The sequence below is a fragment of the Chionomys nivalis genome, chromosome 1 (assembly GCF_950005125.1).
Source record: "Chionomys nivalis chromosome 1, mChiNiv1.1, whole genome shotgun sequence".
Lineage (NCBI taxonomy): Eukaryota > Metazoa > Chordata > Mammalia > Rodentia > Cricetidae > Chionomys > Chionomys nivalis.
The window spans coordinates 35,998,117-36,255,365 of NC_080086.1; the positions used below are offsets into that span (position 1 = coordinate 35,998,117).

The 257,249-nt window shown below is 48.4% G+C and overlaps 2 protein-coding genes across 2 annotated transcripts; both read right to left on the minus strand.

The window, feature by feature from the left end:
• Nucleotides 1–48,831: 48,831 nt before the first annotated feature.
• Nucleotides 48,832–82,569, minus strand: Slc6a1 (solute carrier family 6 member 1). Its single transcript, XM_057774475.1, has 16 exons — nt 82,438–82,569; nt 64,817–64,866; nt 63,873–64,206; nt 63,432–63,563; nt 63,215–63,315; nt 62,148–62,257; nt 60,973–61,105; nt 58,266–58,400; nt 57,995–58,098; nt 57,388–57,512; nt 55,678–55,790; nt 55,334–55,465; nt 53,700–53,802; nt 52,088–52,188; nt 51,543–51,710; nt 48,832–51,076 (listed from the first exon to the last, which is right to left on the minus strand). Exons 3-16 carry the CDS (start codon nt 64,108–64,110, stop codon nt 50,972–50,974), a joined length of 1,800 nt encoding a protein of 599 aa, XP_057630458.1. The 5' UTR covers nt 64,111–64,206; nt 64,817–64,866; nt 82,438–82,569; the 3' UTR covers nt 48,832–50,971.
• Nucleotides 82,570–115,588: 33,019 nt separating this feature from the next.
• Slc6a11 (solute carrier family 6 member 11) lies at nt 115,589–236,477 on the minus strand. The gene is made up of 14 exons (XM_057767061.1): nt 236,193–236,477; nt 233,058–233,192; nt 232,802–232,942; nt 230,224–230,314; nt 203,689–203,821; nt 173,291–173,425; nt 141,016–141,119; nt 136,374–136,498; nt 129,951–130,063; nt 127,376–127,513; nt 121,446–121,548; nt 120,545–120,645; nt 119,644–119,814; nt 115,589–117,892 (listed from the first exon to the last, which is right to left on the minus strand). Exons 1-14 carry the CDS (start codon nt 236,428–236,430, stop codon nt 117,740–117,742), a joined length of 1,881 nt encoding a protein of 626 aa, XP_057623044.1. The 5' UTR covers nt 236,431–236,477; the 3' UTR covers nt 115,589–117,739.
• Between the last annotated feature and the right edge of the window lie 20,772 nt (nt 236,478–257,249).

Here is a 257,249-nt window from a genome sequence, read left to right on the forward strand (position 1 = left end):
CCACCATAGGCTTGCCCACAAGGCAATCTAGAGGCAATATATTCTCAATTGAGGTTCTGTGTTCCAAAATGACTCTAGCTTGTGTCAAATTGGCACAAAATTAGCTGGCACAGCTACCACATAAATGACTGATCCTGTGAACTTCAATTTCCCCTGCAGAGTGGGCACAGACAGCATCAACTGTCCCACCATGGTGCTGGGGGCATCTTTTCAGGCACAAAGTAAATACTCGATGCATCCTCTTGATAAGAATTTGGGCTCTGACAGAGTCCCCTGGGGAGATGAGATATGTCTGACAAAGCCGAGGCAAGGAAATGGGAGTCTAGCTTGTGGCATGTGGGAAGCCATATTCTCTCTACAAACTCTGGCATTTTCCTTGGCAAGGGCCATGTGCCTTTTAAGTCCCTGGTGTCTGTTTCTCATCTAGGAAGCAGAAGCCATTAAAAGGCCAGGCCTGCGCAGGCTAGGCCTCAGTGTCACCAGCGGCTGGGGTCTAGGCCCATGTTTCCAGGTTCTTGGGTTCTTTAAGAACTGAAGTAAAGATTCACACTGGTCACAGAGGTAGCAAGGTGATTTTATTCAATCCAAAGCAATCATGCAGATCAGAAAGAAACGTGCCAAGAGTGACAAAGGCCACCTGAATCAGGTTTTTTAAGGTCTTTGGTTATTGTTTAGGGCTTTCTTTGGGGGGCATTCGAGAGAAGGGGGAATTTGGCTGTTAAGGGGCATAGCATGGGAGTTCTCTATTTTGATTGACAGATATGCATTATATAAGCCTCTACCCGCTGAGCATGTTCCTACCTATTATGATCTGACTTTAACCATACATACAACTATGTTTAGGCTAAGATGGTAAATAGAATATCTTCCCTAAAAGTTCATTTGTAAGACACAGTTTAGCCCCAAATTAGTTCAGGACAGATTGGCTCTCCTACACACTGGTCTATACTAGGAATATGTTTGAACAGAAATGGAAAAGAAGCGAATTCCATTATTTAGACAGGGCTGTGTGTGCAGCTCAGGGCAGGAAGGAGGCCTAGGTTGCCAGGGACATTGTTAAGAAGAGAGGTGTGTGTGTGTATAGACCACGTGGTGAAGGTCTAGGTTGCCAAGTGCACTGTTAGAAAAAGGGTGTGCATCACCCAGCTCAGCAGAGTCCCCAGTTGCTAAGCTGTTCCCTATGCTTGCCTTGCTCAACAGACTAAGAGTAGGGCTTTGATAGTCACACAGTTGGGTGTGCATCTTACCCTGGGGGCCTAGGCAGGTCTATTTTCTGTGGCTGTGATAAAATGCTACGACCAAGGAAACTTATAGAATAGGTTCTTTAGGCTCACAGTTCTAGAGGTGGCTGTCCTTATGGCATGGGGAGGCATGGCCGCAGGTGGCTAGAGCAGGAGATCACATCTCAGCTGCAAGCATGAAGCAGGGAGTGAACTGAAAGTGGGCGAGGCTATGAACTCCCAAAAGATGCTCCCAGTGGCATATTTCCCCTAGCAAGGCTATACCTCCAAGAGTTCCATAACTCCCCGCACCAAAACAAACAAACACAAACACAAAAACAAAACCCCCAAAACAAAAAACCCAGCATCATCACCTGGAGACCAAGTGTCCAAATATATGACCGATGGGTAATATTTCTCATTCAAAGCATGACAGGCAACTGCACTTTGACTCTCCAGGCCTCTGGTGACATCAAGAATGAGGCCTTGAGCTTGGGCTGGGGAGGAACAGGAGAGATCTGGAGAGGCCTGGGTAGGGATCCCGGTTCCTAGAAATGCACCATGTGGTCTTGTGTGAGTTAGTGTTTCCCTTGGAGCCTTAATTTCTTCCTCTGCTGTTGAGGAGGCTCACTCCTGTTGGGAGGATCTCATGAGCCAAGCATATGAGAATGGTAGCCAGCCCTTCCCCCCGACCCTACTTTCTATCAAGTGAGAAGTTTCTGGGTAATTCCACCCCATGCATCTGGTGAGTCATGGAAGCCCTTCCATCAGACCCTGAGCAGGACAGGGGGCTTCGGGAAGCTGGGGCTGCAGGTAGGGGTCTCTGGTTGACAGAGGCTGTTTGTTGAGTGTCGTCCCGAATCCCCACTGTTTCAGCTATGGAACAAGACTGCAAGGGTCAGAGGGTTAAAGGGCACCATGATTGCAAAGCATTGTACACAGAACACAGCCAAGTGCACTGGCTCAAAGCATGGGTTCAGTACTCAAGTGGGGTTTGGAAACCATCTCCAGTATTTCCTGGATGTGTTACATTAAGAAATTACTTAAGCTTTGGGCCTCAGTTTCTCAGTAAAGGGAGGGTTTAGTCATACCCACTGACAGGGTGTTTCAGTAACAGAGAGGCGACAAGAAAAATCACAATGCCTGGCAGTCAACCAGAGCTACGTGGTAAGATGTGGCCTCTTCTGGGACATGGCCATGGTTAGGGACTCCATGTTCTCCACTGCCTGCCTGTCACTGTCACAGAATCAGATCTGAATCAGTTAAGAAACATAATTGGATTTCAGTTAGGCCACAGCAGGCTCTTCTTTATCTTAAAAAGTGTTCTCTTTCTGGAAGGGGACATAGTAATTGGAAAGAATGTGGACTTGGACCAAACATGGAATTCTGAGTCACACAAGTCTGTGACCATGGGCAAGTCACTTCCTTGTCATGGGGCACCTTTCTCCTTTACAGAATGGGGTAATCATTGCAGCACTGCTGGGCCCCTGAGGGTGCGATGGGATTCTGGGGACTGAAGTCCCAGCCACACTGTCCTTGGCCCAGGGCTAGCTTCTTGAAATCTGCCTCTTCCTGTCTCCACAGCTTCCACAGGAGCAAAGTTTTGGAGCAGGAGTGTCCTGGTGACCCCTGGCCAGAGGAAACCAATGTTTGCACCATACTCTGCTGTGCTCACTCAGCCCAGATTCCCTGCTCTTCTGGCCTCCTTTGATTGTGGCAACCTAGTCTGCTCCAGGGTAAGGCAGATATCTGGCCTTTGGTGTCTCAGGCTGGGCAACTTTGAAGTCCAAACCCTTGTTCAAGTGACTTTATCTCTCCGATCTCCAACCTCCCATTTGGGGACAATATTAACAGTGGTCCCTTCCATTAAGGGCACTTAGCTTGTGCATGGTGAGCAGGGCTAGAATGAGATGACCACTGGTCATTGATAGAGAAATGTCTGCTGAGCACACTTACTGAGAGCTCTGTGCACAGGCATGAAATAGACAGACTCTTCTCAGCCTTATGGGTCTCTAGTCTAGTTGATAAGTACTGTCTTAGTCTAGGGAATCTAGAACAGAAAGTGCCCAGTGTGTTGGCACACATATTTAATCCCAGCACCCACAAGGGGATCTCTGAGACCAACTTCTCAAGGTCAGCCTGATCTACACAGCCAGTTCCAGGGCTATATAGTGAGATCCTGCCTTGAAACAAATCACAACACAACACACAGACATAAACACACACATGCATGTGCACACACAACCCATCACCAACACCAGAAAGACTGTATTAGTTGTTTTTTGGTTAATTTTGATCGTAACCTTGATAGACTCTAGAGTCCCGAAAGAGACAAGCCTTGGGCCTATCTGTGGAAGTTATCCAGATTAGGTTAGTTGAGGAAGGGAACATCATTCCACCAGGCAGGCGGCAGGGTGCACAGCTCCACAGAAGGAGAAAGCCAGCTCAGCCCCAGCATCTACCACTCTGTTTATCAACTGCAGATGCAATGAGCAGCATCTCCTGTTGCCCGCTTTGCCAGCTACAGTGGGCTGTATCCCTCACTGCCAGAATAAGCTCCTCTCTTGAACTGCATCTTGCCAGGTATTGGGTCATAGCAGCACACAAAAAGTCACAAATACAGGTTGTAACAGGAGGTGCAGGGTTTTACATGGAGTTAGTTGGCCATGTTGGGCAGCCAATCTGTAACAAGAGGCGCAGGCTGCTTGTCGTCCTGGTCGCCCGGCTATCTTACACCTGAAATAATCACACAGAAACTGTATTCATTTAAACACTGCCTTGCCCATTAGCTCTAACTTCTTATTGGCTAATTCTTATATCTTAATTTAATCCATTTCTATTAATCTGTGTATTGCCATGTGACTGTGGCTTACCGACAAGATTCTAACCAGCATCTGTCTCAGGCAGAAGATCCATGGCATCTGCCACTCTGTCCTTCTTCCCAGCATTCAGTTCTGTCTCCTACACCTAAGTTCTGTCCTATCAAAAGGCCAAGGCAGTTTCTTTATTCATTACCCAATGAAAGCAACACATGAACAGAAGGAACTCCTACACCAACAGGTGTTAAAATGATCAAGGCTGGGTAACTTAAAAGAGCTTTAGTTGGCTCACGTCTAAGTTCAAGGGCACTGGGTTGACTTCTGCTTAGCTCCATGGGAAGTATATAGCAGCACAGCAGTGGGAGCATGTGCAGAAGAGATTATTACGTGAGACAGGACACTTATTTCTAACAACTAACTCTTAGGGGAACAATGGTCTCAGAGAGAGAGAGAAAGGCAAAGACAGACAGACACAGAGAGAACAAGATTAACTCCATAAGAGGCGAGCACCCCGATGGCCTAATGACTTTACATGAAGTCCCCCTCTGCAGGTTCCACTCCTTCTCAGAATACTGTGCTTAGGACTAAATCTCTGACATACAAATCCTTGGGGACACCACACATGCAGATCATAACAAATGTGATGATGGAGAAATGCCAGGCTGTAGAACAGGGTAACTGGTCTCCCAGGAGGTCTTAGCTTGAGCTCACTGTGGACAGAGCTGGAGCAGGGATTTGAGAATGAAGGGACATTGGGGAGGGATCATGGTGGGGACAGGACTAGAATATGGAGGTAAGACGCCTATCAGCAAGGTCACTACTGTGGGGTCACCACCTGAGGAGGGGACAGAGGGGCTGTGGTAATGTCTACCTGAAAAGAAAAAGGAACATTACCTTTGTGGGAAGTCCAGCCAGCTCTCCTGCTGTGCCTCTCATTGAAGGAGCTGAAGGCAAACATCCAACTAAACCCAGCTGGGCCAGAATTCAGACCTGGATGGGAAGGCTATGGCAGGTGATGATATTGTCCCTGAAGTGTGGGAGCCTCTAGAGGGTATTCCAGGTGGGAGGACAGATCCAGATGTGTCACGCTGCCAAAAACACAACTATCTGCCACAGCCTGGTCCCTGGCAATACCTCCAACCCTGAAGAGTCTTTGTAGATAAGCATTCATTTCCTGGAAGAGCACATTTCCCAAAACCTGCGCTGCCTCTCGTGTTCATCCGGCACATACCCCAGAACACCAAGCCTCGGCTCTTCTGTGCCTCCTGCCTCCTCCGTGGTCCAACAGTGGCAGGCAGAGCTGTGGTGGAAGGAAGTACAACTGTTCGTTTCACTCTCTGGTCTTCCTGCCTCCTGGAAGCTCACAGACTTTGCAAGGCGGAAAGTACCTAGCGAGACCATGAAAGACAAAAGCAGCCTGTGTCTGGGGTGGGGGCCATGGGGGACAGACATGGGAAGCACCTTAGTGGCTCCAGAAACTTGAAAGAGAGGCTTATACAACACAAGCAGGTAATGTGGGGTTCAGAGAGCCTTGTCCACTCTTGCCCTAGCCTCCTGACAGCCCATTTTCTAGGTTAATGCTTCTGACCAGGGGTTAGTGGGAGCCCTGGAAGACAGATGCCTCTTGCCCCTCCTGTCTAATGTGGGTGCTGGTGGCCTGGGAGTTAGGAGATGTAGCTCCAGCCCCTCCCCATGACTCCTTGGGCTGCTATGGTGAAGAGCTCCAGATGATCTGAAACACACAGCTGCACTGCGGTCTCATGTTTGGAGACCAGTGCTGTGGCCAGCAGTTGGGAGCAAGCGGGAAAACTGCTGTGCACACAGTTTCCCTTTTAGTTTGAACCCCAAATGTTTCCTACATGGGACTGGAGAGATGGCTCACTCGGTAAAGGACCTCCAGTATAAGCGTAATGGCCTGAATTGGGATCCCCAACACCCATGTGAAAAGCTGGGCATGGCAACATGTTTGGAACCCCAGTGCTATGAGGGCAGAGACAGACAGACCCCTGACTTATTGGCCAGGAAAATTAGCCAATCAGCTCCATGCTTGTAGCGAGCTGCGTGAAGCCACACCTGATGGCAATGTAGAGAGCTGCGTGGAGTCGCACCTGATGGTGCTGGCTCCCGCCCTCCGCGATCCCGAAAGCGAGTGCTCTCTGTGATAATCAACTCCTATGGCTAAAGCCTGACTTATGCTATTATCACGCAATGATTGTCAGCTGCTTGCATATGCGTGGACCTATGGGCAGTGCCCACCTGGCAATCTGAGGTTGGTGGCCCAGGCCTACTTAAGGGCTGGGAGAGGTTTGCCCTGGGAGAGAGGAAAAGAGATAGAGGGTGAGAGTGAGAGAGGAAAAGAGAGAGAGGGAGAGAGAGAAATTTTACAATTGTCAAAAGGTCCTGAATAAAACTGCAGTGAGAAGAGCTCCGGTGTTGCGTGTCCTCCTTGCTGGCCGAGGGGGACCGTGACACATGCTTGTAAGAGATCCTGCCTTAGCAAATCAACTGAAGAGTACAGTGATAGAGCAAGATATTCAACATTGACTTCAAGCATCCACTTGCACACTCACGCATGGGCACATGCACGTACCCATACAGATATGTAGATGCATACACACACACAATATCCCCCACATGTCCATTCTGGAGTGCTTCATCTAGAGACTACTGAATTTTCAGGAGCCCTTAGTAGTAGTAGAAACAGGTAACTGGGGTGGGCCTTTGAAGGTTATATTGGCCCCTGGATTCTGACTTTGATCTACTTCCTCCTTTGCCAGGATACGAGCAGCCTCTGCTGCACACACCCACTGCCACAAACTGAGCTGCCTCTCCACACCTTCCTTATAGTCACGGACTGGAGAGCTCCGAAACTAAGATCAAAGTAACGTCTCCTGTCTTGAATCCATTTCTGCCAGATATTTTTGTCACAATATGAAAGTAATAAAGGCAATCTTGTTATCAAGCTATTGTCCAGTGAAGTTCTGCCCAGGCATGGACGGAGTTCTGCCATTGTGAAGACATTGATCATAAGTAGCTAGTATAAGAAAGCAGCCCCCAGTGTAGTTAAATGCAATACAGATAGAATATGGTCATACTCTGTGACGGCTACAGGCTGCCCCAAGTCATCCTTAGCTGATGGTTGGACACGGTTCATTAGGGATACACAGAAATGCGTCCCTGGGGCTTGACTGGTTCCTTACACTTAGTTCATGCCAGGAAAGGGGGCCTCTGAAATACTGCAGCCAAGCTACATATTCTAATTCCACTCATCTCATCAAGTGCTTGCTTGTTCCCAGCATCCATTAAGCCACCTAACAAGCCATGGATTTCACCTCTGGAAACACATTTATTTTTAACAGTCATTATGCTAATCAGCAGAGCCTCTGCTGTGGAGCATCCATGAAGATAAACGGACCCCTTGTTGTGGTGCCTTCTGAAGGGGTGGGGGCAATGGAGAAGATGCTGATGGGCATCTTGGGACTATAAGCTGCCTGCCTTGGATCATGTCCCACTTTCCCCTCCCCCAAGGTATTGGAAAGTTTACTCTTGACATCGTAGTTGATGCTTTCTGACTGTCAACTTCATTCTGTGGTGAAGAGCATCCTGCAGCCATGATGAAGCCTCCTACTCCAGGCAAGAAGCTGGGCCAAGGCTGCGTTGAGCTCCCTATGGATATGGATCACTTGTCCAATGGTAGTAACTGCCTCTGATCTCCAGACTTTCCTAAAATGTGCCTGATTGCACAATCATTCTTTCTCTCTAAAAATTCTTGGTTCAACAAGCCATCCATCTGTTCATCACTCCTTTTATCTTTCTGTTTTATGCATACGGAACACTTCATTAGGGTCCATTCCTTGGGTACCTGCTAGACCTCAAGCTTCAGTCCCCATGCCATTCAGCACTCAGTAGACACCATCATCAAGGGACACAGATGCAGCAACATCTGCAGATGCTCAAGTCACTTATGTAAAATATTGTGGAATTTGCATAAAGGCAACACAGACTTGCCATATGCATTAAACCATCTCTAGACTGTAATACTGACAGAATATAGATGCTATACAAATCCCTGTCCTGCATTGTTTAGGGAACACCTTTTTTCCCCCAGAATATTTCTGATACATGTTTGTTGAATCCATAGATGTGGATCTGCAGATATGGGGACTGACAATACTGAACCCCTACTTGGGGGACAAAATAGCGGCACAGGAGAACCTTCCCACCATCACTATTATTGTTCAAAAGAAGAAATATGTGGTAGTTTGAATAGGAATGGTCCCACAGACTTGTGTTATTTTCAGCCCTTACAGAGTGGCACTATTAATGACCTTGTTGGAGGAGATGCAGCCTTGCTGGAGGAAATGCGTGTTACTGTGGAGGTGGGTTTTGACGTCTCCTATATTCAAGCTATGCCCAGTATGGCACATAGTTTCCTTTTGCTGCATGCAGATCAAGATGAAAAACTCTTAGCTCCTTCTCCAATACCATGTCTACCAGCATGCCAACATGTTTCCTACCATGAGGAAAAGAACTAAACCTCTGAAACTGTTAAACCAGTCCCAATTAGATGTTTTTCTTTATAAGGGTTGCCATGGTCATGGTGTCTCTTCACAGCAATGAAACCCTAAAACAAAAGGTATGGTTGTCAGGAAGGGAGGGGCACCTCTGAACCATTGCCTGGCTGGTAGAAGCCAGCCCTGGTCCTGCTGGGGTCTCTTGGATCTTTGCTTCTCCATGTAGTGTTGTGGCTTTCCAGAGGGGCTGGGTCAAGTGTGGGACTCCTGTCACCTGCCCCAGGCCTGTAAGATCCATGATTATGAGCTCCTATTAGCTTCCAGGGATCACAGACCTCTTCCTTGGTCCTAGGAGCAGGGGACTGTGTTTCTGAAGAGCTGAGCCTTTGTGATGTTTTGTGAACAGAGGGGACAAAGTAGAAGCAAACCAAAGGATAGACAAAGTCACAGCCCACGACCACAGCTGAGTATTGAGCCCATCCATGCCAGGTATAGCTAAGGCCTGGGAATCCAGCACTAAGACAGGCTCAGGCCCCTCCCTCAGGGAGTTGTGAGACCAGAAGGGGCCTCACGTTCCTGTCTGTAGCCTGTCCTGTCTGTAGCCTGTGCTTCTCGTGACTAAAGTTGTATTGGAACACAGGCATGCTCATCCATGTCTGGCAGGGTCTCAGTGGATTACCTCAAGAGCGCACGTGACCCACAAACCTACAGTGCCAATCAACTGCCTTTATAGTAAAGGCTTGTTAACCATGGTAAGAAAATAGGTAGTTAAGGAGGCAGAGAATGAGTGAGAGATCAAAATGCACATGGTGGGGGTGGGAGAGAAAGGGAGGGGGAGAGAAATAGAGGGAGGGAGGGAAGGAGAGAGAGAGAGAGAGAGAGAGAGAGAGAGAGAGAGAGAGAGAGAGAGAGAGAGAGAGAGAGGAGTCCTCACACCTCTGTGAAGATAGGAGGTTGTTTCCACAAGAACTCCTGTTGAAATTCAGTGCTCACAGTGAAGTGTTTAGGAAGGTGGTGGCTTGATCCAGGGGCACCCTTCCGAGGCTGACCTTTGGGAACCCCCAAATATCATGTGAAGTTTTCAAGATAAGACCCTAGTCCACCAGAACCATGGTTGTCTAAGAATAGGAGGAAGAGAGACCTGAGCCGGGACAATGGGCCTCACTCTGCTCTGCTCTAACCTGAATTGACTCACTAGTCAGAAGACCAGCACTAGATACAATTCCTGGACCTTGGATTTTTTTTTTTCAGCTTCCAGAACCTTAAGGAATAATCTTTCCTACATAACTTATCCTGTTTATAGTGTTCAGTTATAGTAACAAAAATATTTAAGATGGCTCAATTCCCACAAATACTTACATGTGCTGTCTTTCACCATGACAAAACTTCACAGTTAATAATTTAGTCAGCCTTTGAGTCTCCCAGTGGGAAGCTCAGTTCCTGTTCACTTCACTCCCTTGACTTCCTAGGAAATAGAGGACAGTGCAAGAGATACCTGGAGGGGAGCAGAAAGGTTGGTCCTTAATGGGTGAAAAGTGTCCAGGGTCCAGAGAGCCATGTGGAGCAGCAGGCAGTTAGCAGAAGCTGCTGTGGTGCTTGTGGCTGGGTTTGGCCACTTCTCATAGCTCCCTGCAGCTTCTGAGGATGAGGTCACACTTGGGACCAAAGGAATCACTCTCCAGGAACCAAGCTGGTGTTCCTCTGCATGTCGTCTAAACTTGGGGAGTGCATGATCTTGGGGTATGCTCTCTCTCGCTCTCTCTCTCTCTCTCTCTCTCTCTCTCTCTCTCTCTCTCTCTCTCTCTCCCACACACACACACACACACACACCATTTTATGTTATAATGTGCATAGCAGAATGTGAATCTATTCATCCACATCTTGTAAAGAGGAAGACCGGAGAGGTGAAATACACAGAATTTAGGGCATTCTCTTTAATTAAAAGATTCCAGCATTATAAAAAAATTAGGTAATGAATGTTTGGAATTTTTTTTAAAAAAAGTCACAATGTTTTGAGATTTAAAAAACAGCAAATACCGTAAACATCACAAAGCCAAATAAGTAATGGATATTTACCAAGTTCCTCACACCTTCCTACTTTTGAACACATGTATATGTTTACGCATGCAGCTACATACACATCTGGAGGCCAGGTCTTCCTCAGTTGTTCTCCACTGAACCTGGAGCTTGTTGGTTCAGCTAGATTGGCTGGCTAGTATGCCCTAGGAGTAACCAGTCTCTGCCCAACCAGAACTGGCACCACAGACAAATGCTATGTCCAGCCTTTTGGTGTGGGATCAAACTCAGGTCCTAACGCTTACATTTCCCCAGCCCATGTTCTTTTTGTGTATATTCCACTTCATTCAAGTAGTTTTCATCTTAGATACTTTCTCCATAGGTAAAAGAATGTTAGGTCACCTTTTACACCATGCTACTGACTGGCATTTGCTTTGTACTGAGTTGGGGTGCATAGAACATGCGACTACACACACATGCATGGCTTTGTGTCTAGATCCTTCAGACAAGGTAACTCTTGTAAACTCTATTTTGTGTCTTTTCCATCACAAAAGATAATTTATGGTGTATGAATACTGGTTAGCACTGCCTTGTTGGGGATGTTCTGCCTCTACAACTGGAACATAATTTTGACTAGATGGTGATGAGAATTGAGTTTAATTATAACACTATCTGTCCAACCATAAGATGCTAGCCTCTGTCCCCTTATGATCTTGTTTGTCCTCTAGGACCCACATATTTCTGGTCCCCAGCCCCAGGGCTCTCACCAAGATGTTTCATCACATCCCAGGCTGTGCAATGATGAGGTAAGTCAGCAGGGCAGGAAGGCTATTCCTGGAAGCTGCTGCTACAGCATGGTGGGGAACATTAGCCTGCGTAAAGAAGGAACAACGAGCCACATCTGTTTATCACACTGGGTCCAAAAGGTGTCCCCAAGTCCTCCTCCCTCAAATGCTCCCTGTTGCAGGATAAACACACCGAAGTCCAGGTGGGCAGAGCTGTTGCCCTGGCTGGAGCCAGCATGCATCCCTTCCTAAAATGTCTGTCATCTGATGGATACATAGACTGTGTTCCACTCTCACAGTGGACTATCATCTAGTACTGACGCTGGAGGATGCAGGGAAGTCCCTGCAAGCATTGTGTGGGTGATAATAGCCAGACACAAAAGGCCTGGCTGGAAGTGGAGAGTGCTGGGTTTGAGCTTCTGAGATGCAATTCTGGACTCAGATGATGGTTCTGGTTTTATAATGGTGAATGTGATTTTAAAAACCACTGCATGGTGTGTGTGTGGGGGCATGTGTATGTGTGCGTGCTTGCGTGTGTATGTGGGTGCATGTGTGTGCACGTGTTGGATAATTTTATATCAATTTGAAACAAGCTAGAGTCATTTTGGAAAGGGGAACCTCAACAGAGAAAATGTTTCCACTAGACTGACCTGTGGGCAAGCCTATGGTGGATTTGCATGATCGATAGGGGTGGGCCCTGCTCACTGCAGGCGGTGTCACCCCTGATCTAGTAATTCAGAGCACTATGAGAAAGATGAGACAGCCATGAGGAACAAGCCAATAAGCAACACTCCTTCCCGGCTTCTGCTGTGGTTCCTGCCTTGAGGGCCTGTCCTAACTTCCCTCAGCTCGTCCCTGTCTTAGGGTTTCTATTGCTGTGAAGAGACACCATGACCACACCCACTTTTATAAGGAAAACATTTAACTGGGGTGGCTCACTTGCAGTTTCAGAGGTAGAGTCCATTATCATCCTGGTGGGTGGGACAAGGCGGCCTGCAGGCCGACACAGTGCTGGGGAAGTTGCCGAGAGTCCTACATCTTGCAGGCAACAGGAAAGAGACTGTGACACTGAGCAAAACTTAAGCAAAAGAGACCTCAAAGCCCGCCTCCACAGTGACACACTTCCTCCAGCAAGGCCACACCCACTCCAACAAAGCCACACCTCCCAATAGGGTCACTCCCTTTGGGGGCCATTTTCTTTCAAACCACCACACTCCCCTAGTTACTTTTGGTCATGATATAACCCAAACTAAGTAAGATGATGTAAAAGGATGATATTTACATAAATAACTTCTCAATAAAGATATCATTTAAAAGATAACCAGGTGAACACATGGCATAGGTCCTTCCCATGACACACTCTTCTTTAATGCAAATGTGTATAAGTTATTCATTGGTTGTAATGCTGTGTAACAAGCAAGCGTGAAACCTCGGTGCCACACTACTACAGCAAGTATTTGACTCATGGAGTCACCGGACTTTGATTGGCAGTTCCAATTTCAGTTAGCAGCAATTATGAGGATCTGTTTTCCATGGAGTGGTAATATTTTGGACGATCTCAGCTAGAACAAAGAAGATGACTTGGGTCTGCACCTAATGTGCTCTCCTCCAATATACTGCGCATGTCTGCATAGTGAAGGCAAGGAATGAGAGCGAGGGAAAACAAATACACAGTGGAAATACACCCTCCCAAGGCTATCCTTGCATGGCGCCTGCTAACGTTTGTGTGCGCATGCATACATGAAGGTGCATGCAAGCATGTGTGTGTGACTATATGCAGAGGCCAGAGGCCAACCTTGAGTGACATTCCTTGGGAACTTCCCACCTTTTGCTTGATACAGGATCCCTCCCAGGCCTAGGATTTTGCCCAGTAGTCTAGGCTAGCTGGCTGAGAGCTCCAGGAATCCTCTTGGCATGGCCCGGAACATCATCACACAGTCAAGGCCAGGTTCAGTGGCTAAAGACACCAACTGCCATCTTAAGAGACAGACCTCAAAGCGACATGTCAAAAGAAATTTTTTATTTGTGTCCATGGATATACAGGTGTGTACCTGCTCGTGTGATGGTAGCTGTGTCTATGTGTGAGAATGAGTGTGCATGGGCGTGAGTGTGTGTGCATACTTGTAAGGTTGCTATGTATCTGCACGTACTTCACTGTGTACACGAGCACACTCTAGAGGCTTTTCAGCTTGCGTGTATGTATGCCTGAACCTTCCTGGATAGATGCCAGGTTTAGTGAACCAATGCATGTATTCCCCAAGCCAGTGGGATTCTGGGGTCTTTGGGTCTGTTGACCCCAAATAGAGAGACAAGAGTGCAGACTTTGAAATTAGGAACCCAATCCAAGAGCCAACTGGCCAGGCAGAAGACTCCAACCCTAGGCTTCTGACTTGTGAAATGGAAAGACCACTTCCCAGTTTCCTTAAGAGCGTGCTGGGAAGTGAGGCGCCAGGCAGAGGGATGTGGTTAACTGTGAAGCTCGAGTGGGGGTAGCAGCGAGTTTCCCCGTCCTGACTCTGCTCTCTGCCCCACGTGCTTGACCCCTTTCCAGAAGCTGGGACTGAAAACTGAAAGCAGCTTCACATCTCTTAATGTGTTGCCATGGCAACCACTGGCTCCTGCTCATGGCTCTGTCGCCCCCTCACTGTGGAACTGAGCTGTGGAGGAGGAGGAACGGACTCACCAGAAGTTCACTTTTTTCTGAGGATGGAGGAGGTTGGACCTTGTCACTGTGGCAGCCACCCTACTGTCCCCCCCCTCCCCGCTGTCCCCCAGCAGCAACTCAAGGTTACAGGGACAGTTTGTTCAGGGTCCCCTGAGTAGCCTTAGCTGGTGCAAATTTCAGGGCCTTACTTAGAAAGTGGAGTCAGGCCTGGGGGTGGGAGGAGGCAATGCCCCCACAGTTTCAGTTCAGCGGAATGGCGGCATCTCTGCCAGCATACCTGTAGAAATCCTGAGCGCGTCTGAGGTGCAGGGGCTGGAATGACCCCGGCACAGATCCCGCTGGGTCTGTAACCTGCCGCTTCATTTGCTGACTCATGCCTTCACTTACTCACCAACGTGTTTGCTTATCCTTTCAATTACTGACTCTTCCGCTCACATTTAAATAACCATGCCTTCCTCTATTTACTCGCTGCTCTGAGCAAACATTCATTACAGCCTGAGCTCTGAGAGGCAGAGAGATAATTAAGGCATAGCCCCTGCTGCCCCGCAGGGGGTTCCAGGGTGGGGTTTTCTAACTGTAGCAAAAAAAAAAAAAATTCTTAAGAGACTGTAAGAGAAATTTTATGTGCATAGTAGGTGTAGTAGGTACTGTGTGGGCTTGGGGGTAGGGACAGGTGCCAATACTCCCCTCTAGCACTTGGGAGGATCACTTCCAGGATCCTGACAGACACTGAATCCATAGGTGCAAGTCCTCTCCATGCAATGATACAGTGCTTTAGCAAAACCCATATGCAGCCAGCGGAGCCCAGTCCCTCTGCCAAGGTGAGTGCAGGGGATTTCAGACAGAGATGCACTTGAGCTCGGTCTTGGACAAGCAACCCAAGTTTTCCTACTGTTCACAGAGGAGAGAATCATGGGAGAAAGAATGGCATATGTGAGAACTGAGTCATGGAAAGGCAGAGAAGAGCTGGGGAGTCGTGGGGTCTGCAGTACAGGCCATATGCCAGGGAATGGAGGGCAGGCAGGTAAGAGGACAGATACTGGGTTCCAAAAAGACTTCGTGGCTGTCTGTTTTCTGTTGCCAATACCGCAGAATGAGTGAAGGAAAGGTTTTTGTGAGTTATCCTCAGCTACATAGTGAGTTCAGAGTCAGCCTGGACCTTGTATCAGCTTGTATCAGCGAGACCTTGTATCAAACATTTAAATGAGAAAAGTGGGGTTCATTCACTGACGGTTCTGGAACACCAAGGCTGCTTGCTGGCAGTACCTGGCAGAGGCATAGAGTGACACAGACTGGGAACACATGTGCAACCTGCCCATCCTCTTCTGATGAAGGCACCGTCCCAACGCCCTTATCGAATCCTATACCTCCGACAAAGGTCCTCCCTGCCTCCAAACACCAAGGCCACCTTGAGTTTCTATCCACCATCTTAAACCTCAGGGAGTAAATTTTAATACCCAAATACCCAGGGAACACATTCAGATCATAAATGTAGCAGCCTTGAATATCAGGGAAAGTGCTTATCAAAAGGTTTTATCACACACAGAGGTGCTGGAGGAGGAGGGGCTGTAACCTAACAGGAGAGCTATAGGGAGCTAGACCTAGAGGGTCAAGAGAGATGGGAAGGGGTGCGGCCCTGGCCTTTGGTTGAAACTACAAGTTAAGGGTACACCCGTGGTGGTGGGCTGGGAGGGAGGCCGGAAGAGCTTACCACATGGGAACCTGGATTCTGCTCTCACCCAACTGTGGCATTGCCTCTCCCCTTGAGAAGCAGAGTTACCCAGTCCTCCAAATGGTGGGGGGGGGGGTAACTAGAATTTATGGTCCTTAGCAAAGAAGGCTCACTTTGGCAATCTAAAGAGCAATGTGGTGTCCATTGCTAGTCCAGTGTCCTCTGAGGGCCTAGAAGCTTGAGCTCCCATCTTTTCCTGACGAACTCTGACATGCAGAAATGCTCCTGACCAGGACAGGAGCATCATTGTTATATCAGGGTTCTGATTCTTCCTGTGCCTTGAACCTCACACCAAAGCACCCACGTCCTAAACTGACTGCCCTTCTACTGGCTGTCACCCACTTGGCCAATCCTCTGTAGTCATGCTGTGTGCAGCAGAGAGAAACCGTAGGATCACGAGGGATCATTTGTTGCTACAGCCTCACCTGGGCACAGACACCCACCCTTCACTAAGCGTATGCCAGGCAGGTGGCTAAGAGGGGGCTATGAACATGGAAGCTGGAGTCACGTCACACCACAGTCTGGAATGTTTCCCGCTGTGTCGCTCAGAGCTACAGCTCCCTTGCTTCTGTGCTAACCCACAAGGTCCTCTATGATGTGACTGCTCTGCCTCCTGCCATATTGGTCCCAGCTTACTCTGTTCTTGCTCTGCCATCCTGAGATGCCCTTGGCCTTCATCCTTCTGCCCCAAACAGGTGAATCCCTGTAGTTCCCTCCACAGCCCTTTGGCTCTGGTATTCCCTTTGCTGTGTGGTATTTTCTCCACGGCCAGTTGTCTAAGTTCACCAGCCCCACAAAACCATTTCCCCCCCACAAACATCTGGCTTCTCTGCTTTAGGAAATCTTCCTAACATAACACCGTCTCCATGGCTCTCATGTGCCGGGTATCAGTTGGAGCCTCTGGGGCAGGCATCTCTGTAGCTCTTGTTTCTTCTCAAGTCCCAGGGTTCACTCAGCACAGAAGGGCTTCAAGAAACACCATGGAGTGAGCGCATGCCTGAGCCCAGGGCTTAACCCCAAATCCACAGCAGTCACCTGCAGGTCGGTCCTCAGAGCAGGAGACAGAGGCAGCATCCAGCAAGGACTCGTGCAGCTGGATGCAACCTGAAGGTTGAAATAGTTAAGCCTGTCTTCCTTTCAGGATGCTTGTCACTGTTCCCTGAGGCCCCTGGTCCAGGCATCCCCTTTCCCACCCAGTCTGGCATCCATCTCCTTTTCAGCTAAGACTGTAGAGTGTCCTCAGGCCACAGCGCCACCTGCTGGGCACACAGGGGAATCAGCAGAGGCTCAGCACGGCCTGGAGACCCTGGCAGAGTTGAAGGGAGGAAATAGGAGCTCTAGGATCTTTCACAGGCCAGGGTTCAGTTTCTGCCTAGCTCACTCCCTAGCTGTGTGATACCCACCAGGTGGATATCTATCTGTACATACAGGTGGAGAGCTCATCTGTAACAAAATGGCAGTGGAAATGGGTAACTTTCAAATACCACCTCTTGGGAAAGTTCCCCCAGATCTCCCACCCCCCACTAGGCCATGTACTACACCCTTTTATCTTGCTTTATTGTTTCCTTGTAGCAATAACTCCACCCCCACATGACATTTCAGCGTTTCTTACTATCTCTTCTACAAAACACCGGCTCCATCACGGGACAGGTTTTGTTCACTGCATCCCATGTGCCATGGCAGTACCCATCACACAGCAGGGCCTAAGCAAACCCTTGTCAAGCACAGCACAGACCAAAGGGCACACACTAAGAGCCCTGTAAATGCTGCACTCACCACTCACTCACGTGTTCTTTTGTTTTGGTATCTGCTCGTCTCTTAGCTGAGCCACATAATCACAACACCAAGTCTACCATTCGAAGGATGTCAGTGGGTCATTGTGATAGCTGACACTGTCATCTTGAAGGACCCTAGAGTCACTAGGAGACACACCTCTGAGCATGTGCGTAGAAGTTCCTAGTTTAGGTTAATTGGGGTGAGACCGACTCAGCCTGAATGTGGGCAGCCCTCGGGCTGGGAATCCAGAATGTGAGCTGAGCACTGGCATTCATCTCCCTCGGCTTCTTAATTGCAGATGTAACATAAACAGTCAGGTCACGCTCCGCCCACCATGACCTCCCACCATGATTGAAGTTACCTTTAAACTGTGGTCCCAATAGCCCTTTCTTAAGCTGCCTTCATCAGAGTCTTTTATCCCAGCAACAGGAAGCAAACTGACACAGGCATCACCTCCACTGTCGCTAGACTTCTTTCTTCTGATAAAAATGAGCATCCACCCTTCTACCTCCTTAATTCCACTGCTCGTCTGGTCTCTACGAAGCTGACTGGACTGCTCTGCTAGTCAGCTCCTAGTGTAACAGCGGGAGTCACACACATTCTTGTTTGTCCTTGGTCACCTGATTTTCTTTTTTTTTTTTAACATACAAAGGAGGTAACTCCTGTAGGGCCAAGAAAGGGTTGGATGAGATCAGCGCAGGTAAAGCATGGAGCCCCGAGCCGGTCAGATTTTGGCCCGAGACTGCTGTACACATTATAGACACCAGGTGGCAGCCTTGTACCATGAAGGCATCCGTTGCCGCTGCCTGCAGAGGGAGCAGGGGGCGATACTGGAAGAGACCAGGACTTGGGGCTTCAGTAGCAGCAGGAATGAATTGAGGAGGCTCTTGGGAGCAGAACACTGGAGCCAAAGTCCTCCAGAGCTCCAATTCTGTTTGGGCTGTGAGACCCGATGGAAGAGAAAAGGAACCAAGACCACAGAAACTGTGGCAGAATGTTCACGGTCTGAGGCCCAGCCTGGCCACTTTGCTCTGAGGCATCAGAGGAGTGTTGCTTTGCCTTTCTGAACCTCCACATTTCAGGGAGAATAAAGGAAAGTCATTAAGGCACCCAGGGAGCCTTCTGTGTTCATGGATACCACAGAAGAGGGTCGTCCACCCCCCCAGGAGATCAGAAAACCTTCCCAATTCAGAAAAGAACATCCCAGTTCCTGCTTACTGTAATATCACCAGGGTTAGATTTTTGCACTCCCCCTCCCCGTCTCTGGAGCCTTCTGCCTCCTCTCAGTCCCAGCTACTTCCTAGAGCTCCTTTGTCCTCTAAACAGGAGGGTTCAGACTGAAGTAGCAAAAGACCCATTTTTCCAAGTTCTTCTGGTCTCAGAAACTGGTTTCTATTGGCCACAGAAATTTAAGAAGTGTACTGGTTAGGGTTTGGTGCTTGTGTGTGCGTGCCTGTGTGTGTGTGAACTTGATCCAAACTAGATGATCTGGGAAGAAGGAACCTTAAATGCCTCCATCAGGGCGGCCTGTGGGGAAGGATCTTAATTGATGATGGACGGGGGAGGGCCCAGCCCACTGTGGCTGATATAGTCCTGGGCTGACAGGGTGAGCCAGCCATGAGGGACAACATTCATCCATGGTCTCTGCTTTGCTTCCTGCTCTGACTTCCTCCAGGATGGACTACAGCTGTAAGCTGGAAAAACTCTTTCCCTCACCTTGCTCTTCATTCTCCTGTTTATCAAGACACAGAAGCCTAAGGAAGATAAGAAGCAAGATGCAAAGGCGACAGATTGCATGCCTACACTCAGGTGACTTGTCAGGCAAGGGCAGTGGTAGCCACAAGGGGGACAGAATGGCTTTGTGGCTTCCTCTCGGTGCTACTCAGACAGAGGCGGGGACAGAATGGAGCTGGAGGAGTGGCATTCCATTTGTAGTTTAATGAACAAAGCTTACCTGAAGGCCAGACAAGCAGAGCAGCTGGCCACTGGCTCTTACCTCGACCTCAGTCTGAAAATGGAGATCCTGCCTCCAGGAATCTCAGAATAAGACTGAGAGCTGTCTCCTCCCGTCTTACAATCCTCTCTAGTTCTTGGATTAAGGGCATGCACTACTGCTGGTTTCTATGGCAAGCTAGTGTGGCTACTGGGGTTAAAGGTGTGCATCACCACTTCCTGGTCTGTAAGGCTGGCCAGTGTGGCTGTTTGAATTTTCTGATCTTCAGTCAAGCTTTATTTATTAAACTGCAAATGAAATGGCGCTACAAAGTGGGATGAGACAGAGCACTGCTGCGTGGCTCTACTTCAAAGCACTTGATTTTGTGATGAGTTTCACCTTGATTTAGAAGAAATAAGTCTGATTTAAGAATGTTCTTGCCTCTGAAAACATTTAGAGATAAAAGCATGGGGTCAAGGGCAGTGGCTTCCAACACCGTTACCCAAAGATTGAGGCCTTTTCTCTCTAGCAGTAAAGCAAGGACCAGCACCCACCTGCCCCTGTGTGTCCATGTTCTAATGCACTCCTGATCAGCTTCCCCAGCTAACAGTTAACTTCTCTTCTTGTCCATTCCCCAGTGTGTCTGCCCACTCTAGTCTGTCTACTTATCCACCACCAAACCATTCATCTGTCCACTCGTCTACCCGCCTACTAATCTATTCATCCATCCACTTATCTACCCATTTATCCTTTATCACCCTCCCACTCCACCCATTCACTCACCCACACATCTATCTGTATAGTTAGTGTTGACACAGCTTAGAGTCATTGGAGGGGAAAGCCTTGATTCCAGGAACTACTTAGACCAGTCAGATGACTTACAGGCACATCTGTGGGGACTTGTGTCCATTGTTAACTGATGCAGGAGGCCCTTCCCACTGTGGGCAGCATCATCCTTAAGTAGGTTGTACCAGGCATTAGAGGAAAGGTAGTTAAAGATGGGACTATGAGCACGCCAGAGCACGCAAGCAGCATTCCTCCACGGTCTCTGCTTTAAGTCTCTGCCTCTAGGTCTCTTCCCTGAGTTCTTGCCCTGACTTCCCTCCATGATGGAGTATAAACAGTAAGCTGAAATAAGCTCTTTCATTCCTAAGTTGCTTATCACAGCAATAGAGGGCAAAGTAGAACATCATCTACCCATTCATCCATCCATCCATCCACTCACCCACCCTTACTCTTTACATCCACGTACATATCCTCACGTCCACTCATCCATCCATCCACTCACCCACCCTTACTCTTTACATCCACATACATATCCTCACGTCCACTCATGCATCCATTCTTTATCACCATCTCTGTCCTAGGCACTAGAAATTCAAGAATTAGAAACCCAAACTCAGGCCCCCTTGCTGCAGAAATCCTATGTCCAGAGAAGGAAACTGGCTCACTCTTAGTTATAGCACAGGAGCTCTTATGAGGCTGCGGAGCCTTCAGAGATGAAGGAACTATCAGATTTTCTCAAGCAAGAAATGGTTAGTTCAGGCAGAAATGTTACATGGAAGTGGAGCCTGAGGAGAAGGAAGGACACATGTGCAGAGGGACCCCACGGTCAAAAGCCCAGATGAGGGCTAGAGATAACTCAGTGTAGACCTGGATTCAGATCCCCAGCACCCATGTGAATTATGGATGCTGTGATGTTGGAGAGGTGGAGATGACAGATCTCTGGGACTGGCTGGCTGGCCAGCGTAGCCAAAGGAGGGAGCTCTGGGCTTAGTGAGAGACCCTGTCTCAAAAAGATAAGGCGGAGAACAGCAGAGGCAGACATTCAAAGTCAACCTCTAACCTCCATGTGTGCAATGCACTGGCAAGCACACTTGATCCTCCATCTCACAAAGAGAGAGAGAGAGGCGGGGGGGAGGGAGAGGGGAAAGGAGAGAGAAGGAGGAAGAGGGAGAAGGTGGGAGAGAGGGGAAAAGCGGGGAGAAGTAAAAGCCCAGGCAGCAGCGTGCCCAAAGCACAAAACAGCAGAACAGCTGGACCTGGGTATGTGAGGGGAGTATGCTGTGCCCATGAGACTGCACTGTGTATCACCCAAAGGGCATGGTCTTGGTGGGGACCTGATGGGGGTCATGGGAGAATTTCAGCTCCAAGTGCAACATGGTCAGGTCTGCATTTCAGGTAGATTCCTGAGGCAGTGAGGGTGTGACTCAGACATGAGCCACAGGGCAGAGCCGCTCTAGCAATGGGGGTTCTCATTCTTTCCACCGCTAACTCTTAGGAAGGGGGCAGTTTTCCTACCTTGAAAACCAAAGCGTGCTGGGGCCTGATAGGATCTCTTCCCATGAAGTCCTGGCTATGGGCTTCAGATCCTCATCTCTGACTGTCCAATGGGCTCAGGGATGGGGTAGAGGAGGGGAATGTAGCCTGCCTAGAGACTCTTTTCCTGTGCCCCACCCTGGCAGATCCTGTTATATAGGGCTCTTGCTTCTGCTACTCAGGAAAGCAGTGGGAATTTCATTCCCCTCTCACTGGCCAGGAAAAAGCAGACTTAAGCTTGAACTCCTCTGTCTAAGCCATGACCCCAGCCATCTAACTGATAGCCACTTCCTTTGTACTTACAATCTTCAAAATTATCACTGCAAAGTTCAATGCATACGGTTTCCATAGCTACACTGCCATCCCCAGAAGATGGGTGGAAGGATGGGCTGAGCAGGTTGCCAATGGGGTCACAAGCCCTGGGGTTGAGTCCCAGCTTCGCTCCCTACTAGGAACTGTGTGACCTTTTGCAAGTAATTTAGCCTTTCTGTGCCTCTTTGCGCACCTACCCAAAGAGGTAACCCAAGCAGCTAGCACGTGAGATATCGGGATGAAATGATGAGCTCATTTTTCCACGTGAAGAAACACTGAAGTGAAATGACAGCTGGCACTGGGTGTAGGCCTCAGAGCAGGCATGTTCCTATGCCTTGCACAGGCTTACTGAGCGCCTCCTTGACTCCTCCTCCTCGCAGCAGCCCAGAAAGCGGGAGGATCTGGGAGCTTCTACCATTAAAACAAAGCAGGTGGGCTTAAGAAGTAAGCGGACAGGTTTACTTTTGTCTTACAGTTCTGGAGGCTCAAGGGCTTAATTGGCAGCCCATCAAGTGGGAGGAGGGAGGAAGGGAGGGAGGGAGGGAGGGAGGGAGAGAGGGGGAGAGAGGGAGAGAAGGAGGGAGGGGGAGAGAGAGGGAGAGAGGGAGGGAGGGGGAGAGGGGGAGAGAGGGAGAGAGGGAAGGAGGGAGAAGGAGGGGGAAGAGTGACAGAATGATGGGGGAATCTCTGTCAGCCAATGAACTTTAAGAGGTGGGACCAAGTTAGGGGAGTGACCTTTGGGGTGGGGGCGGGGAGAAACACCAGGCCGCTGGGGTTCCCAAGCTCGCGCTCTCTCTCTCTCTCTCTCTCTCTCTCTCTCTCTCTCTCTCTCTCTCTCTCTCTCTCTCTCTCGTTCCCAGGCAACATAGCTGAGCTTGGATTGTTTTGTGAACTTGCCCTTTATAATAAAGAAAAATATAAATTGGTCTATCTTGTAGCTAGCCTGGTATTTGTCGACCTGAGCTAATTCAACACAGAGGGACAGAGGGACACACACACACACACACACACACACACACACAGAGAGAGAGAGAGAGAGAGAGAGAGAGAGAGAGAGAGAGAGAGAGAGAGAACAGACAGACCAGACTTGGGAATGGCTGGTGCTGAAAAGGCTCCTCTCCTGGGCCTTCTGGATCCATGAAAGCTAGGTGACTGCTTGGCATCTTGTGTTTAGGCAGAGTCACCTGCAGAAGGTGTGCTAGCCACTCACACATGCTATCTGAACTCGGATGGCACCAGGCCTATCTCACGGCTCTGCATGAATGATGGCATCTTTCTGTGATGCTCAAGGTCCTTTCCAGCCCGCCAAAGGGTTCTAGTTACTATCCTGGAGATGCAGGACCACAGAGACTCACAGAGAGATCATTCCATGAAGACATCACCCGCAAGCCAACATCACCTCCAAGTCTTTGAAACTGGATTGTCCCCTCAGGCAATAAGAACTTTGAACCACCTTGTAAAAGGAGAATTAAGCCAATCAACCAGTCCTCCCTGTGACCAAGACTATTAAATCAAGTTGCCTACAACTCACCTTGACCACCCCCAGTTCTCCCTCATGTCAGTGATGATGATGAACCTGGGTCACCAAAGCCTCCTTCTCCTCTTTCCAGCATGACCACGCTGATGAAATCTTTCTCTACCTTGCAGCACCCCCATCTCTTTGATTGACACAGGAGATCCATCCTCCCAAAGCATCGCCCTGAACATGAAGCCTTCAACAGTGTCTCTATCACTATTTTACAGATGGGGAAGGCGAGGCCCATGGGGACAACTAAGCTGACCTTAGTGACATTAGAGGAACAGAGGTGCCGTCAAACCCACGAAGCCCAGGTACACTCACACCAGAAGCAATGGTGACATCCAGCAACTGGGGGTCCCCATTATGTGACACCACCATCCTGCCTCCCCACTCGTGCGGGAGAGAGGTGGCACCAGACACAAAGGCTGACGATCTCTGGGAGGTTGGCTCAGGAAGAATGGCTGGGTACTTCTTCCCATGTACCCAGACAGCCAGTATCAGCAATAATCCTGGCCCAGGAAGGCGGCCCTGGGGGTCATGGGTTCTAATTACCAGGACCATCTGATGCCAGCCACCCGTCCTTGTACAATAGCAGGCCCAGACCTGCGGGGGCCTAATGAGAACTACAGGGGAGAATGGCTCCCTCCCCACACCCTGCACCCTGCCTCCCACCTCCCTCCCAAGAACACCTCGCCGGCCACCTTCCCTCCCGGACCACCTTCTGGTCTCACCAGAATGGGTTTCAGAGCTGCCTTAATTCTCACTTTAATTAAAAGGAAATGTCCTCCCAGTGCTTTAGGGCTGGATTTTCTTCCCCTCCCTGGAACATTTGTTCAGCCTCTGAGCTGGAGCCTGGTGCCTGGTTAATTGAAAGTTACAGATGAGCGAGGACATGGCTCTCCTGGGAGGGGACAAAGAGAGACACAAGCTGGCATCAACTCCAAGCTTTTCCGGTGTATGTTAGGGAGGAGTGATCATGTCCCAGGCTGGTGGGGAGATGGGGGTGCCACCAAGGGTCTACAGGTACCACCTCCATCTTCAGGATCCCCCCTCCAGCCACGGCAGACCCTACACCACCCTGTGGAACCTCAGGAGACAACATGCCAATATTCTAAACCCATGAATTCCCTTTCCACCGAAAAAATAACGAAGGGAAGAGTCCCAAGTGCAATTGTCTTCCCACCATCTGGAAGCAATCATCGCTAACACCTAGGGGAGAGCCGTCTTCAGGAATTTTCTATCCTCTTTGCATGACCCACTGATTTTTATTGCCTTCTCTCCACCTTGATTATAAAAGTGATTGATGATCACTGAAAACAGCTTAGAAGAGAGTGGTGAACGCTTGTGTGCATTTGAGTCAGCTATACGCAAAGTCATCCCAACAACTGGGATGCTTCAAGGGAAGAACAAAGCAGGGGCAGGGGAGGGGCATGACATAGGTCCTAGAGGGCAGGTACTGTGGCAAAGCCCTGAGGCGATCAGCATATATTGGGGAAAGGGTTCTGGTTCTTTTGCTCCCAGGGCTTCACTCTGTGAGTGATGCATCTGTTTCGTTTAGGCTTCTGGCAAACAAGACACTCACTGAAGGGAACCGGGTCTCCTTACCCTGCCTGTCCCACTAGGCCCCACCTTCTAAAGCACCCTCCCCTAAAAGTGCCGACAAGAGACTAAGTCTTTAGCACATAGACCTCCAGTGGTACAGAAGAGACAGATGGGGCACTTTTATATCTTGGGTTATCAGGGCAGGTTTTCCCTCCACACCTGAGAAGTCTGCATGAACGCCCTATGAACAGTTCAGCTTGCCTCGAACATGCAGGTACAGAACTGAGAAGGAGGTCACTGACGCCACAAAACTCGGGGATGAGGCTGATCACCTGACCATGACTGAGGTGGTGTTTCCTAAGTGTGAACTGGTCTCCTCCTTACATTGCTGGCCCTCTGAATGAAGCATAACTTAAAGGTTCAGGTCTTGTTCCTGCCCATGTGTGGTTCACAGTGACAGACAGCATGAGCTCCAGTTCTGAATCCACACGACAGCAGCTCAGAGTCTAATTTCCTGTGCCTCTGGGTCCCACCTGAGGACACTGAGTTGAGCAAGAGCAACTATCGTGAAAGGTTGCTGGGCTGGGTAGTTTGTTTTGGGGGTTTCTTTTGTTTGTTTTGTTATTTGGTTTTTTGAGACAGGATTTCTCTGTGTAACCCTGGCTATCCTGGAACTCTCCCTGTAGACCAGGCTGGCCCTGAACTCAGATATCTGCCTGCCTGGTACCGGGATCAAAGGTGTGTGCCACCACATCTGTATCTGCTACGCTGGCTGGTTATATGGCAACTTGATGCAAGCTGATTTCATCTGAGATGAGGGAACTTCAACTGAGAAAATACCTCCATTGGATTGGGCTGTAGTCAAGTCTGTAGGACATTTTCTTAGTTGGTGATCGGTGGAGGAGGGTCCAGTTTACTGTGTGTGATGTCCTAGGTGCTCTAAGCAGGATAAGGAAGCCAGCAAGCTGTATCTGTTCCTCCAGTTTCCTTCTATCTGAGTTCCTGTCCTGACTTCCTTAGATGATGGGCAGTGATATAGAAGCATAAGCCAAATAAACCCTTTCCTCCCAAACTCGCTTTTGCCGTGATATTTCATCTTGGCAATAGTAACCTAAACTAGGACAGTTGCCAAGAGCAGGGATGACAACAAGTATCATGCCTACCTCTGCAGCAAACGTAGCTGGTACTCTGATTAATCTTGATAGCACCCCTACCCCAGCTCTCAAGATCTCCTTCCAACTGAGGATCAACTGACAACAGGGTCTGAGTGGTACTATGTGACGATAGGGTTACATCTCAATAGAGCATACGTTCAGAAAATATCAGAAGTTGAAAAGCACAGGAAACACTCAACGGGTCCCACACCCTCGATTCATCACATGACAGTGGCAGAGCGGCAGTGGGCTCATCTCATCCAGGGTCTGATGAGAGGCTCAATTTTCCACTCTACATGGCAACATAGTATTACACTGTATATTACCAGCCCAGGAAAGGCTACAGTTCAAAGCGAAAGACTCGAGACACGGCTTCTGCCAAATGCCTGTCACTTTTAGATGACAGCCCAGCTAAAGACATCTGGTCCTCGAGAGTCAGGGACGATCTGAATGTGGAACCTTGCATCCCATCACCAAACTGTGACCTGTTGAAGCAAAGTGACATTTGCTGTTCTTTTCCAATGTCACTTTGAATAGCCGAGGGGTGTTTGCTGGCCTGGGGGTGGGGGCTCAACATCTATCCTGAAAAGCCTGTCTTCAAGCTCCCAGAGAGTTCTTTCTTCTGTGGCTGCTGTCACATGCAATGCCATGGTGACATTTCTGGAAATGTTGGTCGCATCTCTGAGCAATGACTAAGAAAATAAGTCTGGAAACTGGAAGGGCTGAGCCAAAGGATCACACAAAGGAACACACATTCTTACTCTCTCTTGCCAAATTATATGCATGTGTTCACCACTTATTATGGGATGTGTTCCTCTCTGGCCCTGCCCACTACGCTTTCCAACAAGTCTGTAGGTTTATTTAAACACCATGGAAGCTCTTGCTGGCTGCTTTAGTTGCTAGGGAAAGAAATCAAGTATGTTGGTGATGAGCAGGTTTTTTGATAGCTGGTTTCTTCTCTGTGGGCTAGGAATACTGGTGGCATCCCTCTCTCAGAGCTTTGGGTGTACTCTATGAATGGCTGAGCCCCAAGCGTTTGGTCTGTCCTAATCGTGCCGGGAAGGCTCCACCAGGGTCTAGTGCTTCCTGATAGGCTGGACAGTTCCCAGCTATGTCAGGGCTCATTGTCTTTGAATGGGAAGAATGCTGTGATTTAACACAGGTCTCCTGTCCTGACTGGTCCTCAGTTTCCCAGCCTGCCAAACAGGGCCTGGGAGGCCTGTGCTGCTACCCCAGCTGTTAAATAGCTGCATGAGGATGTGCCTCTCCAGAGCTGGGCACAGGGGACTTTCTGTCTCTTTTCTGCCTGTCTGGTGTGCGGAGCAGAGGAAGCCCTTAGTGGGTAAAGTCCTGACAGATGTGTGCTGTAGATATGGGCATAGTTATGTCAAGGACCATATAGCCTCAAGACCCACAGGAAAATGGCAAAACCTTTCCCCTAAAGGTGAAGCTCAGAGGGATGGCAAATACATCCCCTGGTCCATATTCTGATGTTGATAGTGTGTATAGAAGTCCACCATAGTTCCCTCCCCCAATGTATATGGCCTGGAAATTGCCCCAATAGAGATTGCTCCTACTGAGATTAACTAAGCCTGCCTCCTTGATCCAGCTATGTACCACAAACCCCGCCTCCTTGTTTATCTGTATGTAATAACCACACTTTTTCATTCAGCTGTACGCAATAACCTGTCTCCCAGTTCAACTTTATATAATTAGCATACTGCATTTCCAGGGTGCTGAGGTGCCTCCATCAGAAGACTCAGTTCACCTGATCCCAGCTTTCCTGTGTGTCTTTATTCTGTCACCGCCTCGTCAGGTTAGTTCCTGCAGCAGAGCAAGGACGTGGCCTCAAGGAACTTAGCAATTCCAAATCGAAGTGGGGAGTCCAGGAAGTCTTGTAGAAGGGCACCAAAGCCAGGGCTTGGAAAAAGAACCTGGAGTGGTCAGCTTAGGGGACAGAGGGTACCTTCTCCCACTGTGGTCAGAGCGAAGAGGTGGAAAAAGGGGTGGGGGATCCCCACCTGAACAAAAGGGTTTTTCATTTTACCAGCCAGGAGGGGAGGGTAGCTGATGGGTGAGCAGCTCTTGGGCCACCCCACACTTGCTCCTCTTCAGGACTTGCAGAGAATCTGTCCTAGCTGCCTGGCCCTCGGGACATCTCAGCCTAGCATCAAGGTTGGCCTGAGAAGAAGAGCTCATAGACGTGGTGCAGGGAGGAGCAAGCCGTCACTCACACTGTCCTAGAATAGAGGAAAAGGGCCAGTGACCCAGCTCCATGACCACCTTGCTTTGTGTCAAACAGTCTGCCTTTGCCTTTCTGTGCCTCAGTTTTCCCAGCAGTAAAAGCAGCTCTCTTTCCCTGGGGAAAGCTGCCATGATTCTGCTCCTGTCCTGTACCTACGGGACCCCACCTTCCCTCTGGCCTTTTCTGTTAGGTTTACTGTGCCAGCTCCAGCAAAGGGCTCAGCCAGTGAAGGCATCTGCCATGCCAAATGGAAGCCAGGAGAGAGGTCAGAGTCAAGGTTGCCAAAGATGCTGTCAGGAGGCCAGGCTCCATCCTACAGGGATGTGCATTTTAAACTCATAACTGAGGCACAGAATAAAGAAGAAAGTGTGAGTTTCCACTACCTGCCTGCAGCTGGCACCAGACCACCAAGCCCCACCCCACCCCCTAGGACTCCTCTGTACCCCCCTGGTCTTTTCTCCAACACAGGTAAGCAGTGCCCTGAGGTTCCCACTACAGCGTGGACCGGCCTGTTTGTGAGCTTTACATTCATGCTGCCACACACAGCAATCTCAGTGCCTGTTGCCCAGCTCCATAACTGATGAAATCTCATCTGTCCCTTGGCGCTGTGACTTGTTCATTTATATGTCCGTTACTTGGAAATCTCACAGTCAGCCCGTCCTTCTGCTGATGAACATCGTGGCCGCCAGGGGAGGGCTGTTGAGATGATGTGCGGATACTTTTGCGCTATCTTTTGGTAAATACTGTATTGCAGGCCACAGTGAAGAAACTACCGAAATGGCTGCTCCGTGGGTAGAAAAGAAAAAGGTTATTCCCTACTGCCAAGGCTGTCTCTTGAGAAGAGAGAGAGAAGAGGGATGGGATATGTGTGTGTGTGTGTGTGTGTGTGTGTGTAGAGGGGTGAGCTCACTGGTTATAAAGAGAATGGGTATCTGGGAGGAGGCAGGATTAGAGCAGCCTGATCTGGTGGAAGCCGGTTTGAATTACTGGAGAACTGGATGCCCTCTCCAGAGATGGGGGGGCAATGACGATGACTGTAGCAGCGGATAAGAAAGTAGTGGCTTTTTCCTGGCAAACAAACCCACTTTACAAGGTTTCTGAAGAACACGAGTGTTTACGGGTCGCAGTCCAGTCTGAGCTGAGCCCAAATTGTCGTTTGCGGGGAGGGGGTTGGGACCAACACTAAGCCTGCCACTCGGTTAGGCAAACACGTAGGAATAGAATTGTTGGCTCCTAGAGCTTACACACACCTGGCTTCATTAAAAACTTGGCATCATCTTTCAGTGTTTTTATGATGAAAACTTCAAAACATAGTCAAGTTAATAGCATAGCGACTGCCTGAATGTCTGCTACCTGAATTCTGCCGTTAGAACTATATTAAACATTTTGGCCATGACTCTTGTGTGCCATTTATCCACTTCTCCACCCATCTGTCCATCTTGTTTTTCATCATATAAGACCCCAAACTGCTGGGCATGGTGGCATGTATCTTTGATACCAACACTCAGGAGGCAGAAGCAGGGAGATCTGTGAGATGGAGGCCAACCCGGTATATAGTGAATTCTAGGCTAGCTGGGGATGCAGAGACCTTGTCTTCAAAAAGCAAACAAACAAAAACAAGCACCAAACAATCTCACAAACCCTTCCTAACTCCATGCTTCTAGGTCTGCCCACCATATCTTGTTGGCTAGGATTACTCCTATGCCCAGATTCCTATTAACTGCTATCCAGGGCAAAGAACCACATGACTAGAATAGACTCATTAAAGATTCACCAACCAGTGGGGGCAGAACCATATTCACCTATAGCATGAAGCTCCCTGATACCCAAACAAAATCAGAGCTTAGTGTGGAGGAGAAAGGGGGAAAGTGGCTGTTGGTCTCCAGTCTCTAATGCCATCTCCAGAGATCATGAAACAGGCAGAGAGGCGGATGAGCTGTGTGAAATACAAGGACCCCACGGGAGACCTTCTATGAAAAGAAAAGGAGTCAATACCTGACTTCCCAGGCCTTAGCATTCAGTTCACCCCCTCCCCCCGCAGAGGGCACAGTATGGGGGGCACAGTTCTGCTACTTCCTTTATAATGTGAGATGTGGGGTGCCTGCACAGCCCTTGCCTTCCTTCACAAGCCAGGAAATAGAGCTGATCCCCACCCCCATCTTCAGAGAGGGGCCTGGGATGGTTGCTATCAACTAGCAAGAAGAAAGGCTAGCTAAGGGGCCTGGCCTTGAGCACCAGGCATCAAACACGAGTGACCGAGACACACACCAATGCTCTAAACTCATTTTTTTTTCTAAGATGTATAGCAGGCTTCGGGCAAATTGCCACCCTTCCCCAGACCTCAGCTGTGTCATCTACGAAGATGAGAAAGGAAAGAGAACAATATTGGATGGAGCAATCTACCCCATGCTTTAGCTTCTTGCCCCAGACCAGCGTGCAGCACCTCCCCCCTCCTCTGCCCTCTCGCTGTATAGAGGTCCCGAGCACAGTCTCAGTTGACCACAGCCAGCAGCTAAGCACCGAAAGCTTATCAGACATGCAAATGAGCAGCCCCACATCGCCCCTTTATGAACATAGTGCAACTGAAAGAACGCAGATTCTCCGCTTAGCTGAGGGTCTGGGGCTTACACTCCGAGAATTTAAAATGCCGAGACTCGGTCCTGCATCTAAAGATGCTGAGTGAGTGAATCTGAGATGGGGGTGGGGTGGGGCCTTGAACCTGTATAGCCAGGTTTGGGAACCAGCACTTTCAAAGTTTGGCCGAAGGTCCTGTCCCTTAGCCATCTATGGGCACTGATGATGTCACCCGTTAATTCATTTGCTTGTTGGTTTCTTAAAGAAAAGCTTATTTGTTCTGCCTTCTGGCTTTCTCTCTTGTTCATCCCAACAACTGTTTCAATCCACAGTCCCAGCGTTCCCTGCTTTTCCAGGGGGACATGCTCTAAGACATCAGTGGATGCCTGAAATCACGAATCATATCAAACCTGCTCAGGCTATGTTTCCTCCTACGCATGCATACTACGGCAGTTTCATTTATAGATTAGATACGGCAAGAAATTCACAACAGTTAACATGGATAACACAAACAATCCCCCTTACGCTATGGCAAAAGTTCAACGAACAAGGTCTCTTGGAGCCTCCCATTGTGCCCACTGTGCCATACTCACCCTTCTGTGATGCCAGCTGACGTCATGCCTGTGTGCCGAGTTGCAGAGAGGCACACAGCGTAAGCATCGCGGCGGCATTAGACTATGACATCAATGGTCTCCTGAACTGTGGCACTGTGGTACTGTGGCAGTCCCCACTGTCTGGTGACCAAGTCAGCTACCAAGTGACTAGATGAGAAGCAGTGTTCACAGTGTGGACATGCCAGACAATGGCGTGACTCACATCCTGTGTGGGATGAAGCAGGATGATGTGGGCCTTCTTCGCGGTACCCAGGGTGGCACACAACTTAAAGCAAATGAATTGCTTATTTCTGGAATTCTCCATGTATTATTTTCAAATTAGCTGTAATAGGAACAGCAGAGAGTGAAACTGGATAAGTGGAGCGACAGCGTCTATGGCATGGCAGGCACTGGAGAGGGAAAGTCTGTTTCCACGGGGACGAGGCTGCAAGGAACGCCTCACCTGCATAAGTCCAGGAGCCTTCAGAGCACAGGGTGAGGGCGGGAGCTGACTGGCGGAAAGTGTAGCAGGCTTCTTTCTTTTGAGTCACCAACCAGCTCCCAAATCATGAAACAGACACTTATTATGAGGATTTAGGTTTTTTCGAGACAGGGTTTCTCTGTGTAACAGTCCTAGCTGTCCTGGAACTAGCTCTTGTAGGCCAGGCTGGCCTCGAACTCATAGAGATCTGCCTGCCTCTGCCTCCCAAGTGCTGGGATTAAAGCCGTGCGCCATCACCTCCCGGCCTTTATTATTAGTTTTGAGTGCTTGGCCTAGCTTAGGCATATTTCTGGCTAGCTCTTTTAATTTAAATTAGCCGGTTTCTCTTTATTTACCTTTTGCCTTGGGTCTTTTTACTTTTCTTTCTTTCTGTATATCTTACTTTCACTGCTTCTCATGTTTGGCAAGTGGCAGCCTCCTGGTTTCTCATCCCAGGTTTGTTTTTTTTTTTTTGATTTTTCGAGACAGGGTTTCTCCGTAGCTTTTGGTTCCTGTCCTGGAACTAGCTCTTGTAGACCAGGCTGGCCTCGAACTCCCAGAGATATGCCTGCCTCTGCCTCCCGAGTGCTGGGATTAAAAGCGTGCGCCACCATCGCCCGGCTGCTGCTCAGCTTTTTATTGATCAATCAGGTGACTGTCTTAGGCAGGCAAGGTGAAACATTTGCAACGCATTTTACAGAATTAAACACACATCCTTGTGTCATTAAACAAATGCAGCATAAACAAAAGTGACACACCTCTACACAGTTAAAGTAATATATTCTGCAGCATAAACAAATGTAACACATCTTTACATAGTTAAAATAATAGTCTGCAATGGAAATGTTCTTGCAGAGACAGGGTACTTTGGAGGGACCTAGAAGTGTGAGAATTTTCCCAAGTAGAGTGTGGATGCCACAGAAGGGCTCCCTGGCTGAGATAATTCAGTTGGAGGGTGTGAGAGACCTGGGGTCAGGGAAGAGGCCTGAGGCTGAGTTCCAGCTGGGCAGGGGCTTGCAGGACCTCTAGGATTTGAGTATGGATCTCTGCAGGAGGCACACTCAGTGTAGATCCCCCCCCCCCCCCCCCCAGGCCTTTGCCATTATACTCTAGCTGAGTGTAGAGAAAGAATTGGAGGCCTGGGGAACAGAAAGGGGCCTCAGCAGTGGGCAGGTGAGCCAAGATGATGCCCCCTGCAGGAGATGAGGCAAGGGCAGGATGGAGCTGAGACATCGTGGGTGGGGCTGGGGGAGACATCCACAACCTCACAATGGTCTGTGTTGGGAGTAGGGCCCTGGCAAGACTGAGAAGAGGTGATTGTGACCCCTGGGTTGGCTTTTAGCTCAGGTGAAGCCCAGTTGTGGGTCCTACATGATCATGAGCCTTTTTGAAGTCAGTTCCCTTACTTCAAATAAAGTCTCAGGAGGTGGTGAATTTGTTACAAACTTTCAACGTAAAAAATACTCCTAAATGAAAAGGCCAACTTAAAAGGCAACGTTTTGACCGTCAGGATTTAGCAACATGATCCCTAGGGAACATTATTCTCACAGTGAGAGAGGCTCCAGGAAAAGGAAAAATACTTATCTCAAGTCCCTTCTTCCATGGGATCAGCTCAGAAGCCCATCGCTGTCAGAATCAGCCCCTGCCAGGTGTGCAGCTACTTCCTGCTCTGCTTACATGCCTCCAGGGATGGTGAGCTCACTTCCTAAGGACTAGGGCCGTTTGTTCTATTTTTGGACAGCCCTAGCCATGAGAAAGTTGGAGCCTCTCACCCCTAACATACTTTTGACCTCTGGGCCCCAGGATACTCTGTACTTTCCGCCATGCAGGCCATATTCACCCGTCAGTATTTCATCTGTTTATTAAAGCCGTCACATCTTTTGCCTGCCTTCGTCATCTCCTCACTACACATGCTGCCTGTGTGTGTTACATGTTTCGGAGGTACTTCGGGCTAAGTTGCAGACAAGTTCATTCTGCACCCTTCAGCATGCATTTCCCAAGCATAAGTTTTCCTCTCATGTGACCTCAGGGCACTGCTCAAGATCAAGGAGCTAACCCCAGGCACACTCACTATACAGGGCATTCAAATTCCAGCCAGCGATCCACCAAAGCCCTTTAGAATAAAGGGAAACCGTGTATTTTACAAAAGCAACTGTATATTTTACGGCGCTTCCATTAGAGGGTGTCTGGCACATCATGGCAAGAAGGCATGGCCGCTGGCATGTGAGATGGCTAAGCACACCGCACTCATGGTCAGGAGGCAAAGAAGAATGTGGGTGCTCAGCTTTCACCATCTCCTTCCCCCCTTTTTATTCAGCCTGAGATCCCAGCCCATAGAACACCTGTGTTCTAGGTAGGTCTTCCCACCTCAGTTGAGCCTTTCTGGAACCACACCTGCTCCTGTGGGAGGAGCTATGTTTCCCAGGTGATTCCTAATCCAGTTGACAATAAAGACTAAGCATCAAAGTCTACTCCCTGTCAACCTGACACCTGAACACATCACTGAATCGTAACACTGTACAACCTTGGCCTATCTCACAGGACATTCAGTTCATCTCTAAAAGTCTCCCAAATCTTAACCTTTCTAACACATTCAGAAGCCCCATGTTCATGCCTATAATTCAGCATGTTAGAGTTTAAGATCATCTTTGGTTACAGAATGAGTTTGAGGCCATTCTGTGCAATATAAAAGTCTCTGATTGTATAGTAAACCTCCTTCTTCCAAAGCAGGGGAACAAGGACATAGCAAGGAAAGATGGGATCAAAAAGACCAAGATTTAACAGGGCAAACCCTAAAGTTCCATATCTGGCACCTGCAGCTCTTTGGTGGCCTCACCTGAGCCCACCTTGAGCAGCCTAGCCTTCCAGGTCTCCTGCCTCCAGCAGATCCTCTCTCTTGGGCCAGCTTTATTCCTTGGAGGCTGTCCTGGTGTCCCAGCATCTCAAAATCCTGGGATCTCCATTTCATCTTAGGCTTTATCTTCACAGCTTCATGCAATGGCCTCTCTGGTGTCAAGTGGAGAACCTCTTGGGAGGCATCCTCAGGTCAAGTTCCCTCCCTTCTAATGCCTTTGTGTTCCACAAGTCGGTGCCTTCAGTGGGGGAGGTCTTGCTGTGGGGTATCCACCAGAGAAGGCTACTTGGACATGGCATGGATTTAAGCCAATAGAAAATCTTTATTAGCGGGCGGGCTGGCAACTACACTGGATGTTTGGGATCCCAGTGTGGCCCCAAGCCCTTCTCAGGGTGAGCTTTTAAGCACAAAACCATATCCTGAGTTGACATCCTTCAGTTAACAAGAACAGTTGGCCAAAAAGCAAGATTAGTGCATTAGAGACTTTCCCACAACTAAGGTCTTTGATGGGTTAGGCCTTTGTTTTTGATTTATCAGGTGATGTCGCCTATGTGCTGAGTTTTATGGTCTGAATGGTTCTTCCATCATGGAATCAGTTGTATTAAGATCTGTGGCCCTGTTGCAGTCTTGCTATAAGGACATCCTTCCAGCATAGAGAGCAAGGTTTCTCCTGAAAGATGCCATTTCCTCAATTGTAGCTACTTTCTCTACACTCACCTCAGCACAGCTTTGGACAAATTACCCATTTTCCACATCCTTCTGCTTTGAAGTCTCATTACAAACGTCACTAAACATAACAGCAACAGTCACACCATAATCATAACCTAAACACTAGACCTTATTGGTATTTTCTCTGCCAAATAGAGGTCCATTGCTTTTAAATTCAGCCTCGCTCAAGTTCTCAGAACACGAACAAAATGCAGGGATTCTTTGCCAGAATACAGCACAAATGGCCTCCAGCCCAGTTCCCAGTAGGAGTCCTTATGCTCTCTAAAACCCCCATGAGCACAGTCTTTACTACCCTCATTTCAGATGGCTGGTTTCCCAAACTCCCACCGGAATGGTCCATCAAATTCTGCTTAAAGCTTTCTAGGGCTTCTGGAGTCCACAGGGGGGGAAAGACTTTCCACATTTACATTCTTCCCATAAATTAATTCCAAAGTCATAATGGCCACGTGGCCACAGCAATGGCTCAGCTTCTCAGCACCACTTTTCTGTATTAGTTGCTTTCTCTCGTTGCTGCGATGAAGCGCCCAGCAAAGCACCTGAAGCGAAGCTGCACCCGCAGAGGGGCAGCCAGAAGGGATAGAGTGACTGCAGAGGTCCTGTGAAAACGTCCTGGAGACCAAGCTCTGAGCTGTCCTCATCACCATCCTGCCTTAACTTTCACAGTCTCAGCTCTTTGCCTTGCGCCCGGTGCCTTCTCTGCCGATGAAGGTCACGGTGGTGAGGGACAAAGATCAAGGCTCAGGAGTCCCAGATTAGGGCTGTGTGTCCTTGGGAATATTGCTTTACCTCTGAGGGCCTGAGGATACTCATCCACTAGTAGAGATAGTAAGCCGTGTTTTTTTTTCCCTCTGGTTTGTAGGAGGGAGCATTCCAGGAGACAGTGCTGGCTGTATAGCAGGCATCCAGCAAACATAATTCCTTCCCTTACTCCTTCTGTCCTGCCATCACTGCGAAGAGGAAGTCATTAGCCAGAGGCCTTGACATCAGCACCCTGGGATTGTCCACATGGCCCTGGCACTCGGAAAGGAGCAGAGCAGAGGTAGAAGGGTTCTTCTAAGGACATCTTTGCCCAGGGCCCTTACTACTTACATCCCCCCAGGCTCTACCTCCCTTCCCAGACTCCTACCTGATGTACCTGTTGCCCCTGAAAGCCATCTAGCCCATCAATATAGCACTGTCACCTCTCCCAGTTTCTACCAAACCTGAACTGATGGTGGGCTTGAGCAGACTACCAAGACATTGACAAGGAATATCTAGGGAATAATCCTATTCTCCCTTGATTTCTCCAGAGACAGTGTTAGATATTATTAGATGTGTCCATCAAAAATAGGCTCTCTGTTTATGCCCCATTAGCATTTGCTAGCACAAGAAAGCTATCAAGAGCGAAATATGCACAGACCTTAATTGATGTGCGTCACAACGAAATGTTCTTGTCAGTGAATTGTCCTCCTCAAAGGGAGGACTATATTTTTAAAAATATAGTTTATTATGCATTTCTCACTATAAAAATAACAACCATGTCTGGGACACAAACAAGGTGACAAGATGCTGGTCCTATGGGAAGCCACTATACACACAAATGAAAAATTGAAAAAAACAACAGAGAATATGACTGGAGTACTAACATGAGGATCACCTGTATTCCATGGGTTAGGAGGTGCTGGCTCAAGACCTGACCATTACCCCTGTCATTCTTGCTACCATTACTCCAGCACTGGTCTCTTCAAGCAGCCCTGAAATGGCTCTATGACCCAGAACAGTGTCTTAGGAAAGGTCCTCCATGAGCCAGGAGAGAGAAGAGAGAGACTGTCGCTACTGTGGCATCACAGGAGGCAGTCAGCATGGCCCCACCCGAGTACTCACTGTGTTCAAGGCCTTTTCTGGAAAGGTGATGTGTGGGGAGCCACCAATCCTCGGCCCTTTAGGAAGACACAGCTGAAGGTGACAGAGGCTCCCATCTACTCCAGAAGAGAGGGACTGAAAACAAAGAGGGCTCAAATGTTTTTGTAGCTTTGTGTTCAAAATCCACGTCAAACTAGCAAGGGTCAGGAGCTAGGGAACCATAGACTAGACCGTAGGAAACTGACTCACTGGAAGAGGGTATCTTAGTAAACACTTGTGGTGCTTTGAATGAGATTGCCCCCCACATAGGCTCATCATTTTTATTGCTTAGTCCCCAGCTGATGAGCTGTCAGGGAAGGCACTAGGAAGTGTGCTCCTGTTGGAGGAGGCTTGGCCTTGACAGAGGAGGTGTGTCACCAGGGGTGGGTTTTGATCTTTCAAAGGCCCATGCGCCCATGCTAGGTACACCTCTCTCTCTCTCTCTCTCTCTCTCTCTCTCTCTCTCTCTCTCTCTCTCTCTCTCTCTCTCTCTCTCTCCCCTGCTTGTGGATCAGAATGTAGCTCTTGGCTACTTCTCTAGCACCATGCCTGCTTGCTGCCATTTCCCCAATGTGATGATAATGTATGAAGTCTCTGAAACTGTAAGCAAGAACCCAGTTAAATGTTTTCCTTTGTAAGAGTTACCTTGGTCGTGGTGTCTCTTTTTAACAACAGTAACTAAGACAACATGAAATACACATGTGCATGTGACAAACACATACATCCTGTGATTTTTTTTTGTTCGTTAAGATTTCATCTATATTTTCAACATAAATAAACAATGTTAATGTTGTCAGTACATGCTGTAGTTTGGGTCTGAAGTGTCCCTCCAAAGGCCCACATACCAATGCTTTATCTCCAGCCCATGATGCCAATGGAGATGGAAAACCTTTGGAAGAAGCGGCCTAGCAGAAGGACGTAGTTTCCTGGATGTGTGTCTGACCTTGAAGGGGATATTGGGACCCTAGGATCTTCCTTTCTCTCTCTGTGTCCCAGCCACTATGAGGTGAGCACACTAGCTTCACTACATGTTCCATCTATCACAGGCTATGCCACCACAGATCAAATGACCATGAACCTGTGATACCTGTGAACCAAAGCCCAGTAACCCTTTCCTCTCATGGTTATCTCAGGTGCTTTGTCACAAGATTAAAAACATGGCATGTAGCATGTTACTAAATAAGTATACATGTATACATTAAAAAAATCAAGATGTAAATGAGCTATAAATCCATCAAATAAATACCAAAAGCCAGAAAGCACATGAAAGAGTTCTACCATCAGTAAAATTCAAAGAAATATAAGCTCACATTTGGGCTTGGAGAGATGGTTCAGAGGTTGAAATCCACTGACTACTCTACCAGAGGACCAGGGTTCAGTTCCCAGCTCCACATGATGGGTTCACAACCATCTGTAATTCCAGTTCCAGGGGATTTGATGCCCTCTTCTGGGCTCTGTGGGTACTACACACATACATTCAGGCAAAACACACACACATAAAAATAACATCAAGAACGTAAGCTCACGTTTGAGGTCTTTTAGCTGTTTAACTGACAAAGACTTAATGGCAAGCTCCAGTTTAGAAAGAGCACAGCGGAGTGATTGCTACCAAACGCTTCCAGCAGGGATAAAAATGGATACAACTTCCTGGGGACAGCTTGTCAGTAAGTGCTAATGACCCTGAAAATGCACAAACCTTTGGATTCGACAGTTCTGCTGCTGTGAGCACATCTGGAAGAGATATAGATGTGCACAAAATGTAACTCTTATGATGAAGAGCCCTTCTTTTCAGGCCTGGAAAACTTCACTCCTCATAGCAATCTGCACCACTTTGATTTTAGAAACAAAACATATTAAGCCTTCAGCTAAACACTTTGTGAGATGATGCAGCCACAGGCCCTGCCCGAGGCTAGGGAGCTGCAAGAGTCTCTAGAGAGTTGACAGAGGAGGGAGGAATTTGGAAGCTCTTTCCAGATTTAGAGACCCTGGAGGAGATCAGAGTTATTGCTCATTGGGACAAACTGGGGACCCAAATTGCCATATTTCCTCACCTTTGCCTACAATGATAACAGCTCAATGCTGTCACCCTGGTTACCCCATGTTAATCAGAAGCTCTAATTAGCAACCACATCTGATTAATAAAAGCAGGGAGAAAAACAGCTTAATTATGAAGTGACAGTGTGACAGACACAAACTTCAAACCATGGGGCTCTGGATGGGGGATGGATCCTGACAGGAACGGTCAGTCACTCTATGAACATCACAGCTATCTTTTGAGTGCTCAGTTGGGGCCAGGCATGTGCTATGTGCTTTCCTTGGTTTACTTCACTGTACTTTAGCAGTAATTTCATAAGGAAGCCAGGCCACAAATGTGTATGGAGTGGCATGGGAATTGAGCAGCAGAGTCAGAGTCATTAGTGGGCTGACCGACCCCGAGCCAGGATCCTGGATGGTGTCCACACCATTGTTCACTAGAGGCTGACTGACCCCAGAGCCAGGATCCTGGATAGTGTCCACGCCGTTGTTCACTAGAGGCTGACCCACTCCGAGCCATCATCCTGGATGGTGTTCACACCGTTGTTCACTAGAGGCTGACCGACCCCAGAGCCAGGATCCTGGATAGTGTCCACGCCGTTGTTCACTAGAGGCTGACCCACTCTGAGCCATCATCCTGGATGGTGTTCACACCATTGTTCACTAGAGGCTGACTGACCCCAGAGTCAGCATCCTGGATGGTATTCACACCGTCATTCACTAGAGGCTGACCCACTCCGAGCCAGCATCCTGGATGGTGTTCACACTGTTATTCACTAGAGGCTGACCCACTCCGAGCCAGCATCCTGGATGGTGTTCACACGGTTGTTCACTAGAGGCTGACCGACCCCAGAGTCAGCATCCTGGATGGTGTTCCAGCATCCTGGATGGTGTTCCAGCATCCTGGATGGTGTTCACACCGTTGTTCACTGGAGGCTGACTGACCCCAGAGTCAGCATCCTGGATGGTGTGAACACCATTGTTCACTAGAGGCAGACTGACCCCAGAGTCAGCATCCTGGATGGTGTTCACACCATTGTTCACTAGAGGCTGACTGACCCCAGAGCCAGCATCCTGGATGGTGTTCACACTGTTGTTCACTAGAGGCTGACCCACTCCAAGCCAGCATCCTGGATGATGTTCACACCGTTGTTCACTGGAGGCTGACTGACCCCAGAGTCAGCATCCTGGATGGTGTTCACACTGTTGTTCACTAGAGGCTGACTGACCCCAGAGCCAGCATCCTGGATGGTGTTCACACCGTTGTTCACTAGAGGCTGACTGACCCCAGAGCCAGCATCCTGGATGGTGTTCACACCGTTGTTCACTAGAGGCTGACTGACCCCAGAGCCAGCATCCTGGATGGTGTTCACACTGTTGTTCACTAGAGGCTGACCGACCCCAGAGTCAGCATCCTGGATGGTGTTCCAGCATCCTGGATGGTGTTCACACTGTTGTTCACTAGAGGCTGACTGACCCCTGAGTCAGCATCCCAGATGGTGTTCACACCGTTGTTCACTAGAGGCCCATCCACTCACCATCTACTCACCCATTCTTTCACCAGCTACCAATTGACTCACATATCTGCCCATGCACCATTCATCAGCCGCTCCCCAGCTACCATCCACCCATCCACTTGCTGGTTATCCTCCATTCACAGAACCATCTATTGCACCCATCCACCAGCTTTTCACATCTCTTCAACCCATCCAGTCGTGTACCATCCACCCACCACCCATCCATCTACCACACATCCATCCAGCTACCACACGTCTATCCACTCACCAACCATCTACTGTCCATCCGTCCATCCACCCACCACCCATCCATCCACCATTCATCTATATATCCACCCATCCACGACCAACCCACCATCTACCACCCACGAACTACCAACTCACCATCATGCATCCGTCATCTATCCATTTGTTGAGCTCCTTCGGTGTATCAGGCATTCTGTGCATATTTAGGCCATGGCAGTAATTTTAAAAAGTTCTCATCCCTCCCCCCAACCTCAACCTCCTTTATGGTATGTTGACAGAGACAGGAAAAGAAAAATTATTAAGTATTAGAACTAGGCAGTGGTGGCACACGCCCTTAATCCCAGCACTTGGGAGGCAGAGGCAGGTGGATCTCTGTGAGCTTGAGGCCAGCCTGTTCTGTGATGTTTTTGCTCTTTTGACTTTTTGGGGGGTCCTGCCACCCAGTTCCCAAATCAATCACACACGGAGGCTTATTCTTAGTTATGAATGCCCAGCCTTAGCTTGACTTGTTTCTTGTCAACTTTTCTTAAATTATCCAAATTACCCTTTGCCTGTAGGCTTTTATCTTTCTCTATTTCTGTATACCTTTCTTTCCTGCTTACTCCATAATTGGCTCGGTGACCGGCCCCTGACATCCTCTATTCCTTGTAATTCTTTCCTCCCAGGTTTCTCCTTCTATTTATACTCTCTGCCTGCTGGCTCCACCTATCCTTACTCCCGCCTCGCTATTGGCTGTTCATCTCTTTATTAGGACCATCAGGCATTTTAGAAAGGCACAGTAACACAGCTTCACAAAGTCAAACAAATGCAGCAGAAACAAAAGTCACACACCTGAAAATATTGCCCAACACCAGCCTGGTCTTTAGAGCTAGGTATAGGACAGTCAGGGATACACAAAGAAATGGTCTTGAAAAGCAGAAAACAAACCAACAAAAGAAAATAGGAAAAATAAAGGGGGCATGGAATAAAGACATTAGCCACCAACTGGAAAACCTGAGTTCTAGACCCAGACCCCACCTGGTGGAAGGAGAAGGCTCCTACAAGCTATTCTTTGACCTCTGATCATGCATTGAGGCGTATACATGCCCCCTACAATAAACAAGAAAACACATGAATATAATTTAACAACTTAAAAATAAAGAAAATATAAAACAAAGTGGTGTGTTGGCACATATCTGTAACTCCAGCACATTGAAGGCTGAAGCAGGAGGATTTTGTTTTGAGGTTTAAGGTCAGCCTTGGCTACATAGTAAGAATATATGTCAACAAACTACAAAAAAAAATCAGGAAGATGAGAGAGTGAGAGTGAGTGCAATTGTTTTAGTTTCAGAGATCATGGGAGGTGTCTGTGAATGAGATGACTCTGTCTGTGAATAAGATGACTCTGAGCAAAGATCAGAATGAAGGGAAGGGGGCAGCCATGGTTATCAGGGGCAGAGACGATCAGAAGGAGAATCGGCAAGTGTCAAGGCCCACAACCCCACTGATGTGGAAAGCAAGTGTCTTACTGCCCACTTGACTTTGTTCCAAGCCCCTTTGACTCTCTTGCCATCCTTCTGCTTGGGGTGAGTGTGGAACCATAGTTCTTCTGTGGCTAAGTCATCCCTTGGCTTCCAGATTAGGTGGTTATTTCTGTAAGTCACTCTGAAATTGCTGTCTAAATCGAGGCCTCCTTGGTTACCCTGCATCCTCCAAGCATAGAGAACCCTGAGTGTAAGGGTTTGGAAGGCTAATGGGATAGAGAGATGGTTTATTTGCAAAGTCACATGAACAAAGGTCTGAATGATACGCATGGAATCGAGAAAGACAGAAGTCAGACCAGTCTGTGGGACAGAGGGGGAATGGAATTGTATTCTAGATGCAGCTTGAGAAGTCACTGGAGGCTGAAACAGGGGCACAACATGAGCCAGTCTATTTTAAAGGTACTCTAGTGCTATTACATGTGTTCAATAGTGGATGTGATGGTTTGAATGACTCCCACATACTTGTTGTAATAAGAGCGGCGGGGCTGTGTCCCCGGCACCCAGCCGCCCACATGGCTATCTTATGCCCTGAAATAATTATACGGAAACTGTATTCTTTTAATCACTGCCTGGCCCATTAGTTCCAGTCTCTTATTGGCTAGCTCTTACATATTGATCTAACCCATTTCTAATATTCTGTGTAGCACGAGTTGGCTTACCAGGGAAGATCTTAACCTGCGTCTGTCTGGAGTGGGAGAATCATGGCGACTCCTGACTCGGCTTCTTTCTCCCAGCATTCTGTCTGTTTACTCCACCCACCTAAGGGCTGGCCTATAAATGGGCCAAAGCAGTTTCTTTATTAAATGAAAGTAACTCCTCCATCACATACTCATTTGTTTGAATAGGTCCCCAGTTAGTGGAACTGTTTGGGAAAGATTAAGAGGAGTGGCCTTGTTGGAATAGGTAAGCCCTGGTCAAAGGAAGTGTGTTACTGGGTGGTGGGCTTTGAAGTTTTAAAACCTGCCCCAGCCCAGTCTCTCTTTCTTTTATAGATCAGATGTGAGCTCCCAGCTACTGCTCTAGAGCCACATCTAACTGCCCCCATGTCCCCTGCCATGATGGTCACAGATTCATCCCCTGGAACCATAAGCAAGCAATTTTTTATTTTAAAATTTACCCTGGTCATGGTGTTTCTTCACAGTAATAGAGCAGTAAATAGGACAGTGGGCAAGTCTAGAGGGAGTATGTGAACCAAGAAGTCTGTTGTCTGGGGTCTAAAGGAGCAGTGATGAATGTCTGGGCCTTCTTGAGGTGGTGTTCTTAACTTCTGCCCTGAGCAGTCAAATAGACCTGCCTTGGGTGGTCTCAGCCCATCCCGTACATTCGGTACCTTTCCATGCGCCTCTGCTCCCCTACATGAAGGATTAATACTCAAAATGAGAGCAAGTGGGCACAACCATGGGAAGACCCACGCTTGGAAGGACGCTAAGGTTACTTGATAAGCTGGTGGCCTGATCTGTGGCCTTTGCTGTTTGCCTGCCCCAGTGTCATGGGCGCCCATCAGAGACGACCACTCAGCAGACAGAATTTATAGCCAATTGAAAGTCTTTATTCTAGGTGACTGGGACGACACTCAGGGATTCCAGATCCAAGTGTAGCTCCAAGTGTTTAGAGTAAGGGGTTTGTTACAGGTGAAGGTTTTGCACAAGCAAGCAGTTAAACAGAAGCTAAGTGATTAGCTGGAGGGGGAGGTTTGCACAAGCGGACAATTTAATTAAGTAAGATAAATTAGCTAGGTTATCTTGACCTTGGGCTCCTAGAATAGAGTTGGGTAATTTCCCACAGAATCCTCCATTAATTCTATTTAAATTTGAAATGCCCTCAGCAAGAATACAAGATGGAGGAACTTCTGCAACTATCTTTCCCTGTCCTGTTGGCAGAGGCTGCTTATTTGCTCCTGGCTGCCCAGACTCAAAATCACCACACAGAACACAGAGACTGTATTAATTAAATCGCTGTTTGGCCTATTAGCTCTAGCTTCTTATTGGCTAGCTCTTACATCTTAACTTAACCCATTTCTATTATTTTATATTTTACCACGAGGCTCATGGTTTACCGGCAAGGTTCTGGTGCATCTGTCTCCTGCAGCAGCTCCATGGTATCTCCCAGACTCTGCCTACTCTCTCCTCCTCTATCTGCTTGGAATTCCTACTTTACCCTATTCTGCTAAGCCAGTGGCTGAAACAGTTTTATTTATTAGCCTATAAAAGCAACACATAGAAGCACTACCCCACCGGCATCCATGTTCTAACTTCTCTAGAAACCAGGCTCTCTTCTGACTCTCAGTTCATGTGTGTGGGTACTACTGATCCATTCCATTGCTTAAGAGGTGGCCAGATGGCCATTCAAACATTCTGTCTGATCGGTCACATTTAACAGACGATATCTAGGATAGATGTGTATCCCAAATGGGCCCCAGAGCTGAGACACATAACTTAGAGACAAGATACACACCACAAGTAGTATGTGAACCTGCTGTTCCATCATTAACCATACAGATAACCTGATAATCCTATAATCTGGGGCAGGTGGCAGAGAGAGAGAAAGAGGGAGGGAGGGAGAGACTGAGACTCTGATTTCTGATGTTACCCTTTGAGCCCCTGGATCAAGCTATGCCTGACATGATCTCTTATGCTTTAGACAGTTTGCATGAAAGGTTCTGTCAGTTTCTTAGCAAGTTGCAAACTCCCTGTGAGCATTTCAGAAGAGGGGCCTGTTGCTTTTCTCCATGTTTTTTTTTTTTATCTTATCTTCATATTTAATGTTCAAGTAAATGGCCATCAGCAGTACCAAAGTGCTTACATTCAGTCATTCAGACCAAATCCCAGGCCCAGTGAATGACTCTCTGCAGCAGCCAGGCTCCCCTAGGGGACATCAAAGTACACTGCATTCTCCTGAAATAATTCAAGCCTCCAATAGGATTTAGAAACCTTTGAAGGGTTTTCCCAACCCGGAGCCCTCCAACCTCTTTCCACCACCCCGCCCCCAGAAGTTGAAAGGAGAGAAGCTGGCAGAGTCAACCCAGACCACCTCGGTCAGGGAGACCCAGTTGAGGGAGGTCACTATGATCCCGTTTAAAGGCTGCAACTGATTTCCTCTGAAGTCTGAGTTGGACTCACTGTGACTGGAGAGAAGTCAGAAAGACTACAGTCAGCTGCAGACAAGCCCCAGGGTGGGGCAGGGGTGTGGGAAGCCCTCCCCGAAGTAGGTGGTTTCCTTAATTTAGTCCTTTCTTTGCTCTTCAAAAGGAAATTCCATTCTCTTCTGAAATGCCCACAAGGCTTCCCTCTCCATCACTTTGGAGAAGAACCAGGAGTAGCACTGAAAAGTCCTGAGGCACTTCGTGGAGATGGGGAGAGAGAGCTGAGTCGACAGGTCAGTGCTCCGTGGGTTTAGGCAGCCACCAGCCTCACATCAGCCTAGCACATAACTGGTGCTCACAATGATTTGTGGAGAGACAAACATCTCAGTGCAATGTGTGTCCCTAAACTGGATCCTAAAGTCACTATCACGTACACTTTAGGGATGGTCAGGGAAGCCGGGTGTGAGCTAGGGATTAGACAACCGCATTATGTCCATGTGAAGTTCCCTGAATGTCCTTGGTTTTAAGAGGGGGACCCAAATGTCAGCAAGTCATTCCCACATGACTTAGCAATTGGTCACCTCATCTATGCCATGTTGCATGAGCTGGGGCTGCCTACCCAGAACACCTCTGCTTGATGGCCTCTGCCCACACTCTAGAGGGCGCCAGGCGGGAGTCCAGGCTTCTTTTCTGCCACCTGTTCTGGCATATGACAGCTCTGGCTCTCACCAGTGCCAGGCAACTCTGCCTGCTGTCTGTGAGTGACAGGAGGCTAGGTGTTCCTGCGTGGGTCAGCTCTCGATGCTGGTGTGGAGCCCCTGAGATACCGCCTGAAATCACATCCAAGAACAAAGGGGAAAAGTGCCTAGTGACTTCCATCTCCTCAGGGGGCTGGCTTCAGACCAGCGCCATCTCATCCTGCCTGTTGTGAGGGTGCTCACAGTGGGCAATCAAAGCCCCTCACCTCAGAGTGGCATGGTACAAGACAGGCAGGGATAGGACAGCAGAGGATAGGGAGGGGGATACGGAGGGAGGGAGGAGAAGAGCTCCCCAGGCAAAGGGAGGTGAATCCACAGGAGTGGGGTGGGAGTAGGCAGGGGTCAGAGGTCAATTTGAAGGCACTTGTTCTCTCCTTTCATCATGTAAGGTTTGGAAATGGAACTCTGCATCTCATCAGCCCAATTCATGCTTCTTTGAGGATCTTCTTTTCGGGTTCAAAGCAAATTCTCGGTTCCAGTAGAGAGAAACCTTTCGGGGCTCTCAGAGACCAGGATGACCGAGGGCTGGATGCACTTGCCTGCCTTGTATGGTTTTTTGAGCCTCGTTCTGCACCCACCCGTAGAGTGCAGTGAAGTTATACGTTGGTGGGGCAGCTGGAGGCAGTATGCCAAGAGGTGACGAGGACTGTGGAGAATAGTCACCCTGGTCACTCGAGCCCCCCATTTGAAGCTCTTATTTCCCAGTCCTTCTCACAATTATCTAAGGACTATATCCCTTGTAAGCCTCTTGTTCCGTGTTAGTCATAGACGTTTCTCATCCCAGACTGATTTGATTGACAGAAGGAGGGAAGAAGGAGGAAGCAGGGGTGGGGTGGAGTAGAGTCAGAGAATATAGCATGCCTACAACTGTTGTGCCCCGGATGAAGCATGGCTCAGAGTCCAGTCTAGCTATTCTTGCAACATCTCTGCCAAACTCACATTTTTCTAAATGCGATTAAAAAATTACAATTCTAAAGAACACATCAAGTCAATGACACAGATGTGCTTCTAGTCATCCTCCAGCTTAGATCTTTATTTGGTTGACACAATTGAGCGTGCCTCCACTACATAGCTCTGTGTGACTTCCTCCTTGTGTTGCTCAGTCTTTGAGGGAAGCCCCGCTTTGCTGCAGTGGACTTTGAGCCCAAAGCTCTTGGTCTGGGACAGAATTAGTTTGTGTCCTTGTTGTGTTGTGTCAAGGAAAGAGATGATTGTATACTCCCGTCCCTAAGAGAGGAAGGCCTTCAGTTGTATGGTGGTTTGAAAAGAGAACTACCAGGGCTGGAGAGACGGCTCAGTGGTTAAGAGCACTGGCTGCTCTTCCAGAGGTTCTGAGTTCAATTCCCAGCAACCACATGGTGGCTCGCAACCATCTGTAATTGGATCTGATGCCCTCTTCTGGAATGCAGCTGCACATGTAGACAGAGCACTCATACATACAATAAATGAATGAATGAATGAATACAAAAATTAAAAACAGAAAAAGAAAAGAGAACTATCTCCCAGAGTCTCTAGCATTTGAACTCTTGGTGCCCAGCTGGTAGTGCTGCTTGGGGAAGTTTAGGTGGCACAAACTTACTGGAGGAGGTGCTCTCTGGGGGATGGCTTGCTGGAGGAGGTGCCTCGCTGGGGGATGGCTTGCTGGAGGAGGTGCCTCGCTGGGGGATGGCTTGCTGGAGGAGGGGCCTCGCTGGGGGATGGCTTGCTGGAGGAGGTGCTCACTGGGGGATGGCTTGCTGGAGGAGGTGCTCACTGGGGGATGGCTTGCTGGAGGAGGGGCCTCGCTGGGGGATGGGCTTTGGGAGTAAACAGCCTCGCCTACCTACAGTTTGCACCCTCTGCTTTGTGATTGTGGTTCAAGATGTCAGCCTTAGCTTCCCGCTCCTGCCAACATGCCTGCTGCTTCCCCGCCATGCTGGACTCTTATTCCTCTGAAACCACAAGCCCCATAACCCTTTTCTTCTGAAAGTTGTCTTGGTCGTGGCCACAGCAAAAGAAAAGTAACTAATACAGTGAATATCATAGAACTTTTATTATTTTTCTTCTAAATTCTTAGAAACTTACACAACGCCCGTGCTCTAGTTGTGATATCATTTATAGACATTTAAAACACATCTTCATGTATAAATATTTTACATTTGGTCCATAGAACAGATAATTTTACTAAATAATACTGTAAATTTTTTTTAAAACAGGCTCTGTATATAGTCTGAATAGTCATATATTACATATACTTTTTATATAGAGATAAATTTACTTGGTGTCTGAGAATAAATCCTTATTGCAAAAAAAGCATATACGATAATACAATTATCTTTTTTTTCCCTCTGGGCAAAACCTAAAAAAGAAAAGTTACACATAGTCACAGTTCTCACAGTAATTGTACGACCTTTAATGTTGTGCTCTATAAGGTAAGTTTGGGTGGAAATCAGGGGATTTCTTGCCAAACATCTCAGAGGTGCTTACACACATGAAATATACTGCGTTTATCTCAGAAAGACTCGTTCTCAGTTTCACATCTAAGAACAACAAGCAGCAAGAAGGAAATTTCCTGCCCTCATCCTAAAGGGCTTCATACACAGGCGGGGGGAGGGACGGGGCCACGAGACACAGTGGAGGGTCCTTGCATGCCACACCCTGGACTCTGAGGACAGACACCTGTGGAAGCAGAGTCTCCACCAGGCAGGCAGACTCCTTCACCACGCGACCCCTTTACAGGTGTCCTCGAGAAGAACTGGTCGGTTGCCTACACAGTATCACACGGGACGCTAAATGCCACATGTGAGGAGGGGTGTGCATGTGTGTGCTTTTCTATGTGCATATGTGTTTGCATTCTCTACAGTGTGCTTAATGTTCTGAGGGAGATAGCTTATTGCAAGAAACTGGTGTGCTGGTCACTTTTGATGAGAATGACAAGAGATTCAAAGGAAAACCCACGGTCACAGTTATTCACCATAGTTATTAAGGATTAGTCATAAACACAGTATATGAGCTATCGAGCTAAGGCGCTACAGGACACGACATACGATTTGCTACATGGTAGCCCATCCTCTCGGCAGAGGAGAGAGGCTGAGCTGCTGGAGCTTTCCAGAAATTGTCTCCACTGGCTTCACCTACACAGAGCCCAAGGCCAGAAGGGACATGTGACGTTTCCCTTTGGAGCAGGTTAACAAGGGAAGCTCAGTGTCGGGGTAGGATGGGCAGTCTCTGGATAAACCCTCCTCCATTAGCGGTCATCAGTATCTGAGGAGTTTTCAGAAAGGTGAGGAGGGACAGCAGAACTGAGGGACAGCAGAACTGAGTGGCAGTGACAATCTAAGAGGGAAACCAGGGCCAGCTGGATTCGTCCTGATTTAAACAGAACCTTCACCTTGGTTTCCTTGGCCATTGTTTGTGCAAAACTGGGCAGCTCAGAAGGACCATAGCTCCCACTTGGGGAAAGTCCTGGAATGGTGACCAAAAAAAGGCAATTGTGCTTGTGGCTTTTTTTTTTTTTAAATTCTCCTCAGCACACAGGGCCCTTCTGGATAGGCTGCTGCTGTTAATGTCACCTGGGGAGGTGGGACAAGAGACACTGAGCTGCCCGGGTCACAGGGTCACAGGGACAGAGGACCCTCTCCGCATTGCTCCGAGGTGTCTGTCTAGGGGTGGATCTGTGAAGCTGCCTCGGGAAGGAGAAATTGAGAAGGAAAGAGATTGGCTCCCAGGGGGCACGAACAAAATGCCGTAGCTCTGGTCTATGACCAGTTCAGAGCCAAAGTGGACAGGAATGTCTGGATAACAGTCTATGGTTGGGGCATAGGACAACAGTCTGAATATGACTATAAGCCAGGAGTGTGTGGCCTCAGCTGTCACCCTCTCTGGTAGCATAAAAATGAGCTACTGTGGCAGTTACAAAGGCCAGCCACCTGCTCCTGCTGTGGGGCCTGAGGGAAAAGTCACCAGGCCTCTGGGAAAGCCCCCAGGGGTGGATGGCCATGCAGGGTCCACCCAGAGCAGACTGTCCCCCATCTCCCCTCTCTGCATGGTGATGGTGTCTGGACCTGCCCCTTGAGGTAGGTGGAGACAGAGAGCATCTTCAGTCTTCAAGGGGTGTGGGTACTGCCAGGCCAGGGTGCCAGTGTTGGGGTGATGAGGGAGCTGCACCCCTAGATGTAGGCCTCCTTGCTGGCTGAGCTGCCAGCCTGCGGCTGCTCAGGACCATTCTCGGGGCGCACGATATCTTCACTGGGCTGGATCATGACCTGGAGGCGCTGAGGGCAGGGTGGTGATGAGGCTCCTTGCAGTGGGGACCAGCCCCTTCCATCCCTCCTTCCTCCACCAAACCCAGCTCCAGGCTCCTCATTTGAGAGCCAAATGTACCACACGATGGAGGATACCTGGCCAGAACACCGTGCTCTCTTCTGCATGACCCAGAAGCTCCACACTGGTCCCCTGATGCCACACTGATTTCCCTCCAACTCACCTCAGGGCATTTTGATCCCTTGACCTTTGTACAAACTTCCCATCCTACCCTCCTAAGAATATTCTTTCTGCTTCTACCACTTAGTCTGGCTTATCTTCAGGCTTCCAGGAGGCCACCCTAATCCTCTTCCACCTAGGCAGGTGCCCAGTGCCTCAGAGGTGTACTCTGTCACTCTAAATGGCACTGGCTTGCCGACTCGGGACTTCCCAAGTAGACCCTGAGCCCCACCCCCTCCAAGTTGCAGAAGGGCTTACCTGCTTTAGAGAGCCCTTTAGGGTGAGGAACATGTAGGCCATGTACCCGGGGATGAGCACCATGGAGGACAGGGCCATGAGCCAGCCCACACCCTGGCCCCACTTGGGGAACACATAGCTCCCCATGGTAAGCGGTGTCATCTGGACAGCACTGAAGAGAAACACGCCCTGTGGATGGGGAAGGGCATGACAGTCAGTCCCTAGGGCTGGACCCAGCAAGGCCCTACCTCCACCGCAGCTATCCTGACACTGTAGGTGAGGCATTAAGACAGAACCCCCTTTCTGGAAAAACCCTGGAGAGGGAGCCCCTGCCTTCAATACATGGCACAATATAGGCAGTGGCCCAGTCCCCATCTCAAGGACCTGAGGTGCCCCTGCCAGAGTTCTCAGGACCTCAGTATCCCTCAGGGAGGGAAAGAGACTTTCTGAGGAAGAGAAGATTCTGTGTGTTAGGAACCTGGATTCCTGGGTTAGGCTGAGCTGGGCGAGCTCCTTTCTCTCTTGGTGACTCAGGGCAACGGTGGCTAGTCAAGCCCCATCCTTACCGCCACAATGATGGGTGTGAAAAAGGACCAGCACAGCTTCCACCAGATGCAGGGTCTGGAACCCACCATCTCCTGGATGTTGTCATAGAACCGGTTGACACCTGTGACATGGGAGTAAGAGCAGAAGGCAGGGGAGAGCTTCCAGGACCGTGGTCTAGGACCCATTAGACCGCCTCTTTCAGGTGTGGCTGTGAGCAAGTCCTTGTTTCTTGCATGGGACACATGCTTTGGTTTTACTCAATTGTATAGCACCGGAATATGAAGTAGGAGGATACACAAAGTCAGGCCTGCCTAGCACCCACCCACAGACACCTGTTCCAACTATGCCTTCAGTGACTTTGCGGGGGGCACATCTCCCCCTGGTGGTCTTACTGTGAGAAACTGATTGTGAAGAAAGTCCACATTTAGTAAATCAATGATAATAAAAACCCGGAGCCCTCAGAAGGGAGCAGGTCCCTGCTCACTGTGGAAAGCCACAGAGCAGGGAGACCCATCAGGAGGGAAGAGGGCAGAGTGTGGGGAGACGGTGATGGGGTGCAGGTGGAAGAGGGGGAACAGTGCTGGGCTCTTTCAGAAGGCACATCCTGCTGAGAGAGTTGGCTTTGGGAAGGACATTCTTCGATTTCTGGGCTCCTAGGCAGTCATTTGGAGAATTTTGGTCCCGCAAGAAACAAATAACTTAGATTTTCCCCCTGTGATTTGTCCTAAAATAGTTCACGCCTGGAATCATATATAGTCTTGCAGTCATTAAGCCCATGGCTTAAAAAATTGTATAGTTTTTCAGATAAAATTTCTTTTTCTTTTTTTTCCACATTTATTTATTTTGTTTGTGAGTCGTGAGGCACAGGTGGAAGTCAGAGGACAACTTGGGGGAGTCTCTTATCTCACCCCGCAGGTGGGCTCAGGGGCTTGAACTCAGGTGGCCAGACTTGGTGGCAAGTGTTTTGAGGCATCTTGCCAGCCCGCTAATAAAATTTTGAACCAATCTTTTTATCCTCAAATTTATGAAACCATGATAGCTTGCATTTTATATTTTAAGATTTATTTATTTTTATCATATGTGTATTAGTGTTCATCTACATATATGCTGCACCATACTCGTGCCGTGTCCATAGAGGCCAGAAGAAAAAAACTGGGTCCCTAGAACAGGAGGTTGTGAGACTCCATGAGGGGAGGGTGCGGGAACTGAACCCAGATCCTCTGCAAGAGCAGCAAGTGCTTTGAACCTCTGAGCCACCTCTGTAGGCCCTGGCTTGCATTTTAAATGAGTGTATGCAACTGTCTCAGTCACACTTCTAAACAGGGTAGCTAGCACCTGTGTTAACTAAGCTTGTGGAAGTGTTTCGAAGGCAAAATAGAGGGTTAGTAGTCAAGATGTCATTAATGAACAATGATTGGATGGATGGATGATGGATAGATGGATGGATGGATGGATGGATGGATGGATGATGGATGGATGGATGATGGATGGATGGATGGATGATGGATGGATGATGGATGGATGGATGATGGATGGATGATGGATGATGGATAGATGATGGATAGATGGATGGATGATGGATAGATGGATGGATGATGGATGTATAAGTCAGGGAAGAGGGCTGGTTCTCACCATAAAACCAGGAAATGGAGACACACTCAAAGAAAACCAGGAACAGCAGGCTCATGCCACTGGCAGAGTAATAATCAAAAAGTTTGAAGACATAAATGCCCCCCTGAAAGAGACAAAGGGATGAGGTGCAGACAGTTCCATCTCTGTACACATTTCCCAAGCCCCAGGAGCCCAGCGAGGCAGGGATTAGACACTGCAGCAGGGCAGCTTGAGGGCGGAGCAAAGCAAGCACTTAGGGTCTGTGGCTGCTCACTGTCTGGGTGGAAGGGAAGACGCCCCATTCCCAGTGGACTTTCGGTATGTCTGGAAAGCAGCTGAGCCATCACCAGCATGTATCAGTGATTCTTCTTTCCTGCTTTAACCCTCTCCCGACTCACACAAAACAATAGGCCGAGCTGTTTTAAATCAAATCTAATGGCGAAGCCGACAAGGTCTGATTTGACAACCCATCCACCTTCCCACTGTTTGCCTCCACCACAAAGGCCTCCTCTTGTCCCTCCAGCTCCCCAGATGCATTCCTACTGCAGGGCCTTTGTGCCCATTCTGCCTGCTTCCCCAAGATTCCCCTCCCCAACCCAGCACTGACCCTACCTCATCCCTAAGTCTCACTTGTTTCGAGAGGCCTCCCCCAGCTACCTTGTCTGAGGTAGACCCCCACCCCAACCCCTGCTGGTCACTCCTGATCCTACTATCCATTTCCCTTCTGCTCAGAAAGAAGCTAATGTCTATTAGTTTTGACCCCTAGAAAGTCAACATGACAGCGTCCATCATGATAACAGCTGAATCCAGGGGTCATGTTATCCCACAGCAGGTGTGCACAGCATTTCTCTCTGAGATTAACAGAAGGGGCTTGGCACAGGTCCCTGTTAAAGCTCCACTTCCAACTTGACACCGACTCATTTCTGTGAGCATTTGCAAGCTCATTCTCCCAACCCCCTTATCCTGCAAATCCCCCATCCTCTCATTCACTCATCCCCTCAGTCTCCTCAGCCTCTCTACCTTCTCAGACCCCATCTCCTCATCACCCATCCCATCACCTCCATCCCAATATCACCCCATTTTCTCATCACCCCATCCCCACATCACTCCATCCTCTCATTACCCCATCCCCACATCACCCCATCCCCAAATCACCTCCATCCCAATATCACCCCATTTCCTCATCACCCCATTCCCCACATCACCCCATCCCCAAATCACCCCATCCCACATCACCTCATCTTCACATCACCCCATTCCCTACATCACCTCCATCCCCACATTACCCCATCCCCTCATTCCCTCCATCCCCACATCACTTTCATCCCTTCATCACTCTCTTCCCTTCCTCCAGGAAGCAGGTGGTTACGGCTAGGATGGATACTACATTCTCTAAATTTATCCTACACTTTCTAGTTAAAATTCTTCTTCTCCCATCAGTCTGGGGTTCCATGGATCTCACAGTGATGTGCATAGGGTTTGGCATGGTGGTGCTCAGTGCAGAGAAAAGATGGTGGCAAAGGCTAAGTCTGCGGAAGGAGGCCCAAGGGCTGGAGAGCTTTGGGTCTTGGAAGTGAACGTGTTTCCTGGCATGAAAAGACGTGCCAAGAAAGAACTGGGAAAATCTGAGGTATGTCAGATGCTGGTCAGCTTACCTGGGTGATGTTAGAGAGGCCAATCAGGTAGGACACGACACATACAGCAGCAATGAAGAGTTCACGGCGATTGCGGAGGAGCCTGGGGTACTCGTCCACCAGGGCAGTAATGAAGCCCTCCACGGTACAGAACTTGTTGGGGGAAGGATAAGGTCAGCCACCTGCGGCAGCCAGCCTCTACCCACCCACCCATTCAAAACCTGGTCTTGTAAGGGAAGACAGAAGGCCTATAGCCAGTCAGCAGGGCTAGGACTGTCTGGGGTCAGGCCCTCCAGGCACTGTGGGGGCTAACTAAGACCAGGCTCACCCCGATGGGGGTCCTCATGGTGCTGTGGGGTGCTCACCTGGCTGTCAATGCCCAGCATCAGCAGCATGGAGAAAAAGAGGATAGCCCAGAGCGGAGAGATGGGCAGCTGTGTCACAGCCTCGGGGTATGCCAAAAATGCCAGTCCAGGGCCTTATGGAGGGCAAAACAGAGGGAAGAAAAGAGAGACACTGAGTGCCACCAGTACATGCAGCACACTGGGACATCCGGCACACCTAACAATACAGCACACACACACACACACACTCAGCACACACACACAGCACACTGGGACACCTGGGACATCTGACAATTCAGCACACACACATACAGCACACACAGCACACTGGGACACCTGGCACACCTGACAATCCAGCACACACATACACACACACTCAGCACACACACACAGCACACTGGAACACCTGGGACACCTGACAACCCAGCACACACACACACACACAGAGCACACCTGGCACACTGGGACACCCGGCACATCTGACAATCCAGCACACACACACAGCACACCCAGCACACCTGACAATCCAGCACACACACACAGCACACCCGGCACACTGGGACACCCAGCACACCTGACAATCCAGCACACACGCACAGCACACCCGGCACACTGGGACACCCAGCACACCTGACAATCCAGCACACACGCACAACACACCTGGCACACTGGGACACCCGGCACACCTGACAATCCAACACACACATCCAGCACACCCAGCACACCTGACAATCCAGCGCACACACACACACACACACACACACACACACACACACACAGCATATCCGTCACAGGCCCCACACCATCATTTGCTCATTGTGATCTCAGCTCATCCTTTGGGTACCCTTGTGTGTGCACTGTTCTCCCTTAGGAAGCAATGAGAGTCAGCACGCAGAGGGAAGACAGACAGGTGGTACAGAGCTGTGGCCTACTTTCAGTGAGAGACCGTGGGACCTGGCCAGTGGCAGGGACAGTGTGGGCGTGGAGAGGCTGAATAAAGACACATGAAGGAGGCAGGTGGAGGGCAGACACTAGAGCTGATGCATGAGCTTGTGGAGAGTGGGGGAGGGTAGGAGGAGGCTGGGGCTGTGGAGAGTGGGGGGGTATAGGAGGAGGCTGGGGCTGTGGAGAGTGGGGGAGGGTAGGAGGCTGGGGCTGTGGAGAGTGGGGGGTATAGGAGGAGGCTGGGGCTTTTGTTTTGCCTAGGACAGCTGAACCCCTCATGAAGTGGGGAGCTATAGGGTGAAGCAGATGTGGGATGTCTGTCTGGGGCCTGGGGGAGTGTAGGTCTGGAGACTGTGATCTTCCTAGGTATGGTTCTGGGGTGGGGGAGGGGAAGCAAGAGTCTGGGAGTTCCAGGAGTTCCCTGTAGGTGAGACAGGAACCTCGGCAGAGAGCATGACCAACCCATTTCCCCAAGGAACAAGTCACATTCCCTCCCTGAACCTCAGGGGCTTCTGCCAGGTACACACTCCCTCCTACTGTGGCTTGTCTTAGGCAGAAGGGAAAAGGGGTCAGGCACTGAGGGTCTTCCTGGCTTTGGCACTGGTGACCATGGGAGCAGAATGGGCACAACCTCCACAGTGCCAATGTTTTTAGAGCGATGACGCAAGTCTAGCCTGAAGAGCTTTGTATCCTGGAGGTGACCACGTCCCTGGTGGACCCGCAGGCATCCTCATGACAACACATACCATCACCGCAAGCCCCGCCTTCCCCAGGTAAAGGGCTAACCTGAGGCTGCCACATCAGCGATGGATCTCTTGGTGACGTGAGCCATGAAGCCCACGATGGAGAAGATGACGAAGCCGGCAAACATGCTGGTGCAGGAGTTGATGCAGCAAACAATGATGGAGTCCCTGAAGGGCAGGAGGGCCCATGAGGTGCGCGGTGGGGGAGCCCGTGAGGTGTGTGTGTGGGGGTGTTGACTATAGGATGGTGGGACCAGAGGGCAGTGACCTCTGAGGGAAGGGAAGAAGGTTCTAGAAGAGAAACTACAAGGTCTGGTGGCCCTAGAAGGGCAATTTCAGAGCAAGACAGGAAGGGTAGGGTAGGAAGGAAGGGGCCACCTAAGAGGGCAAGGAGGGACCTAATATGCAAAGAGCCATACTACAGAAGGTATGGCCTCAGGGCTTGGGTTCCACAAGGAATGTAGTCTTAGATGAAAAGCACAGCCTCCAGTGTGTGACAAGAGTGCCCGGAGACAGGCGTGAATTACTGGGGTAGGCAAGGAGGCAGAGAGGTTGGCAAGCATTCCTGGGCCCTAGCCAAAGTGCCCCTCCCAGGAAGGCGTGATGATGGGCGTGGTCAGGAAGGACTGTCAGGACCCGCCCCCTCACACCTGTACACATTGTTGTGGAAGGAGTTGTAGCTTCCAAGAGCGATCAGGGACCCCAGGCCCAGCCCGTAGGAGAAGAAGATCTGGGTGGCTGCGTCGAGCCACACCTGTGGGCAGAGGATCAGAACCTCAGAATCGATGAAGTACCGAACCATCATCGCCGCTCGCCTACCCAGGAGTCCTCAGCTTCACCTGACATGCTCAGGTACTTAAAGGCAGCAGTGTGCTCTAGACCCCCGCAGACCCAGTGGGGTGGGCGGGGCGAGACGCTCACCTCCGAATCCGATAACTTGCGGAAATTGGGCGTGATGTAGAAGAGGATCCCCTCCTTGGCCCCAGGCAGCGTCACTCCACGGAAGAACAGGATGATGAGCATGATGTAGGGGTATGTGGCAGAGAAGTAGACCACCTACGAGCAAAACAGCACCAGACCCATTGATTCCTCCTGTGGGAGCCTCAACCTAACCCGGATTCGTAGCCTAGGAGGTGTGCCTGCCTTTCTGAAGCCTCTCCATGGAGTCTGAACCACTGTCTCAGTGCCCGCTCCCCCATTCCTGTCTTCTCCCCTTTCTCCCTCTGTCCCTCCTCCTCCTCCTAAGTATATGAGGCTAGTACCTGTCTGTGGCCAAGAGTGAGATACCGCCCTTCTGTGAGAGACACTTCTCCACCCTCCACCTCCTGCCAGAGGCCACACCCCATGCTTGGAATTCTCTGTGAAGCTCAGGGCTGGCTTGGAACTCACAGTAATCCCCTTGCCTCCTCGTTCTCAGTGTTTGGGTTACAGGAGTGAGGGCTGAGACTAGGGATGTGTGCCACCATACCCAGCCCCCACCTCTATTTTTTTATTTTTTATTTCTACATTATCCAAGTTACACATGTGACAGCAGGGAAAGTTTAAGGTCCATGTGGACACGCATACAAGGTCCCATAGACAGCTCCTAGCAGTTACGTGAGGGACAGGCCACACACGGCTGACATCTCTGTTTCCCAGTGCCTAGAGCATTCAGTGGATTCTGTAGATCTTCACTTTTTCTGTGTGGCTGACCACACGTCCTTGCAAAAAGGGCTCAAACGACTGTGCTTCCTCTTTGACATGTGTGAAGCTAAAACACCTTCCTGCTCAGTTCCTAAAGGCTGCCTCACTGTCTTAGGAAGAAATTTTAATTATAAAAGGTCCTTTGGGTGGTGCCAGCCCCCTCCATGATTTTCCAGCTATTCAGGGATCTAAACGCAACACGAAACCTGTCTGTATACAATTTTTTTTTTTAATTTGAAAAAGTGTTATTTCATGCTTGGAAAACTTCCAGCCAGGCAATTACTAAATCTAATACCATCAACTTTTCCTAGCTTGCGACTTACATTGCTTTAGAACCTTCTGGAAATGAAACTGCAGCTGGCAGGGCATGGTGGCCTCTATGGAGAGCTGTTTAAACTTGGTCTTCTCTCTAAGAAGCTGGTTTGTGCTCTGAGCTCTTTGCGATCTCAATTGTCCCCAAGTCTGATGTGACGCCCCCCCCCCACACACACACACTGGGGGTGGTAAGCATGGGTAGATGCTGAGTTACCTTCGTCTCTCTTATTGGATTCTGAAATCCCGCAGTAATAGAAAAAGCAGCCACAAACCATGAAAAAAAACCCAACTTAAAAAAGAGCACTTATCATCAGTAGGACCAGCAGGCTGTGTAACTTTGGGTAATTTCTTACCTTCTCTGAGCCTTCTTTTTGTTTGTCTAGCAAATGGGTGTGATTTTCAACCCAAATGAACAAAGAGGCTGGTTGAATGAAGACACAGGCCATGCCCAATACATTTCCTGTCTGTACTTCCCTATTCTCCACACTCAGCAGGTGTTCAATAGAAACTTGCTGAAGGACAGACAGATGGGTCAACATTCCCAGTTGATACAGGAAGGAGGCTCCCCACTCTATGTCTCTGATAAGAATTCTGGGCGCCCCTCCCCACCACCAATGGTTAAAACTGCTATTAAACACCGAGTTTCCACGTAGCGAGTACTGGCCAGCATTCTGCATAGATTGCCCCTCAGCTACTAATTAATGAAGCTCAGAGTGGTCTTGGGACTTGTCCCACTCCACACAGCTGTTCCCTGGGGAGCTGAGGTTCTAACTCTTCTCTGAAGCCCTGAACAAAGCCCCCACTTTCCTGCTTCCTGGAGGTACCTGGGAGGGCCCGAAAACCTGCCTCTGCTCGCTCTAGTCCTGGAGATAGATGAGGGGTCTCCTGACTCCAGCACAGGATCTGAGGACCTGGTGGGTCCCAGGGCCTACTAGACTGCAACACAAGTGTGCACCACCTCTGCTCCCTTTAGACCAAAGTCAGGAGTAAGTCAGATAGCCCTGTCTCCACATTCTTCAACAGGACTCGAGGCCAGCTGCCCTCCTGAGCCAGCGTCCAGATGGCTCCAGCCAGATGACCCAGCCTGATCCCCGTCCGCACTTGTGTGAATGAGAAGGAGAGAACAAGCACCCTCCGCAATGTTGCAGATCCTGACAGGTGCCGATGAACCACCGGGTATGTGTTATTTCATAGCAGAAAAATGAGTTTCAGGGGGACAGAGTGACACGCCCACGGTCACAGAGCCAACTTGCTATCACGCGAGGATATGAGCTTGGGGATATGTGCCACTAGTCATCCATCCCTTCATCCATAGGTCAGGATAGAAGATGGCATCCTAGGTCCCTGTACTGGGCACAGGGTGGCACAGAACAAGTGCCAGGGGAAGCTGGTTCAGTAACCCTAGAGCAACACTAGACATGTAGTGATGGCTCCATCAAGCCCAGTGGCATCTGTGACTCTAGCACTGGCTGGTCTCATTTCACAAGACTGTACCGAGGCACAGGGAGCTGAAAGCCCTTAACTAAAGTTAGCTGGAGCTTGTAGATGAGCCTTGGTCCAGGACACACCTCCTCCTGTAGAGCTGTCCCCTCTCCTGTGCGCCCCATTATGCACACACACACTTTCCTACCTTTCCAGTCCAACCAACACCCTTCCAGATGCAGAAATACACAAGCACCCAGGCAATGGCCAGCGTGATGGCTAGTGGCCAGCGGATCTGTCCTGGCTTGTCCAGCCCATCCGTCATCTGGTGCATGTTGCGCCTGGGGACGGAGGAAGGAGAAAAGGGTCACGCGAGGCCAGCAGGAGGTGAGTGACCAGGGTTCCGACACAAATCACACCTTCCCCAGGGGCTCTGGTGACACCACGACCTTGTAATTTGGACAGGGACCTTGGAGCCATGACACTCACCCTGGAGACTGTCCAGCAGGACTTGGGTCAACTGTGACTCCTGGGCTACTGCGCCTTCACCTCTACTCTGCTCTACCCAGCCTCATGGGATCCTCCTAAATCCCAGGTAGGACCATGAGGTCACTCTGGTCATTCTCCTGCCTGAGACTTTGTAGCACACAGGACCCTCTTGTCTGGAGCTGAGCCCTCCCAAGCTCCACAGCTTGCCCTTGCTTCTCAGCACAGTCCCTCACTGGCACCTTCTGCAGCTGCTCCCCTCACTGAGTCGGCACAGGCACGCCTTCTCTTGTCCTCCTGACTCCCCCATTCCACCTGTTACAGTGAGCAGCAACATCCTCTTGCGGGTTGGCCCAGGGCATCTCCCCTACCCTGCATATCCTCCTACCAGTATGGATCATTTGAGGCTATCAATGCCTGTTGGCATGCTCAGGTCTCTAATTACCCTGGCACACAACAGGTGTTCAAGAAACATTCAGGGATGAATAGCTGAAGGAAAAGCCACATTACCTGCTGCCACGCTCTGGCACACCCTCCCCAGCCCCCTGCTGACACCACTGGCACATCCTCCCCAGCACCCTGCTGACACCCACTGGTACACCCTCACTGGTACACCTTCTCCAGCCCCCCGCTGACACCCACTGGCACACCCTCCCCAGCCCCCTCCCACTGACACCCACTGGCATATCCCCCCCAGCCCCCCGCTAACACCTATTGGCACACCCTCTCCAGCCCTCCGCTGACACCCACTGGCACACCCTCTCCAGCCCCCCACTGACACCCACTGGCACACCCTCCCCAGCCCCCTGCAGACACCCACTGGTACACCCTCCACAGCCCCCCCCCCAGACACCCACTGGCATACCCTCCCCAGCCCTGTGCCCAGTCCCCACTCACTCCCAGAACTCCACCACAGCGCTAGTCATGTTGGTGGTGTTGACCAGGCTATAGTTGGAGAAGCAGCGGTCAGTGTTCCAGGGGTTGTCACACTGTTTCCATGGCAGGGTCTGTAAGGGCAGAGCCACAGACGGATTCCACTAAGCCCCTGGGGCTGGCCAGAGGGGACTCCACTCCCCCTGCCCACGCTTATCACCCTTTGCACCTGTGCACAGCCGTTTTCCCACTTCTCCTTCCCAACAGCACTCAAAGGCAGGTGAACAAGATCACGCCACCCAAATGTGACCTCCTGACTCCCCCACCAAGGACCAGCTTCCAAGACACACTGTGTCCACAGGGGTGACCCGAGTAGACTGGGTCTGTCCCGTGTGTAACCTGGCTCTAGGCTCTTCACACAGGACTTAATGGGGGTGACTTTCCCTTTTTGTTTCCTCCCTCTTCCTGGTCAGACACAGACCATGTAAAATTCACTGCCATTCCTTGCGCCCCTCAGCAGCATGAAGCACACACAATTGTGCAGCACCACTTTCTAGAAACACCATCTCCTTTGCTCACTAACTCCCCGTCCTCCAGGCTTCCCCCACGATGCCTTCTGTCTCTTGGAGTCTGACCACTTGCCGGTAGCATCACACAGCATCTGTTCTCTGTGATGGCCTTATTGTCTTACAAAACATGATGCTGTGATAATATGGCCTAGGCCCCAGAGTTTCTGAGACCATGCTTTTGCTTCTTTGGACTCAGAGACAGAACTGCTGGATCACGTTTATAAACGAGAGCAGTGAGGGCTCAGAGAAGTGACAGCTCATCCATTCCTGAGGTTCACAGCTGGTAGAGAGTAGAGTCAGCATTCAGATCCGTGCCTGAATCTGAGTCCATACAAAGTGTGCCAGCGGATCCAACCGTCGGATGCCGGAGAGCTAGACTGAGGTTTTTAGTGTGGCTGGCCACGGATGATGCTATAGGAGACACGCAATACCCCTCATTTAAGGACTGACCCAGGGAGCACATTGGGGACCCCCACAGCCCATGTAGGCCCTGACCACTGTGGTCAGCCTACAGCCACTCACTGTGGTGAAGGAGTTGTACAGGTAATAGATGGCCCAGGAGATGATGACAATGTAGTAGATGTTCAGCCAAAAGGACAGCACAGCCGCAGCAAGACCCACACCTGGGGTGGAACACACACAGCACATGCTCAGATGATATGGATTCAAAGCTTCTTCTTCCCTGAGGACCTTGGGTGAGGCCACTCCACCTGCCCAGCACCCCCCCACACACACTCACCCTTGAACATGGGAGCCAGCTTCCACACACCCAGGCCCCCAATGGAGGTGTACTGGCCTAGAGAACACTCCAGAAGGAAGAGAGGAACACCCGCAAAGATGAGTGTCAGGAAATATGGGATCAAGAAGGCCCCTGGAGGAGAGACATAATCATGGCCCTGAGTCTCCCCCAGCAGCTTTGGGCTCCCACCCACCATTCCCTTGTGTCCCACCCAGAAAGTATCACCCAGGACCAAAGACATTCCTTCATTCAAAATGCACCCCAGCCCTTGCAAGAGACAGACGCTTCTGACATCACTGCCACAGACAAATGTAACTGGGGACTCTTAATTGGAGGATAAGAGGTGATAAAGAGGATCTGTTCTCAAAGTTCATCCCTTCCCTTAAGGCAGACCCAAAAGATGCAAAGACCTGGCCCCGAGGTCACCAGGTGGCCACCTACCACCACCATTTTTCCCGCAGAGGTAAGGGAACCGCCACACGTTGCCCAGCCCTATGGCGTAGCCCACGCAGGACATGAGGAAGTCGAAGCGACCCTTCCATGTGTCCCGGTCAGGGAGGTCCCCGGCCTTCTTCTGCACCTTGACCACCAAAGTTTTGGGCTTGTCGCTGGCCACAGGGGCCTCGCTGACCTCAGTAGAGATCTGCCCATCGGCCACCTTGCTATTGTCAGTCGCCATGTCTCGAAACACGAACTTGGCAGCTGGGGTCCTGGTGGGTGGACGTGGGATGTCAGCCCCGGTCCACGTGGACAGCAGCTTTGCAGCCTGGGGATACTGTAGGAGGACAGAGTGGGTTTACAAAGAAAGGGCAGGGGACCCTGAAAGTGCTTTGAGTTCTAATCCCCACCCACTTTACCATGTCAGGGCTGTGCAACTTTATCTAATTGCTTCAATCTCTCTGTGCCCTGTTCCAGCTTTTTAAAGCAAGGACAGCAGCACACCTCTCAATGGACTGTTGAGAGGGAATGTAAAAGAAGCCATGTTTGGTAGAACACTAGACTGAGGGTGGAGGGTCTCGATGAGGGCAGCCTGCAATATACGGTGAAGATCAAAAAAGCAAACAGAAAGAAAAAGAATCTTGTTTGCAACCAGCTGAGTACATAGTGCTTAGTACTATGACTTAACACTCCAGTGTTAGTGTGTGTGTGTGTGTGCAGGTATACATGTGCGTGTATGTGTGTTTCTTTGTGGGGCAGATGTCAACCTTGGGTCCATTTTTCCTGAGACAGTGTGTGTCTCTTGCTTGGGATTGAACTCAGGGCCTCACGTTGGTTCTGAGTCCAAGTACTTTACTGAGTCATCGCCATGATTGCTCTGAGCTTCAGTTTCCCCCACCTGTAGAATGGGGTCCATCTCCTGTACCCCAGATGGTTGCTTATCTTACCTGATGGCTCTCTGCAGTGGGTCCTCTCCTGAAGGCTCCCTCCGCAGAGCCTGCAGAATAGAGTGGGGAGACAGTCAGGGAGGTGAATGGGCAGGCTAGGCCAAAGGAAGGGCTCTGGACCGTTGGCAGGGAGCAACAGGCAGGGGGAAGCAGCTGAGACGCAGGCTGTGCGCGTGACTGCAGAGCGTCCCCATCAGGGTGACCGCAGTGAGTCCATGCAGCTCAGAACTGGCCCCCAGATGCGGAGACATGCAGGGTAGGCTGTGTTAAGAGAACAGCTGTGGCGATGGGCAGGGTGTTCCATAATTTTATTGGGGGAAAAGAGAAACCAGGGGTAGGTCAACGCTCAGGGCCTGCTGGGTGTCAGGAACTGGGCTGATAATTTCTTTTTTTTTTTTAATATATAAAATTAAAGTTTATTCCAGCTGATACTTTTCTCCATCCTCCATATAAACTTGCAGAAGGGTTATAAAAATGATGCCAGAGCACAGGGAAGCGCCCTGTATTTTTTTTAGTGTGAGGAAGTAGGCCTATTTAAGGTTCTGCCCTCTAGCATGCCAACAGACATCCATGGAATTTATTTTCTTTTTTGTGTGCTAGCATTTTTTTCTAGAACATTCTATAGAAGCTGTCTAACAAAATGATGCAAACTAAACTTATGGAACCCACAGAACAAACTGGATCACAGGAAGGAAGTGCTGCTTCATGGCTCCCACATAGGAGATGAGCAAAAGCCATGGATAGGTAGCATGGGCGCTGTGCCTAGGGCCTGCCCCAGATGCCCTGTGTGCAGTGCGTGGCCTTAAGCCCCTCACATGCAGCCTGTTACCCAGCACCACTGTGTCCTCCTCATGGGAACACTTCACGATCACCCCTGCTTCTCCTCAAGGTGGCCTGCTCAGTTTGAGCCTCCTGCATAGTGATAGGCTTGTTTTGAATTTTTATCTTCATTCCGGCCAGGTCTGGCTAGGTCTGGCCCCATCAGGGAAGCTGTGGCCTCAGGTAGAGGCAGCCTGCACCTTCCAGGATAGAGAGAGCAGGAGGTTGAAGATGAGGCCTGCTCCAGCGTCAAGATATGCAGACAACTCGGGTGGGACAAACAAATGGGCTCGCTTCTTTCGTGACCACAGTGTCCTCGGTTGTCCCACTATCCCAGCAGGCTCCAGCTGCCATATTTATTTAGAATGATCAAATCAACCTCAGGCCAGGTCTGACCATGTGATCTAAGCTAGCCAATCAGATTCCTTCCCAGGGATCTGAGACATCACGGGCTGCCCAGCCTGTACTCAGGCGTGGCAGAGAGAGCCAGCTGTTGAGGAAGAGGATATCTTGCTGATGTTCTAGTCTGCACTTCCAGGGTCTTTTTAAAGCCCAGCTACTCTACTCTGGGATGCCACAGTGTCCATACTATGGCTTTTCATGAAGTGGCCAGGTTGGTTGTGAGGCTTGGCTCCCACCAATGTCACCGTTGCTGGAGTGGTTGTCACAAAGCTGAATTCCACCTTCTAGGCCTCTCTCCGGCTGTGTCTCAGGAAGAGTCAACAAGATTGCCACAGACTCCCAGCTTCCATAAGGCTGCTGTCATTATCCAGCAGTGGCCTGTGGCATTCTGTGACTGCAGCACTGATGGGCAAGGATGGTCCTGATGGTCATATGTGGCTCAAAGACTCCTTGGCCCCCTGGGTCCTCAGGGAAGGCAGTCTACAAGCCCTCAAGTCCACCCCAAGGGTCCCAGGCAGGGCTACTTGGAAGAGCTGACCCCGAGGGAGCCAGGCTGCCATTTCTGTTTTCCGGAAATGTGTATCTGGATTCATGCAAACACCTGCAGCATCTGAGAAAGAGCTGCAGAGCCAAGAGCTGTGATTTCATGTCTGTGTCTGAACATAAACAAAGGACGCTGGTGTGAAGGAACTAGTGCCCGCGGGAGGACTCGGGATGCAGAGACTGAGAGACTGACTTGCCTGTTACGGAAGCCACCTTATTCCTGAGTCTGACCTTGGCTCCCTCCAGGACCTGCTCATGGTGGGTGAGAGCTGCCTCGCCTCTCTGACCCCATCTGGATAAATGGGAGAGGGGGCGGAGATGAGAACAGAAAGGCCAGGCACAGAGACAGGCAGGATAACTCCGGCACCGGCTGACAGGGGCTCAGGAAATCTCAGGCACTAGGTGGACATTCCCCCTTTCACCTGGAGACAATCTGCACCCAGGACTCCCGACTGCACCCATGTGAGAATACACCAGCAGGGCTAACACGGGGACGGAGGGCCAGGCACTCTGAGACTCTGGTCCCTCAGAGTCTCAGCACTTCAGAAGCCAGGTATCAGTGCTAGTGGGGAACACCAGCTGTAAACACACAAATCTCTTCTCTGTGTGGCTCTTTATGTCAGTCGGAACAGAAAGAGGTCCAGCTCATCCCCGGCAGAGGCTGAGAGGGGAGGTGGGCTGGAGTCATGAGCACAGGGACTGGTTGTGAGGCAAACAGAAGACTCACTGAGAGGATGGAGTTAATGAAAGAGACCAGAAGGGTGGTGAGCGATTCAGTCACGGTCCAAGCCTCTTCAGTGTGGTTCTGGGACCAAGTCCTGAAATCATTGACAAAAACACAGCTAAGCAGAAAGAGTTCTGCGGGTCCCTCTGCCGGAGACTTTGCCAGGAAGGAGTGAAGAGTTGGAAGTCCTAGATCAGATGTGGCAAATGGGTCAGAAGTGGCCCTTGGGCTTGTTTTATTTGGCCAGAACAACAAAATTCAGTTTGAATTATTAGTTGGAAATGTGACACTCTGGGATACAGTGTTTGAAGCAGTGCAAAGACCCCAAGGCCAGAAGGAGCTCTTGGTGTTAGCAGAGAGGTCAAGAAGGGAGCGGGTCCAGGCGGAGGGGTGACAGGGGTCATGTCGCACAAGGTCTTGGAGGTTGCAGTTCAAATAATTTTTTTTTTGTATTATAAATGGGTGGGGCTCTCAGTCTGAGAGTCCAAGAGAGACATGGGGACTTGGTCTCGGCCACTAGGGTACTAGGCCTGATGGTGGCCTAGAGATGGGCAGCCCAGGGCTGAACCAGTGGTCAGATGTGCAAGAGGGGCGTGCAGGAACACCCAGATGGACAATCTCCCTCTGTCTCCTGGCTTCAGAGGGCCCGGTGTGGGAGGAAGTAGGCAGAGGCCGGGAAGCCAGGGCTGGAGAGTCAGGGGTGCCATTGTCCCAGGACATGAGTTGTGGGTCGGAGGAGGCAGAGCAACCAGCTCAGCTTGAATGCTGCTCCCACTTGCCTCTCTCCCTGCTTCCCTTTCCTCCCTCCCCTTCCCCCTTCTCTCACCCCTCCTCCTTTCTCCCTCCCTGGCTGGGCTCACTGCTGCTTCATCTTGCTCCCTCTCTTCAGCTCGGTAATTACTGGAATGGCAGAGGCTTGCAGCAGCTGTAATAGCCCCCACTTGCTTTTATCTCTTTCAGAACTGTGATGGTTCAAGAAAGAAATTAATATTGGGTTTGGCGTCATTCCAAGAGGAAACAATGCATTTTATTATCTGATTGAGAGAGAAATGCTAGGCCCACCCTTGGGACATCTGCTTTGTACTCAAGTCCCCGTGCGTGGATCCTGTCACAGAAGTGCTGCATGTATTAGGCACCTACTGTATTCCAGGCATGTCGCAGGAGTTCTAGTGCCCAGACTTACTGCAGCTACTTAGGTTGGATTGCTATATGCCCCAGAGAGAGAAGGAAACTGAGGACTGCCAGCCTAGGGCTGCAGTCAGGGGCTTCTCAGGGGGTGGTTCCAGCTTTGCTCTGCACAGGGCAGCCCTGGTAGCAGCAGTGTCTGCTGGGACAAGGTAGTGTGACACAAGTGTGCTGGGCCTGGAAGCTGTGAGGGAGGGAACCAGGATTTTGTGGGGCTGGCTTCCCATCTGATCCCTGCAGGGTTCCTAATTGGGATATTTGGCTTGGGCTAGTTTTGGGCTTCAAGAATGTGGTGAGAACTGAAGCCAGGACACACAGGATGTGCCAATAAGGGGCAGTTCCAGGTGCCAGGCAAAGGGATGATCAGCCACATATACACTCTCATAGAGAGTGACTCACAACAACAGCAAGCCCAGGGGAGAGAGGTCAGAGGGATGTGAGGTCCTGGAGGGCCACAGTACAGGGAAAAAGGGCTGCTTCCGGCAAGATTGATGGGACTGTCCAGCTGGACCTCCAGAACAGTCCCCATTCTTGGACCCTCAGCTGACACATAAGGGGACCAAAGAATCTCCCTCCCTGGTCTAGACGGGCTCTATACAACATTTATACATCTGCATAAAGCCCAGAGAAGGCCGGCACGAGCTCAGGATCACACAGCACAAGAGTGACTTTATCTTTCAAATCTTTGAACTCTCCCACACTCATTCAAGAACTGCAAACCTTTTGACCACCTCAGCCTACCCTGGGGTCAGCAGCAGCCCTAGTACTGGATGCTAGGCTTTCCCAGCATCCACTGAGGAGTTCCAGGAAGCCACTTCTTTTCTCAGAGGTCAACAGAAAACCCTCATGGAGTGTTGTGGTTTCCAGCTTCGTGTCTGACCCAGAGAAGAGTAAGATACCGAAGCTACATGATCAATAGTTCCATCTTGCAGCCATTACGCCATATCTCAAAGAGGTCAAATGAGCTGCCCCTGATCACCCACAACTTAACCTGGGCCCTGGAGTCAGAGCCTGGCCTACTGCCTCCCTGAGCTTGTGCATCCGTGGTCCAAGCCTGGGTAAATTCTCTGTGACTTTAGGCTTCCTGGGCACAGAGTCCATCACATTTGGTATGGCCACAGTGGGAGGGCGGGGGGCTGCTATGAGATGAAGTTGCCCATACAAGAGGAAGAGGAAGCTGAGGCCCTGGTCCTTCCAGGGAGAAGGCAGCTGAAGGTACCCTAATACCCTGGTGAGAACATCATCAAATGTACAAGTTGTGCTGCTCTGAATAACTATTAAACTATCAATTAGCAACAATCCCACTCCACAGAAGAGTAAACGGAGGCACAGAGAGGCAAAGCAACTTGTCAAGCTCTCCTAGCCAGAAGCTGGGTGTTGAGATTTGAGTGAGAGGTTATGTGACAGCCTGGCCAGCACCCCTCATTTGGCTGTAAGACCCTGGCTCTCAGCTTATGAACTCACCAGCCATGGGGAGGAGCACTGAGCTCACACCTCACTAGCTGGGTAGCCTCAAGCCAACCGCTTGCCCTCTGTGCCTTAGTTGCCTTCTGTGTGCAAGCAGAGGGGCAGGGCTCTGCTTCCAAGTGACCTTAGCTTCTTCATTCCGATTTCATCCTTTTTCTCTCTCCATCACACCATCGGCATCCTGCCAAACCCCATTCTGACGCCTAATTATCTGGTGTCTGGTGGTGCACCTCATTTTGTTGAGGCAATTTTCAATCTAATCTGCCCGGCATCGAGTGAGCCAGGTCCCATGCTGGGTACTGGGGGATGAGATTCGAGATGGAGTCTGCAGTCTCCTTATGGAGCTCCCAGGACATCTGAGAGATGAACACAGATGGACCAGCACCACGGATTCCTTCCTGGGCATAGCCAGTTGCTGTGCAGGGCCTTGTGTGCAGGAAGGTGTGTTTATTCTACAATGGGACTGCAGATCCAACCCACTGATGCTTCCTGTGTCTTTAATATGTCTGTATATCTCCTATATCACGTCATTTGACCCCCATCACATGCCCATTGCATAGATATGGAAATGGAGGCCCAGATAAGGAAAGCCTGCAAAAGTCCAGGAGAGGGTGGTTAGATTGGTTGCCCAAGCTCCTGAGCATAAATCTCTGTGGGGACACAGGACCACCAGCACACAGGGGATTTGACACCACTACCTGGTCCTTGTAAGGGAGGTGCCAGATCTGTACAGATGGGACTTGGTGTCCCCTACAGTTTCACACACAGCACCAGATGCATGTGTGTTCTCCTGACTTCCATCCTTAAAGTCAAGGTCAGCGTATATCCTCAAGCCGGTGTTGGGCTGCCAAGTGTTTAAGAAGGGGCTTTCAGGAAACAAGGCAAAAGGCTGGATGGGGGGCAGCTGCTGCTGTCCCTGGTATAAACACTTCCATGCCAGACCATTGGGGCCAGTTGGAGGAACCCCCAAGATGTGGCAGGACGGTAGGCTCTGTCTCTAGTTCTGCAGATAGCATTTCAGATGCTGTTTCTTAAGCAGCCAGGATCCTCCCTACCCAGTGACCTCATGCTGGAGCCTTCTGATGCTTCCTATAAAGAAAGCCCCACACCACCCCCTTCTCTGGCTCTGAGCATGCTCTGTAGCCCCCAAGTGTGCCAGCTTAGGATGCTTACTGCTCTCCCCACCCACCCCAGCATCAGCATCCCAGATTTAAGAGAGGGCAGGGAGGCATGGAGGATGGATGTGAAGGAGGGAGGAATGGAGAGGGTGGGATGAGGAAGATAAGAGAGGGGGAGAAGGAAAAATAAGAGGAGGCGGAGGGCTGGGAGATGATGGCAAGGAGGAAGAACAGAGGAAAGTAAGGAGGAAGCGGGAGGATCGAGGAGAGAGGGGAAAGGGGAGCGTGTGGTAGAATGGACTCCTGTTCTGCAGACCCAGACTGTATCCCTTCCTAAGTACTCAGGGAAGGAGGGAGCACACACTCACCAGACGCAATCTGAGATTGGAGGAGCCCAAGGTCATTCATAGGAAATGATCTGAATTCAAATTTGGCCTCAGGACACAGGTCATTGATTTCTTCTGTGGATCCTAACTAGGTTCAGGGTGCTAAACCCCCTACACAGACTTCCATGCACGCAGCTGCCTGCCCATCCTGTCCTGCACTGGACACAAGACAACCTCACAGAGGCGAGTCAGGGGTGCTAGCCCCTCTCCTTTCCTGACCTCCTGTGGTGGCGAAAGCGGGTTCTCTGGAGGGCCTCTGTTCCAAGGCCGCCTCTGCAAAGACTCGGAGCTCAGCCCACCGGAAGGATTAACTGGAACCAGGAAATGAATGACAGGGTGACCAGTTGGCACTTGAGCACATGGCTCTCTGCCTTGTAAATGCACTGTGAGAGCCCATGGGGTTAAATAACCATTCTGCCTTTTCCAGAATGATGGAAACTCCCACAGGAGTTAACAGAATGCAAATTTGGGGGAGTGGGAACTCTTGCCAGGGCGAGTTGAATTAATCACATCCCTAGTAAGTCACACGCAGAAGTGAGGCCAGGCAGAGGCCTGTCTGGGTGGCACAGAATAGCTCGGCAGTGAAGGTAACCAGGGACAGCTTCAAGGTTCCTGGCCAAGCATCCATACTGGGGACACCCTCCCCAACAGTGTCACAGTCTATATCCAGCCCTCCCAGAGGCTAATGGTCAGCAACAAGGTCACTGAAGGTTGCCCAAGAACCAGTGTTCTTAGGGATAAATATGTTTGTCTTATATGATGTCTGCTTAGAATTTTCAGATCTGAATTTGCACCCCCTGAAGAGGGCCCTGAGCCCCAACATTACTGTCAGCTTGTCCCTAACTCCCTAAGTCACGGTTGTGATTACTTGGCCCCAGTGGCCTTTGATTTGCAGTCCTAAGGTACATGGTGCCACCATGGTTCCACAGCGGAGTGCTTCTCTGGGTGTAGTCAAGGATGAGGGTAGAGGTGGCCCTTTCTAGGGGTGTCAGTGTCTCGGAGTGATGGAGTTCAGAAAAGCATGCCAGGCATCTGCTTTCTATCCGGAAACAACAAATCCCATTCCTCTTTTCATAAGATCTCAGACAGGGTAAAAATACCCAGAGCAATGGTTCTCAACCTTCCTAATGCTGCACCCCTTTAATATGGTTCCTCACATTCTGGTGACCCCCAGCCATAAAATTATTTTGTTGCTATTTCATAACTGTAACTTTGCTACTGTTATGAATCCTACTGTAAACATGTGTGCTTTCCGATGGCCTTAGGCAACTGCCCTGAAAGGGTTGTTCCGCCTTCTTCCCCAGGGGTCCAGGCCCACGGGTTAAGAAACACTGGCCCAGAGTACTTTGAAAGGATGAGAAGGGGCTGTATTCTCAGAACTGACAAAGGGTAGGGTTCCGGGGTCTAAGGTTGATTTTATGTTTATAAAGATGCACAGAAGCTCACTTTCACGTCTGCTGCTCACTCCTCTCCTCGGCTTTCCAGAGAGATTCCACGCGATGACTCCCCACCCTCTCCATAAAGTGAAAATCCTGACAGAGGAAGAATCCCGGAAGATGGTATAGAGACCGAACAATTCCATAGGCTCTAGCCTATGGATAGCTTCTGCTTTGGGTCAAAGGGTGAGCAGATGTTTGTCACAAACTAAGACGGGAAGAGCAGAGCAGGACCCTGGCGCTGGGAGCAGGGCAACCTGCTTCTGAGTCACAGTCCGAGCGTAAAGGTTAGTCATAAGCTCTCCGTGCAAACAGTGTCTCATTCAAGGACTCGCGCTTGGAGAGTACAGTGAGGTGAGTACCTAGGACAAGACAATGCTTGATGGCTGGCATCGTTGGTTTTGAGGTATTGGTAGGGAACCAGGCAGAGGAATGATGTTGGGGGTTCTCAGCTACATGCAACAGATTACAGCAGCCGGGGAAATCCCAGGGAGAGGTTGATCATTTCAAACTCTTCCAGTGAACTCCTCAAAAATTAGAAGGTTGCCAAAAATCTTGACTAAATGTGAACAGTTCTCTGCCACTGAAGGAGTCCCTTGTCCCTCTCCTGACTGCAGATGAAGGTTTGGGGAACCTGTTAGCCAACACTGTTGGCTGTGTGTAGGGGACACACAAGCAGGATACAACCTCATCTTGAGGACTGGGTCTGCTCAGACAGGTTCAGGAAAAGGAAGAAAATGGTCGCCTGCTTCTATCTCCATTGGCGCTCGCAATTCTCCCTCAGGCATGGCTGCACGCCCAAATCCAGCTCTCACTCTCTTTCCACTTCCAAGAAGGAATGGGGTGACAGCCAGCGCACATCCCTATCAGCATGGAAGCGATATGCTCTGGGGTTCCTCAAGGTGTTACCCTCACATTCTCTGATCCAGGAGAGAAATGTATTTTACCAGCTGTCCAGGCGAGAGACATCAATGGTGCGGGTGAGAATGTTTTCCAAAGAGGCCCGAGGCCTGCGGTCATTTACACAGCTGGCGGAAGGAACCCGTCTCCTTTAGTGTGGCATGCTTGCAGGTTTTTAGGGATGCAGCGCACACAGCATGCAGAGCATTGTGCCTGTTTCTGAGGATGGAGGCATTTGTATGTCTCCTGATGGATGTCCTAGCCTGGGGACAAGCATCTTGTGCCCCTGTACTGGCTTCAGCAACTTTCATTCTTGCAACTTCACCGGTGGCAGCAGCGACCCCTGCCCCTCATCTTTCTCCTTGGGCTAATGACAGATGGTGGCTGCTATAGAGGGAGTCAGTTGGGACTAGCTGATGGCTTCACCTACCATACCTTACATTGTTTTCTAATCTCCTCTGAGGTAGAGAATGGCATTCCTCCCATTTTCCAGCTGAGGATGCTGAGGCTCAAAGATGCATGACTTGCCCAGAGGCACGGAACTAAAGGGATGGGGGATATTTGACTTTGACTTCAAAGCTGATGCTCTGGCAGCGTGCAGTGTCCTCTTCCTTTGGGCTGACCTGTTCCAGGAGGTCCAGCAAAATCTGTACATTCACTGTCCTTGTCACTGAGGAGGAACCAGAGCTCTGTAGGGCCCTGAGACCACCCCTCCTGAGACCCCAGCAGTTGACTTCCACCCCCTAGGCTAGGCTTTCCCTGCAGCAGTGGGAGGCACAGAGCCAGCACTGCCTTTGCCTCTGCTCTACCTAATTCTATGACAGCGAAGTGCCCCTTTCTGAGTGGGTTGAGAAAGGAAGGAACTCAACAGCAGTGAGCGTCTCGACAGTGACTCCATCCCCGCACGCCCATCTCTGAGCACCCATGCATCCTGGCTGGGGAGCCTAATGCTTCAACATAGTCCCCTCTGCTTTCTCACAGGCTCCCTCACTCCAGAAGCTCCCGAATCAGCATTCCACACACATCACTCTCCTTGTGCAACGCCATTATCTCCCGAGGACACATGCTCCGTTGTCACGGCAACCAGAGTCCTTCCTCCAACTCTATTTAATAATTTCTCAACAGTCAAGCTGGGCCGGCTTGGGGCAGGGGAAAGAGCAACGAGGCTGGGTGAGAAGTTCTGGGTCCTAACATCTGTTGGGCCTAGGACAACTGTCTAGGCCTCAGTTTATCCATCTGTAGCACAGGGCTGCCTACAGTGGGTGTGTTTGTGGTTTTAGCTTTAAAATCTCGAGAAGCAGCCTTCTAGGTCTAAAAACACCACTATAGTGACCAATGCGGGAGGTTAGGATAATATTTTATGCCAGAGAATGAACTGGAAGCTGTCTTGAGTGGTGGAAGTCTTTCCTGATAAACCAATTCTAACATGTCACCTCCAGACACTGAACCATCTCCCCGATCCCCCAGCATTAGAGTTGGTTGGTTGGGATACACAGTTCCACCAGCAGTCATCATAGACCCCTTTCTTCCCATTCTGTGGATGGGCAAACTGAGGCAGAACAGCCTGGGTATGGTCCATGTTCTCCTCAGAAGCCAGTGACATACTATCTAGGAAGCTGAAGCAATAGGACATGAAGAATGGCCTGTCTACTGGCTGCCTCTCTACCCACTTAGCCCTTAGTTCCTATTGCTACGGTCCCCAGCTGTGTGACTTCTGGCTGTCACTCAAGGAACCATACAGATGATGGAGAAGGAAAGGGAATGATGATCTGGGTCCCTGAAGAGATACAGTTTCCACAATGAGATCTTCTTTTCCAGAACCTGGCACACAGCAGTGTACAACACTCTTATCTGGTGTGACTGTATGCCCACACCTTTCCCAGTATCTCACTTATTTAGGTCCCCAGAGGCCTCCAGGAAAGTTTCCCAGAAACAGTTGAGGACCCCAAGTCTAGGAAGGGCACTGGCTGCCTCTGGGACCTAGTGAGTCTCCAAGGCTGCAGAGGGGTGTTCTGCCCTGACCCGGGTCGATGGCATCCCTTTTGAGCAGGCTGTCAGCAGCCCTGCACTGCCATTGAACCCTCCCGGCTTGGCGTTTCCATTGAATTCCCTAGCAAAGGAGAGGAACCACATCTGCTCTGTTATTACTGCCATTCAGTGTCATTTGGAGAAAGAGCGCTCGTCTTACCCAGCCATTAGTCTCAGGAGGGTGTCATGGAGAAATTCAGGGGGTGAGGAGGAAGTGGGATGGGCAGCTTCCCTCCTTCAACCAAGCCTGGAGCCTGGGGAACAGACAGCGGCAAAAGGACGACTATCCTGTCCTGTTCAGCAGTCCTGAGAAGAGACGTATCCATGGTCCCTGCTGTCTAAAGCCAGGCAGGAGGTGACTCTCCGCTTCCTTCTCTGGTATGCTAGCTCAGGTGTCATGGAGTCCCAGCTCTGTCATTGTCTGTGAACTAACTTGGGACACCCCATCAATTCTGGTGTCTCTGTTCCTTATGGAGGATCTTGGTACCGTGGCTGGCTCTGTATCATGTCACAGAGTCAATATTAGGGGGGTGACCCCATGTGTCATCTGCACTTTCTTTCTGAGAAAACCTGTTAAATGGCACACACCTGCCTTTAAATCCCAGTTTTACAAACATACATATGTAAGATTGCTTCTCGCCTTTCTCCATGAATACTGTTTTTTTTTATTTTTTTATTTTTTATTTTTTTGCAAAGGTGGGAGGTGTTACGGTTTCCTATTTTTTTTTTTTTAATTTTTAATTACACGCGAATCCTTGATCTCAAGCTCTGGAAGCAGTCACTGTAATTGCAAAGAATGAGCCCCATCTCCTCACAGCTCCTCCTGTTGCCTCTGCACAGCCTTCTCTCTGCTCAGGTGCTTTTCAAAGAAGTGAACAACATGGAAAAGCACGGGCTTCGGCGTCAGCAAAACCCCATCCGAACATAGCTGACAAGCAGGGCACCCACTCTCCGGGCCCCTGCCTCAGAGCTGGGGAGAGCATCCACCCCAGCACCAACCTTGCAGTGGGTGAAGTGAGGAACTCAGCCTTGCCCAGGACCTGGAGGTGGGGCACGCGGGAAGCAGTCAGATGACCGGTCAGGTTCTTTAGTTCACCTTACAACAGCTAGGGGACTGGAGAAGCCCCCAGGCCTCCTACCTCCCCTACTGCACCCCAGAGGCAAGTGTCCCAAACAGGTAAGATGTCACAGTCATCAGCACAGCAAGTGTTCAACATCAATTTTTTTTTTTTTTTTTTTTTTTTGGTTTTTTCGAGACAGGGTTTCTCTGTGGTTTTGGAGCCTGTCCTGGAACTAGCTCTTGTAGACCAGGCTGGTCTCGAACTCACAGAGATCCGCCTGCCTCTGCTTCCCAAGTGCTGGGATTAAAGGCGTGCGCCACCACCGCCCGGCTTAACATCAATTCTAAGCAGGTGATCTGCTCTGTGCCCATCCCCCCATCCATGTTGAGCACACTGGTAGCCACATGATGCTCCAACAGTGGCCTTCAGATAACGTGGCTTACATAGGAATGTCGCTCCACATCCTTCCTGGCTTCTGAGACCACAGACCCCTCTGTATAACCTATCAAAGGCTGGAGGGTTCGTGTGACCCCAGTTCCTTCAAATGAGCATGCTTGTGTCATGCAGGCCTGTTTGAGAACACACATCTTTCCCTCTCCCATATCTGGCTACTGCTGAGACCAAAGGATCACACTTTTGAACCCTAAACTCTGACTATGACCAAGACAATGACAGTTTTGGTCAGAGCCCAGATAAGGCTCAAATAAGTAGAGAGACAGTCCTTTACTCTGCAGTCTCTGTGAGCCCATCCTTGACATCTGCCACCTCAGTCCCCGGTGCTGTGGGTTCCTCTTCCTACCAGTATGCTGCTACCCAGGCTCCCTTTCAGGAAGAAGGGCTCAGTAAAGAGGACCCATGTTGGTTGGGAAGCCAAGGTACAGGCAAGGGCTTGGAGTCCTCTGAGCCTCAGTTTCCCCAAAAGATGAGGATAGTAATGGTAATAGTATCTTTGAAGTGCCTGGTTCAACTAAGAAATGCTTTGAAAACAGAAATTCTACATACTAGATGAGTAAATATTCTCTCCCTGAGCCAAGAGAACTCATTTAGGTCAAGGTCAATCAGATTTAGGTTTATGAGAAAAACTATCTGAAAATAAGATTCTCTTTGGTTGGTGGAAGACTGTCCTCCAGGATTCTACGCTTATCTTTTCCTGGGTTACTTCCCCATTTCACCAGCAAGGGCGTGGTTTACAAACTATAAAGTGCTGCTGTGGTAACCAGGAGTCGTGTGGTCAGCACCAGTTTGCAGCCAAACATTGGCTCCAAATGTCTACATTCCTCTCATGGCAACTGCGTGCTCTCTCTGCTCTTCTCAAGCACGAAGGCCAGGGAGGCAACCTGCTGCCAGCGCCTCCCAGGGCATCTTTGACCTTGAACGTCCCTCTGTCTAGGGCTCAGCTAGCTCAAGAGCTGGCACAAGACACTGGCCTTGCAGACATCAGGCAGCTGACAGGTGAGCAGTGTGGCAGGTCACTGTCTCAAGCAGCCACCAATTTCTGCCTTTTCTACCTTGCTTGTGTGTCAGGATTACACCTAGCCCCAGAAGCCCAGAACCCCTTTGCCAGCTGAGGGGCCCAGCACCTTAATGTGCTCCGTTCCACCCAAGTGCATATCTCCCCCACCTCCCGAGTGCCACCACCAATCGTTCTCCAAGACCTGGTCTCCTTGTAATTTCCAATTTGTGAGAAATATAAAAATAGAAGCCTATTCGCTGCAGGCAGCTCACATCGAATCGGATGCCCCTTTCTGTGTCATGTCAGATCACTGGAAACGGAACTGATGGCTTCCTTGGGCTGCTCTCAATGGCTTTCTGAGCAGGGAGGTGGTGGGAACAAAAGATGAGAAACCCAGGAGTTTGGGAAAGGTGGCAGCCAGGTGCATGTCACCAATACCAGCTTTAAGTGATGTGCAGCCCACAGATCCCTTTGAATAGGATGGTGACCTCAGCTAGAATCTCAGTTCTGCATTACAACAGCAGAGGTCTCCAAACTTCAGCTTCCCCTGCAGGCAAGAGCCTCTAGGCAGATGCCCAGCCTGGGGATGAGGGGGCTCAGGTGCTGGAGGCAGACCCTGAGGTTTCTCTAGCAGGCTGTGCCTGGGCTCCACAGCAGGAGGTATCTTCTGCAGGGCAGCTTACAGCTGAGTTTGGACTCAGGGTCATTTACTGTTCTCCTCTGTTACTCCCTCTGCACAGGGACAGTTATACACACCTCACAGGGGCTTGCGAAAATTAAATGCTGTCACAAAAGTGCAGCAAGGCCACATTCCCTGGCATTTTGTCAGTGTGGCCGGCAAGGACAGCTGTCACTGTAACTGCAATGCTGTCCTGGGGATAAGGGTTCTTGAAAACTGTGCCTTTGTTTATAGCCGGATTCCAGGTCACAGCTTGTGTTCACACCTACCGCCTGTACCAGGAAGGGTCTCTGCTCTGAGTGGGTTTCACTGGCCTTCCTTCCACAGCCGAGGGATCAGGGTTGGTCAGGAGTTAACGACAGAGGACAGCAGTGGGTGTCTAAGAAGTTTACAGACACCTCTCCCAGGAAGCCCTATTTTGAGATTCAAATCTGGCCACCCAGCCTTTTTACTCTCAGGAGACAAGCTCTCTTCCACTATTTCACAATGGCTTTCAGAGAATAGGGCAAAGCTGATGGGGGGGGGGAGGGAGGGAGGAAGGGAGGGAGGGAAGGAGGGAGGGAGGAAGAAAAGAAGGATGGAAAAGAAAAAAGAAAAAGGAAAGGAAATTTAAAAAGTCACCAAATCTTGGAGCAGTGGCTGCTTGGTGACCTCACCACTGAGGGAGGAACTGCTCTCTTTAGCTGTGTGTGTGTGGGGGGGGCCTGCTTTTTGCAGTTGAAGTTATTTCAAGGTCATTTGAAGTCATTTTAAGGTCATTTCCCTCCCAGCAAGGGCTGACCAGGTGAAGAATTGGTGACATTGCACAGTTGAGTGGAAAGGACAGCTCTTATTTAGGCAAAGACAGGCCTGTTGCCACATTTCCATTTCGGGACCAGGCAAGGTGACAAAGGGGCTCTCATTGGGTTTGGCTTCAGGAATTCCTCTGAGGGAGAAGGAAGCTGGGTGAACACAGCTTGGGACCGAGGGGCTATCTGGCAAGCCATGGAACAGGTCACAGGGAAAGGCACGGCTTCCAGCCTACCCGCATGGTCATGGGGAGTCTTGGGGATGCGGAGGGCTGCAAATTGTGGCCAAGGCTGGGTTTGCTAGGCCGACCCTCGGCCGGGCATCCGACATGAACATAAGCCAGAGGCAGGGAGGAAAAGACGACTCTGAGTTCCAAGTGACCTGAGAGATCTCTCACAGCCCGTCCTAGGGACAGGATTTCTACAGGAGGGCAGTTTATTTAATGTTGCTCTGGACCCTCTCCTTGGAAGAGAAGCAACCATTTGTCTGACAGTAGGTCTGGAGGAATTGTCTCAGTCCACCATGAAATCCCACTGTCAGCGACCTACACTTGACTATCCCATTTTACAGACATGAAGATGCGAGGCCAGAGAAGCACAATAAGGCAGCCTAGGCTCGGGAATCAGGAGAGCAGGGCCAAATCTTTGCCACACCTCCTCCTCTCTGTGTGACCTTGGGCAAGTCACTTCCCCCCTTTGTCTCATTCTCCCTTGATTCTAAAGTGGGGCTTAGGGCAGCTCCCCCTTTTTTTAGTGAGGTTAGGATAGAAATTACAAGCTTGGCACACCAAAAGGCTTCAACATTCCATTTCTTCTTTCCAAGGGGGACTAGAACTTGGCCAAGGTCACCCAGCCAAGCAATGGCAGTGTTCAGCGCAAACTGAATCCTCACCCAGGACGTGTTCATTCGTTGCTGGCTGTGGATTAGAAGGAAGCATTTTACAGCCTTCCTGCCTCACTGACACAGGCAGATAAGGGCAGGTCCCTGCTAGCTGGACCATTAGGCAATCACCTTCCTCCCAGGTGGGCTTTATTCTCGACCACATTGAGTTCCTTCTCGGTGGATGAATTCACAGCCTTAGGTCCTGAGTTACCAGGAATGTCAAATACTGTGCTGACAGAAGTGTGGATGTTCTGTATCTTTCCTTAGCCTCGCCTTGGCCTCTGAACCCCTCATTAGAGCCTCATTCCAGAGACCCTACTTCTCTATAAATGTTGGTCCAAGGAAGGAGGGTTCCACTGGGGAATAACCATTACTGCTTTCTCCTTCGGTGGTAGCTGCCTGTCTTCTGTGCCTTTCTCAGGGAACCCCACTCCACAGAGGCTCTGGGGACAGGCCGGCCTGTGTCTCGCTGCCTGGGACTCACTGTTTGTCCTCTCGTCACTGGCCACCAAGCCAGCACTTGGCTAGAGACAGAGCGCTTCCTTTGTTTGCCGCCTGCCTGGCGATTCCTTTCTGAAGCTCGAGGGAGGCTCAGCCATTTTGCCCTCCTGTTCTGGGGAAAACTCCCCCGTTTCTCCTCTCTCAGCAGGGACTCAACATCCCAGGGCCACTTTCTCAGCTTCTCCTTTGCTTTGAAGAGGGTCTGAGGATGCTTTGACTTGGACCTGCTAGGTCTGGTTCAGTCTCCCCAGAACTGGGGTGGGGGAAGACTGCAGGACACTTTGAATTACCACAGACCTCTTTTGTTTTGCAATTTGGAAGTTGGGGTATGCGGGCTCCACTATTTCCACTAAAGTTCACAACAACAGATATATAGAAATACAGGCAGGATCCAGAACATCATTTTTTCTCTTGCCCAACACACACCCCGCATGCCATAGAAAAACTGGGGCTAGCATCAAGTTCTGCTCAGCTGGACATAGTCCCTTCCCTGATGTGGTCACAATCCCGTTCACCCTGATCTTCGTGGCTAGGAGGTTCAGTCCATGGACCTTATGTATCTTGGTCTTAACAACTGGCTTTCAAAAATCCAATTTTCTCCTTGAGACTCGTGTCTGATTTGAAAGGACGTTAGCTCTGTACAGAGCTGGCCATTCCGAGTCTCTTGTTGGAAGCCCAGAGCAACCACAGAACAGGACCTCTGTGGGTGTCACCCATGGGGACGGGGATGAGTGCATACAGGGGGATTGGGCATGGAGAACCTATGGTCATTCACAAAAAGGAAGGAAGGTTTGCCACCCAAACCGCTGTAAGTCCTGGCCCGACCCACCTCTTGCACCGGGCAACTCTTGGGTGAGCAGGGCAGCAGGGCCAGCTTGCGTGCGCTCAGCCCAGTCTGTTGTGCACTTTCTTGAAGCTAGGGTTTCCAGAGAGCTTGAGGTGCCCCAGAATGGAAAGGAGATGTCCCCATCCTCAGGTGGTCCCTAACCTCTACATCCTTCCCGCCCCAGAGAGAATGAAACATGCGGAAACTGGGGACGTGGCGCACGTTAGTCTAGCTCCCTCCTGGGTACCCCGTCGTCGACTGGGAAATGAACCAGGACTCGACGGCACCCAGCCTCTTGTGACCCTCCAGCCTCCGGAGCATCCCTGGGCTGCAGCCGGCGCACGTCGGGGGCGAGGACGGGGGTCGCTGCAGCCTTGGAACCCACCCTCCACCCAGCGCCCCGACGCCAGCTCCCCTCCTACCTGCAGCCGGGGCTGCGCGGGCCGCTCCGGGCTCGGCCGCGCTAGGACGCGGGCGCCTGGGCTCCTGGGCTCGCACAGCTCGCCTGCAACCTCTCAGCTCGCTAGGGCTTCGAGGGCGGGCGGAGGGGCGGGGTTATAGGGCACGCCCACTGGGCGGGGCTTGTCCGCGCCGTCTTGCCCGCCCCTACTCTGCTGACTCCACCTCGCCTTTCCCACCTTTTCTGCTCCTGCACCTCTCTCCCACTTACCTCTGTTCTACTCTCCTCCTCCTTCTACCCTGCACCCTTCCCCCTCTGCCTTCGCCTCGCTCTACCAGCCCCCTTCTCCCTCTGCCTGGCTCCCCTCCTTCCTCTGCTGGCACCCTCTTTCCCTCGGCCCTGCTCCCCTCCTTCCTTGCCCCCCTTCTCTCTGTCCCCTCCTCTCTTCCTCTCTCTCTGACCTCCTTCTCTATCCCAGCCCTGGTCCCTCTCCATCTTCTTGTTGGCCTCCATCCTCCTTCAGTCTCCTGGTCTCAAAGGTTTACTTCAATTTGTCTTTTGTTTCTCTGGCTCTGTCAGACCTTCTCTCTTGGGGGTACTGTGGGAGCTGGTTTAGGACTCTTGAGCCCTCCCTTCTTGTCCTGTCTGTTGCTGCCTTCTGTAGAAAACACAGTTTCTACCTGGAGATACTAGGCTGGGAAAGACGGCCTCTGCAGGGGTGTGTCATGAAGGTGTGTGTGTGCATGTTTGTGTGTACAGAAGACTACAATCTGTGTATGTACAGCAGACTACAATCTGTGTATGTACAGCAGACTACAATCTGCACATGTGTGTGCATGTGTGTGTACAGCACACTACAATCTGTTTGTGTGTGTGTGTACAGCAGACTATAATCTGTGTGTGTGCCTGTACATCAGACTACAATCTGTGTGTGTGCATGCGCACGCATGTGTGTGTACAGCAGACTATAATCTGCGTGTGTGTCTGCATGTGTGTGTACAGCAGACTACAATCTGCTCATGTGTGTGCATGTGTGTATACAGCAGACTACACTCTGTGCATGCGTGTGCATGTGTGTGTACAGCAGACTACAATCTGCACGTGTGTGTCCATGTGTGTGTACAGCAGACTACAATCTGCTCATGTGTGTGCATGTGTGTATACAGCAGACTGCACTCTGCGCATGCGTGTACATGTGTGTGTACAGCAGACTACAATCTGGAAACCCCAGGATTGGCTAAGACGCCTAGGTGCTCTGCTTCCAGCTCTTGAGGTGTGAGGGGTTGGTTGTCTAGAACATCCCTGCTTCCGACCAGCCCCAGCACAGTGCCAGCTGCCTCTCTCTCCAAGTCCAGACCTTCTGGCTCCCTTCCATAGAGCCTTTGGGGGAATGGCCATGCCTGCATTTTCCACAGTCCCCCAAAACTCAGAAAGAACTTCTCTGCTGTTGTGATGCCCTCCCCGCTTCTGTCCCCAAGTCTGGTCTTTCCTATTTGATTTTTCCATTCACTATTTTCCTCCATCCTGGGGTCTCCAGCCTCAACTCCCAAACGCCACCCGAACTCACTTTCTCCACACTCACTTCCACAAGAATGGAGGCTTAGCGCTCTCTGGAACCCCCTGACTGGTTACCGGGTACTGTCTGTACTTCAAACAAATCTTTCATGAGCTCCTTTAGTGCAACATATGCTGGTCCAGGCTTAGGGACACAGTGGTAGACACAGGCCCTAGCTCTTATGGGGCCAGTGAGAGAAACAGGCTTTCTTGGAAAAAACATTCAAGAGCCTAGAAAGACAAGATCTGCCAGGGCCACCATGAGGGTCTGTAGTAGTATCTTACTTGTATTTTAATAAATAAATCTTGCCTGAAGACCAGAGGCAAAGCTAAAACCACTAGAGGTCAGGTAATGGTGGCACACATCTTTAATCCTAGGATTTGGGAGACAGAGGCAGATGGATCTCTGTGAGTTCAAGGCTACTCTGGCCTACACAAGATCAATGCAGAAACAAATCCGGTGGTCGTGGCCGACACCAGTACTAGTGGAAATATAAAATGGGAGGGGAGAGAGGCTTAGTTTGCAGTCACCCAGCTTCGGTAGAGGGAAGACTTCTCTGGTGGTTTGGCTGCTTTGCTTTTCTGATTTTCGGGTTGAACCCCAATTTCTGTCTCTATGTTTTTATTATTTGTGCTGCCAGGGTCCTAGCCCAGGTTGGGATGACAGTTGCATCCATTCAGGAAAGTACCACTGGGGAAGGGGCGTGGTTAAATGTACAAAACTGTCAGGGGAAATCTGGGTGTGGAAGCAAGGGGAAGGGTTGCTTTTGCAAGCCTGCTAACCCTTCCTATGTCTTCCTGTCTCAGGACCTCAATTTTTACTGTGGGACCTTTTCCCAACTCCTCACACTCATATGACTGGGTAGAGAGCCCACTTCCGCAAGCGGGAATGTGGCCCAGAGCCCTGCCAGTCAGGACATATTGCCTCAAAGCAAGGGCATGCGACAGATGTTAGGCTAATGACACTTCCATCTGGGACGTTTACCAAAAGTCTTGATCATCGGCAGGTTTTTAAATCTGGACTGACTGACACACCTGGAAAAATCCTACCTGAATGTACGGGAACATAGAGGAAAACGGAAATGAGGCCAACAGAGGCCCAGTGAATGTAGTTCAAGCCCTCTGATCCAGCCGTGCCTGAAGGCAGAATGATTCTCTGAATAATGAAGACACTTTTAAAAGGTTGATTCATTTTTACTTTGTGTATCTGTGTGGGTATGCTCATGCATGTGTATACCTGCTGCCTGCAGACTGCAGAAGAGGATCTTGCATCCCCTAGAACTGGAGTTACAGATGGTTGTGAACCACCATGTGGGCACTGAGAATCAAATCCAGGTCCTCCAGAAAGTACAGCTAGTGTTCCTAACCACTGAACCAGTTCGCCAGCCCCTGATTGGCTTTTATTTCCATCTTTCCACATCTCTGCATCTATTTGACCTCCCACTGAAAGCTTCCCCTGGCAGTCAAGACAGTTTCTTAGGCTTGCCTCTCGGATGGATATTAAATGTTAAAATGTTCTCATAGCACCCTCCCCTCCATCTCAGCCCCATGCCTCCCAGCCCAGCTGCACGGCCTCTAAGTGGATGGTAGTGGACCACAAACTTGGTGTGATAGAGCTCTGAGTGCTATCCCTGAAGCATGAGGAGTGTGTGTGTGTGTGTGTGGTGTGCGCACACGCGCCCATGCACTGTAGCTACAGGAGAGGCAGGACCCCCAATCCCTTGTGAAGCACCCGAGAGAATCTGTCAGGTAACTCACAGGCATTTCATGAGTTGGTGGACGCCTCTGAACACCTCATTTCCAAAATGTCAGCTGCCAACCCCTGGCGGTGGTGGTAAGAACGTTCACGGAACAGGGTGAGCCTCGGGTTGGTGCTGGGCAGAGGTTGAAGCCTCTCAGGAGCATGGGCAAGCATGTATGAAAATCCTGCATCTCCAGCTGTGGTGGGCAACAGGATAGAACACGTTGGATGTCTTTCTACTTCGACCTTGTGTTCATTTTCTCGGAGGCCTATTTCTGGCAAGTAATATTGGTCTTTTAGTTACAATGTGATGCAAAGTTTCCTTTTGAGATACACTTATTTAATCTAAAAAAAGGAAATATTTAAGTAAATAAAAATAGACATGGCACACAGATTTTTGCCCAGCTCTTGTGGCTGGCTTGCCAATGACTTCAGTTTGTGTGACCTAATTTAGAGAACTGCTTCGTCTGTGTATCCATTGGCTCAACAAATATTTATTGAACACCTACTGTGTGTGAGGCACTGGGAAAAGACTAAACGAAGAGACCTTAGAGTTGGGGAGAGTCCTTTCAGGAATCCAGGGTCTGTGTGGATGGTTCACCCACACACGACACTAAAATAAAACATGAGACTTGATCCTGAGAGCACTGGGGAGCCATTGAATGACCTGGAGCTGAAACGTAAGGGAGAATTTAAGAAAGCTGAAACTGCCCGGAGTATAGGAGGGAGTAAGGGGGAGAAGATATCACAAAGCAGCTTTGTTAGATGCTAGCTAGGGTTGGAGGGGCTGGCACCTAGCTGAGTTCCTAGCACATAGTAGGTACTCAAGAAATAGCTGGAGCTACTGCTGTTACTATTATTAACATTCCCTCTCTTTCTTAACTTAGAGAATTCACTGAGTCTCTGACCTATGGATTTCAAACCAGAAGCAGTTTGTGGATTCTAGTTAGATGGATTAGTTGAGGTCCCAAGAGGGAGCAGCGGCTTGTCGTAAGACTCCAGTTATCTAGTGGCAAAGCCAGAAAGACTTGAGTACCAGCTACATTTCCAACGTACTTATTCCACGCTAACTGCTGACACAGGGGTACACAGAGGCACACAGAGAGGTCAAGTGCTTGGCTCAGAGTCACACAGTGGGAGAGTTGCAGGGCTGGGATGTCACCTTAGGTCTGCCCGTCTCTAGGGCTAGTAACATTTCCTCTTGTCCCTTGATTTTCTTGTAAACCTGACAGCCACTAAGTAAGACCTGAAGTGGGAGTCAGAATGAGCTGTCACTAACCTGCTGTGTGACCTTGGACAAGTCCTTCCCCTCTCTGAGCCCATTTCCTCATCTGTAAACAGAAGTAAGTCCAAGTCACTAGGCTGCTTCATGTGAATGTGTGCTCAGGGGTCTGCTGGCCTTGCTTTTGTCCAGGCCTGCTGCTCACGACCCTATCTGCTGCTCAAGCTGACTTTGTCTCCATGACAACATCCAGTTCCATCTTTCAGGCTGGCTGAGAGTGTGGCAAGATGGAGACTCCCCTTCCAAGTCAATAAAATCACTGCTGTGGGCAAACAGGCCTTTGTCAGTTGTGTTTGATTTTCAGAGGGCTGGGATTACCTTACCCACAAGCCTGCTCTGGGCCCAGGATTTCTCCATCAGTGGACAGTCCCCACGAGACACAAGAGTTGTCACGGTCATGATCTCCACCACTTTAGAGAAGTGAGACTTGGTCCTGACCACACGGCGGAGCCACCGAATGCTCAGGAGTTGAAAAGCAAGGTAGGGTAAGAAACTGAGGGAAGTAATCGAACACGAGGCCACCTTGTCATCTTGTCCTCGAGTTACACTGCGGCACATCACAACTGGCTGTACATTCAAATATTTGTGCCTCTCTCACCTGCAAGGATCAGTAGGTGGACATTCCAGCATGCCACGGTGACAAAAGGAGCAAGTCTACAAAGGATGGTTTGGGCAGCACCTCAGCACAAAGCATTGTGGTATATGCTGGCTGGAGCTCACTGACCGTAGGCAAGGGGCCTAACCTTCCTGAGCCTCAGTTTTCTCATGTATAAAATAAGAATGAGACCAGGATTTTTCTCACAAGTGCACCAGGAGGGATCCAGAGAATGTCCTGGTTTGTGGCACATGGTTGGTCCCTATTTATTTACCACTCTGCTGGTGTTGACAAGTTCTGACTTCCCGGGGGGGGGGGGGGCAAGGTCAGCCTGAAGTGCTACCACCTCCAGAAGCCTGCCTGATTTTCCTGGAACTGTACTGATTTTCCCCTGCTAGAATTCCCAGACACAGCTCATTCCTGCTGTCTTTGGTACTCATTACTCTCCTCTGGGTGAGGAAAGGGACTGTGGTTCCTTGGAGCCCAAACACAGTGAGACCATACTGTTGACCCTTACGCCACCTCCTGGGGCAAGGCAGCTGGGACCCTTGGGTTCCCTCCATACGGACTCCCTGAATCTGGTCTATGTATTAACTTCAAGGTCTTTAGAAAGACAGTTCCAGGCTCTTGCATGTGTGGTCCCTCTACTGAAGACACCGTTCCTGCATTGTGTTCTCCCCAGGAGCTCTCCTGTACGGTTGAGCTGGATGCGCCAGGTTCAGTCCCATCTCTCCTTCACTTGACGCTGATCTCTGGGACAGAACAGAACTGGCAAGGTGGAAGGACTGGATTCTCACCCCAGGAGACCATCCAGGAGCCACCCAGCCTTGGGTAAACCCCACCCATGTGGAATAAGCATGCCAGCTATTTACTGAGCAATCACTTAGTGCCGGAACATGAAAGTCAATTGAGCTGTCTTAGTTAGGGTTTCTATTGTTGTGAAGAGATCATGACCATGACAACTCTTATAAAGGAAAACATTTAATTGGGCCTGGATTACAGTTCAGAGGTTTAGTCCATTATCATCATAGCAGGAAGCATGTGGCATGCAGGCAGACGCAGTACTGGAGAAGGAACTGTGAGTTCTACATCTTGATCTGCAGGCAGCAGGAAGAAATCTTCTTCAGACAAGATTTTATTGGGCATGGCTTGAGCATCTGAGACTTCAAAGTACCGCCCCCCCCCCCGTGACACACTTCCTCCAAAAAAGCCACAAAACCCACGCCAACAAAGCCAAACCTCCTAATAGTGCCACTCCCTATGAGCCTACGGGGGTCATTTTTATGCTGTAAATACTTCAGCACAAGGGGAAAGTAAGTACTTTATAGATCAAGCTAAGAGAAAAGGTGACCTGCCCAAAGTGACTTGACTCATGTGTCCTCCTTTGGCCTTCTGGAGAGCTGGTTATTCTATAGAGAGCCACCGTTTGGAAATGTCACTCATTTCTTGGTGTCTCTGTTTCATGGTCTGTGAAACAGGAATGCGATGGAGACTCTGGCAAAGGACTGAGGTACATTGCAGGGGAGGGTACCCTGGGCAAGATTGGCACACACTGGCTCCTGTTGAATCACAGAGAACAGGCATTGTGGAGAAGTTCCTGTGGGAAGACTGTTCCAGTAGCCACCCGACAGGCTTTTACGGGTGGTGTTTGATTCCTAACAAGCCAAGGAAGCAGGAATGATTCCTGTCCTTATTTGAGCCGAGGTTTATTAAGGGAAGGTACTTTACCCGGGGGCACGGCTGGACGTGTGGGAGTTGAGTGTGGGTGCCTACCCATTCTGCATCCTGGGTGGGTTCCTTGTGTCCAGGGCCATGTCTAGACGGAGGATGTGTGAGAAGATCATGCACATGTTCATGTGTGTAGTGTGGACCAGGAGAGGTGAGAAGCCACGTGGTTCTTCCACCGCAGGCACCCTCTCCACAGAATCTGAGTGTAGGCCACTGTATTACTTCTGTTTCCATGACCGAATACACAACAAAAGCAACTTCAGAGTAGGAGGGGGTGGGTTTTAGCTTGCAGTCAGGGGATGCAAGGATGTCATGGCAGTGGGAATGTAGCAGTGTAGCACTGTAGACCTCAAGACTATGGAATGACACAGCCACATTTAGAGTGGATCGTTCCATTAACCTAATCTAGAGCATCTCACAGATGTGCTAGAGGCTTGTCTCCTTTTTATCCAAGATCCTGTGAAGTTGACAGTCAATGTTAACCGTCAGACCCACACACCCCAATGGAGAGCCCAGGATTGTACCCAGTCACCTGCGGGTACACATGCATCCAACCCACACAGGACTGAGTGAGAGGTGTCCCCTTGCTGCCATTGTGTACAGCGGGCTGAGCTTCTTAGACTCTCTCTGCAGCCCAAGACATATAAAATAGGTATGCAAATTAGACGTTGACTAACAAATCCTAAAGAGATTTATGTTAAAGCAGTTCTTTGTTACACATAAGGCAAAAGCAAATCTGCATGCTAACGAGGTGAATTTGTTTATTTTTTTCATAAAGATTAAATCTTGTCTGAATAATTAGAACTGCTGAGAATGCCCTAGCAGAAAAACGGCTTAAAAGGCAGAAGTGTGTTTAAGGCCATTTCTGAAATCATTGGAAATTCTGTCCCAGTCACAAGCCCAAAGTCACTGAACCAGATTTTGTGAGGCTCAAGTCAACACAACTCAAATGGCAGTTTTAAAAATCAGACATTCTGCGCTAGAGAGATGGCTCAGTGGGTAAGAATGTTTTCTCTGTAAGATGAGGACCCAACTCGGGATCTCCAACATCCACGTGAAAACAAAGAACAAAAAGAAATGTGGATTCTCGTGCCTACAGCTCTGGCATTGGGAGGTGGAGATAGGCAGGGCCCAAGAGGCGCTTGGGCATTTGTGGATCACTCTCACAGATGTTGACCGAGACCTGCAGGATTTGGGGAGCATGGAAACGCTCCCAGATGCCCAGGTGACAATAATGGTGGGAGCAGGGCAGGCCAAACCACCTAGAACAGGTGAGGCTCAGGTTATGAATGACATGCTGTGCCCTTGCCAATGGAGACTAGGCTGTGCATGCCTCAGCAGCCTGTGTGACAGCACCTGAGATGGTGACTTCTAGGGAGGGAAGGGTGATTCTGCTTCCTGGCTGCGGTCCATGGCTACCTGCCATCGCTTGTCTTCCATGGCTTTAGGATGTTGGTGAGACAGCTCATCATGGCGAGGTGTGTGCTGCGGAGTAAAGTTGCTCACTTCGTGGCAGGGGGAAGGAGAGAGGAGAAGAAAGATAGGGGAAGGGAGGGTGGGAAGGAGAGGGAGAGGGAGGGGAAGAGAGAGAGGGAGGGAAGGAGGGAGGTAGAGAAGAGAAGGGAACTGAGGGGAGGAAAGGGAACAGGAGGGGAAAGGAGGGGAAGGGAGGGAAGGGCAGAACCAAAGCACCACCCAGTGATCCTCTCCCTGGGCACACTCCGCCCCAGGGGATGAAAGACCTTCTACTACAGGTCCACCTCTTAAAGCCTGCCGCAAAGCTCCCAGCTGGTCACCCAGCTTTAGCATACAGTAGATCCAAACTGCACCATGTTAACACAAAGACAGCTGAGGAGTGAACTGGCTCATGCCTGCCACACCTCGGCCCTGTTTGCTTTCTACAATCTCTGCCTTCCTGGAGTAGCAGGCTGTAGGGCACTGGGGTGAGAATTCAGACTTGGGAGTTTGGTTTGTTCCAGGGCCTTCCTAGGGGGACCTGCATTCCTTGCTCTGTCAACACAGACACGGTCGCGACTGCCCAGGTGAGACGGTGACAGGAGGAAACCTGGTATGAAGAGGATGCCAACCAGGGATGTGGCCCCTAGCTCCCATGTCTCAGGAAGTCTGGAGGCAGCCGGCACTTCCCGCTCTCATTAGCTGTTAGAGTGACAGCTAATCACAGCCTCCTTATTTATGAGATAAACTATGCGTTCAGCACATTTCTTTAAAGCGGAAGCTATTGACGGTCCTAGAATAGCTCCTGAGAGGGAAAACCCACGGTTAATGGAGCCTTTAGGGACAATGTGCAATCAACAGGGCTGGGGCCTGTCACATGGCCTCCTGGTAGGGGGATGAAGGGTCTGGGCTGGGGCAGCACCAGGAGAAGAGCAGCTATGTTTGTAGGGGAGAAGACCACAGCACCCCAGATTTGGGAGGGATGGGGCTGGAGAGGTGTTGGCAGATGGAGCAGTGGGGGGGAGAAACCTTGCACCTGCTCATCCCCCACACTGCTGCTGCTTCTCCCACCCCCACCCCTTGTTCCTTCTCCAGAGCTCTTTAAGTCCCCTTTCCTTCCCCTCTTCCCTTCTCCTTCATCTTCCCTCTTTAGGGGTCTCAGTTATTTATTACATAGATAGGAGTATGATGTTGAAGACAGACCTTGCTCTTTTTTTGCGTTTGTTTGTGTGGTATAAATGTGCGCATGCATGTGTGTGCACATGTGGAGGACAGAGGTTGCTGTGCTGTGACTTCCTCTATTGTTCTCTGCTTTTTTTTTTTTTTTGAGTCAGGGTCTCTCACTGAATCTTCCTGTCTCTCCCTCCACCAGCACCAGAGTTAGACTCATGCCATCACACCTTGGTGCTGGGGATCTGGACTCATGTCCCTATACTTGCTCAGCAACACTTTCCTTGCTGACCCGTCTCCCCGTGTTTTCTCCCCGTGACCCTTCCTTTTGATCAGCACCCTTAATCATTTGCTCCCCTACTTCCTTCCCACAGATAGCCACCAGGAAACTTCACTGCACGCCCTTCTGGAATGTTCTTTCCATTTGCATATATCCCTATATTCCTAGAAACATGAAGGTGCCAAGGGATGGGATAGTTTATCTTCTTGATCAACTTGACTCAATTGAGAGTCACCTAGGAGACAGAGCAGTTCCTTTGGGAATTTCCAGAAAGGCTTAACTAAGGAAGGAAAATCCACCTGAATACAGGTTGTACTGGACCATGAGCTGGGGTCTCCTGTTGAATGAGAGGAACACAGTTGGCTGAGCACCAGCCTCCATCTCTCTCCTTCCTGTGAATGCAATGTGACCAGCTGCTGCACACTCATGCAGCCATACCCCCCACCATGCTTGTTGTACCCTCACACCACAAGCCTGAACGAACCCCTCAGTTTTTAAATTGCATTGTAGAGGCCTCCATTTGTTGTCTCAGCACTAAGAAAAGTCACCGATACAGGAATCACTTGTTTTGGTTCATACTTCCAGAAGCTTCAGTCTGTCATTGTGGCAGAGCAACTTGCATCCTTGTGACCAGGAAGGAGAGAGAGAGAGAGAGAGAGAGAGAGAGAGAGAGAGAGAGAGAGAGAGAGAGAGATCCAGAGGAAGTAATAAAGAAGGAAGGAAGGAAGAAAGGAAGGAAGAAAGGACTTGGATTTTCTCCTTCTTCCTCCTTTATCTCATTCTGGTCCCCAATCCATGGACGATGTGATTGTTCCACCCTAGCTGATCTCTCTGGAAACATCTGACACATCTAGGGTCATCTCTCCTGCCCCCCAAACCCTGTCCTGAAAGGCCCCGGGACTGCCTGCCAAAGCGCTTGATCCACCTGCAGCTGCCTCTCACTCTGGAGCTCTGGACAAGTCTTTGTTGAGGTCTCACCATGAAGCTCCAGGGAAATTGGGATCTGTGAATACCAGAAAGCCAGTCCAATCCGAGCTCCCCCGGGGCCTGCTAAGCAGAGCTGGAGCCAGAGCTGATATGGAGACAAGTGTCCAGCCCGGGACTCCGGCCAAACCCCACAGATGGCCGCTGGCCGCAGAATCAGGCTCTGGAGGGAGGCCCAGCTGCAAAATGCTCCCTCTATCTCCATGCAGGACAGAGCAGGGGTTTGGAGACCTCTGCAAAGGGGCTGAGAGGGGCTGAAGCAGGAGACACAGGCTTGAGAGCATCTTCCCTGGGAGTTCAGTTTGAAACTGGAAAAAGACTCCATCTCTGAAGTCTTTCTTGAGATGTCAGAGAAGGAGGCAGGGGCAGGGGTTCAAGGTGAAATAAATGCCATAAACTCTCCTCTGTCACGTCATGGATCCCCTCCCCTCTCCCAACCTTTTCCCTCCAGGTCCTAGGCATGCCCTGGATGTGCCCAACCCTCTCCTACCTCAGCGCTTTTGCACAGGCAGCCCCCACTCCAGCAGATCCCTTCTCATTGGTCAGATCTCAGCATCATTGTCCCTGGCCTTCTCTGATCACTCTTCATAAAACTGCCAACCAATCCCAGTCATTCTTTCCCACCATGGCTGGCTTCTAGAAGGGCAACCGAGTAACAGTCTGTGCTGTCTTAGTGGGGAAAGAAAAGAATCCTTGTGCCCTGAAGGCCACTGTTCTGGGGTTGGTAGGATAGTGACTCGAGATGGCAGACAGGAGTCTGTAGGCTTAAGGAGGGGGAGGCTTCCCGGAGGAGCTCAGGTGGTCAGGAGTGAGCCAGGAACATGGGAAGGGGGAAGGGTCCTGGTAGGTAACTCATCTCACACAAAAGGTTTAAGGACAAGGGTGGGTGCCAGGAAGTTGAGGCAGGGGTATGGAGAGTGGGAAGCACCAGACTAGGGGGCTTCTCAAGTAATGTGCTTGGAGCTGAAAGTGTGTGTGTGTGTGTAAAAATCATGACAACCAACTGGGTGGCCAGTTTTGGAGACATGCCAAGGTTAGAATGAAAGACACAAGAGACCCTGTTCCAGACACAGGCCCCTCCCCAGAGGCCAGGGAGGAAAACAACTAACCTGAGTTAGCTGGGCCACCTCTCCAGATTTCTCACGGGGAGCTACTGTCTTGCCTTGGCCCCAGGCCTGGCCCTTCCAGGCTGTGTGTGGAGAGGTTTCACAGAATAGGGCACCTACGTGGCCTGGTCTCATCCCCAGGCCCCTCCTATGAAAGTAGATTGCAGTCTCCTCACCCGTCCACAGAGAAATCTGCCTCCTGGGTGTATCGATGGACACAGACCAAGAAGAGGGAAGAGCTGCTGCTGGTTTGGAGTCCGGAGCTCCTGGAGAATTTATCCCCAAGTCTTCTCTAGAATGGACCTACCTACTCCCTTAGAGACTGCCTCCTGGAGCCTCCTCCCTCAGAGCGATCCCCACAGCACCATTTCTGTGGCCTAGACAGGACCCATGCTGGACTCGGCAGCCAAAGACACAGTGCTTTGCAGCCACAGCGCCAGGCCAGGTGGAGCCAGAGAAGTGTGGAAGCAGACAGATGGCCCCAAATGAGGGCCAAATGAAGCCGCTAAATGGCCCGCCGAGAGTGCGTGTCCGGCTTCCCATCTGTGAGGTGTTTTCTTCCCTGAGAAAGGGTCTGTACAGTTGGGCCTGGGCTGTGCTGGCATGTGCCCTTTGTGACAATACACACTTGCACACGAACCTTCTGCCTGTCCAATTCTTGTTGAAAGACCAAGGCTTGGAGACAGTGCTGGCTGCACACCCATGCTAAATATCCACTCACAACTGCTAAAGGTGCTTATGGTCTTTCTTGTGGCTCCTTTCCTAAGCTGCAAAGCCTACACAGGTGTGGGTGCAGGTAACACCATAGTGCCTCCTCCAGAACCCAGGACAAGAGTGGCCTGTGGGATCGTGGGGATGTTAAGAGCAAGAGGTCACCTCAAGGGAGATGGGAAAGGAGAGGGATAGAGAGAGATTCGGGTACATAGTGTCTGTTTCTCCTGCTCCGCTCTCCTGGCACCTCCCTGGGCACACTGTGACATCCCCTTTACTGGGATTTTGCCCAACCATTCCCTTCCCAGGAATGCCCAGGCCTCCTTCCTGGCTGGAGCAAACTCCTATTTATGCTTCAAAGCCCAGCCCGATGGCCACTCTAAGCTTTCTAACCAGCCTGTCTGCATTCCACTCAACCCTGAAAATACTTCCTCCGAATGTTTATTGCCTTTTCTGGGTGTACTGGGGGTACACACCCACCACCCTATCCACTTCTAGCCTTATTGAGAGCCCCGTATTTGCCCAGCAGCAGGTGACAGACACTCTGTACCACTTTCACATCTGCAAAGAGGAGCTGCCGATAGAGTCCACTTCCTGGGCAGTGGCGGTGGTCATGCGAGTGGACAACTGTCCAGGTGTTCCAGGCGTCTTCCATTCTTCTCCGCTTCATCTTCCCTTCTGTGCTCCGTCCTTCCTTCCCTTGTCTCTTGGGCGGAGCTGTATGTGCAGCTCTGGGTCAGGGAGCAAGTGTTCTTCTCAGGCATCTGCTGCTGCCCTGTGGTCTCTGGTCCCCTTTGGAGCTGGGCGAGAGCTCCCTCATGACATGCTATTGTTTCATCTTCTTGCTTTCTGTCCTGCTGGGTCAGAGCAGGAGGCCTGGTCCACTGCTGCGGGCTGGAGGAAGATGAGAAGGCATCTGTGAGGCCCAGGCCTCTCGAAGCTGCACTGCAAAAGCAGCGGTCACTGGCCCCAACCGGACGCCCCGCCTGGCTGGCCTTTCAAGTCTGTGATTACACAAGCTCTCCTGGGCTATTCTGGCACGTTGGGAGCGTGAGGTGGGAGTTGGAGGGTGGCTGAGACCTTCAGTTTTCTACCAGGCCCAGCTGCCTGTGTGCTGGGTCCCTGGGTCTCACCGGTCTGTTCCCTGCTCCTGCCCCCTGACATCCCTATACATGTAGACGGTTAAGACTTATCTGTGAGACGGGCAGCGGTGGTGGTGCACGCCTTTAATCCCAGAACTCAGGAGGCAGAGGCAGGCGGATCTTTGTGAATTTGAGACCAGCCTGGTCTACAAGTTCCAGGACTGGCTCCAAAGCTACACAGAGAAACCCAGTCTTAAAAAATAAAAAAATAAAAATAAAAAAAGAAAGAAAGAAAGAAAAAGGAAAAAAAAAGACTTATCTGTGAAAGCAATAAAGAGGCTCATCCATCCATCCATTCATTCATTTATCCACTCATTCTTCAATTTCACATTCATTCATTTAGTCACATCGTTAGTTCATTAATTCCTTTCTTCGTCCATGACTCTCCCCCATTCATTCACTCCCTCATTCACACATTCATTTCTTCACCCATCATTCACTGACTCATTCCTCCATTTTACCCATCCATCCACTCATTCTCGCATTCATTCATCTACACGTTACTTTCTCCTCTTCTTACCTGGACCCCCAGTCCACACAGGTCCCTCCTGTTTCATCTCCTCTAAGTCTAGAATAAATGCTGCCATGTCTGGTGCCCCTTTTCTGACCCCTGTTGAATCGTGCCCCTTCACACTCCCAGCACCTTGTCTGGCTTTATACTATAGTGAATCACCCTTTATTCTAAAGACGGGGTCTTACTGTGTAGCTGTGACTGGCCTAGAACTCACAGAGAGAGACCGGCTCTGCCTCCTGAGTGCTGGGATTAAAGGCAGGCAGCATGCCTGGCCATGTGGCAACGTTGGGGATGCAATATAATCTCTGTGCCTCAGTCTCCCAGTCTGTAAAATACACAACCTCCCAGGCTGTCCTGAAGACTGTCCAGGGAGTGCTGCATGCTGGTCATGCAGCTCACAGACATGGCCATGACCAACATGCGTGCCACCAAAAGCTCCAAACTGGGGTCAGGTAAGTAACAGGGCTCAGGCTGAGCAGTGTGACACCTGCATCTGCAGGGCCCTTGTGCCTCCACGCATGGACTTTCTCCTGACTCTTGGGTCAGCTGAATGCTTTGAAGACCCACCCCCCCCCCAAAAAAAAACAAAAAACAAAAAACGAGGATTGACCCATATGGGACAGGAGTTGAAGGGTCAGTCCCCAGCTCTAGAACTCTCTGTGTGGTAGCAATGGAACCTGCTCCATGCTTCTGGGATCCAGACCTAGCTGCCCCCACACCCAGTCCTGGCCTGGTTCCTTTGGTTCCTATCTTCACTTTCCCCCAGCCCTGACCAGAACTTCGGGTGTCTCCTCCCAAAAATGCTGCTTGTCTTCACTTCATTTCAGGCTCTGTTTCTGGGATGAACCCGAGCAGACGGATTCTTGGAGTGGAGCCTTCCTGGGGAGTATCAACACCCCTCCTCCCCAGTCCAGCCCTGCCTTTTCTTCCCAGCAATTCCCCCTGTAGTCCTCCCGTGGTGCCCTCGAAGTGCTCCTTAAAACTCCTGCTTCTGCCTTATTCTACCACCCGGGACAGTGTGGGAAAAGAAGAAGTAATTAGGGAGTGATGGCTTTTCTGCCCTCCAGATCGAATTGTGCTATATCAGGGTGTGTATTACATGGATCAAATTGCCTTGAGAAGACATGGCTCCTGCACATTATTGAATGGGTCTTGTATAGAACCCCAGGTTAGGCTACCTTAACACAGGGGTTCAGGAAGAGCCCTGCCAGTCCCTGCAGTAGCTTCTAGACTTGTGTTCATTCCTCCATTTATCACACATTAAGAGGCCTCATCCCAGTATCAGCATTTAAGGGCACAGTAGGGAATGACACAGATGTGACCTTGGGACACTAAGGTCATCATAGTCTAAAGCAGTCTCAGGAATTGGGGCTCTGTGGAGTTGGGGACCTTTTGGGTTAAGGTATCTTGACTGCCTTTCCCTAAAGAGCCCTTTTCCATTGTTCTAAGTGGGGTCAGCATTGGGTACAGTTTGTAACTTTGGTTGGTGGCAGTGCTATCTTGGTCACGGCTATAGAGGTTTTTTTAGACTCTCTGGTCTTCCAGTTACCCAGTGGTTGAGAGAGGCTTTGTGTGAATCTGTGCCTAGCCATGGAGAGCCTCTATTTCCCAGAGAGGGTCAAGGCTGAGGTACCTGAGCCTTAGAGGCCTCTGAGCCAGCTGTTTGGCGGCATCTCTTTAGAGGGAGAGCGTCTAAGAGGGAGAATAAACTGGATGGAGAGAGAGATGGAGAGGGAGCTACATTCCCACGATGAGAATCAGAGAGCAGCTCAGAGTCCTTGGGTTGGAAACAAGAGGGCTTGAGGGACAAGTTAAATTCTAGGTTTCACTCTAAAAGCCGGAAGCTCCCAGCTACAGTCTGTCTAGTTGTCTAGGCAGCAGAAAAAGAAGGCGTCGTGTGGTGCTGGGCCGTACCTAAGAGCCCTCTTTGGATGCAGATAGGCCAGGGAAGAGAGAGCTTTGACTGGGTACTCATTGCGCTTCAGTGGGAGGTTACTTCTGGGATTTTATTTACTCTTCCCTAGAATTCTGTGAGATGGCATGCCAGGCAGGTCCTGGTGGGAACAAAAGACACTCAGGTGGTAAAATGGAGGTGCATTTAAATATATGGTTGGGGGAATCAACGAGGTGGGGCGCACATCTGAGCCTGTCACCTGGGAGCCTAGCTGGACCTAGAGAAGGAGATGACACTACCAGAATATGGTGGGAATGGGTGTAGATCTAGAAGTTGGAAGACTCGATGTCAAACCCAACAGAGCTAGGGTCTCCGAAAGATGAAGCCAGCATAAAGGTGTCCGGATCTCTGGGATGGGGATTGCAGCAAGACGGGTAGATGGCTTTGGACTTCGGCATCATTCTTCTCTCAACCTTCCGACTCTTGCCAAGGCCCCATCAGCTAAGTCTAGTTGTATGTGTAAAAGGACAAGGGACCCTGAAGGTATGCCTCTCACCAGCTTCCTGAGCCACAGTTCGCAGAGACTCTCAGAAGGGAGAAGGTGTCACCTCGACCTCTTCAAATCCTGACTGAAATGTTTCTGTTATCTGAAGGGCTGGACTTGAAGGTCCAGGGGAAATGGGAAGTAAAAGTGACAGCCTTTTGTCAAAAACCACTGTGAGGAGCTGGAGAGATGACTCTGCAGTTTAGAACACTGACCGCTTTTCCAGAGGACCTGGGTTCAATTCCCAGAACCCACATGGCAGCACACGACTGTCTGTAACTAAGGATCCAACACCCTCACACAGACATACATACAGGCAAAAGCACCAATAAAATAAAAATAAATTTAAAAAACAATAAAAAATAAGAATTTTAAGATAAGAACAGACATTGCCTGTCACACGCCCTTGGGGCTGGCTGGCTCCCCAGACACAGATGATGAGACTGAGGGTGGAATGGACCATCAGGCATCTCACCAAAGGCTCTTGCACCTGCACACAGCCCTGCCCTTTGTCACTGTGGAGCCCCATAACTACCACATTAATGACAAGCAAAATAGACTCAACACAACTAACACCGGTGGAAGCAAGGTAAGGCTGGCTCTAGCTATGCTCCTTGTTGGGGTTTGTCTGAAGTACTGATCCCGCACTATGCTCTCCAAACCTTGAGTCTCACACATGCTGAAGTGGGTAAGGACATTAACACCATCTGCCCCCTTCCTTAGTGTTGGTCTGAGAAGGACGGCATGAGCTCTGGAGTCTCTGGAATGTGTTGAGGCGAGTCTAGCTCTGGAGCCATACCAAGAATGGTGAGCCTGCCAGCTTACCCCAGGACCATCCACCACAGTGACCCTTTAGCCACACAGGTTCCATTGAGCACTGGATAGACACCCCACAATTATACTATCATTGAGTCAGTCTAGCAATGTAGTATACAGGCCAGCGAACAGGCTAAGAGGGAAATGGCAGCTGAGAAACTTAGAGTTCATGCCCTCCTGAGCAGTGGGCCTTCTACTCACAGGCAGGGTTCAGATGGGCAACCTCCCAGGCCTCTCAGATCATCGATTGGCATAGCTGTGGGGCATGTTCTGGCTCTCGGAGCTCCCTGACACATTAGGAGACAGCCTGAGCAGCGACCACCAGCCAAGCCACTTACTGACTCCTGGTCCTCAGAAAGATTAGTTAATGAGTTGATAAGTGGTTGGGGTAATTTGTTGTACAGAATGTGATAAATTCACTCCACTATCTGTGTCCTGGAGTTGCTTCCAAAAATACCGTTGAACCTTGAGTCTTTATTTTTAGAGATGACTTTTAGGGAAATCAAGACTTTGTCTTTGCCTAGGACTAACTCCCAATCCCATCAAATGGCGAAGGCAGGATTTGAATCCAGAACAATGAAGGGTCTGCCCCAAAGCCTGGCTGTTTTTTTGTCTGCCCCTCCTGCCTCCATGCTGTTGGTACCTTAATTAGGTTTAGGTTCCTAAGCCCAGAGCCTTCACTGTGGCTTCATTAACCAGAACTCTCCTGCTTAGACGGAGGCCTGATCTCTTTAGTGTGAGGGTAAAGGAAGACTGCCTCCGTCTCACGGGAACCTGGATCTGGCAGCCCTTGCCTGCGTGGATCTGAGTGGTGACACGGAGAGGTGTGACAGATGATTCTTATCGATCCCCAGAGCTCTCTGGGTACCAGTCAGACCTGTGTGACTTAGAATTGAGGTGTCTTCTTTGACAACCCAGGCAGCTGACATCTTTGGGAATGGGAAGAGGACTGAGGGGACAGGGTGGGGAGGGGCATGCTCTGACAACTTCAGATTCGACCCCCCTCCTTTTGGGAAGAATGACTGATTCCCTAGGCTGTCTTCCTAGCAGGTGTTCAGTAAATACACATCAAAGGACCAGACTGGAAAACTGCCAATGCTGCATTTTACACAGAATAACATGTCCTGGGCTCTCACAGCAGGACCCCCCCCCCAACACACATTTCCTGCCCTCCCCTCTTCCTCTGACCTCTGACCTGGTGACCCCAACCTCCCAGCTTTGTATTACAGTTGATGTTCATTTCAACCACCCCCCCCCCATCTACTCAACATTGGGTTAGAAATCTTGGCCCATTTACTTCCTGATTATGCTAATTATCTAGGCTTTTTTTTTTTTGTTTAAAGGAGACAATTATTACCTTCAGTTTGACAGTTTCTAACATCATTAGCAGTCACAGCTGCCAGAACCACAGCGGTATTAGTCACCTGAATTGCTCCAGAAAGACAATTACTGTCTTCAGTCTGGGTCCCAGTGCTTTGCTCTATGGTGGCAGGGACAGGGGGCTTAGCAGTCTCCGCAGTGAGCAGGAATCACTGGGGGAGCAGAGGGTATCATCTGCACAGGCTTTGGCTGCTACAGTTGGAGCAGGAGGTCACAAGAGAGCAGAGTGGCTGTGACTGCCACCCTGAAAAGCAGAGGGCCATGGAGGCAGGAGACACGCAAGCTCACAGGAGGCCGTGGCACTCCCTGTTTGGTTCCAAGAAGAGTGGGGACCACGCCAGTGGACCTCACTTCTCTGCCCATGTTGCATCCTGCAGTCCTGAACTATAGCATGTCTAGAAGCCATCTTTCCCTCTTCTCTTGGTTCCTGGGTTCTCAAGGCTAAGTATCTCCACAATTATAGACTATTTCTGCCCAGTTAGATGTAAACACCTCCCTTCTCTTCCTCCCTGTCCTGCTTCTTTCTGAGATAAGGTTCCAGGCTGTCCTAGAATTCACAATCTTCCTGCCTCTGCCTCCCGAGTCCTGGGATCACAGGGGTGCACTACCATAGCTGGCAAAATATCTTAACTCTTGACAAATACCTTTCTTTTTCCTACTGTCACCTGTGACATTAAAAACCCACAGAGGGAGTTCACGCATCTATAATTGACAGCCTCTCTTTCTGTTTTTGAGAGGCTGGGAGTGGCCTTCCTCGATTGTCTACTGTGAGTACAGGGTGCATGTGGAGCAGGATGTGGGAGATGCCCCAGGAGACTGCCTTCCACCTCACAGAGCCAAGCTCAGAGAGCAGATGGGTACCACTTGAAGGACAGCGATGATGGGAGGCAGGACTCTGGGGAGCCCTGTGTCTCTGGACCCCATCTCAGTCATAGCTGTTATTTGTTTGGAACCAGATTCTCTAAACTGAGGACTTTGCTGAAAACATTCAGCTTGCATTGTCCCCAGAGATATGTAGAGTCCCCATGAGAGGGTTGCATTGTCCCCTGGTGTCTGTAGAGTCCCCAAGAGAGGGACTCACTATTCTGCTTCGAAGGTGATGAGATGAAGATGTAGACACCTTAGGTTTCTTTTTCAAGCTTGCGGGTCACAGACCTCAGCCTTGAGCTCCAGCGTCTCCACGAACTCTATCTTCACTGCCTTGTCTATCACGTGGGTGCAGGAAGATAGCTCAGTAGTCAAGGGCTTGCTGTGCAGACGTGGATGCATGGAAATAGTGCGTGGGCATGGCGAAGACCAGGAATCTCCAGAGCAAGCCAGCTAGCTAGACTGCATGAATCACCAAGCTCTTGGTTCAAGTGAGAGAGTCTGTGTCATAAGGTATATAAGGTGGAGCGCAATCAGGAAGACTGTCGTTGCCAGTCCCTAGCCTCCATACACATGCAAGGCAACTGCACACACATGCTGCTCCCACAGGGTGGTACCCAGGCTAGGATGCCTGACAGGTGCAGGGTGTTCTCAGTTGCTCACACAGGAGCACCTGACACCCTCCCCAGCTTGGGGGCCTCAGGGTCTAGTACCTTCTTTCAAACCCATCAGAGACAGAAGGAATGAACTGAGCCATGCATCTTTAGGCGGGTCCTGGCACGGAGTGCAGTTCTGACCTATCATGGGGTTATCTGCCCCTGTTGGTAAGCTCTCTTGGGGTCTGGAGCCCAAGCACCATCTTCCTTAATAACCCCCAGTGCTCGCAGTCACTCAAGCACTCAGCTGATACACAGTGGGTGGCTTCCCATGTTGTTCTAAGGGCTATCACTGTGAGCTCTCCCATGAGGCTTCATGATAAACCTACAATAGGTTCAGGAGGTGAGGTTTTCTCTCTCAGATGGCAAGTTTAGCTATTTTTCCTCTATTACACACTAGGAGGACCAGAGCCAGGATCCTAGGGAGGTCTGGCTGACTCTGAAGCAATTACCCAGAAAAATATGGCAGTTTCTAGCAGCCGTCAGCAAGCACAGGTGAAGGTCTTTATAGACTTCGTAATAGCCCATATTGTGAACAAGGAAACAGACTCAGAAGAAATGAAGCCAGTCCAGAAGTCACATAGCCCAGAGTGGGGGGACATTTCCTGCTTCCCCCAAACCTGCTTTTTATTTTACCCACTGCACTATGTCTCTGTCACCTGTAGTCCCCACACCAAATAACATCAGGATGGGGATAGGGGTGGGGATAAGCCTGCTCAAACAGCCCCGTGCTGCAATGGCTTTCTCTGCAGCCCCTCAGGCCTCGCCAACCTTCCTCCGCCCACACTGGCAAGAGACCTGGATAAAACGGGGCAAGCAGGGACAGAACGAATTCAAGATGACATCCTGTGGCCGCGGGCCTGTGGGCAGCAGGGACTGGAAGTGGGTTGGCGTCCAGGGCAGTGATGACCCATTTTGGGGTTTGTTCCCTGTCTGGGTCTTCCTCGGGCCCCTCTCAGCTCCCACATGGACCTGCAAGGGGCTTGTATATCCCATCCCCCCCCCCCCTCACAGAGGAACTGAGTACAGTGGTAGTCCGGTCTCATTCGGTCTCTGCCAGCAGGGAAGCACGTGCCTGGTCTCATCAGCTGTGTCAAAGAGACCTGTCCAAGAGATTCCAGTATGCCTGTCTGAGCAGGCACAAGGAGCCACTCTGCCAGCCATTGGGAGTGCGGGTGGGGGGGGGGGATGACTAGGAGCCAATGACAAGCCAGTGATTTGTTTTTGTTGTTTAAACACGCAGAAGGACATACCTCCAAGACAAGGACAGCATGCCTGCCACTGGTTAAAACTTTGCTATGCACCAGGAACCTGTTCTCTCTTGCAATGGCCACAGGGACTGGAGTTACACTCAATTTCCGATAAAATATGATGAGGCTCAGAGAACATAAGGGACTTGGCCAAGGTCACACAGTGAGTCTGCTGGACTATAAATCTAGAACTTTCTGTTTCTGGGACCTAGTTTCTTGCTTTGTCTTAGAGAGAGGCTCAGTTGCTTCTGAAGTGACGGTCCCCATCTTCTGAAGTGACGGTTCCAATCTTCTGAAGTGATGGTCCCCAGGCTGAAGAAGCTCCTCGGAGAAGAGGAATTCCCTGAGAGATTGGAACTAGCGGCAGGTTGGCCACAGTGTTTTTTTGTTTGTTTGTTTGTTTGTTTGTTTGTTTCTGGTGGGAGCCTTCTTTGAAGGAGGAAGCCACATTCTGAAGGTAGAAGGTGAATTCCAGGGAGGGATCCTTAGTAACGAGGTTAGGTGTCTTTCTGTCCTGGGAGGAGGTGCTGATATATTTCCCAGGCTGGGAAAAGAATAGACATCCTGAAACCCAAGGGAATGGTAGTGTCCTGGAGACCCCAGGCATCTTGAAAAACACTCTAGACCAAGTCTTCCAGGAGGCCCCAGATGACAGCCTGACTGTGCCACGTGCTTAGGGAAGAAGAAGGAGACATTGCTACGGTTGTCTGGAAGGTCCAGCCCTGGGGCCAGTGTTTCTGGCCATGGTGTCCCTACACCAGCCTCCTGGGAGCTTGCTGATGCCTGTAGACCCCTGCATTCTGACTCCTGGATGCATTGCTAGACTGACCTGTTGCCCAAGGCAGAAATCAGCTTCTCCTTGACTCTCCCGCCTGCTCAGGTCCTGAGTGTCTGCCGGATGCCTGCAGCACCTGTCTCCTCCCTCATCCCCACGCCCCATTCTCTCTCTCTCTCCATGGCCTTGCTGCACTCCAGCAGGGTTCTGTCTGCTTCTGCCCTTCCTCCAGGAAGGTGAGGCTCAGCAGCTGTGGCCACCTGCTGTGAGTGCCCACCCCAGCTTCACTACTTCAATCCCAGGACACTTCCCTGTCATGGCTCCCTGCACATATCAGAGGGCCCATGTCTGCCCTGCAGATCTTTGGGTTTGCATTCCACAGGGCAAGAGGCTGGGATATGGTGTGTGGTTGAACGCAAGCGCCTTTCATAAGACTGTGTTCTGGGAGTTGCTGGAGAGTTTAAAATGATCTCAAACCCGTGCTTCCAGGTGAGTCCTCATGCCCATCCTGGCACATGACCATTGCTGGGGCCATTGAAAGGGATGATGGGAAGGGGCAACCTAATGATGACAGCATGAATAGAATGTGGAGGCAGAGGGTCCTTGTGACAGCTCCCAGCTACAGCCACACACACACACACACACACACACACACACACATGCACACACACAGAGAGAGAGAGGCTGGAAGGCCTTTGTCCAAGAAGCCAGAGAGAGAGGCTGAGGAGAAAGCTACCAGAGGTCAGGCTATGAGGCCCCTGGTGACCCAGCAAACCTGCAGGCCCCCTTTGCAGACTGGACACATTTGCTGAAGTCCTGGCCCTAGAGAATCAACAATGGTTGGCACCTGACATCTGCGCCTGGGCTCCCAGCTGCTGCCACTCCTAGGTAATTGCTCTGTCCCTTCAGAGGCCTGGTTCTCACGTTCACTAGGAAGGAGCTGCATTCCTTAGCTGGGCTGGGGATGGCAGCACCTTCCGTGGGAAGATCACGACAATGGAAAGAGTTCGCAGGCAGAATGAGCCCCAAAACTGTACAAGAAAACTAGTGTGTATATACATAGCAAACAAGTATGTGATATGTGTGTAAGCAAGCCTGTGCACATGTATATATACATATATGTGCATGTGTGTGCTCACGTTGTATACATACATCTAACATGTGCACATATGCCAACTCCCACACACATTCCACACCCCAACTTTCTCTTCAGGTTGGGTCTGTAGTAAGTTCTCTCACACCATCTTCCTCCTCCTGGCAGCCCCCCCATCTCCTGTGACACAGGTCAGACAATGTCAAAGCAACCTTTGGACCCAGCAGAGGGCCTGTCTCTAGCAAAGCATAGTCTCCAATAGGATCCCAGAGGTTCAGAGCTATCTCTGGACCCACACCCCTGTCAGGGGCTTCCATAACCATCCTTGGCAAATCCTGGTCATGTTTACAGCCACTGAGGTGAGGCCCTGGGCATCTGCTGTCGGCTCCCAACTTGACAGATAAGGAAACTGAGGCTGGAGAAGGTGATGGCGAGGGAATCTCCCCACTTCCTAGACTGTGTTGTCAGAGAAGGGCTCCTTCTCTGATCAGGTACATTACTGGTTGTCCTTGGTCCACCTTCAGGTGATCTTCATAGCCCCAGGCCATGGTATATTCCTTCCTTTCTGCCATTCATCCACTAGCACTCAGCAGTTCCTCTGAGACTAGCTCCAGGCACTTTGGGGGAGCACCTTCTGGCTGGGCAGAGACTCCAAGCTGAGGTCCTGCCTCTAGAGAGCCCTAGTGTACTGTTGGTACTGATGAGGGCCCCCACCTTCTGTGACAAAGGTAGTCAAGGAGCGGAACCTTCAGGGTCAGTGTCTGGAGCAGAGATAAGATGGTGCTTTGGGTACCCTGCACAGGGTACCCGCAGCCAGGGAAGTCTGGTTCCGGAATGCTGGGTATCCCTGTTTTGTGGGGCTGAGCCAACACTCATTGATGGAGTGTGTGTATATGCAGGGGGAGCCCTTGTTAGTTCTGCTGGAGCAGGTCTAGGGTCTGCATCGGGGAAACTGAAGGGAAGAAAGGGGAAAAGAAAGCTGCTGACTCCAGCCCTTCCTACAGTCAGCATCAGCCAACCCCAGCTGTTGCTAGGCAATGATCTATTCTCTAGTTTTATCCCACCCTTCAGACAACCATATTTTGCCTTTTCTTCAATCTTATCAAGGGTCCTGTGGATTCTGCATCTGAGAACTCTCACAGATAAAACCATTGCCCCTGCATGAAGCCACTGGCCATTCTATTCCTAGTGACCAGGAGGGCTACATGCACACACACACACACACACACACACACACACACACACACGCATGCATGCAAACACATGTGCACACATGCACTTTACTTCAGAGAGGGGAATGCTGGCATCAAACCATTCCTACTGGGGTGGAGTCAGGTGAAGAGGAAGAGGCTTGCCTGCAGCAACCACACAGCAATGAGGTCTTGATCCACTCCACACTCCACAGTGTGGCAATGTCTTCCTGGGCCTAGGAATTAAGGGTCCTAACAAAGTTCTCCCAGGAGTTGTCAGCTCTGAAACTGCAGTGTTAGGATGTGTTCTCTCACAGCCCTGGTGAGCTTGGGCAAGTCTCTGCTTATCATAGGGACTCTGATTCTCATTGTGTCTGACTTGGGGATAGCTTCCCCAGACCTCTAAGCGAAGAGCAGAGCCAGCTGCTGCAGGCTCCCTCATCTCATCCTCCGCTGGTACCCTCAGCAATGAGCAGCTGTTGCCTAGCAACAGAAGTAGAGGGTAGGGGTCTGAAGAATCCTGGGATCTGTGTAAACCTGCATGAATCCCACATCCCAGACATGGGCTTTGGAGACAGCGTACCAGTCACAGACCTGACGTCCAGTGCCGGGAAATGGAGGGGGTCATGCCCGCCCTTGCTGGAGAGCTGTAAGGCCGAGTCTGGCTTCTGATCATTGGTTTCTGTGTGCAGCAGAGCATTATGTCATCTTGCCAGGCTCATGAACTGGGAAAGTTGTGAGGATACCAATTCCAAACACACCTGAGAGCCTTGACCTTGGAGCCCCTTCCTCCCACCAAGCGCCCACCTAAAAATAAAGAGAATGGTTCAGAAGTCCACTCTATACCCCCAGATGTGAGATCTGGAACCAGGCTAGACACTGATGTGAAAACTGAGATTTGGCTGGAAAATAAGCACTTTGTAAGCCTCTGCTTCTTAAATAATACAACCCTGAGAAGAAGGAACTGAGAACATAGGGCGTAGGTGACCTGCCCAATATTACACAGCCAGGATATATCAGAATCAAGATTTGTAAACCAGGTCTCTGTGATTCCAGACCCTGAACTTTACAACACTGCTCCCAGGTTCCTCCCTTAGGAAATTTAATGAGTGTGTGTGTGTGTGTGCACGCGCACGCATGCGCGCATGTGCACATGGTTGTGCATGCATGTCTTCATATGTGTGTCTGTATGTGTTCGTATGTGTGCACAGGTGTGCATCCATGCACACTGTAAGTGTACCCCAATGCCGGCATAGAAAGCCAGAAGCTCCAAACCAGGGACAGAAATTTGAGGGAGAGCAAGGTGTCAGATGTGGGGCCTTGTAGCAGGAGGAAGAAGGAAAACTTGGTGGTTATACAATAGAAAGGGATCAGGTTGATAAGGACTGCCCAGGGGCTTTGCCCTGGCCACTCTGTTCTGTCTCAGGATATTAAGGAAGGGCTTCTTGGTGTTCCTCTCTCCTTCCTCAAGATAGAGGTGTTAGGGGTTCTGAAATGCCCGGATGACAGCCTAGGACTGGTATGCATTCTGTTCCCAGGTGGAGCTGTATTGATGTGTGTTTGCAGCAAACCCCACAGGGTCTGCCCTTGCAGCCCTCTTAGGTCTGACAAGCAGATAGGAAAGACAGATGGCTGCCAAGAGGAAAAAGGCTGGGTGTAGTGGGAGAGAAGACTATGGGAAGTGGATAGAAGATGGAAGGCAGGAGAGAGAGGACAGGGAAGCGTGTGCACGGCTGACAAGGAAAGGAGGGTGGCAGAGGAGGGGCAAGGAGAGGGGATGGGAGCTAGGCATACAGGGTAACAGCATCAGGGGGAGGGGAGAAGGTACCTTTATATCCCATGAGCCACGAGTTCTGCCAAGTAGAAGGGGTCAGCAATTGCTCCACCTCCCCACTCTGTCACCTGGATAGTACCTTACAATGCAGACCTGGCCCCAGCAAAAACCTGTTAACACCAATCTCTAAGGAAAGAGCCAGAGGCTGCTTTTAAAATTACACCTCAGGGTTTGCCAAGAACTAGCCTACCCACCAAAGACCTAGGACTCAGGGTGACCCCAAACCAGCTCCACCAGTCTCAGTGTCATCAGCTGCAAAGTGGACACAAAAGGATCTGAAAATGTGACTCTGGGGAGACTGCTCTGTCAGCAAAGGGCTGGCAGAGCAACATGAGGCCAGAGCTGGATCCCCGGAATCCATGGGAGAGTGGACTGAGGGTGGTAGTGTGCACTGGGGGGCGTCCAGCAATGGGAGGTGGAGACAGGTGGATCCGGGTCTCAAAGGTTGGATAGAGAGCAACGGAGGAAGAGGTTGGTCTGTAGCTTCCATACACATACATGCATGCACACATGTACTCATGCACCTCTCATCCAACACAGGAACATGTGCATTCATATGTACACATGCAAAAGTGACCATGGGGTTTGCAAAGGACCATGTACTTGAGGTCTGTGCCATTGTTCTGCAGAGGGAAGGAGAGATGTTTAAGGTCCAGCCTAATGAGCCAGGTGGCCTCAAGCACAGCCAGACATGTGAGTGGAGGCGTGTGGCTGCACGTGTGTATGTGTGTGTGTGTGTGTGTGTGACAGGAACAAGGGATGGAAGATTCTTTTCCCCTGTCCAATAGCTCCCTGGATCTTAAAAATCTAGCATGCAAATCTCCCACTCTGTTCCCCATGCTCTGGAATCTAGAGGGCTTGGCAGAGGGAGGAGACGGACTCCGGAGAGAAGCGACCCAATGAAGTATATTAGGAGGTAGACGTGTGCGAGGTGCCCTATACTGTTATGTCTCTTCATTGTCTCTTCAGGTGGCCCTTGGGTGACAGTGGGCTACGGTGGCAGAGCGGGAGTGAGCACATCCCACTGAGGCTGGGGAGGGGGCTGGTCCCAGCGCCAGCTCGCTTGCTAGGCTTGCAGTAATCAAGGCTCAATCAGCGTTCATCAATGTGTTCTTGAAATAGACCCAACTGGATGGGGGAAGCGAGCAGCGTCTCCGTTTGTATAGCAGCAATCAGAGGGAGGCAATTTTAGATCCTCGGAAACAGCAGCTTTGCCCACACACGCAGGGACTCAGCCGAGCTGCGGTGCTGCTGTGGAACCTGCTGCACTCGTGGAGATAAAAATGCCCCATTGGGGCTGCAGCTGCCCTGGCCAGGAGTGGGTATGGGAACATGAGTCCAGCTGCACCATATTCTTCTTCTGCACCTTGGTGGAGGTCCTACTGTGTGCTGGGAACAAGGGCGGCTGCTTTGTGTGAAGTGGGTACATTTTTGCAGAGCTGATGAAGATGGAAGAGGTGGGTGTCTGGTCCAAGGTCATTTAGCTAGCATCTTGTCTGTGTGACACCTGTACTGGGCCCCCCAGTCTCTAGGAGACCTTGACATTAGCTAGTATAAACCACCATGCTAATGGAGTACCCAGGCTGTATAAAACTCTGAGAACAACGGTCTCCAGATGGCAGATGCAGCAAAGTGAGGTCCCAAGAGGTGAGCAGATTTGCTCAAGAGTTCGAATTCAGCCATGGCATGTGAAGTCAGCGGGCACTGACCTTTTAAGGTCTAGCTCCTGCCGTTATGAAGACATGCTCCCTGTGGGCTGTGGGTCCTGAGAACAGCTCAGCAGCCCCTATCTCAACTGATCCTCTTAGATGCCTCACTTCCAAACACCAAGAGATCCTAGTCCAGTTTCAAGCCACATCCAGAATCTGTGTTCCCTTTACTGCTACTACAGCTGACTTGATCTTTTTTTTTTTTTTTTTTTTCTCTTCTGGTTCTAGCAGTCAACTTACCTGAGTCCCCCAACAGCTGGGAGGTCATATCCACACATAAACCAGAGTCTATGAGATGGTTCAGCAGGTAAAGACATTTGCCACCAAGTCTAAAGACCTGAGTTTGATCCTCAGAGTCAGGAAAGAGAACCAACTCCTGCAAGTTGCCCCCTGATGTCCACCACACACACGGGGCCTCACACGTGCCGCTCCATCACATCCATCACAAAAACAAATAAAGTGAAGAAAAATGAATGGATGGAGGCATGCATACATACCACAAGCAGAAAACTAGAACTCCTACTTTTTCCTCTTTCTCCCTTCCTTTCTTCCTTCCTTCCTTCCTTTCTTCCTTCCTTCCTTCCTTCCTTCCTTCCTTCCTTTCTTCTCTCTCTCCCTTTCTTTCTTTCTTTCTTTCTTTCTTTCTTTCTTTCTTTCTTTCTTTCTTTCTTTCTCTTCTCTCTCTCTCCCTTCCTTCCTTCCTTCCTTTCTTTCTTTCTTTCTTTCTTTCTTTCTTTCTTTCTTTCTTTCTTTCTTTCTTCTTCTCTCTCTCACTTCCTTCCTTCCTTCTTTCCTTCCTTCCTTCCTTCCTTCCTTCCTTCTCTCTCTCCCTTTCTTTCTTTTTTTCTTTCTTTCTTTCTTTCTTTCTTTCTTTCTTTCTTTCTTTCTTTCTTTCTCTTCTCTCTCTCCCTTCCTTCCTTCCTTCCTTCCTTCCTTCCTTCCTTCCTTTCTTTCTTTCTTTCTTTCTTTCTTTCTTTCTTTCTTTCTTTCTTTCTTTCTATGCTCAACCTTCGCATGGTTCCTGACTCCCTCATTTCAGTTTTATGAATCTGCTAGGCCCTCCTTCTCTGCCCACCACCTCTCCCTGCTTGCCACTCACCATTTCCCCTAAGTATTTTGCATCATCTGCTCTGGTCTCTTTGCAATCCTGGGAATGCTACTTACAAGCTCCTACCACAGGGCCTTTGCTCATGCTGTTTTCTTTTCCAGTAATGCTCTTTCCTACACGGTCATGGCGCTCTCTCTCTCTCTCTCTCTCTCTCTCTCTCTCTCTGACCCTCCCTGGATGGTCTACTTAGATTCTACCTACTCCTACTCCCCCACACATAACCCCTTCCCCGCTCCCTGACCTTCCTATGCTCCTCCCCACTGGAGTCTCATGCTAACCACTTGCTTCTGCTCCTTCATTTGTACCTTATGTGATGCTCAAGGTCCTGTCTCTGTCTACCAGGATGAAGTTGGTACAAAGTGAACACAAAACTGACAAAGGTTGAATGTGGGTAGCAGCTGGATGGTGGACCTGAGATGAAGAGGAACAGACTGGGTTAGGACCGGAGACTACAAGGGTTGAATTTACCTGAGAAATAAATTGAAAAACCACATAAGTGAACACCACTGCAAGGCAATTGGTGATGCAAGCCTAAACCTCAGTTTATCCATCCATTCAATGGGCTAGTTACCCAATGCCCTCTGTGAGTGTGGGGGGAATGTTCACTTCATTTGCAGACGAGGCAGGAAGGCCATCAACACTGGGCTAACCATTGTGAGGGTTTCATCCCTCTCTCCTCCATTAACTGTGAGAAGCCACAATCTAGAAACAGCTACAATGTCCATAAATGCTGTCATCAGAGGAGGGGGCCTGCCCACAGCGCCAAGTACAGGACCTGCTCAGTTGCTGGTTCCCCAGCATCTCAGGGTAGAAGTGAACTTCCGGGCTGAGGAGTTTGGTGAGGGTGAGCAGCCACCCTCCTGGTTCCCCCCCCCCTCGCTTCCTCTCGCCATCTCTTCCAACCACATGCCTGTCATTTTCTTTTCCTCAGAACGTGCATTTGTAACTAACTTCTCAGTGGCCAAGGAAAGATTTTTAAAAATAGCGTCATTGATTTTGTGTTTTGGAATAAAAGAGCAATAGATGAGCTTTGTTTAGAAAAAATAATTAGATGGTACAGAAAGCAAAAAAGGGAAATTGGCCTACATCCTCTCCCCAGAAACTTTCATCATCCTTATCTGGTGTCCCGACCCACCCCCACCCCAGTCCTGTCTTCTGTGGTTGTCCAGATGGCATGGGGGCCTGACTTCAGGGCAGATGAAGCAGGGCCAGCCAGCAGGTGTGGTGAACAGAGCCACAGGCCACCCTGGGCCCCACAGCCTAGCCGTCACTGCACAGCCATCTCCCCACACTCTGCCCAAAGTCATATCAACAATCGCCCTTCCTGCTACGACACAAATGACAGCTAAGGTCCGCATCAGCTTTCTTCAGAGGGACATCGTGACTTTGTCCAAGGCGTAGCAAATTTGGAAGTGAGGAAACCAGGTCTGGGATGGCAACTGGGCCCTTCTGAAGACAACCGCATAGAAAGACTCAAGATGGATCAGATGCCTGCACTCAGCCCCTTTGCGTAGTTGTGGGAACTGAACCAGACAAATAAAGTCATTTGTCCAAGGTCACACAGTCAGGTGACTGCTGTCAGGGTGGGGGTGGTGGGGCAGGAGGATGATGAATTACACTTTTTCTCCCAAGGCCAGACTTTCTCTTCCTGCAGCTGGGTACCTAGATAAGCTCTCAGGACACCCCCCACCGTCCTCTCAGTTTCTAGTGCACATCCTACCTCCAGGTTCAACCACCACCGTCCGAGGTTAGTAGCGGCGCCCCCTAGTGGTTGGTTTGCTGCTGCCTGCCCTAGAAGGGATGGGAGGGCAATAAGGGGAGGGGCCCTCCATTCCTCCCCTTTCCTTAAAACCGCATCTTGCAGCTTGCTCCTTGGGAGTCGACCCATGTCTTCCTGCAGGCCTGTGGGTGGCTACAGTGCCTAGTAATGCCGAAAACCCTGACTTTTCAAACTCTGCTGGCCTCCACCTACTCCTATTTTCCTGCCCCTCCCACAGGCTCCTGTCACTTCTTGCCCCTCCCCCTCCCAATGCCCCTCCCTCATTCACTACTCAATGATGCAACCATTCTCCAGGAAACCCTTTCTTCAAGTCTCGGGGCACATGTCCCAGTGATATCTCCTACCTTCAATGTCCCTTGGCAGTCTCCACAATGTCCCCATCCCTCCCAGTAAGTTCTGGTGACCTTCCATCATGTGGGGGAATGTGAGCCTTTGAGAGATGCATCATGCTAGCGGGTGGGTATCAGCCTCCGCCATCTATAGGCTCTTGGCGACCCAGTGGTGCTGGTGGCTGTGGCACCTTCTGGAGCTCCCAAAGGTTAATTCTGTGTATGAGTTTAGCTGGACTAAGAAGGTGCCCAGGTAGCCGGTGGAACATGGCTTGTCTGTGGGTGTCTGTGAGGATGGTAGTCCTTGCCCATGTGAGTGGGCTCCATGCCCCCTGAAGAGGGCCTAGAGAGATGAGCCAGTTGGAAAAGGCATGGATTTGCTCACTCTGCAGGGCCTGAGGACCTACACCAGCAGCTTCCCTGGGCCTCCAGCTCAAAGATGGCAGGTGTACTGCCGCACCTCCAGGGTTCCCAAAGGAACAGTCCTTTCTCAACAGCGAAGCAGAAAAGCTCCCCTCTCCCTGCTGAGTGACAAGTGGCCAGACTGATGGCTCCCCATACGACTAACATCCACATTCCACCTCAGGGGCTGCGAGGTCTCCATGGGGCCTCCAGGAAGTGTGGGCTAGCTGCATGTCCTCCCTGAGTTTCACTGCTACACTGTTACAGATAACCGTGGGCAGACTCACTCATTACACAACACAGTCTTGCTGGAGAGGTCAGGGAGGCGGTTCCTCCCCAGAAAATCCCCATCCAGAAGGCTGTGGACACCATTCCTTTTGACTAAGAGCAGGAACATTTGAGAAAGGGGGTTACTCTTAAATACTAACTATTCCAAGGTTCTGGAATGGAAACCAGCAGGTGCTCCAGGACTGCCTCCTGGGTGCGTAGAAGGATCGGAGGAGACTGGACTTCAGCAGATCTCGCTTTCTGATGCTCGAACCCCTCCACACCCACAGGAAATGTCTCAGGATTGACAGGGTCTTTGGCTTCACTTTCAGGCCTCCCTTCCCAGATTCTGGTTATTGGCAGTGTGTCACAGAGCCAGGATGCAGAGCACACTTGGCCAGGGGTCACTAGCTCACACAGCTGCCTGCTGGTGTGCCAGGCAAATTCACTCTTAAGTCATGTAGGTTCACAAGTCTGCAGCTCAAGTTTCTTGGGAAAGGGGGGAGGCATACATTTTTATGATAACCTCTTACTGACTTGCTGCTGACACCTGATAAAGTTAATATTCAGGCTGTCTGCAGGCAGAAGAGCCCTTGGCGGTGGGGGGACCCATATATCTCAGCAAGGAGAGTGACAAGTTGCAGCAGACTCTGTGACTTATAAGAGGTGTAATTGGGAGGCAAATCGTTTGACTTCTCTGTGTGTTGGTTTTCCTTACCTGTAAAACAGGCAGGTGGCTTGAGAGTTAAAGAGAGTCTGCTGAGCATTCGGTCCACATTGGGCTCCTAGGAAGCAGCCACCCTGTATGGCAGTACAGTGACTACAGGAAGGGCAAAGGCATCCAAGGAGGCGGGGCTTGAAACGCCGCTCTCCATGTTGTCTGGTCTGTAATGCTGAGTGCAGATCACAGCCTTTAATTACAGAACCAAGATGGTTATGAAGGTGTACCCTGTGAATATCCAAAGACAGGAGGAAAACCCAATAAAGACCGCCTGCTGGGAACAGCCACGTGGGAGTTGATCCACATCTTTTAATTTTTAAAAAGGAGCAGACAGACAATCTTGTGCTCTTTGGGTTGCCAATAAAAAGTTTGTTATGCAAAACAGCCCAACCCTTTTCTTTTTTTAATAATACTGTAAATATCTCAGAAAGGATATATTGTATCACTTCTAATGAATATCAAAAAAGTTGTCACAATGACATGTCCCCTTGCTCCCTCTTGCCCTCCCCTCCTCCCTACAGTTACCCAAATACTAGTATGAAATTACAAAACAAAACAAAACAACAAAAAAGACAACCCCCAAACCACAAGCCTCCCTCTGCCCTGCGCCATGAGTAGTGTTAAGAGTGTCAAGTGTTAAGGGCCACATGTACAACACGTGTGTCTGTGATGACAGACATCAGGGATCTGTCTGTCCATCTGTCCATGAGGGAGTTGGTGATTAGGAGCAATAGCAGCAATGGGCAGCCTCCCTCTCAGGGGCGGGGTGGGGGACAGCAGTTGAGGACCAACTCCACAGGTCATCTTCAGTATGATGCTGACCTTCCCAGAAGGAATATGTGGCCTGTTTGTGAGCAACTGGCGGGGGGTGGTTGTACCCTGGATGAGTGCCCAGTTAGCAGGGGACGCTGGACAGTCATCCCACGCATTAGGTGGAAGGGGGGGGGCGCTGGGCAGGACAGATAAGAGTCTTGAAGTTTGGGGTAAATAGAGAATTCTGGTCTTTGACAGGACACTGGAGCCTTAGCGTGAAGAAATGTCACCTTTCCGCCAGATCTAGGAAATTACAGGAAGAAGGAAAGGATGTCCTTCCCGCTACATGCCACCCCCCAACAGTTGCACAGACAAAGCAGCTGGAAAACTCAGCAGATGAGGAAGAGAGGAGTCAGTCCAAGAGGTCTGAGCCAGGCAGGAGGGCACAGCACCAGCCTCCCCCTGGGGACCATGTTTGCTCTCCTTTTCCAAGAGCCTGAGGGACGGATGCCCAGTTCCTCCCTCTGGTAAGTGTGAACACCCGGGCAGGTGGAATGCCTCCAGAATAATATGTCTGCCCACAGGATCTGCAGTGAGTGGCAGGAAGGTAGAGAAGAGGGCAGGGGACGGGAAGGAGAGAAGGGGCCGTGGGTGGAATCCAGCCCTGGGCCTCATTGTAGCTCCCCCGGGCAGAGACTGTCATAGATCTTAAGTCACAAACCCTGGCCAGGCAGCTGCAAGAAGAGGTGGTTGCCTTCTGATTATCCCTACCGAGGAAGGAGGAACTGATAGCCAAGAAAGCAGGATGGGTGGTGGGACCCCCTGCCACAGGGGCTGGAGATGGGCTGGCCTCCAGGGATCAGGGCTAAGCCATACCACCAGTTGTTAGGGAAACACACTTCCCTAATATATCTTGTGATAGGTTTGACTTAAGATAAGTGGGAGAGAGGTGGGGGGTGGGGATTGGAGCTAGGGTAGGTTGGGGGGTTCATAGCAAAGAGGGACAGAGAAGAGGTCTGCAACTCTCTGCAGGCAAAGGTCAAAGCAGTCACTGCAAGGCAGTGAGGCAGGGGAAGACTCCGTTCTATCCCCTCCTGCAATCTGGGGGATGGAGAAATAGGCTTGGGGAGAGAGGGGGGTAGCCGCAGTCACCGGATGAGACTGTCATCAACTCCCGATTGCTCAGGAGCCCTGAGAATGGTGGGATGTTTCCTTTGCCATCTTACAGCGTTGACATGTGGAAGGTCCTGCCATTGGAAAAGGGGAAGACCAAAAAAAAAAAATAACAAAACACAACAAACTGTCGCTAGGGTACAGAGGAGGGGGGTCAGGAAAGGTCCGAGACAAAGTCTGGGATTACTGAAAACCAGAGGCGGATGGGCACCACCCCCTCACTCACCTGCCCACAGCATGAAAGTTGACAGTATAATTCAAGGACTCTGGGAAACATGGGTTGAACCGCCCTAGGCCAGGATCTGCTAGTCACTGTACAGAATTATCTTGGTAAGGTGGATATAGCCATGATCACAGGAGTGAGGCGGGGGTACAGGGCACACAGTGGCCGGCTGGGAGTTAACTGGTTAATAGTCCTGTGCAGAAGGGCAAGCCCCTAACATTAGGTGAAGTACAAGATTCAGGATTCATTTACAAGCAGGGAAGGAACGGGGGAGAAGGGTCCAAGTGGCTGGTGGGACTCAGAAGTGTGTTTCCTTCTCTGTGATGGCGGAGATGGTGCCGTCACCCTTGACCTTGGCCTCACAGTCATTAACGGTCACCGTCCGCGGGCTGGCCCCAAGCTTGCCCCGCATTTTCAGATCAGCGCTGGGGACTGTCAACTTCTGTAATTTCTAGATGGTTGGAGAGAAGGCTGTGTGAACAATGCAGCCGGGGCCCGGGGTCTGTCCACCTCTGCATCCCCAGCTGTACAGATATTCTTTGGTGCTATGGAGCCACCAGACTGAGAGCTGGGCCCTGGCTCTTCCTTGCTCCTCAGTTCTTGGTGAGGAATTACCTCCTTGAGTTCCCATCACCAGAAATGGGGATGGCTGAGGTCCCACCCTGGGCAGTAGGTGAGAAGTAAGGAGATGGAGACACTTAGCCCCTGCAGCCTAGCTGTGGAAGACCAAGACTAGAGAGTCAGAATCAAGAGCTGCCACCCCATTCCTGCCTTCGCCACAGGGGGAGCTGGGCTGATGACCGTGCCAGCCCGTCTCCTGACCTCTGGCTGCACCCCTCTATCTGTGGGTCAGGACGGCAAGCACTGTCCAGAGGCTGAGCTTCTGATGTGAATGTCGGTTAATCAGACTTCTACTCTACCCTGCACTGGGTTTGTCACCGCGCCACTGCAGTGAGGGGGAAGCTCCATGCACTGAGTATTTCAAGCTAGGCTTAGAGGCAGGCGCCATCCCCAGCTCAGCCTCCATGTGTAGCCTCAGTCTCTCAGAATCTTGAGCAAGGCCCCTACCTCAGCCCTACCTTTGCACTGCCCTTGGACCAGCACCAGGAAGCCCTCCTGAGCATGGGCCCTTACTTGAAAAAAGTGGCAAGGACTTTGGGATGGCTTAGTACTCAAGGGCAAGGTTGGGCCTCCTCTTTCAGGTGGAAGGCACACTGTCCAGGTAGGATTAACACACAGACTCATGGGAGCTGATTAACTGTGCTCCTGTGTGCCAGGCTCAGCATGTGAATGGACAGATGGTGGTCCCAAGGTCCCAAGGCCTGAGGCTGGGCCAGATCAGAGGCTCACTCTATAACAAGCCCTGTTGTCTGGGTGAGCAGGGTATGAGCTGGGGTGACAGGAAGAAGCCATGAAAAGGCTCATAACTGTCAGGAGGTTACTGGAGGGCTGAGCCAGGGGTCCTGAGGGTTAGGTTTTAAAGTCCCAGGTCAGTTCCCTCTGGACAGTCTTGTCTCAATATCTTGACCAACTGCTCTTGACTAACACCTCATATAAGTCACAAAAGGAACCATTCCCATCCATCAGCCTCTGCTGGAGCCCGGGCCCCTACAGGCAGGAAGCTGGAGGTAGCATTTTGGATGGTACTTGTATGCTGTAGGAAGTCTTACAGCTAGTGTAACCCGCCCACTGGGGTGTGGCCTCTTATACTACATATGCTGATGTAGAGCATGTGTCCAGTCTCTTTTCTGGCCTCTCTCTCTGTTCCGGTTGTGGATTTTGGTTTCTGATCTCCGTCCCAGCAGAGGATTCTGATTTGTGAGTCTACCCCTAAATAAATAGCCATCTATTTCTCAATTCTAAGCTAGTGTGGGATTTCTTTTAAGCTACCGTCTTCACTTGTGTCTCCCTGTGGCCTGTCAGAGCTGACATTTGGCCAAACCTCAGTTCAGATCCTGATTTAAATGCTTTCCTTGTAGGATCCCCCAGACCTCTCATACCTTCTATCAATTAAGGGGTGCTGTCAACCTGTCTGGCAGGTGGGGAGGCTTTGGTAGAATTTACAGAATCTGGCTTTAACCCAGAAATCTCACAGAGGAGCTTCTGGTACGTTTTAAGGATGAACATCTGCCAAGGAGGAGCTGGTCATAACTGCCCTTCTATCCAGCCCCGGCCCCCCTGCTTCCTCTACCACCTGCTCACCTCGGGCAGGGTGCCCTCTGTCTTCCACACCTTGATGAAGATCCATAGTGGGATGCATAGCATGGAGGACAGAGCCATGAGCCAACCAATGCCGTAGCCCCAAGCCGGGTATGTGTACACATTGTTGTACTTGAGAGGTTTGTACTTGACCAGAAAGAAGATGAAGATGCCCTGTGGAGAGGCAAATGGAAGTTCTTGGTGGTGCCTCTCAGCCCTGCCCTGCTCCAAAGGCCCAGGAACCTCGACTGTCCACAGTGAGCCTGAAGTAGAATCATGGGGGGAGGCTGATTCAACTGTCAGAGCACGGCCTTGGGGCCTCTTCCAGGGCTGTCATATTTGTCCCCTCTCCCAGGATCCTTTTTCTCAGCTTTTTTTTCTACTCAGAGTCTATTTTAGGGTCATCTTGAATCTGCTCTTCTGGCCCCTTCAATTGGGAAGGTAAGCTCAGATGCCCCGAGAACCAAGGACAGGACAAAGCATAATGCATGAGACCATTTTTCTATGTTTAAGCCTCCTCTTAAGGAGGTCTGGTGTGTGACCTGGTTCCAGGGACATAACCTAAACCTTGACATTCTCCTCACCTCTGCTACCTTCTCAGTAGCAAATCTCCTCACTCGTGTTTGCATACCCCTGGTCCCCAGGGAGGTGGACCAGTGTCAGGTTGGTGTACCTAGAACCTAAGACCCTAACGGGGAGAAACAGGTTCAGGGTCCCTCAAGAGTGAGACCCTGCCTTTGCAGGCCCAGAGTCTCACCTGAGACATCAGCTCCACACTGTGTCAGGTGGCAAGGCCCTGGGCTATGTGACCCTCCTCAGGGCCAGCCTCAGCTGAGCCGGCTGGAGCGGAAGAGTGGCTAGTGAGGAAATCAAGGGGATGGAGGTGGCTTTCTGCAGGCCTTACCGCACAGATCCCAGGGGTCACAACTTTCCAGCACCACTTGATGAGTGACAGTGGCCGGTAGCCAATCATGTCCTCGATGTTGTCGTAGAACCGGTTGCTTCCTATTGGGAGAAAAGCAGACAGGCCTACTATTTCAGAGCAGAGGCAAAGTGGGCCTCCCTTCCCCAGCGTGTGACATAGAGTGCTTGGGCATGAGTGTTAAGTGCCTGCATGGGAATCTAGGTCCCTTGGGTGGCATTATCAGGTGTGGGAAGTGAGAAGTCCCACTGTGCTCTGGGAAATAGGGCCCTACAGAGGTCTTTAGGTCAATGGCAGAGGTGTGTCTCTCTGTTCCTGGCAAGAACATACTCCCACCATGAGAGGTCTTCACCAGGACTGGAAGCAACGAAACCACCCAATCTTAGACCTGAACTCCAGAACCAAGAGTTCTGCTGGCCTCTACGTTTTAAGTAGCTCATGCCAGGAATTTCTCTGCAGTGGTGCAAACCCAATGGGCAAGGTGAGGTGAAGACATGGGTGATCCACAGAGTATTGAACTCTCGAAGTGAAGGCCTTCTGGGATACTTGTGTGACTAGTGGATATAACTCCCAGGCTACATTCTTTTTGCCCTTGAGACAGCAGCTCTCATGCTGATTTGTGCAAGGAACAGAAGGTGAAATGAATGAGGGTATGGCTCATGCTAGTGGCTTTGTCTGGAGTCTCTTTCTGGGACACAAATTTCAAAAAGGGGGAAACCGAGCCTCAGGGTAGGACTAGAGATCAGGGTGTCTGGGTCCTGAACATTCTATGCCAGCATAAAAACAAGAAGGTCTTGTGACAGTAAGAAGGAACCTGAGTCCCCAGGGAAAGTGCCCAGACAGATACAGCTTACCAGGTTCCAGGGGTCCAGCCTCCACTTACCATACACCCAACCGATGCAAACACACTCAAAGATGGCCACAAAAAGCAAGCACATGCCACTGGCAGCATAGGAGTCAAAAAGCTGGAAGATGTACATGCCTCCCTGTGGGTAAGAGACAGACACACGACAGACATGCGGGTGAACAGGGTTAGTAGCCAGCCCCCGTGGGTTCCTTGCTCTGCTTTGGCAGCTGCCAACCAGCAATTTGCTCATCTCTAGTCTGAGCACTACACTCTCTGCATCTGGGTGTCGCAAGAACCTGTCCTGCAGAGACATCAGGACTGTAAGTGGCCTGTGGCATCAGAGGCTCCACTGAAACCAGAGTGGAGGGCAGATGGCTTCAACACCTCTCCCCAGATGGTGTTGAGTGGTGTGGGATTCCCCTCTACATGCTGTGAATGTGTTTTCTTTCCATTGGTTAATAAAGCAGCTGCTTTGGGCCTATGGCAGCATAGAATAGAGCGAGGCAGGAATTCCAAGCAGAGATAGAGGAGAACACTAGGTGGAGTTGAGGAGATGCCATGTAGCTGCCAAAGGAGACAGACACTAGAACTTTACCTGGTAGGCCACAGCCTTGTGGCAATACACAGAATAATAGAAATGGGTTAATTTAAGATATAAGAATTAATCAGGAATATGTCTAAGTCATTGGCCAGGTGTTGATGGAGCTCCTCACCTCCAGCAGTCTCCAGGCAGGCCTTTCTGCTGCTGGTCTTACCGTCTTCCATCCTTTCAGAGATTTACACGTACCCTGGGCTCCCTCCAACCTGCCCCACCACCCATTCCCAGAAAAGTGATCTCACTCTGCATTTGGTTAAGATCTTTCAAAGCTCAGTGAAAATGTCACTTTCTATGAGAAGCCCTTCCTCCTCAGCCTCGGTCTTTCTTCAGGCTTCTAGATTTCATTGTCAGAACTCACAATTTAATCCTAAAAATAGCCTGTCAGCCATTGAGAGCTCTGAACTCTGCCTGGGAGTCCCCCACCTTGGCCCTTATTGTGCCTCGAGCCCTCAGCACAGGGCCCAGTGCACAGCAGAGCCCCCAAAAGATGTAAATATAATCACCTGGAGCATGGACTCTGTGGCACGCTGCCCAGAGCTCAGAAATGGACACACAGTAGGGGCATAGCTCATGTTTGGGATGATTTACTGATGAGGGATTGCCTTTGGACCCACTCTATAACACATAGTTGGCCCTTCGATGGTTGACCTTAATGTCAACTTGACCAGAATCAGGATCAACCTGAGAGAGAGACTTGCTTCTGGGCATGTCTGTGGGGACTGACCAAAGTGAAAAAATCTGCTCTCAGAGTGGCCAGAATCTTCCATTAGAGGACCAGATAGAAAGAAATTTGAGGAAAAGCATGTCTTCACACATTGCTCAGTGAGTATCTCTATCATGGCCTCCACCATCATTCACGGATCCCAGCTTCTCTAGCCTTTCAACACAGACACAATGCTAATGATTTTCAAGTGATCTTCCTGGACCTTTAGTTCCAGTTTACAACCATTGGGGTATCCAGCTTCATGGGCCAAGTAACTACCAGGTTCCCCTCTCTAGGGAGAAGCCCCAACCATGTAAACCATCCTAGGGAACCCCTTTTTATACTATGTTTCTGTAGAGAGCCCTAACAGATCTCTTGGCATTCTCCCTCAAATAGTACAATGTCCCTCTTCACATACTGTTTATATGTTAGGCATTACGAATAATCCAGAGATGATTGGCTGGCAGGAGGTGTGCTGGTCCTATGAAAACAGGAGGGACCTAGGAAGCAGCAGATTGTTGCTCATGGGGGTTCTGGTGTGAAGGGACAACCGTCAGATCAACTCTGAAGATGAAGTTCAGTGGAAGCATTGCCACTCAAAATTTCCTTCATGAGGATTTAGGGGTGCTGAGAGCATGGGAAGGGCAGGGAGGCAATGTGGGAAGTCCTTCTGTGTATGTGTTGCTTTTATTGGTTAATGAATAAAGAAGCTGCTTTGGCCTGTGATAGAACAGAGTAGAGCTAGGCGGGAAAACCAAACTGAATGGGAGAAAGAAGGCAGAGTCAGTGAAATGTCATGTAGCCACCACCAGAGGAGAAAGACCTTAGAACCTTGACGGTGGGCCATGACCTCATGGTGATGCACAGATTAATAGAGATAGGTTGATTTAAGAGGTAAGAGTTAGCTAAAAATATGCTTAAGCTATTGGCCAAATAGTATTGCAATTAATACAGATTTCTGTGTGATTATTTCAGGAGTCTGGTGGCCAGGGATGAATGAGCAGCCTCCGTCAACAGGGAGGGAGAGGAGCAGCCAGGACAGGATTTGGGTAGAAATGACATTTGTAAAGAAAACCATCCTGATACACAAACGGTACTCAAAGAACTGACATGCAGGGAAATCAACATGAAAGAGCATGGAGGGGTCAGGTTGGGGAAGCTGGGGAAGTCGGGGTAGTGGGCTAAAAAACCAGAGAGCAGTTATAGGACCTCTTGTGTCTACTGGGGGGTCTCACTTGGAACAAGAGTCCCCCAAGGCACCTCCCTCGGGTTGTCTTCTGTCATGCATATTCCATAGCTTGAGACCCCATGTGCTCCCCTCATTTGTTACCTCCAGAGATTGAGGTAAAATCATAAGGAAGACAGGGCCACACACAACACCGTTGTGAAGAGCGGGTTGAGTGTGCAGGGCACGTGGAGACAGTGGCTAACTTCAGAGCCCACGCACCACCTGGACACACGGTTCTGGGTAATGGCGGTTAGGGGTCATGGGCGTGAGGCCAGAAGTACAGATTTTCTGGAATGTACTAGAAGTATTTTTTTTTCCAGGAATAAAGATTCCCTTTTTAATATTATTGGTGATACCCTCATGTTTTGAAAACACAGGGAGGGTGGAGTTACTACTCACCCTTCACGATACTCAATGAACACCGCCATCTCATTCGAGACTGCATGCTATGAGCCACAGTGTTTTCACTGTGCTTATAAAGGGATCTGCTCTTCCAGAAACACAATGGTTCAATTGTGGAAAACAAACACTTTTTAGAAGTTTCTTAGCCATCCCTCAGTGTGTATCAAATTAGAACATTTTTGTATTATATAATTAGAATGTTTCTTTTTACATTTAGTGTATGTGTGAGTGCATGTGTGTGTGTATGTATGTATGCACATGCATGTGGGTTGTGCTTTTGTTCATGTGTGCAAGACAGAGTACAGCTGTGGGAGTCAGTTCTCTCCTTCTGCCATGTGGGTTCTGGGACCAGGTGGTCAAGTTTGGTGGCACCTTTACCCACTGAGCCATCTTGCCAGTCTCAGAAGGTATGGTTTTAAAAACTGCTGTTTGAGTCGCATAAGTGATCATTCAATAACTCTGCCTTGGGATTAGGACAGAACCACAATTTCTGAAATGGCCCTGAACATACTTCTGAAGTTGTGAATGGTTTATTTATGCAACCAGTGTTCTCAGTATTGATGACCATAAAACCAAAATATTGGTCAACTCTAAAAACCATTAAAGACATTCTGCATCCTGCAGTATCATATATCCAGCTAAGATTTGATTCTTATGTAAGCGCATCTACCTCATTAGTATGCAATTTTGCTTCTGTTTTAATAAATGACAAAATTACATGTACACCAAAGAACTGTTTTCAAAGAAATTTCTTCATAATTTATTATAAGTAAATGTTTGTTTATAAGTTATGCTTATAATAATATGTAATTATTATATGTAATAATACAATAATAAATAATAATTGACAAAATGTTATAATAATAAATATACTTACTTATTATTTTTAAGTCTATGAGTATTTTCCTGCATGTATGTCTATGTACCACATGTGTAAAATGACTATGGGAGCCAGAAGAGGGTGTTAGATCACACACATGGGACTGAAGCTACAGATGGTTGTGAGGGGCCACATGGGTCCCAGGAATCAAACCCAGGTTCTCTGCAAGAGCAGACAGTGTTCTTATCTACTGGGCCAACTCTTCAGACCCTGTATGTATATTTTATGTGCCTATATACCCAGGTCCATGTGACAAATTTCTTGGGTAAAAAGGGGCTGTGTATAGCAAAGCTTAAAAATTCCTTCTCTGATGCTCATATGCCATCACTTGGTGACATGTTCCTCAGAACACAGTCCCATTAAAGAACTGATAGCCTTAACTTTTCCACATTTCAATGTACTTATTGGTTCCCCCATCCTCCAACAATTCACTGACAGGCATGACTATTGTTATCCAATGTCCCCACAGGGAAACTGAGGCACCAGGAGGCAAGGCCACCTGCAACAGGATGTTATGGAGCTGAGTAGAAGGGCTGAGAACTAAATGGCAGGGCCCATAGCCCTAGCCACTGGTCACACTGCTGTGGAGGAAGATAAGAAGTGGGCAGCCTGGATTTTCCTTAGACTCAAGCTTTAACCAAGTGTAAATGAGAGAGGGGGTAGGGGCTCTGGCAGGCAATTACTAGGACAACTGAGGCTGGTATGACTCACTGGGCCCACTGTGAACTTCTTTCACACAGTGGCTTGAAGATAGCCCTCTGTGGGGGTGGAGGGCTGGCATGTGAAGCCCAAATGCCTACTGACTAATAGTCTCGGTTGGCTGGAGCGCTGGCTCCCTGATGACCTTCTGGGAGTCACCGTGCACCTTTGAAGAGAGCTCTGTGTACTGGGGGCAACCATGACAGTCTGTGCTGGGAGTCAGCGATCTCCACACCAACACCTTCCCACTAGCCTCTTCAAGGTGTCAGGTTAATCCCCTCCCCAATTTATATGCAACAAATGACTCCATTCTGTGTAATTAACCAGCACTTAATGAGGCCCTACTCGCTGTAGCCTGGCCTCCCCACTTGGAGAAGCATGAAGCAGAACCACTGCAGGGAGAGCGGAACCAGACCCTCACCCCATTCATTTGCTCAGTGACTGCCACTCTCATTAACGTGGCAATGAGTAAGAACAGCAATTATTCGGTCACTCACACTGAACACAAGATCTGAGTTGCCTCCAGCATCCCCTGGCTGAACAGGGAAGGTTCCTGTTCTCCTGGACCTTTGGGCCTGGGGGATGACAGGCTCATTGGGGATCTTTATACCAGCCAGAGGGACAGGGAGTGAGCTGGGAACACCGTGACCCAGGATGGGGAGATGACAGGAAACCTGGTGGGAAGGAAAGCCAGGGAACTTCCCTGAGACTATGGTTTCGTAGGAAGATATGGAAGAGGTCTCTGAAGATGACTGACCTCTGTTTCACCCCATCTGCCTGATGGATTCCAGTTCCCCACTCCTCCCTGCTTCTCACACAACCTCTGTGTCTCTCAGCAATGGATCCCCCATCCCCCTCCCCCTGCATTAATTATCTTTGTGTGTTATGGGGAGAGAGACACCTAATCTCACCTTCCAAAGATTCCTGACCCAAGACAGGGACAGAAAGGATGTGGAGGTGGAATGAGCACATGGTTTAGAAGACCTCCTCAATTCGGGGTCAGTGAGAAGCCCACTCTACCTACATGGACAGGAAAAAGGAGGAACACACAGGAGGCTGAGGCTGGAACACACAGCAAATGTCACCCAGGTGCCTAATTTGAGAGACGTTCCAGAAAAGTCAGTATTGAACTTGATGTCATGACATGGAGCCGGTTCTGGGCCTGAGAGCTGCCATTGTGCTATTCACCGGAGGGTCACCCAAGGGATGACCAGGGAAACACTGTCTGGCCTGACAGGTGCCCATGTGAGTTTCCTGTCTAGCCACAGCCTCTTGTAACACTAACACAGTGGGAATCTTGTACTCAGAGGTCACTGAGAGTCTGTGTTCGCTCTCACAGTGTCCCGAAAGGAAGAGCAGGTTCTCGAGTAGTGGAGAAGGTTCTGGATCTGCCCACAGCCTCAGGGTCTGAGGTCTGGGAGCTGGAGTGTGATGGAGCATGGGTGACATCACTTACCTCTGTCAGCATCACCAGGCCTAGGAAATAGGAGATGATGGACAGGGCCAGGATGAGCAGTTCTCGCCGGTAGCCCCGCCGGAAGACCTTGGGGTACATGTCTACCACGGCAGTCACGAGGCTCTCCACACACACAAACTAGAGGGAGAGACACAATGTGTGAAGCCCATGTAAAGGCCAGTCTTGGCACCCTGGGTCCACATACCAGGGGCTTCCTTCTCACTGGCCTGCCCTGCACCTTCACAACCATCCCTTTACAGAGGCAACAGCAAACCCAGCCCCGACTAGTCCCCGTAGGTTCACTGAATGGACCAGGACAAAGATGCTGAGAGAGAGAAGCTACTGCCCAGGGTCACTCAGCACACAGACCACACTGCTAATGGCTCTTGCCCCCTCAGGCTTTGTGAGTTACAGAAGACCCAGCCTTTGTCCCGAGGCAAGGCGGGAGTCTCAGAACTGCCCTGGGAGCTTGGTAATCTGCTCTCGCAGCAGGCTCTCTTCACCATTGTCTTTGACTTCTAGGACTCTGCCGGTCCCCTGCCCTATGATGGGTGGAAAGCCACAACCAGTTCTGTCACCTTTTGGTGGCAGAGCCCAGCTGTGAACCACCTGCTTCTGATGTGGTCTCCCACCTTTGTGCTATGGAGTGCGCGTTTGCTAGTTACCATGTTGGGGGACCCTGAACCCCCTATTCGTCTGATTCACATCTATCTTCCCAGACAAGGTATTTCCATTATACAAAAAGGGTTGGGGCCCAGAGAGGGGAGGTCAAAGTCACACAGCTGGGAGCTATTCGGAACTGATGCTCAACCCTGGCCCTCTGCACTGCCTCCACAAGGGCTGGTACCGCCAGCCTACCCCCAGGGTCCTGTGGGAGGGAGGTTAGAGTCAAAGAAGGCTGCTTACCCAGGAAGCTAATGAGGGTGTGGACATGTAAGAGGCAAGCAGACCTGGGTATCTGCCCCAGCAAGTCACTCGGCTCCTCTAAGCCTTGGCTTCTACTTTTAAACCCAGAGGAGCGTGAGCAGAGCCCATGCCTCAGTCCCACCTCCTCCGTCAGGCAGCAGCCTCTGCCTCCCTGTCACACACCAGCTGCAGAGCCCTGATTTCCAAAAGGCTTTGCCGACAACAATGGAAGGGGAAGCTATCAGCAGAAACAGCCGGCGTGTCCGCGGCACGGCTTAGTGGATTCTGGGGAAGGAGTCTGGCTCTAGAGAAAAACTGAATGTGGCTGGATTGACAGACACGCAGGCCAGGGCTTGTGTGTTCAGTGACTCTTGCAAGGTCGTGAGTGGGAGCAGTGCTCACTGGGCTAATCTGGGCACCACCCTCCCTCCTAAGGCTGGAGGATCAGGGCCGCTTCCCGTGTCAACTGTAGCTCTCTTCTGCACAGAATAGGTTTGTCAGGATGCTCTACTGAGAGCCACCAACATGGCTGGAAGCAGGACTCTAGACAGTCCACTGTGCTCAGCAGCAGGCAGGGGTTGTATTCTAGGCCTGTGGGCAAGAGAGGCCACAGGCTTCAAGCTGGGAGGCCATGGGGAGGGTGAGACTGGACTTAGAGAGAAGCAGGGAGGGAGGGTAGGCTGGTGTAGGGGATGAGGGTACAGGAGCACGCAATTCACTCCTAGAGCAAATGTACTGCTCCAAAGACAACTGTCGCAGAGGGAGGGAGGGAGGGAGGGAGGGAGGGAGGGAGGGAGGGAGGGGGGAGAGAGGTCCCTAGGGCCTGGTGGGCATACAGCAGCTGGATGAAGGGGATGAAGCACCCAGAGGATCACAAGAACAGGTCATGGAGACCTCGTCAGAGGGTCAGAGGATGGAAACTGGCTCTTCTGTGTTCCAAGTGCTCCATGGCTTGGTCGGAATGGGGACACGGGGACCTGTGTCTATAATTAGCCACAGTCCACCCTCTTTAGGACCTGTTTCTGCTTTTCCTGGAGCCTCTGGTTGGGAGTCACTTATCAGAACAGAAGGACTTAGAGCATCATTTTAAAAGTTTAATTGGGGGCCAGATGTGGTGGTACACATCTGTAGTCCCAGCACTCTGGAGGCAGAGAGGAACAGATCTACATGAGTTTGAGGCTAGCTTGGTCTACATAGCGAGTTCTAGGGCAGCCAGGGCTACACAGAGAAACCCTGTCTTGAAAAACAAACAAAGCCCCGCCCCCCCAAAAAAATCGAATTGGGATCTGGGAACCTGAGTTTCATCCCCGGGACAAGTTGTCGTCTGACCTCTGCAGGTGTGTACACACACACACACACACACTATATATATATATATATATATATATATATATATATATATATATATATATGGGGTAAAATAGATAATAAGGAGTGGAGGGGCACCAAATAGATTAGACATGTCTATGACTGGAGTCTACCAAGAAAGTGGCAAGGCTGCTTGGTGGCCTGATGTGGGAGGCCAGGAGAGGGTCCATGGTCTAGAAACTGTAGCACCTGGCCTGTCTAGTCCCTGTTCTTCTGTTCCTCCTTTCCCATTCTTTCCCCCTTCCCAATCTGTCTCTCCCCTCCCCCTCCCACCATCCCCTTCCCTCTTTCTGCCCCTCACCTGACTGTCCAGGCCGAGGAAGATGAGCATCATGAAGAACAAGGTGGCCCACAATGGGGAGAGGGGCATCATTGTTACAGCTTTGGGGTAGGCGATGAAAGCCAGTCCAGGACCTGGAGGGGAGGGAAAGAGGTCAGTCTTCCGGTGTTTCCATCTACAGGGACATGGCAGCGTTGCAGGCCACTGGACCCAGGTCCCACTCAGATCTCCTGTCTGGACTGTGCTGATGGTTCAGTGTTAGTATGGGCCTACAGAAAAGGGTGTCGCTGTGCAGAGGGCCAGGAGTATCTGACCCACAGATCTGTGTCTACTGCCAGCTACTTTCACATTGTTCAAATATTCTCCCCAGGACCAGACAGCAGCTGCGTCAGAGCGGAACAGTCTCCCTAAAGGTGGTTCTGAGAATAGTGAGACACCGCCAAGCAAAGAGTGCACAGCAGAAGGAATTGTTATGGAGAAACCCATAAGAGCCCAGTGTAAGTGTGCATCCCAGATTCTGAAAACATGTCCACATCACCACTACCATCAGGATACAGAGCATTCCTATTGCCTCTAGCTGCTCACCACCTCCACCCCACCTCCAAGGCATCCTGGGAATCACTGGTAGTGTTTTTAAAATGAGATTATTTTTAAGAGGTGTGTGTGTGTGTGTGTGTGTGTGTAAGCTTGTGTGTGCATCTGAAAGCCTGGAGGCCAGTAGGGGGTGTTAGATACCCTAAAGCTGGAGGCACAGGCGATTTTGCTACCTGAGGAATAGTTCATGAATTCGTGTCCCTAACCTCTAAGCCACCTCTCCAGCTTTTTTTTTTCTTTTTTTCTTTTTGTGCTGCTTAGGATGGAATTGCTGGGGGTGACAACCGCACACTTCATCTATGAAGTGCTGCTTTCAAATGCAGTCATGCCATTTTGTCATCTTAAAACAGCATTTGAGGCTCCATGTTCTTGCCAGCACTTGGTACTGTTATTATTTCAGGCTCAACAATGACTCTGCATTGTCCAATCACTTTGGTTTTAATCTGTGTTTCCGGGTAGCTTCGGTGCTTGCTATTCCCACAAATGTCCCCTTTATTGGTCCATTTTCTTTTTATTGGGTTAGAGCAGGATTTTTGTTGTTGTTGTTGTTAGATGGGAGGAAGGTAGGCATTGTGGACATTTCCTCTCAGGATATTATTTTTAAAAAATATTTATTTTTATTCTACACACAGGTGTTTTGCCTGCCTTCATGTCTGTGTGCAATGCCTAGAGAGGCCAGTAGAGGGCGATGGATCCTCTAGAGCTGGAGTTACACAAGGTTGTAATCAACCGCATGGGTGCTAGGAATTGAATTAGGTTCTTTTGCAAAGCAGCCAGTGCTCTAAACCATTGTGCCACCTCTCCAGCCCTTTTGTCTCTAATTTTTTCAAGTATTTAATTTTTCTCAACTATTTACTGCTAACAAATAAAAACTGAGCAATTTGTGTTTATGCTTGATCTCAGTTTAACCCAGCAATTCTCATGAAAAAAAAAATTCACAGAAGTGTCACGTGTCCTTCTCAGAGAAACATCAGCGTGGGCTGCTGATGTGACCCCATCCTTTAGGTAGGCTGGTGTTGGCACCATCTCCATGGTGAAGCAGTGACTTTCCTCTCCCAGGGGAGGAGCCCCTCTGGGTTACACAGGACCCTGCTCCTCTCAACCTTCCTCTGCGATCTCAACCTCCATCGGAGCTTTGCTTCTATAGTCATTGCTATGATGGTGCTCGCCTGAGGATGGATCTTCCTCTTTCCTTCCACACCCGTTCAGCTGGAGTCTGCAAAGTCACTCACAAGGTAATGTGTTTGTGCCCCTGTGGGCTCCTCAGTGTTCAGTCTTTTTCTCTGGGTTATGACACAGATGATCACTATTTCCTTTGCTGTTCAAGTTGTCCCAGCATTGGTCATTGCAGGCTCTTTCAGGTAGGTTCTGCATCCTTCTGATACATCCCTAGGCTTCTCTGGAGCGTAGCCTTATCTTCTTGGCTTCACTGTGTCTTGGTCTAGCCCTGGACCCGACTGCCTCTTTAAGGGTCCTGACTTCAGACAGTGATGTTTAGTAAATCCAGGTCTGAACATGGGTGTTGTCTGTTAACTGGAGTGTTATTGCAGATGGCCTCCTCAGCAATTCCTCTCTCCTGTGCAAGTCTATATGTTTCTATCCACACGTGGAAACCGGGAGTCTAAGCATACATGTCCCACGACTTTCAGTACAGTACATTCTAGGACCTGCTCCTCAGAGGAAAATAGCAGCCTCAGGATTTACACACGTTTATCAGTTTAGTCTACCCCAAAACCCATATTCCATTCAGTAGAATCTCTAGCTCAGATTCCTGTTCTGAACAAATTCACTACCGTTATTGCTTTGTTTTTTATCTTTAGCCTCCAGTACCCACACGGCACACCGTGTCTGTTCTCTGTGTTCCTTAGCACCCAGTGTGGCTACAGTGTGAGAACATCACCCAGGGTCAAGGCCAATAAGGGAGATACTCTGGGAAGCATTGTCCTTTCCTTCCCCAGCCCATCCTTGCCCCTTCCACCCTCCTCTCATCCTTTGCTGCCCTTCATGACAGGAGCCATTCTCTTTGATTTCCAGCCCTCTCTGTACCTCTTTTGCACGGTTGATGATGCACATTTTCTTGCACATTTGTCTTTCCCCATTGAGGGATAGAGAAGAACACCCATATTTACTTTTTAAACTGTTAAATACATACCTTTTGGGGAGCAAAGCCTCACTATCTTTGCCCAGGCTGGCATTGCCATCCTTCTGCCTCGGGCTTCCAAAAGTGAACCACCATGACCAGCTCTCTCCATATAACACTTTAAAAATACCCTACAACTGATATTTTCCTGATTACTTTTTTTAAATTTAAGATTATTTGTGTGTGTGTCTGTGTGCACATATACGTGCACCTATGTGAATTTATGTGACCACATGAGTTCAGTGCTCATGGAGGCCAGAAGGGGGCATCAGATACCCTGTGGCTACTGGTACAGGTAGTTATGAGCTGCCTGATGAGGGAATCAAACCTGGGTCCTCTGCAAGAACAGCAAACACTCCTAACTGAGCTATTTCTCCACCCCTTCCTGATAATTTTTAAATATACGTACATGATGTTATATTTTGTTAACATCGTTTTTCCAGTATCCATGGAGATATTAGTTTTTTGCTAATCTATGAATACAGTGCATACTATTAATGGAGTTCCTAACAATAAACCAACCTTGCATTATTCCTGCAATGTTTCTTTTTGGTCAAGACACATAAATCAGTTTATTTCCATGTTTCCCCACAGTGTTTACTACAGTGAGTTTTCTCTATTGGTTTGTTTCTATCCTTGTTATCTTGTATCTTCCTCTGGTTCTGTGTCAGGCACCACCACGCCTAGTTTTCATATCCAAATGTGCTTGTCAGGGTAGCAGTGTTGGAAGGTGGGTTTTTAGGAGGCAATTAAGTCTTGAAGAGGTGAATAGGTCAAGAGGATTAATGTCTGCCTGGGCGACTGGAGGATGGAGTGATTCTCATAGGCAAAGGTTAGAGAGGATCAACTCCTTTGTACCCCGCCTCTTTCTGTGCACCTGTCTCACTCTCTGTGCATTCTTGCTATATGATGCCTCCATCGTGTGGTGGAGCTGCGTAAGATACCATGACACCAGATCTTCCTTTCTCCAGAAACTATTATCAGCTTAAAATTACCCCATCTTAGGTATTCTGTTATAGGAAAAGAAAACGGCAACAACTGGAGTGTGTGGACTTGAAAGTTTTTTATATTTCACAGCCGATATGTGGAGGAGCATGATTCTTTACTAATTGGTGGAAAATTCCTATCCACCTTTTGTAGTAATGCTGTACACCCTTTCTTTTCTCCCTCTCTCCCTCTCTCTCTCCATCCATCTATCCATCCCATCCATCCATCCATCCATCCATCCATCCATCCATCTATCTACATTATATACACACATACTCACATAGTATATTTATACACATATGTGTATGTGTAATGCGTTAGGCATATGATTAAGTTTATGAGCATCATGGAAGTGCAGCAACTCTCAGGGGACAGAAGGCATATCAGATTTCCTGCACCTGACTGTGTGCATACATATGTGCATGTCTGTATGTGTATCTCTGTGTGTGTATTATATATGTATGGTACATGAATGTGTGCATGTGTGTGTGGAAGCCTGAAATGGATGCTGGGTGTCTTTACTTTCACTTTCATCTTTAGGGTACCTCACTGAACCTGAAACTCACTGATCTGGCTAGGCCTTCCAGCCAATGAGCTTCATGAATCTGCCTGTCTTCTCTCTCCTCCATCCAAGGCTGCAGTTATAGGCAAGGTCCTCCACACTCAGCTTTTTTCACTCTTGGGGTCTTGTGCTTGGGTGGTAAGTGATTTACCAACTGAGCCAGCCCAAAGCGTTTTAAATAAAAAATTACTTCTTTAAAAGATACAGAACTATTCAGTTTCCCCATTTCTCCTGTGTCAGTCTGAGTCCACTGCCTTTTAAAAATATATTCACCCATATAACCTGTGTGACCAAATCCAGGCGGAAGCTATTCACAGTGGTCCCTTGTGTTCATTATAGTCCTGGAGTTTGTAGATCTGCCTCTTCCTTCACTGTTCAAAAAGAATTAAAAACTTTTTATTTTACAATTGGGTGTGCACACATGTATGTTATGTATGTGAGAATACACGTAGTGGTCAGAGGACATCTTTGTGGAGTTAGTTCTTGTCTATCTTTATGTGGGTTCTAGGGATCAAATTCAGGTATTCAGCTTGTGTGACTAGTGCCTTTGTCCACTGAGTCGCATTTGACTCTGTGTTCCAGAACTTTTTTCTTTTAATGTTTTCAGGCTTTATATAGTTGAATGTGGCCCTGGACATTGCATATCAGGTGTAGACAGAAATTTCTGCTCTACCAGCCAGCTCCCAAATAACTACATAGAGACTTATTAATTATAAATGCTCAGCCAATAGCTTAGACTTATTACTAACTAGCTCTTATAACTTAATCCATATTTCTTATCTACATTCTACCATGTGGCTCGGTACCTTTCTTAACATTGCAAGTTCATCTTCATTCTCTCTGCATCTCCTGGTGACTCCACCCTCTTTCATCCCAGTGTTACCTCAGTCTGGCTCTTCTGCCTAACCACTTCCTGCCTAGCTATTGGCCAGTTGGTTCTTTATTAAACCAATGAAAACAGCCCATCTTCACAGTGTACAAAAGGATTATTACACAGCACTGGCCCCCTTTCATTGTTGATGGTAGTTGTGGTTTTGAATGAGAATTGCCCCCATGGGCTCATGCATTTGTACAGCTGGTTTCCAGTTGGTGGTGCTGCTATGGAGTGTTTTAGGAGGTACAGTCTTACTAGAGGAAATGCATCACCGGGGTGGGATCTGAGAGTTTATAGCCTTTCCCCCACTTCCTGCTGGCTTCTCTGCTTTCTAAAGGTGGTTAAAATGCTATCTCTCAGCTTCCTGCTCCTAATACCATGCCATGCCTTCCTGCCATGACGGACTTTCTATCCCTTGAAACTATAAGTCAAATAAACTCTTCCGTAAGTTGGTATAATAATAACATTTTATCCTAGCAATGGAAAAGTCACTAATACATTAGTGAATTGTATTTTAATTTTTTCCTTGGTAGTTTTGCCAAGGATTTATGACTTTTGTTCATCTTTTATAACAGAGCTCTTGGTTTTTTACAATATTCCCTTTTAATTGTAGGAATTCTCACTAATATTTCTCTGGTCCTACTTATCTTGGGTTTAATTTGTGTCCCAGTATGTCGCCTATTCTTGTAAATATTTCATGTTTGCTTGAAAAGAATTTTCCTTTGCGTTTGCTTGGTACAAAGGCGTATAAATGCCCCTGCAATGGACCGAGGAGCTAAGCACATGTGAGGTGTGTAAGGCAGCGCTCACCTCTGATGTCATCTAGTTTGACTCACCCTCCTTGAGGACCACCATATCTTCAATACTCAGGACTCACTGCACCTTCTCATTACAGTGTGCTTTCTTCAGAATCCAAGTGCCATGCAAGTCAAGGAGGGGTTGTCATGGTGAACCATCACCCTGATCACAGCTTGTTTGATTGAAACATAGCAACTATGCTTCGGGCTGTGACAGGTGTGATGGGCACAGAATGGAGCAAGTCCAATGCGAGTGATGACTGGGGGTGGTGGGTGGGGGGCAGGAAACAGAGTAGCCTGGGAAGTAAATGAAGGCTTTGGCTTCCCAGTGAGGAAGGTCAGGGCTTCCCCTGCCCTGAGAGACAAAGAAGAGACTGGCCACGTCCTGAGAAACAAACCCAGGACAGGAAGACTGCAGTGGCCACATTGTCCTCACCCCTTGGGAACCCCAGAAGCTTGGGCTTTCCACATCTCACCTCTGCAGACTTACCTGACTCTGCCACCTCAGCAATAGGCACTCCTTGCTCATATGCCATGAAGCCCAGGACGGAGAAGATGGCGAACCCAGCCACAAAGCTGGTGCCACTATTAAGACAGCAGAGCATGATACAGTCCCTGTGGGGAAGCAGTAAGAGGGGCCTGAGTCAGTGTGGGCAGAACAGGCAGCTGCCAGAACTTCCCCACCTGAGACGGGGGCATACTGCCGGGCGGGCAGAGAAGCATACGCTCTGACAGCATCTCTTCCCAAATGACGTGTCTGTGGTTCAGAGAGGGTGGATAGCTGGCCTACAGTCACACAGCTTCCCCTGCATCGCTAGAAAACAAGATAGGTCACAGGCAGAGGGTGTGGCAGAACGAGAGGAGTCTGGCTTTGTATGCCAAGAGGAGAAAGACTCAGGAGACAAACACTGCTCTGGCTACTGAGGAGAGAAAGATCAAAATAGCAGGAGGGGTCTATGTTCCCAGGGCACAAAGCTCAGAGGGTGAGAGAAGCCAGGTAAGTGACTAAGGATCATAGGCCTACATCCCTAGTAGCTTCCAGGGGAGAGGTTTTGTGATGACACCCATCCTGGCTGAGCAGGGGAGAAGTTTTGCGGTGACACCCATTTTGACTGAGCAAGGGAAAGGTTTTGTGGTGACACCCATCCTGGCTGAACAGGGGAGAAGTTTTGTGGTGACACCTATTCTGGCTGAGCGGGGGAAAGGCTTTATGGTGACACCCATCCTGGCTGAGCAGGGGAGAAATTTTGTGGTGGTAACACTCATTCTGACTGAGCAGGGGAAAGGTTCTGTGGCGGCACCCATCCTGGCTGAGCTCATTACCAAGCAATGCCCTGTATTCCGCTCTACTCAGGTTCTGCTCAGTGGGCCAGCTCCCAGAGGAGACCAATCAGAGCAGTTGCTTTGACTTGCTCTTGAGAGGTACTCACCAAATGGGAAGCACCAACATAAAGTCCCACTCAACGAGAAACCAGACAACAAGTGATGAACTTTATGAAGAAGAGGATGATGGCCCAGAGTCTTGGTCCACTCTACCACAGGCTCTAGAATTCAGCCTCTATAGTGCGGGCTCACAACTCAGATTAGGGAGCATGTCAGCGCCTTGCTCTGTGTGGGAGGTGCACTTGGGTGTTCCTGACCAATGGTGTCCCAGGGAAGAGTGGCATCATGGCCTTAGCTCCTGGCACAGGAGCTGGAGTTTAAAAGTCTCATTCCTATAGATACAGCCTCCTGCTGACACCACAGAGAATCTCCTTATATTCCATTAGACAAAAATCTGCCTTGGCCACCAATAGACTCAGTGATGGGGCTTGAGGCTGGAATGGTCTGGAGGGTGAGCCTCAGAGCTCCTGTGGCCTTGCGTTCTCTCAGCTAACACTCTGGCTCTCTTCCCACTCACATCCTGCACCCATCTCTAGTGCACTCTGGCTTACCCAGAACCTCTGCATCTCTCATGTGCAGGACTGAGAACCCTCCTTTCTCCCTCTTCTACCATGCTTTTTGTAATAGAACCAAAGGTAACCCACAATGGCCTTGGTAATGAAGGCACAGTTGGGAGAGCACTAGGCAAGGAGTTAGGAGCCTGGCTACGAATCTCCCTGGTCTTTGGGGCTGACCATGATGAAGCATTTGATAGCAGGGCCTCATGGGCTGGGATTTTTGTTTGGTTTTGTTTTGTTTTTCAAGACAGGGTTTCTCTGTATAGTCCTGGCTGTCTTGGAACTCACTCTGTAGACCAGGTTGACTTCAAACTCACAGAGATCACCTGCCTCCGCCTCCTGAATGCTAGAATTAAAGGCAAGGAGTGCCACCATACCCTGCTGTCACGAGCTGTTTCTAATCCCCAACCGGGGAACGGAATGGAACCTCCAGGTCCACTCAGCTGGATTTGGCCATGTGACCTCCTTTCACACGGTAAGGACATTAGCTGACCTGATTCAGACATTTGACTGGTATCTTCTTAACTGGACTTGTCTTCTATCATTCTTGTGAAAATTTCCCCCCACGGGAAGAACTCCCAAGGGAATGACTGTTCCTCTGAGCCTGAACCACAGGATGCACACGCAGAGAGCAGATTTGAGCCTGACCTGAAGCCGAGCCCACCCACACATAGCCAGGACAGTTTCCCTAGCCAACCTCAGCCCCGGAGTATGAACAGGAGTGCTCAGTCCCTGGGGCTGGGGCTATTTGTCATGAGCATTACCATGGCAGCAACGAGTGATTCAGGTCCCTTTAAAGACCTCTTCTGACACAATGAATGCCAGCTGAACCGCTAACCCTTTCTACTATCGAATGCCCCATTTGCTCGGTAAGAAACTCAGCCCAGTCCAGGAGGGGACCACATTATTCCTGAGGCAGCAGGGACCCACTTACACGTTACCTAGCATCGCCCTGTCCAAACTCCAGTCCAGGGGCCCTTTGCACAGTCCCGTTAAGCCTAAGCAGCTCTGACGTATCCAGCTGCAGGAATGGAAGGATCTGGACAGGAAGGCACCACTCCATGCTGGCTACCCTTCTGGATTTCTCCCGTCATGTTTAAGGTGCGTTGGTGTGCCCGTCCTGCGTTAGGTCCTCTGAATCCCGAGACTGGAGGTGAGGTCTCGTTGTCAGTTCCCAGTGAAATTATAGTTGGGAATCCAGACCTCTCAGATTCCCTTCCTGGGGCCTCAGTGACACTTCCTAAGAATCAAGGCTTCCCAGACTGGACTGTGGGTAGTCACCTTCAGCCACCATGTGGCTGGGGAAGGCAGACATCCCTTTCTGCAAATCCCAGCCCTCGCAGAGGCCTCTCAGACCACTTTCTTGTATTTGAGTTCTCAGGGATGTCTGGCCCCTTAAGCTCTGTATTCGGATGTCAGCCTCCACCTGTGAGCACACTCAGCCCCGTGAGGCTGGTCCCTGCCTGGCCAGGCTTTTCTAGCCCTCTCATGCCCTCCCCTACAGCTCCCTGCAACCTCTGGGAAGGCTTATGTAACCAGGGCTTTGAAGTCAGCGGAGGCTGAGCTGGGCTTGCATGAGCTCCAGAGGCAACTAAGCTGTCGGGAGAGGGGATTAATTGACTGCTGGGCAGACCTGTTTGCAGAACAATCTGGAAACAGATTTTTGCAGGCATCTGCTTTGTTCCACTGAGCGACAGGGAGAGGAGGGGAAATCCTGCCTGCTGAGCTCCCGCCAGCAGTGGATAGGGGCAGGTCCCTCTCTTAGCCCCACACCTGCCCAACGCTCTTCATTTTCAGGTTGTTGCTAGGTTGTTGGTTGCAAAAAACTCCACTGCATTCAACTTTACATGTATGGTCTAAGCCCCTGAACACATAATGCCACTATTATGGCTTCTAATTTAATAAATAATTTGTATATTTGATTTGGGGTTAAATAATACATAGACGATATCTGTACTAATTTGATTTTTCTTGCTGGGATGGGCCTGGGGGAGGGTTAGGATAGGGTCTCACTGTATCTTAGACTGGCCTGGAACTCATTATGTAGCCCAGGCTAATCTCGAACTCACAGCAATCCTGTTTCAGCCTCTTGCATGCTAATGTTGTGTGCTAATATGCCTGATTCTTCTGACTCTATTTTCTTTTTAATCATAAAAGCAACATATATCTAGAGTAAGTAAAGATATCTTTTCTGTATAGGAATCAAGAGAGGGGAAATCAGGCTTCCTAATGTGGTATTTTTAATAGTTTTCCCTTTCCTCCAGAAGTGTGAGCTGGTGTAGATTTTCACACGGTCCCACCAGTTACCCCCTTCTCTGTGGACTCGATTTTAGTTTTCTACCATCTTCTCACATCCCCAAATCAGCATTCAATCCCTTACTTTAGGATAGTTTCTCTTTGCGGCTAACTAGGATACAGGGTGGACACTTTCTCACTGGCTGTACTCATGGTGGTACCCCATCACAACTCCAGAGTCTCCTTCCTACAGAGGGAGCTTCTGGGTTCTCACAGTGTGATACTCTGTCCATCCACCAGCAAGTATCCACCTGTGTGTGCCAGGTACTGGGCTCTTAGGTGTAAGGAGTTCAACACAGTCGTTGCAGTCAGAGACCCCAGAGTGAGCTTATTCCCCACCCCCACCCTCACACGCACTACTACTGAGTGTCCCTGGCTCTCCATGGGCCTGTCTCATGGTGTGCTGAGTGTCCCTGGTCCTCTGTGGGCCTCAGCCTCATGGTGGCACTCAGACTACAGGTCTGTGAGGCTCTCAGCCTTGGTCACCTCCCTGCCTGGACTCTATGTATCAGGAGGTCAAGAGAACTGTGGGCCAAGGAGGGTCCAGCCACTCCAGGTGGGTCATAGACCTGCGAAAATCAACAGGAGGCAGGAACAGAGTCCTTGGTGTGGAAACACTTGGGCTGAGCCAGTTCGGTTCCCTACTAGCTGTGTGACCACGCACAACGTATTGTATATCTATCCATGCTGCACACGCTGTCACTGTGGTCCTCACTGAGGCTGTGGTGTGGATTTGCTGTGATTCAGGGCAGACTCTGCTTGCATGTGATAATTTCCCAGCTCTGCCCCTGTGATCCTGGGGGCAGGGCCGGGCTGATGAGCAGCTCTCCGTGTTCTGGGCCCTGCACTATGGACAGCTGTGAGGCTTTGGGAGCTGTGGCCGTCAGCTGGGCTCACCTGTAGCAGTTGTTGTTGTAGTTGTTGTAACTCCCCAGAGCGGTCAGGCAGCCCAGGCAGATGGCGTAGGAGAAAAAGATCTGCGTCCCAGCGTCCACCCACACCTGGAGGAGGGCACAAAAATGTGGGCATTGAGAGTCAGATGTGACGGGAGGGAGAGACCAATGGGGGAAGAGTGAGAATTAGATGTGGGAGGAGGGAGAGTCAGATGTGGGAGGAGGGAGAGTCAGATGTGGGAGGAGGGAGAGTCAGATGTGAGAGGAGGGAGAGTCAGATGTGGGAGGAGGGAGCTGGATCTCTGGATACTCACCCAAAAGAAATTCTGGGATAGGACTATCCAACTTCCTAACTTTTTTGGCAAATCCTATTAAAACATTTATATTTCTGGGACAACCTCATTAAAAAGAAATTTCCTTAATAAATTCTAGATTTTTCCAAAGGTTGTGGTTAGTAATCCACTACATAACAAGAATTTGGATGTTGAGCTGGGCCCATGTGCACAAGTGTGTAAGCTTAGCACTAAGAAGGTTAAGGCAGGGAGATCTCTGAAAGTTCAAGGTCAGTCTGTCTACTTAGTGACTAGGCTGGCCAGAGATACATAGCAAGACCTTGTCTCCAAAAAAATAAATAAGTAAATAAAACCAGGTGAAGTGGTGCACACCTTTATTCCCAGCACTTGGGAGGCAGAGGAAGGCAGATCTCTGTGAGTTCAAGGCCAGCCTGGTATTCAGAGTAAATTCAGGACAGCCAGAGCTACAGAGTGAGACCCTGTCCCCTCCCCACCAAAACAACAACAACAACAACAACAACAACAAAAAACACACCAAAAACAAAAACAAAGCAATCAATCAATCAAACAAAATTGTATTTGGATATTAAAGGCCCTGGCTCCAGCTACGGTATGATTTTGGAAAAATAACTTAACATCCTCAAGGCTAAATTTCCTCATCAGCTGTAGGAAAGGAAAGACCCTGTCAGCCTGCTGTGAGGCTGAGTGTACCAGGAGTGAGCTCTGGGCACAGGTCCTTCTAATACCACATCACACTTAAGTCCAAAAACACCCCCTTTTCTTGGTAATTGAAATTACCATGAAGACAAGGTCTCACAACTGTGCAGAGAAAGCGTAGACACAAGCTGATCCCAAGTACAGACCAGGGATGTGTGTGCCCACATATCTGTGCATGTGTGTGGATTCACTAGCTTATAGAATGGATTCCCTAATGCCAGCTTCCCCGGGGTGCAATCAGCCAGCAGCTTCTTAGTTACCAAAGTCCCCTCTGACTAAAATTCCTCTGGACAGCATGACCTCACTGCGGCAAGCACATGGACTTTTTAAGTACCCTCCCTTCCCCAGGCTCCAAGCTCAGCACCTAGAAGTCTCTAAGGAAAGCCACAGTTGAAACTCAAGCTGATTTTGGGCTGAGCATCCAGCGCCACCTGGAGACGAGACTCAGCACTGAACACAGACAGTAGCAGCCTTTATTAGGCACTTCTGGTATGCAAGGCACCTTGCTGAGCCTCTGCATTAAGACTGCCCTGGAATGTCAGCAGTCCTGGGCACCCCTATGCAGGGGGCACTTTTAGCCTGCTCCTAGAGCCAAGTAACCAAGAGGACAAGTGACCTGTCCAAGACCATGGAACTGGAGCGTGATGGGTAGAGCACACCCAGACTGACTTTTAGAGACACCAGCTTCAGCCTCCATGAGATTCAAAACCATCCCCTCATCTTTGTTCTTTATCTCTACCTCAGAACAGGACTCTCTTCTAAGTCCTATGATGGACGTCTGCCTAGCTGCTGTCATTGATGGGGAGTGACATGTGTCTTTCTTCTTGAGACACCTCTGACTGGGAAGTCATTTCTGAAGGTGAGAACTCATCTTTCCTGGTGTTTGATTCTGGGTCCCTCAGACCATAGTTTTCTCTTGCACACAGCAGTATTGCCCCATAGCCTTCCGACCCCCAAATCATCCCTATTCCAGGCATGATCCCTTCTCGAGGATTTGCACACATGGAACAGGGCATGGAACCCTGTCTGAGTCTGCTCATGTTTGTAAAAACATCCAATGGTAACATATGAGAAGTGTTTCTGACCCTGACAGGAGTGTCTGCTGACCTCTTCTAACCCAGGCTGCATAGCTTTAGAGTGAGAGTTAAGGAGAAACGCCATGAGAACATTCGTGTGTGTGTGTGTGTGTGTGTGTATGTGTGTGTAATTCTGGTTTATGAGGGGTATTTGGAAATAGAACACAAGAATGTTTGAAAAAAAGTCACAGGAATCATTATTTTGTATTTACTTAAAATTACACACATGCACGCACACACACACACACACACACACTGAGAGAGAGAGAGAGAGAGAGAGAGAGAGAGAGAGAGAGAGAGAGAGACTGTTTAGTTAAAATTATACCACTTGGAGTAACCCCTCAATTGCCATAGACTATCTAATAACAACCCCAATACAGCCATGGGAAGCCTCCTTTTGAGATGATGGTCAGATGAGTCCATGAACTTCCCCCCAAAATACAGAATATTGCCATAGCCCTTGGTGCCTTCTAGAAAGAGAAGGTACGACACCATTACTAAGGACACCACATAATTTGGACACAGGAGGAATTCGTCTGGATCTGACCTGGAAGCCTCCGTAAGGACCAGCTCTCCTGGTCTCCTGGTATCAGAGGAGCCATGCAAGCTGCCAATGAGAAAAAACAATCAATAGTTCTATCCAGCTGTGACACCAATAAACACAAACAATGATGAGAATAACAAGATATTCTGAAGGATGCAATGGCATGCATACCTTGGGGTGACCTACGGTTATCTAAGTGGACTTAAGGCCTGCTCAACAGGAGAGAACTTGTGACTGGCACTGCAAACCGAGTCATCTATGCACAGCTGGTGAGGCCGTGGGGTCCCAGAGGAGAACCAACCACGGTCACTATAAAGTGGTATGATTCCCAGCTCTTGTCAAAACACTTTTCCTTACTCCTACAGATAAGCACAGCTCTCACCTGTCATCTGAGAAGCTTCTTTTTTTGTAGCAGAGACCATCGCAGAGCCACAACAGAACAACTGACCGTGGGTACCTAGCCCGAGTGGATGCATCTACACAACACCCTTGCACCTAAGGCTCAGGAACGTCCTGGAAGAGGACATGGAAAGATTGTAAGAGCCAGAGGACCAAGACAGTGCTGTGAGATAGTGTCTTCTAAAAGACAGAACACAAAGTGGAGGTCGCAGGAAGAAAGGGGTGGCTATGATAAAAACACTGTATGAATTTCTCAAAGAATAAAAACATATTAAAAACGATAAACCCCCACGAAGCTCAAGAATCACTGCTGTGAATGGGGAGGCAGAGAGAGAGTGGTTGTGAAAAGGAAAAGGGATCTTCAAAGCAGCAGGAGCTTGAGGCTGCCTACACGTTGGCAGCAAGGGTCTAGCAGAGTAAAAATTGATGAATATTGAGAAGAGAGAATATATCATTAGTGCTGCATCCTGCATCAGTTTTCTCAAATGCCAGTCTCTCCCTGGTGAATTCCTTCTATACAGAAAAGCACGCAGACCCCAGGGAGAGGCAGAACATGGCCCAGATGCTGACTCGGGTGCAGAGTGCCCACTCCTGGCGCTGTCCTGTGAGATGCTTGGGGCTGACTGATCACAAGGGACTCACGCCTGTGGCTAATGGTCCTGAAAGTTCAGCATCCCACAGAACAGAGGGGAGAAGACCTCAGACTGGTGGAAAAGCCTGTTCAACCAGCCTTCTACCACAGTCCTCAACTCTGAGTTAGAAAAGCTCACAGAACTTCTTGCCCACATACCCTAATGATGTACATGCCCAAATCCATGCATGGGATTTTCACTTGCAATCAACTTTCTTGGAAGTTCAGCCCCCATCTCTTCCTTTTGAGTGGCTGGTATTTGCATTCTCCTTGGAAACTTACTCCTTGTAGCTACAAATATCCTCCATTGTGCTGGTCCCCTGGACCCGTTTCTCTCCACCTACCAGGTCCCACTCACTAGCTCCTGCAGCTTTCTGAGGCTTAATATTAATTACATACTCTTTGGCCTATTAGCTCAGGCTTCTTATTAACTAACTCTTACATCTTAAATTAACCCATTTCTATTATTTTATATTTTACCACAAAGCTCGTGGTTTGTTACCTACCTCTTACTTCTCGGGCCACTACATGGTGTCTGCCTGACTCTGCCTTCTTTCCTTCTCTATCTCTGCTTAGATTTCCCACCTTGCTATATTCTGCCCTGCCATAGGCCAAAGGAGCTTCTTTATCAACCAATGGTAATAAAACATATTCACAGAATACAGAGGGGAAATCCCACATCATTCCTTCCCAACTCAGGGTAGCCCATATCACAAACCTGGTCATGCTGGCTTTTACAGGAATGTGGAACTCTTCGAAACTCTGGACTAGAAAAGCAGTCGAATGTTGTAAGCAGAACTTAATGGGTCATGCTAGGCAACACTTGGAAGACTGTGTGCTAAGAGTTATGTGGACTGTGGAGGTTTCATGGGAGAACAACATTTGCATCTGGGCTAGAGACCATTTTTATAATACTTTGGCAAAAAAAAAAAATCTTATTTTTTTTTCTGCCCTTATCCTAAGAACTTGCCAGAAGCTAAATTTCAAAGCATTGGGCTAATTTCTTGGCAGGAAAATTTAAAGACAACTTAATATTGACTGTCATGTGGTTATTAGTTACTCGCATGCAGGTTACAATGAAAAAAAAAAGCCAACGGGGCAGAAAAAAATACAGTATAAGAGGAAAAGAACCCTGGCGAACTTGCTGTGACAGCCAAGGCATGTGTTGGAAGAGAGGCTGTGACTGCTGAGATTAGAACCATTAAGGAGAGGCCAGATCTGCACTGGAACACAGGGAAAGGTGCCCTCAGTAGGGAAAACTTGCCTAGAGTGCACAAGGCTTAGGGTCTTGTCCCAGCACTGCAAAAACAAAACAAAACCAGAAGATAGTAGTTTGAAAGTCTTTACCATAAAGAAATGACAAATATATTCAAGGATACAGAGATGCTTGACCTGATTTAAACATTGTATAATTTATACGTATATTAAATTACATAACACACACACATATTCTCCCACCAGCATACTCATTTTTACACTTTATGTATCAGTTTTAAAAACTCATTTTTTTTTTGGGGGGGGGGGATAGTGTCTTATGTAGCCCAGGTTGGCAGAGGGTAACTTCAAGTCCATGATCCTCCTGCCTCCACCTTCAAAGTGCTGGGATTACAGGTATCCAGCTAATGCAGTGGTGGACTCAAACCCAGGGCTTCATGCATTTTAGGCAAACACTCTCCTAGCTGAGCCACATTCCTAGTTCCAGTTGGAGATAAGTTTAACAGGATACAAGTTCAAGTCTCCCGTCCTAGTAGAAGACAGCCCTTCATTACTGCTTTAAATATGTCTCTTTAGGGACCTGTATTTATGTTGGGCCTTCTTTGCGTATTATTTATATGTAATGATTTTTCTCACATTTAAAAAATTACAATCGTTTGTTGGTTTATGTATTATTTGTTGTGTGTATGCATGTGTGGGTGTACATGTGTGCATTATGTCCCTGTAGTCAGGAAACAACTGAAGGAGATGTGTGTGTGTGTGTGTGTATGTGTGTGATTCTAAACTCTCCTCTCTCCATGTGAGTCCTGGGGATAAACCCAGGTTGTCAGGTTTAGTGTAAGTACCTTCCCCCACTAAACCACCTTGCCAGACATTTTTTTTTTTTTTTTTTTGCATTTTAAAGTATCTGTGACTTGATCTTTATTTTCCTCCTTACTAGGCTCTGTTACCTCCTGATATCATGGTTTCTTTCATTTCATTTAGTTACTTTTCTTTTGTGAGTGGCCAGCCCTTCCTGGTAGGCTGTCCCAGAATCTCTGTCTCTTTCAGTTGGCTCTGGGGTGCTGCAGGGTTGGGCTGTCCTGTGGCTGTAAATGTATTTACAGTACATTCTTCACCCATGGAAACCCTATTCTCATGGTTTTCTATCACAGCCATTTGTGATGTGGGACCATAATCCTCCTCTGCTGCCCTGCTGTAGCAGAGAGGGGATGTCGCTGTGCAGAGGGATGGCGATGGCCCAGGGGATATTTTCTAGCCTTTGTAGTTCTAGGGTTTCCTCTTTGGTGACTATCAGAGTCTTTAAAATGGTGGCGGTACCACTGATGCTTTCTGCAGCCATTGTTCCTTATTCCTTGCCCCACTCTTCTCCAAGATGTCCTTGGTCCCTCTCTGTCCTAGTCCCTGCCTGCTCAGACTGGCTTCTTCTTAAGGTCATGACTCTTGCCACTGGGCCTCACCTGCCCCTACCATCATCCTCTCCATTACCAGGGACCTGCATCCTGCATGGACCCTCTTGAGTTAGTCTAATATCCTTGGATCGACCACCAATTATCTGCCCTAGCATGGTCCTCTCCTCAGGGCAAGCGTTTGCGAGTTCCCTGGGCTTCCTGGTGTTCAGTCTGTAGCTTGCCTTTCCTCTTCTCCCTGCTCACACAGAATCCCCATGCTGTTGATGTTCTGGTTCATGCAGTCACCCTGCCAATCACTTTTTCTTATACTTTTCTGGCTTCTCTGTTGGGGTTAGGGACTCCGGGAAATTTTAATTTAATTTGAATGTGTATTTGATTGATTTTCTTTTGCTGTCTTGTCTCCTTGGTTCTGAAGATCATCTTTAGAAGGCAGGTTTGAATGTGGAGGTCACAGAAGAGTACATAGATTTGAGCAGACAGCAAAACAGTGCAATACTCCAACTCAGCATGGTTCTCTTCTAAGTGAGCTGGGGATTCTTGAGGTGATGGATAAAGTATTCATTTGGAAGTGCAAGTTCGAGACATCAGGAGATTCTCAGGAGACTGCTGTAAAGTCTAGGGCTAAACACAGAAGTCTGAGCTGAAGGTATAGAACTGAAAAGTCCCTGAATTTTTGCAGTAACTTAACACCTTTGACTCTGAATCCCAAACCTCCCCACTGGTCTCCCCATCTCCCACATTTGGAAAACTCATGTTGACATTAACTAATCTAGAAAATTAAAATGTTTTACTTAATGATTAATTTTTTATGTATGTGTATGTGTGTACCTGCTTGTCTGTGTGTTCATGACACACATGCAGTGCTCATGGAGGCAAGAAAGGGTGCTGGAGCCCTGGAACTATAGTCATAACTCTAGTGAGCCACCTGATGTGAGTGCTGGAAACCGAAGCCAGGTTCCGTGTAAGTGCAGCCAGTGTTCTTAACCAGTCATCTCTACAGCCCTGTTGTCAGCCTTCCTACTAAAGATACATGCATCTCGGGCATTGCAGCGCCCAGGCCAGGTTTCTTGAGAGGGTCCCAGGGAGAGTCATGGCATGCCTTCACATGGAGTCTGGGAGGTTCCTCACCTCAATAAATGGGGGCAGCAGATATGCCTGTGGCTAAGAAGATGCCATTGTGCCTGGCCACCAGCCTGGCCACTCTGTGTAGACAGGAACTAATGAGTTTGTCAGTGAGCTGCTGCCGTTGTCATGGTGAGGACTGCTGGACCACAAACGCGCACTGACTTCTGGGGGTTCAGCTAGACACCAGCCTATTTGTCACCTCCACGGAGCCAGGTGCAGCCTGTGCAGGGGCTCGCTTCCACCATGACATGACATGGTGACCCAAGCCTTTCCTGCCACCCCAATAACAGCTTCCTACAGTCTGTCGGCAGAGAGACAAGAACCTAGAAGTTTCCTCAGGAAATTTTCTGCGACCTGTGGGGACTGGTTCCTATCACTTCTGCCCAGGCCATGAGGTTCCGACACAAAGGCAAGGGAGTCTGGGAAGTGTTACCAAGAAGAGGGAATAAATGGCCAGCAGGCCACAACAAATTATCTTTAAGGCATTACCTCATCCCGTACTTCTTATGCTACTAGGAAGCATATATATATGATTAGAAGGAAGGAAGGAAGGAAGGAAGGAAGGAAGGAAGGAAGGAAGGAAGGAAGGAAGACAGGCAAGCATGGTGGCCCTGGAAGGATTTGAAAATCAAAGAAAAGAGCGACAAAGAAAACAGGAAAACAAAGATTCCTGACCCCTCCAAGGAGTTGGGGGGGGGGCTTCAGGAAGAGACTTGACTTAACATGGATCAAAGCAGACCAAGTTCTCAAGGCTTCCAGGCACAAATCTGAGGATTTGCATCTTGTTCTTGATGGATAAGTTCTGGCATTTCTGCTTTCACTGAAGAGGACCCATTGCAGGTCAAACAGCTCTTAAAGGAGCCTCAGGTCTGAGCCTGTGGCTTCCTGGGTCCATGTTTCAGAAGAAGGCAGGAGAGTCCGCTGGTCTTCAGCATGCACCTGGCATCCAGAGTTCCACAAAACGAATGGCCCTAGGTAAGTGGGTACCACACACATCAACCCCTCTGCTTGCATCTCCCAGGAGCAGCAGAGATGGAGGCTCCTAGAAGAAATGACTTCCGATCCCCGCCCCCTACACAAAATGAAGGGAAAACTAAACAAACTAAACAAACCCGGAGGACGCCGGGTCAGTGGAGGAGAGGATCCTCCCCATGTTCTGCAGGATGAATGGGGGGCGTGCTGGTCCTGCTGCAAGGGCAGCCCACATTCAGAGATTTTAGAGCACATTTGTGTGGGAACAGGAAAAGCCCTTCACAGCTTGTACAACAATTGGTTCCAAGGAGCCCTAGCACATGGGTCAGGGAGCTACCTGTCTGAATCCCAGTGGGACCCTTGGGATTCAGGAAGGATAGCTGTAGTCATGAGGACAAATTCTCTCCCCTACTCAGAGGCCACACTGCCACAGTCTATGGCCTAGTCGGCAGGGATAGTACTCCACAATTCACACTACAGCACTGAGTTTTGTACCTGCCCCTGGGGCTGGCACAGAGGGGTGATTAACCCACAGCATTTGGGGGCAGAGTTCTGTGAACAGGGAGGGACCGTGTCTTTCTTTTTCTCATACACACAAAGGATGAAATCAGGGTCCATGCCTAGGGAGTCAGAAATGGCATCCATAGGGGACACAGCAGCCTAGTCATAGTGTTAAATGAACCTAGGGGTTCAATGGACTTCACCCTTCCCCAGAACAGAGCAGAGAGAGACAGAGGTCAAGATCAGGGCTCTCACTGTATCCCTTCTCCTATAACACAGACACACTGACTGAGCTCTGAGAGTGAGGACCACAGTATGGACCACAATGTTGTGATAAGAGCGGCAGGGCTGCGTCCCCGGCACTCAGCTGCCCGCATGGCTAGCTTATGCCCCGAAATAATTACACGGAAACTGTATTCTTTTAATCACTGCTTGGCCCATTAGCTCCAGCCTCTTATTGGCTAGCTCTTACATATTGATCTAACCCATTTCTAATATTCTGTGTAGCACCACGAGCTGGCTTACCAGGAAAGATCTTAACCTGCGTCTGTCTGGAGTGGGAGAATCATGGCGACTCCCTAACTCGACTTCTTTCTCCCAGCATTTTGTTCTGTTTACTCCGCCTGTCTAATTTTCTGTCCTATCAGGGCCAAGCAGTTTTCTTTATTAATTAACCAATGAAAGCAACAGATAAATGCAAGACCCACCTCCATCACCACAATTCACCCAGATCCTCCAAGTAGAGACGAGGATGGAGAGGAAACAATATTTGTTAGAGACAGGCAGGTGAGGGAGCCAAGAGTGAGCTAAGAGCCAAAGAGGTATGCTTTTTGAAAGCGTGGTGTGGGTCACCACACAGAAACCCCCAGCCAGAATGGTCTAGGTCAGCAAAGAGCTCACTGCGGGTCAGCCAATGGCTGTGTTCAGAGTGGAATTTACGAAGGCACCAGTCATAACAGGTGTATGCTGACGGTGACCCTCGTCATCACAGTGGTTTCTAGGACACGAAGGCCTGGGAGAGTCATGTGGTGCATCCCAACTGCTCTCCCATCTCACCCTCACCATCGGAATTCTTCACGGGCAAGCTGGCAGCAAGCCACGAGAGAGAGGAGTTCTGACCACTCAGTTGTGGGGAAATGGACCCTGGAATATTTGGACTTGGGAACACATGGCTCTGGGGATAAAGCCTGGTGGGGAGCTTCTGTCAGGTGCCTCATTCTGAGCCTCACAGGGATTGGTGGACAGCGCAAAAGCTTTGGTGAGCAGATGAGGGTCAAGTTCTCACTCTTCTGCTGTCTTTCTGCGTGACCACAGGTAAGGGTCTTCATGTCTCTGGGCATCAGGTTTATCATTCATGAATGGCAGAAGAACAGAAGGTGTGTATCAGGGGAATTGGACACCTGCCCCTCACTCTGACGCTTTTTGTTAACTATGGTAAGGAAACAAACTCTCACGTCTTTTCTGACATCCAACCTTCCTCCATACTGCCCAGGTTTCTGAGACGCATCAACACTGCACAGATACACCTGTCGCCTTTGGTCACGAGTGCAGAATCCAGTGATGGGTGGGAAGAGCCAGGCTCTCCTGTTCCCAGGCTCCCTGCCTTCCCAATGCCCAGCAAAGATGATATGCGGAACCCGCCAAACACAACAGCGCATGCGGCCTTTGGCTTTTGGGTCTGAGAGCCAGGACAGGGCTTAGTGACCCACAACCTTTCTTGAACATTTCCTTTTTAAGACACACACACACACACACACACACACACACACACATGCTTGCATGCATGCACACAAACTTTTTTAGTGAAGTCCTCAATTGAAGCGAAAACATAACTTATATAGCCTGGCAGAAAAGGGCTGAATCGAAGTCTTTCTTTCCACCTTTTCTATTGGAAAGGAAGGCCTCTGAAAGGATTAAAAGTAGGTTAGGGGAAGAATGAAACAGCTGTGTTTCCAGTGTGTACCTGACAACGGCTTTTGTGGAAGTGAATAATTACATGAGAATCGCTTCCTTCCCACCTCTTTCTCAGCCTCCTCCGGGTTGCTAGGCGCCCTAGCTCCTTCTCTCTGCTAATGCCACATACAGAAGCAAATGAATACAGTATGGCCATTATGAGGGGCCTGGAGTCCAGGAGAAGGATTCAAATGCTCCTCCCTGGTGGCTTCGATGGGGAAGAAGGTTTGGGGGTGCTGACTTCGGATATATTTAAATGCTAATGTGCTGGGCTGGCTGGCCCGGCAGAGCCAGCAGGATGGTGGTGGTGGGAAGGGACAGGGGATCTTGGCTTGGCACCCCACTGGAAACATGTTCTGTTGCTTCTCGAGTGGGTGCCAAGCCCTTTCCTGAGCAGTTGGCCTTGGTCACCTCAGGACCTGCCAGTAAAGTGTCAGCAGGCTGAAGACTGAGCCGTGGGCAGTGAGGAGCTGGTTGGCTCGGTGTGTGGGGAGTTTGGGTGTGTAGGCTGACTCTGGTGGCCCGTGTGTGTGCAGTGGCGGACAAGGGTCACTGTGGCTGGACCTTTGCCCAGGATGTTGAGCGGATGTGTCTGAGGCACAGAAAGAAGAGGGAGGAGTGGATGGGTGGTAGATGGCACCAGGTACATGGCAGTGGCCTTTAGTGCCTTATGTACTAAAATCCTGGGGTCTGTGTACACTTCATGAGAGGTGCTGAGCCCTATTTTTCAAGGGCTCAGCAGAGAAGGTACAGATACAGGACCTTTCTCAGTTGGGCCTCCCCTAGGTTTGTTCATGAGTTCAGAGGTTCCTAATATTAAGCCAAGATCTTCCCCATCAGGGCGTCTTCTTTCTAGATAGTGCATTCCCATGCAGGACTTGGTATGCATACATAATCCCCACTGGCTCCCACTAAAAGCTACAGGTGCCCCCTACCACTGTGGACACCGAGCTAAATGACCTGCATCAAAGGTCCTTGGCAGGGTTCTGGGCTGGCAGCAGTAGCCCTCACCCACGGAGAGCACAAGGCCAGTGTGCACTGGACCAAGCCAAACTCTAGCTCCCAAGTCCAGCCCTGAGCTGGACTCTCTTGTGTCAGCCAAGCTGGCCCTGGGATGAAATTTTAGCCCCTCCCCCATGACCACATTCTTTCCTCCTATAACTGTGGAACTGATTCAAAGTCAGGGCTGTTTTGTGCTCTCTGAGGGCCATGGGCAGTATGGGGTCTCGTCTACAGAAAAGGCCCACTTGGGGTGGGAGGAGAGACAGAATACAACTACCCAGTGAAAGAGAGCCAGCCCACTTTGCTCTGTCTGCCTGTACACAGAGCAGAGACCTCCCAGCATGCCATTGTGTGTCTGCCTGAGCAAGGACCGAGCTCCTTGAGTGCATCCAGCCCTTCGTGCCCTGTCTGGACAGTTTTCAAGAGCAGTAGCCACCACTTCTTGAGACTCGTCACACAGGAACACAGTCCTGGAGGTCTATGCAGAATCCTAACTATAGGCCATGTGGGGAACCTTTTGGACTGGAAAGGCAGGGCATCTGGGTTCCACTCCAGATAGTCCCTGAAGTTCTTGTGTATTATCCCAAAGCTTTTCTTTCCCCCATTAGTCTTGGTTTCCTAATCCATAAAGTGAAGAAACCAGACAGTAATGATGACCAGTAAGTGACAAGCGTATCTCACTCTCACTGCTGCCCGTGACAGACATTACTAATCAACCACACTCTCTTCTGTCCTTAGTACAGCTATGATGAAGAGTGTCTGCCACTAGCTAGAGCTGGCAATGGAGCAAAATGCAGGAGATGATCGTCCAACCCTGGCATCTTAGGCAAGAAAGTAACAGATAATTCCTTGGGCCCATTACAGAAACAATGGTATGCTCCCAGAAATACACATTTTTAGTGGGTCACTAGTGTATGCATGGCCTGGAAGGCTGGAAGAAAGCAAGATGGCAAAGATGCAAAGGCCCAGAGATCGGGAAAGCTAGAATGGGACTGGAATTGCCCAGCAGGGGTACTTCCAAGCAAGGGGGTGAGTGTGGGGTCAGGTAGGCCTCCCAGAGTTCCCTGGAGTCCAGTCCACAGAGCAGGTACCAATTTATCAATGCATTTTTGGTTGAAAGTTGTTCAAAGTTACCAACCAGGAATGTGCCCATGGGACTCGCAGGGAGGCCACAGGGACAGACTACTCAATCCTGTGATGAACAGATTTCTGACACTGAGTGGGAAGTCCCTAAGGAGCCTCCTACAGATGACCCATGTTGGCTGGGGACTGCAGAAAGTCACAGGAGTCAATGAGCCTCCTCCCTGCCTGAGAGCCTAGACCAGGATGAGGCCCCGTAACTGGGTCCCATGAAGAAGCAGGTGATGGCATCTCTACACTGCTAAGTCTGGGCAGATGATCTGTGAGCTTACATTGCTCTCTGAGTCTGGGGAGATGATCTCTGAGCTCACACTGCTCTCCAAGTCTGGGGAGATGATCTCTGAGCTTCTCTGCCGCCGAGAAGCTGAATGGCTGCGGAGACTTTCTCAGTCATGTGTTCTGACCATTATCCAAGCAGCTTCCACGTAAGAGCATTCAGGAGTTGTCAGACCCTCAAGACCCTCTGCTCAGTGTAGCAGGTGTACAGGGCAAAGGAACTCAGGCAAACACCGGGCCTGGTGGACACAGGGTCTGTTAGACTGGGTGGGAACCTCAGCTCTTCTGGGAGACCTTGGAGAGGTCAGTTCTTGGAGCCTCAGTTTCTCTGTGTCGGTGACAGCACAGCCATGAGCTGTCAGGCTGCCCTCACAGTTCATGGCGGTGCTCACACAAAGGGCTCACAGGAAACACTGAGTGGCCAGAAAAGGTCACGACTATGTATCTTTAAAAAGGGCTGTTGAAGGGTCCAGGCCTGAGTGTGTAGTCTTGAGCTGAGGAAAAAGAAGAAAGTGTGTTCTAAGCCCTGCTTGGAGCTGTCCTTGTTCCCACCCCAGCCCTAGTTGTGGAGGCCAGGCATCCAACTACCACCCCTGCCCTGATTTCTTTGGAGACCAACATCTCTTCTCCCAAGGGCAGTGAACACTTCTCAGCAAGTCAGCTTCTAAGGCTTCCCTTAGGGTCCCTGGGTCTCCCTGGAGCCAGGTCTCTCAGGCAGCAGGCTGCTCTTAGGAGTATGAATGGCCAGATCAAACTAATTAACACACACATTCCCTCACACATTGGGAAGCCTGGTGAGAACATTGTAATCTTCCCTCTCAGTGTTTTTCAAGTTGACCATCTCTTAATTTTTATTGGGTACCAGTATCAGGACCTTCCCCCTATACCAAAATGCCAGGATGCTCAGCCCTTAAATTAAACAGTACACCTCCTACTTGTCTCTCAGTAACTGGAAATACTAACCCAACTCGACCCCCATGGAAGAGTTGCTGTATAATGTTTGGAGGAGAAGAATAAGGGAAAGAGGGCCTTCATGCTCAGTGAAGATGCAGTTTTGTTTATTGAACCGAGATTGGCTTAACTTGCAGACTCCTGCCTTCTATGAGTCTAACCTCTTTAGATTCTACACAGAAGTTGGACCTGTCCTTTGGTGCCTTCTCTGAGATCTTCAACATTCCAGGGAATTACTGCCATCTCTATCCAGAGCAGGGTCCAGATTCCCCAAGTGGACTACCCAGCCTCTGCTTCCCCCAAATTCTGTGTTCCCATGGTTCTTGAAGTCCAGCCTCCAGCAACCCACCCATCTCCTCCCATAGTACACTTTCCACTCTCAGAATCCTTGCCAAATTGCAAGACCACCTTGCCACCTGCTCACATGGCCTGTCCCTGGCTCATCTGATGAGACGGGCAACAGCTTTAAAAGTTCTGGAAACCCTGAAGTCTGATTGGCATAGCAGTCCACGAGGCATGCACAGGGTTGACGATGCAGCCTTCGTGGGGCTGGGAGCAATAGCACAGCTGGCTGCCACTAGCTCAGAGCCTTGGGGAAGGAGTGCTGCTGCCAGTCACAACAATGTCTGGAGGCAAGCATGCAGGAGAGCTGACTTCTTCAGGAAAACAAATAGGAGACACGGCAGCTTTGGCTACTCACCCTCCCCAAAGATTCTCTGTAGCAGTGTCCTGGACCTTGGGGAAAATGTGGAGAGTGAGCCGAGATCCACTTACGCCTCCGTAGGTGACTTCCCAGCCCTATAGCTTGGACAGCAAAACTAAGAATGGTCATTAAGAAGATAAATCAAGAGATAAAGGCTGATATGTCCCGGGAGAAGGGCGCACAGGTCTACAACTCACTTTAAACTGCAAAGGAGATAAATTGGATGGATGGAGGGCTGGAGAGGTCCAGGCTGCACAGAACACAGTGAATGCAACGATAGAATCTGGGGGAGGGGGTGCTACTTTGCTTCCTATGAGAGTCTAGATCCTTCTACATTGACAGTGAGTATCTTAGGTGGTAGGCCTCCCTGAGGAGTTGCATTCACTGCATAAACATGAGGATACCCTGGTGCCAGGACTAGAGCATATATTGCCATTCCCAAGAGCAGCATCACAGGCTAGGATCACATACAGGCTGTGCTGGCTGTTGAGTAGCCTTTGCCATGGGTCATAAGATGCACAATTGAGGCTTAACTGCCTGTCCAGAAAGAACCTGCCTGAGTAGGAGGAATTATAATAAGGAAACATGGATGCTACACTTCTACATTATTATATTAATTGACAGGAAAAGTATGTTTGTTTGTGTGTGTGTGTGTGTGTGAGCATATGTGTGTGTGTAAGGGGACAGGGGGAGGTGCTGGTCTGCCATTTCTTACAGCTAGCAGGGTCTAGGAAAAAGACAGAACAGTTAAATCTGCTGAAGATTCTTTACTGGGACACAGACACTCAGCAATCAAGAGAAGAATCAGATTGTGTATATATATAGAGAGGGGCAGGAGTGATGGAAAAGAGTCCATAGGTCTGATCTTTAACAGAAGAAAGGAAAATCCCTTAATAATGGCTCAGTACAGGACATGGATAATCAGAAACGCTCATTGGATTGCTTGGATAGGGAAAGACTTTGAAACAAGAACCAGAAGAGCTCTCACAGCCTGGCTTGTGAGGTTGTAGATGTGGGAATACGGGTCAGTCTGCGTGCTGAGGACATGGACCCATCCTCCCTAGAGACAAGGCTGCAGAATCTGGCACAGCACAAAGGAAATCAGTTCCTGATGCACTGTCTCATAGAACCACGAATGACACTAACTTCCCCCAGAATATCGGGGGCTGAGAGAGAACAGAGGAAGGGCAGATATGACTGAGAGAATAGGGTATGAGCAAAGTGGTGCTTGATGCCCACCTCACCAGCCTGCGAGGACTGTGTTCACGGAAGAGCTAAGAAAGAAGCTACTTCAGCAGGGCCCTTGGGGCTGTTACAGGTGAAGTGCGTTCTTTGTAAACTTTACAAGAGGTTCTTATACACCTGTGATTTAGACTGGCATGCAAATTAGGTTTGCAAAGTGCTGAACCAATCAAGAGACGCCAGAATAAAAAACAGGGGCATGTCTGGGTCACTCAAAGGTGACTGTGGCAAGATTTATATAAAGCTAATCTTCGCAGGAAAAAATCCTGACAGCTAAATACTTTACTGGAGGGAACCTGGATGCTTTGAAAGCCCGAGAAAATGTTCACAGAAGACATAACTGATAAAATAGCTCAGGCGACAGAGACTAAGCTTGTTCTAGCGGTAGGCAGCTATATCTTCAGAGTATATCAAGCATATTTCTCCCCTGAAAGAAAGCACACTGGGGGTAGAGGTCCTTCACCCAGCCCAGGGCCCCTTCTAGAGTCAAGTGTGGCCAACAGAAAGGCAGGAGTTACTGCACTGACCTGAAGTCTATCTAACCCCAGAATCAGTTCCAGCAGCAGGCACAGTAGGGCACAGCATGGCCCGGCTTGCTGGCCTTCCTTGCCATGTAAGCAGTAGTATCTGGCCCCACCAAGCCTATGGCAGGCAGGGAGACCCACAGCAGCTTCAAATCAGGGCGAGGAAGCTGGACATTCATGGAGGATGACTGTGGATTAGAGAGAGCTGAATAAGGTAGTGCCTTACCTGAGCTGCAGCGCCTAGCATTTCTCCTGACGGAACGGTTGCCACAGTGACATCATCCTTTCGTGCTGGATTTGACCTTGCTGATATATTTCTGTTTTCTCTTTAGTATCCTCCAGTTGCTGAATTACAAAACCAACTGGCACTGCCTTGGAAGGTGGTCGGCCCTCAGGGCTCCTGCCCACCCTCTATGTATGTTTTTCATAAAGGATGCTAAGCCTCGAGTGCTTTGTACATTCACAACAGCATCTGAAAATGCACAAAAGCAGCAGCTAAAGAGTTTGAATGAAGACACCCTGAGCAGGCGGGAGAAGATGCTCCCAGAAGCCATAAAGTTATTGGGTAAACATCTCAGTGTTAGCAATGGGCTGCCGGCCAGTGGGGTCACCTCAATAGCTCCCCCTACCCCAGTTCAGGCTGTTGCCACTGCTCTTGGCTATATATCAGAACTAGATGGAAAACTCTATTGCTGAAGATCTAGGACACAAAGAGCTCAAGCTAGGGCCAGGCTGGAAGCCCCTTCTCTATTGGCTGGCTTTTGTACGCAGGCTTACGTTACTATTGGATATGGACCTGTTACATTAACAACATGCCAGGTAAGATGTGCCCTCAGGTGCACATGCCTGCTAGGACTATGTTCACAGCTATTCAGGGTGCAACCAACTAATTTCCAATTAGACTTAAAACCCACTCCCTAGACAGGAACTTAAGTCTAACACTATGAGCCAGAGCAGAGTTCATAGCTGGTACGGTCAGAGGCTCCCATGAGGATTGTTTTTGTTAAATGGATGTATCTGTCAAGTCGCTTTTAAACATTTTTTGATTTTGCCATGGGGTACTGGTGCTGCAATCCTGAGTCACAGAAAGAAACTTTGTTTTTTCATAGTGGATTGAAGATTGCTAATTATTTAAGTCACCGAGAGTGGTTGTTGCTGGGGCACAGGGCCTCAGTGCTCAGGCGGAAATGTAAGACAGTAACCACACACCCCAGTTTCAGGAAACAACTCGGAAGAGTCAGGGGAAGGGGTGGGCTGTCTTGTAGCTCTTGCCTCTAAATTGAAGCATTCTCTCCTAGAGGGATAAGGAGGCTCAAAGGACTCAGGAAGCTAAGGAAACTCCTAAGGCTCAGAAAGCATGGAGTTCTGCAAGACTCACAAAGACCTTCCCCCAGGTTGTATAAGCAATAAACAATTGCTGGAGCAAAGGACTTTTTGGCAGAGCCGCTGGTAAGACTTCCTGTCCTGAGAAGACTTCTTACTGATGTACCTGCCTTGGAGTTACACCAGCAACCTCATTGGTTCACCAAGCAAGGCTTGGGTGAGATCAGGACTTTTGGTCTGTGGTCTGTAGTCAGTGTCCTGTCTGGGATGAACAAACATTTGTTCACACCTCCCTGGGAAAAGCCATGCAACACACACGCTTGCACCAGTGGTGGCAAACTGTGTAAATCTCTGCTCTTTTCTGGCAATGGTAAGAACAAAGATCAGTGCTCAGTCTGTGACCAGAAAACCAAAGCATTCTGGGGACTCTGCCATCTCTGCCTTGACATCATGTCACAGGCTAATGACACTTTAAACTCCTAATATCATCCATCTGCAAGTCACGTGTCTGCCTGGTGGTTCTTACTCCTCACTTCCAGCCACACATCCCTCCTAAATGAGGTGAAGCAGTCTCCCAGGGATCCAGAAGAAGAAAAGGACAAACCAAGTGCAAGTATGAGTTTCTTTCCCTGGTCCCATTTTACTGTGTTTGAGATCTCTGTCTTGGACACACTTACTAAAGAAGCCTGTGGCTGTTGCTATTTTCTCCATCTGGGTTTTCGTAGGAACCCTCCTGCCCCCCCCCCTTTTTTTTGTTTTTTTGAGACAGGGTTTCTCTGTGGTTTTGGAGCCTGTCCTGGAACTAGCTCTTGTAGACCAGGCTGGTCTCGAACTCACAGAGATCCGCCTGCCTCTGCCTCCCAAGTGCTGAGATTAAAGGCGTGCACCACCACCGCCCGGCATCCTCCTGCCCTTTTTAAAATAATGTTTTCTTCATCTGTGGAAAGTTGTATACATTTATCCAATATATTTTGACTATACTCATCTACTTCTTCTTGACCCCAACTCTCCGTAGGGTTCCCACCCCACTACCCTCCCAACTCCATGTCTTCCTGTTTTGTTATTAATAATCCTAAGTCTACTGAGTGATTCTGATATGCACATGCAAGTGGAACCAGCCACTAAGGCAGAGGTTACCAGCCACATCCCCCCAAAAAAGTGACACTTTTTCCTTCAGTGGCCATCAGCTGTTCTGATGAAGGCAGGTTCTCAGGTCTTGCCCACATTCACACTGGGTTGTTACCACAGGTGTTGACACGTATAAAGACCATGTCCTGTCCAGAGGGAGCTCTTTGTTTCTTGTCTACTCTATGACTTTTCCACCAGCTCTGTCACCTGTGTAGAGGTCTAAATGAATGCCCCACACTCACCATTCCAGGAAAGAGCATAATTTTGAGATTCTGCAAAAAGCAATAGTGCACCTACTATGTCTGGGCAGCACACAACCCATCTCGAGGAGAGCTGAGTAAGATGTTGTCCACATGTGGGAAGGGTTTGCAGTGCTGGCAGTGGCTGAGTGGAACCTAGTTTAATCACCTGTTCTCTTAGACCAACATTCATCTGCCCCTTTCAGATGCTGTGTAAAGTAAAAACACTCACAGGACCACAGATAAATCACCTCTCTTCTCCAGGCCATGTTGTTCCCCAGGAGACACCCTGAAAATCTCTCTGGGCTTTGCCAAGGGATTTTTTTTTCTTTTATGACTCAGACCCATGGGGCTATTAAGAGGAATTTTCACTTGGCATGAAGTAGTCCAAGTGGGAGAGTCAGAAGTGGAGAATTAAAGGGTTTTTGCTGGTGAAAAGATAAAAGCCAGCAATTTTACTCAGTGCCCTTCTTTTCTAGGTGAGGGAATTCTGGCATGGAGAGAGATGGTGGCTTGTTTAAGGTCAGTGATAGCGCTGGGTCCCCAGAGTCTGAGTGAGGAGTTTCCCATCATGCAGCATAGCTTCTTTAGGTAAAGTGTGCAAGACAATGACATAAGCCTCTGTCAGGCTGGAGGAGGGGCTGTGTTCCCTTGCCTGTGCCTGACTGAATGTCACTAAGGTTTGCTCACAGGCTTGAGCACTCTGTGAGCAAAAGCACAGCAGTGCTTGCCCTGTGGGTGCCCCAGAGCTCAGCTTGCATATGAGAAGTGAAAGAAATGGGGCAGGAGATTCACACACCAGTGCATCTGCACAGAGAAGGACGTCAACTGTCACAATTCCAGTCATCCAGGACCTATCAACACCCCATTACCTTGCTGCTCATGGGCAAAAGAGAACTCAGTCACTCATAAAGCTGTGCTGGGTCGGAAATCATCAAAAGTCACTGTGTCCATGAGGTGCTCATTGAAACTGTGGGGCTGAGAGAGCCTCTTCTGTTCCCTCCCTGTGACCTCTGCAAATCTCAGGACATTTTCTTCCATGCGAGTCTACCAGGATATCTGACATTCTCTATCCCCAACAGAAGTAGAAAGGACAGGGACAATTAATATGGAAATCTAGAGATGTCAAACTCTTTGTCTGAGGTCACAAAGCTAGTGAGTCGGGACTCAATTCCATGTCAGTCTAGACTCATTATTTCTCAGGTGAGGGGACAGATTCAGAAAACTGGAAAGGTGACAGGTGTTTCATATGGGGTCCTACGTTCTAATCCAGTTCTTTCTGGTGTTAGGTGAGCCACATCCTCTCTCTGACACTCAGGTACTCTCCATCAAGGAAATAGTTGCTCCCAGATGCTGCTTACCCAGCTTGTTAATGTAGGAGAGAAGTTAACTGCATTGCGATCTTTATCATACACCTTAATAAATATAATTGCACCTGTATAAGAAGAAAATTGACATTCAAAATACAGTTTTTAGGAAATCATCAACCAAGAATTAGAACCCTTTTCTTGGTTATATTTGAATTAAGAGTCAGTAGGAAGCATTTCATTGAATACTCATTTCTGGCTCAAAAAATTAGTATGTCAGATTTAAGACCAGCAGATAAAGAGAGACAAATACTGATGATCAAGGATGTTGTCTTGAGAGATACAGACAACACAGAAGAATGATACATACTTGGCATTTTAGATTCATAGTCTGTCTTGGGAGGAAGGAAGAAATGCCTCCCTATTGATAGAAATGAGAGAAGGCACAGATGAAAGTTGAGGAGGAAAAAAGATCCAGCAACCCATGAGGATGTTTGAGCAAACAGATGCCCAAGAGCCTGGGCTTAGACATCTTCCTGAGGCTAGAGTTAAAATATTGAGCTCTAGGCATGACTAGAAGTTAAGGTGAATTACTGTGAATAACTGGGAGGCAAATATGAATTTTCTGTAGTGAATAAGAAGTTACAAGATTATTTTTCAGCATAGGATGCAACATGTAAGTGCCACTTATATGCATAACCACATATTGTCACTTCAATATAGACACCAAAGCTCAACAGTAGCTGAGAAGTTATCACCCCGAATTTCATATCCAGCTAAACTATCACTCAAGAGACAGACAGTGAAATCAGTCCCTTTTGGACACACATAGGCTGAAAGGATTATGTTCCTCTAAAAACTCTTGTGAAAAGAGTGAGTAAAGAATATACTTTAGCAAGAAAAATGCAATCCTACAGAAAGGAATGAAAGCTGGGTGGTGGTGGCAGAGGCAGGTGGATCTCAGTGAGTTCAAGGCCAGCCTGGTCTACAAGAACTAGTTCCAGGACATGCTCCAAAGCTACAGAGAAACTCTGTATTGAAAAACCAAAAAATGATAGGGAGTAAATAACTTACTAAACCACAGCATAGAATCCAACTATTGATGCCTAAAAAGGAATATAGCAGAATTTAAAAGTAGTTAAGAATAACTGAAATGATGCATGTGGTATTTAGAAGGAATTCTGTGTTCTGTCACGTATTGGTCAGGCAGGGGATGAGGCTGGCTGATCATCATGCTGGCCAAATCAATACCCACATCTTCCATAGTCTCCTTTATGCTCAGGAAAGACCCTTTCTTCCCCAACTGGTGCCATTGCAGGTTCCTGCAGGGCTCATGGGGGAACCTTCTTCATGGTTCTTCTTGTCCAGATAAGCAGTGGCCACAGTTCTGGCCATGGCAATTCAATGGCATCCTCTGCACTCTGCTAGAGATCAGCGGGCCCCTGAAGCTAGAGGAAGGGCATCTACAGAGTTGAACAGAATTGATTAAAAGGCAAGCCACTGGACATCCCTTTGTGGACTATTCTTTAGATTTATTTACTTTCTGTATATATGTGCTACAATATCTGTGCACCAGAAGAGGGCATAAGATCCTTTTACAGATGGTTGTGAGCTGCCATGTGGTTACTGGGAATTGAAGTCAAGACCTCTGGAAGAGCAGCCCGTGATTTTAACCACTGCCTCCCATGTGGAATATTCCTGGTGACGTTATTTGAAATGGGAAGCCCCACCCTATATGTGGGCAGCACCTCTTGCTGGAAGCACAGGTAAACAACGAAAGAAGCTTTGCATTTTTCTGCATGCCTTCATGATTTTCTGCATGCTTGGAGCTTCCACGACTGTCGATTCTTCACTGATAAGAAACAAAAGACCAGAAGCTCTTCAGGACTCCTCAGGGCCATCAGCACCAGATTGGGACTGCTGAGACGTCCAGCATTGTGGACTGAACCACTATCGGACTGCTGACCTCTCTGGTGTGAGATTGCCATTATTGGACTATGCTAATGCATCCTGGAAACCAACCTAATGAGTGTCATTTTAACACATAGTCCTGCTTTTAATTCTGCTGCTCTAGAGAACCCCGACCAATATACGCCTCACTTTAGTGACCACTGGTCACAGGTGACTGTTAATGACCTGAAACTTGTTGGACAAACTGAGGCACTGAACTGTGTATGTGATTTAGTTTCTGTCAGTCGAAGCAAACATGGTTTGTGGCTACTTTACGGACAGCACAGCTTTAGGGGGTGTAGTCCCCTGGGGGGGGGGCCCATTGCATCCCACCTTCAGGAAGCCTGGGGGCGCTTCTCTACTGCCTCCCACCCTAGAGTGGGCAGGGAGGCTCCAAGAAATGCTTGCTTGGATTACCCGTCCCTGGGACCCATGGCCTAATCAGACATGAACTCTTCCTGATTTATGTGACAGGTCTCACTTGCCCGGGATGTTCTCTCAGACATGACTGTTTCTCTTAGACCAGGCTGTCTCAAACTTCCACCTGTGTGCCAGTCACTTGAGGGCACTGCTGAAACGTGGGCTCTGACAGAACAGGCTCATGATGGCACCTGAGTGCCAGCACCTCTGATGAGCTCCCGGAGGTGGGCAGTGTGGCTGACCTGAAAGCAGTTTATATAGTAAGGTATAAGCAAAAGAAGTCAGTATGAAAAGTCTACATTTGCACAATTCTAACTACAGATTATTCTAGAAAAGACAAAATTATGGATACAGGGGAAATGTCAGAAGGATAGTTGGTGTGAACAGGCAGAATACAGGAATTTCAGATCAATGATCTTACTGCATGATACTTGTATGACACTATAGAGTGTTGAGTACATGGCATTATACACCTGCCCAACACAGAGGGTACAGGCACTTGCTGCTAAGCATGATGACTTGAGTTTGATCCCAGGACCACATGGTGGAAGGAGAGAACTGACACCCACTGGGGTCCTCTGACTCCTACAAGTGTGCTGTAGTGCATTGTGTACACACAAATAAACAAACTTAAAATATAAATAATAACGGGCTTCGGTGAATACAAGGCATCAATACTGGCTCTGTAATTTTGGGGAATAAACCACGCAACAACGACAGAAAATGGTATTAGAGAAACAAGTCCTTCAGATTTTCTGTTTTCTATTTCTGGAAGCTTAACTCTCAAAAAATAAAACATATTAATCAGAGACCCTCCCCAATTAAAAACCACTGTCCCAGAAAATAGGAACTATATCTACCCACCTTCTCTTCCACCCATTCCCAGCCGGTGGCTAGCAGGAGTGGTTACTTGGTTTCTGAAAGCAGAATCAGGGGCAATATTCCATAAATATGTTCTATGCAAATAAGCTCAGGGAGGATCCAACCAGAGGGCCATTCTAGGGCTGATATGCTTCTCTTGATATAGCTCTAGCTTGGCTTGTCAGTTATACCACTGAGCACGTCATGAGGGGCTTTGGGTGTCTTCTGGAAGTGACCATGCCACCTCTTTCCTGTCAAGCCTTCTGCGCTTCAGTCACAGCCACCCATAGTGTTATAGCTGGTGTGTGTGTGTGTGTCCCTATAGCACTCCAAGCCCCTGTCCCCATCCTTAGCAGACGATACCTACTTTGCTAAGGCCCCAACAGCTGCTCGGCTATGTGGCTCCACTTTGTCCCCACCTCACTGTCCTCCTATCTTTTCTCCACACTGGAAGAGGCTCACACTCGCTGTCTCCTCTAGCTTGACAATATCCACACGGGGACAGGAGATGAGTAAAAGGGGGTCCCTGCCCATTAGAAGCACACAAGGGGACATCTTGAAGGTCAGAGGGGGCAAGTTTCCAAGCCATAGCCACACAGAGCAAGCAAAGAGCAGATTCAGAAGCAGTCGCGTCCCTAACCCACTTTGCCTGGCTTTATTCAGTCTGCCCTGAGCTGGACGGCCTTCTGAAATTACAGCTCTCTTCTCAGCAATCAACCTCTCACTCAGGAAAATTCCACACCACCCACAGACCACCAAAGGAAGTCTGAATGCTTTGGCTTGACAGGCACCATTTCTGGGGAGGGTAATACAACCCTTCATTCTTTAAAGCCATCTTAGATAGGTTGCTGGTCACCAATTACTGCCTGTAATCATGGCTCCTGTATGTATGCAGACATGCATTCTTTTGATCCATGCTTGTTTTCAAACAACCTTTCTTTCCTCTTCCTTCAAGCAGTAAATCAAAGCTCCCTGAAGTCTCCAGGACAGACAGACAGAAAGAATGTTTTTATTCACCTCTGACTGTTGGTATTCCTTAAGATAAGTTACCAATGACAACCATTCATCTGCTTCTATCCACTCATCTTTTCATCTGTCCACCCATCCGCTTACCCACCATCTATCCATCCAGCCAGCCATCCGCTCACCCACCCACTCATTCATTTATTTTCCATCTGCTCACCCTCCTGCTAGCCGTCTACTCATCTGTCCTCCCAAACAGCATTTATCCAACTACCCAAATACTTACCATCCATCTAGTAATCTGTTTACCCATTTATCTGGTCACCTATTTACCCACTCACTCAACCACCTAGCTATCCACTTACCATTCACCCATGTGACCATCTACCCACCTACCACCCACCCATTTAACTGCCCCTTCTACATCCATCAGTCCATCCATCCATCAGGTCAACTACCCCCATCATCCATTTTCTAGCCACTACCCATTCATCCATCTTCTGGCCATCCACAGTCATCTGATACCCACCCACTCATCCACTTATCCATTCATCTGTCCGTCTACTCATTTGCCCATCTATCCACCATTTCACAGTGAGTAGGATCTTCTCATGTCCTCGGCTCTGGCTCAGGTACCAGGGAAGTTAAAGTGGATAACACACAAACATCCTTAGCTTATGTAGAGCTGAAATTCTAACTGATAATACTAACCATGAATACAGTGATTAATAAACATGAGATTATGCCAGGCAACCACTGGCTCCATGAATTAAAACAACAACAACAACAACAACAGGGTTTTGTTTAGGTCATGGGGTTGAGTGGGTCCTGACACGGGAACATATGACCAGCAACATGTGAGGGGCCAGCGACGGAATGGTGTAGAAAAGAACAGAATCGGGGATGATGACGCCCTGGCAGCTGGAGCCAGGCCCACTGTGGTCTGGGAATAGGGGCCATGGGAGATAGGACCAGGCCCAATGCAGTGACTGAATAGATTTGCAGATACTGCCAAATATCTTCTAGGAAGCAGAACTTCCCAGCTAAGCAACACCGCCCTAGAAATCGATACATTCGCCTTCTTCAGGCTTAAAGCCAAGCTTTGAGGGGACCTGTAGGAGAAGCATAACCGAGTCCTATGATGTCAGAGTGTCTTTTAGGGTCAGCATGGGCTTCCATCGATCTGAACTGAGAAAACGTGAGGGTGAACCCACTCAAGGTTCAGGTAACGTCCATACCTGGACTAGAATGCACATTAAGACAAAGGCCAGCATGCTTCAAAGGCAGAGAACAGAATCTAGTGTTTACACCAATTCTGTAACACTCAGTGTTCAATCAGAAACTACCAGCGCACAAGCAGACAAGAAAACACAGGCTTTACTCTAGCCCAGAGGTTTTGTGTTTAATAGACTTCAGTGACCCTAGATACAGTCAGAACTAAAGAAGACACCAAAGCACTGATCTGGTGACCCAGGCTCCCCACCGAGCTCCTTGAGAATGCTGCAGGAAGGCAGCAGGGCCGGTGAGGGAAGGGTTGAAAGTGATAAGGAGCCCACTGTTGGGATGGTTTTGTCTTCACTGTTCAGGCTGAACCTAAATCCGTCCAATGAGTACCCTCAAAGTGTGACACGGGAAACACAGAGTAGTAAAGCAAAAAGAAAATGGAAGGAAGGAAGATATGTCTGTCTGTTTGTCTGTCTGTCTGTCTGTTTAACACTGGGAAGGGAGTGGCTGGAGAATTGCTCCAAATTTCAGGCAAGGAGCCTCCTGGCACAGGACAGGAAGTGGTTTCTTGGTGGGGACAAAACCTACCTGATGTGAAGCATCTAGAATTTTAGCAAAGAGTGACTTTAGAATTAAGAAGGGCAGCTGGGACTGGGAAGACAGAGCAGCCAGATGGTCAGACATGGTGGCTCTGGCACTGTGCCCTTTGCCCAGCTGGGTCACAAACCACTGGACTCAGAGATACATATAAAACCTCAAGCCTCAGCTCCCTCATTTGTGAAGTCAGGTTTTATGCTTACACCCCGTGAGAACTTTGCCCGTACATAGAACAAGATGGTTTTCGGTAACGATTTGGTTGGCTGGGTGACTTCGAGAGACAAGACAGCTGTGGGGACTGGCAGAAGGTCAGCCTTCAGTAGAAAACCATCAGTGGTTACATTTTAAGTGGTGAGCTAAGCGTGTGCTGTGTGATCCGTGCCACGCTCCAGCCTCCAGCATCACTTCTTGGACGGCCATGGCAGCAGCTCTCCTACCCCAACACTGCTGAACCGGCCAAGAGACCACAGAACTTCACCCTGAGAAGACTCTGGGCTCCAACACGTTAATGGCATCTCTATGGTATACAGAACCCCAAGGAGAAGCCCAGCAATCCTGGCTCTATGAGCCAAGCAAAAGGGGAAATTTGCTATCTTTGGACAGGAGGTTAGGTAAGACGTGTGCCCACAGGCCAGTTCCAATCAGCAGTAATGTCGCCCCGCCCCCCCACCCATTGTTATTACTGACCTAATCATGTCTCTCCCAGGAGACAGGAACCTCCCTGAAGATAAGAGCCTTGTGTGATGGGTTGGCTAGCCCTGACGAAGACGACAAACCACGTGCTACAGAAACACTTAACACAGAACCACACGCACGCAAAGAAAACTCTGCAGGACTTCCAGTCTCAGGGAGTGGCCTACACACCAGTGATGCTTCATTTTTTTTTAAAAAAATCTGCTATCTCTAAGTCAGTGGAGACATGGATATTTTGGTTTGAAAGTGTTTCAGGCCAGAGGCCATTTTTTATTCTGGGTCCTGATGTGGAATCAGAGAATATTACCACCAGGTGGCAGTGATCTCATAGAGCCTTCCTCAGGGTTCAGAAGGTTTCCAACCAGGGTCTTGTCTTCCTCCTGTGGTCTGGTTTGTCCTCCTGTGGGATGGGGAGTTGGGGAGATGTCTTGTTCTGAGGCCCAGGGTTTTGAACACCTCGTCCTCAGGTTCTGTTTCCTCCATAGAGGAGGCTGCACAGGAAAGTGGTGTTTCAGGGCCCTTCCTGGGAAAGCAGACCCGCGAGTTGGATCTGTGACAAGCCTTTCTGTTCTCGCCCTGAAAACACACACTTGAAACACAATGACCAGCGAGAGCAGCAGGAATCTGGGGCAGGGACAATGCAAGATCCCTTTGGCTCTCCAAAGACGGAAAAGACAGAAAGTGAAAATGTAAGGGGGAAAATGGACTCGGAGCGCTTCACACTTCAGAGAAAACACAGGGCTGACAGAGGAGACAAACAGATGTTTAGAAAACACTGATCATGGAGTGCAAGTCACAGGCACACAGTGAGTGAGCTGCTACATCCCTTCAAGTTCCTCACAAGGAACTGAATTTCCTGGATCCACAAGAAAAGCCTCGGTTTCTAGTTCAAAGCCACCCTCCTCTAGGGCTGTGGGGTTCTGACTTGTCCTACTCAGAACCAGATATAGGCCAACATGATCCAGGGTCCTACTTTGTGTCAGGCCTGGTGCTGGGCAGCAGATGAGAAAGGCAAGGGCTTGGGCACATGTATGTACTGTGCCTGCAGCAACCCTGCAATGGCAGACAAACATTCTTACCCTAATAGACAGGTGAGAACCGTGAGCCAAGAGGGAAAGGTCTCTGATCTCACTGTATCCTGACCTGACAGTCCTCTCTCCCAAGCTGAGGACTCCAGGGACCAGGATCTAGTACAATGCACACTGCAGTGCACAGGCCTGCAGGCTCTACGAGAGAACCCTCAGCAATCATTCAGCCGCTCATGGGGCTGCCGTGATTCCGAACCAGGAGAGACACTCCTCTACTGATCATTTCATCCAATAGCCCAGCCCCCACACCCTGATGCTCTGGATGGACAGCCTGGGGCCAAGGCTCAGAGACTGGAAACTTGACATGACAATGACCTGGAGCTCTAGGCTCTCCCTGCCCTCCTAAGGTCTCTTCCTTGCTCTCAAAAGAGGTAGCTAGCCATGGAACAATCTTTTATTGGCTTATGACTACAGGAGGCTACAACTCAGCCTTTCAGGCCATTGGTGGAGCAACTGAGGCTCAGAAGGAGACCTGGGAAGACAGTGGGAACCTGAGATGGTAGGAGAAGAGCTGAGCAGATTCCTAGGTCTCTGGTTCATCTGTGTTTTCAGACTGTGTGTGTTCTGATTCATCCATGTTCTCAGAGTGTGTGTCCATGTGTACTTATCTGTGAACATATGTGTGAACATGTCCATCTGTATACAAGTGTGTGCATCTGTATACAAGTTCTGTGTGTGTATCAGTGTGCATATGCATGTGTTTATCTCTGTGTGTGCGATTGTGTTTCCTTTGTCTGCATGTGTGTACACTTGTGCATCTGTATGGGCATATGTGTATTCGTATGCATGTCTATCTGTGTACATATGAGTTTTTCTCTGTCTGCATGTCTCTTTGCATTTATATTTGTGTTCTACTTCTCTGTGTATGTATGTATGTGTGTATGTATATGTATGTATGTTGATATATATATACATATATATATATGTATGTATGTATCTGTGTGTGAATGTAGGGCTCTGAGGAAGTAGCAACTGAATTTCCCCAACCTTTTCTGGCTATCAGAATCATCTCTGAGGCTCCTTATCTACCTGGTTGTCCTGTAGCCATCCCAGACTTACTGAAAGTAACCCCCAGGAGCCTGCATCTTTAACAAGCTCCAGGCCCCCCCTGATGATTGTCAAGGTCTAGATACGTCATGTTGAGGATGCTCATGGTCATGGCTCATGGACCTTAAGGCCCAAGGCGGAAGAAGCGGGTGGTCAGAGGACACAGGCAGGAACCTGTCTTCTATTGATACCAAAAGTGTAGACCGAAAAAGAGAAGATGGACCCATGATGGGATATGTGTAGCCCAAAACTGCTGCTTCAGTAGAGACCCTGCTGTCAGAATGATGGTTGACCAGGCCAGCAGTCAGGAGCCAATTCCCTTCTTCCTGGGGACCTTGCCTGTGATTTGGGATGTGCTACAGGAGGCCAGTAGCACCCCAAGGCAGGGCAAACTGGTAAAGATGAGCACGTGTCCCTCTCCCCTGGCCTCATCACTCACTGTCACAGAGCCTCTGAGTTGCATTGAACAACCAGTACTTTGCAAATCCTTCCATCCACACTGCCCAGACAGAGGGAGCCAAAAAAGTCACGGGCTTGAAATTTCTTGGAAGCTTCAAACTCTGGAAGTTAGACACCAATTCTGTGTGATTTATGTGATTGTTTCTATATTAAGTTGGTACTTCCTGGTGGACACAGCCAACCTTGAGGAAGTAGTTTTATATGCTGGAATTACTGTGGACCTGGGCCCAATAGAGAGGGGTCTGGGCTAGAGTCTAGGAAACTCCCTGAAGGCTTCTGGCATGGAGTAGAGATTAAGGGCTTGGCTGATGAGGGGTCTCTGTTTAACACACTCCCAGACACTTCACCATGAGCCCACCCAGAGGGGCTCAGGCATAAACACATGTTACTTATGACTGGGATATGATGGAGGAGTTACTTTCATTTAATAAAGAAACTGCCTTGGCCCATTTATAGGCCAGCCCCACGTTGGGCGCCACTCTGTTGTAATATGAACAGCAGGGCTGCGTCCCCGGCACCCAGCCGCCCGCATGGCTAGCTTGATGAAAATGTCTGCTGGATACTATGGGCCTGAAGGCTGAAGATGGATGCCCCAACGGTAAAAAAGAACTTTGGTTGACTGTACAGGCAGCGAGATGTCTCTGTCATTTCTAGAGTTTTCTTATTTCTTGTTTACTTAGGTAATATTATATCCTTCTGGAGTCTTTGATGGAGTTGAAGAATGGTTAGTTATAGTTATAGTTTTCCTTAGTTATGATAAAAGATAAAATAGATATAAATATTGTAATTGTAATTCTTGCTTGATAACTGTTTTGCTATATGTAATTTTACCACGTTAAAGTTAAAGCCTTTCTTTTTTGTTTAAACAAAAAAAGGGGAAATGATGGAGGAGTTACTTTCATTTAATAAAGAAACTGCCTTGGCCCATTTATAGGCCAGCCCTTAGGTGGGTGGAGTAAACAGACAGAATGCTGGGAGAAAGAAGCCGAGTCAGGAGTCGCCATGATTCTCCCACTCCAGACAGACGCAGGTTAAGATCTTTCCTGGTAAGCCAGCTCATGGTGCTACACAGAATATTAGAAATGGGTTAGATCAGTATGTAAGAGCTAGCCAAAAAGAGGCTGGAACTAAAGGGCTAGGCAGTGTTCAAAAGAATACAGTTTCCATGTAATTATTTCAGGGCATAAGCTAGCCATGCGGGCGGCTGGGTGCCGGGGACGCAGCCCTGCTATTCATATTACAACAGGGATAATCTAGGCCTGACTAAAGACTAAAGATAAATGAATCAGTTTCTCCAAGTCTTTGTATGGGGTGGGGGTGGGTTTGGTGTGAATTTTTCAACAAAGAAAGTTAATCACAGTAAGGACCTACTTTCTCACCAAGATCCTCTGTGGCAGGTCTGTAACATCAGGCAGGGAAAAAAAAGTTCGTTAAATCAAGTTCTAACTGGAGTTTAGCACGTCCTTCATTTGTGACCATGAGTGCTGTCAACAAACCACAGACCCCTCATGAAAGAACGCCTAGATACAATGGTGGTATAGCTAGCTAAAATATCTATGGTGATGGCTAGAGAGATATCTGGCTTAGTGGTTAAGAGCACACATTGCTCTTCCAGGGACCAGAATTCAATTTCCACAGCCACCTGTAACTCTAGCTTCCAGAAGATCTGACACCTCTGTCCTCCTCCAGCCTACACATATGTGGCATATATACACACAGCGTGATTAAAAATAAATTAATTCAAAATTCAAAACAAACAAATAAAGAAAAGAAAAACATTATAAATGCTGTTTTGAAATCGTGGTACTGGATGGGTATCTCTGATCCCACAAACCAAAATCTGACTCTTCCAGCATGTCGACATACCATGGCAAGAGATTTTGTTTTACATGCAAAACAACTATAAGCACATATGCAAGGCATACACAAAACAAATAACTTTATGCTTACAACTGGGTACCATTTCCAAGATTCTTATCAAATATATGTGAATATTCCAATACTCAGAAAAGTCTCAAATCCAAAATGCCTGATTCTAAGCAAAGCAGGTGACTTGACTTGCAGTTCTCAGTCCTGTGTGGGATGCTGCATTGAAGGCACTAACTAAGAACCGTCCATGTCCCTAGGCCACACAGTTACCTTTAAATGTTCTCCAGCTGTGTTTTACCACATCTGCTTTCCTATGTGTTTAATTGATGTGTTAACAATTATTATCCCAAGGAGGCCACAGGGTTCCACCTACTTACCTGGCCATTGAGCCTCAGTGACTGATGGTGACACTGTGTTTTAAGCTACAACCCTTACCTGTGGATCAGAGAGCCGGGAGAGGTCCGGGTACAGATAGAACTTGATGCCTTCAGAGGCACCTGGCAATGTGACACCTCGGATCAGGAGAATCAGCAGCATGATGTAGGGGAAGGTGGCAGTGACATACACGACCTGCCCGGGAGGAGAGAGAGAAGAGTTAGGCAAGAGGGGGAATGATGGGCTTCTTTCTCTCAGCACAGCTCCCTATCCAAGCTGCTGCGTGCTGCAGACTGTCCTTTAGGAATGCTGCCCTGAATTTGATTAGATGCATGGACCATGTTTCTGTATCCATCTATACAGCCCAGGCTCAGCAAGGCAGTTGATGCTGAGCATCTACAGGGTCTTGTTTTCATAGCTGCCAGTAGCTATGGATGCTCATGTCTCTCACATCAAATGACACCATGTTTGCAGAGAGCCCCACGATCCTCTGCGTATAGCAATCCATCTCTTATGACTGACAATACCTGCTACAATGCAAGCACCATGAAATCAGCATTCTGCATTATCTGGGGGAAGAGTGATGAGGAAAACATCTACACATTTCCAACGCAAACCTCCATTCAGTATTTTCTGAGTTTCTTTGAATTCACGGATGTGGCTCCTATATGGCTTTACTGACAGGAAGCAACTAAACTAGACTCATAGAAGCAAAGCATGGGATGGTGGTGCCTCCCTTGTCATCTTTGTCATAGTGAATGTGACATTCCTGTCCATCAAGACGAACATGAGAAGGAGATGCATCATCCAAGGTTGTACATGGTCAGCAACAATGTGTCCTGAATTTAAACATTACTGGGAGGGGAGATTTCATGTTAAGATTCTTACTACAATAAATAGAATTAGAAAAAGGAGTGACAGTGGTGGGCCTCACCAGGAGCCAAGGGGAGAGGATTGTCTCCCGCTACCTACTCCTTAGGAGAGCGTATAATGAGGGCATATGAGGACCTGGACAGCAGTGGGTGCCAAACTCACCGAAAGAAATAGAAATCACAACCCTATTCACGGAGCTCTGTAAAGGATGTTTCCCAAATCACTTCCACATGGGACACTTGCTAATGTTGTCTATCAGACTCTGTCATTTTAAGACTGATACACTTATTGTGTGTGGCTGTGTGCATGGCATGGCACACGTGTGGAGGTCAGAGGAAAATTCCCAAGAATCTCTTTTACCATGTGTATCACAGGGATCAAACTCAGTTTGTCAGGCTGACAACAAGCACCCTATTCTGAGCCATCTTGCTGGTCTTCTATTTCATCTTTTTAAACCTCGCCAGGACTCTTAAATCTATTTCACAACTTATTAATGGGCCAAGACCTGCAATTTTGAAAGTAACTGCTCTCAATAAAAAATAAAATTTTGCCGGGCAGTGGTGGCACACATCTTTAATCCCAGCACTCAGGAAGCAGGGGCAGGTGGATCTCTGTGAGTTTGAGGCCATCCTGGTCTACAGGTGAGTTCCAGGATGGTCAAGACTGCTTCACAGAGAAACTCTGTCTTGAAAAATCAAAATCAATCAATCAAACAAACAAAGAAGCAAACAGTATTTTACTAACCAAAGATAGGCTGGGACGTGGGGGAAGATGGTCATATGGGCAGAGACGAAGCTGGGGGTAGGAAGCTGAGGGAGTGTGAAGGATGCAGCACTGTTTGGAACTCCCTGGGCCTGGTCTGCTTGGAGGCAGATGCCTGGACCCAGAGAAGTTAAGAGAGACTGAACCATAGATTCATGTGGGAACAGAGACAGTGCACTTAAGAGCAGACACACAGCCCTCCTGGTGCCCCCATTCTGAATTCTGCTCATGTAGAGATGACCAATCCATCACACATGCCAGACTCCAGACCCCAACATAGGTGCCAGCCACTCCTCTCACTGGAGGACCCTGAAGGACCCAGTGTCTGCCAGGTTAGACTCTTTTTCTTTTGTCAGTTTCTCTTCTCCAATCACTTGCACTGTCCCTTCTTGAGACCTCCCCAGTGCTGTTTAGAAGGGAGATTATCAGCATTCAATGGCCAGGGACATTCTTACATCCCAGTTTAGCTCTGCATAGCCCTCAGCACACACAGATGCAGCACAGGCTTGCTGGTATCACAGGGAGGGTGTGTGCTCTGAGCAGGCTGACTCTGCTACCACCTCCTGCTCTGTGCAGGCTGGGTCTGATTTGGCCAGGGCTCCAGTCCTTCACATTATTCCTTTGTTCACCTTCTCACTTATTCTTTATCCACTCTCTCAACACTAAAGCCATTCCTGTGTGGTCAGTACCGAGTTATGCCCAGGTGAGGAAGAGTCACACAGCGGGTCTTTCTGCTCTAAGAGGCTAGTGGAAAAGACAGACACAGAGACAGATGATACACTCAGTGGTAGACACAGAGGCAGCAGTTCATGAAAGGTGAAGTCAGTGTGGGTTTCTCCCAGACTAAATGAGTAGGAGCTTAGGACATGGAAACCAGGGATGGAGGGAAGAGGGAAATGGAATTTCTACTGCATGTTAGGCATGCACAGCATATGCATATTCACACACAAAACAGGCACATGCACACACAGGCACATATGCAAATATACATACATGCACTTATGGTGATTGTTTGTATTCTGTCAATCATGTTTTAAATAAACGTTGATTGGCCAGGCAGAAAGTATAGGCGGGTCAACCAGACAGGAAGTAGAGGTGGGGCGATGACAACAGGAGAATGCTGAGAAGGAGGAAGCCCATTCCCCCCACTCCTGCCCAGACTCCAAAGAAGCAAGATGTAAGCTACCCCCCTGAGAAAGGTACCGAGCCATGTGGCTAACATAGATAAGAATAATGGGTTAATATAAGCTACAAGAGCTAATAAGTAGCCTGAGCTAATGGACCAATCAGTTTTTTTTTTGTTTGTTTTTTGTTTTGTTTTTCGAGACAGGGTTTCTCTGTGGATTTGGAGCCTGTCCTGGAACTAGCTCTTGAGCTCTTGTAGACCAGGCTGGTCTCGAACTCACAGAGATCCACCTGCCTCTGCCTCCCAAGTGCTGGGATTAAAGGCGTGCGCCACCACCGCCCGGCGACCAATCAGTTTTATAACTTACAGAGATCTCTGTGTGATTTTCTTTGGGGTTTGCCGGCTGTGGGGAACTGGGCAGAACATAAACCCCAAAAAGCAGGTCCCTTCATGTTACACACATACCTGCACAGAAACACATGCATACATACACTCCTGACTGCACACACACTGTATACACATATGTGCATATGATAGCAGTACTGGCTTTACTCATCACACATAGCTGCACACTGGGCAAGTGCAGATGGTGCACCAAGCATGGGGAGTTATCATCTTTTATATACGAGAAAGGACAGAGAGCTCATCCCCCTGCCCAAATCACCCAGCTAATAAATCAAGACTGGGTGTGGATTGATAGCCACATCAACTTGTTTCCAAGGTCACTTATCTGAACATCCCACCACACATGAGATCATCATGACATTCCTAAAAATTCCACATTAATTCCCCCATCTGAGAGAAGCCCAGTCATATGGTTAGCACAAAGCACATCTCACTGGTTCATGTATGTATGTATGTATGTATGTATGTATGTATGTATGTATGTATGATTCTTTTGGGTTATACTCAGTGAGCTTAAATCTACAAGTCAGGTGTAGAGTAACAACCTAGCTGCTCTCATTTAGTAACACCCACGTGTCGATCAGATGCAGTGGCCAGGAGCTGCCACGTCCCAGGCTCCCCATCGTTTCTTCCTCCAGCTCAGCTGCCATGAGTCCTTGCTCACACAGTTGAAGGATGAGAATGTAAAACATAAGGACAATTCACATTCATAGGAATTTACCCTTAGTCTGTGAGGCCACTTTGGCGAGGCTGAATTTGTCAGTTTTCCTCTGATGTCTCTATAGAGTGGATAGAGTTACTGGAAAATACTGACTCCTTAAGACCTGACCAAATGTACTACCCTCACTGTGCACAAGCAGTATAGACAGTAGCTTGAGCCTCAAAATGGTGGTGGTGTGACCATTAAGTGGCCGATGGTTCTGAAGCAATGCCACAATTTGCAGCTCCCAGTAGGTGTTCTGTTTCTTATTACATCAGGACAGTCATGCTCCCCAACTGATGTCCATACCTTCATTTTTATACTTTTTTGTTTTTGTTTTAAGTCCTTTATATCCACCTTTTTATTCCATCAATTGTTAGAACAAGCTCCTGTTAATGACACTTTTTCTCTTCAGGGTATATTATGTCTTGTTAAGGTACAGAATCACTCCTAAAATTCTTCATTTTTACATCACTGTGTAATACTCAGTAATGCTTCCATAGCTGACTTTACTCCAAATGCTACATATAGCAAGGCTGTGGGACTGAGAAATATTTGGTATTCCATGAATAAGGAGGATTTAAAAAGTAATATGGCACACAATCATGGACCTATCCCAGATCCCCGTTGCTGACCTACAGCTGCCAACTTTGATCTGCAAGGAGCTTTACTTTGGGGAGAGTGTATCAGCCAAAGTCCAGATTTGTTAAGAGGTGGGTATTAACATGTGGTGAAATAGCCATGGACCTGCTGACTTCAGAACAGTACTTTTGGAGAGAGAGATGTTGTTCTTGATTGTTCTTCCAGAGACTGCATCCTGAGCCTTTGCTTTGATGGAAGCTCCTTGGCTGCCCTGTTAGTTTGTGTACCAGCGATCATTCCTTTTCTGGTCCGAGAGAAGGCCATTCGAGCAGAAGTGACCCTGTATTGAGAAAAATGTGGTATGGGAATAATACCTGCTGTGGTTGCAGTCATCACGGTCTCTGCTGCCGCCGCTGCGACAGTTGCTGAACTGGCAATGGCCCAAACGTCTCTTGTGGTGGACACTGTCTAGATTCTCTCAGCACCCATTTTTACACTTTTAATAAAACCATAAAGGAAAGATAATGTGCAAATGAGCTGCCCACAGACCACAAGTAGGCAAGTTTACTGCCAGAGAGAAACTACTGTCTGATATGTGTTACCCAAGATTCACTCATAAGCCAAAGTTTGACAGTATCAACAGGGATACAAAAGATGGTTTGGGAGCATAATTATACAATATACACAAGGTATGAGTGGGGTCTGATGTGGGATTTCCCTCTGTATGCTATGAATATGTTTTATTGCCATTGGTTAATAAAGAAGCTGCTTGGGCCTATGGCAGGGCAGAATAGAACTAGGTGGGAAAACTAAACTGAATGCTGGGAGAAAGAAGGTGGAGTCAGGCAGATGTCATGTAGCTGCCAAAGGAGAAAGATGCTGGAAACTTAATGGTAGGCCACAGCCTCATGGTGATACATAGATCAATAGAAATGGGTTAATTCAAGAAGTTAGGGTTAGTTCGAAACATACCTAAGTTATTGGCCAAACTGTTATAATTAATATAATTTCTGTTTGATCATTCAGGTCTGGGAGGTCGAGAATTGAAAAAGTAGCCTCCATTTACAAAATGATGCCTACGATCTGGCATAGATCCACATAAGCCCAAAAAAAGCTTAAAAAGATGAGGGCCACAAAAACAGGAGCCAAACACAGCTTCTTGGTAGCTGCATGTTTTTTCATGTAGGCTCTGTTTGTGGCTCCAAGCAGAGGCATGGCTCCTTTAAGAAATGGCTTTATTTCTGGTTCATACTGGCGGCATGAATGACTCTGGCTCTTTTGGGAGCTCCTGCTACAAAATATTTGGGGTTTGTGAGCAGAGTGCTACAAGTTGCTTAATGGTGACATAGATCTGCTGCATCCCTGGAGCTGGGGCAATGAGAACAGATGGCAGAGCAGTTAGTAAACATACTCTGCCATATAAAAAGGCCAAGAGAGGTGGAGCCAGCATCCAAGGCCACTGCGACCAAGCGCTTACCATTTTCAAAGTGCTCTTGGTCAGAAAATGATTACAGATACACAATAAGACAGATTTAGACAAAAAAAAAATACCTCTAATGGGTCACAGTGTTAGATAAATGTACATGGGCTTTTGAGAGAGAAGAAGGAGTACAAAGAGTCACAGATTAAAGTAGTAAATATAATTAAATATTAAAAAGTAATAGAGTAAAAAATTAAGCCATAAAGATGGAAAATTTGCATAAAGATGAAAAATGTCTGGAGTATGTATATTATTGTATTTTCCTTGAATTTTTTGATTGAGAATGAGCTAAGTACAGAGATACATTTCATTGCAAAGGCTGTTAAACCAACATATATATATATATATATATATATATATATATATATATATATATTTTAAAGGTATCTTGACTTAAAAATTTGAGTCTAAGGATATGCTACTTTGGAAAAGAGGTTCTGCATTTGCTTCCACAGAGGATGGGAACTTATGGATTTCTTCCAGACTAATATGGTTTGATGGGACAAGACCCCCCCCAAGGTCTCCATGTACCCTAAAAATACTTCACCCAACAAACAGCAGGAAGAAATTAGGAGAAAACTATGCCCACATTCCCAAAATGACTATTTGCAAATATTTCTTTTCATTTTAAAAGGGATAGTTATAAATGATTAACGGGCAAAGTAAAGTTCTAACAAAAAATAAGGGGGATATGATGTAGAGATAAATATTTTGCAATGGTATGGATCTTAGTCTATTGATACAAATTTAAGGTTGATTTTGTTATGCTGTGTATATGTGTTTCTGCTCTTGTTAAAGGTATTGTGCATCTCATTTAAAATGTAATGTATAATTAAAAATTACAGAATAATAGTCATTTATAATAATCAAATTTTAATCACATTAGTTAGAAATATATTTCAGTTAAATAATCTTCAACACTTCAAAGACCTACAGAATATGGCATTTAAAATGTTTTAAAAACTTATACTTTTCTTGACAGTGAGACATGTTTAATTCTTGCAATATCAATTACTTCAAAGAGATTGATGAACACTGAAAAAGCTTGTTATGAAATTTGCCTTCCATGTGACAAGGCTTGCCATTTGGGCAAGAAATTGTTCTTGCCTGGATTGCTTGATGGTATGCTGTATAAACTGGACATTCAGGACCCACAAAAAATGACTTCTGAACTTGCCTAAAGAAGGTGAGATAGCCCTTCAGGGTTCCTGCTTCATAAAAGAGTCTGCCAGACATTCTGCAGGATACAGAAGAAAGTGATTGACAAACTGCCAATATAGGCAAAACAGTCTTTCAAATTTCCTGCTTTACGGAAAATTTTCCAGATACTATGGGTATGTAGGCTAAATATGGATACCCCAATGGTACAGAAGAACTTTGGGTGACTGTACAAGCAGTGAAATGTCCTGTCATTTCTTGAACTTTGAAAGTTGTTTACAATGCATTTCCTGTTTACTTAGGTAATATTATATCCTGCTGGGGTCTTTGATGGAGTTGAAGACAGTTATAGTTTCCCTTGGTTATAATAAAAGATAAATTAGATACAAAACTTTAGGCTCACAAAGATAAGATAGATGATAGACTATTTTCTTTAATTTTTGCCTAATACAAATAGACTAAATTTTGTAATTGTAACTCTTGCTTGCTACCTGTTTTGTTATATTTAATTTTATTATGCTAATGTTAAAATCTTACTTTTTAGTTAGACAGAAAAGGGCAGATGATAGGGGATTCCCCTCTGTATGCTATGAATATGTTTTATTTCCATTGGTAATAAAGAAGCTGCTTTGGTCTGTAGCAGAGGAAAATATAGCTAGGCAGGAAAACTAAACTGAATGCTGGGAGAAAGAAGGCAGAGTCAAGCAGATGTCATGTAGCTGCTGAAGGAGCAAGCTGCCAGAACCTTACAAGTATGCCACAGCCTCATGGTGATACATAGACTAAAAGAAATTAGTGAATTTAAGATATAAGAGCTAGAAATTTGCCTGAACCATTGGCAAAACAGTGTTGTAATTAATATAGTTTTATTTGGGTCTGAGTAGTCAGGAAACATAAGAGCAATCTCCACTTACAGAGGTCAAAGTTGGAAATGTAATATCTCCCCAAATCCTTTCTGATGTGTTTCTATTTTTGGTTACTCCCGGTATTTGTGCTGTCTTTGACTTTTTTCCCCTGAGAGCATCTGTTTCTGTTAGCACATAGATCTGGCAGTCAAGAGATTGCCCACAGACAACACGTGCTGGCACCCACTTGTGCTCTTGTCAGACACTACTAATCAATCACAGCATTCGTTGCAGCTGAGCCTGCCCACAGCCTCAGAGCAACCCATGGAGTACTCCAGCTGTGCTGCAACCCATCTGTTATGCCGGATACCCATGTCTCATTGTGCATTTCCAGTTTTCTTAATAAAAGACTGATGTGGGAGTGATTTCTTTCTAATCTGTTGCTTTCATTGGTTAATTAATAAAAAAACTGCCTAGGCCCATTTGATAGGCCAACCCTTAGGTGGGTGGAGTAAACAGAACAGAATGCTGGGAGAAAGAAGCCGAGTCAGAGAGTCGCCATGATTCTCCCACCCAACACAGACGCAGGTTAAGATCTTCCCTGGTAAGCCAGCTCATGGTGCTATACAGAATATTAGAAATGGGTTAGATCAATGTGTAAGAGCTAGCCAATAAGAGGCTGGAACAAATGGGCCAGGCAGTGTTTAAAAGAATACAGTTTCTGTGTAATTATTTCGGGGCATAAGCTAGCCGTGCAGGTGGCCAGGTGCCAGGAACGTAGCCCGCCGCTCCATATTACTACAAAAGACTGTGTGCACGTGGATTTGAGTCCCCAGTGTCTGCATACTGTGCTGCAGGGTCAAACAGGAAAAGAAGGCTGCGGAGGGAAGCACTTCCCAAATCTCTGAGACATATGTGTTAAAGTAGCTTGGAGCTGGGCATTCCTGGGCAAGTAGGAGTGGCAGAGGCCAGGGATATGGGATAGACACAGAATATGCCTTCTGAACATCTAGAAGCTTCCAGGTGGTCACTGGGGTGATGGGGAAGTTATGGTCTTTCCTTAGCTGTTCCCATATGCCATTATAGGCAATTCCTTCCATTTGGCCCATTCACTGTATTCTGAGTTCACCGCAAGGGTCCCTCACTTCCTTCCTTCTAGGTCACTATGACAGTCCAGTGCTGTCCACACTGCTGCTAGGTTCAGCAACAAATATCTGGTTCATCTCTGTCCTGTGAGTCTCAGCCAGCAGACTATGCTCAAGGTGGGGTGCAGTGAAAGGATCGAGTCTTGGTGGTGAGTGTGAGCATCCAATCCTGCTTCTTGTTGTGTGACTTGGCAAGTCTTCACCCATCCCCACCGCCAGTTCCTCACTGCTAGGGAGCATGCCAGGCTCTTCCAAGTCCCCTGTCTTTTCCCAGCCTCCCTTTGTTCACAGAGTCCATTGCCAGCTCAAGGCCACCCACAGTGTTCACCCTCTGTGTGTCTGAGTCCCCACACAGCTGGCTGAGCTTCCTCTAGGTCACATGTTCTGCCCTCCACCAGGATGTCCTTGTCCCATCTCACAGCTCTGGTATAAATGTTAACTGGATTCATGAAATAACCAGGCCAGCTTGAAGATAAATAGTTATATTTTTACTTATTATAAGGGGAAACTCATGCCACGAGAAAGGGAAGTCCAAGCTACTCGGTATCCCGGGAATCACCCAGAGAGAGCAAGGACCTGGCCCGTCCCAGTTTTCTTCCTGGGCTTTAGGTAGCCACGCCTTAATTAGGCTCCACTTCTTTGGTTAACAAAGCTTCCCCCATCACCTCCCCCTTTTGTCTAAACAAGATCAATCCAAACCCAATACAACTATATACAACAGGAACAGATACCAAATATAAAATTACAAACAATATAAGCAATATTAAGCAAGGAACACATAACAAAAGTTTTAATAAACATTTTATTGCATCGGAAATAAGCTTGGCTAAATCATGAGGAAGGTAACTACAACTATCTAATCTTCAACCACATCAAAGACCTGAGAAGGGAAACAGTATTACTTGAGTAAGCAGGAAGTGCAATCAAGCAACTTCCAAAATGTGCAACAAATGACAGAGACAACTGGCTACCTGGACAATCACCCAAAGTCTCATTTGCAACATTGAAGCAACCAACTTTGGCTAAGGACTAAAATGACTGACAGACCATTTTTTAAGGCAAGAAACTTTTAAAACTATCTTACCCTGTCTTGGCAGGATTTGACAATCCTGTTTTATCTATTTACGGATACTATGTATCTTGTCAGTGGTTGAGGTATGGGCATTTCTTTGCCCAAAGGTCAGTTTTGATAAGAAGAAAACAAGCTCCAAGTGGAGTGTCTTTGGTGCTCAACATTCTCTGGGGAAAAGATCCGTAGCTCAGCGGCAAACAGCAAAAGACTGTGTTAAACTGTATTTTTGTGTTTAAAATTAAGCTCTCTCAGGTTTTTGAGTGGATTTAGTTGGCCACATTGGGCTGCCAATTGTAAATGTTAACTTGAATTGTAAAATAACCAGGTCAGCTTGAAGATAAACAGTTATATTTTTACTTATTATAAAGGGAAACTCACGCCACGAGAATGGAAAGTCCAAGCTCCTCTATGTCCCGTGGGAATCACCCAGAGAGAGCGGGCACCTGGCCCACCCTAGTTTTTCTTCCTGGGCTTCAGGTAGCCCTTCCTTAATTAGGTTCCACTTCTTAGAGGAGATTGGTTAACAAAGCTTCCCCCATCACTCTGGAAGCAGATGCTCACAGTGGTTGACTTAAAATATCCCTGCCCACCTCAGAAGTGACCTCTCACCCCCACAAACAAAAACTGCCAGCCAAGATGTTGTTATGAGGACTGCCATGTCCTCACTCCTATGCAATGGCTGTCACCCTTCACTTGAGCCATCTCAGCTCTCTCTAGCACCAAATACTAGGGTTGCCTTGCCTGACAAGGTGATGACTTCTAAAATGGAAGAATGGACTTTTATGTGTGATTTCTGCTACACCCACAGGTCCCGGAGTATAGGGGGCATGTGAGCTGAACACAGTCCCTGTTTGTTGGCTGGAAGAGCAGAACCATGAACTTAGTCTAGAATGCAGATCATTTAAAATATGACTTTTGCACTAGGTCCATGTGAAACTCTGGAGCCGCATGAACTGGGTTTGGTGAGTGTTGGATTTTAGGTGTATTTATAAGGAAAGTTATCAAGGGATTCCCTTGTAACAGACCCCCCCCCCAGGTCAGACTCTGAGAATCAGGGGTCTCATGATCAAGGTACTCCCTGGCAAGGAGTAGGGTTCCTCTGAAGGCATCTGAGAACCCAGGATATGTCTGGAAGAGGCAGGACGTGGTCATAACACTTGGACCTAGGCTAGATGATGGGGTGTCTCAGACAGGCACAGTAAGTTCTTTGACAAGGTAGTCCTAGCCAGGTTGTTCCTTGCTGTTGCCAGCAGTGGCTCAGACCCAGGGAGGAGGGTCCCATTTGTCAGCCTCCTTAGGCCTAGGCCATGAGGCCTCTGTGCCCCAAGCCCACCCCTAGGTTAATAAAGAGTTTCACTATTATTTAATCCCTTTGCATCAGGTCACCTCCTTCTGCACAGAAAGGTCGCATAATTGTGGTAATTATACTGTATCCTGTCTTAATTGACTCTAATTGCTCATTTGCATCCCAATACTGGGATCCTGGGGTGCCTTTCCCCCTACTTCCAGGACACAGCTATTTATTCCATAGCAGGGAGACTGTCTGGTCACTGGGAATGCCACAGAGTTTGTAGAAAGGCCTTTCCTCCCTGTGCTTTTCAGGACAATGGGGTGAGTTATAAAGTGGAGAGCTGTTCAAAGGGCGTTTGGAAATTGATGTGGGGACAGAGGCCTAGGTCCACAGGGTCAGCAGATGCAGAATGTGGGGCTTCTCAGGCTGATTCCATTTTGCACGAGGGGAGAGGGCATGATACAGAGAAGACAGGGACAGGCTAATTCAAGCTTCAGTCACTCCTACACTATATTCCACAACTGGACTCCCATATGTGTGCTAACCTTTGCTATTTACCTGAATCTTCTAAACGTCAGCGTGTCTTTTATGTTACCAGATATGACAAGGAAACTGAACTGCTGCCATGGGCAGCAAGTTATCTCTGGTCCAACGGGATGGTAACTGTAAAATTAAATGTGGTTAAGTAAGAGGAGAATAAATTCGGGCCCAAGCCTGTCTTGGGGTGCTCTGTCTGTGTCTAAAGAAAGGGAAACAGGTTTGAGAGACACTAACCTTAGGTCAACCCCTCCTGGACTCAGCCAAGAAAGCGACTGTCTCACAATGTGACTGGATGCCCTTATTTGTGTTTTATGTGGATAAGATCATTCTGAGGCTCGCCATCAATAGAGTTCCTTCCATGTTTGTAGTGAAAGATCAGATGGATGCTATGTGAGATTCTCCTTAGGTCTCAGCATTTCTAAGAGACTGTCAAGTGTGAGCTTTCCCTAAGAACCAGGACTCCATGGCGCTCTCCAGGGTTCTGACACTGATTTGGGTTGCCATAACTATACAGAGCCTTGGGCAATGCCTCTGGTTAGCTGAGACCTGCAGGGTGCCAGCAATGGCTCACACTGTCATCTCTAACCTGCCTTCGACACTGATTATGTGGGTTTCTCTCTATACTCTGCAGACTGACTCCCTCAACGATTAGGGAGGTGGCTTGTCTTGGGGCACAGCAGGAAGCTCTAGGAAGTTTGACCTGTCCATGCTGCAGTTTCTGCATGCCTTCCATCCCTGCCCTTAGCCCCCATGCTTCAGCCTCTGCATGCCTCCCATGCCTGGCCTTAACCTTCATGCTGAAGATTCTGCATGCTTTCCACGCTTGCCTTTAACCCAGAGCCTCTGGCTTGACTGTATTTTGACAGAAACTCATCATTACCCACTACCTCGGTCAGAGAAAGCCTATGCAATGTCCCTGCCCATTTCCCTCTCCAGATGGTCATTCCAGCACATCTGCCTGTCCTGTAGGCTAGAAAGCACAACACTAAACACCCAGTCTTTAGACAACCACTCTTCTGACTGTCACTAGATCTCTGCTAGTCCTCCTACCTGGATTTCTAAGAACCACTCCCAGGATTCCCAGGGAAGAATATTCTAACAGTCACCAAGTAGTCAGACATACCTGCCACTGAGGACTTGCTAGACTTTGAGAAGAAGTGAAGAAGATGAGAATCTGAAGAGTGGAGGCTGCCATAAACATAGTTGGCTTCCCACATTTTTTTTTATTACTTTTAAAGCTATTTCCCAAGAATATTCTAACAAAATTTGTGTATATTGGGGAAAACATACTTCTAAGTAACTAAATCTGAAATAGATACTGTCAGGTTTTCACAAAACAATAAGGGTATTTCCCTATGGAAGCAATGCATTTTAACAAGAGTGGTATTTCCTTGGGCAGTCAGAGAGAGAATTGTTAAGCAACAACCAACTAGTGGTGTTTTAATAATGGCTGTCATTAAACACTGGGCACTTCAGGATGCATCCCAGACTGGCATCCCTGGAGCGGGTGAAGGAGGAAGAGAGGAAGGTGCTGGGTGACAGCATCAGAGAAGGGCCCAGCTTAGTGTAGGGATCAGACCTTAGAACTCACTGCAATGCCATGAGGGACCCCTAATATCTACTCCCTCTTCTGCAGTAATGAGACCTCTCTTAAGAGTGTGTGTGTGTGTGTGTGTGTGTGTGTGTGTGTGTGGTGGGTGTGATGACACATCTTCTTCAATTCAGACTGGTTGGCCAGCAAGTCTTTGACATCCTTTTCTACCTTCCTGCTGCAAGGATTGTAGCATAAATTCCTACACCAAGATTTTTATCTGGGTGCTGGGATCCAAATTCTTCATTGGCTGAAAAACTCTCCCCAGACCAAGACTCCTCATTTTCAACAGACCCCATGGCTGTCTAATCCTAAAGATCCCCCACAGTGAGGTGGCCATGTGAAAACAACTAGCCAATCAGACACAAACAAAAGTGCTGTGTACCACTTCCAAGAGATGCCCATGAAGGAAAGGGCAAGATAGTACCCTTCCACCTTGCTTTTGTGTAGGCTGGAATAAAGACAAGGTCTCTTAGGCTATGAAACTGTGAGAAATACCCTAAATTAGGCAAGAGGAAGAATAGAAGACTGGACCCCTGTGGCTGGCCCATCTGGTGAGAGGGAAGGGATGAGCCTTAGCCCAATACAGAATGTAACTAGCCACCAGCTACCTCTCTGACCTTGGGAAGGTGCTGCTATTCCCACTCTGGGTCTTTTTTGTTATTAAATGAAGGCATTGGCTAAGAAGATCCATATGCCCCTTCCACAGACACACAGAGATGTTGACGATGACCCGAGAACCCCAGAAGCAGGCTATCGAGAGTGACCATCTGCTCCCTCTGGAGTCAACCATGAATATCAACAAATAGGAAGGGCTCAGCTATAAAATTAAAGCTTCAAGCTTCTCTGCCATGGTTCAAGAGGAGTGCTGATGGGGACCTGCACTTAGGGTGCCTCACCATGCACAAGGTGTGTGCATGGTTCTCTGAGCTTACATCTTCCCGGTTTGCGAGGAGAGGTCAATTCCCACACAAATAATGAAGGTAGATCAGAGGTTACCATCACTCCATCATGAGAAAGGCTGGAGTGGCCTCTCATTCTAGCAAATGAGTAGCCTTTGTGTGTAGGGAACAATATAGCAGGGGTTCTAGACTTCAGGCAGAGGCTGCATTAGTCCCATTTTAGCTATGAGAGGGTCAGGACAGTGGTCCTGGAAAATCCTTAGGACACCACCTCACTAATAGACTCGGGGTGGGACTGGAAAGAGGGGCTAATTCGCTGGCTGGGGAAGCCTGGGGGAAAGGGCCAGGAGAGGAGGTGACCCACAGCACAGAGATGCATGCATGGCCATCACTCCCTGACTCCGCAAGGAAGCAGAGGTAGGGCGTGAGAAATCAGCCCAAGCAGTCTGCCAGTGAGAATCATCAGCTGTAGCAGGTGACAGGACCCCATGCAGAATCTCAGGGCCTGGGAAAGAGTGGGCAAGGAGCCCAGGCCCTTAGAAGCTTGGGGAATGCTGTCTTCTTTATGATGGCTGGGACCATAAAGATCGCCTCTACCCGTGATTCATTCTAACCCTGAACTCCGTGCATCCACAGTTCAGCAATCAAGGCCATTCTGGGAAGAAGTAGAGGGCTGAGAAGGGAATGTGCTGAGTTCAAGAGATGCCACTGACGATGGCACTAACCTCCTCATCCACTCTATCTACAGTGTTGCCATGTTGTCTAATTGCAGAAAACAAAACCTATGACCATGTCCAGAAGGAAACACACTTGAACAACCAGGAAAGGACAGGATTTCAGGCCAGATCCACCTGACTTTAAAGCCTGTTCCCTGACCACCACATGTACCAGTGTGGGAGTCTTTCCCTGTGATCCAATTAGAATTTTTATACCCATAATTTCCTGCGCTTCCCTGCCAGAGGCCTTTGCTTCTTTCCTACCCTTTCTTATGGTCTCTTTCATCATGACCACCTTCACCCAGGCTCTATGAACTGCCCTCACACAGCACACAACACTAAGCACAGTAATACAATACAGTCACACACCCAATGTCTGGTTGTGCGTGCGTGCGTGTGTGTGTGTGTGTGTATACACCAGCTGGACTCCTGCCAGTCACTGTCTTTCTGGGGTTCCATCCTCTTTTGACAGTGAGGACAGTAACCCAACTCATTAGGTCTGTCCTTTGAGCGTCAGGTTCTTGCCGTGACAGTGCCCACCTCTCTGTTAACTCTGGTAGTTAACCAAGCCAATCTGCACACAGCACCAGACCTTGGCACATCAGCTATGGTAGATGGCAACTTTCTTTGTTTTATTCAGTTCTGCTTCATCTTGCTTCATAATGCAGTTAGCTGATGTTTGAGTCAGTTTTCCAACTCTATGATTAAACACTCAAGACAGACAGCTTAGAGGGGGGAAGGTTTATTTTGACTCGTGGATTCAGAAGGTTTGGCCTATGGTTGTTTGGTCTGGTTATATGGGGTCTTCAGAGGCATCATGAGGGAGGATAAGGAAACCCATTTACATCATCACTGTGGTCAGGGAGGGGGAGAAAGAGTAAAAGGGAGTCAGGGAAGAGGAGGAGAAATGGAGAGGAAAGAGTGAAAGTGAAGAGAAGAAAGATGGAGGGGTACAGAGAGAGGAGGGAGAGAAGTCTAGATCCCCAAATCATTTTCAAAGACACACCCCCAATGACCTAACTTCCTTCTACTAGGCCCCACCTACTAAAGGCTCCACCATGTCCCTGCATTGTCACAGGTGATAACTGGGCCTTTAACATGCAGGCCTTTAGGGGCCATTTAAGGTATAAACTGTAGCAGCTGTTGACATAGCTGGCCGTGCCTTTCCTCGGAGCTGCTCAGCTGTGAGGGTGTATGCATCCTCACAGGCCCTGACGCTGTTCTTGCTAAGTCCTTTACACACTGGAAATACTAGACTAATATAAAATTCAGATCTTGGCTCAGGACAGGTAAGCACCACACACATAACCATACAAGTCTGTAGCGAACCTTTGGCATAGAACTGAGGCTACCTCACTCTTTCACTTGAGACTATTCTCCTGAATTCTACCTACAGACAGATTTGCTGGGCACACTGTGGTCAAACCCTGTGTTTGTTTCTAAGAGCTTGTTTCTGAGGCTGAGTTTCAATCCTGAGCTTGGGGTACCCCCATCCTTGAGAGACTCTAGAATAGACACAGCCATGTTGGGAAGGTGGCTGTGGGGATCCACAGCATTGTGGGAGTGTGGTTCAGGACTCCTGGAGGTGGGCTTTGAGGGTCACAGGAAGCCTCTGTGGCTCTAGTCATGATCTAGAAACCACTGGGAGCAAATCCCTGCAAGGCAGACTGTGTCAGCCTGAGAAAACGTCACCTCCAAGGACAGAAGCGAGCCCTGCATGCTGGGTGACACGGTCCTGAAACAGCAGGCATTTCTGCACGCTCATTAGGATAGCTGAGTCCAATTGAAACCCTTGTCCACAGGGTATCGAAAGATGACCAGATCCAGGAGCCAAGGGTTTAAGCCTATTTCATGGCGAATTAAGATTAGCTAGAGAGACAGTGCTATTGATTTTTACATCTCCACCAGAAAGGCTACAGAAATGGAAACAATCTCAAAACAAGCCTGAGAGACATAAATATGCCGCTGTGCCCAGCCAAGCTTACTCTGGTATTAAGAGCTATTGCTTACTGCCTGAAAACATGCCTAGTACCTTGACTAATAATGATTTAAGCCCTATCCATCTTCTTGGACTAGAAGGCTTCTGTCACCATAGCAACCAAGTGCACCAAGAAAGAGCACACATTCCCTTGAGTGGATTTACCAGTGTGTGTGTGTGCGCGCACGCCTGTCTGTCAGTGCTATGTGTGTCACTCTGTGTGTCCTGGCTCTCTTGAACACACTTGTAAAGATGGAGATGTGGAGAACAGCCAAAGCTTGGTCAGGGACCATAGCCACCGCCAGGTTCCTGAAAACAGCCCTCATCTCAGACAGATCCACATGGCAGAGAAGAATGGCATCTCACACACCACTCTTGTCTCAGTTGGTTTTCTGCCCCACTGCTACTCAGTGAGCATCTCAGAAGACACCAGGCTCATCTTTAAAAGTCCAGCCTGACAGTTTCTTAGTTCTGATTCTATTCTGTCTTGACAGACTTAAAACTTCTCTTCATTACCCTTCTGTTTTGCTTCTCCCCCCATCTGAAAAGTCTCTGGCCCCACTTCATTTTATAATGTGTTTTCTTAATCAACTAAATAATGGACCAATCAACCAATTCTGATGAGCAAAATCTCTGTAAGGTGCTCAGTCTCAGGTCTGGGGAGACAGCTGAGCTGTCACAGTACTTATGTGCAAACACGAGGACCTGAGTTTGATTCCCAGAACCCATGGCAAAGGCTGGCACAGTGGAGTCACCTTCTAATCCAAGGAGACAACTGGACCACTGAGGCTGGCTGGTCAACCAGCCCACCCTCAAAACATGAAGCATGAGGTCAGAGAGACATCCTGGCTCAGAAAGATAGACGACTCCTAAAGAGAAACACATGAGGTTGACCTCTGGCATCTACACACACATGCACACATGTGTATCCACACACATGAACATGCTCACCAATAAATATAAATAAATTAATTAATAAATTAATAAATGTCAGCCTCAAGTATTTAATTACAGCCATGGAAAATAGAGTAAGATGCCTCACTTTCCTCTTTCCCTGCACCCCTTTCTTATAGTCCTGGAGGGAGTGGAACTCTTTAGATAAAACTGAAAGATTTTTTTTTTTCGAGACAGGGTTTCTCTGTGGCTTTGGAGCCTGTCCTGGAACTAGCTCTGTAGACCAGGCTGGCCTCGAACTCACAGAGATCCGCCTGCCTCTGCCTCCCAAGTGCTGGGATTAAAGGCATGCGCCACCGCCGCCCGGCTGAAACTGAAAGATTTTATTTGAGGCTGCTAACGATTGAAGCCAGGGCCTCACACAGCCAAGTTTTTAGTTTAGTTTTTTTTTTTTTTTAATTTTTATTCTTTGCTTTTCATTTTGTTGTTGTTGTTTTCTTTCTCATCTTAATTAAGAACTCAAGGTTTGCAAAAATGTAATCAGCACTCAAGGAGGGGTAAGGCAGGCCATCCAAACACTACACCTCCTTTCACGTAAGTCATGTTACAGTGTCAACATCCCCGTAACCCTCCTGACCAGGGCACCACCCCTGCATAGCATGCTTATGACCATTGCAGTCGTGGGACTCTAAAGTAATATCTGTGCTCACTTGAAGCTCTTCCTCCAAGATTGAAGATCCAGAGCAGTAGTCCTGGGTAATCCGCGCTGCCATCCTGCCTCACTTCTATGCATGCCCCTCACAGCTGGAGGCCGTTCTGGTGGGCCTCATTGTGTTGTCTTGCCCACTCAAGAATTTTGACATCTTTACAGATGTGCTGGATGTACAAGCTTGTGTCTTTGGCTTTTCCTGTAACACAACTAGGTTTCCTGGAACTGAGTCAAGCAGGGTGACTATGTGTGACTGGCATCTCAGACTGGGTAAGGTGTGCTATTAAGCCCCTGCTACAGGCAGGGGACACTGGCGGTGTGAGCCCTTTAAGGCGCCCTGAGCATCTGGACCGATCTGGCATGGAGCAAGTTCTTCCTAGCGCTAGGATCAGCACCCTGGGCCAAACACAAATGATTTATTGGGGGAGACTTTGCTGGCTTCTGGAGAGTGGACTGTCATGTACCCCAATGTTCTCACTGGGGGTTCTCATTCATTACATACCTGACGTTGTCACACAGGAAGGAAGACAGCTGCTGTCACAGTACAGGGCACAGCGTGAGGCCTGTCCTAGTCACCTCCACTGTCTGAAAACACACTTCTGCTTAACAGCCATGATCAGTTATTGTTTGCTAAACGGCTCTGTGAATATTCGCAGGTGAGGGGCTCAAGTTTACCTCCATGGAGCCAGAGAATGAGCTCAGCAAGGCAAAGAGAATTCACAGTTCCAGTGAACCTAGCCATCACGCCTGCTACGCAAGCCTAGAGCATTTTTATATGAAGCACCTTCTAGAAACCTCATGACAAGGTAAATTTCCTTACATCCAGAGGCAAAGAAGGGCCGGCCAGTGGTCACCCTAGAGGGCAGAGTTACATTTAAAACCATATCGGCCAGGGGCCAGGGGCAAAGCACTTGGATTTCTACTTCCCTTGTGTGCTGATGAGCACTGGCTAGCCAGGCATCATGGCAGATGGGCTGAACCCTGAGTCATCTGCTGGCTGTGTGACCTTATATGTGGCTGACCTCTCTGGACCTCAGTGCCATTCCTACAGTGGGGCTGCCTACACTCACACACCTGCTGTGAAGGCTGAATCACAGGGCAGCAGAGTCTTGTGCTTCCATGTCAGGAGCACGGTAGGTGTCTAGAATGATGTTCCTTAGCTCTGAGGACCTGAACCTGGATCCTAGGCCAGTGTGACTGCCGTCAGATGGGTCTGTTTCCCCCTCATTCAGTGGTTACCCTCCACTAAGAGCTGGTTCTCAGACAACGGTCTCACACACATTCTTACCCACTCCACATTTTCACCCACTTTTGCCCACGTTCATGCCCAAGACAGCATTTCCCACCACTGTTTCCTGAGCCGCCGTGGGTACAGGAGGGTGGGAGGGAAGGACTGATGTGCGACTGCCCAGGAAATGCTGTGGCTTGTCACCTTGTAACAGCAGGTCTTTGCACACAATAGGCATCCCATGCTCTTTGGACCACTCAATCAGTCCGTATGATTTGGTGCCTCGTGTGACTTCCTTTGCAGACAAAGACATGGCTGCTCTCAGCATTCCTGACCTGCATGTGGCGGATCTTTCTCACTGTCTACAAGGAGGAAGGAAAGGGGAGGAAGGCTGTCAGCCTTGTTCTGTGTACAGGAAAACACCCGAAAGTCGCTATCAAACGTGCAGTATAGGAAACCATAAAGCAGCCGTGTATATCCTCACCACTAGTGAAACATGCTAGACGTTATACAGCTAGGGCCACCACCAGCATCAGCATGGAGAGATCACCCGGGCTGTGACATGACAGTGCCGCTGATATAACCGACAGGAACCTAGCAGCTCACCGTTAATCTCCAGCGCCACTGTGCTGTGATTCCTCATTGACTAAGGCATCAAAGTGCAGCACACAGCTCTGTTCTCTGAGCGGGTGCAGGCTAACCCCGGTGGCGACAGTGAGGCTGAAACAGGAGGATATGGCATTTCCCTCAATGGAGCAGGTCCCATTCATCACAGAGCCAACGGTCTGCAGGTGACAGTGTGTGGGGGACACCCACAGTGTGATGGTTGTGACTTGGTCACCCATCTGTAGCTCCATAGCAAGCATCTCAACTCACCCTGTGTGCCCCCGTGACATTTCCTTACTATGGTCCTGCCACACCCACAGAGCTGGCCCACAACATTGTCCTCCTACCCTGCACTCCACGCTAGAGAATACCTTCCATGACTCTGCGCTTGTTAAACTCACCTTGACAGAGGAAACCGAGACGGGAGTAACAACATGGTTAAAGCAAAGGGACAGTCACCTCTACCATCACAGGGATCTCTGACAGTGCTAACACCGTGGGTACAGAGCAAAAGCTCCCTCCATTTCTGGCTTGGTTTCCCAGCAGCACAGTGCCTGTCTCTGCTGGAAGAAGTCTTTCTGGTTATTCTCTGTCCACCTTGCAGGATGATAATGCCCTATGTCCCTAGGAGACCCACCAACCCACACAGGGTTAAGACTCCACACAGTGCCCAGTGCCAAGGGAGGACTGGAAAGGGTTAACAGTGCCTACCTCCCCCCAGGCCCCACTTGAGCTCCTGCAGGCTTTCTCCAGAGCTGGCTGGGCCTGCAGAACACCCTCCCCACAGCAATCACTCGGACTTTGGGGGGCCTTTGTGCTTTAATAAAGCTGGTATTACTGAGTAGCAAAGCTTCCTCTCTTCCAAGTCCCCTTGCTGCCAGCGTCCCGCTAAAGGTGAAGCCCAGCTATTCAACACCAGAGAAAGGGCTGAATTGGATGCTAGACTCTTTTGACTTAACGTCACAATCTACCCCTCTCCCGAACTGCAGCAGTGTGAGTAGCACCCCGATGCTGTGGTGTGGCTTCTGGACCCTCGAGTTTGGGGGGCCCTGGCTGGGATCTTCACATGGCAGCTGCTGGGGTGCTCTGCATGCTTCTCATGATTGCTCCAGTTTCCTCTCTGAAAGCAGACATCACTCGCCACTGGGGCAGCCCCACCGCCAAGCAAGGCTGCTTGAGGACTGGGAGGCAGGGCTGTCCAGGTCTGGTTCTGGGCTTGTCCTCTGCTCTCTTACATTTCTCTCTCTTTAACTCCCCTGCCCCGTTCACTCTCCTTCATGCCCCACTAAACCTATTAGGCACTTTACAGGGTGTTCCTGACGCATAGACCACTCATGTGGGACTTCCTGTCTTTGCTGTCTGCTATGCTTCAGTGTTGATGGGGAGATCAGAGTCCTCTGAGCCCCTCAGGCTGTCTCCATCTGCAGCTCCATCTACAAAACCTGCATCCGCAGGCCTCCATACGCCAGTTCCTCCCAGAGCCCCATGGACTCTGATGCGGCAGCATCCTCCAGGACCTGAAGGCTCCAGCCTCTGAAACCCTGTCCTCTGATTTACACAATGTGGACAATGACAGCACCCTCCTCACAGATTTGTGTGAGGACAGAATGGGTTAAGAGTCTGGATGAAGGAGGCGCTCTTCAGTCATCTGCCTCACGACTTCTAACATCCAGACAGACGGACGACAAGGTCTGTTTGGGAGTCCTTGTGTCACCTCCAGTTCCTCTCCTTGTGGGTGAATGAGGGAAAGAAAACAAACTCAATTCAAGGCTGTTTGCAGCTGTTCTGGGTGAGGGTGTCTGTGTGTGAGTGTGTGTCTGTGTGTGTGGCTTTTATTTTTATTTTTTTAACTTTTTTCCCCCTGCCTTGGTGTCCTGGGGCTTTGAAAAGAATAACAACAGAGCCCCAGAGCAGTGAAAAGGCAGGATTCTTCTTCAAATCCCAGCTAATCCTGCAGCTTCCTCTGAAGGGACAGCAGGGGGAGGTGGGAAGGGACCAGAATTGTTTTTATAGGTCCTCCCCTCCCAACCACTGCTCCTGGAGACCAGGAAACGAGGGGGAAAAATCCATAAATCATCCACGGTGAAGGACAGCAGAAACAGGGAAGGACAGGATGCCAGCTGAAGAGGAGGCATTGGGACCGCCGGAGGGCGCATGGTGTCTGCTGGGTGGGACAGCTCTCGGCTGACAACCAAGTGTCTAAGCCAGAAGCTGGGCTGGCCACCCCTGCTTAAAAGGTGGAAGACAGCAGGGGCTCAAGTATCCTATGCATGCAGAGCAAGAATGTCACGCTAAAGGGGTTTCCAATGTAATCTGTCTGCCCCATGCATCTGCCACCGCCTCCCTGCTCTCTGTGAGCAGTGATGACCTTATTCTCTCCTCCACCAACCCCTAAACAACAGGCAGAAAGTCAGTCATGTTCCTCTGCCCCAAAGGTCTCCTCGTCCCACCCCTTTGCACAGTGCAGGAAGTCAGATTCAAGTCTCTGCTCATCTCCCTGCCTGCCAGTCATCAACTCTTGCCCTAGCTTTGCAATGTTCCCGACTTCATCAGGGCCTCCGCACTTGGGGAGTTGCAACATGTGGCTTGAACCTCGGCCGTTGTTCCATGCTGTCTCTGGGAGGCCCCTTCCACATCCTTCTACCAGACCCCATCACCCATCAAACAAAATTCCTGTCACTTAGTTCCCCCTCTGCTAGAAATCAAAGGTTCCATAGATTGTGCCACTTGCACTGAAAAGAGCCCCCACCTAGTGCAGTGCACAGCGGGTGCACAGCCAACACCTGCTGAGGTGGGTTATGAAGGCATGGACAGTAGGATCAGGCCCCCTAAAAAATAAGTACTGGGCTGGGCTGGGAGCTCTATGGTAGAATAGCTTGCCTACCATGCCTAAGGCTCTGGGCTGTACCCCAGCATTGACAAAATGACAAACTAAACGTCAAACATGTTGAAGAGCTTCTAGACATGGGAGTTATTGTACGAGGAGCCAAAACAAGCAGTGTGTGTTTGTGAGTGCAGGTGTGGGCACATGGGTGTATTCGTGTATGTTTATATGCATGTGTGTATATGTGTGTGCATGTATGTGTGTATGTGATTGTATCTATGTGTACATGTGTGCATGTGTCTGTGTATATGCATGCATATGGATATAGGTGTGTCTGTGTATATAGTGCACGTGTATGCCTGTATATACATTTGTATATATGTATATGTATGTGTGCATGCACATGTATGTATATGATTGTATATATCTATATGTATGTATCTGTGTGCATTTGTGTATGTGTGCATATGGGCATATATGTGTGTCTATATGTGTATATGAGTATGTATATGTCTGCATATGTGTATTGTGTGCATGTTTATATGTATATATGTACATGCATGTATATGAGTTTATATGTGTGGACATGTGCATATTTGTCTGTATGTGTATGTATGTGAATGTGCTTGCCTGAATGTATATGTATGTTTATGTGCATATGTATATATGCGAATTTGGGTATATGTGCCTATATATGTACACATGTTTTTCATGTGTGTTGTATATGTGCACATACGCATATAGAAGTCACGTGTGTGTGTGTGTGTGTGTGTGTGTGTGTGTGTGTGAAGAATCCTTCACAGTCACTGTTGTGTCTCAGTGGTTGAAATGGCCCATGCATTAGGTGACAGCAGCTTTCAGTCACACTTTATTACAAAGGAAATCGTTCACAGAACCAGTTTAGACTGGACTATCCTATTGAACTACTTATCAAAGCTATCAAAATGTTTGCAACCAGTACTGTTTGTGACTTCATATTTTTAGGTTGGGTTATTTGTACATATTTTGGATGATTATACATATTATACACATAATAACTTGGCTATGGGTCCAAGACTAAACACAAAATTCAACTATACTCTTGTGCATCTAAATACACAGCCTAAGGGGGTATATATATATATATATATATATATGTATATATGTATATATGCACACACATATATATATATAAATTTGTATATGAAACAAAGTTGCAAAATATGGAATTTCTTCAGGTGTCACATCAGTCTCCAGAAGGCTTTAGATTTTGGAATATTTTGGGATTTCAAATGTTTGGATAAGGGATGCTCAGCCTACAAGTGAAGTCTTTGTGGACCACTTGTGGTTCCTCAGTCCCGCTACATACAGCAGCTGGCTAACACTGGAGTGATCAGGTGCAGCTTCCAGATTCAGGCAGTGGGTCAGATCTGCTGAAGCCACGGTGGGCCAACTGCTGGCTTAGATGAAGGCCTAGCAAAGCCACCCCAGGAGAATGCAGACAGAAAGCTTTGGAATACACAGAGCTACAAGCAAAAGAACAGCAAGCCCTTGCAGCAACACGCACAGTGTTCCACTTGGATGGCGTGAAAGAAGGGCTTCGAGAGTTCACTTGCAATTTGTGCTTCATTGACACATGGCACTTGAGTGTGTTGGTCTACGCACAAAAGTCTGTACAAAGGTTGTCAGCAGACTTGGCCGATAACTGGGTGAGAGGCTAGTGGAGTTGACCAAAATGACTTAGTGGTTTCATGCCTCTCGGACTAGGAAGGGGAGTTGAGAGGAAAGGCGGGCATGGTGAATTTGGTAGATTTCTAAAACACGGACACAAAAAAACCCAAAAAGTCACATCAATGATCTGGGTCCTTGGTGCTAGTCCTCCACAGTGACACTTTATCCCCCGGGAGGTAACGAGTCCCGATTCAGCCTTGTTCATCCAGGACTTACAAGATGATTAACAAACTGTTTAGTTTTCCTTTTAATCCATATGAAACTTCTGGAGCTCCCACAGTATCAATAGAGAAGATGGAAACCCATTTTTCTGAGGCGGGAAAGGAGAGTGATGAATGGGCAGCTCCCATGGCGCAGATTCAAGGTCTTATCCTTGAATCTGTTGCACTCTGTTCCTCACTTGAGGGCACAGAACAGGTAAAGACATGAATTTGAATATTAGTGATGTTCTTTGTCAGTGAGCAGCCTTGGGCCAACTTTATGGTCATCCATAACTTGGAAGAGTTTTGCCTTAAAAACAGAGATGCCTGCAGAGGTGAATGTACCGAATTCTAGAGGTTCTAGCAGGCCTTAGGAGCTGACTTGTTGAGGATCAGCATCCGGGCACTCAATTACCATTGCTTATATTAGCATGCACACTCTGACAGGCTGCATATTACCTGCCCTTGAGGATTGCACACTGCATGCTCATTGAGGACCATGCTATCCAGTGTCTTCACTGGCACAGAGTGGGATCTGGGCACTCCACCAGGCTTATAAATCAACAAGTGGGTGACAGAACCCTTTCCTGCATCCCTTCCACTTGGAGAAGTATCTTCTGAGGTTGGGTTTATTTACTGAACCCCAGAAGATATTGAGGGCTGGCCTCTGTGGTGTCAGGTCTCTTCTAGGGGAGATAGCAATGCCAGAGAAGCCTTGTGGCTCATCCTGGCCATCTTGAACACTGTCTCTGTTGTACAGTGACAGAGACTTGGCCTGTGGTACACCACAGCTTCCCCTGGGATCTGTATGCTGGTGATCTGTTCCTTAATCCATTGATTATGAGGTCATGCCAGTCGTATCTGCCTCTCTGACTATGGGAAGAACTGAACAAATTGTGCTAAACTCAGAAGCAGCTTTTAGCTTGTAGAAAGGAGGGACCAGGAATTTTACTCACATTAACGAGCATGTCAGCTAGACGTGTCTGCTGAGCTCTGCTTCTGGGAGGCATGCTGGATCCTCAGGAAGGAGATGAAGAGGAGACACCAACCTATCCAGAGACCTTAACAGTCCAGAGAAGATGGATGCCTCCTTCCTTGGGGAATGTCTTGTGAACAGCTCTGGCCAGGGTTCCCATGCTGGGTCCAGGGGCAACCACTGCCTACACAGGACATCTCAGATGACCCCATATTTTATTTCCAGATGCTTTTGTACAGAATCCAAAAGACTTCTAGGTTCCAGATTCATATCCAAGATGCAGTGGGTAAAATACAGAAGCTAGTTCATGCCGTATACCCCACCCAACACACACTAAGTGTACCCGACAACACAGAGCTTCTCATTCTCCATAAGCTGCTAGCTGTGACCTTGGAATGCCACCATTCATAAAAAGCTGAGGGCCTGACCTGACACACTTGGTCTGTGACACTGGACAGGTCCCACCTTTGTTTTCTGTGCCTCAGCTTTTTCATGCATAAAGTCAGGGTAGTGTGGGCTTGGTACTTTAGTTCTGGCAAAACTCTCACTCTGCATGTCACTGAGGCCTTGGGAACACAGGGAGTTCCTATGGACCCCAGCCTGTAAGAGTATGGGTCGTCAGCTCACCAGATTTAACATCGGTACTGCTTTGAAAAGCATTTGTTCAGACTTATGCAGCAACTGCATATTACCTACTACGTGCTAAGCAGTCTCTTTAACCTCTTCCTAATTAGGTCACAAGAAAGCCATCACAGTCCTCAGGATGCTGCAGATGGTGTGACTGTGCCCTTATGCAGAACATGGGCTGTACGGTCACCAGTGCTAGGATTTCAGCCCCATCTGCTGCTTCCTGCTTGAGGGTACTTGAGTTAGCGGCTCCATCTGCTGCCTCTGCAAACAGAGCTACCGAGCTCCCGCCTTGCAGGGATATTCCAAGGCCTGAGTGGAACAACCACAAGACCCAGCACAGTGAATGGCATTGCTTCGCCAAGAACTCTGGTTATGACTGTAGTAGTTGTGGTTGTCACTTCTATCAAAGATGTGGCAAGGGGGCCAAGGAAGCTGTGCCCTCGTGATGTTAAAATAGTCTACATGTCAGTCAAGGGTATACCAATGGGTGTGGTGCCACACATGCGCAATCCCAACTCTCAGGAGGTGGAGGCCGGAGGATCAAGAGTTTAAGGTCATCTTCAACTATACAGAAAGTTCCAGGCCACACACACATACAAAAAGAGTCCTAGAGAAGCAGAGGCCAAAGTTCTGAGGGGAGGCTGAGGCACAGTCACAAGACACCTATAACCAGGCGGGTTGATCACTCAGTCTTAGTTCTCCACCTGTGAAACAGGACACTAATTTCCCAAAGGAGGAGTGAGGTGTCCAAGGCAGATGCACCATCCTGCACCAAGCGTAGGGCCAGGAGGGAAGACATGGCTAAAGATGTGCTGGCTTCTCCTCCTCTTTCTTGGCAGCTTCATCTGAAATTCCCCATCTGCACCTGCCCTTCCTAGAGCCCAGTCACGCAGTAGGGGTTCTCTGACACCTGGGCTGCCCACCACCCCACACCACAGCACACAGTCTGTGCAAGAGTTGAGGGCAAATGTTTCTTGCTGTGGCCGCATACTGGGCTCTTACAGGCAGATCAGGTACATAAACCAACCCCAGGTGGCTCAGCACTCCTTGTGCCACACATCACTGCTGCCCAGCCAAGCCCACTGAGCCAGGCACAACCTCCAAGAGGCAGTATCTGTGGCCGTCCTGTGGCATTTCCATCAGCTTACTGGGCATGGTGCAGAGTGCACTGTCTTCACTTCTAGGAAGCTACTGAGGGCTGGGAAGATGGTTCAGCAAGGAAAGCACTGGCTGAGAAGCCTGACAAGGCACCTTTGATCCCTCAGACCCACACTGTTGAAAGTTGAAACAGAAATAACTCCAGTAATCTGTCCTCTGATGCCCCGTCCCCCAACACATACATACAACATATAGATAAGGAAAAATGCAATGGAAACATGAAACCCACTGAATTATGCTAGTCTATAGTGGGACTCAGAAACCATTTTTAACATTTTTCTTTTTTTCGTTTTCCCTGTCTTCCTGTTCTTGCTCCTCCTCCTCCTCTTCTTTTAAATTGGGTCTTGCTGGGCAGCCCAGGCAGACTCTGAACCCAGTTCTCCTAACCGGGCTCCTAAGCACTGAGGTACAGGTGAGCACGACCACTCCCAGCTCAGAAACCACTCCTTAAATAATAGTCTACCTTTATATAGAATTATTGAAAACCTCTGCTCCCTCAGCACTTCCTGCAGACTATCACACTGTTCAGCCCTAACAAGAACCTTGCACCCTGTGGTCTCATGCAGCCAACTCACATTATCTTCTTCTATAGAAGGGAAACTGGGACTCAGAGACGTGAACCCCGGGCACCCTAGAACATAGCCAGTGAACGACAGAATGGTGATTGAGTCCTGAGTTTTGTTGTTGTTGTTCTTAAGATTTATTTTTAAAAGTGTGTGTGTGCGTGCAAACATCAGTAAACATCAGTGCAAACACAGATGCCTGCTGAGGCCAGAGGCACCAGATTCCACGGAACTGGACTTACAGGAGGCTGTGAACCACTCAACATGGATGCTGGTAGCTGAACTCAGGTCCCCTGGAAGAGTACCATGTACTCTCAACTGCTTAGCCAGCTCTCTAGCCACTGAGGCTGGCTCTTAACTATCCAGTTATCCTCCTCTTCAGTTAAAGGAGGGACACAGGGGAGAGCAAGATGACAATCTAAAGTACAGCAAAAGTGTCGGCAATCTTTATTTGCAAAAAGAGGGGAATTCTATTGTCTTTATGGTATCATAACCCACAGAAGGCAAAGGCTAGCTGATCGCCATGGCTTCAGGGACACAAAGGTCCTTGTTCTTCTTGCTGGGATTCCCTGGTACCTCCGTGATAGCCTTTCAGCATGCACTGTTTTACTCATGTGTCATTCTCCTGCCTGCGTTCTCTGTGTTCTCCCGACTTCCCTCCTGTGGGCCACCTTGCCTCCCATACCCTAGCAGGTTCTTTATCCACCCACCCTGAGGGACTTCAGGGGAGATGCTTTCACAGAGGAACTCAGAGTTGTGGATCCCTCTGTCCTCGAAGGTGTCACCTCTAGCTCTTGTCCCAGTCAAGAACTTTAAACACACATGTCACCCACATCCATTAAGAGTGATGGGGTCAGGCAGGCTCAGGTACAAGGAATATTTCCTTCCCTATTTCTCATAAGAACATAAAATGAGTTACAGACAAGAGACCGATGGGCTCTATGCTCAGCCATAGGAAAGGAGCATCAGGGGGACAGTGAGTTCTAAACATCACCAATGAATAACTTTTCATTCAGTTCCTTCCTTACTTCCTTTTCTTTTTCTTTCTTTTTTTGGAAACCATACAAGCAAGCTGGACATGGCCACAAATGTCACACTTCTCGCCCTCTGTCAATCTTGCAATAGCCCAGTCTATGTTGTACCAAGGCCCCTGTGCTTTCCAGCTCCCCTGTAGTTGGAAGAGGCTGTGGCCCAGATTCCGAGCAGCCTTCAAGTGGAGGGGACTCATACAATTCCCAGAGAGCTCAGAGTTGACCTCCATCTCCCTTTCCTCCTCTCCTGTGACCCTGGAGGCCACCTGGAATATATGGCACAGCAGGGCTACCAGACAGGAGTCATTGTTCCCCCTCCACACTGCAGGGACATGAGACATAGGCAGCTAGGGTGGTTGGTGGGAAAGCTCGCGTTGTCTGCCTGGTATGTAACCGGAGTCAGGCTCAGCAGAGTAAGAATTACAGTCCTAGCTGTTGGGCATATTCCAGTTTTTAGCACATCTTATCCTACCTTACTTTATGTGACTCTTGACTCACTCAGAGAGGTGGGATAAGGCTTTGTTATTCCACAGAGGAGAAAACCAAAGCTTAAAGCAAAGCAGAATAGCCCTGAAGTGGAGAGAGCTATGTGGAGAATTCGGCCCTTGGCTCTTAGGTGGACTCCTTGTCCAAGGATCTTCCTACCTCTCAACTTAGAGCTGCTGTTTCCAACGTGAGTTTCTTGGTGATCTATAAGTCACTCGGTAGCTTGTGTAAAACCATCTTCTGCATGCAGCTAGCTGAGCAACAGTTAACCTCTTACCTTTCCAGTCGACTTGGTTCCCTTCCAGATGCAGAAGTAGCAGATGGTCCAAGCGGCCAGGAGACACAATGCCAGCTCCCAACGGAGGTTCCCAATGTGCTCAATGCCATCAGATATAGCCAAGACTCGGCGTCTGTAGGGAGAGGGTGGGAGTCACTAGACTGAAGATGTCCCATTGTGCCCCTACCTGGGGCAGAGCCAGACCAATAGCAGAACAAGGATGGGCTGTCCTCCAGTATGACCACCCACTACCCTCTGTCATTCACTAACTGTGAGACACCAGACTGGGCAGGAGGCCTCTGAGAAAGACAAAACCCAACTGGTGGTTTTGTGGAACCATGCCATGGTTAAAAAATAAGGGAAAAAAAATCTGTGGCACAATGGACTTAGGAATTACCCCATCAAGTCTGGTATATCTAGGAGACTGCCCTGCTATAATAAATAGTCTTTAAGAGGAGATTACATATTGCTTCCATGCTGAACTCAAGGGTGGCCACAGCACTATAGAACATGTGTCAAATCAGAGAGAAGCGTCCAGAGCCAGGTGCCATGGCTCTCCAGCTCCCTTTTCTTCCTTTGCTGTGATTATGGAAGAGTGTCATGGTGAGGCTTCTAGTGCTCCATTCCCAAAGGACCGCCCAAGACACAGTGCAAGCAGTAAGTCATCTGCACACTCACATCTCTGTCTGGAGTACTGGTTACTGCAACATAACTCAACCAATCCTTGCTGCTGCGGGAGCCCCTGGAAGCTTCCTGGGAGAAGGAGTGTAGGGTCTACACTCTGAAGGGAGGAGTGGAGACGTTCTGGGTCAAGTGAAACCTTTAACCTATAGACACGAGTGTGGTGCATTTGAGGAACAGAGACACAGGGCACAGAGAGCAGACGGAATGGTGGGAGCAGACAGAGGAGGGATCCGTGACAAGGGAGAAGAGGACCCATGCTAAGGGGGAGGGGTGCCCATACCAAAAGGTCACAGAGCAGCGAGGATAACAGATATGCCATAAATGTCTCCACCATGGCCTTCTGCAAGGGCCCATCAATTCTTCAGAGCCGACGCCTGCCTGGCTTCCAGAGCCCACCCCGGGGCTGTGTTTCTTTAAAGTCAAACTTGCCACGCTCCATATTGTGTCCAACCGTGGCACCAGCACAAACCCCCTCTACACTTGCTCCACGAACCCCATTCTGGCTGCCAAGCCACCCCCACCAGACGGTGCCAGTCGCCTTTAGTGCTCTGAGAATGTCCCCAGAGAAAGGAACTCCCATCCCACCAAGCATGAAAGCCACCCTCAGTGTCTGTCTCCCTGGGAATCAGTTCGGGTCTGATTCTGCATTAATTACTCAATGACACCAATTAGCACTGGTCAGCAGGCTCCCTGCAGCCCCAGCCCCTGCTGGAGAGATCAGGCAGGCCCCCAAACAAAATCAAACTGTGGGCAGCCATGGGGTTACTAGAAATCAGCTCACGGCTGGAAGAAACAGGAGCAACCCTCAGCACACTTCTCCTAGGGCCTACTATGTGCCGGGCACTACCTTCGGTTCTGAGAATAGAAGGTCAGTATGTTAACTAGCCTAAGCTGGGCAAAGAAAGAGTGCAAGCTAAGTAAGAAGAAAGGAGCCGACTGTCCAGTCCCAACAACCACGGTTCTTGCTTCTAATACTTTAGCAGTCTTCAACTTGAATTCATTGGAAGATCTCACAAAGACCTTAAAGAAAGTCTAGCGTGGAAACTAAGAAGCATCTTTGCCCAGTAGATCCCTTAGAGTACTGGACCAGGCCCTCTGTGGACTTCTTACCAAATGAAAGGTTTGGATTCAGAGAAGCAGACCCCAGCAATGGAGAAGAAAGTGACAGTTGCTATCTGAGTCATTTTCAACTTTGCCATTTTCTTTACAGGAATTGGGGGAATGAAATCTCCTCTCCCTTCTTCTCCTGGCTCAGGTATATTTACCCTTCAAAGTATGTCTTAAACATAATTTCGTATAGGAAGTTTTTTGGGCTCCTGTAGCAGAAAGGACAGGCTGAGTTTTGCCACAATAACAAGCATCCCCCCAAAGATCTCAAAGGTGGAAAGCAACAATATTCTTTCCTTGCTCCTTTGAGTTGTTACTGCAGGGATAGAATTTCTCACTAGAAATGTCATCACTCCCTAAACTGTGCATGTAATTTTGGGGTGCCCAATGATTCTCCTGTCTGCATATTAGGAACCCAGTAGTAGGTGTAAATCTATTGTCGTATAAATTGCTACTCTAAACACCCCAAAGGGCAGCCCTTTAATTGGAAAGGAGGATACACCTATACAAGACCCTCTGACTAGTCAAGGTTTGGGACAGCTCATGAAAATCATACAAATTACACAGCTAGTAGGTGTGTGTGTGTGTTTTCTTATTGGTGGACTTATCTGATGAACTGGGGATCTGAAGTTTTAAAACACACAGGGACAGAGAGAGGAAAGACAGAGTAGGCTTGCTAGGAGTGACCTGGCAGAACACCCCTCTTCACACTGTGGAAGCTACAAGCCTCAGAGGCCTCTGGCACCTCCTTACTTAACTAAACAATCTCATTTTCCAACTGGGAAGCAGTAAATAAAAAGCCACAGGGGATGAACTGCTCTTTTGTTCCATCAGACTCTATTTGAAAACATCTTCAAACTATTTTCTTTACATTGAACCAGTGCTGATTGTCACCCAGAAGGTTCTGGAGAAAAGTGGTCTCAGTAGAGATGGGGTTCTCAGCTTGCTGGGCTGTGGGGTTGTTTTGAAACCCACAAGGGCAGCTTTTGAGAGTGTGGGGGCTGGGGCACTCCACAGCAGAGACTCGGGGAAGGCACAGCTCTTCCTGGGAAAAAGCTTTCTTAATGACCCTCCCCCATAAAGTGCTGGAGCACAAGAGGCAGTTGAATGAGGAAGAGCCTGCTGCCAACATGCTGGCGGCAAGGACCCAGGACCGGACCTCTGGACACTGTGCCCGGAGTGGATGAATTCAGCACTCAGGACTAGCCAGAGCTGCTTGGGGAGATGAGTGTATGCAAGTCACATTAACTGAGCACTAAGCAATGGCACTGGAATCGATCCAGAGAGCTCCTGTTAGCATCTTTCTGGAGACTTCCACCTGGAGGCTGAGACCTCTGCCTAGAGGGATAGGGACAGGTGTCTCCAGCCCTTGGCACATAACAAACAAGCCCAGCTCTATTTCCAGCCAGGTGCTCTACCTTGATTGGAAACATCACCTCTCTGGGCCTCAGCTTTCTCATCTGTAAAAAGGCATTGATGGTACCTCCCTCCAAAGGCTGCTCAGGTATGAGATCATCTAACCCATCCCATGAACCTTGAGGCAGGGACACATTATTAATGCTTTAAAGATGGGAAAATTGAGGTACAGCCAGGTTAAGGAACTTGGCTAGAGTCACATCAGCAAGTGATGGAGTTTGGGTAGGAACCTGGAAGCCACCACGCTGCCCCTTGGGTCTCCCAGAACCCCAACATCATGACTACATTCATTACTAACTCTAGCTCCCATCCAGAGCTACTGCAAGGATCACTACATTCAAGTGCTTACTGAGCACCATAGGGATAATGGGTGTTGCGTCAAGTCTAGAGGTCCCGTAAGAGCTCAGGACCCAGTAGGAAAGAAAATTGCCCTGAAGAAAACAGTGAAGCCTCAAGGCACAGTGGGACACTGTCACTAAGGTCAACACCAGTATCAGAATGTGGGGGTAGCTGGAGGTACCGAAAGGTTGGAAGAAAGCAAAGAAGGCAGAGAGAAAGAGAGAGAGAGAGAGAGAGAGAGAGAGAGAGAGAGAGAGAGAGAGAGAGAGAGAGAGAGAGAAAGCCTGTGCTGCCAGTGTGGAATCAGAGCTGCAGGGGAGGCAGAGCATGTGCCTTACAGTATGTGTATCCCACAAGGGTGGTGGGAGCTGAGAAGAGTCTAAAGAGGGGTGGTTCCCTATTAGGTGAGACAGGTGCTTCTGGAAACCCAACTCCAGCTGTATCAGGAAGAACAAATTATAAAGACGCGGCCACGTGGGGTGCCCGGTGCAGACTTCACCTTTGGGAAGCAAACGGGTGCTGTTGGGATCACGGTAGGAAGTGTTGGGCATGTTGGGTGAATGAGTTCGAAAGTGGCAGAGGCAGAAGGTAACTGCCTGAAATATGTGGGCCATGGACCCCTCAGATGAGGAGGGAAGAAGACCCAGAGGAAGGGCAGTGAAACAAGGGAGGCCGACCAGGGGGAAAGCAGTGGCTGACCATCATTCTTTAAGACAGGACGGTGTCCTAGATTTCTTTCTATTTCTGTGACAAAACACTATGACCAAAAGCAATTTGGAGAAGAAAGGGTTTATTTCATCTTACAGTTTGTCGTCCACCATGGAAGGAAGACAGGAACTGAAGCAGAGGCCATGAAGGGGTCCTGTTTCCTGGTTTGCTTCTCATGGCTGGCTCAGCCTGCCTTCTTATACAACCCAGGTTGACCTACCCAGCGTTGGCACCACTCACAATGGGCTGGGCCCTCCCACGTTAATGATCCATCAAGAAGATGTCCCACAGAAATTGCCTTCAGGCCAAGTCAAGGCCGAGAGCCTCACTCTGCGGATAGACCCATGGCGAATGCATCGGAAGAGAGCCCTCCGTGAGGCGGCTCCTTCAGGGAGCAGAGCTCTTGGCTTAGAGGAGCACAGGAGCTAAAGGGACATACAGCGAAAAGGCTGTCAGAAAAGAGGCCATGAGGTAGGAAAGAGTTCCAGACACAGGAGGGTGAGGCAGGGGCAGGGGTGTGAGAGGAGGGATGGGAAAGACCTCTCCACAGAGAGAAGGAGGGTGAGAGGAACGAGGCCCGGAGCATATAGTGTGCTTCCCTACTAGAGACTGAGGGAAAGGGTGGAAGGAACTGACAGTGGAGCATATAGTGTGCTTCCCTACTAGAGACTGAGGGAAAGGGTGGAAGGAACTGACAGTAGAGGGGCTGCGACAGGTGCTGTGGCTAGGGGCACCCATCTTGCTTCATTTTGTCTTCACAGCAAACAACTCCTGCCAGGGAGCTAGCGCCATCATCCTCTATGTTCATGGAGCATCGACTCTTGACCCCGCAGATGCCAGGCCCTTCCGTAAAGCATGGTGAAGCATTTGTACAGAACTTGGCACAGCCTGCTGCCTGCTCTAAACCATCTCTCAAGTACAGATAGCGCCTCATTGGCACAGGGCTCTGAACAGCTGATCTATGCTGCTTAGGGACTGATGACTGGGAGAAAAATCAATACTTTCAGGACCAATGCAATTCTTTTTTTCTTTTTCTTTTCTTTCTTTCTTTTTTCTTCCTTTCTCTTTTTTTTTTTTTTTTTTTTTTTTGGATTTTCGAGACAGGGTTTCTCCGTAGCTTTTGGTTCCTGTCCTGGAACTAGCTCTTGTAGACCAGGCTGGCCTCAAACTCACAGAGATCCGCCTGCCTCTGCCTCCTGAGTGCTGGGATTAAAGGCGTGCGCCACCACCACCTGGCTCTTCCTTTTTTTTTTTTTTTTTTTTTTGAGTATCTTCAGTCTGTGATTGAAACCTGAGATTCAGAACCCAGACATAAGCACTGACTGCACTCATGAAAGGCCCGGGCTGGTGAGGTAACTGCCCAGGGTGGGATTACAGGATTGGAATCAAGTTCTTTGGCTGATACCAGCTACCTGGTGGAGACCTACCAAGGGAAGGGTGTCTTGGGCTTCGATATTCTGTCTTTGAGGGTTTAAAGGAATTATCTGGAATTCCCAGTGTGTTCCTTTAGCATCCCTCTCCTGTACCTCTAGATGGTCCACCTACCCAGTGTGTTGGCTCTGGGAAGAAGGCAACAGTCTCTGAGGATGAAGTGGATCTGACCAGAGACTGCAGAGTTGGAGACCAGCACTTGCCCCCTTCTCTCATTCTGTCCCTCCCTCCATTAGAGCCTGAGCAAGGCCATGCAAGGAACAGCTCCCATCCTCCCCTGGGATGCCTCATCTTCATGTCCCGCACGGAGCCTGGAAACAGATCACCTTTCTTTAACCTGCCATGTGGGAAAGTGCTGGCAGGAATGTGGAGACGGCCTTAAAAACTGGCGCGAAGGGCTAGGCTATAAATAGCAGTGCTGGTCTCCCAAAGCAACCAACTACAACAACAAAAAAAGGCCTATCACCAAAACAAGTGTGCTTCCCTGGCCCCTTTGGGGAGCCAGGGCTGCCTCCTGGATTCTACTGCCCAGATTCTGCTCACACTCTTCCGGGAACGAACTCAGCTCTCCCACTCTTCCCATGCCTGGGGGCTCTAACAGTGTCCACAGCCCAGCCCCCCACAATCAAGCTGAAATAGAAAGTGAGACTCTCCCTCCATGTGAATGCCTTGTCTTGGGGGGCAGCCAGATCAGAAGTGTATCTTGTAGGCGGCTTTAGAACCCCCAGAATCCAAGAGAAAATACACAGTCAAGGAAAGAACTTGGTATGGGGCTGCCTCTAGTTTCTTCGGTCTCTCCATAGACCCTTGCTGATAGCTAAACAAGTCTTCCATCAGCTCTCTGCTTGTCTCCACTCTGCTGCTTCCTCTTCAGGGAGTCATCTTCTCAATTCCCCCAAGCTCACAAAGCTTTACCCACCCCACACACTACAGTTCAGACAGCACAGACCACCCTTCGTCCCTCCTTGTTCCCATTCCCACAGCAGGGCCATCCACATATGGTGCTGACATGTAGCACTGTGTGCCAGGTGTGTGCACAGCTCCCTGGAGGGTCAGAGAGAAAATTCTTGAGGCTTGGCAAGGCATCTATCTCCATTCCAGCCACCAGCTCTGTCCCTGCAGTGTGGGTGCTGCCAGGGGTAATCTGCAAATGAGTGAGCGTGGCTCTCTTCCAATAAAACTTTATTTACAGAAACAGGGACTTGGCCAGTAGTTTGCTGACCCCTGTGACTTCTCCAAGACACTCTGAGTTCCCAGCCCACAGTGGAACCTCATTCAGGAAAACACTGCCCACTCCAGACTTCCTGAGCGACTCTCTTAGAAGGCCTGAAATAAAGACCCCAATCACTGTTTTAAAGGCATCCTTCAAGGGGATGCGAGCAAAACCACAGTAAGGCCCACTCCCCAGCCAGCAGGATGGCTGCAATGCAAAAGGCAGAACATAACAAACATCACTAGAAGCAATAGAGTCTCATAAATCATAGAGCTGCAGCATAGATCTTTGGGGAGCAGAGTGACACTTTTGTAAAAAGTTAGACACAAAGACCTAACAATTCAGGCTAGCAAAGTGGTCCAGCAGGTGAAGGTACTTGCCATGCAAACTTGATGGGCCAGATTCAATCTCTGGAACCACGGCGTGAGGAGAGAACTGACTTTTTTTGAGATAGGGTTTCTTTGTTTAACAGCCTTGACCATCCTAGAACTCACTCTATAGACCACCCAGAAGCAGAAAACATAGACTCAGCCACAAACACAATTTTTCCAACAGCATTTAGTCCTCACAGCCCCATGGAGAAGCCACTCAAACACTCATCAACTTACAGACACCAACAAATGTTCATATCACATAGATTTTATTATTTTAATAAAAGGAATGAGGTGCAGGGTGAGGATTCTTAACCCCAAACCCAAAGTGCTCCAAAATCAGAACCCTTTGGTGTGGCAATTTGACATTGGATGTAGAAAACTCCACACCTGGCCTTACAGAAACAGGTCCATGTAAAATCCAGACATTCTAGGAGCATTGTACAAAGTTACCTTCACTCTGTCTGTATCAGCTATGTAGGAAACATAAATGATTTTGCATTTAAACTTGGAGTAGATATTCCAAAAGTTAGAGGGGAGAATTACGAAGTCTGAAACACTTCTGTTCACTGTCTAGCAGTGCAGATGAAGAACATCCCTCCTGCACTGAGTCTGGATGTAACTTTACAGACAGACCCTCAAGACAGTTACATGAAAGAAGCTAATTACCAAAGACCCAACTCCATTTCTATACTCTATCTAGAAGAGGTAAGTTCACAGAGACAAAACAGATGAAAAGCAGCTTGGAGGCAGGAGCAGACACACAGTAGACAGCAGAGACTAGCCTGGAAATGGGAACAGTCTAAGCCTGTGTTGTGATGTTTCCCTCTGGAAGTTTACTCAAGACAACTGAACTGTGTGCTTAAAACGGTCTCAACTTACAGCATGTAAACTGTACCTCAACAAATCTGCTGAACTGTTCAAGAGGAAGTGCCCTCCCAAGTTTCTGCTTTTCCAAGGCTGTCCCAAACTGTCTGAGGTTGTCTCCAACTGTCTTGAGGTTTCAATTACCTATGGTTTGCCATAGTCTGAAAATATTAAATGGAAAAATCCCAGAAATAAACAACTTGTAAGCCTTCAATGGTATGTCACTCTGAGTAGCACAACAAAATCTCACTGTACAGCTACCATCTTGTCTAAGACTGCCCCTTTGATCAACGCCTCCACAGTCCATATGCTACCCGCCTGAGACGCTACCCTTATTTTCCTTAACAAGGATCACAAAGTGCAAGATTGTGACTTTGTCATAGTGTTATTATTTGATGTTACTATTAGTTATTGCTGTCAATTACTGTTCCAAATTTATCCAGTAAACTTTATCACAGGTCTGTAGGGAAAAACACAGTATCTGTAGGGTTCAAATTTCCTGTGGTTTTGGAACTCTGTGGTTGAGAGAATGTCCTTTAAGAATAAGGGGGCTACTATAATTCTAGCATTGGGTGTGACATGGACAGAACCCCAGAAACTTACGCTTGTCATTTGTTTTACAACCATCATTCAGAAGAAGTATAGGTACCACACGCACGTTTGACTCGCTGTGGGGGGTTGAATGAGAAGGTTGCCCATAAGCTCATGTGTTTGAATATTTGTGAGATGAGGCTAGTTAGTCTAGCAGTGGGCACATTCGAGACAGTAAGGACACAGAGACAGGTCCCCCAAAGCCTGCTCCTCCTTGGGAGGAGTGGATAGAGTTCTAAAGGCCCAAGACAAGGACACCCAGGGAAGACAGAGAAGCAGAGGACTGCATAGGGTCTCACTGTAGCTCCATGATGAAATCTGTTCTCATGCCTGGGACCTCAAGGTTGTTTGTCTGAAACCAGGATCCTTCTCCTACCTCTTCAGCAGGACTAGGGGAGCTCAAGGCACTGCCCAAGCCATAGCTTTGCCCATAATTGCTCTGCACTAGTGAGCAACCGTAAGCTCGGGAATACTCAACCTCTTGTGCTCCAGTCACTCATAGAGCAGGTTTTACATAGAGGCTGGTAGAGAGCCACAGTTGTGGTGGCCAGACAGTAGTCAAGAGACACACAGTCAATGGCAATGAGGAGTGGGGTCTGCCAGAGACCACCTCTGCCCTGTTCCTTCCTGCCTTTGACAGTTAAATAGAATGTGAGGGTGGGAAGGCTGTTGGGAGCGACAGGAGCAGACGAACCAAGAGGAGCCACCATGCCAGCTTCCATACCTCACTGAATACAAAGACTATTCCAGGGACAACGGCTGCATCTGATAAAACTGATGACAGCCAGGAACACCCAGAGAGAAAGGAGGGCTAGACACAATTACCAAGCATCCTGGAGCTGTGTGTGACACAGCACACCAGGAGTACTGCTCACTTACCCCCGAACCTGCAGGCTGACTTCAAGCTGTAGCCCTGTCCCATTCAGAACAGAGACAGGATAGAACACACATCTCTAAGCTGGGAACAAACCTCAGGCCCCAAGTCAAAGCACGGTTTATGAATGTTCACTATTTCCACACCCTCTAAAGCTGAGCATGGTAAGCAAAACAGTCATGAAACCAGGGGTATCTCCACAGACACCATGTTATAGAGGAAGAACCTGAGGGTCTGAACTACTTCCTCAAGGTCTATGAAGGAGCCGTGGGTGGCTCAAGCTCTGGGGACCCCTCCCTATTCTGGATGTCATTCATCTGCCCACTCAGTGGGAGGACCGTAGAGCACAAGGGAACAGAGGTGTGTGTGTGTGTGCATGCAAATCTTGACAGTGTAATATGCTTTTATAATTGTTAAAAAAAATCTGAAGTCATGATGGAATAGACATCTAAGCCACTCTGCTTCTGACCCTGCACTAAAGTCATTTATCCCCTGTTGCTTCCTGCCACCAGTGAGAGGGCCACAAAGGGCACGGCAGAGTTGGCATCAGCTCACCAGCTCCCATCTTCCCAATGGGTAACATTTAGGACTACCCTCACACTCTACTTCTGGCCCAGTTGGACACTGAGGAACTTTTTCAAGTCGCTTCCTACAGGAGCCCCTTAGAATCTAAGAAAGACAAATCACAAACACCAGGTGTGTTTGCTCAGTACAGATGCTGGAGCCTTTTGTGAGTTTCCTCCTGCCTCCCTCTCTCCCTTTCCTACTTAATGAAAATCTCCCAGGACTACCGGCACAGGGTTGCTGTCAGACTCTATGTGGGAAGTATACGCTGGTCAGACACCGTGCTGAGATACGGTGGGAAGTTGACAATGCTTCAGGTGCAGCAGAGAAGAGTGAGCAATTGCAGGAGGACCTAAGTGGTGATCAGAGGCTCTGACCTAGCTTAGAGGTGCTGCAGACAAGCTCCTTAACCTCTGACCTCTTTATTTCCCGAGACATGCTGGCAGATGTCAGCCTTGCAATAATTCTCTGATCAGGAAGGAGCAAGGTTAGATAGCTCTATGGTAGTAGTAGGGTACACAGTTGGGACTATCTAAAAGTAACCCCTCCTTCCCTACTATAGCCATCAGGATATAAAAGAGGACCAACGTGGGATTGCCCTCTGTATGCTACAGATATGTTTTATTACCATTGGTAAATAAAGAACCTGTTTGGACTGATAGCTTAGTAGAGTAAAGCCAGGTGGGGAAAATAGACAGAGATATAGAGAGCAGAGAGAAAGTAGGTGGAGTCAGGAGATGCCATGTAGCTGCTGAAGGAGAAAGATGCCAGCCACCAGTCAGAAACTTACTGGTAGGCCACAGCCTTGTGGTGATTCACAGATTAACTGAAATGGGTTAATTTAATATATAAGAGTTATCTAGAAATATGCCTAAGCTATTGGCCAAACAGGGTTGTAATTTATATAGTTTCTGTGTTATTATTCAGATCTTGGTGGCTGAGAAATGAATGAGCAGTCTCTGCCTACATAACAGCACACCAACGTGAACCAACTATATCCACATAAAACACACACACACACACACAGAGGGGGCTGTTAAGCACAGCTTCATGGTAGCAGCGTTTTCTCCATTGGGCACTGTTTGCTAGAAACAAGCAGAGGCATGACTCCTTTAAGAGAAGGCTTCCTGACTCAGCAGTAGCAGCAAAAACTGTGCAGCTCAGCTGGGCGGTGGTGGTGCACGCCTTTAATCCCAGCACTCGGGAGGCAGAGGCAGGCAGATCTCTGTGAGTTCGAGGCCAGCATGGTCTCGTCTACAAGAGCTAGTTCCAGGACAGGAACCAAAAGCTACAGAGAAACCCTGTCTCGAAAAATCAAAAAAAAAAATTGTGCAGCTCCTTTAAAAAGACTTCCTGGTTTGTGGTAGTTGCACAAACAACTCTGGCTCTTTCAGGAGACTGAGCATTTGAATGGGATTTGTGGGCATCATGCTGCAAGTTACTTGGTGACAGCCATGGACCAGCTGCTTACCAGAGTTGAGATGGTGAGTGAGGGTCCCAGAGCTGGTGGTAAAGGTACCACTGCCATATTGGAAGACTGAGAGAGGTGAAGCCAGCATCCAGTGCCACTGAGACCAAACTGATTACCATTTTAAAAGCACTCCTGGTCAGAAAATGATTATGGATATGCAATAAAGACAGGTTCATGCAGAAATAAAATAAATCTCTGAATGGGTCACAGTGTATTTTAAAAAACATATGTAGGGGAGAGAGAGAGAGAGAGAGAGAGAGAGAGAGAGAGAGAGGAAAAAGAGCATAGAGAGTTATAAAAAGAAAGAAATAATTTAAAAAATAAAACAAAGTCTTTAAAGAGACAGAGTATGGACAGTCATACATTAAAAAGTAAAGAAAAATAAGACACATTGATGGAGGAGGGTCATCTGTTTATTTGTTACTTTCATTGGTTAATAAAGAAACTGCCTTGGCTTTTTGATAGGGCAGGATTTAGATAAGTGGAGCAGACAGAACAGAATGCTGGGAAAAAGGGAAGTTAGGTCAGACACAATGGAGCCAGCTGCCAGGTCAGTCATGCTGAATCTTCCCCCGTAAGCCACCACCTTGTGGTGCTACACAGATTATTAGAAATGGGTTTAATCAAGATGTGAGAATTAGCCAAAAAGAGGCTAGATATAATGGGCCAGGCAGTGTTTAAAAGAATACAATTTGTGTGTTGTTATTTCTGGGGCAAAGCTAGCCATGCGGGAGCAATCTGGGAGGGAAGCGGCCTACCGCTCCCATCACTACAACACATAGATAGAAAATACATGATGAATCTGGTTATGTTTATTATTATGTTTGTTTTAAATTTTTAACTGTGAATGAGCTAAATACAGAGAGACATTTCATTTTATGGGGTGCTATGCTAAACTAACATATATATCTTAAAGGTATCTTGACTTCAAAATTTGCGTCTAAGGATATGTTGCTTTGCAAGAGAAGTTCTGTGGGGTTTTTTTTTTCACAGAGTATAGAAAATTTTGGATTTCTTACCAGCTATGGTTTGATCAAACAAGACCCCCTGAAGCAATGGCCCAGATGGTCCAACATCCATGACAGCTTCAAGACTGCTGGCTGAGATGAACCTATCACACAGGATACCCCATGAAAGACCTGATTAACAGTCAGCAATCAGCAGGAAGTAGTCTAGAAAACAACATCCAAATTCCCCATGTTTGTTTACATTTAAAAGGGGATATACTATAGAGATGAATATTTTGCATTGGTATGGATCTTGGTTTATTGACACAAATTTAAGGTCAATTTTGTTATAGGTTTATTTATGCTCTTGATTAAGGTATTGCATTTGTGCGGCTCATTTAAAAATGTATGTATAAGTAAGAAATACAGGTTAATAATAGTCGTCTATAATAGTCAAGCTTATAGTCATGTCAGTTAGGTTTTATAGATGTACAGACATAAACTTCAGGTGGATAGGTATTCTTCAAACCTTTCAAATACCTACATATATGGTATTTAAGTGTTTTAAGAACATAGATTTTTCACATGTCTGTTTCTGGGAGCACCAATTACTTCAAGAGGATGATGGGCATCAAAGAGGCTTCTTAAGGAGTTTGTTAGCTATTTGGGCAAGAAACTGCTCTTGTGTGGATTGCTTGATGGTATGCTGTGTGAACTGGGCATGCAGGACCCATAGAAAAGTGACTGCTGAACATTCCAAAAGAAGGTGAGATGATCGTTTGGGGTTCCTGCTTCATGAAAGAACTGCCAGACATTTTGCAGGACACAGAAGAAGCATCTGATGAACTTTGCCATCACAAATTTCTTGCATCATGAGAAAGTCTGCTGGATACTATGGGCCTGTAGGCTAAAGATGGATGCCCCAATGTTACAGAAGAACTTTGGGTGACTGTCCAGGCAGCAAGATGTCTCTGTCAATTCTGAAGTTTTGGAATTTGCTTACAATGCACTTCCTGTTTACTTAATATATCCTTCTGGTGTCTTTGAAGAATTGAAAGCAGATATAGTTTTCCTTAGTTATGATAAAAGATAAAGAAGATATAAATATTGTAACTGTAATTCTTGCTTGATACCTTTTTTGTTATATATAATTTTACTATGTTAATGTTGAAAACTGTCCTTTTTATTTAGACAGCAAAATGGAGATTATGTGGGATTCTCCTCTGTATGCTATGAATATATTTTATTATCATTGGTTAATAAGGAACCTGCTTTAACCAGTGGCTTAGTGGAGTAAATCCAGGCAAGAAATCTGAACAGAGATATAGAGAGAAAGTAGGAGTCGGGAGATACCATGTAGCTGCTGAAGGAGACAGATGACCAGAACTTTACCCAGTAAGCCACATCATTGTGGTGATACACAGATTAATAGAAATGGGTTAATTTAAATTGTAAGAGGTAACTAGAAATATGCATAAGCTAATGGCCAAACAATGTTGTAATTAATATAATTTCTGTGTTATTATTCGGGTCTGGGCAGCTACCTATGCAGCAATTGGCTCCTTCCCATTATATAGGGTAAGGTGTCAGTTAAAATTGCCAGTGCCCTCTTGGCTAACTTAAGATATGAGTATTTTTGCCTGAATAGTCACAAATATACAAGAATAGGCCCCAACTATACAGTTTACTAAGGTAAGTTTCCCAACACAAAGGTTGGGACAGCAGCTATAAGTAGCAAGCCTAAGGCAGCAGCACAGCGATTCTCTGGATCCCAATATCACACCATGGCATTAAACAGTTTTTCACAACTGTCTGTACAAGCAATGTCTGACCCTAGTGAGTCTTTCAGTGTGGGGCTCAGACTGTGTCAGAACACAAATTGGCCCTTCCTGAGACAGGGCTTTGGGTCAGGAGACAATCCTGGTGGAGATGGCTTAGGGCAGATGGCTTAGACTTAGCTTCATATTGTATATAAGAGCAAGCAGAGGTCCCCTTAGACCTTTTCTGGCCCTCAAATGCCACTGGCAGTAGAATGGAGGGCTGGGTCCGCTAGGAGATTTGTGGGGGCCAGCAGGGAGGTTCTGCTGGGTATAAGAAATCCAGAACAGCTTCAGCAGCACAGGAACCCAGGGGCAGGAAGAGTGAATTCTTAGTGGTGTGATCTCTTAAGGGCTGAGAAACAATATGTGATTTACAATCTACTATAGAAATACAGACCTACTGTGTTTTAGTCACTAAAAACTCCATTTGCTATTGTTGCAACCAGTTAAATATTCAATTGTTAGAATAAAAAGGCTGCAACCCTGCTGGAACAACAAAGAGTGACTTTGGTTTGAGTTAGCATATGCCTTGACCCCTTCCCCGTCCTCCTCAGCTGTAGCCAAGGGTCCCCAGTGCCTCACTGAGGGGGCAATGACAAGCAGAGACCTTCCTGGAACAGGTGAGTCTTCTGCACACACATAGCCTATAGCAGCAGAGACCAGGTGTTCGTGGGTGAGAGTCAATGATGGACCGGTTTTGGGGTTCAGGACCATGAGTTGGGGCAATGGGAAGATAGAGATTTGTCTTCTGCCTACCTCTTGGGGCTGACTGTGACATAAATGAGTTAATATTAACAAGAATGAGATAATAAGTCTGTGTTAGCATGATGGGGCTTGAGATCTAAGTGGGGCTGTCACTCAAGCAAAGAGGATCATGACTGACAACTTAGTCACTAGTATCGTGAGTCTTGCTTTTATTATAAGAAAACCATGCTGCTTGTTGTCCTTGAACATTCAAACACTAGGGGAGAGCACAGAGCAGGGAAGGAAAACTGTTACTATCTACTCCATTTCTCCACATTCTACTTCTGGGAGGTCTACGGGGGAATAGCATCTTGTGTACCTTCCCAGATATGTCTATGGGGAAGATAAATACAGGTGGAGCAACCCCTAATTTGAAAACTAATTTAAAATACTAAATGCTCTTAAATCATAAACTCTCTTGCTCCTCATGCATGTGCGTGTGTGTGTATGTGTGTGTGTGTGTGCAGGTACTCATGAACGTGTGTTTGCATGTATGTGGAAGTCATAGGTTGATATCTGGTGATCATTATCCATTTTATTTACTGAGGTAGTGTCTCTGGCTGAACCCAGAACTAATCAATTGAATGTAGCTACCCTGCTTACCCAGGGATCCCGTCTCAACTTCCCAAGTGTTAAGACTACAGATGGGCTACAATGCCCACCCAATTTCATGTGCCTTGAAGCTAAGGCCCTTGGCATTTTATGCATTGAGCTATCTCCCCAGGCCCAAATGAAACTTTCTGAGCACCAGCATTCCCCAGTAGACCTCACGTGACAAGTTGTGATTGAAAGGCCAGCACCCAAAAGAACAACATCAAATTACCTTTAGGTTGTGTACTAAGTACATCTTTATAATAAATAATTTCATATCTAGACTCTGGTCCCATTACTAACCAATATAGCTATGCAGAGACTCCAGAAGCCAAGAAAGGGGGCCATTTAAGATGACAGCACCTCAGCCTGTATATGCCTCTCCCCATACCTCACCCTCCCACCCCCAAGAGGAGCTCCTCTCTGTGCCAATGCATTCCCTGCCCCGCTCTTTTTTATAGTTGCTGCATACTTGCACTCGTGGGACATTTCACAAGAGGTTTTGTTGTCTCTTTGCTTTGTTTTTTACCATCACAAAGGGTGCTTCCACGGGCATGCTTGGGCTATGTGTAGCTAGTATGGACATACCCAGAGAAGGCTTTCAGAAATGGGACAAAGCATAAGCACAGCCCCCAAACGGATGCCTGTAAGAACCGGCTCCTGCTGCTGTCAAACAAACAAAAGAAACAAACCTTGATTCCTGGCCAGTTTGTAACCTCCCATGAGTCTTTGTTGGGAAGGATCCACCCAGAAAGGATGAGGTGAGAAGATGTCTTACAACATGGGGGGTCCTAGTGGGGTCCTAGTCTGGGCACAGGTCTGTCATTTGCATCAGCGAGCGGCACAGCTGAGCAGCAAAAGCTGCCACATTCCAAGATGGCTTCTATTGCTGTTTTCCCAACAGTTAAAGGCAGTTTTGCCCCAGCTTCCTTCTGCCTGGGCAGAAATCAGTTTCCTGTACCCAGGCCACATCTCACACCCCCAGGATGCAGGGCAGAGCTCTATCTTATTTCCAGAGCTACAAAGCAGGCTCTTTCAGGGCAATCTACAGAATCATTCCCAATCATTCAAAAAGGCACTAGGTCCAGATAAACTTAGGAACTATAATGGGTAAGTATTTTGTCAGCTGGACACAACCTAGAGTCATTGGAGAAGAGGAAACTTCAATTGAGAAAATATCTCCAACAAATTGGTCTGTAGGCAAGTCTGGAGGGGCGTTTCCCAGATCACTATGGGTGGGCAGGTGGCCCTGCATTGCATGGAAAAGGAGACTGAGCAAGCCATGAGAACAGGCCAGTAAGCCACACTCCTCCATGGTCTGGTCATTCTTCCTGCTTGAGTACCTGCCCCAAATTCCCTCAGTGATGGGCTATGATCAAGACACATGGTCTAAGCAAGCCCTTTCCTCCCCAGGTAGTTTTTAGCCATGGTCTTTATCATAGCAATAGAAGGTTTCTATCTGGAAAGGTCCATCTTGCATTTGAGGTCTCTGGGTCAGTCTCAGAACACAACGCACGTCCTCCATATTGAGGCCACAGTCTCTGCTACTCCTCTGGCTTCAGAATTTGCCCCTAACGTATAAAGTTGTCACCTCACTTCTTTCAGATCCATACCCAAATGCCATCCACTCAGAGGGGCCCCGCTGTGACCCAGACACTCTCAATTCCTTTAGCCTGATACTGTTTTTCTTGATTTACTAGGACACTTTGTCCTCTGGCTTTGTTCATGATATGTCCCAGGCCCTCCACCTAGACCTGGTGTAGAGCACGCTTTCTCTGAAGACATGCATAGCAGCTCGCCTGATCCAGAAACCAGACATTTCAAGATCCCAAGTAGCTGCCTGAAACCTTTATATACACCATGCTTTTCCTATACACCTACATGCACAATAAACTCAATTTATAAAGCAGGCACAGGGAGACACTGCAAAGGTCTTGGCCACCTGAGTGTATATTTTGTCCTTTGGGAGGCTGAAGCAGGAGGACTGCAAATTCAAAGTCAACCTGGAATTCAACAAATTCCAATAAATGAGAAATTTGATGCCAGCCTAGGTTAAAGAGAGAAACTGTCCCCTAACATACACACATACACAAACACACACACATACACACACGGGGTGAAGGGGTTTGATTTACTCTTTATGTAAAATAAAGCATTTTCTGGCTTCTCTCTGGCATATCTTAAAACTCCAACATCTCTCTTGCACGCTTGGGCTATTTTTAAATAAAATAAAGGTCGTGTAAACAGAAGCAGTTTCATCACCATAGCATCTGACCAAGATGCCATGAGTGATGGACTGGCAACCCCTAGCCATGCACCTGTGCAATCTCTCTCTCTCTCTCTCTCTCTCTCTCTCTCTCTCTCTCTCCCTCTCCCTCTCCCTCTCCCTCTCCCTCTCCCCCTCCCTCCCTCCCTCCCTCCCTCCAACCTCTCTGCCTCCACCCCAGGACAAATGACATCTCAGTCAGATGAAGCAGTACAAGATTTCATCTTACTACCTTGATAGGGGGCGACATTTTGGGGTTAAAAAGAGAGCTGGTGCCAGGGAAAGGCCCAGGAATTCACAAGAATGACCACAGACTCTGAGCAATAGTGGAGAGGGTGCCTACAGTGGCCATATCCTCTAAACAGATTGGTGACTACCCTAATTGTCATCAGAGAGCCTTTATCCAGTAACTGATGGAAGCAGATTCAGGAATCCACACTCAAACACTGGGCTGAGCTCTGGGAGTCCTGTTAATGTGAGGGAGAAAGGATTGTATGATCAAGATCAAGGGGGGTCAAGACCATGAAGAAGAACCCACAGAGACAGCTGACCTAAGCTCATGGGAGCTCACACTCTAGACTGACAGCCAGGGAGCCCGCATGGGACTGACCTAGGCCTTCTGCACATAGGTGACAGTTGGTCTGTTTGGTGGGCTCTCAGCAGTGGGATCAGGACCTGTCCCTGGCACTTGGGCTGACTTCTGGGAACCTGTTCCCCATGGTGGGTTGCCTTGCCCAACCTTGATGCAGGGGCAGAGCTTGGTCCTACCACAACCTGGTGAGCCATGCTATGTTCATGCCCATGGGAGGCCTGCCCCTTTCTGAATGGAAACAGAGAAGTGAATGAGGGAGAGTAAGTAGGAGGTGGGAATAGGAGGAGGGAGGGGAAACTCTGTGTTTTACATACTATGTGGTCAGTATGTAAAACAAGTTTAAAAAATTTATAAAGGGATATTCTCACTCAAAAAAAGATTTCATCTTACTACTCAGAACAGTATGAAATTGAAAACACGCGAACATGAATTAATTTATTTCTGGAATTTCCCATGTAATATTTTTGATCAGCCGACCATGGGCAGGTGGTAACTGCTGTAAATGAATGGATGCACCGTTGCTCCACTCTCAGCCTTTCCTCACACGTACTGTGGCATTGCAGCAAGTCCACAAGCCTCTACATGTGGCCTCAGTAACTATGCTCCAGCCTGTGTTACTAGCGCTACAGACAACCACGTGGACGTCTCATCATCCTTCAAAGCCTAGCTTAGGCCAGCGCCAGCGCCTTCAGGAAGGCTGCCCCACAGCTGGGTAGGCAGGCTCCCTGTTCTCGGCTCTGGGCCAGGATCCCACAGCTCTATTGTCAGGTACTTCAGAAACTTCACCCCCCACACACACACTTCCTGGCTTCCTCCTCTAGGCTGGGTGCTTCTCGTGTCTCTGGGTACAGGTGTGGTGAGCACACCCAGGAGAAGTTTGGAAAACGTTTAAGTTGGGTATTGAGCGTGTGCCACCTGCTAGGTGCTCTGTAAACATTGCCTCATTCGACGCTAACATGACACATTCAGCTGTGTTCAGAGGAGCACACAGGCTTCCAGAGGCCACACAAGTCGTCCAGGGGCACACCCTTCATGGGAAGAGGAAGCAGTGACACCAAGTGGGCCACAGCACCTACCCACCGAGATCTATACTGCAGCCACAGGCAGAGTGGGGGTAGAACAGGGTCAGATGGTACCACAGAGTTCAGTTCTGACTTAGGGAAATGGACAATCTCCATTATGGCTTGGATCTTAAATGTCCCTGTAAAGGCTTAACACTCAGTAATGGCACTGAGGATACATGGGACCCTTGGGAGGGTGAGCCTAGGAGGACAAGGAGGTTAGAACACAGGGGATGTGCCTATGACCTAGTCCCCTTCCTGTCTCTGTCCACTTCCCAGTTGCTATGAGGTGAGCCGCCTCCCCCATCATTTGCTCCACCCACAATGCACTCTGCCACCATGGACCAAGTGAACAGAGACTGAAACTTGGGAAGCCATGAGCAGAAATAGACCCTCCCCCTCCTTGAAGCTCTTTATCTGGGGGTGTTTTGACATACACACCAAGGAACACTGACTAGCTCAAGTCCCCATTTCACAGGCAAAAGAGCCACTCACAAATATGCCATCAGTGCAGCAGACCTGACCACAGGGCTCAGTGTAGGGGAGGTGTCACCGCCTGCAATATTACCAGGAGGAGTTACCTACTTCCTACTTGCAGCTGGAATGGGAGGGGCTAGGTAACCTGCACGCATCAGTCCACTCGCTATGGCGTCCATTGATTTCGACAATGTTTTCTAAGCACCTCAGATGTGCAGCCAACCACAGTGAACAAAGGACAGCCTGCACTAGCATGGAGCTCTACCTATTTTGAAGGCGGAGGAGAACGAGCCAGTTCACAGATGCAGAAGGTCAGAAAAGAGCTATGCAGAGAGAAAGCTGAGGGAATTGGCATCTCATTCCACTGTGCCACTCAGGAGGGAGCTGACATCTGAATTAAGACTCAGTGAAAACACAGAGCCAGACACAGACCAAGGGAGGGCAAAAGCCAGGCGAGCGAGTGACCCGGGAACAAGCCAGGGCACATATGGCTGGGCCGGGACAAAAGCCAGCAATAGGGGGAGCAGAGAAGAGAAAGATAATGGAAGGAGGCCAGTGAGTTGGGGGAGAAGAGGAAGAAGAAAGGAGGAGGACAGAAAATAGAGGGAGGGGAGGGAAGCCAATAGGGGGAGGGAGGAGGAAGAGAAAGAAGAGGAGGAAGGAAAGGAGGAGAATATAGAGGGAGGGGCAATGAGGCAGCAAGCGAGATGCCTGTTCTCACAGTAAGAACAGGTTTTGTTCCTTTGAGCCTTGATTTCTACCCAAAGATGAAGAATTAAGATATCTGTGGGGCTTTGCAAAATATAAAGGAAACATACCTGCAGTAAAAAATAATTCCGAAAGACAAGGCTGGGTCCTGATAAAGAAACAGCTGCAAACCCTCAGAGCCTAACCCCAGCTCAGCACGAAGCATGCACTAGGACACGTTCCTCACATGGGCTCCTGCACAGTGACTGTAATTGTACCCAAGGTGAATCTGAGGTTGCTCCTAAAACCCAGGGACTGGGGAGAATGAGGGAACTGATAAAGAGAAGTGAACACACGGTCCATGTAACGTTGTCAAGCTCAATCCCACCAGAGGATGCAGGCTCAAGATTTAGAAATGCAGACATATTTAGATAAGCACATGGACTTGATGCATAATGGTTACTAAGGGAAACCACCATGGCCCGATTTTGAAATGTGACATTAGAAAGACAAGCTGTCCCACCCTACAAGCCCCTGCCAGAGTCAGAACCAGGACAGATGCAGGGTCTGGCTTGTCTTGGTGGCTGAATCATTTCAAATACATTCTGAAAAGGAAAAGTAAATTTTAAAATGGGTTTGATGTGGGTTGGGCTGGGTGCCCTCAGCAGTTAGTTCGATTTGATAGTCATCTATGGGTTTGTTTCACTTGTGTATTAGAGATGGGCACCTGTCATCTCTGCCTCCCTTAGATACAGTGTCTTTCTTACATACAGCAAGAAGCAGGCATTTGTGGAATGAATGAACCAGCAGGCAGGCCAAGCTGATGGCCCTGATGTGAAGAACAGGGACACACTGGGGACCTGAGCACAAGTCGGGAAACTGAACAGGGCACAAAAGAAAAAGTCCAGGAAGCATGGTGGAGGGACAGTTCTGGGGAAACTGAACCAATAAGCAAGGACTTCCAGGTGGAGAACTAAAAGGTTCTTCCCAGAGCCTCAGGATCAACTACCAACTCAAAGCAAGAAATAACCACGGCCCAGCAAAGCATTCTCCAGCACTGGCTAGGTGGAATGTTCATGATGTCCAGGGTATGTTGTGGAAGAGGTGAGTCTAAATGATTCCAGTGAATACAGGATGGTTGGGAAGCTGGGTTGATCAAAGGTATATAGATGATCCCTTCAAATGACACAGCCATCAGCTCTCCTCAGATCCTCACAGGATGATGTGAACCCTTGCCAGGTCTCTGTGCACTCTGAGATCTCTTCTGAGAGAATGAATTGTTGGAGGACCAGACACCTGAGGAAGTAGTCAGTGTACAGCAGTCAAGGCTGCATAGATAATACAGACCCACTACAGAGATGCTGTCTCGCACGGACCTTCACCTGGAGTGACCAAGCAGCTGGAAATGGCTGGTGTTGGATGTACAGTAAAGACTTAGTGCAGTAGTGCTGGAAGTGATGGGTGCTGGGGGATGGGAGGCTCAGTACGGGGCGGGCTCCTTCCCCTTCTCATGCAGGGTTTTCTAGACTTTACCAACTGCCTGCCTTCCTCCTCCATCTGCTCATATTCTCAGTACTCACTGACAGCCTTCCCAAGCCTGCCAGTGACCATACTGACTGAGAAACAGAGACAGTGGGCAAATACATTACACACACGTGACTCGGGCTGACAAGGTGTTTCCGTGGGCACCTGCCACCAAGCCTGAAGACTGGAGTGCAATCTTTTAAGACCCATATGGTAAAAAGTGAGAACTAGTTCCTCAAAGTTGTCTCCTGACCTCTCCACATGCATCGTGGCATGCATGTATCCCCTTAAAACGAAGAAGAATACAAGAAAAACACAAACAAGCAACAAAAACCTAAGGATTACACATATGTTGCAAAGGGGATGAGTGGTGTGGGGGGAAACACGCAGGGCCCCACATAGATGTTGTGTCTTGATTCAGGTTCTGTTCCCTAAAAAAAACACAAAAAATACTTTTTTCACAGACCTCCAACGGTTTGTGTCCAACATAAGCAAATGAACACTTTTTCAGGGAACCCCAGCCCAGAAGATTGGAGAAAACCCTGCTGTCCCGCCCAGAACCGAAGCCTCCTCCCTAGCACGTACTTTTCAGAGGCTCCTTTTTGAGACTGACTGGGAAGATGCCATTGGTTCTGATGCTGACTGCTCCAAAGGCCACAATCGAAAGGCATTTAGAAAACCCAAATAAATGAAGAGCATGTTCAAAAATGGACTGAAAACTCAATACAGAAGAAGTAATTTTCTTCAAATTAAGCTAACAGAAAAACAGACTTTCAGCCTAATTCCCACAAGGTTGTTTTCATTTATTTTTTATTGCTTAGGCTAAGCAAGTTGATTCTATAATTCATTTGGATCAGTAAGATCATTCTGAAAATGAACAGAGCATGACCAGGTCAAGGGTCACAACAGCAAAACCAGGGCAATATCTATAGAGAGACAAGATCAACTAGATGGGCAAAGAACCTCAAAACAGATCAGTGCTTTTAGGAAAACCATGTCTAGTTGAGAAGACACTGCAAATTGGCTGAGAAGGGGTAAGGAATGGGTAACTGCTGAAGAAATCCAGTATCCACCTAAAACAAAAGCTGCATTTCCACCTCGTACCATACATAGTGTTCCTAAGTGTGAGAAAACTGAAACTTTAAAAATCTTGGGAGAAAATTCAGAAACTGTTTGTACAACTTTGGGGGAGAAATATCATCCTAAACAAGAGGCCAACTGTACCAGGCACAAAGGAGAAATCAGAACACACAATATCATTAAAATGGAAAATTCTGTACACCATAAGAAAACCCACACGCTGTGTAAAGATCCTACAACAAAAAAAATCACGCATTTAAAAGTATAAAGAATGTTTATACAAAAGAAAACGCAAACCAGAGAAAGACAGGAGTCTGAAGTTTATGGACGAGGCATCAAAATTATGAAAAGATGATCACCTCACCAGCAATTAGAAAAATGCAAGTTTAAATTAGTGAAATACCATTTCACACTCATTGCGCAGAAAAAATAAAACTTGACTGGAGAAGCAGAGGCAGGAGGATTGCTACAAGTTCAAGTTCAGTGTGGTCTACGTAGCAAGTGTCCAGCCACCAGAGTTACACAGCAAGACCCTGTCTAGAGAAAACAAGATGAAGCAAACAAAAACCATTTGCTCAGACAAACTTCTGCATAGAAAGCAGAGCACTCACTTGGGGCTGGAGAGATGACTCTGTGATTAAGAGCACTTACTGCTCTTGTAGAGGACCTGGGTTTGATTCCCAGGACCCACATGGCAGCTCACAGGGATCTTTAACTTTAGTTCCAGAGGATCTGACACCCTCTTCTGGCCTCTGCAGGCACTGCATTCATGTGATACCCAGACATACAAGCAGGCAAAGTAACCACAAACAAAAGAGATAGCTCAGGGGTTAGGAGCACTGACTGCTCTTCCAGAGGACTGGGGTTCAATTCCCAGCACCCACATGGCAGCTCACAACTGCCTGAAGATCCAGTTCCAGGGGATCTGACACCTTTGTACCAATGCACATAAAATAAAAGTTAAATAAACTATAAGAAATGTTTTTTAAAAAATAAATAAAAATAAAAAGCATCACTAGGGGAAAAGTGGAGCAGCAGAAATCCTTACAAGCTAATATTTAGGATACACATGAGAGCAATCTCCATATTATCTGATAAAACAGATGCCACATATGGTCCACAACCCACCAGTTACACTCTAATGCATGATTTCGATTTCGATGCATTTCCTTACAATATGGGTTGGAGAGTGAAACTCCAATGCAACAGCAGTGAAAGATGGCTTATGGGAATGGGTTTGAAATGTTACCGGGGCCCAACAGAGATTCCTAAGGAAAAGCTGAATTTGGATCCCTTGCTCCTCTCTTTAAAAAAAAATATTTAGCCGGGCGGTGGTGGCGCACGCCTTTAATCCCAGCGCTCGGGAGGCAGAGGCAGGCGGATCTCTGGGAGTTCGAGGCCAGCCTGGTCTGCAAGAGCTAGTTCCAGGACAGGCTCCAAAGCTACAGAGAAACCCTGTCTCGAAAAACCAAAAAAAAAAATAATAATAATAATATTTATTTTTATTTCATGTGCTTGTGTCTGTATGGGGGTGTCGAATCCCCTGGAACTGGAGTTACAGATAGTTGTGAGCTGCCATGTGGGTGCTGGGTATTGAACCCAGGTCCTACTGGAAGAGCAGCCAGGTGCTCTTAACCCCAGCAACCCCCACCCCTTGCTCCTCTCTTGCTCTTCTGCTTTCCACAAAAGGATGGCGCAGGAGCCAACTCTTGCCAAGCACCAGTCTCTCCATCCTGAACTTCCAAACTCTACAAGTATAGGAAAGATAACAAACCTCTATTCTTTAGAAGCCACCCAGTTCCAGGTATTTTGTAGAGGTAACATAAAACAGACTAAGATGGGCTTGCAGACTAGAAACCATCAAGAAAACACAGCTAGGTCAACCACTGTGGCTCAAGAAGACTTGTAAATACAAGGTATCCATTCACACAATGCAACACCATTAAGGAGGTGTGTATAAGGAAGCCAGGATTGTTGTATCGATATAGACTCATCTTAGAACCACAGCTGAGAAAGGAAACAAAGTAAAAACAAAACATAAAGCTTGGACTAACCAGTCCTGGAAATGTTTACAATAACTAAGGGGCCTCTATTCTATTCCTGACACCTATGTAAGCAAAACAAACGCAAAGATGGACGGGAGAATTACGAATCTAATTTCAGCCAGACTTCTAGAGGGGAGGAAACAAATGGTATCTGGAAAACAAATTAAAATCACTCATCTTATCATAAAATCATAGAATTATAAAATCATCCCACCATTCATCCCCATATGTTACTACTACTAATTAGCCCTAAGGTAGGAGAGACTTCATCCATGAAGTCAGGTTTCCGCAAACTGAGAAACTTCAGGGAGCATTTGGTTTAGCCTTTAACATGTACAGAAAAACCAACTATCTATAGCTGGGTGGGGGACAATCCTGCAAAGTTGGGGTGACTGTATACCTCCCGCAGGTTGTGCACCACACACTTCTACAGTGCATGCTTCACAAGGCACCTCAGGATGATGCTCCCCAGGCGTGCAACTAGCTTCCACAACTGCATTCCTCAGCCTTGTGAGGATCCCAGCACTTTAGAACTCTGGCAAAACTGTACCCGCTTCTGCGATGAGGGGTGCTCACAACCTTCCAAGTCCTTTCAACCACACATATTTCTTAAATACATTTGAAAGCTGCCTCTCCTTTAAAGTGGATCTACCTTTTCACACACTACTTCAGGTACCGAGAGCAAGATAGCCCCCACCCCAACCCCCGAGACTTCAGTTTTCCAAGGCTAAATATACTCCTGGCTTTGCTTGTGACAAGCAAGAACTAACTTCTCTGCTGCTCAGAATGAATTTTTAAACTGTTCTTTTACCAAGCACTTCCCGCCCTAATAAGCACTAGGCATGCTGACATGTTTTCAAGGAACCAGAACGAGTTCCTGTCAGCTGCTCCTATGGGATGCCCTGAAGGACCCCCACATATGCCTGCTTCTATAGCAGTCAGATGGCCATGGGAGCCAAGAAGCACGGGGTGGAGGGAGTTGAGGTAGGTTTTTCCAGAAGGGGTGGAGGGTGGGAGGGGATGGGGGACAGGGATGAGGACAGGGTCAGCTGATCCTTCACTTACTCCCAGAATTCCATGACCGGGGAGGTGGCATTCTGCAGGGACACATGACTGTAGTTGCTGACGTTCAGCTTCTGGAACTCCACACATTTCTCTGAGTGAGAACAAGACAAGACACATGCAGAAATTAAGCTTTACGGGGCTGAACCTGGGGAGGACAAGGAGCTGGATGGCGCAGGCAGGTGGCGTTGGCAAACAAGGGTCAGAGCACAGGAGAATGCAAGCTTTGACAAGCTTCCCTGGTGGCCTGGCCTGGTTCTAACAGGAGTGGGAGGAGCAGGGCCAGACTCTGGCCCTTCCCAGAACCTTCCCACATGTTGCCCCTGGCCTCACACCCGCACCATCTTCTAGTCTTCTCTTTCTCTGCTTAGCCCTGTCCATGGCTTTGGCCTCTGTTGTCCAGTGGCCTTCTCTAGAAGAAACAGAACAGGTCACTCATGCCCAGTAGCTCTCATGGAGTGGCATTCCCATTCACATAGCAAGAAGGGACTACCGTAGCAGTCTGGTGACCTGAGGGCTGCAGGAACTGGCAGAACACACACCAAGGAAGCCCTTGGTTCCTTCACCCCCTCACTCACTCAGGTGAGTCAAAAAGTTAGTCATTCTCAAAAATTTGGTCATCAAGGAACTCTGCAGCAGAACCATCTTCATATCCAGATACAGAGCAATCCTGAGCTGTCTCCTCCTCCAGGAAGCCCTCCCTGATCTCCCTCTCCTGAATTCTAAGTAAATAAGACACTCCAAGGAATCACCTTCTCTATCTAGGCTATGAAGAAGAAGAATCCAAGGCATTGCTGTACACCCCCTCCCTCTGTAAAACTCATATCCCACTAAAGACAGAACCAAGAATAACTCCAGGCAGGGCTCCATTGCTGGCTGTCGTTGACTTGGAACATGTTGGCCACCACAGACCCTGTATCTGCAGACATAGCTGCCTGGGCCACTAGGCTTCAGGTTCCCTGGGAGCAGAGCCTCCTGCACCAGCTCCTTTAGGACCCAGGCATTCTTGCATCTCAGGGGCCAGTGAGGAGAGAGCTCTGTAACATCTGGCGTGCCTTCTTCTCACCGACGAACCCCAGTTACACCTGCTATAGGGGCAGGGGCATCTTAGGCACAACAGGGGTTCACGTTACAGGCTTTGAAGAAAGGGGATGACAAGCCAGGGAGGTCTTTGCTCCACTGGGAGCAAATGACCTGTTGTCTGCTTCTTTCTCACTCTTCTTGGCTAGCACGAGCTTATGCTGAAAGCAGGTGGGTCTGGTGCTCCAGGAAGTCTGTAGTGGAGTCTAGAACCTGACATTGTCAGCAAATATACTCCTGTCTGTTTCTGCAAGGACAGTGTCTGTGGCTTGTATCAGACTCTAAAATGGTGCTTGCTAAATATTTTTCCTAAGAGTAATAATAAATTGGGTATGGTAGTTCATTCCTGAAGGCTCAGCTGATGGACCTTTATGAGTTCAAGGCCAGCTTGGGCTACAGAGCAAGTCCCTGTCTCAAAACTAAAAAAAAACTAAACCCAAGCAGAATAAAACAAAGCAGGCAGGCAGGAAGGCAGACAGGCAGGCAGGCAGACAGGCACAGACACCCCACACTTCTTCAGACATTCAATAGTTGTCGTGGAAAGCAAAAGTGATTACAATCATTGGTTATGCCTGCTCTGAGCACAGCAATTTCTGAAAAGGGTTAGATGGATATTCTCTTCAAGGTAGTCAAAGAAGTTCTAATAGGCTGACAGGTGAAAAGCAAATGGTGTATCAAAGTCAAAGATACTCCCCACTGTGTGGGGCTGGCAGGGGAGGGGTTGCTGCCTTCAGACGTTTAGCTGGTTTGAATAAGTAACTTGGGTGTGGTGCTGGCAACTATTTCATCCTTAACAACAGCTGTTCCCCAGTCAGTGGCTGTGCCTGCTGCTGTCAAGTAGGGAGGCTGCCAGAGAAAAAATTCTTAAGAAAAGTTGGGTGGCTGAAGAGTTGGCTCAGCAGTTAGGAGCACTGACTGCTCTTCCAGAGGACTCAAGTTTGATTCCTAGCCTCCATGCAGTGGCTCATAAGCATCTGTAACTCCAGGCCCAGTGGATCTGACACCCCCTTCTGGCCTTCGTGGGCACTGCATGAATATGGTCACACATACACAAGCAGACACACACTCATATACAAAAAATAAGGTTAAGTGAATCTTTAAAAAGAGAGAGACTAAAAATCAGATTTCTATACAATGTCTTCTGACTTTCAAATTCTAGCATTTTCTAGTTTATGTTTGTTACCATAAATGCAATAATCTTAACTACCCTTAATTTAGTCTAACTCCTTCATCTTATGGGAGAAGATGAACCATTCAGAGAAGTGGGGCTGGAGAGGAACTTGTGATCCCCAAGTTGCCGCCTAGAGCTTTGTCATACCCTAACTCTGTCTGTAGGGCTCTGCCTTACCTGTAACTGCTGAATATACCCTGGGTAGGTGACCACAATTCCAGAGGCCACTCCCAGGAAACTGAACTTATGACAGAGCCCAGAGAGTCAGGATGGATCACCAACCCCAACCCCCTCCACAGGACCAAGAGAGACCCAGCCTGAAGACCATACCTGTGTTCCAATCGTGCCCACAGGTGGCCCAGGGGAGCTCGGTGGTGAAGCAGTTGCTTAGGTAGAAGATGGCCCATGCCAGGATGATGATGTAATAGACATTGAGGTGAGCCTCGATCACCTGTGTTGCGTAGCCAATGCCTGTGAAGGGAATAGAGCAGCTGGAGTCCCTGTCCTTTGAATCAGCCTTCGATGACTCCGGAAAACTTGTCATCGATGAGGCAAAGTTTTCTTTGCTCATGAAATCAACACTTACCTTCAAATAAAGGGCAGACTTTCCTCCAGCAGGTAATGCCTCCTTCACTTGTGAACTGCCCCAGAGCCGTTTCCAGGAAGAAGACGGGAATTCCACAGCAGATGAAAAACACCACATAGGGAATCAGGAATGCCCCTGTGAGGGTGCAGAAGAGTGACATGGAAGTTGGCCTGCCATTTCTCCATCTGCACCAGGCTCTGCAGTGGGTATCTACAGGGCTGCACACAGTGCTCTTCCAGGTGCAATTCCAATCTGGCTGGGAGGGCTGGACCCAGAAAACATGGAGGGGGGCTTTGTGCCCTCGGCCACCTTTTACGTTATTCAACTCTCCCTTGCATCTCTGAACCTCAACTTCTCCAGCCCTAAAATGGGATTTAATAATTAATATCTGCCACCGATCACTTCTCAGGATGACTAAAATGGGAATGCTAAAAATTGCTTTGTTTGATCAATTCTTTTTGTGTGTGATTTATTTTCTGTGAGTGTGTGCATACATACATGTATGAAGAAGCCAGGGGCCATTGTCAAGCATCCTCCTCTATAATCTTGACCCCATTGTTGATACAGGGACTCTTGTTACACCTGGGCCTCACTGGACTGGCTGGCCAGTGAGCACCAGGAATCCTCCTGCCTCCACATTCGCAGTGCTTGCATGACAGATGTGTACTCCATGCCTGGCTGTTTACACTGGTGCTAGGGGTTCCAGCTCAGTCTTCATGCCTGAAGAGAGCACACTTTGCCAGCCGAGCCATGTCTCCAGCTCCCCCCCCCCGCTCTTTCCATCTCCTCCAGCACAGATTAAGCTTGTTTCTATCAAGTGTGTTGTTCCCTAAACTCTAATCTCAAGGGTGGGTGAAGGAGACCACCCTTATTATGTTATATAGCCTCCAAGAGATTTTTCTCATAAAGAAAAAAAAAAACCTTCTCAGGGAATTGTACAATAAGAAGTACCAGGCTTCAAAGGGTTAAACACCCCTGCACATATGACTCAGGAATGGTGCTGAATCCTAAGGAATTTGTAGCAAGGGTCCCCCTGCTAAGTTGGTTTAGGGGTAGCCTAGGTAAGGACCACCTTACATACAATATTTACAGCCTGGGCTTTTCTGCAAAGTAAAGGAAATGAGCGAAGGGAACATGAGCTCTTAGGACAGATGGGGACACCCCCTAAATCCCTCATTTTCTTTCTCCCATCTAATAACAAAGCATGAAAACAGAGTGTTCTTCATCCAATGTCATGAGTGGAGGCTTTACCTGAAATTGCTTTTGCTAAATGAAGCCTCTTTAACCGCTGGATTAGCAACTGGATCAACAACCTTGATTAATCCCCATAGTGTGGACCTATCAACTCAGCTTTGAAAGGGGCTTAGCCTTTTCTGGGCAAGGGACTAATTTAAGATTTTACCCTGTGAACGAGATACTTTCAACTACGGTGGGGATCTGTAAGTCCAGCCTGTGGATACGTTATTTTGAAAAGAAACCACAGCCCAGCTAGATTGAAGGCAGCAACTTATGTACCAGGGTAAATGCTATCTGAGCCCTGAATCCAAATATATTTGATTAAAAGCTGAAGTGGTTCCCTTAAGACCCCGTCATTCACCTGGGAGCCTCCGAGAACCCAACTCTGGGTGAAAGCCAGCTGGCCTGTGTCTCACAAAGCTAGTACTGTAATTCCTAAAATAACCAACAACCAAACTGGGGTGTCTGCACGGATGGAGGCTCTTGGCAAATCAAAGAGAGGGGAAAAAAACCAACAATGAGTCATTTTTCAACTTCACTCACTACAACCTTACAAACAGTTTGTAGCAGGATTTGTGATCAACCCAATTTATCTCCATTTTCAAATTTGAAGAACACTTCTTGTTTAACATTTCCTAGACGAATAAAGATGCTAATATAGTTTCTGCCTCATGCCAACCTAAAGGGATTCCATAGCTTTCTAAGCAGACACAGCAGCTTCTTAAGGATTGGTCTGCACAGCGAGTCTGGGCCTGCTGCCTCCCCTTGCCAAGCCATGGGCACTATTGACCACTTCATTACCAGTGCAGGGCAGGCCTGGAGCAGCCTGTGCCTTCGGGGTGAATGTCCCCAAATAAAGGGCTTGGCCCAGGAAGTGTGGTCCACAGGCTCCTCAGCTGTTTGCACAGGAAGGCCCTGCTCTGTCTGTGTCAACCACCTTCTCCACCACCTTTTTAGATCTGGAAGATTTTATTGGAGATTGGGATACCAAGATAGGTGAGGAAATGCCAAGACAGGCCTTTTCTGAGAGGAACTGTGCCACCACTGAAGGTTTTATTGGGATCTCTTGCTACTCTGCCATCCTATGGCAATATGAGGGGTGTGGAAGCATGAGGGGGTCCAAGCCCTGGTCTTAGCTAGGCGTGCTGGGGACCACAGCTTCCACTCTCCCCAGTGGCACTCCGAGAGGCTTCCACTGCACTGGCTTCTGGTCTCTCTCCAATATCTAAGCCTCTTCCACATACAAAATCAGCGTGGTTGCAGTTGTTGTGGGTGAGTCTGAGCCCAGTAAAAGAAACTGCTTGGTGCCAGTTTTTCCTCCAGAGAGGCCTAAAATACTTTCCCTAGAAATGTCCTGAAGAGCAAATTTAAAAGACCACAGAGAAGAACACACAGCAAAGCCTTTCCAAAAGTTGTTCCTGGAGTCAGCTCAAGCCTGCAAGAAAACGAGGCCTTTGGGGTCAGAATCCCACTGCTTCTTGGATCCTTAGCCTCATCATCTTTGAGATCAGCAAAACCACTGATTTCCAAGGCAACCATGAGGCCAAAAGAAAAAAAAAAGTACGAAGTCACAGCTAAAGCTGGGCCCCTACTCCTGGTACTTCAGGGAGAACAGCTGAGCCTCCGAGGCTAAATTAAAGGCTTCTGCCAAAATGCCAGCCAGTTGCCTGAACGCAGAGCTCCTGGGCCAGGTCTATCCCTCACGCAGGTGACAGACGCTGCTCTGGGCCTTGTGGCAGGTGGCAGGTGGTGGCGCGCTCAGGTGTGAAGCGGATCCGTGCACGCAGGCGCAGAGAAACAGGTGGGCCACCCCTCAGCTCACGGGGATTGGGGGGGATCGGGACCGTGCACGAGGGGTGTCCCCCCCCAGGTGTCGCCCCGCATCCCAACCGTACTCACCTCCGCCGTTCTTGTAGCACAGGTAGGGGAAGCGCCACACGTTGCCTAGCCCGATAATCTCGCCAGCTACGCTCAGCACGAACTCCACCTTGTTGTTCCAGTGGCCGCGCTCGTGGACCGCCTTGTCGCGCGCCTCGCGCGTCCCCGCCGCGTCCCCGCCGCCGCCCAGCGCCTCGGACCCCCGCGCCTCCTCGGCCGCTTTCCCGTTGCCCAGGGGCAGCGCCTGCTCCGCAGTCATGGCCGCCCTGCCGCCTCGTGCGCCGGCCCCGGCTCTGCGCCGCCGCCCCGGGCGCCCGGGCTTTTGAGAGGCTCGAGCGGCGGGCGGGGGAGCCGGGGGTGGAGCCGAGGGAGCCGCCCGGCCGGGCCGCACGGGACCGGGACTCGGTACCCAGGCCACCTCCTGGCCCGCCTGAATCTCAGGGCGGGAGCGATGCTGCTAGTCTGGTGACTTAACCTTGCAGGCCAGGCACCTTGCTCAGCACCTTGACCTTGCGTGCCCAGCACTTTGCGGTGCACTCAGCCCCTGCCCTTGAACGCACCTGGTTTGCTCAGTGCACGGGGTTTGTCCCCACAAACACCACTCACTGCCCTCGAGTGCAGACACCAGTGGAATCCTCCATCCAAGTCTAAGTGAGCTATGAATGCAACACTTGAAGTTCTACCCCGTCTCTGTAGTCTCTCGAAGCTTGGGCCTCAGTTTTCCCATCTCTACTCAGGGATGGGTGGTGAGCTCTAACTTTTGAAAGGCTAACTTTGGTTTGGATGACACTTGTGAGTTGTCAGCTCGGTCCCCTGCCTGTGGTGCCATCAGCTGACAGCAGAACCTCTAAGAGACGAGGCCTTACAGAAAGATCTCCAGGTTGTTGGGGACATGTGTTTGCTGGGAATGTGAGAGTCCACCATCCTCAGGATCATCTCTCCTGTCACCCTGAGGTAAGCCTTCGCTGCCCCTATGACACACTACTTCAGCGTGACTCCAAAGTGCAGGAGCCTCTAGGAGCCTGTGCCTGATACACTTCAGAAGCTGGTTCTTGAGCTCTTTGTTACAGGACTGAAAAGCTGACTGACTGACAAGGGGAGGAAGGAGAGGCTGTCATGACGGGGCCTTCAGAGAGGGGCAGGATTCTTGTACACCTCCAGAGCAGACTCCCTGTGTAGTCCTGGGTCCCTCTGGTCCCAGGACTCCTGAGTACCCTGCCTCAAGTCCCTCAGACACAATCTAGATGCCCTTTTCCTGGCTCACAGCATTTCTTGAAAGAATAAATGGAGTGCTGTGGTTGCCCTCTGAGGACCAGCCCTGCTCAGGCTGCGAACTCCCAGCCCTGCTCAGACTGATTCATAGGCTCCTCCACCCACAGCCTGACTGAGCTCTGGGTGACTGTGCACCTCCCTCCCTCTCTCTCTCCTTCCCTCTCTGCAGTTCCCACTCATCTGGTCCTTGGTGCCCCACCCCATATCCCTGGTTGCTTGTTCTGATCTGCCCTTTCCCGCCCAACTAAATAGTAATGGCTGCTATACCCCTCTGTCAGATGTTAAAAAGCTACGATCCTGCAGGTTGCTCAGGGTGAAGATCTGGCTTCATACCCATCTCTGCTGGCTGTGTTTTGTCAACTGGACACAAGTCAAGGTCATTTGTGAAGAAAGAGCTTCATTTGAGAAGATGCCACCATCAGAATGCCTGTGGGCAAGCCTATGGTATATTTTCTTCATTGATGGACGCGGGAAGGTCTGCCCCACTGTTGAACAGTGTCACCCCTGGACTGGTGGTCTTAAGTTAAAGAAGAAGGTGGTCTGGGCAAGCCATGGGGAGCAAGCCAGTCAGCTCTGTTACTTTGGCTTCAGTTCCTGCCTCGAGTTCCTGCCCAGATTCCCTCAGTGAATGTACAATGAAGCAAACCCAAGTTGCATTCAGTCATGGTGTCTCTCACAGCAATGGAAACCCAAACTATGATGCAAGTTCTGTGCCTTTGAACTGTCCCTCCATTGCTTCAGGCTCCATCCGTCAAATGGGCTCATATTACTTCTCACCTCAGAGTGACTTGAAGACGACAGGCCTTGGCTTGTTTCTGAACAGTGGCTGTTACTTGGAATGTTGGGGGGAAGAGGAGAGCAGCGACAGTGTCTTTCTCCTGCTGACAGCCCTCAGTGACTCTCCTTTTCCTACCAGAGAAACCCAAACTGTCTACCTTGACATCAAGTCCTCTCGCCTTCTGGTCGTCCCACAATTCCCTTCTAAATCAAAGCCAATTTTCTCACATGCTCAGACCAATATTTTCTTTCCTTCTGGCGATCACTAGTACTTTGGATAAAATAACAGTTGTGGAAGGAATTCATTTTCAACTCGTGCCCTGTGTCCGGCAGTGCATGGTAACTAGGACTCAATCTGTTCTCTGAGCAGCTACATCAAAAGTTCTTGTCTTCATGTTGGAGAGCTTATTGTTACCCTAGAGCCCTGGGAAAGCTCCTTCAAAACTGAAGAAAAACCCCCCATTTCCCATGGAGCTCAATAGGGTGAGCTCCAGGGGCTGAGTTCTCTGAGCTATTTATGGTTCACTCTTTTTCTCATCACTGTGACAAAATACCTGACCAAAGCAATTTATTTGGTGTTGGAGGAGGCTGCTTGTTGGCTCCCAGCTACCCAGCCCCAAAATAATCACACAAAACTGTATTAATTAAATCACTGCTTGGCTCATTAGCTCTAGCTTCTTATTGGCTAACTCTTACATATTAATTTAACCCATTTCTATTAATGTGTATCGCCACGTGACTGTGGATTATGGGGCGGGGTAAGTTCCTGCATCTATCTCCAGCAGGGCTACATGACTTCTCTCTGACTCTGCCCTTCTTTCTCCCAGCATTCAGTCAAGTCCTCCCCACCTATCTCTGCTTGCCCCCACCCTGCTCTGCTATAGGCTCAAAGAAGTTTTTTATTCATTAATGGTAATCACAGCATACAGAGGGAAATCCCACATGAATCTGGCTCACATTTTGAAGGTATAACCCTCCGTGAGGGGAAAATCACCATGGCAGAGTGTGTGGCAGCTGGTCACTTCAAAACCAAAGTCAGGAAAGAGAGGGATGAAGGCTGGCACTCAGTTCGGCTTCTCCTTTTTGTTCAGTCAGGACCCACAGATAAAGTAGACCCCAGAGGGCTGTCATCAATGACACAGAGCTCCCAGAAGTGACTTCTCAGCCCAAAGAGTCCAGTATAGAATTTACTAAGCACACAAGTCTGAGGTCACAGTTTTTTGCAAAACTTGGTTTTGCTGATACCAACAGCTGGTTTTCTGATAGATTTGCAATAGTCCCAGTTCCTCCCCCTTCTCTGTAGCTGTGGAATTTTCTGGATGTCTTTTCAGAGTCCCCACAGCAGAAGAGTTCCACCATGAGCTTGCTTTGGCCCTGGTTCTAAGTCTTCTTTTTCTGTCAATACTATGGGAACCGTTTTTCTCAGGTGGCTCAGGAAGAAAATAAGTCCCATCTTCGCTGCGGTGTCCAGGACAAACAGAGACCCCAAAGAGGGCCCATTCCACCTACCTGCAAGCCTCCCAGCTAGCCCAGCTCAGAACCCTAGCATCAGCAGTCCAATCTGCTGGCCTTATTACTTACAACTCTAGAATAGTCTACTGTTGTTGGGGTTTCTGTCCTGCCCAGTTCCCGCAATTGTTAAGTCCTAAAGAAATCACACAGTGGTCTACATTAGTTATAAACTGATTATCCCATTATCTCAAACTTCTTATTAACGCTTATAACTTTTATTAGTCCATTATTCTTGCCTATGTTAGCCACATGGCTCAGTACCTTATTCAGCAAGGCAGTCACATCTTACTTCTTCTGTGGCTGAGATAGGACTCTAGAAAGAACTTCCCTCTTCCCAGAATTCTCCTGTTCTCATCCACCTGCCTCTATTTCCTGTCTGGTTGTCCCGCCTATACTTCCTGCCTGGCTACTGGCCAATCAGCGTTTATTTAAAATATAATTGACAGAATACAGACAATTGTCCCACACCACTCTATGTGCTATTCTGAGCCACCAAGTATTAGCTTCTTAGATCGCCCCCCCCCGAATTTGCCCACAAGATACAAGTCATCGTTGTAAACCCAGTTTAATATTCCCTTCTTCATTCATCATAAAATTCTTGGTGTACTCTCAGGACTCAGGGCACCTCTCAGGAGGAAGTCATGCTTTGTAGAATTTTATACATCACATTTTGGAGGTATCCTGGTCACGTAAATAGGGAAATACTTGTTACTTTGATGCTGTTTATCCAGGCTCAGGAAGCCATCTTTATAATTGGACCAGAACAAACATCGAAGGATAGGCAGGCTTTCCTGGTAATCCCTCCCTTCCCTGCCCCTTGGTAATCTAATTTTTATTGAAAGTGATTACCTTGTGCCACCTTACCTAGGATAGCCTTCTGGAAGAAGAATATGCTAAAAATGACCTGGATTTCCAGTGAATAATTAGATGAATGGCTGTGTGTGGGTGGTGATTCTGATTTTGTACCATAGTGCATTGAATTGGTGGTCCTGCCTCTTAACCTTATTCTCATCTTGGTCTCCATCCTTGTTCTTGCTGTGGCCCCCAAGGTGGGCACACTTCTCTAACCCTTTACTTTGGATTTGATTGATATCTTGAATCTGATGATGTTACCTTGTAAAGAACTTGCCTCGTACCTGCTGCCCTATCATCCTGGGTTCTGAAAAGAGGTCACAGAGCATGCACACCTGTGCCAAGCCCCAAATCCAAAGCCTGAAGGCAGGCTGTCAGAGTCAACTGAGTCACAGGATGACAGACCATGCTCGTTGTCACATACCAGCAGACGATGACAGCACACAGCAGGCTCTGCATGGACTGTCACCCATGCCTCTGTGCTGTTGCACACATACCACTGAGGGCTAATAAACATGGCAATATCTTTCTTCTTTGAATGAACAAATTGTGCCTCAGAGAGGTTGAGTGACTTCCTCAGAATCGCTCAACGCACCTCTCTGTCTTGAGTTTTACAGTTTGAAGTGTGGTCTCAGCTGTTTTCTAAGCAGTGATTTTAGCCATGTAAACTTGTTGCTACAGATGGAAAAGGCTGAGGGTGAAAGAGACTGCTTGTCTTCTTCATCTAAGGGGAGCAAGCCTGTTCGCACTAGCTCAGAGCTCAGCCATTGCATCCTGGGTGGAATGTCACCTTTCGAGGAGCCCCCTTATGGAGCCTGTGTGTATGGGTGCGTGGTTTTTAAATTCCAGGTCTGTAGTCTTGCCTGTGAGTACAGGCTCTCTGGAGCTGCCCAGCACCTAGTGTGTGAGCACACGTGGTTCCTTCTAGACTAAGAATCCTCCAGTTTGCACCTGTACTCTTCAGTTCTGGAGCTCAGATCTTTAATGACAGTCAGTGAGTGACACACTGGGGACATTTGCATTTATCTGAGGTAAGGCTTCTGGGAACATAGAATCCATCACTCAGGATGTACTTGCTGTGGGGCACCATGCATGCTGTCCCTCTGCAGTGGCCACTGAAATTACACAACAGGATGGCCTTGATTCCCTTAGGACAGGTCATATCTGATCCCGGGTTTTAGTTGGTAAAATGCCATGTTCCCTCTTGTCAAATTTGTTCGTGTCCTTCCTGATGATGACATGTCCTGTAGCCCCAGAAAGACAGTGCCTTGTAGCTGTGCTCTCACAGTTCTGAGCCCTACATGGAGTTTGTTTTCCATAGCTTAAAATTTATAAAGTAGGCCCTGGAAGAGATGAATAATAATAATAAAATTATGAAATCAAGTTACAGCTACAAAAATATTTAAAATTTAGAATTTAAAAGCCAGGCATGGAGGTGCACTCCTTTAATCCCAGTACTTAGGAGGCACTGTGGATCTCTGTAAGTTCAAGGCCAGCCTGGTCTACAAAGTGAACCCACCTCCCATCTCAATAAATAAGTAGATAAAATTAAGAACTTATTTCCAGAATTTTCCACTTAATACTATCAGACTATGACTCACCGTATCTGGAACATGGAAAATAATTAGTTGGATAACAGGGACTCTGTGTATTCAGGTGCTCAAATATTTCTTTCTTAGAGAGCAGTGAGGCCCAAGAATGGATTCATTGTTCAGTGCCATGCAGCAACAAAGTATCACTCTCAGGTTCACAGCAGGAGGCAGTAAGTTCAGATGGGAACCTTTTGTTGGGCAAGCCTGCAGGACGTTACAAGGGAGTTGGGGACATAAGTCACAGGTGGACAAGCATTTCGTCAATGTTGCCCTACAGAGGAAGCTCTTCCCACGAGGAAGGGAAGATGTTTGGTAGCCATAGCACTCCCTCTAGGACTCTTAGTGGTGTCACTGACTACCTATATGACCCAGACCTCAACCCCAACCCCTGTAATCCTCCTCCATTGCAGCTCTCTCTTGTCTCAGCTTCCCCACCACCATGTAGAGTACAGCCAGAGGCTGAATCAACCCCATGTGAAGTGCAGAGTCTGGGAAAGGGCTCTCCGAAGCATGTAGCCTTTCTCTTCAGAGCCCTGGTTTTGCAGCCAGCTGAAGCCAGGTTAAAAACTAGAATTCTCTGCCCATGGAGAGCTTATTCCTGGAGGCTAACTGTTCTGACAACAGGAAAAATGTTAACCCTCTCTAGAGGTTGTTGGACTGATTGTTGATTGTTTCACAGATTTCTCCTATCTAGCTGCTTGATTTTTTTTAAATTTCATGTATCAACTGTAGTCATATCTAGTATTTTCTGCAAGTATTTTATAGCAAATTTGTTGATATTTATTTCACATGCATTGTATCCCATCCATTTAAAGTGGACGACATAGATGGCCAACCATGAGCATAAACAATTCCCATAATAGAAACTCCAGTTTCTGTTACCTCTGCGAGGATAAGAAATGCTGTTCCTTTGAGCTATGCCTCATGCCTCCCTCCGGCCCTAGACTATTCTGTCTTCTGCCTTTGTGCTTTCCCCTATTCTGAGCATTTGTGTGACCAGACCAGAAGCATGCATGACTTTCCCACCCAGCTCCTTTCCTGTAACAGTCCTTTGGAGATGCGTCCCTGGAGGAGCATCCACCCTTTCCTTGGCTGCAGAATGCTCCGCCAGATTTTATCTACTCATCAGTGGAAATTTGGTTGCTTGTAGGTCGGGGCTGTTACTTCTCTGAGCATCCCTGTACGAACCTTTTTGCATGGACATGTGTCCTCACTTCTCTTGAATATAGCCTTGGAAGAGAATTGCTAGGTCATAGATAATTGTTTAGCCTTTTGAGGTGCCTCTAGCCTTTTTAATTTTTATTTATTTATTTATTTATTTATTTATTGGTTTTTTTGAGACAGGGTTTCTCTGTGGTTTTGGAGCCTGTCCTGGAACTAGCTCTTGTAGACCAGGCTGGTCTCGAACTCACAGAGATCCGCCTACCTCTGCCTCCCAAGTGCTGGGATTAAAGGTGTGCGCCACCACCGCCCGGCTTAGCCTTTTTATTTTTCTTGAAGCATCTGACCTGTTGAACCTTTTCCCCAGGTTTGCATGAAGGTTCTAGCTGCAGCACATCCCTGCCAACATCTGTTAGCATCTGTGATAAAAAAAAAAAATTATAGCCATTCTAATGTGTGCAGCTTGGTTGACTGTGGCTCTGGTCTCTGGTCTCTTTCCTCATTCTATAGGATTCATTTTTGAGGCAGGGTTCTGCTTTGTAGCTCATGTTGACCTAGAACAGTCTGGCCTCAAACTTGACATTCTTCTGTATCTGCCTTCCAAGTACTGGGATTATAGATGTATACCACCATGCCCAGTTCCTTTGTTACAAGACTTTGCCTTATAACTTGAACTGACAGCATTATTGCTGCGATAGAAGGCAGCCTATATATCATGAAAGCACAGATTAGCCATCCACGATCTAAAGGTTCAAAACATGCAATATTCCTCAATCCAAAACTTCTCAGGAGTTGCTAAGATACCACGATGTGGGGTCCAAAGCAAGAGAGCTCATTGTATATGCTCAGCATGTCTCTGTCCATGTGCGTAGTGTGTGTGTGTTGTGTGTAGGCCAAAGGTCAACCTCAGTGTTATCTTCAGGAGTCACCTTGTTTTGTGAGTCAAGGTCTCTCACTGGACTGGAGTTTACAAGCTACACTACATAGCCTTTCTTGGTTCTCCCAGCCCTGACATTACAAGTAGGCGCTTTTATGCCTAGCTTTTTACATGGGTTCTAAGAATCAAATACAAGTCTTCATGCCTACACATGCAAATACTTTATTGTTTTCTCTCTCTCTCTCTCTCTCTCTCTCTCTCTCTCTCTCACACACACACACACACACACACACATACACAGTGCTAGTTTTGAGTCAACCTGACCCAAGCTTTGTTCATCTAAGATGGGGGAACCCCAATTAAGAAAATGCCCCCATAAGATGGGCTGTAGGCAAACCTATAGAGAATTTCCTTAGTGATTGATGGGGGAGGGCATAGCCCATTGTTGGTGGACTGGTGGTCCTGGATTCTATAAGAAAGCAAGTTGAGCTAACCATGAGGAGCAAGCCAGTAAACAGGATTCCTCAGTGGTCTCTAAATCAGCTCCTGCCTCCAGGTTTCTGCCCTGTTTGAGTTCCTGTCCTGACTCCCTTTGGTGATGGAACTGTGATGTGGAAGCGTAAGCCAAATAAGCCCTTTCCTCCCTAACTTGCTTTTGGTCATGGTGTTTCATCCCAGCAATTTTAGCCCCCCCATCCCCTCCCCACACACACGTGCCTGTACACACGTGTGTCCACACATGCATGCACGACTCTCTCTCAAATCCAAAACATCATTTTCTGGCAGCAAGCATTGCAGACTGTGCAGAGGTAGCACCTGTCTGTTCTGCATGCTCTGATTGACATTTCCTGTGTTTTGGAAAACAGCAGTCTAATTCACACAAGGATTTTATCAAGGTGTGGCACACAGGTGGTGCGTAATAAGTCTAGCTGTCATTCTATTGATGACAAACATGTAAAATCACGAGCTTGTCTTCGGAGAAAATCAGGTACAAGTGGAGATCAGAAGACCTTTATTAAAGAGAGTGGTGCATCTGGGTGCAGAGCAGGGGGAGCAGGAGGCCCTGGCTTCCATCCCCAGCAGTCGGGGTGGGGGGAGGAAGAAGGAGTATCCAGCTGGTTAGAAACAGATATCTGTACTGATTGTTCTTTGTCAAGCTGACACAAACCTAACTGGGAAGAGGGAATCTTAATTGAGAAAATGCCTTGTAAGGTTGGTCTGTAGGCATCTGTAGGGCATGTTCTTGATTAATGACTGATTGGGAGGGTCCAGCCCACTGTGGGTGGTGTTATCCCAGGGCATCTGATCCTGAGTTGTATAGGAAAGCAGGCTGAGCAAGTCCTGAGGTAAGCCAGCAAGCATCAAGTCTCCACGGCCTCCATGTTTGTGATCGTATTCCTGCCCTGACTTCTCTGGATGGCCGACTGCAACTGTGAACTGAAACAAACCCTTTCCTCCCCATGGCAAGGCTCTCGTCATGTTTAATCACAGCAATAGAATCCCTAAGACAGCATCTCGAGAGCAGTGAAAGCTGGACCACAGAGTTCACCAAGTAGGATTAACAAGAAATCTGAGGTCAGCATTCGGGCGGCAGATGTCGAGCCTGGGCCTTAAGTCTTCCTTTCATTTTCAGGTGTAAAGTCCTCAAGCTTGTCTGGCACGGTGATACCTAGGCTGGCCATTGCTGCTGTCCCTCCTGGCCCCAGCTCTTGCTGTGGCAGCTCACACACTAAGAGAACAGCACAGGAAAGGACTCATGACCTCATGGCTTGCATCAGAGCTCAGAGAGGCACAGAAGCCTCTGTGTTCACCATCTCCTAGGTGATACCTAGGTACCCATTTTCTTACTGAGAACTCTTGTCTCTTCATGTCACCTCTTTGCACAGGTGTCCACAAGCTCTCCCTCAGTAGACTGATTACCTAATCGAAATGGGTTCACACCACCACTAGTAACAAAGAGCTTGTTAGAGATGCAGAATCCGAGGCCCCATCCTGGGCTTGCTCAGTCAGGACCCACATCTTGAGATGCTCAGGTATTTTAAGCACCTGCTAACATTTCTGAAAACCAAAGATTGAATATTCATCTAAAGCCCCGTTGTGAGCAACTGACCTTCCCCAGCCTCTGCTAAGTGCTGAGCATATAGAATCAAACCCGACCCCCCCTACGCCACTAGGAAGGTTCTATGTAGCCAGGGAGACAGATGGGAAACCAAAGATTCCAGACCTTCCACTGACCTTGGGGTTTTCTTCCGATAGAGAAAGTAATTGCTTTATTGATTTTTCTAAAAATGAATTGCTTCGGACTCCATGGTAGGCTGCCATGGGGTGGCAGGGTCTGACGAGTGTGCTGTTTCTTTCCTGTTTGTCGTCTTCCTGGTCCTCTGGGAAGCATCTCCTCCATTCAGTTTTAAAGCTTCTTTACTGAGGTATGACGGGCAATCAGTGCATACTTACATAAGCTGATGAGTTTGGAGAAAAGTATGTGCCTATGAGTCCTCACCACAAACACGCCACCACCACCTGCCCGATGATGATGGTTAGTGATGAAGAATGGTGGTGGTAGTGGTGGTAATAATGACAGTGGTGGTCCTGGTGATGATGGTGGTGGTAGTGATGAAGATGATGATGGTAAGGATAATGGTAGTGATGATGATGATTGTGGCGATTGTGGTAGTAGTGGTTATGGTGGTAATGGTGGTAATAGAAATGATAGTAGTGGTGGTGATGGTGATGATGATGGTAAAGATGGTGATAGTGGTGATGATGATTAAAGACATTCAAAGTAACATTTGCCTTCTTAGATTTCTGAGTCTTATGCTTTGTGTTGTGCATCTTTAGAGTTTATTCACCTTGCAGAACTGAAGCACACATCTTTAACACTTTTCCCACCGCAGTGGCAAAATATCTGACAGAATCAACATGAAGGAGGAAGGATTTATTTTGGTCACTGTTCCAGAAGTTGAGTCCATCATAGCAAGGAAGGCTTGATGGAGATGGCATAGAAGGGAAGGCATGGCAGGGATACCCTTAAAGGTATCATGAAAGGCACTTTGGGACTGGCACAGTGGTGAAGGCATGATGGGGATGGCCCATTGAGGAAGGCATGGTGAGGGTGACCCATTGAGGAAGGCATGGTGAAGGTGGCCCATTGGGGAAGGCATGGAGTACCTGGCCCATTGGGGAAGGCATGGTGAGGGAGGGCCCATTGGGGAAGGCATGGTGAGGGAGGGCCCATTGGGGAAGGCATGGTGAAGGTGGCTCATTGGGGAAGGCATGGAGTACCTGGCCCATTGGGGAAGGCATGGTGAGGGAGGGCCCATTGGGGAAGGCATGGTGAAGGTGGCCCATTGGGGAAGGCATGGTGAGGGAGGGCCCATTGGGGAAGGCATGGTGAGGGAGGGCCCATTGGAGAAGGCATGGTGAGGGAGGGCCCATTGGGGAAGTCATGGTGAAGGTAGCCCATTGGGGAAGGCATGGTGGAGGTGGGGAGGCACAGTGAAGGTGGCCCATTGGGAAAGACCCAGTGGGAATAGCATGGTAGGAATCCTGGTGGGCAGTTCTATTGTAATAAAATGTTAAGGTAGTTTCTCACTTGACTATGAAAGGAAGCAGAGAGTTGGATTAGGAGTGGGGTCAGGCTGTGACCCTGATTGCCTCCCCCACCAGTTTCACTAGTGATTCCTTCTGCTCCAAAGTTTCCAGTCTTCCAAAGCATGGCTATCTGGGGACCAGGTGTTCACCCATGTGAGGGGACATTTCACATTCCAACTAGAATAGCTGCTGTGTCTTCCTCCCTGGTCGGCTATACTCTCCTTCCATGAGCATAACTACTTTTAAATTCCTGATGTGCACATCATCTCATATTTGCCCCTACGCATCTGGTCTGTTTCATCTCACATGCTAGTCTCCAGGTTCATCCGTGTTGTCACAAATAGCAGGATTTCTGCTTCTCTGAAGGTTGGGTGCGATTCCATTTCATGAATATACCACAATTTTTTTTTGCTTTATCCATTTGCTCACTGATAAATATTTGCTTTGTTTCCATGCCTCAGCTGTCATGAGCAAAGCTGTGGTAGGCGTGTAGATAAATTGTCAAGATCCTGGTTTCGGTTCCTGGGATCTGCAACCCAAAATGAGATTGTTGGATTGTAGGTAGTTATAGTTTTAGTTCTAAAGACGTCTCTGTATTGTTTTCCAGAGCAGTGATCCAGTTCCCTGCCCATACACAGCGCACATGTCTCCGTTTCCATGTCCTTGCCAACACACATCGTCCTTTGCTAACAATTACCTTAATTAGGTTTGCTTTGTATTTCTCCAAAGATTAATCACAGTGGTCTTCTTTGTGTCTGTTGGTTTCTTTGCATAAATGTCTGTTCTGCTCCTCTGCTCTGTTTTTTAAAAGCTAGTTTGGGTTAGAATGGTTTTGACTACTAAGTTGTAGGAGATTTTTGAGACAGGGTCTCTTGCTAGAGCCCTGGCTGACCAGGAGCTTGCTGTGTAGACCAGGCTGGCATCTGCCACCCAACTCTTGGAATTCCAGACTTACATTACCTTTCCTGGTTGAGTTCTCTGTATATCTCAAATAGAAACGGAATAGATACAGGTTGCAGGGCCTGTAATTTATTCTGTTCCATTGGTTGGTTTTTCATTTTGCTGTGGTTTCCTTTGCTGTATTGTAGAGCTCTGATGGATACAAGTGAGCTCCTACATGTAGCCCTTTGTCCCAGAGTCTGGCTTGTGGGTCAGTCTGCCTTCCCCACTAGACGGTAACCACCATGGAGCATATATAATAAACTGGCATACCTTTACCCACAATGCCTTTGTCCTTTATTATTGCTTATTTCTTCCACAGAGAAGAAAGTTACTCTTGATTCTTTCCTTTTACAGACCTTTACCAAGGCACTACAAGATTCTAGAACTACAGGTGTAATATTGGTGCTCTCATGGGTCCTGATTGAAGGTTCTGGCTTGGCATGATGGCAGTGGAAAAATAAGTGAGGTGCAGACTTCTGCTCAGCAGATCCCCAATGCCAGGTACCACACCCCAGTGGCATGGGTGTGGCTTTATCCTCACACTACATAGAAGGAACAGGAAGTCCAGAGAAGCTAAGGAAGGTACCCAGGATCACACAGATCACACTGAAAGTAGCCTGGCTCCATGGGCAAAACCCTCATGTCTTTAAGGTGCTATTCTTGGGGATGGGGGCATGGCTCAGACAGCTTTCATTGAACATACAAGACCTGTGTTCAAGGCCCAGAATTCACATAAAAAGTCCATATTAATTGTACCAACATATAATCCCAGCACTGGGGAGGCAGAGACAGGCAGATCCCTGGGGCCCACTGGCCACACTCTTAACTTGGTTTTGCACTTCAGGTCAGCTAGGGACTTGTAACAAGTTGAACCTCTCCTGAGGAACAACACCCAAGCTTGTCCTATGGTGTCCATATGCATGCATGAATGTACACACACACACACAATGCATTCACACAGACATGCACACAGATAATGAAGATGTCTCTTAAAATCTTTTACCCCAAAATATATCACAATTAAGATTTTTATGAGTTTTTCCAATTTCCCTTTGTTTCTTGCTGATATATAAAAATATAATTATTTCTTTTTTACTAATTCTTTTTTATTTTCAGTTATGTATATGTGTCTATGTGTGGGTATGTGTATGCATGTTCAGGTGCTCGTGGAGGTTAGAATAGGGCATCAGATCCATGGAGCTAGAGTTACAGATGATAAAAACTCAGGTCCAGGAATTGGGGTTCAACCTGGAGATCCTAAAAGCAAAACAGCCAGCCACTGGCTCAGTCCAAAAATGGAAATCCTGCCTTCAGGAATCTCAGAATGAGACTGTGTGTTGAGAGCTGTTTCCTCCCATTTTATAATCTTCTCTAGGGTTGGTATTAAACGTGTGCACCACTATAATTAAAGACATGCACCACCCAATTTCTATGGCAACTAGTGTGGCTATTGGGATTAAAGGTGTGTATTACCATGACCTGATCTATAATGCTGACCAGTGGGACTGTTTTACTCATAGATCTTCAGGCAGACTTTATTTATTAAAATACAATTGAAATGCCACTACAGTTAGGAGCCTCCTGATGTGGGCCACTGGGAACCAAACCCTACCCTCTGCAAGAACAGCAAAGCACTCTCAACTGCCATGCCATCTCTCCAGTCCCTAGTATTCTTGTATATTAATGTTGGATTCTGTAACCTTTCTAAGTTCGTTTATTAGTTCCTGGGCCTTTTATTTTATATTATTTTTTTGATTATTGATACTATAAGAATCTTCTATGTAGACTAATGCTCCCTGCTCTTGGAGTTCCTAAATTCTGGGCTTCTTTTCAAGATGGCTGCCTCTTCTTTCCTTTTCTAGTGTTACCTTTGTGGAAAAGCCATTCAGCCTTTCTCTCCTAACTACCATGATGACTGTGGGGTTTTTATAGCTGTTTGGCAAATAGGGGGCACCTCTTCTATTTCCAGCTTGCCTAGAGTTTCTGCCACAAATGGCCAATGGATTCTGCAAATGCTTCTTTTAGCATGAGTATGTATTGATGGGATTCTGTGTGTCTACTCTTTTTTTAATCTACAAATATAGTGAATTTCATTATGTTTTTAGCTATAGAAACAACATCACTTTCCTAGAACAAGCTCTACCTGATCACAATCTTTTTGCATGATATAGTTGTGAGTTACTAAAATGCTGTGTTTTTATATCAAGGTTTACAAAAGACATTGGTCTTAATGTTTTTATTATTGCTTTTCAAATTACCTTTAATTTTTACTCTCAGGTTAATTCTTGTCTCATAGAATTGGTTAAGAGGTACTTGCCCTTCTTTTTATTTATTTATTTAAGATTTCTGCCTCCTCCCCACCACCGCCTCCCATTTCCCTCCCCCTCCCCCAATCAAGTCCCTCTCCCTCAGCAGCCCGAAAGTCAGGGTTCCCTGCCATGTGAGAAGTCTAAGGATCTCCCACCTCCTTCCAGGTCTAGTAAGGAGAGCATCCAAACTGCCTAGGCTCCCACAAAGCCAGTACGTACAGTAGGATCAAAACCCAGTGCCATTGTTCTTGACTTCTCAGCAGTCCTCATTGTCCGTTATGTTCAGCAAGTCCGGTTTTATCCCATGCTTTTTCAGACCCAGGCCAGCTGGCCTTGGCGAGTTCCCGACAGAACATCCCCATTGTCTCAGTGTGTGGGTGCACCCCTCGCGGTCCTGAGTTTCTTGCTCGTGCTCTCTCTCCTTCTGCTCCTGATTTGGACACTTACGGTCATGCTCAACTTCCTTAGCGATCAGGGAAATGCAAATCAAAACAACTTTAAGATACCATCTTACACCTGTCAAAATGACTAAAATCAAAAACACCAATGATAGCCTTTGCTGGAGAGGTTGTGGAGAAAGGGGTACACTCATCCATTGCTGGTGGGAATGCAAACTTGTGCAACTACTTTGGAAAGCAGTGTGGTGGTTTCTCAGGAAATTCGGAATCAACCTACCCCTTGCTCTTCTTTAGTTTTCTGAGTTTTGTATAAAACTAGTATTATCAGCCGAGCGGTGGTGGCGCACGCCTTTAATCCCAGCACACGGGAGGCAGAGGCAGGCGGATCTCTGTGAGTTCGAGACCAGCCTGGTCTACAAGAGCTACTTCCAGGACAGGCTCCAAAACCACAAAGAAACCCTGTCTCGAAAAACAAACAAACAAACAAAAAAAAAAAAAACTAGTATTATCTTTCTTAACATGTTACTGGATTTTCCAGTAAATACATCTGAGCTTAGCCTTCTTTGTGGGGAGGATTTTGGCTATAAATTCAAATTATTTGCTTTATGACTATTACGGGCACATATTTATTGTTGCACAATCTTTTATAATTTATGTCTTGCAAATAAGATTTTTCTGTCACACCTAAGTGTTAAATTTGTCATTGTATTAACATCCCTTGTTGGCCACCGACTGCAGACAGACTGGATGACAGCTGTTCACTTACCCATATTGGTAAGTTGTGTCTTCCTGCTTTTTCTTTTCCCATTTATTGGGTTATTGATTTATTGATAATCTTTAAAGATCCAGCATGAAGTTTTCATAATTTTTTCCTGTTTTTTCTCTTACCTATTTTTTCTGTTTATTTAAGTTTTCTGTTCTTATTCTAGGTTTTGAAGTTTAAAATCCAGGACATAAAACCTTCATTCTTATAATGAGAGAAAGAGAGAGAGAGAGAGAGAGAGAGAGAGAGAGAGAGAGAGAGAGAGAGAGAGAGAGAGACTGTGTGTGTAATGTGTGTGTGCGTCTCTCAGTTCTGGGGACCAAACTCAGGTTGTCAGCGTTATAGTCAAGGATATTTACCCACTGAGCCACATCACTGGTCCTTTGCTTATTTATTTTTATTTTTTTATATTTAAGTATATATGTGTATGCTTGTGTGAGTACATACCAACATATGCAGGTGCAAGTGGAGTAGAGAAGAGGTTGTAAGATTTCCTGGAGCTGGAGTCACAGGAGGTTTGGTAGTCGCTTGATGTGGCTGCTGGGAACTGAACTTGGGTCCTCTGGAAAAGCAGCAAATGGTCTTAACCCAAGAGCCCTCTCACTGACCCTTTATTCTTGTCGAATGTCAGCTTTTATCAGGGTTTGCTCTCGGGTAAAGGCTGGCAGAGCTGCTGCTCATAAATTCTGACATGCTGTGTTTTCATTTCCATTCAGCTCATGTTTTTAACCTTTATAGCCTCTCCTTTGATCCACAGATTAAATATAGACTCATTCTTTCATTTTCTAATTAATACTTAAGAGTTTCCAAGCATCTCTCTTTTATTAACTTCAAATTTAGTTCTATTGTAATTTAAGAACATAGTTTGTGTTACATAAATGTGTTTACATGTGTTGACTTTATGTTGGTGCTGGTCCTGTATTGAGTGATTTGTCTCTGTTGCGTTTATTTGCATTGTTTGCTTTGACTCAGGTTGTGAACTAGGCTGTGGACACTTTATCTTGTTTCTAGATCATGGGATAAGAGAGTGTCATTTCACCATGAACTGTGCCATTTGCAATGGGTTCTTAACAGTCTTCTACCTAAAGAAGTTCCTTATAGTCTTTTGTTTTGTAGGCAGTTTGGGGGAGGTGAGATTAAGACAGTCTCCCTATGTAACCTGGATGAACCTAAAGCTTGCTCTGTGGACCAGGTGAGCCTTGAACTCACAGGGATCCTCCTGCTCCACCTTCACAGCGCTGGGATCATAGGTATCTGTCACCATGTGTGATATTATGCAGTGCTGGGAATGAAAGCCCAGGCTTCCTGCATGCTAGGCAAGCTGTCTACCATCTGAGCCACATCCCCCAGACCTAAAAAGTCCCTTCTAGTTTTAATGCTGATCTTCTTATTATGACTAAGTATTGGTTGTATTAATGCTTTTCTATTAATGTGTTGGGGTTTTGTTTCTACTAATATAGTCAGTGTTTTTTTTTTAATGTTAAATTACATAATTTGAAGTTAAACCTTACTTACTTAGTTACACATTTTATTGCCTGCTAATGTTTTGTTCGGGATTTTTGTGTCAGTTTCCATGAGTGTTACTAGTTTTTACATGTTCTTTGCTTGTAATATTCCTGTCAGTTTGCTCTCATCACAAACAGGGAGCATCCCTTTCAAATATCTTTAATCAACAGATCATAACCATGACCATGGGTGGAGTAATGTATGGTCTTTTGCTAGATTTACCGAATATAGAAGGGTTAAGTCAAGCTGGTTAGTACGTGTTAATTTTACCCAGTGGCTCCCCTGCTCTTGTCAAAATGCAACACTGTAAATTAACTTCCACTTGCTCTGAAAGGCCTTGCTCTATGTTGCCACTGATTAGTAGATGCTCAGTCTTTGTCTGAAACTTTGTATCCTTTGCTGACAACTCTCCACCCCCTCCCTTCCTATGCCCACCCTCTCTCCAGTTCCTGTTAGCCATCCCTCTAAACAAGTAGTTCTCAATCTGTGAGTCATGACCCTTTGGGGGTCAAATTCATGGGAGACGTGCATCAGATATCCTGTGTATCAGAATATTTACATTATGAATTAGAACAGTAACAAAATTACAGTTATGAAATGGTAGCAAAAATAATTTTATGGTTGGGTGTAGTATGGAGCTGCGGGCAGCATTCCTGCCACCCAGTTTCCAGCCACCTGGCTAGCTTATGCCCCAAAATAACTACACACAAACTGTATTCATATAAACACTGCTTGGCCCATTAGCTCTAGCCTCTTCTTGGCTAACTCTCATATCTTGCCTAACCCATATTTAGTAATCTGTGTAGCACCAGTCTTACTGGGAAAGATTCAGCATGTCTGACCCAGCGGCTTGCTTCATCGTGTCTGCCTCATCGTGTCTGCCTTGGAGAGGAGAGGCATGGCGTCCGCCTCACTTCCTCTTCCTCCCAGCATTCTGTTCTGTTTACTCCACCCACCTATGTTCTAACCTATCAGGCCAAACAGTTTCTTTATTAATTAACCAATGACCTTCCTCCATTATTTCCCCTTTTTCTGTTTAAACAAAAAAAAAGGAAGGCTTTAACTTAACATAGCAAAATTACATATAACAAAACAGTTATCAAGTAAAAATTACAGTTACAATATTTATATCTACTTTATCTTTTATCATAACTAAGGAAGACAACTATAACTATCTATCTATTCTTCAACTCCAAAGATTCCAGAAGGATATAATATTACCTAAGTAGGCAACTTACAAAACTCTAGAAATCACAGAGACATCTTGCTGCCTGGACAGTCACCCAAAGTTCCACTGTACCGCTGGGGCATCCATTTTTGGCCTACATGCCCATAGTATCCAGAGACACTTCCATGAAGCAGGAAATTTCAAAGGCAGTTCAGTCACTCTCTGCTGTGTCCTGCAGAATGTCTCGCAGACTCTTTCATGAATCAGGAACCCCAAAAGATCATCTCACCTTTAGGCAAGTTCAGTAGTCTTCTCTCTGCGGGTTCTCTGTGTCCAGTTTATGCAATAGTCCAGGCAAGAGCAGTTTCTTGCCCAAATGGCTATCAAACTCCATAATGAGCCTCTTTGATGCCCATCTTTTTCTTGAAGTAGCTGGTGCTGCCAGGAACAGATATGTCTCATTGTCATGAAAAACCCTAAGTTATTAAAACATTAAATGCCCTATTCTGTAGTCTTTGAAAGATATGAAGAATGTCTATCTAAAATATATCTATGTACATCTAGAAAGTCTAACTAACATAACTACAAGCTTGACTATTATCAATGATTATCCATTAACAACCTATATACTTTACATTTTTAAATGAACTACACAATCACAATACCTTAATCAAGAGCAGAAATACATATACATATAACAAAATTGACCTTAAAATCCATACCAATGCAAATTATTCATATCTATATCATATCCCCCTTTAAATGTAAAAGAACATTTATAAACAATATTTGGGAATATGGGTGCAGTTATTTCTCTCCAAACTGCTTCCTGCTGTATGGGGGCGCTGTTTTTCAGGTCTTTCATGGTATAACCAGTGTGTTAGATTTATCTCAGTCAGCAGTCGAGTGAAGTAATTTTTTGAAGGTGTTCACAGCAACCCTTCAGGAGGGCATGGTCCATCATACCATATTGGGATAGAAGCAATCCACAGGGTCTCATCCTCTGTGAAAACAAAAGAAGAAACTCTTTTCCAAAGTATCATATCCTTAGATTCAAATTCTGAAGTCAAGGTATTTTCAAAATATCTATCTTGGATTAGTTCAGCATCATTTATAAACAAATATCTTTTAGCAGCTGTTGCTCCTTCCTCAGCATTCAAAGAATTCAAAGAGAGCATAATAGCATACAGTATCAAAGTTCTCTGTGTATTTTTCATCTTTGTGCAGCTTTATTTTAACCTCTATTTCATTTATTTTTACTTTTATTTTTTGAGACAGGTTCTCTGTATAAATTTGTCCTGGAATAACTCTGTTGACCAGGCTGTCCTTGAACTCTCAGAGATCCTTCTGTCTCTGCCTCCCAGGCATTGGGATTAAAGGTGTGTGCTACCGCACCTTGAAGTCACAGAGGTCAATTTATCTCTGCCCCTTTAAGTCTCAGAGGTCAATCTCCCTCTGTCTCCCAAGTGTTGGGATTAAAGATGTGTACTACCACACCCAACTACTCTCTTTCTTCCTTTTTTTTTTGTTTTTTACTTTAAGAACTTTAACTTTTAGCCTGCATATATTTTTAACACTGTAAATCATTTAAAGGTTTTTTGTTGTTGTTGTTTTTGAATCTCTTTTTACTGTATCTCTCTCTCTTTTTCTGACCACATGAGCCTTTAAATTACTGAGCAATATGGGTAGGATTAAAGCCGTGGCTTTGACGGCTAGATCCAGCCCATTCCTTAGCTTTCCAGCCTCATGGCACAGGTACCAGCTGTAGCCATTTTTATTGTCACAACTCTATGGTGTTTCAGGGTCCCTGCCAGCAAGCAAGCTGTAGCATTCTGCTCATAGACCACACTCAGTCGGACCGGACCATCTGCCTGAAAGAGTCAGAGTTTGCCCTGGCAGGACGACCCAGAAAGCTGGCATTTTAAAACAGCACAACTTTTTTCCTGCTATGGCTGAAAACAAACAAGCATGCAGTCAGCTTTTCTCAACACCATTTAAGTGTTTTGTGGCGGGACCTCTTAAGAGCTGCAGAGTTTTGTAGCTAAAGCTGAGTCAGAAAGCCTCTCTTAGATGAGAGTGCTTGCTTGCCTCTATCAAGCAGAGCAGACCCAAGAAATTGCTGCTACCAAGAAAACGTGCTTTACTCTATTCTTTCCCAAGCTTTCTCAGACTTTCTGTGGATTCAGTTATCCACGTGGGTGCCATTCTGTAGTATGGAGCTGCGGGCAGCATTCCTGCCACCCAGTTCCCGGCCGCCTGGCTAGCTTATGCCCCAAAATAACTACACACAAACTGTATTCATATAAACACTGCTTGGCCCATTAGCTCTAGCCTCTTCTTGGCTAACTCTCATATCTT

What these genes read in the sequence shown, in the direction of transcription:
- Slc6a1 (XM_057774475.1), bottom strand. Translation starts at nt 64,110, where the DNA reads ATGGCGACTGACAATAGCAAGGTGGCCGATGGGCAGATCTCTACTGAG. An exon ending in CTGCGGGAAAAATGGTGGTG is followed by an intron (nt 63,564 to 63,872) that starts GTAGGTGGCCAC and finishes TCTCTCCTCCAG; the next exon opens with GGGCCTTCTTGATCCCATAT. An exon ending in TTCCACAACAATGTGTACAG is followed by an intron (nt 57,513 to 57,994) that starts GTGTGAGGGGGC and finishes CCTGCCCTTCAG; the next exon opens with GGACTCCATCATTGTTTGCT.
- Slc6a11 (XM_057767061.1), bottom strand. Translation starts at nt 236,430, where the DNA reads ATGACTGCGGAGCAGGCGCTGCCCCTGGGCAACGGGAAAGCGGCCGAG. An exon ending in GCCTGGTGATGCTGACAGAG is followed by an intron (nt 121,549 to 127,375) that starts GTAAGTGATGTC and finishes TCTTACCCACAG; the next exon opens with GGAGGCATGTACATCTTCCA. An exon ending in CAGAGGGCACCCTGCCCGAG is followed by an intron (nt 117,893 to 119,643) that starts GTGAGCAGGTGG and finishes CCAACCATCTAG; the next exon opens with AAATTACAGAAGTTGACAGT.